Here is a 284,630-nt window from a genome sequence, read left to right on the forward strand (position 1 = left end):
TAGCAAGCTCATCCTTCAAAGAATCAGAGAGTCCCATGCGGAACTGATGGCGAAGGGCAGCATCATTCCAGTTCGTATCCGCACCCCATCGCCTGAACTCGGCCACATAATCTTCCACCGCCCTTCGTCCCTGCTGGAGGGTCCGCAAAGCGGTTTCTGCAGTTGCTGAAAGTTGAGGATCTTCATACAATTGAGCCATAGCATCAAAAAAGGTAGAAAGATTAGTCAACGCTGCGTCCTTGTTTTCTAACAGGCGGTGGGCCCAGGTCTGGGGGTCTCCAGAGAGTAGAGACACCACAAAACCCACCTTGGTAGCCTCTAAAGAGAAGGTCCGTGGTTGGAGGGCAAAATATAATTCGCAGGAGTTGCGGAAGGCCCTGAAGCCACTGCGATTCCCAGAAAATCGCTCGGGTGTGGGAACTTTAGGTTCTGGTGGTAACATCACAACTGTAGGTGTTGGACCTGCTTCAGCTGAAGAAACTGATGGTTGAGGGGCTCCCAAGGATCCGGAGGGGTTGGAAAGAGCAATTACCCGTTCCTCCAGCCGAGTGTAGCCTTGTTGAAGGCCCTTAACTGCCTCAGACAGTCCTGCCAGGTGTTGACAAAGTTCTTCCATGGCGGAGGCTCCCCGCTCGGGCTCAGACATTGGCTGTCTGCTACTGTCACGTACCTTCTAGTAGCGAGCCCGGATTGCGGAGAGAGGCCTCCTTTACGACTCCCACTACCGGTTTCCTGGCAATGTAACAGGGAACACAGGAGTAAGGAGGGGTACAGGTGCCTGGCAGGATCAACAGATGGGTAGGATGGGTAGGCGAGGTTCAGTGGAGCAGGTAATCACAGTGAAGGGATCAGCAGGTAGTTTATAGCAGATACACAGTTCAAAGGAGCAGGTAACTTGGCAATAAGCAGTGCAGGAAAGCAGGCCACTTGTAGCAGGTGAACAGTGTAATATACACAAGTGCTTGCAGCAGATAAACAGTCAATATAAGCAGGCACTAGGAGCAGATGGAAAGTGCAATACTAGCAGGTTACTTGTAGCAGATGACACAGTTCAGTATAAGCAGGTGACTTGCAGCAGATAGGTAGTTCAATATGAGCAGGCACTTATAGCAGATGAACAGTTCAATACTAACAGATTACTTGTAGCAGATGACACAGTTCAGTATAAGCAGGTGACTTGCAGCAGATAGGTAGTTCAATATGAGCAGGCACTTATAGCAGATGAACAGTTCAGTATAAGCAGGTTACCCTTTTAGCAGACGGATGGTCAGAGCAAGCCGGATCGGATACCAGACAGGAACGAAGTACAAGGGAACAGGCAGGAGAATAGTCACAACAAGCCGAGGTCGGGTGCAGGCGGATAGCAGATAGGTCACAGGCAGGCCGGGTCAAACAGGAACAAACAATACGGATCAGGTCTCACAGATATAACACTGTAGAGCAGACAGCAAAGACTGTTGGCAAGAAGCTGGTTTAAATAGGCCGTTTGGCGCCAATACGGACGCACGCACGCGACCGTGCGCGTGCCCGCGCACGCGCACCTGTGTACGAACGTAAGGGCGTTCGTACGATCGTGCGTACCCGCGACGATCGTACATCAGAAGACCTGGAGGACAATCTCTTCGTGAGATTTTCATGACAGATCCTTTCCGCAGGCTTTGCAGCATAGGTTAGCTGAGCCATTCGGTCCAGAGTCCTCTGGTACACTAAGGACGACATGATCCGCAGCCACCTCCTCCCAGCCACGTACAAGTCCACGGGTTTCTTGGGACTGTAAATCATCCCTACAAGACTGCTGCTGCTGATGCTGAGTGCCAGGCTCCACCTCCATGCTGACACAATCCTCCTCCTCCTCGTCCTCTTCCTGTGTGATCGGTGGGACAGCAGGAACACTGTCTGGATAAAGGGGGCCTTGAGAGGCAAGGAAGTCCTCCTCTTCCTGCCTCTGTTCTGCCTCAAGTGCCCTGTCCATTATTCCACGCAGCGGATGCTCCAACAGGTGGACAAGAGGTACAATGTCACTGATGCATGCACTGTCCCTGCTCACCATTCTCGTGGCCTCCTCAAATGGTGACAGGACAGTGCATGCATCCCTGATCATGCCCCACTGGCATGGTGAAAAAAAAACGAGTTCCCCTGACCCTGTCCTGGTGCCGTAGTCACACAGGTATTCATTGATGGCCCTCTGCTGTGTGTGCAGCCGCTGCAGCATGGCTAACGTTGAGTTCCACCTGGTGGGCATGTCACAGATAAGGAGGTTCTTGGGCAGGTTCAACTCCTTTTGGAGCTCAGCCAGTCGAGCACTGGCATTATATGATCGGCGGAAATGCACACAGACTTTCCTGGCCTGCCTCAGGACATCCTGTAAGCTCGGGTACCTGCCAAAGAACCGCTGCACCACCAAGTTAAGGACGTGAGGCACACAGGGCACATGGGTCAGTTGTCCCTGTCGGAGGGTGGAGAGGAGGTTGGTGCCATTGTCGCAAACCACCATTCCTGGCTTAAGCTGGCATGGCGTCAACAACCTCTCAGCCTGCCCCTGCAGAGCTGACAAAATATCTGCCCCAGTGTGGCTCCTGAACCCCATGCAAGCTCGGCATGGCATCTTTTTTCCTGCATACTTGCGCAGCCCCTGGAATGCCTACGGAGCACCGCTGGTTCCGAGGACAAAGCACAGGAAGAGGCCATGGAGGAAGCAGAAGAGGAGGGGTGAAGGAGAGAGGTGTGTCACAACCAGTAATAGCATTTTGGAGGCGTGGTGGAGGAACAACCTCCATCACTACTGCACCTTGTCCTGCATCCTTCCCAGCTGCCAGAAGAGTGACCCAATGAGCCATGAAAGATAGGTGACGTCCCTGTCCATGCCTGCTGGACCATGAGTCAGTGGTAATATGCACCTTACCGCTGACCGCCCTGTCTAGTGAGGCATGGACAGTGCCTTCAACTTGCCGGTAGAGAGCTGGAATCGCCTTCCGTGAGAAAAAGTGCCGTTTGGGAACCTGCCACATTGCACAAAGGGGGCAGAGTCTAACAACTGAAAAGGCAGCAGTTGAAGTACTAGCAATTTAGCCAAGCTAGCATTCAACCACTGGGAATGTGGATGGCTGGGAGTGAACTTCTTTTGATGGTCCAGCAGCTGGGGCAGGGAAATTTGCCTGGTACAATCAGACATTGGTGTACTGCTAGCAGAGTGCCCGCAAGTACTTGGCTGTGACACACCTAATTCTACACCTTCATTCCTCTCAGTGCAGGTTTCAGAGAGGGCTGGAGGTATAGTGGGGTTGGAGATCCCAGCTGATGAGGAGCAAGGAGAGGTCCGCTTTATTCTTTGGTGTGGGTCTTTAAGGTACGCTTGCCAACAAGCTGCATGGCAGGTCAACATATGTCTGGTCAAGCATGTGGTGCCCAAGATGCTGATGTTTTGGCCACACGAGATACGCTTGAGACATATGTTGCAAATAGCAGTGGTGCGATCTGATGTTTTGGAATAACTGATGCCTTTTGGAATAACGCGCAGAGGCAGCGCCCTGCAAAGACGGAGCTCTGCAGTGTGATTCAGTCGGTGTGTTACCCTTAAGCTGGCCCCTCGGAGGGCATCCTGCCTCGTTGGAAATGTGCCTCCTCTTCCTCCTCCTCCTCTCTCCTATCAAGCACCCATGTGGAGTCAGGGACCTCCCTCTTATCTCCCTCTTCATCACTTGAGCAAACCTGGCAGTATGTTGCAGCTGGTGGAACATGACTGCCAGATTGCTGTCCTTCTTGAGCATCCCCTCTCTCTGGGCTCATACTACTGCCATCCTCTAGCTGGGTATCATCATCAGAGCCTTCAAAACTCTGGGCATCCTCCTGGAGCATGTACCCAACACTGTGCTCAAACAGTTCGCAGGACTCCTCAGGAGGACATGGTGGATCTAGGGAAGGAGTGACTGAAGACATTGAGACGAGGGAAGAGGATGCGTTGGCAGCTGCTTTGCCAGTACCCTGAGCCTGGGTGAGAGAGGATGAGGAGGATGAGGAGGACTTCGTCTTTGGCATGTTGCGGCTCAACGCGTCCAGCTGCCGAAAATAAGGAAAAGCGTGTCCCATGGCCACCTACTGATGACGATGCACTGCATGTACGACCAGCACTGTTGCCTCTAGACACAGAGCCTGCTTGCCCTCTTTTATTGGCTTGTGACTGTCTGCCTCTCCTTGTTGGCCTTTCAGACATACTAATGGCCTGCAGGGAGATGAGAACACCAACAACTGGGGGTTGCTTCAGGTGTATACTGTGCTGGTGGCACCATACACCGACTGTAACTGCTCCAGGTGCCTGAAGTATAGAAACAGAACAACACCAGCAATTGGGAGTAGCTTCAGGTGTATACTGTGCAGGAGGCATAATACACCAACTCTAACTCTGTAGACAGCGGCCTTATATAGTGTGGGGAGGCGACCTTAGGCAGGTGGCCTTATATAATGTGTACTAAACCCCCTGGGCTATAATGGGCCACAGGCATCCTGCCTGTGGCCAATTATGTCTCTCCTCGCTGCCGGCGATGTGATATGCCAAGCATGTGGGTCACAGTGCATGCTTGGCCAATCATCAGCCAGCAATGTACTGCGATGGCGCAGTGCATTGTGGGCCGTGAGCGCCACACGATTATGGCGCGAACGGCCCACAAAGTTCTGGCTTCACCGAACGGGTGAACAGCCGGTGTTTGAGTTGAACATGCGTTTGACTCGAACACCCAACTCATCCCTAGTGATCAGTGACAGTGAAGAGTATAGTGACAGTGCTTTTTGGTAGTATACAGTATAGTGACAGTGATCAGTGGTAGTGTACAGTATAGTGACTGTGATCAGTGGCAGTGTACAGTATAGTTACAGTGATCAGTGGCAGTGTAAAGTATAGTGACAGTGAGTGATCAGTGGCAGTGTACAGTATAGTGACAGTGATCAGTGGTAGTTACGGATGAGCCGAACACCCCCCGGTTCGGTTCACACCAGAACCTTCGAACGTACCGAAAATTCGTATGAACTTTAGAACCCAATTAAAGTCTAAGGGACTCTAACGTTCGAAATCAAAAGTGCTAATTTTAAAGGCTAATATGCAAGATATGCAACAGATAACACCAGCAATAAGGGGTATCTTCAGGTGTATACTGTGCTGGAGGCACACAACGCCCACTTTAACTTCTGCAGATGCCTGTATTAGAGAACACCAGCGATAAAGGGTAGATGCAGGTGTATACTGTGCTGTGCTGGAGACACACAACACCCACTAACTCCTGCAGATGCCTGTATTAGAGAACACCAGCATAAAAGGGTAGATACAGGTGTATACTGTGCTAGAGGCACACAACACCCACTAACTCCTGCAGGTGCCTGTATTAGAGAACACCAGCAAAAAAGGGTAGATACAGGTGTATACTGTGCTGGAGGCACACAACACCCACTTTAACTCCTGCAGATGCCTGAGAAAATAACACACTGTCCCTGCCTATCTTGCTCTTTCCCTGCACGCCGGAACACACTACACAAGGCCGATGCGTTCGAGTCGAACACCAAGCTCATCCCTAGTGGTAGTATACAGTATAGTGACAGTGATCATTGATGAGTGGCAGTGTACAGTATAGTGACAGTGTATCGTGACAGTGTACAGTGACATTGATCAGTGGTAGTATACAGTATAATGACAGTGATCTATAGCAGTGTACACTATAGTGAGAGTGATCAGTGCACAGTATAGTGAGAGTGATTAGTGTGCAGTATAGTGAGAGTGATCAGTGTAGAGTATAGTGACAGTGATCAGTGTACAGTATAGTTACATAGTTAGTAAGGCTGAATAAAGACACCAGCCCATCCAGTTCAACCTGAGTGAGTGAGTGTCTACAATTGTCCCTATCCCTGTACATTGCACACTCATATCGGTCCCTACCCTCAGGGAGCCCACAATCCAAGGTCCCCATTCATATACTAGGGCCAATTATGGACAGAAGCCAATTAACCTACCTGCATGTCTTTGGAGTATGGGAGGAAACCGGAGTACCCGGAGGAAACCCACGCAGGCACAGGGAGAACATGCAAACTCCAGGCAGGTAGTGTCGTGGTTGGGATTCGAATCATCGACCCTTTTTACTGCTAGGTGAGAGTGCTAACCACTACCCCACTGTGCCGCCAGTGACAGTGAGACAATCGCGGGACATCATCAGTGAATTCGCTCTTAAGAGGCGTCATACCCGTGCCGTCCTTTCAAAGCTCCGTGCTGCAGCCACAACTCCCGCACGGACGCGGAAGATGTAGGAGCACTCGATCCCGGAAGGAAGACCAGGTGAAGATGGAAACCTTTTCAGCAGTGGCAGCATGCCACTGGAGGGCTTTGTTCTAAGGTAAGTATTTTGATGCAATGCATACTAGCACATTATGCCATGGTAGGAAATATGAAATATGATTGTTCTAGGCCAGGGTCTAATCTCTAATGATGGATAGATCAGGAGCCCTTTGGCATGATTGATAAGATCACATTAGTCTTTTGTTAGGTAGATGTTGCTAAGTTCTTGAGGTGACTTCTTATCAGCAAAGGGTATACAGTCCCAGTCACACTAGGATGCACACTTTGAGTTGTGTGCTCGAGATTCCACACAAACACAGCTGTGTGAGTAGAAGGAAGTGTGACACAAAATCACACACACTTGAGACAACGATACAGTCATGTCTTTACAAGTCTAGAGCTGCTCTGTGATGCTCTGTGTCAACACGCTCTGTGGGTGCCTGTGTATCTAAGGAATCAATTACACTGCCCTGTGTGGAAAAGTAGAAAAGAAACTTGTTCTGTGTGAAAAATAAGTTACTTACTAAAGTGACACTACTACTCCTAATATATAGCATCTGATTGTATGCCCAGTCCAGTGGTACAAGAACCAGGGGAGACATATAGTTGCAGTTTGTAGCATTTTATACATGTGTAAGTATAACTTGAAATAATATAATGGTATTAATAAAATAAGGTCAATAACCCATACCATGTAATGGGCACGCAGTGTGTGCATTGTACTACTTTGGCCTGTGAAGATGGGTTGGTTTCCATTGCAGTTTATATGTTCTGTTTTTATTTGTGTGGGGCGAAGCGAATGTCAAAGGATTCTGTGCAATGTGCCCAGGGAATATACTAGCAGAATCGGCAGGTATGGGAAAGGTTGTATAAATCTGAACTCCACAAATTATATTTCTTGCATACTTACATTGGGCCAGCTTGGCTCAAGGTACAGTAAGTGTGCATATCTGATATCTGAAGGGGCACTGGGGATGCTGCAAATCACTGTAGTATTTTGCTCTGGCTACAGTAAAGCCGCGTACACACGATCTGACTTTCCGATGGGAAATGTTCGATGTCAGGCTGTTAGTGGTAAATCCGACCGTGTGTATGCGCCATCGCGGAATTTCCGCTGACAAATGTCAGCTAGCAGGTTTTAAAATTTTCCGCGGACAAATGTCTGTTGTCGAATCGGTCGCTCTTGTAATATAGCGTTCGTAATGGAGAATTAACATTCATGACGTGGCAAATTATGAAATCTTGAAATGCAGCGCACATTTTCTTTAATGGGATAATAATGAAGTTGCTTTGCTGGTGATACTGATGGAGTTATTGCAAATTAATTTTCAAAGGCTTTTTTTTCTAGTGATATCAACAATAATATTATTATGGGTTTTTTTTTTGTTTTGTTTTTTGACAAGTTACCACAACACCATTATCCTGTAGTTTTTAAGATGAAAGATACAACTATGTTGGTGTCCCTTGTCAATTTTACATTGTATTTTTTAAAATGTAACTGCCTACTCCCAAACTGTCATTTGAAGTAAAACACATAGCCAAGTATTATTCTACACACTTTTTTTTATTGTGCATTAAAAAAAGAAAACAAATAAAATTAGACATGCTATCTGCCAATAGAACTTAACCAAAAAGTGCATTCTGTGCATCCAAAGATATAGAAAATATACCAAAACAAATCATTATTCGACCAAAAAAAATGTCAAAGCAATAACTCAAAGACCAATAATAAATAACATGTTATCTCCTCCGATTCTGCAACATGTCTGGTTGACAGGCGGCTGTTCAGAAAAAAACTGAAAAGCATGAAAGGAAAAGTGCGAAATGAAAGGCGCAAAATAAAAAGCGAGAATCAATACTCACTAAACTTCTACTAACACGAAATTAGCAGAAGGATCCCAAAGGGTGGCGCTAAAGAGCTGAAAAAACATGTTGTACGTCACTACGTTCGTGATTGTTGGTCAACAATTTTGTGGCTGTGTGTATGCAAGACAAGTTTGGGCCAACGCGCTTCGGACAAAATTCCACGGTTTTGATCTGATCGTGTGTGAGTTGCAAACATCTAGGTTCTGTGTGAGCGGCTTCCCCTATGCGCACTCATCACAGGGTGTTGTTCAATCAGTACCTCCATTGATAGAACACCTTTTATTTTATTATTTGCAATGAATAAAAGGAGTTCTCTAAATGGACAAGGTGGAAAGGAGGGGCAGTGACATCACGATCTCCACCTATTTCCCTGGTTCCCTTATATATTGTTCTGAGTCAGGAGTAGGGTCAACATTCAAGAATTTATTTTATATTGCATTTATTATTTTATTACATAATACAAATATGGATTTTTCACATTAAATGGCTGTTTAACTACCACATCCCATTTTTTTTCCATGAACCATTATTTTATCTCATATTTTCTCATTTTTAAAGTGTATGTCCACTTTTGCAGTCAAATTTCAGAAACCCTCCTCACGTGTCAATTATGTGTTCCCATTCACACAGCATACCTAAAGATGGATTTTTAATTTTTTTTTTACCTTTCTTGTTGTTTCTTTGGAACAGATTTATACATAGGACTCAACAGGCAGTTTCTATTGGTTAGAAGGGATGGCAAAGTGAAGATAAGGGGTCCAAACACAGACATTTTTTAAAAGTGCATTAACATATGATGCAGAACCCAAGCCATGATAGCTTTGATTCTTTGTTAGGACAGACAATGTACACATTTAATTGACAACTGATAATGAAGATCTACTAGCCCAGTACAGACAGGGTTATTTATGTTAAAGCTTGCTCCATAAACCTTTTCTTAAAGTGGAGTTCCACCCAAAAGTGGAACCTCTGCTTAATTGCTTCCTCCCTGGTCACATTTAGCACCTTTCAGGGGGGAGGGGGAACCTGTTTTTGACAGGTCCCCTTTCCCACTTCCGGGAGACTGGGCCATTGCCTGATCTCCTGGAAGTTTGGCCCCCTCCTCCTTCCTCCTCCACCGGGCCAATCAGAAGGCGCAGCATGCTTTGCGCATGCACAGTAGGGAACGGGTTCCCTTGCCTGGAATAGTGGCGGCTGCACCTGACAGTCGAACCGAAGATTGGCTTCGGCGCCAACATCATGGGCTCCTTGGACAGATAAGTGTCCATATAGTAAAAGTCAGCAGCTACAGTATTTGTATCCGGCCAGGCGCCATCTTGGTGGTGGTGGGGGGGGGGAGGGGGGGTTGTCAGATTAGGCGAACCATTAGATTTTGTAATGGAAGTGACATTCCTTTGCGATGATCTTCCTACACCCTGCAGTGGCCCACAGTAAGGATACAGTGAGAAGGCAGCAACCGGACATCTTGTTACACCCACCAGAGTCTTGCATTTCACACTTATTTTTAAAAGTAAACAGAGCTTATATAGTGAAATTCACTATTTTGAAATCTGTCTGTTTTTATGTTGAATTTTCAAAGCAGCGCTGTTCTGTCAGATTAGTAAACCTGTGAGATCAGCACACTCGTCGCTGCTTTTAAAATTCAACATCCAAATTGTCAGACGGATTTAAAAATACTGTATTTCACTATATAAGCTTAGATAACTGTTAAAAATAAGTGTTAAATCCAAGACTTCGGTGGGTGTAACAAGATGATTATTATTATTATTATAATACAGGATTTTTATAGTGCCATCTTTTTGCGCAGAGCTTTAAACATGAGGGCAGACAGTACACCTACAATACAAATCAATACAAGAGGGATCAGAGGGTCATGATCGTTAGAGCTTACAATATAGAAGGGAGGGTCAATTGGAACAAAAGGTAATAACTGGGGGGGGGTGAGCTGATGGAGAAAATTAAAGTACAGTTGTTAGATGTGGGTAGGGTAGGCTCCTCTGAAGAGAAGGGTTTTCGGGGATTGTCTAAAAGCTAATAGAGTAGGAGATAAGCGGACAGATTGGGGTAATAGGACTGGAGAGGCTTTGGAAGATTATTCCATCAGGGGTCACTGGGAAAATGCTCCTTACCAATCCTGGAGGCGAGCATGGGAGGAGGTGATGAGGAAGCTAGAGAGCAGAAGGTCTTGAGAGGAACGAAGAGAAAGGGTAGGTTGGTATTTAGAGACTAGGCTAGTGATGTAGCTGGGTGCTAAATTGTGGATGGTTATGTAATTAGTTGTCCGATTGCTGTCTTCTCACTGTATTCTTACTGGGGACGAGCGTGGGGTGTAGCAAGATGGCGGTGTCGGAACGTCACTTCTGTTCCAAAATCTGACGGTTCGCCTAATCTGATGAAACAGGGGCATCAGCAGATTGTCAGGGAGTGTATATTTTTGTCTGGATCTAAACAAAGCAGGAGTTAATATAATTTGCATATATTTTACCTTCCTAAATAGGTCCACATGTTGAGGTTCTTGTGCCAAATGTACGTTTGTGAAGAAATAGGTCATGGAAGATGACTGATAAAGAGCTAACCGACTAGCTATTAATTTTAAAATGTGAAATTGAGAGTTTCTGCAGAGAGGTTATTTTAAAGCAAACAGAACATCTGACAGAAATGATATCACCAACAGCTTCTTGAATGGTTCATACTCCATGTTGCTTTAACATTTGCTGTGTCTCCTAGATTAGAAGACTCCCAGGAGACCATCTTACTGCATTGTGTCTTTTCAGTGGGCTAATGGTAAAACTCCCACCCCGTAATCTACAGATATGCAATGAACATTATCTATGCTTTCTTAGTTCTTCGGGACTGTAGCCTTAAAGGGGTCTTTCCAGCTGTGGGTGTTCTTCAATAGCGCATTGTTTCTGGAAGTTGGGATGGGGGTCAATGTGTGAAATGCAGCCATAAATATAAAAGCGTTAGCAGATAGCTGTTTATTTTAGGTTTCCATGACTCACTTTACCCAGCATAGTTCATATATACATCACTAAATCTGGATCCTCACACCTAACCACAGTTCCAGCTCATAAAGAGCCTGTTATCCCTCGTGTACACTGTTGCTGGTAGATGGACCTTCAGAGGCAGTTGGATGCTTTTTTCAGCTGCCCCTGTACTCATCCAATGTTATGTTATGTGTACATGTACACAGGTTAGTTTAATGTTAATTTTAGACAGTTATGTTTAGAGGCAAAAAATGTTCACACGCCGAAGTTTCTGCCGTTTCAGACACCAAATGCGTCAAAATGCAGTACCGGCGTTTTAGCCACGTTTTCATTTAGAAGTGTTTTTAACCACTTACGGACCACCGCACGCCTATTTACGTGCTAACTTTGAAGAGGAATATTGTTGTTACGGCAGCAGCTAGTTGCCATTACCCCGGTATCTTCTTCTTTGGCCGGCTCTCCGCTTTCAGATAAAAGCGGTCTCTGTGGTGGATTCACTGCAAGATCACTTTTATCAACGGCGGGATGGGACCCCCCTATTCCACCGCCCTCTGGTGCCCTCCACCACTTACCGGACCCGTCGGCAGTGGCAGAGGTGATCGGACGTTGCTCCTTCCTTGCAGTAGAAGTAACTGTTGGGTCTTGGGTGCACATAAATGTAAGGAAGGAATGGAAGGAATGTGGGTGCGACGAAAACATTGCTTTAAATAAAATGTTTAAGTGTTGGAGATGTACAAAGATTGAAAAAGTGGAAAAGCAGTATAGGATTGGAATATGGGAATGCATAGATCCATCTCAGGGTGTCTTTAATATGGATTCTGAAAAACAACGGCAAGCCTTCTACAAATCCTAGAGTTGGGCTGCCCGGCCGCGTGCATTCTGTGGGTGTCCTCTTGGTAAGTTGGGTGGGATTTATGGGGTGGGACAGCCTATGAGCCATGATACTTGATATATATTTGTATGTATTTTTCCTGGTACTGTTGTATATTTTTGTCACATTAGTTCTAGTTTCCCAAACTTTCTAATAATTAATTATGTGTTTATTATCACAGCCACTGTTGAACACCGATGATCATATAATTCCCTGAAGAAGCCATTGTTTGGCGAAACGTGTAGGGACTTGACATGCATCAGTGACCATTTCAAGCATATGCATACTTTGGCCAGTATTACTATCTTTATATCACTCTGCTTATATTTTATGCACCCTGTGTTTGTCTTTTGTACATCTGCATAATAAAATTTATATTTTTTAAGTAAAATACTGTAATTTTCTATATATTAGGTACAGCTATAATCCCTATCCAATTCCCCTTCTTTGTACTCCTGTACAATGCAGTACAGCTGGTGTGCTGTCACAAGGCTGCTACCCATCAGAAAATGCAATGGAAATGACATTCCATCGTGGCCATCTTGGTACACCTGCTGTCAGGAAGGGCACGCCAGCAATCAAGATGGCGACCACAGAAGCTCCCCTGTTCTGCATGTCCCACTGAGAAGGGCTGCACGGGCACGTTTGCGTGCACATGTGCACATGCTAGCACACTAGTGCACACTAGTTGGCATGCCACATGCCAATGTTAGCGCGCCGCATGCCAACGTTGGAGTGCATGGGCGTACACACGCACGGGCACACCCAGTAATGTTTGTGGGGCTAATAGACTGCCTTACTTCCTTGGATTGGTGCTGTCCAGTCTACAGCGTTACCTGTGATGTCTGATTATCGTTTTCCTGTACCTGTTTCTGTTGACCTACCTGGCTTGCTCCTAATGATTCCTGTTATATGCCTGCACCTGACCTCGGCCTGTCTTGACTACGCTCCTGCCTGTTCCCTCTGCTACCTTGCTGCCAGCCTGTTGACGAACCCGCCTGTACCTAAGACCACGTCCCTCTCTGCTCCGTCTGCTACCCTGCTGCCAGCCTGTTGCCAAACCTGCCTGCATCTGACCCTACTCCAGCATCCACCTGCTCTTGACCTGTGCGCCAACGCTTCTAGTCCATCTGCCTGCACCTGCCTGAGCTCCAGTTTGACAGCTGTTCCTGGGTCCGTTACAGTTCCTACTTCAGTTCCGGTCCAGCTCTCTGCTAGCAACCTTGCAAGGCACTCATGTGACTCTGGACTCCAGCACCTCCTGTTTTCTTTGTCCGGGGCCTTGAGTCAGAGATGTAAGAGAGGCCTCCCTCTGCATATCAGACTCTACCACCAGGTATGTGACACCCGCATTCGCTTGCAGTAAGCCTGCAGTAAGCCTACGGTCAGAAGGTGGCAAGTGGACATCTTTTTACACCCACCAGAGTCTTGCATTTCACATTTTGCATTTTTTGATGTTGAATTTTAAAAGTATTGGCAAGCCTGCTGATCTTACCAGTTTGCTAATCTGACAGAACACCACTGCTTTTAAGATTTAACATCAAAAAGCTTGACGGATTTCAAAGTCCTGTATTTCAGGGTATAAGCTCAGTTTATACTGGTAAAAATAAGTGTGAAATGCAAGACTTCAGTGGGTGTAAAAAGATGTCAACTTTACGACTTCAGACTGTAGGCTAAGTGTGGACGAATGTGGGTGTACCAAGATGTAATGGAACGTCACTTCGGTTGCACTTTCTGATGGGTAGCAGCTTTCTGATAGAACACCGATTCTGCATTATATTTAAAGCGGTAGTAAACTACTGCATCGCATACTAGCACATTATGAAAGACTTACCTTGAAACAAAGCCCTCCAGCGACAAGCTATCACCACTGTAGAGGCTTCCATCTTCACTTGATCTTCCTTCCGGGTTTGAGGGCTGCTTGAATAGTTGACCAGCAGTGACATCACTCCCGCGCATGCCCCCGTGAATCTCGGCCACGGCACACAGCTCTGAAGGAACGGCACAGGTCCTTCAGCCGGTGATCAGTTTGTTTTTGTTTTTCCTCTGTCAGCGTCAGCGTGAAGAAAAAAAAGCAGATTACTGATCTTCTGTTTACATCACGTGATCAGCTGTCATTGGCTAACAGCTGATCACCTAGTAAGGTGCCAGGATCGACCCCTTACTCTGATCTGCGATCAGTCGAGTCTCATTGACTTGCTGATCACAGACCATGCCACGCGCACCCTGCAGGAGGCACACAGACAGTACATGCTCAGGAGGACATAAGGCCCGCTCTGTAGCCATCTTTTGGCTATAGCATGGGTGGGAGGTAGTTAAAGGAGAAGCACAGCCAAAGCTCATTTGACTGACAGTCAGCAGCTCTCTGCTTACGGAGCGCTGAATCCAGAGCGATCAGATGTGTTTGATCGCTCAGTTCTCAGCCTTATAGCTGGTGGAGGTCAGATGCAGCATTGGACTGATAATGCATGCACCTATGTAAGTATGTTTCTAAAAAAAAAAAAAAAAAAATCCTTGAACTTCTTTTTTAATTATGGCTGCAAAAAAAGTGCAGGGAGGCTGATATGGATAAAATACCATCTACTTGATGCATTTCTGTACGTCAGAGAGGGTCCTGTGTAGCCTGTAATACTCAGCACTCTGATACAAATCCCCTTCTATTGTAGAAATGTAGTAAGAAAGGCATTTGTAGTTTTTCTATTCACATTACTGTTGTTGAGCAATCAGCAGTTTTGAAATCTAAATTTTCATCACCCTAGCAGAAAGAAATGTGAAACGGAAAGCTCTTGGTTCTGCACAAAGCAGATAATTATTCAGACTGGCAACGCTCACAATATAATTCATATTGTCATTATAAAATGAACCTGGACCATGGCATATAACAGCATGTTATGTAAGTTTTAAGCACTGAACTAGTGTGTATTAATGTGCTTTTTTTCAGGGGGTTGGGTGGATAGTCCCTTGAAAATAATAAATAGTAACAAGAGGTATATCTTTAAAACTGAACTCTGTATATAAATTTAAAAGTCACAAAAGTCACTGAATATTACTTGCTGTTAGCCTCTTGCAGTGTACTGTACAGTCTGTACAGCAGAGCTCAGAGAGGGTAAAGGAGAAGCAGCACAGTCTATCAGATGCATGCTAATAGGAGGAGAGACCACCGTGACACAGATCAGCTAATCAGTGTTTTGCTTCTTTTATGTTCAGTCACTGTTCTCCTCCCCCAGCTCTTATGCAGCTGAGAACAGAGGGAATATTAAAAGGGAAAAAAGTTATTTATAATGTTATTTTATACTTATACACAAATATTTTGACTTTAAGTTCCCTGACTAAAGTTGGCTATAGACAATTTGGCCAAATTTCAAATCAGTGTGTGGCCATTCCTGCTTAACAGAGGTCGATCATTTGATCCTTATCATCATGGGTGTAGTTTCTGTAAAAATATACATTAAATGATTTTAATGAGTACATTATTGTACTAATTCGTGTTTTTTTTTATTTTTATTTTTTTGTATCTGCCCTAAATTTAGCTATGATTGAAGAAATCTCATGCATGTATTTTCCAATAAAGAGTCTTGATGATATACATTGATGCTAATTATTTTATTCAGTAAAAAGGGTAAATAAAGGTGCCCTGACCCTATTCTGCTCCCTCCGCTTGCAGATCTCTTGTTTGAGGATTACTGCACAATAGTGTACTTTGACAAGGAGATGAGGAATGGAATCTTCTTCCGGTGTGTACACACAATCAATCAGGATCCTCTGGTGACACAATACAAAAATGTTCTTCAAAATTGATTTAAAACCAATTACGTTCTTTAGCCAGACAGCAACGCACTGGTAGAGTGTCAGATTAGAATGATGAATTAATTACAATCCTATACTAGGACTACCGCAACAGCTGGAGGGCCACCAGTTTGAGACCCCTGGTTTAGAGCAACTGTACATGCAGAGGTGCAACTGCATTATTAAAAGTGCACAGACTATTTGCCTGTAGCAAGTCAACCCCATTGTATGGCATGTCCTAGATTTTAGTGCAAGGGGTGTCTTTTCTTTCAATATTGATTGGTCAGGAGACATTCGAATTCATACACAATGGGGGGAATTCAATAAAGCCACTGCACCACTTTTATGGTGTTAATACCTCTTGTCAATATGTTACACCCAATTAATAAAGCATCTGCAACACTTTTGGTTCTGACAGTGACTCGTGCTAAATTCAGGTAGTTATAAAATGCACCACTTATATATTGTGGCACAGTAAATGCAACAAATTCAAAATAAATTACTGCTAGTAACATCTTATGAAAGTGGAGCTAGATAAGACCAATTCTCTTTTGGCGTACAGAGATAGACCCCGGGCAGACAGATTTTACAAAAGTGTCTCGCGTTTGTTCTAAAAGTGGCACAGCCTGCATCAAATTCAGGTATAAGTTCTAGACAGGTACATGAATTTGGTATTCTTTGCATCACTTTTAGAATGCACATAAGATAGTTTTGCAAAATCTGTGCCAGTCTTTATGAATTCCAAGGGTTGATGCTTGCTGCTGACATCACGCAAAGTCGGCTAAACTAATGTAAACTGTTATTTTTCTGGTTGACCAGTTGTGTGATGAGAAGAGATGAAATACCATGACTTTGAAAGGCCTGCAGGTCCAGCAATTATCCCTAGTATGGTAATAAAATACCCTGAATAGGTAACTTACCTCACCTGTCCTGTACAAGAATGGCAAATGTTTAAGGAGGATGATTAAAGTGATTGTAAAGGCAGAATTTTTTTTTAATCTTAGTGCATTCTATGTGTGCAGCAGCTGCCCCAGCACCCCCTATTACTTACCTGAGCCCTATCTCTGTCCAGCGATGTCCACAAGTGACTCAGCCGTCCATTGGCTTGCACTGCTGTCAATCAAAGTCAGTTAGCCAATCAGGAGAGAAAGGGGCAGGGCCAAACCGGGGCTCTGTGTCTGAACGGATTGACCCAGGTGCCCCCATAGCAAGCTGTTTGCTGTGGGGGCACTCAACAGGAGGGAGGAGCCAGGAGCACCGAAGAGGGACCCAAAAAGAGAAGGATCCAAGCTGCTCTGTGCAAATCCACTGCAACAGAGCAGGTAAGTATAGCATGTTTGTTATTTTTCTAGGAAAAAAAAACGGGACTTTACAATCACCTTAAATAACTTTTGCACAAGTATCTTCTACTGTCTATTTCTTCTCCAGCACTGTTTATCTGTAGTAGGAGGAAGACAATATACTAACAGAAAGGTAGGTGAGAATAAAAATGACAAATGCCCTTGCACAGGTGAGTTTTGCTGTTCTCTTTGCTTTATTGACCTACCTTCAGTCATTAAAGGAAATCTATGATCACAGCATACACTTTCATTTTATAACATCAGCATTATAATAACAATACAAAGAATTGTGATATTTTACAATCCAGTATAAACTTACTTGAAAAATATCCTTCCATGTTCTTAGTGCTGCCGTCTTCTAGCCATCTCTTTCCACAACATGTTAGATTTTCTGCATACTTTTCAGCTTCTCCTCTGCTTTTTACTTTCAATATCTAGGAACTACATATCCCATGGTACATTTCTGCCTGTAAGTAGTGATTCCTGTACTGACTCTGCCTCCTGGAACTCCTCCTCTCAACATCTCTGGAATTTAGAAGGCAGACACTGTAAAATGTGAGACACAGCAGTGCCTACTCATAAGGCACAGTGAATAAGTTTTATAGAATTTCAGGGAGTTAATGTGTGTGGGAATCTTATAGTTACTTAGAAGGTGAGGTCCATTAAGTCCAACCCATGAAGTTCTCCTGGCTTCATAAAGCAAGTTTATAAATTTTGTTCAGAGTAATAGCAGTAGGCTAGAAATAATCAAAATGCAGTGTGGAAATTAATATGTGACTTTACATTTTGACCATAGATGCACTTTGATGAAAATTTCCATTTCACCAAAGGCACACTGCACTGCTTGCTTAGAGTTACTAAATCCAGGACCCTGCATTTACTATATCTGGTCTCCCACAGAACATGGAAATGCAATTATTTTAGTAAATATAAACTGCTAAATACCTTTTCTCATCAGCAGACTGCAGTATATAGCAGCCTTGTGATTTCTATCAGTGTCTGGTTAGCTGGTAGGAGGAGTTTTCATTCTGCTCTGACTGTCCTATAAGGCTGCAGGACCCCTGACCTTTTGTCTGGACACTGCTGATTGGCCCTTTGCTGATCACATGCACTCTCCCAAGAATTTTTTTTTTCTAGCAATACACACCAAGCTGAGCATTTGTAGCTTGTCCCCTAGGCTCGTTTCTATCAGGAGATGGATCGGGGACAGTAGAAGAAGGGGAGAAACAGGGAAGCCAGGATCAAATGCTTACACAATGCAGAGGATTAACCCCTTAGATTCCACAGTGAGTATAACAAGCATGCTTTATTGTATATACAGACTGATTTTACTGTTGTGGGTTTAGTTACATTTTAAAGTAGTTCTAAAGCCTATGTTTTTTTACCTATTCATTCTATGCATTAAGGTACTTCTGTGTAACAGAATCCCCCCCTGCCCCCCCTATACTTAGCTGAGCCCATTCCCGATCCAGTGCTGTGCATGAAAGCTGAGGTTCTCTCCACTCTGTCTCTCCTCTCTGGGCAGATTGATATCAGCAGGAGCCATTTCCTCCCGCTGCTGTCAATCAAATGCTATAGCGGGGGATGGGGCCGAGCTGCTTGGATTGTGCCAATGGACACAGGCAAGGTGGCTCGAGAGCGAGCCTGCACGAGAACCCACATAGGAAGCGGCTTTCTATGGGGGCACTCGCCAAAGGGGGGGAGGCATGTACGTAAGTTTGACATGTTTATTATAAAATATATTATATTATAAAAAATAAAATTACTTTAATATGAACCTGCGAGGATGGAAATGTGGGGGCAGGGATTGCCCAGCCCTGAGAACATCAGTTGATCAATATTTGCCATGCACTGCACTGGAAAATTGACACTGAACAAGTGATGGCATAAAAGTGCTCCATGGAGTCTACACCCTTTTTTTTGTTTTGTTTTCTTTTGTAAGGGTCCCCTTCCAGATTCCGATAAGCCCCCCACCCACAGACACCCACAACCACCGGGCAAGGGTTGTGGGGATGAGGCCCTTGTCTGCATCAACATGTAGACAAGGTGCTTTGGGGGGCTACCCCAAAGCACCCTCCCTATGTTGGGGGCATGTGGCCTGGTACGGCTCTGGAGGGGGGCGCTCTCCCATCCCCCTTTTTTTCCTGTGGCCTGCAAGGTTTGCGTGCTTGGATAAGGATCTGGTATGGATTTTGGGTACACCATTTTTTTTTTTACATTTTGGCGTAGGGTTCCCCTTAAAATCCATACCAGGCCTGAAGGGTCTGGCATTGATTTTGGGGTGGACCCCTACGCCAAAAAAAAAATTGGCACAGGGTTCCCCTTAATTTCAATATCAGACCCGAAGGGCCTGGTATGGGTTTTAGGGGGACCCCCACGCATTTTTTTTTTAAATTTTGGTACGGGGTTCCTCTTAATATTCATACCAGACTCAAAGGGCCTGGTAATAGACTCATTTTTTTCAATGAGTTTTATCCATATTGCCAAGACCAGACAATTCATTACAGCCGCGAGCAGGTTTAAATGACAAATTTCCTTTAGAAATGTCATTTTGCTGTGGTACTGTTCTACAAACGGGAAAAATGTGCCACTTTACAGGCATACTATAGACACCCCCAGGCATGATATTTAAAAGAATATTTCATTTTTATTGTTTCACTTTAAATTTTCTTTTCACTTTAAAAATCACTGTTCCTGAAAAAACTTGCATTGATACATGTCCCCTGGGGCAGGACCCGAGTCCCCACACTTTTTATGACAATAACTTGCAAATAAGCCTTTAAAATTAGCACTTTTTTTCATGTTAGGGTCCCATAGACTTTAACGTTGTTATTGTTCGGTTTTCGCAGAACATCCAAATAGCCAAAGTTCGGCCCGAACTTATGCTCAGGCCGAACCGTTCGCCCATCCCTATTTCATACAAGGAATCCGTCCTCTGGATGTAGACAGGATGATAAGAATATCAATTCCACTGGCTGCTCTCTCTGTCTTTACCTCCCAGGTGAGATGTAAAAAGGAGGAAAATGCCAACATAGCATAAAACCATGATGCTTTATTGAATAACACAAATCCAACCAAACATGGATAAAAGGTTTCAGGATAAAAACAATCTGCAGATCACATAGCAACCAGCATGGTGAGACTAGGCATAGACTCCACCCTACTAGTCTTGTCATAACTGACGTCATCGGGGGCGTCATTAGTACAGTGAAGGTGCATATTTTTAGCACTGATCACTGTATTAATGTCACTGGTCCCCAAAAAAGTGTCACTTAGTGTCCGATTTGGCCACCGCAATATCGCAGTCCCACTATAAGTCACCGATCGCCCCCATTACTAGTAAAAATAAATAAAAATATCCCATAGTTTGTAGATGCTATAACTTTTGCGCAAACCAATCAATGTATGCTTATTGAAATTTTGCTTTTACCAAAAACATGTAGCAGAATACATGCTGCCTAAATTGATCAAGAAATAAATTTTTTTACTTTTTTTACAAAAAAAAATCAGTTTTTTTGTTTATAGCCCAAACAATAAAAACTGCACGGGTGATCTAATACTGCCAAAAAAAAGCTTTATTTGTGGGAAAAACACGACATCGATTTTATTTTGGTACAGCGTCACACGACCGTGCAATTTTCAGCAAAAGTAACGCAGTGCTTTATGGCAAAAAATGGCCTGGTCATAAAGGGGGTGTAAACCTTCCAGAGCTGAAGTGGTTAATGTTATTGGTGCTTATGTTTTTGTTGTTTTCTTAAAGCGGGGTTCCACCCTAAAGGGGAACTTCCGCTGATCGGAACCCTCCCCCCCTCCGGTGTCACAATTGGCCCCTTTCAGGGGGGAGGAGAGTGGAGATACCTGTCAAAGACAGGTATTTACACCCACTTCCGGGCATAGACTCCCGTGGGAGTCTATGCCTCTTCCTGTCCTGCTGCGCTGTCTGCTGGGACACACACGGGTCCCAGAGACAGCACAGACAATTCCTATTGCGCTACGCGACTCGCACATGCGCAGTAGGGAACAGGGAAGTGAAGCCGATTCGCTTCACTTCCTGATTCCCTCACCTAGAATGGTGGCGGCAGCAGCCGAGAGCCGAGCGATCGATCGGCCTCGGCTGCCGGCATCGCTGAACCCCGGGACAGGTGAGTGTCCATTTAGGAAAAGTCAGCAGCTGTAGTATTTATAGCTGCTGGCTTTTAATATTTTTTTCCCCAGTACAGTCCCGCTTTAATCATATTGGTGAACGGAGGTCCTAGATAGCAGTGCATGAGGCACAAACTTACATCTGCAAAGGGTGGAGCTGCTGGACCTCAACCACAGCTCTGCTCTCTACTCAGGAAGTATGCACTCACCGGCCACTTTATTAGGTAGTTCAATTACTTGGTAAACTGCTAATCAGCCAATCACATGGCAGCAACTCAATGCATTTAGGCATCTAGACATGGTGAAGATGACTTGCTGAAGTTCAATCCAAGCATCAGAATGGGGAAGAAAGGGGATTTACAGTTGTGCTCATAGGATTACATTTCCTGGCAGGATTGATAATTTCTTGGCCATTTTTCAGAGAATATGAATGATAACACAAAAACATTTCTTTCACTCATGGTTAGTGTTTGGCTGAAGCCATTTATTATCAATAAACTGTGTTTACTCTTTTTAAATCGCAACAGAAACTACCCAAATGACCCTGATCAAAAGTTTACATACCCTGGTGATTTTGGCCTGATAACATGCATACAAGTTGACACAAAGGGGTTTGAATGACTATTAAAGATAAGCATCCTCACATGTAATCTGTTTGCTTTTAATTGGTGTGTGTGTATAAAAGGTCAGTCAGTTTCTGGACTCCTGACAGACCCTTGCATCTTTCATCCAGTGCTGCACTGACGTTTCTGGATTCTGAGTCATGGGGAAAGCAAAGGAATTGTCAAAGGATCTGCAGGAAAAGGTAGTTAAATTGTATAAAAACAGGAAAGGGATATAAGAAGATATCCCAGGAATTGAGAATGCCAATCAGAAGTGTTCAAACTCTAATCAAGAAGTGGAAAATAAGGGGTTCTGTTGAAACAAAACCACGGTCAGGTAAACCAACTAAAATTTCAGCCACAACTGCCAGGAAAATTGTTCGGGATGCAAAGAAAAACCACAAGTAACTTGTGGTGAAATACAGGACTCTCTGAAAACATGTGGTGTGGCTTTCAAGATGCACAATAAGGAGGCACTTGAAGAAAGATGGGCTGCATGGTCGAATCACCAGAAGAAAGCCATTACTATGCAAATGCCACAAAGTATCCCACATACAATACGCCAAACAGGACAGAGACAAGCCTCAAACCTTCTGGCACAAAGTCATTTGAAGTGATGAGACCAAAGTTGAGCTTTTTGGCCACAACCATAAACGCTATATTTGGAGAGGAGTCAACAAGGTCTATGATGAAAGGTACACCATTCCTACTGTGAAACATGGAGGTAGATCGTTGATGTTTTGGGGATGTGTGAGCTACAAAGGCACAGGAAATTTGGTCAAAACTGATGGCAAGATGAATGTAGTATGTTATAAGAAATACTGGAGGAACATTTGCATTCATCAGCCAGGAAGCTGCACATGGGACATACTTGGACATTCCAACATGACAATGGGGGTTATTTACGAAAGGTAAATCCACTTTGCACTACAAGTGCACTTGGAAGTGCAGTCACTCTAAATCTTAGGCCGCGTACACACGGGCGGATTGTCTGCCCAACTAAGTTCGTCAGACAATCCGACGGACAGTCCGTCCAACTTTTGAATGAACGGACTTGACCACACACGATGAACAGACAGTCCGCTGAAAGCTTGCGCGATGACGTGTACAGCACGTACGACGGGACTAGAAATACGACGTCCAATACACTGCAATGCAACCTTCGGCGTGTAAATCCTTTCTGAGCATGCGCCATACTTAGTCCGTCCAACTTGCCTACACACGAGCGGACTGTCCGCTGAAACCAAGTTTGGACGGACAAAATTACAGAAATTCCGAAAGACTTAGTCCGCCAGACTGTCCGCTGAAAAAGTCTGCTGAAGCCCACACACGAGCGGACTGTCCGCTGAAACACGTTTCGGCGGACTAAGTTGGACGGACAATCCTCTCGTGTGTACGCGGCCTAAGGGGAAGATCTGAAATGAGTGAAAACTCTGCTGATTTTATCATCCAATCACGTGCAAGATAAAATGCTGTTTTTTATTTTCCGTGCGTATCCCCCTCGGATCTACAGTGAATTTACTTCCAAGTGCACGTGCAATGCAAAGTGGATATGCCTTTAGTAAATAACTCCCAATGATCCAAAACACAAGGCCAAGTCGACCTGTCATTGGCTACAGCAGATTAAAGTGAAGGTTCTGGAGTGGACACCTCAGTCTCCTGACCTCAATATCATTGAGCCACTCTGGGGAGATCTTAAACGTGCAGTTCATGCAACACAGCCCAATAATTTACAGGAACTGGAGGCTTTTTGCAAAGAGGAATGGACAGCTTTACCATCTGAGAAGATGAAGAGCCTCATCTACAAATACCACAAAAGACTTCAAACTGTCATTGATGTTAAAGGAGGCAATACATGGTATTAAGAACTGGGGCATGTGAACTTTTAAACAGGGTTATTTTGGTATTTTCTGTTGTGATTATGATTTAAAAAGAGTAAACACAATTTATTGATAATAAATAGCTTCAGCCAAACACTAACCATGAGTAAAATAATTTTTTTTGTGTTATCATTCATATTCTCTGAAAAATGGGCAAGAAATCATAAATTCTGCCAGGGTATGTAAACTTATGAGCACAACTGTAAGTGACTCTGAAAGTGACATGGTTGTTGGTGCCAGATGGGCTGGTTGGAGTATTTAAAAAACTGCTGATCTACTGGGATTTTCATGCACAACCATCTCTAGGGTTTACAGAATATGGTCCGAAAAAGAGAAAATATGCAGTGAGTGACAGTTGTGTGAACAAAAATGCCTTGTTGATGTCAGAGGTCAGAGGAGAATGGGCAGACTGGTTTGAGATGATAGAAAGGCAACATTAACTGAAATAACCACTCATTACAACCAAGGTATGCAGAATACTATCTCTGAAAGCACCACACATCGAACCTGGAAGCAGATGGGCTACAGCAGCAGAAGATCACACCAGGTGCCACTCCTGTCAGCTAAGAACAAGAAATAAAGGGTACAATTCTCACAGGCTCACCAAAATTGGACAATAGAAGATTGAAAAAACGTTGCCTGGTCTGATGAGTCTCGATTTCAGCAGCTACATTCAGATGATCGGGTCAGAATTTGGCGTAAACTGCATGAAAGCATGGATCATCCTGCCTTGTATCAACGGTTCAGGTGGGTGGTGTACTGGTGTGGGGGATATTTTCTTGGCACACTTTGGGCCCCTTAGTACCATCTGCGCCTCATTTAAACGGCCACAGCCTACCTGAGTATTGTTGCTGACAATGCCCATCCCTTTATGACTACAGTGTACCCATCTTCTGATAGCTAATTTTAGCAGAATAATACACCATGTCACAAAGCTCAAATCATCCTAAATTTATACAGCAAAAGATATTATCCATATACCACAGACAATCAAAGAAACTGGTTTCTTGAATATGACATTGAGCTTACTGTACTCCAATGGGCTTCACAGTCACCGAATCTCAATCCAGTAGAGCACCTTTGGGATGTAGTGGAATGGGAGATTTACATCATGGATGTGCAGTAGACCTGCACAGTTAATCGTTAAAGAATCGAGATCGCAATTCTACTCCCCTCGCGATCTTAACACTGCATTTTCCAGATTTAGTGCAGAGAGTTCTCTGCTCACTGCTGACAGCTGTCAAAAACAAAACAAAAAACAGGCAGCCTGCCAAGTTTATCACAACATAGCTTAGGCTGAGATAAAGAGAAACCATGTATTTTTGCTAGAAAATTACTTAGAGCCCCCAAACATTATTATTTTTTTTAATTTTATTTTTTTAGCAGAGACCCTAGAGAATAAATTGGCGGTTGTTGCAATATTTTATGTCACACTGTATTTGTGCAGCGGTCTTTCAAATGCAATGTTTTCGGAAAAAATACACTTTAATGGATTAATAAATGAAACAGTAAACTTAGCCCAATATTTTTGTATAATGTGAAAGATGATGTTGCACTGTGAGAATCCTGATCTTTATTCTAAGCAAAAAAATTGTGATTCTGATTTTGGCCAGAATCGTGCAGCTCATAGACCCCTTTCACACTGGGGTGGGTGGGCGTTGATGGTAAAACTGCAGTAGTTTTAGGGCCGCTTTACTGTCATTTTAGCTGCGCTATTTGGCCACTAGTGCATTTAACCCCTGCTAGCAGCCGAATAAAGGGTTAAATGCACCTGTGTAGCGCCACTGCCAAAGCGATTTGCAGGCGCTTTGGCAGCGATGCCCATTCATTTCAATGGGCAGAGGCTCATTGAATGCTGCTTGCAAGTATGTTTGTTAACGTCCTGCCAGCGTTGCGTCCCAGTGTGAAAGCACTCTGGCTTTCACACTAGGACTGCAGGGTAAGTGTTTTTCAGGCGCTTTACAGGCACTATTTTTAGCCCCAAAAGCACCAGAAAAACACCCCAATGTGACTCTAATGTGTCTAATGTGCAGCAACTGTGTGATGCTTTCATGTCAATATGGACCAAAACCTCTGAGGAATGTTTCCAACACCTTATTGAATCTATACCACGAAGAATTAAGGCAGTTCTGAAGGAAAAAGGGGGTCCAAGCCGCTACTAGCAAGGTGTACCTAATAAAGTGGATGTTGAGTACAAAGCACAGTGATGATGTCACTGCTACATGACTAGGGTTTCTAAGAGCTAACCACCCAACTGACCAAATGCTCCCTCATTATAACCAATGCCACCCCCTTACTTATAGAACCACACAACACATGAGGTGGGGTTAAATGGCCGAAAATGACCTTTTATTAACAAACATCTTTATTTTAAATAACTAACATAATAATTCTGACCTAATCCAGATAAATTGATTTTGAGATCTTTGACGGTACCAGATACCCCCTAACATTTTTTTGTCTGAGGCACCAGCTAGCTGAGTTGCCACCCCAGCCGCAACCTTCTGACTCAGAGCCTAAACCCAACTGGCCTCAGTCCCCGAGGGTTTTTAACAATACCCGGTCACTATGCAGAGAACCATTCCCACTCGAGGATACCATACCTCAGATGGTTCCCCACCGTTTACCCAATGACCAGATTTAGACCGCCTTCAAGGACCCCAAAACTCCAATACAGAAAATAAACAGCAAAAAAACAACGTAACCACAACAAAAGTGGCGGGAGGGAGAGATATTCGTCCCCCAATTCCTACACGGCAACTGCTGATGCCCCGCCTACCCAGCAACTGATACCATCTAAGCTCCCCCTCCAGTTCCCTTTCTCCACGGCCAATGGGTAAGAGCCTAGTTTAAAAGACAATACCTTATGTTAACCTTCCGTTGAATGGATACCCTTGCCACCCTGTCATATATCCCCTACACTGAATGCGTGCCTGCTCAGCTACGGTCCTTTCTTTCACAAGGTAGTATGGTAGCATTCACAAGGTAGTATGTGTGCTTGCAAAAGCATTTGCTGTACACAAAGTGGATTTATATCCTTTGTTACTTTTGAGGAATATACAGTATTAGAATCAAAATGTTTGTGTTCCACCCAACTTCCGCTCATTTGTCTCCTCTCCCCCTCCGGTGCCACAATTGGCACATTTTGGGTTAGAAGGGGGGGGACACGGTGCCTGCCTTTGACAGGTATCCTGTTCCCATTTCCAGGAGTCTGGGCCATGGTCAGTGACATCACCGCAGGACTCTCACTTCCTCTCCCTGTGAGCCAGTAGGAGAGAGGAACAGTAGGGTTTGCAGTGTGAAGCCTTAAGACTACACTGCCGGGTACACTCACCCGCAGCTGATGGAAACATCGCTGGACTCCAGGACAGGTAAGTGTCCTATTGTTAAAAGTCAGCAGCTGCAGCATGTGTAGCTGCTGGCTTTTAATTTAAATTTTTTTTTTTGGGGCGGAACACCGCTTTAAGCTTTTATTCGGATGCAATCACTTTATATGCAAAGCAATCTATACAAAGAACCTGCAAGGAATGATGTTGAGTGTAACCCAGTAAATGCAAACACTGCTTGTTCTCTGTCTGAGTACGATATATCAGCATATGTTACTCTGAAAAAAAGGAAACAAAAAGTAGTACAACTGTCCCATTATTCTGGATTTCTCATATTACAAGAATTGTCTGTGTGCTACAATCACAGCAGGCACATATGTATGTTCTTTTGCTTATTTCAGTAATTGGAATGGGGCATAGGATATGCAATCACACAGTCTGCTGACATTAGCACAGTGAACCGTAGTATGTCTAGTACCATACAATATTATCATTAGCCATTCTCCTGAATATATATATATATATATATATATATATATATATATATTCAGGAGAAAAAATAATATATATATGTATATATATATATATATATATATATATATATTTATATGTGTGTATATATCCTAAGCATGCAAATAATATATATATATATATATATATATATATATATATATATATATATATATATATATATATATATATATATATATATATATATATAGATCTATATATATATATATACTAAGCATGCAAAAAAAGAGAAGCGAACCTGGTGTTAACCCTTTAATTTCCAGCACCCACTCTTACGTGTTTTAGACATTTGTAATGCACCTTCCAGAGGTAACCTCCGCTGCACAGTCAGCCTCTTCTCCTCCCTACCCCAGCCCCCATCCCTACTCACTACTACTATGCAGAGATGAGAGAAGGAATTTGGTGTGAATGTCAGAGGAGGGACCCAGGAGGGGAGGTATGGGAAGATAATGAGAGGGTGGGATGCAGGGATTTGGAGGATCTGAGAAGGGTGGGATAGTGAAATAAAGAGGTGGGAAAACAGAGGGGAGGGATATGGGAAGAAACAGACAGAAAGAAAGACAGAATTGGAAGAACAAGGGAGGCAAAGAGAAAATGTAGAAAGGGGAGGGATAGAGAGAGGCACAAAGGGGGGGAACTTTGCCCTAACTAGTCACTCTGTTCCTGACATTTAACTGGAGGCACTACACTGACAGCATTACCATACTGGGACTCACTGGTGCTGGCTAGAACAGTAATGAGCAGGAGGAGTTTCGCAGTGACACCAGCAGGACACCTTGGTGTCACCATTCCTATGGGAAGCCAATGATTGTATCTCATCTAAGGAGGACAGACCCCCCCCCCCCCCATCCCTCTCCTCTGCAGTTACCTCTAGGTGAAGTTGCACTGCTCTGGACCAGAGAAGGAATCTTATGAGAGTCATCATTATTCATGCCCTGCAGCAAAACTCAGCAAGCCTTCCTGAACGTCACCTGTGCGCACTGTACTGCCAATCATCCTCCCTTGTCTATATGAGAATGTATGGCAGAGGACAGCGATGGGGGATCAGAGAACCCTTTGTATAATGCAGTGAGTACTGATGACAACTTTTATTTGGGAATATTATTGCACATTCATTACTTTCCCAGTGCAGTGACTTTAATGTTGCCAGAACCCCAGTCCTGCCAGTCTTGTACAGGTTTTATGTCTTCTGTCATCAAGACACCTTCCAACCTTGGGAAACCTTAATAGCACTTTACAGAGTAAAACTTGTAATATTCCAAGTGTGGAATTCATACGATCATGCGGTCATATGGAAGGGATTGGTGAGCACACCTGCCGTTGCAGTCCTCTGTAGCCCACCTGGCATGTAGCCTTGGCTTTCTGTAACACCACTCAGCATGATGGCACTGCCATCAGGATATGCTTTGCTCTTGCCAATGATGTTCTTCAGTATGAACTGCCTAGACCAGGAACCAGGTCACCATGAATTGGAACTGCCACTACAGTACTATGATGACAATGGTGAGTAAAGTTTAAGTGAATAATCCATTGGTTTTTACTGTAACATTAGTATAAGGTATTGATGTACATGAATAAATCCTAGATTATGACCACATCAAATAACAGATAGTGTTGCACAGATATTTAGTTTGCTCTAATAAATAATATGTATTATGAGTTATGTCAGTTTTTACACTAATCAGAGAACTTGTTTTGCAGGGATAAGGGATCAGCCTTTATCTAATTACAAATAAACCATGGGAATGGATGTGTTGTTAGATGCAGCATATTATGAAGGAGGCTACATTAAATAGTCATGATAGTATCCAGAGATTTGAAAGTGGTTTGGTTTTTAAGATTGAAAAGATTATGGATTTGGCATTACTCTTATATCATCAGCAGATAAATGCAAAACAGAGGGGTTGATTTACTAAAGGCAAATAGACTGTGGGCTTTGCAAGTGCAGTTGCTCCAGAGCTTAGTACATAAGGGAGAACGCTGCCGACCTCCATCATCCAATCATATGCAAACAGAAAATATATATATTTTTTTAAATTTCCTTGCATGTGATTGGGTATTTTTTGTTAAGTGAATCTTTACCTCATTTACTAAGCTCTATAGCAACTGCACTTGCACAGTTTGTTTGCTTTTAGTAACTCAACCCCAAGGAGTGCATATGCATTAAAAGAAGTACAAAGTTCTTTCAAAATTGGGAATGCATGGGTCAGTTTTATTTTTATTTTTTTGATTAGCCTGCAGGGCTGAACAGATTTCCAATGCATAAGCACTGTGGATAGAGGAGTCCTCCTTGCTGTGTTTTTGTATTCTGATAACAGATTACACTGATCAGCGCAGCAGTCAATTGGCTGCACCTCTGATCGAACAAGAGTATTCCAATAAACATGTTCATCAGAAATCATTCAATAGATGGACTTTTTGCAAGCAGGTACAGCCATAGATGGATGGGAATTTGGAAATTTGGCCAGTCCCTGCTACACCGGGCAAATTTTAATCCATCCATGGCCAGCCATTCTCATGAAGAGTTCATAGGTTTCCTTGAGTTGTACTCCCATCTAATGATGCCTGCATAGTTCATCTCCGGTAGCATGACACCAATGGTCTTTTTAGCTGCCGATAAGGGTGGCAGTCTAACCACCAGTGTAAGGGGGGGGGGGGGGGCTATCTTTCCAGTGACCAGCAATTTAAGGAGTATTTTCCTAATGAACCCTGATGGACTAACTTTAGCAGGGCTGAGACCTGAAGAGTATTTAACTGGTTCCTTAATAGGGTTAAAACATTGAGAAAGGTTGTTCTAACTTGCAACACTTTTTTTAAGGTCAGTTAGGGGCATTTTACATCCTTGCGGTGCGTTTTCCCATGGCACAATTTTATGTGCGTTTTACACACTTTTCTATGCACACTACCAATAAACTCTATTAGAGAATGTGTTTTGATGAAAGTGCATCAAAGTCCTGTGTGCTTTATCTTAGATGTGCTTTCAAAAAAATACACATTCAAAGGAGTTCAATGGTAGAGCGCCTAAAAACGCATGTAATACATGATGCACCAAAAACGCAGCACAGAGATGTGACCTGGCCCTTAAAGCAGGAGTCCGCCTTTTTTTTTTTTTTTTAAAAGCCAGCAGCTACAAATACTGCAGCCGCTGATTTTTAAAATAATGACACTTACCCGCCCAGCGCGCCCGCGATGTCGGCACCCGAAGCCGATCTCTCGATCGTCTCTCGGGTGCTGCCGCCGCCATCTTGGGTATGGGAATCAGGAAGTGGAGCCTTGCGGCTTCATTTCCCGGTTCCCTACTGCGCATGCGCGAGTCGCGCTGCGCAATAAGGATGGTCCCCACTGTCTCTGGGATCCGTGTGTTTCCCAGCAGGCAGCGGGGGACCTTCGGAAAGGGGCTTATATTCTGCGGAAAGGGGCGTAGCTTCTGCAGAATCTACGCCGGAAGTGGGTGCAGATACCTGTACTGTACAGGTACCTGCACCCCCCTCCCCCCTGAAAGGTGCCAATTGTGGCGCCGGAGGGGGGGAGGGTTCCAATGAGCGGAAGCTCCACTTTAGGGTGGACCTCCGCTTTAAAGGGACACTAAACTCTGGTTTAGAATACAAATGTATTCAGGTATGTATTCTTAACTCAACAAACTACATTCTATTGCTCTCAGCCTCTTCCAAATCTCCATACTTTCGGCTGTGATCTGATTTGCTGTATGTAACATGGTAACTATGTTCATTCTTCTTGGTCCCCTGGATGGAAAAATGTAGCCACCTTCTTTTGTTTTCTCCAGAGATGGACCAGGCACTATGAACTATGGGACTTGTAGCGTGCATAAAGCAGTTCACATGATTGCAACTAACATGTACTGCTTGTTCCAAACAAATGGAAGTGGGAGGGAGAAGGAGACATTTAGGAGTTTACAAAAGACATTAGAAATAGGCAGAAAAACTTGGTAAGCAACAATTTCATGAAAAATAGATTACAGGGCTATTGTAAAGCTATATTTAAATAACAAACATATTATACTTACCTATCCTCCTCTACATGGGGACCCAGCCAGTGCTCTTTGCTCCTCCCCCCTGCCGGGTGCCCCCATAGCAACTTGCTTGCTGTAGGGGCACACATGGGTTCGCTCCATGAACCAGCTTTATGTGTTCATAAACACACAGCACTCTCTCATGCACATTGCTGGATCGAGATGGGGCTCAAATGAGTATTAGGGGAGCTGAGGTTGGGGGGGGGGGGGGGGGCGAGCTGGACAAAGAAACTTTAGAGCGAATAATGATATTGTTTAGTGCCACATTGACCCTAAATTTTTGTAATGAATGAATGTTGAAGGTCTAAGTCATCTAAATGCTTCTAATATCATTTGGGAATTGTGAGATCCTATTGTTGGTGCACCCCCCCCCCCCATCACGAAGACATGCTCATTCAGCTGTAGTGGTGATGATGGCGGTGGCAGTTGTTATTTATAAAGATAGAAAAGTGACGGCAGATAAAGGCAGATAAAGTCCATTGAGCCTGCCCATAGTTTTTTTTGTTTTTTTGGTTTTTTTGGTTTCGTTGACTTTATTGTCTGGCTATAGATATATGTTTGTCCCAAGCATGTTTGAAGCCATTTACGGTTGACTATCTCACTACCTCTGCTGGAAGTCTACTCCAAACATCAACTACCCTTTGAATAAAATAACACTTTCTAAGATTAGTTTTGAACTTTCCTCCAGTTAGTTTGAGGTCATGTCCCCATGTTCCTGATTTTGGTTTCATATTGAAAAACTTGCCCTCCTAAACCTTATTCACCCCCTTGATGTATTTAAAGGTTTCAAGCTTGTCTCCACTTTCCTTTCTTTCCTCCAGAGTGTACATACAGTGGTGTGAAAAAGTGTTTGCCCCCTTCCTCATTTCCTGTTCCTTTGCATGTTTGTCACACTTAAGTGTTTCGGAACATCAAACCAATTTAAACAATAGTCAAGGACAACACAAGTAAACACAAAATGCAATTTGTAAATGAAGGTGTTTATTATTAAAGGTGAAAAAAAATCCAAACCATCATGGCCCTGTGTGAAAAAGTGATTGCCCCCCTTGTTAAAACATACTATAACTGTGGTTGTCCACACCTGAGTTCAATTTCTCTAGCCACACCCAGGCCTGATTATTGCCACACCTGTTCACAATCAAGGCATCACTTAAATAGGAGCTGCTTGACACAGTAAGGTCCACCAGAAGATCCTTAAAAGCTACACATCATGCCGAGACCCAAAGAAATTCAGGAACAATTGAGAAAGAAAGTAATTGAGATCTATCAGTCTGGAAAGGGTTATAAAGCCATTTCCAAAGCTTTGGGAATCCAGCGAACCACAGTGAGAGCCATTATCCACAAATGGCGAAGACATGGAACAGTGGTGAACCTTCCCAGGAGTGGCCGGCCGCCCAAAATTACCCCAAGAGCGCAGCGACGACTCATCCAAGAGGTCACAAAAGACCCCACAACAACGTCCAAGGAACTGCAGGCCTCACTTGCCTCAGTTAAGGTCAGCGTTCATGCCTCCACCATCAGGAAAAGACTGGGCAAAAATGGCCTGCATGGCAGAGTTCCAAGGAGAAAACCACTGCTGAGCAAAAAGAACATCAAAGCTCGTCTCAATTTCTCCACAACACATCTTGATGATCCCCAAGACTTTTGGGACAACATTCTGTGGACAGATGAGACAAAAGTGGAACTCTTTGGAAGGTGTGTGTCCAAGTATATCTGGCGTAGAAGGAACACTGCATTTCATAAAAAGAACATTATACCAACAGTAAAATATGGTGGTGGTAGTGTGATGGTCTGGGGCTGTTTTGCTGCTTCAGGACCTGGAAGACTTGCCGTGATAAAAGGAACTATGAATTCTGCTGTCTACCAAGAGATCCTGAAGGAGAATGTCCGACCATCTGTTCGTGTACTCAAGCTGAAACGAACTTGGGTTCTGCAGCAGGACAATGATCCTAAACACACCAGCAAGTCCACCACCGAATGGCTGAAGAAAAACAAAATGAAGACTTTGGAGTGGCCTAGCCAAAGTCCTGACCTGAATCCTATTGAGATGTTGTGGTATGACCTTAAAAAGGCCGTTCATGCTCGAAAACCCTCTAATGTAACTGAATTAGGACAATTCTGCAAAGATGAGTGGGCCAAAATTCCTCCAGGACGCTGTAAAAGCCTCATTGCACGTTATCGCAAACGCTTGGTTGCAGTTGTTGCTGCTAAGGGTGGCCCAACCAGTTATTAGGTTTAGGGGGCAATCACTTTTTCACACAGGGCCATGATGGTTTGGATTTTTTTTCACCTTTAATAATAAACACCTTCATTTACAAATTGCATTTTGTGTTTACTTGTGTTGTCCTTGACTATTGTTTAAATTGGTTTGATGTTCCGAAACACTTAAGTGTGACAAACGTACAAAGGAACAGGAAATGAGGAAGGGGGCAAACACTTTTTCACACCACTGTATAAAGTTCCTGAAGTTTCTCTTGATATGTTTTATCCCTCAAACCTTTCACTATTTGTGTTACCTGTCTCTCGTTCTATTTTACCAATATCTTTGTGTAAGTGATGTCTCCAGAACTGGACACAGTATTCCAAAAGAGGTCTCACTAAAGATCTTTAAATAGAAACATAGAATATTATTTTTAACCGAAAATGAAAAGAAACAAGAGTAATGCCCTGTACACACGGTCGGACATTCCGACGACAAAATCTGTCAGATTTTTTTCCGACGGATTTTGGCCCAAACTTGTCTTGCATATATACGGTTGCACAAAGTTGTCGGAAAATCCGATCATTCAGAACGCGGTGACGTAGAATACATACAACGGGACTATAAACGGGTCAGTAGCCAATAGCTTTTGTCTCGTAATTTATTCTGAGCATGCATGGCACTTTGTCCATCGGAATTGTCTACACACGATCGGAATTTAAACGATCGGATTTTGTTGTTGGAAAATTTTAGAGCCTGCTCTCAAACTTTGTGTGTCCGAAATTCTGACGGAAAAAGTCTGATAGAGCCCGCACACGATCGAATTTTCCGACGACAATATCCGATAGCACATTTTCTGTTGGAAAGTCTGAGGCCGCGTACACACGCGGGGACTGTTCGCTCAACTTTGTCCGCTGAACAGTGTTTCGGCAGACAGTCCGCTCGTGTGTGGGCTTCAGCGGACAGTTTCAGCGGACAGTCTGACGAACAAAGTTTTTCGGAAATTCCGAAAAACTGTCCGCTGAAACTTGGTTTGAGCGGACAGTCCGCCCGTGTGTAGGCTTGTTCGTCAAACTAAGTCTCGCGCATGCTCAGAAAGAATTTACACGCCGAAGGTTGCATTGCAGTGTATAGGACGTCGTTTTCTAGTCCCGTCGTACGTGCCGTTCACGTCATCGCGCACGGTTTCAGCGGACTGTTCGTTCGTCGTGTGTGGGCAAGTCCGTCCATGCTAATTTTGAGCGGACTGTCCGCTGAAACTGTTTGACGAACAAAGTTGAGCGAACAGTCCCCACGTGTGTACGCGGCCTGACCGTGTGTACAGGGCATTAGAGTCCACTCTGTAATGACCAAGGCAGATAGGTGGATCCGTGTAGGGATCCTGGCATTTCACAAAAGATAAGAAAATCCATCATTAGTTATGTAAAAAAAAAAAAAGATCAGAAAGCATACTATTTACTCAACCACTTCTAACCTGTGTTCATTTAAATTGTAAAATAAAAGAGACTCTTTCTTAGGCACTCTGGGGGCAGTGGGTGCGTCGGCGGTAAAGCGCTGCTATTCTTAGCGCCACTTTTCCATCAATTTTGTGACACTATTTGGCCGCTAGCAGGGCACTTTTACCACCCACTAGCGACCGAGAAAGGGTTAAAACCACCGCTGCTGCAGCATCACTATGCCGGTGGTATAGCCGCGCTGCCCCATTGATCTGAATGGGCAGGAGCGGTTTAGGAGCGGTGTATACACCACTCCAAAGATGCTACAAGCAGGACTTTTTTTTACCGTCCTGCCAGTGCACCACTCCAGTGTGAAAGCCCTCGGGGCTTTCACATTGGAGACACAGCAGCGGCTCTTTCAGGGCGCTTTGCGGGTGCTATTTTTAGCGTTATAGCACCTGCAAAGCGCGCCAGTGTGAAAGGGGTCTTACTGTAGTAGAAGCCACATCCACCTAGTTACATACTACGACTGGTGCAGCGAAGTCACTGGTAGTAAAGCTGGACAGGTTCAGCTTTACTGTCTCAGAAGGAGCATGCATCCTGGTAGAAGGAGAGAGGCCACTGTCCTAGACTGAAGCTACTTCACCAAGAAGAATGAGACATGGCACAGGGTTCCTTTTAAGGAGAATTTAGGATTTACAGGTCTGGCATTTAACCTTCAGAAGTTCTTTGTGTTTATGCAAAGTAAAATTGCAGAATGATTATCCTTATTCTCCAGTAACTGATCAATATTTTCAGAAAACACAGCTCCACTAACTAGCTCCTTCCTTGAATACTGTATATGGTTGTATTTTTCCTAAGTAAACACTAAAAGTTCTGTTGGTGTGCTAATAGTTCCAATCAGGCTAGAACAGACTTGTTAGTAAATATCAGTAGTACTAAGAGCCTCTATTTCCGTCTTCCTTTGATCAAAGACTTGTATTATTGTGAGAGATGAACGGCGTGACATTGGTGTTACACAAATACGCGCAGCCCCTTTTAGCCTCAGGCTCTTCCTTATTTCTTGTCCCTGAATCCCCTTTTCGTACATTCCACATGAAACAAACACAAACAATTTGTGCGGCAAAAGAAATCTGAAAAGAATGGTGAAAAAGAGGGATAATGGATAATATGTGTCAGGAATGTATACATTGCTGGTTAAGCTCTGCCTGTGAATAAAGGAGGTATTGTCAGCAGTGAGTGTATAGGATGCCCATGCCATTAGAAACTCTATATACAACTGCTCTGCGCTATGGCTTCATACAATGATAATGGTGAGAAGGGCTCTGTGCCAGTACAGCAGCAGTTACTGCAAACGGAACAGATGAACGGCGTGTATATCAAATGAAAAAGGTTCCAATTTATTTAATGAAACTGCAAATAGCTTTCAATCATCTAATGGCTTCTTACATTTCTCATATGTCTCATATGACACGGTGAGATCCCTCAGCATAATTTTTCAAATTAGCCCACCTACTGTGGCCATTATTAGGTGGTCCTGCTCTCCCTGAAGGTGGAGGTTGGAGTAAAATCACAAAACAAAGTTCCTCGGATATCAATGTCATGTACAATCCTACATCTGTTTCACAAACTATTCCAACGTAGGTGGCTAAAGAAAACTTGTTCTGAGAAAATACTGTACATAGGCTGCCATTGCCCAACTTTCCATTTGAGAATTCTAGTTGCCTGGCTGTTATGGTAATTCAAGGGCTCCTGTAGTTTCTGAGTCCCTTATCTTAAACAAGTACAGTGCATCCGGAAAGTATTCACAGAGCTTCACTTTTTCCACATTTTGTTATGTTACAGCCTTATTTCATTATTTTCTTCGAAATTCTACAAACAATATTATATATTGGCAATGTGAAAGAAGTTTGTTTCAAATCTTTGCAAATATATTAAAAATGAAAAAATATCTATATACATACGTATTCACAGACCATGACACTCAAAATTGAGCTCAGGTGCATCCTGTTTCCACTGATCATCCTTGAGATGTTTCTACAACTTGATTGGAGTCCACCTGTGGTAAATTCAGTGTATTGGACATGGTTTGGAAAAGCACACACCTGTCTATATAAATTTCCACAGTTAACGGGGCATGTCAGAGCACAAACCAAGCCAAGAAGTCCAAGAAATTGTCGGTAGACCTCTGGGACAGGATTGCATAGATGCACAGATGTGGAGAAGGGTACAGAAAAACTTCACAATGAGCCTAGTGGCCTCCATCATCCATAAATGGAAGAAGTTTGGAACCACCAGGACTCTTCCTAGAATGGGCCGCCTGGCCAAACTGAGCAATCAGGGGAGAAGGGCCTTAGTCAGGGAGGTGACCAAGAACCCCGCTCTGACAAAGCTCTGGAATTTCTCTGTGAAGAAAGGCGAACCTTTCAGAAGAACAATCATTTTTTTCAGCACTCCACCAGTCAGGCCTGTATTTTTTGGCCAGACGGAAGCCGCTGCTCAGTAAAAGACACATGACAGCCCACCTAAAGTTTACCAAAAGGCACCTGAAGGACTCTCAGACCATAAGAAACAAAATTATCTGGTCTGATGAAATAAAAATGGAACTCTTTGGCCTGAATGTCTGGAGGAAACCAGGCACCGCTCATCACCTGGCCAATACCATCCCTACAGTGAAGCATGGTGGTGGCATCATGCCGTGAGGATTGTTTTTAAATGCAGGAACTGGGAGATTAGTCAGGATTGAGAAAAGGATGAATGTCACAATACACAGAAAGAAGTCTCTTTACATTTCAAGAAAAAGAGACTTAAAGTGATTGTAAAGGCTCATTTGTTTTCCTATAAAAATATCAAACATGTTATACTTACCTGCTCTGTTGCAGTGGATTTGCCGGGTCCCACTTCTGTGATCCTGGCCCCTCCCTCCTGTTCAGTGCCCTCACAGCCAGCAGCGTGCTATGGGGACACCCGAGCTGTGTCACAGCTTCCTGTGCCCATTCAGACATGGAGCTGGCCCTGGCTCCGCCCCATACTACCCTGATTGGCTAGCTGACTCTGATTGACAGCAGCAGGAGCAAATGGCAGATAAGTGTTGGAGGGGCTGCTACACACAGCAGTTTTTTTTATCTTAACCACTTAAGGACCGCCTCACACCGATATACATCGGCAGAATGGCACGGCTGGGCACAATCACGTACCGGTAAGTGATTTTTTAAGTGCCCAGCCGTGGGTCGGGAGTGCGCCGCCGGGGGCGTGCTCTCGACCCAGTCCTGTGCTCCGTGACCGTGGGACCAGCGCACCCAATCGCCGCTGGTGTCCTGCGATCGGGTCACAGAGCTGAAGAACGAGGAGAGGTCTGTGTAAACAAACCTCTCCCCTTGCTTCCTACTGTGGCTGTCACCGATTGTCTGTTCCCTTTTATAGGGAAGGATGATCGGTGATATCACATGCCAGGCCACTCTCCCTACAATAAAAAAAAACACATAACGTCATACATAACACTACACTGCCCCCTAGTGGTTAACCCCTTCACTGCCAGTGTCATTTACACAGGAATCACTGCATTTGTATAGCACTGATTGCTGGTCGGGACCCCCGTGAGTCCGGTCGCGGGACCCGCGGACTCGATCGCCGCGGGCATCCCCGCGATCGTCTCACGGAGCGGCCGAATGGAGGAAATGCTGTGTAAACAACATTTTTCCATTCTGCCTAGCAACTAGTGACGCTGATCTCTGCTCCATGTGATTGGAGCAGAGATCAGTGTACACTAAATGAAAGCCCAACCCCCCCACAGTTAGTAACACACCCCTAGGAACACTTAACCCCTACACTGCCACCCACTGGTTAACCCTTTCACTGCCAGTGTCATTTACACAGGAATCACTGCATTTATATAGCAGTGATTACTGTATAAATGACAATGGTCCCAAAAATGTGTCAAAAATGTCCGATGTGTCCGCCATAATGTCGCAGTCACAATAAAATCTCTGATCACCGCTATTACTAGTAAAAAAAAATTATTAATAAAAATGCCATAAAACTATCTCCTATTTTGTAAACGCTATAACTTTTGCGCAAATCAATCAATAATCACTAATTGCAATTTTTTTTTACCAAAAATATGTAGAAGAATACGTATTGGCCTAAACTGAGGAAAAAAATGTTTTTTTTAATATATTTTTTGGGGATATTTATTATAGCAAAAAGTAAAAAATATTGAATTTTTTTAAAATTGTCGCTCTATTTTTGTTTATAGAGCAAAAAAAAAACGCAGAGGTGATCAAATACACCCAAAAGAAAGCTCTATTTGTGGGAAAACAAGGATGCCAATTTTGTTTGGGAGCCACGTTGCACAACCACGCAATTGTCAGTTAAATCGACGCAGTGCCGAATCGCAAAAAGGGGCCTGGTCCTTTGGCTGCAAATTGGTCCGGGGCTTAAGTGGTTAATGCATAGAATGCATTAAGATAAAAAATCTTCTGCCTTTACAACCCCTTTAATCTCCAAATACAGAATGTTTTCTTCACAGTAAGAGCTGTGAACACGTGGAACAGACTCCCCCAAGTGCTGGACTTGCCTGCTCAGTAGATTGCTTTACAAAAAGGCCTGGATTCTTTCCTAAATGTACATAATATAACTGCATACTAACTTTTATAAGTAAAGTTGATCCAGGGAATATCCGATTGTATCTTGAGGGATCAGGAAGGCATTTTTTCCTCAGCTCGAGCAAATTGGATCATGCCGTGCTGGGGTTTTTTGCCTTCCTCTGGATCAACTGTGGATATAAGAACGTGTTAATAAGATTGTATGATTTTTTTATAATTTGATTTTATTATAATGGTTTTAAAGATTATATGTTTTAAACTTACTTCATATTTGTTGTTTTTTTTTTTTTTAACATTTTATACATTTATGTACACGACACACAATTCCTAGAGCGCTATAGTTGAGCTAAAGAGGCAGTACGGTGCAGATTTCCCCTTTCACAATATTATTAATTGAAACCTTAGTCTGAGCTATCCGATATGGCAATGTTTCTCCACTCCAGTCCTCAAGTACCCCCAACAGGTCATGTTTTCAGGATTTCCTAGGGGAGGTGGCTGTGGTAATTACTAAGGCAGTGAAAAATAATGGTGAGCCTGAAAACATGACCTGTTGGGGGTACTTGAGAACCAGAGTTAAAAACATTGCAATATGGGATAACTCACTGTCATGACTCACTCCCTTGTGTGTGTAAATTTCAGTTTAAAGGGGCTGTAAACCCTCGTGTTTTTTCACCTTAATACATCCTATGCATTAAGGTGAAAAAACCTCTGTCAGTGACCGGCCCCCCAGCCCCCCCATTTTACTCACCTGAGTCCCATAATTTCCACACCGAAGACGTGCTCATCCCCTTGGCCTGTTGTCTCGGCTCTTGATTGGATAGATTGATAGGAGTCCAGCCGTTGGCTCCCGCTGCTGTCAATCAAATTCAATGACCTGGGCACCTGGGGACGGGGTTGAGTCCAGCATTCTGCATCTATGGACGCAAATGTTGGACTCGGGAGCGTGCCCGCAAGGTAACCTCATGGGAGAGCGCTTCTCCTAGGGGATTATACAATGCAGGGAGGAGCTACCAGCGCTGCTGGTGGACCCCAGAAGTTGAGGATCGGAGCCATTCTGTGCAAAACAAACTGCACCATGGAGGTAAGTATGATATGTTTGTTATTTAAAAAAACAGCTTTACAATCACTTTAAGCTATTGGACACTGTAATCAAGCTTTTTTTTTAAATAACTGTTAATAAGGAGAAACCACAGCGCCTAGAGGCGATTCAGTTCGCATTGTGCGCTATACAAGTATTTCATTCATTCATTCATTCACAGAACACATGAAGAAGGCAAGAAAACTGTTGACTGTGAAAAAAAAATATTTATATGCATGATTTCTTATTTTCCCCCAAAAAAAACGTAACTGTTACTTTTTGCTCCTTACCATAAATAATGAAAATATGTACAAGTTTGCAGAAAACATAAACATGTGCATAAAAACATAAATATACAGTATCTCACAAAAGTGAGTACACCCCCACATTTTTGTAAATATTTCATTATATCTTTTCATGTGACAACACTGAAGAAATGACACTTTGCTACAATGTAAAGTAGTGAGTGTACAGCTTGTATACTGTAACAGTGTAAATTTGCTGTCCCTTTAAAATAACTCAACACACAGCCAATAATGTATTAACCCGCTGGCAACAAAAGTGAGTACATCCCTAAGGGAAAAGGTCCAAATTGGGCCCAATTAGCCATTTTCCCTCCCCGGTGTCATGTGACTCGTTAGTGTTACAAGGTCTCAGGTATGAATAGGGAGCAGGTGTGTTTAATTTTGTGTTATCGCTCTCACTCTCTCGTACTGGTCACTGGAAGTTCAACATGGCACTTCATGGCAAAGAACTCTCTGAGGATCTGAAAAAAAGAATTGTTCTACATAAAGATGGCCTAGGCTATAAGAAGATTGCCAAGACCATGAAACTGAGCTGCAGCACGGTGGCCAAGACTATACAGAGGTCTAACAGAACAGGTTCCACTCAGAACAGGCCTCTCCATGGTCGACCAAAGAAGTTGAGTGCATGTGCTCAGCGTCATATCCAGAGGTTGTCTTTGGGAATAGACATATGAGTACTGCCACCATTGCTGCAGAGGTTGAAGGGGTGGGGGTCAGCCTGTCAGTGCTCAGACCATACTACGCACACTGCATCAAATTGGTCTGCATGGCTGTCGTCCCAGAAGGAAGCCTCTTCTAAAGATGATGCACAAGACAGGAGAAAATGGGAAAAAAGATGTGGGAGACATTTCCGAATCGCAGTGGAAAATAATTTTGGAACTGGCTCCATTGGTCTTGCTGTCCCCCTCTCAGAGGATGTCACATTTGTTCTTACTTTATAGAACTTACTATTCTCCTAGGAAATGTTTCCAGTTCGGCCGTCGGCCGGACTCAAGTTGCCCTAGGTGTGGGGACTTAGAAGCGGATGTGCTCCATATGTTTTGGAGATGCCGAAGTCGTTCCGTTACTGGACGGAGGTGACGGGAGTCATCGACCGGACGTTTGGATCATCCACTGAGGTAAAACGTTGCCTATTGGGACTAGTGGAGGGAGTTGGAAATCCAGGAAACATCCAGGTAGCTGTCATGAGATGTTTATTCCAAGCAAGGAAACTGATCACCCGGAGATGGTAGTCGGTATCGCCTCCGTCCAGTGGAGAATGGCTGAATAGCATGAATGGGGTAATTCTTAAGGAGAAATTGACATATACAAAACCAGGGGCGTTAAAGAAATATGACTTGATTTGGAAACTCTGGTGGGAAGCAAGAGGCTTTATTGTGTAATGTCTACTAGTCTGGAAAAAAAACAAAAGGTCAAGTAATGACTTAAAAGGAAATAGACCTTGAGAGATTGAAAGATGAGTGACTGTGAGGAATGGATGGAGTTGAGAGGAGGTAGCGAATTGGTTGTGAATCTAGACTCAAATTGATTTCTAGACAGGTCCTCCTGCAGGATGACCTCCCCACACAGGCTTCAGTCAACATGTGTATAGTTGATATTACACTTTTTGCTTTTAAGGGGGGTGGAAAGTGTTAGGGAAGGGAGGTTGGGCGCTGGTGGAAATGCCTGTTTTTTTACATTGTGTAAAAATTACGAATTTTGTGAATAAAGAAATAAAGTTTAAAAAATAAATAAAATAAAAGATGATGCACAAGAAGGCCTGCAAACAGTTTGCTGAAGACAAGCAGACTAAGGACATGGATTACTGGAACCATGTCCTGTGGTCTGATGAGACCAAGATAAACTTATTTGGTTTAGATGGTGTCAAGCGTGTGTGGCAGCAACCAGATGATAAAGATAAGTGTGTCTTTCCTACAGTCAAGCATGGCGGTGGGAGAGTCATAGTCTGGGGCTGCATGAGTGCTGCAGGCACTGGGGAGCTACTGTTCATTGAGGGAACCATGAATACCAGCATGTACTGTGACATACTGAAGCAGAGCATGATCCCCTCCCTTCAGAAACTGGGCTGCAGGGCAGTATTCCAACATGATAACGACCCCAAACACACCTCTAAGACGACCACTGCCTTGCCAAAGAAGCTGAGAGTAAAGGTGATGGACTGACCAAGCATGTCTCCAGACCTAAACTCTATTGAACATTTGTAAGGTAATCCTCAAACGGAAGGTGGAGGAGCGCAAGGTCTCTAACAACCACCAGCTCTGTGATGTCATCATGGAGGGGTAGAAAAGGACTCCAGTGGCAACCTGTGAAGCTCTGGGGAACTCCATGCCCAAGAGGGTTAAGGCAGTGCTGGAAAATAATGGTGGCCACACAAAATATTGACACTTTGGGCCCAATTTGGACATTTTCACTTAGGGGTGTACTCACTTTTGTTGCCAGCGGTTTAGACATTAATGGCTGTGTGTTGAGTTATTTTGAGGGGACAACAAATTTACACTGTTATACAAGCTGTACACTCACTAATTTACATTGTAGCAAAGTGTAATTTCTTCAGTGTTGTCACATGAAAAATATAATAAAATATTTACAAAAATGTGAGGGGTGTACTCACTTTTTTGAGATACTGTATATTTGTGTGTATTATACATTAACTTTATAGATTAGTCTATTTGGCAATATGTCATACTGCTACTACTACTACTAATAATAATAATTTCCATTTTAACGTAATAACTTTCCTGGTACAGAATAACAATATTATATATGCTAAAAACCACCAACCCGCGCAGGTGGAAACTTTTGAATTATTAAATGAAAAATATTTTTTGAGTCAGACATTTCATACACATGCTAGAAAGATTCTCACGATCGCGGCTTTGTCCAGGTGCTGGAAATCGGGAACGCTGTTGCTGCATTGACACTGGATGGATTTGGTTGAACCCGCGGATGGAAATTGGTCATTGGAGACCATTAATGCCATGAATGGGAAGAAAATAAATGGAAGGCTGCCATCGTGAAGTATGCCAAAAAGTTATTAAAAACAGGCTAAAAACAGGCTAAAAACCGCATGACCCACAATATGGGTCTATGCGGACAGTCAAACAACAAACGCAGCTACGAAGCTGCATAGCAAGTGGAAGTATTGTGTTCCAAACCTTTAAGTGCTAAATTTTCAGCAGAAGCAAAAACATCATTAGTGTCAGTGGGTCCGCTGCTCATATAGTCAAAAATATCCATTGCTGCGGGTATGACTTGGAAGGAAGATGATATATTATAGATGGTAAAAATCACCAACCCGCACAGGTGGAAACTTTTGAGTTATTAAATTAAAAAATTTTTTTTTTAAATATTTTTGAATAATTAAATGAAAACATATTTTAAAATTATATATAGGAGCAGTGCGTTATAAGGATACGTGAAAAAAGAATAATTAACAAGTTAATTACAAAGCACGTTCACTTTAGAGTGCAAGTGCAAATAAGAAAATAACAATCACAAAAATGCAAATGAGAAAATAATAATCACAAAATTATAAGAAATGCTGTGTCCTGGTGATAACCATAAGTAACTTTCAGCTACAGTCCAAAAAAAAACATCCAAAAGCATCAAAGTGTTTTAGTGATGAAATATCAAACAGTAAAAACAAAAATCAAAAACAGATAGTGTTTGAAAATTGAGATAAATTCTCAGAAACTTCTGGATAAATCCTCCTAGTATTCGGCAAGCATCCACAGAGCAGTAATCCACCACCATCACCGGCCACACAGTCTACTCGCCAGATTGTACTGACTCCCATTACAGGAGTCAGAAGCGCTTCATAGGCATGTCAGAAAGATTTTCACGATCACGGCTTGGTCCAAGTGCTGGAAATCAGGAACGCTGTGGCTGCATGGACACTGGATGGATTTGGTTGAACCCTCGGATGGAGAATAGTCATTGGAGACCATTAATGCCATGAATGGGAAGAAAATAAATGGAAGGCTCCCATCATGAAGTATGCCAAAAATGTATTAGAAACCGCATAAACCACAATATGGGTCTATGCGGACAGTCAAACAACGAACGCAGCTACGAAGCTGCGTAGCAAGCAGAAGTATTGTGTTCCAAAAGGGATTGTAAAGTGAATTTTTTTTTTTTTTTAAATAACAAACATGTTATACTTACCTCCACTGTGCAGCTTGTTTTGCACAGAGTGGCCCCGAACCTGCTCTTCTGGGGTCCCTCGGCAGCTGTCTCGGCTTCCTCCCGCAGGTGCTTCTCACGTTCATGCGAGCTCCCTCGCATGGTGAGAAGCATCTGCGGGCGCGCTCCCGTGATACAGCCGGCGGCTATAGCCACTCGCTGTATCACACGGCCCAGCCCCCCGGCGCTCCACGTCAGTGGATGTGATTGACAGCAGCGCGAGCCAATGGCGGCGCTGATTTCCATCCATCCACTCCAGCCAATCAGCGGCCAGGCTGAACGGTGGAAAGGACGTCGGGGGGCGAGCGCGGGACTTTCGAGGGGTGAGGTAAGTAAAACGGGGGGGCTGGGGGCGCCGGGACTGTCAGATGTTTTTTCACCTTAATGCATAGAATGCATTAAGGTGAAAAAACATTTACCTTTACAACCCCCCTTAAGTGCTAAATTTTCAGCAGAAGCAAAAACTTTTTTTGGGAAAATAAACCTTGTCCTTGTCACACAGCTGGTTTTACCCCCTCCTCATTTTCATAATATAACGGGAAGGTATTCTGTAGACCAGAACAAGTGAACTCATTATTGACAACTCTGCTTGGGATTACAATGTTCAGGAAATTAGAAACTCACTGGATTTCTGTCAATAACAAAAAAAATTTTTCTGTACTTGCAGCATTTTAAAAAAAGACAAAACATCGGGCAATGTGTATGTATTGCACATGTGTAACGAATATATTTTTTTGTGTTTTGCTTAGACATACACTTTAACATAATAAAAAATCCTTAAAAAATATATATTTTAGAGGTAAGTTTGTCTGGTGACCTGTAGCTAGTTTCTTCTGGGTTAAGGTGTTGTAGGAGAATGTGTGAAGTCACGTGACTTTGGTACCACCAGGAGACCTAATACCTGGGAATAAGGCCAAGCCCCCTCCCAATGTGAACTTTACAGCTCTGACTCATCTTTTACAGCTGTGTACAATAGAGCCAGGGGCATACCAAGCTATAATGTGGGGAGAGGCTAGCAAAAAAATGTTCTACACATTTAATGATGTATTGCTAGATACCTGCACAGCAACTCTTATTGCTGGAGAGCAGCTGTGTTTCACTTGCTGCCAGAGACCTTGCGTATGAATTTATGTAAGACCTGTGGGAAAATTTCATACTGTCTGAGACGGGCACTTGGCCATAATAACATTATACTTCCTTTCATTTTAATGGGCAATCTGCTGAAAAATGAACAATCAGCTGCTTTGCCTCTTTGAGATTCTTGGACGCACACTGAATGCTTCGTTGGTATTATTCTGGATAGATTTTTTACACAACCTTTGTTTTGGATAAACCACAGCACTAGTTGCATGAATGTGTAGACACAGACCTTAAAATGAAAACTCTAGTGGTTTATGATCAATTTGATTTTGATTTTTAATTTAGGTTTACTGACTAATATTTTATAATATTGTGTATTATTTGAATCCAGTCTTTATTTAACGAATAATAATTTGGAGTGTTTCCATGCTTCAATGTGCAGTGCATGCTGGGCTGTCTAATAAGAAAGCCCAAGTAGAGACCTAAAAATGATTTTTGCCCATGGGACTTTAATGAGTTACGCCAAATAAAGTTGATAACAAGTTTCTTAAAAAGTACAAAATGTATTCCATATTAGAATTAAAAACCGAACACAGTAAAAAATACCTAAGTTGTGATACAATGGACAGAATGCAAATATATTGACACAGATTAGATCAGCCTTTCTCAACCTTTTCAACACAGGTCTCGGGGAACCCTTGCCAAAAATTAGAAATCTACAACTCATGATACATTAGTGTGATGGTCAGTGGGAAATATGGTCCTTACATTTGTGGTCATTGGAAAGAATTACCCCCTTACAGATACAGTGGTGTGAAAAAGTGTTTGCCCCCTTCCTCATTTCCTGTTCCTTTGTACGTTTGTCACACTTAAGTGTTTCGGAACATCAAACCAATTTAAACAATAGTCAAGGACAACACAAGTAAACACAAAATGCAATTTGTAAATGAAGGTGTTTATTATTAAAGGTGAAAAAAAATCCAAACCATCATGGCCCTGTGTGAAAAAGTGATTGCCCCCTAAACCTAATAACTGGTTGGGCCACCCTTAGCAGCAACAACTGCAACCAAGCGTTTGCGATAACGTGCAATGAGGCTTTTACAGCGTCCTGGAGGAATTTTGGCCCACTCATCTTTGCAGAATTGTCCTAATTCAGTTACATTAGAGGGTTTTCGAGCATGAACGGCCTTTTTAAGGTCATACCACAACATCTCAATAGGATTCAGGTCAGGACTTTGGCTAGGCCACTCCAAAGTCTTCATTTTGTTTTTCTTCAGCCATTCGGTGGTGGACTTGCTGGTGTGTTTAGGATCATTGTCCTGCTGCAGAACCCAAGTTCGTTTCAGCTTGAGTACACGAACAGATGGTCGGACATTCTCCTTCAGGATCTCTTGGTAGACAGCAGAATTCATAGTTCCTTTTATCACGGCAAGTCTTCCAGGTCCTGAAGCAGCAAAACAGCCCCAGACCATCACACTACCACCACCATATTTTACTGTTGGTATAATGTTCTTTTTATGAAATGCAGTGTTCCTTCTACGCCAGATATACTTGGACACACACCTTCCAAAGAGTTCCACTTTTGTCTCATCTGTCCACAGAATGTTGTCCCAAAAGTCTTGGGGATCATCAAGATGTGTTGTGGAGAAATTGAGACGAGCTTTGATGTTCTTTTTGCTCAGCAGTGGTTTTCTCCTTGGAACTCTGCCATGCAGGCCATTTTTGCCCAGTCTTTTCCTGATGGTGGAGGCATGAACGCTGACCTTAACTGAGGCAAGTGAGGCCTGCAGTTCCTTGGACGTTGTTGTGGGGTCTTTTGTGACCTCTTGGATGAGTCGTCGCTGCGCTCTTGGGGTAATTTTGGGCGGCCGGCCACTCCTGGGAAGGTTCACCACTGTTCCATGTCTTCGCCATTTGTGGATAATGGCTCTCACTGTGGTTCGCTGGATTCCCAAAGCTTTGGAAATGGCTTTATAACCCTTTCCAGACTGATAGATCTCAATTACTTTCTTTCTCAATTGTTCCTGAATTTCTTTGGGTCTCGGCATGATGTGTAGCTTTTAAGGATCTTCTGGTGGACCTTACTGTGTCAAGCAGCTCCTATTTAAGTGATGCCTTGATTGTGAACAGGTGTGGCAATAATCAGGCCTGGGTGTGGCTAGAGAAATTGAACTCAGGTGTGGACAACCACAGTTATAGTATGTTTTAACAAGGGGGGCAATCACTTTTTCACACAGGGCCATGATGGTTTGGATTTTTTTTCACCTTTAATAATAAACACCTTCATTTACAAATTGCATTTTGTGTTTACTTGTGTTGTCCTTGACTATTGTTTAAATTGGTTTGATGTTCCGAAACACTTAAGTGTGACAAACATGCAAAGGAACAGGAAATGAGGAAGGGGGCAAACACTTTTTCACACCACTGTAGCTAAAAAGATCAATGGTGTCAGTGGGAACTTATCCGAGAGGCAGAAATTGCCCAATGCTGAAGGAACCCCTAGCAACCTCTGGAGGAACCCTAGGGTTCCACAGAACCCTGGCTGAGAATCACTGGGTTAGATGTACACAGTATTACAAATACAAAATCAAAAAGTGACAGTACAGCGCAAATAAATACTAAATAATCAATACAAAGTCCATATAGTGAGAAATGATATATGCAGTAATCAAGAAGAATCCGCTTGTGCAGTGTGTCTTCAATCAATATATCAAGTGACGATGTGATCCCTTCACCATTGAACAAGTTGGACTCTCACCTCAACTAGTGGACCCCTGATATATCAGACAGGTCAAAAACACATGTTCCCATCAAGGGTAGATCATAAGATTGCAGCAGACCAAACGGAAGTTCTCCCAGGTAAGGTTCTCCTCCGTATCATCAGATCAATGTGATATCATATATAAAAAAAGAACAAGCAAATCTAGTGCTCTCCGTTGATACCAATTTATTAAAAGCAAGTAAAAGAGAAAATTACACTCACATTTGTGTGCACTGATCTCCAGTGCTGAGTGCTAGGCAAAGAATACCATGCGTGGATCAGTGTGTCAGCTTGCGGATGACGTCACGGCGCGAGTCACGTGGTCTGTACGCGTTGCGTCCCAAAAAGTAGGCGGGACTTCATCAGCGGTGACGGAATGACGTTGGACGGCCGCTTTTAAACCAACACACTAATATTGAGCCAATAGAAAGCAGAGTTGTGCGCCAGACTATATAAAATGAGAAATCAACCAGCGCTAAACACAATAATTAAAGTGAAAAAGTGAAAAAATGCAGCTAGAATACTATAGGTCAAATTACCAAATCCCACATTACAAAATCAAAAAGTGACAGTACAGCGCAAATAAATACTAAATAATCATTACAAAGTCCATATAGTGAGAAATGATATATGCAGTAATCAAGAAGAATCCGCTTGTGCAGTGTGTCTTCAATCAATATATCAAGTGACGATGTGATCCCTTCACCATTGAACAAGTTGGACTCTCACCTCAACTAGTGGACCCCTGATATATATATTACAAATACACTCAAATATACTGAAACTGAAGCCTTTTGTGGAACAGTGCCCACTTCCCACTTCTTCAGGAGTCAGCCAAAATTAGTGTATCTGTGGAAAGAAAAACTGTAAAAAGGCCATGCATATACAGTGGATATATATATATATATATATATATATATATATATATATATATATATATATATATATGTATGTATATATAGGGCCACGGAGAGTAGTGAAGATTTACTCCCTCAGTGAATATACTTACATATCAACCAGCAAGGGCAAAAACGCAAAAAGATACAATCCAAGCCAGAGGCGGCTCTAGGCTTTGTGAGGCCTTAGGCAAATCTTAGACATGGGGCCCTAATAACTTCCATAATGGGAAAAATAATTCAAGCAATAGACCCCTAGCAATTTTCCTGTCCACCCCAATATCCCAAAAAACAAACATGCACATAGACTTTTCTGAAAAAAATACTTTAATAATGTACACATAAAAGTCTGGTTCACACTCACGGATTGCTCCAAGCTCACTGATTGGCTGTTAGAGGTTAGTGTACATCATTACTGCTCCCTGATTGGTTGCTAGAGGTTACTGCACAATATTACCACTCAATGATTGGTGCTAGAGGTACTGCACATCATTACTTGATAGAGGTTTCTGCACATTATTACTGCTCACTGATTGGTTGCTAATGATTACTGCTCATCATTATCACTCACTGATTTTTTGTCAGAGGTTACAGCACATCATTACCTCTCACTGGTGGGCAAGACAGTATTGTGGTGTGTAATGCAACTGTTGGGGTACAGTTGGTTGGCCGACAGGATGTAGTTTGGGATGATGGTGGCAGCATTGGGGTGAGGGGCTGATATAACATGTTCCCTATAACAATAAGGGGTAGGGTGATAGGATGCCAGAGGTGGGGTACAGGAGGGATGAGGATGATAATGCAGGAGGCAGGGTGGTAGGATGCCAGAGGTGGGGTACAGGGGGATGATAATGACAGGGGGTGGATGGTAGGATACCAAAGGTGGGGTAGAGAGGGAGGATGTGGATGTTGATGAAAATTGGTGAGATGGTAGGAGGTCAGCAAAGGGGCATAATGATGACAGTGGGTGGGTAGGAAGCTGACCGTGGGGTACAGGGGGGATGATGATGATAATGGGGGTAGGATGATTGGATGCTAGAGGTGGGGTACAGGGGGATGATGATGGTGGTAGGATGGTTGGATGCTAGAGGTGGGGTACAGGAGGATGATGGGGATGTTAATGACAGGGAGCAGGGTGGTAGGATGTCAGGGGTGGGGGTAGGAAGCTGGCAGTGGGGTAAAGGGGGATGAAGATTACAGAGGGGTGGTAGGAAACTGGCAATGGGTACAACAGGGATGAAGATGACAGGGGTGGGGTGCTAGGAATCTGGCAGTGGGGTACAGGGGGGATGAAGTTTACAGGGGGTGGGGTGGTAGGACACCAGGCACAGGGGGATTATGATAAGGATGGAGGGTAAGAGGCTGACAGTGGGATAAAGGGGGGAAGATAAGGGTGATGATAACAGGGTAGGGTGGTGGATGCTATAGATGGGATACATGGGAAGGATGGGGATTTTGATGAAAGGAGGCAGGGTGGTAGAATGTCAGAGGTGGGGTGGGGGTGATGACAGGGGGTGGGGTGGTAGGAAGCTGGCAGTGGAGTACCAGGAGGGATTAAGATGATGATGACAGGGGGTGGAGTGGTAGGATGCTAGAGGTGGGATACAGAATGATGATGGGGATGCTGATCAGGATGGATGAGGTGGTAGGATGTCAGCAGTAGGGTACAGGGGGCATGAAGATGACAGAGGGGTCAGGGGTAGGAAACTGGCAGAGGGGTATAGGGGGACGAAGATGACGGGGGGAGGTGGTAGGAAGCTGGCAGGGGGGATGATGGGGGTGGGGTGGTAGGAAGCTGGCAGTGAGGTGCAGAGAGGATGAAGATGACGGGGGTGAGGTAGTAGGAAGCTGGCAGTGAGGTGCAGGGGGATGAAAATAATGGGGGTAAGGTGGTAGGAAACTGGCAGTGGGGTGCAGGGGGGTGACGGGGGTGGAGTGGTCGAAAGCTGTCAGTGGGGTGCAGGGGGGGGTGAAGATGATGGGGTGAGTTGGTAGGAAGCTGGCAGTGAGGTGCAGGGAGGATGAAGATGATGGGGTGAGGCGATAGGAAGCTGGCAGTGGGGTTCAGGGAGGATGAAGATGACAGGGGTGGGGTGGTAGGAAGCTGGCAGTGAGGATGAAGATGACGGGGTGAGGTGGTAGGAAGCTGGCAGTGGGGTGGAGGGAGGATGAAGATGACGGGGGTAGGGTGGTAGGAAGATGGCAGTGGGGCAGGGAGGAGGAAGATGATGGGGTGGGGTGGGGTGGTAGGTAGCTGGCAGTGGGGTGTTGGGGGAATGACGGGGGTGGGGTGGTAGGAAGCTGGCAGTGGGGCAGGGAGGAGGAAGATGATGGGGTGGGGTGGGGTGGTAGGTAGCTGGCAGTGGGGTGCAGGGGGGGATGATGGGGGTGGGGTGGTAGGAAGCTGGCAGTGGGGTGCAGGGAGGATGAAGATGACTAGTGGGGTGGTAGGCAGCTGGCAGTGAGGTGCAGGGAGGATGAAGATGATGGGGGTAGGGTGGTAGGAAGCTGGCAGTGAGGTGCAGGGAGGATGAAGATGACGGGGTATGGTGATAGGAAGCTGGCAGTGGGGTGCAGGGAGGATGAAGATGACAGGGTGGGGTGGTAGGAAGCTGGCAGTGAGTATGAAGATGATGGGGTGTGGTGGTAGGAAGCTGGCAGTGAGGGTGAATATGGCGGGGTGGGGTCGTAGGAAGCTGGCAGTGAGGATGAATATGACGGGGTGGGGTGGTAGGAAGCTGGCAGTGAGGATGAATATGACGGGGTGGGGTGGTAGGAAGCTGGCAGTGAGTATGAAGTTGATGGGGTGGGGTGGTAGGTAGCTGGGGGTGGGGTGGTAGGAAGCTGACAGTGGGGTGCAGGGAAGAGGAAGATGATGGGGTGGGGTGATAGGCAGCTGGCAGTGGGGTGCAGGGGGGTGATGGGGGTGGGGTGGTAGGAAGCCGGCAGTGGGGTGCAGGGGGGGTGAGGATGACATGGGGTGGGGTAGTAGGATGCCAGGCTCAGGGGGATTATGGTGAGGATAGAAATGATGACAGGGGGGATGATAGGAAGTATGATGACAGGAGATAGGGAAGTGGGATGCCAGGAACAGGGGGGACGATGAGGAGAAATTGGAATATGATTATGGCAGGGGGTCAGTAGGTGACATCATATACCAGATGGCATGCATCACAGCACTCAGGGCTGTGAGGTCACGGGCGGGTGGCTGGCAGCCTTGATTTTCGTGGTGCACTCAGTCAGGAGGTGATATCACGGGATGCTTTCAGTCTGTCAGTGTTGGGTAGTTGTACCTTAAGGCTTTGACAGACTGGCTCCTCGATGACGTGGCAAGTCCTCCATTGCTGGTCGAGCCATCCCGGAGAGTAGAGCAGGGAGCTACTCAGCTGCTACATGCAGAGCGCAGCGGAAGGGGGAGGAGTCGGAGGAGGGAAATACATACAGCTACCCACTGACCCGGAACATCAAGCTGTTCTCAAGTGGTCAGTCCGCCCACGACTGGGAAAAGTAGTTGCACCGCGTTCCCCCATGTTAAAGACGGTTCGGGGACACCGACCAGGGACATTCCCTCCCATTTCCACACACAACTTAGGCGAATTAGGCAGCACTTGCGAGGCCCCTAGGAGCGCGAGGCCTTAGGCTGCTGCCTAATTTGCCTAATTAGAGAGCCGCCTCTGATCTAAGCAGTAAATGCAAAAAAGGATGACAAAGACGTGAGAGTACACCGACTAGTTAAGCTCTGACGAGGAGCTGAAGGTAGGGGAGACTGGAGGCCAAAGCAGACAGGGGGACCAAAAAAGGAGAAGCACCCTTGTAACAAAAGATAATCATAGTGAAAATGAAGTGAGAATGGAAGCTGTACAACATAAGAGGGTGAAAAAAGGTGGATAGCAGTGCAAGGAACTAAATACAGCTTGGACAAGTGGTAAAAAAAAATAATAAGACATAAATAATGATGCAGAGGGCCAAGAAAGGGGAATGAATGAGTAAAGTGGATACAAAGTTGATAAGGCTTGGGAAAGGAATAACAGGGTGAAGCTCAAGTGAGGGAACCAATTGCAATACCTTGTAATGAGTAATCCATGAAAATAGTGTGATGTGTGAACCATCCACCAGAGATCAATACAGGTCCGCTCCAAAAGAGGCCCCTATAAATAGTGCCCTGGTCAAAGAGCTTTTTTCACGTAATATAAAAAAGGCCAACACTATCTCTGCATTTGCTGACTGGTCCTACAGAACTAAGATTTAGGCTGGGTAATTCTTAGGAAAATTTGTATGAAAATTCTTAGAACATTTGAATGTTGATCGAAAGTAGTTCAACATTTTGTTAGCTTAAAATGACCTTGATATTGGTATGAATGAACTCCTCTGAATAACTGATTCATTTGGTTTTGTGTATAAGTGACCTGAAATCAGGCCTGTAAAGCACAGCATTAAACAAGCTACTGTATATGAAACCCTATATTGCCAGACTTACAAATAAACATTCCTAGTTACAAATTATTAGCTGAATCGTTTTTTCTTCTATATATAGTACAGCTATATATTTAACTGTTGTATAGATATAGAAATTTTGGGTGAGGTGAATAGACTGGAGCCATTAAAAAAAAAAAAAAAAAACTAAAAACCTTTGACATGAATATAAGAATTTCTATACACATGTGCAAATGGAAGGTATTCAAAGCTCTTAGGCTGTACATAGATAATTTAATTTTCTTTCCTTCCATCCTTAAACCTGGTACACACTAATATGTTTTTTGTTATTCAACCCAGCAGGTTGAACGAAAAAAACTGACAGTTCCGGTCAGAGCTGCTGTACTACCAATCCGATGTTAGTACAGCAATCTCCCCGCTAAGCTGTTGTATTCTGACAGGGGGACGCCAGAACACTCTAATCAGATCGGGAGCCAGTCGGCTGCTGGTTTTCCAGCATGCTCGTATGACATAAGCCGGCCAAATGGCCAGCTTCTGTCAGACTGGCTGCCATCCACACGGGCCGAATGTCGACCAGTTTTTATTGAACCGGCCGATGTCGCCCGACATTCGGCCCGTGTGTACTAGGCTTTAGTCACACACATAAAAAAGATTTTCCTGGTATAACTTCTACATATATTTGTTTTTGTAGCACTGTAGGAATTTAGACAGTGTAAAATAGCTTTTTCATTTATTTAAATAATTTATGGTTATATGTTCTGAATTTTATGAAAATGTTTTATTGTGTTAACATTTCTGTATATTTTTAATGATCAATATTTCATTTTTTTTTTTTTAGTTATTGATCTCCTGGAAGCTCTGAATGTTACACGCTCTATCAAGGGGGTTACAAAGTCCAAGGGTCTTGACCCTGGTTCACCAGCCTGGAAGTTCCGACCACGTGTCCCTCACCTAACTCTTCCTTGGGACTATTCAGTCTACCTTTTATCTAGTACACAGGGTTCGGTTGGCCTACATTTTGTAGCCAAGCAAGCCAAAAACAACCAAGGAACATTGCTAGCCTTTTTGTCTCCGGCTGCTATGAAGAAGGATGGTCATCCTCTTTTACACCTTGTTTCTGACACGCAAGAAGACCAGTTACGTTTAGAGTACCGCACCCCTCAGACCATGGAACCAGCCTCTTTGTTGCTTCCAGGTGGATCACCATTTTCTGGATCCAAATGGGCACGACTTGCACTAAACATTGACACTCACAAAGTCACACTTTTCCTGGATTGTGAAGAACCAGTGATATTTGGAAAAGAAGGAGAAGATGAGTTATTAAGCCTTATCCTTCCCCTGGATCTTGAAATTAGCTTTGCAAGCACCCCAGGAAACAAAGAGAGCAAGTTCCTGGTAAGAGTACTGCTTTATCTCTTTGTTTTTAATCTGTTTTTCATCTTAGACTTTCCTGACATTTACTTTACAATTTGAATGTGTCATTTATGATAAGTATGACAAGATTGTTTTGGGCTGTGATATTGTTTGTTGTGCAAGCCATTGTGTTGCCTGTCGTTGTTCGTTTGCTGCACTTGGGTTTATATATTTTTTGAGAATGCTAAATAGAACATTGATTTGCACTGGTCAAGTTGTAGATTTGAGTTACAAATTTACAGTATTATGTTTCCCCTGCACAAATATGCAGAGGATTGGGTGTTTTTTCTGATTAACTTCAGCATTCAGTATGTATTACTGAATCGTTTTTAAAATCCAATGTGAAAGTTAACATATAGAATTACTTCTGTCATCTTCCCTCAGGGCTACTGGCAAACAGCCGAGATCTCTCCAACTGGATTTTCCCGTAGGCCATGGCACTGTGAAAACCGCTCAGGTGAGATTAAAAACCTTGTAGACCAGTATTTCTTGGCATAGCTTGCCAGTTTTACATTAAATGTCAATAAGCAATTGTGTTAAAATAAGTGATGTTGATGTGCCAGAGACATTTCTTGTATGTTTGTCTGATAGACCTAAAAAACAGAAAATGCATCCTACCTTTTTGTGTCACCTGATCCATGTCTGATGCTGTCCCCTGCCTTTGCTGCTAAACTTTCCCTTCTTCTATTTAACCTAATTACCTCCTATGTACAGGGCTCCTGATAAGGGAGTACCACCGGTCCTCCAGTACAGGGCTCAGGCACAGCCAATTTCTCCCCCCCTCCCTCCCGCTAGCTTCAGGATGGAGAGTGGGGGAAGGGGACAGTTAATATGTTATTTATCAGCCCATTTCTTTAATGAATCAACACAGTGAGTGATCAGTACTGATCGCTCCTTTGTCCATTCTAAACTGTGTATTTTACTTTGCTTCAGTTTATGAATGAGCAGGAACCTCTGTCTGTGCAGCTGAGGCTACAGAGAAAGGAATTGAAGAACCTGTGTCCTCAATTCCTTTCTCTGTCATAAAAGTAAGACTTTAGGGGTCTGTTTATTCCCCTGATATTTTACCCAAACCCCCAACAACATTATAAAAAAAAAATGTAAAAATTAATTTTTTTAAAAAAAAATTTCAATTTTTTTTTTTTAAATTGTAAATTTTTTTTTAAAAAAATTGTAAACAATTATTTTAAAGAATAAGGGCTTATTCACATGGGTTCTCTGGCCCATATAGTGTGAATGAGCGGTTTGTTTGTGCAGCTGTTACTCTATGAGGATGCAGCGGCTGTCTGAACGTCATAGGTCCTAATTGGATAAGAGCCCTTTCACACCGAGGGTGTTTTGCAGGAGCTATAGCGTTAGAAATAGCGTCTGCAATCCGCCCTCAAACTGCTGCACCATTCATTCCAGTGTGAAAGCCCCGAGGGCTTTTCCACTGAAGCGGTGCACTGGCAGGACGTCAGGAAAAGTCCTGCCAGCAGCTTCTTTGGAGCGGTGAAGGAGCGGTGTGTTTACTGCTATTGCGGCGTATTGTGGGCGGTTTTAACCCTTTCTCGACCGCTAGCGGGGGTAAAAACGCCCCGCTAGCGCCCGAAATGCACTGCAAATCCGACGGTAACCGCCGACACTATGGGCGCGGCAGTGTGAAAGGTGTCTAGGTGTGGGTGACAGACCCCAAATACGCACTGTCAGTGTTTGGAGGCCATATACCTGCACCCACGCTCCTGTCAAATTAGAACCTGCGGCTGTGTTTGTACAGCTGCTATCTGCACATAGCAATAGCCACATTAAGAAAAAAAAACATGATTCACACTGTACAGGCCACAGTACCCATGTGAACGAACCCCCGAGACCTAATTTACACACACAGAACTTTATTTATTAAATCAAAACAGTTTTATCTTTTAGATTTGTGTCCGCTATTAATGATTTCAGTGTATTTTAAGTAAAAAAATAGCTTTTTTGATATTTTCAGGGGGGCCCCTGTCAGGTAGGCTGTATGAGGCACCATGACTTCTAACAGCAGCCTTGCCTATGTATACAAGAACAGGCAGACCAAGGAGTCTAATGTTGTGAGAAAATTTGTGTTCCATTGCCTATAAAGTTTCTGCTTGAGGCAAGGCTGTATTCCGCCCATTGCTGCTCTAAGCGTGATGATGATCCCCTTCTCACAAAGCTAAATTTCTGGCTATGCCCCTTATAATCCCACCTACAGCATAATTACTGCAGAATTTTATAAAGGCATTTTTTTGTTTCGCACATAAAGCAAAACACTATAAAGACATTGCATAAAACAGTCTTAAGTAATGTGGTTCATATTGTTGTTAAAGCAAACATTAGAAGGGTTGGAGGTGTGATCTCAGATACTTCAACTGTCAAATGGTTGTTCATGTTGGCTGCAGCATCTCGGATACAACTGACAACCTGGGATTCCCTACATACTAAAGTCTGTAGAGTTTCTAGAAAATGGTGAAAAAAAAATAAAAAATTAACTTTGTGGTGGAAAAAACTTTAATAGACAGCTGAAGAGAGAGAGAGGCCAGATTTGTCCAATCCAACAGAAAATCCACACAATGGGGGTAATTTACAAAAGGCAAATCCACTTTGCACTGAAAGTGCACTTGGAGGTGCAGTCGCTCTAAATCTAAAATGGGCTGATCTGAAATGAATGGAAGCTCTGCTGATTTTATCATCCAATCATGTGCAAGCTAAAATGCTGTTTTTTATTTTCGTTGCATGTCCCCCTCGGATCTACAGCGAGTCAGCGACTTTACTTTCAAGTGCACTTGCAGTGCAAAGTGGATTTTCCTTTAGTAAATAACCCCCAATGCATGAATGTACTCAAATAAATGCTCACTTTGCCCCAAATGGGAAAAGTAAGAGAGTTCCTTAAAGAATAGTATTGATAGAGGTTGAACATTTTAATGGCAGGTGCATTTACACATTTAGTTATAGGTTTTCTTTGAAAAGAACAACCAGAAAGCAGCTTACCTAGATAGTGCTGTACTAGGTCCTGCTCACCACTCCAGACTTAAAGTGATTGCAAAGTCTTTTTTTTTTATTTTTTTATTTTTAAATAACAAACCTCTGTGCAGTGGTTTTGCACAGAGCAGCCTGGATCCTCCTCTTCTGTCGGCGCTCCTGGCTCCGCCCTCCTGTTGAGTGCTCCCACAGCAAGCAGCTTACAATGGGGGCACCCAAGCAGGTGCGCTCCCAACCCATGGCTCTGTTTGTCCATTTACACACAGAGCCGTGGTTCCGCCCTGCCTCATCCATCTCCTGATTGACTCACTGGCTGTGATTGACAGCAGCGGGAGCCAACGGGCTGCCAAAAGCTAATCAGGAATGCAAGTCCCTGGACATTGCTGGAGGGGGCTCAGGTAAGTATTGGGGGGGGGGGGGGGGCTGCCGCACACAGAAGGTTTTTCATCTTCATGCATAGAATTCATGAAGGTAAAAATCCTTCAGCCTTTACAACTGCTTTAAGTTGGCTAAAAACTAGTAGAAATGTTTTGTTTTAAGGATGTTCATTCGATTTTTAAATCATTAGTGGGGTCAAATCTATGTTAGTTTTCAACCACAATGACAAGAAAACTCGAAGAAGCAAGATGGAAAGTTTTTTTACAACTAACAAATTTCCAAAAGTGTATGCAGTTTTTGTTTTTTCTCATTTCGAACCACGTTTGTCCAGTCATCAAATGTACAAAGAATTTTCACACTAATTTGCTAGTGAATAGCCAGCTTAGGGTGCAAGCTACATCTGAGAAGAAGCTTTAACATAACCCCTGCTGTCTCTCTATCTAATCTCTATCAGGCACTGAGCCATCCTGTTTGACATCAAGACAGCAGGAGGTACGATAAAGCTCCTTGCTGCTTTATAGCATACTTCCCACTGTAATGACTCTGAAGACTGCAGAATGAGTGAAAGTTCTTTATACACCTGGCCTTTTATGAATGGATGATAGAGAACACTTTCCACTGCCCCACTGTCTCTATCAGCCATTGAAGTGACCTATTGGACAATGAGACAGCTTATGCTGCCTGGCTACTTCAGTGATTTCCAGCTTCCAGGAGCATTGGCCAGGGATAGTATAAACATGGTTATATTGGTCCAAGCTGGACCAAGGTAACTATGTAAAAATATAGTTTGCTTGGAATTCATATTTAAAGGGAGAGGAGTGGCAAGGGCCAGGAGGAGAATGGGTGCCTGCAGTTTAGTTTTAGGGCCCCTTTCGCACGGGGCGGGCTCCATTGGAATCCGTCTACTCAGCGAGAAATTTGTCCAATGTTCTCCGCTGAGCAGTCGGATGGCTGGTCCATGTCCACTCCGCTTATGCAGAGAGGAAACAGCCCGCTCTCCTCTATGGGCGGTCAGATGTAAACAGTCCGTTTACATCTGACTGACATCTGATGCGATCCACCAAATGGATGGGAAACGTATCCCCATCTGTCTGTTTTTAGCGGATTGGATGTCAGCGGGTGGCAATGGGCACATATCTGTTGACTCCTGCCACTCCATAGAGGGCAATGGATAGACTGATCAGGTCTGCCTAAAAAGCAGATAGGTGGACCCAATCGGAGCTAAAAACAGGAGCTATTTACATGTCTCACTTCCATCACAAATCTGAAAACTAAAGAGATGACGGAGACCGTACACTGGTGGCATTCATTTCTTCAAATGTCTTCAAAGAGTTTCCTCAGGAAGATCCTAACCTTCTAAAATACATTGGATGTTTTGTGTTGTATTGGAGGCAATACTATTATTAAAGGTATGAGGCTCTCTGATTGCTTGTCCGGCCTTTTCATTGGACTTCAAATCTCTGCCACTTGTTTGAAGGGCACCCCATTTTTGTCAAGAGCGGTTTCACCAGAGCCAATATGCTTTATTATAAAATGGGTTGCTCTGTGTGTTTTAGTACTTAGCAAATAAACGTAGGACTTTTAGAAGAGCTGACATGAGATCTGGAGTATTTTCTATACCAAATATATACACCTTGGAAGAGGGTTGTTTTCCATGAGAGAGGAGGTGGCATAAAGAGGGGTGAGCTGTATGTTCCTTTTTATGCCACTGTGCTTTATTACATTCTGACCAATCTTCTGATCATTTGAATCCAGTGCTTTGTCCTCATATGTGCAAAACTATAACCTGTTTAGACAGTGTAAGAATGAAAAATACATATTTGAATAGTAAAAATTCTTACCAAAGCACGTCTGGATACATAAAATAAGCACCCCTTTCAAAAGACTAATATGGCCTTTTAACAAGATTGCACATGTATAAAAGTGCGTGTTTGTCAGTTTTAGGTGTATGAATAGCTCGTTCCAGTTCATGGACTGGCAGTGGTGTAATTGTGCTGATGCCAGGTGCTATACCAGCCTATTCAATAAGAGAAATAATATTAAAATTGGCTCCATTTCAGAGCATATAGTGTGTCCTTTCTTCTGTATCTTGTTTAGATAACTATATTAGCTGTTGATGCACATTAACACAGAACAGATGGCAATGAGCCACGATAAATAAAATCAACCAGTTAACTTTTAATTGCACTTCAAAATCAAGGTCACAGGGGCCATTCTATTTATTTTAATTAAAATTTCATAAAATTCAGTGCAACCCGATTTCGAAATCCTTTCACGAGACTTCTGTGCAGCATCTTGTCACATGACCCATTGTTACAATCCTTTCTTTCATGTAGTATTGTCTGTGTGGGTTCAGGTTTTATATCAGGGACATTCAGAATATACAGTATCTCACAAAAGTGAGTACGCCCCTCACATTTTTGTAAATATTTTATTATATCTTTTCATGTGACAACACTAAAGAAATTACACTTTATTACAATGTAAAGTAGTGAGTGTACAACTTGTATAACAGTGTAAATTTGCTTTCCCCTCAAAATAACTCAACACACAGCCATTAATGTCTAAACTGCTGGCAAAAAAAGTGAGTACACCCCTAAGTGAAAATGTGCAAATTAGGCCCAAAGAGTCAATATTTTGTGTGACCACCATTATTTTCTAGTACTGCCTTAACCCTCTTGGGCATGGAGTTCACCAGAGCTTCACAGGAGTTCTCTTCCACCTCCTCCATGATGACATAACGGAGCTGGTTGTTAGAGACTTTGCTTTCCTCCACCTTCTGTTTGAGGATGCCTCACAGATGCTCAATAGTGTTTAGGTCTGGAGACATGCTTGGGAAGTCCATCACCTTTACCCTCAGCTTCTTTAGCAAGGCAGTGGTCGTCTTGGAGGTGTGTTTGGGGTAGTTATGTTGGAATACTGCCTTGCGGCCCAGCCTCCGAAGGAAGGGGACCATGCTCTTCTTCAATATGTCACAGTACATGTTGGTATTTATGGTTCCCTCAATGAACTGTAGCTCAGCAGTGCTAGCAGCACTCATGCAGCCCCAGAACATGACACTCCCGCCACCATGCTTGACTGTAGTCTTTGTACTCCTCACCTGGTTGCCACTACACACGCTTGACACTATCTGAACCAAATAAGTTTATCTTGGTCTCATCAGACCACAGGACATGATTCCAGTAATCCATGTCCTTAGTCTGCTTGTCTTCAGCAAACTGTTTGTGGGCTTTCTTGTGCATCATCTTTAGAAGAGGCTTCATTCTGGGACGACAGCCATGCAGACCAATTTGATGCAGTGTACAGCATATGGTCTGAACACTGACAGGCTTTGCCATGAGGTGCCATGTTGAACTTCCAGTGACCAGTGTGAGAGAGTGAGAGCAATAACACCAAATTTAACACACCTGCTCCCCATTCACACCTGAGACCTTGTAACACTAACGAATCACATGACACCAGGGTTGGAAAATGGCTAATTGAGCCCAATTTGGACATTTTCACTTAGGGGTGTACTCAATTTTGTTGCCAGCTGTTTAGACATTATTGGCTGTATATTGAGTTATTTTGAGGGGACAGCACATTTACACTGTTATACAAGCTGTACATTCACTACTTTACAATGTAGCATAGTGTAATTTCTCATTGTTGTCACATGAAACTATATAATAAAATATTTACAAAAATGTGAGGGGTGTACTCACTTTTGTGAGGTACTGTAAGGATAGAAATTTAGAGGACAGATTTAGCAGACAGTTGCAGAGGATGAAGGCAAGAATAAATATCAGGTTAGCAGGTGGTTACTACAGTCTGTCTGTCAGTGGGTATAAAGCCAGCCATAAATGGATCAAAATTCATCTGGTTCAGCAGGGACTGGTCAAATGTTGATCCATGTATGGGTATTGTGGTTGCACAGAAGTCAATCTACCAATCGACTTCTGTACAACCGCCCTGTTGCAAAATTACCACTTGATCAGTGTATTCTGACAGTGAGGAAGTCCTCGCTGTCAGAATACAATAGCTTCCCCCCATCCCCTTTGAATGTGTGGATAGGGGAATCAAGTCATTTTGTTTCCAATCAAGTTTATTTTTTTTATTTTAGATGGAATTGCAAAAAGGATAAGACTAGGATTTATAATCTTATCTATGTTCCTAATGTAAAGAATTACCTTCACTTTCTGTTGTGTGCATGAGATTGAAAGTAAAAGGAAATCACTTCAATAAGAACACATGCAGCAGTACAATACTTGAAACACGTGAAAAATGTAAAGCAGAACTCAAGCCATAATAATGTTAGGTTTTGGATGAGGTGAGAAAGGACTAGAAGCCCTGCCAGTTCTATATGGCTGTCTGTATCTCTGTTTGGTGATTTTTACTCATTGTTTGTAGGTAGGTGCCCAAATAATAATCTTGTTGAGTAATCAAAGGGTTAATGTTTTGTGTTATAAGGGATAACAGTATGTGATGTGGTATGTCTTCCCTTGCATGCCCCACTTTCCACATCTTTTAGGAGATGATAAATGCAGGAGGAGTTTGGGCCTTACAGTCAATCAGTCATGGGAATTAAGCAATATGGACCATACATAACCTTAAAGATGTGACTGAGTTGTTATATCTCACCTTGTGGGGAAATTGAAAGGTGTAAGCACCACAGCACAACTTTTAAGGGGGGAACTGTGAAGTGTTCTGCGTTATAATGTTGCACTGAATTGCTGGAAATGTATAAAGAACTGTTTGTAACAAGTGCATTGTATCAAATAAAGAAGTTACTGATTGTGGTCTGATTTTTATGAAGAATTTACAGTGAATGTGAATTTGGGAACAACGCTTAAACCTTCAAGATAACCCTTTGGGTGGTGAAGGCTGAAAAGGTGCAGGAAGGAGGAGCAGCCAACTCAGGAGAGGGAGCCATGGTTGCCAGTGGTGGAGGTTCTATGGGTAGGGTGGTCTGCCATGTAATGCATCCTGCTGAGTGATTTGGCCCCTATCTTAGGGCCTGTTGCAGAATGGAACTGTACCTAGGGCCAAGGTGTGTGAGGCATTGTAATGTGAACAGTGGCTGCCCACCTAGCCTACATGCTGAAGCAGGAGAATTGTTGTGTGGTGAAGAGTTGGTGGACATAAGCAGTGCTCAACACTGTTGACCTAAAAAATGTCTCTGTAGTCTGTGCTGGGTGAGGTGTCATTGGCAGGTGAAAGGATGTTTTCCGGTGAAGTAATTTGGCCTCCAGCAAAAGGGACCCTGAACCCACAAAGGAAACATTACAAATCTATCAACATGTAGTTCCCCCATGCTAACATGTTGTGTCTCAAAATTGAGATTTCAAGAGAAATCTCCTTAAAGGATTTACCATTTCAAGAAAATTGCCTATGCAGCCAATGGGCCACCGTAGGTAAAAAGCTGTGCAGCTTTAAAAACATGTTGATTAATGTTATTGGCATATCTAGCAGCCATTTGTGCTCCACCGAAACCTGGCTGAAAAACTCAGGTCACAGTACCCTGTCCTTCCTTGTTGCTTGGATGGCTTGTCCTCAGCATCACGGGAGCAAGAATGCTCTTTCAATCAAAATCCAGCACACTCGCGATGTGCCCAGTGGCTGAAGCGTCCTAGCATCGAGGCGTGACTGAGGAATATTAACTATGGAAGTTTTTTGGTCATTTTTCTTGAAATGTAGAGGAAGGGGTAAAGAGGCGCAAAGAGCTTACAGGTATGGCAATTACATTAAAGCCTAAGTTTTGTCAAAAATGAAAAAAATTAAAAATAATAGGACAAGGGACATTATTCACTATCAGTGCGGTATGGCCTTTGTGTTGCCCGTCATCATAATTTTTCAGTGCAGTGGGGGTTATTCACTCATCAATTATGCCATTCCGCCCCCCCCCCCCCTTCCCCCTTCCTCCATACATAGAAGCTTCTATGAAAGACACACGATCTATGAATGAAAGGTCCAGTTCACATTCACTGGTGTATCTTTCACAATGTGCATCTTAAATAACTTTATAAAAGGATAGAATAAATATAATATAATAGAATAAAATATAAGAAATCTACTGCTAATTCAACTTAACTCAATGTAGGTGAATAAATACGCAGGTGTTTGCATACTTAGGCATACATTGGCCTTATTCACACAGGCACTACAGCATACACCCACAGGGGCCATTTTTGCATTTTTCCATGCACCCACATGCAGACAGTCCCATTCATGTCATTTGGGACGCAGTGGCTGCATGGACACAGCTGCTGCTCCCAACTTGACAGGGGCTATGTTCGGGGTCGTGAACTCTCACGATTGTCAAATTGGGAGCAGCCACTGTGTCCTAAAAAATGGGATTGCGTGCACGGGGATGCACTGAAGACCTATGCATCCCTGTGAGGGCAAACACGGCCTTCACATGAGTAAAATCTGTAGTACACCTATCTGAATGAGGTCTTAGGTACCACATATCTGCTCACAAAGCCTGCAGTGAGGTAATGCTGCTCAACGCATAATTATTGCTTGGTATAATACAATGCTGGGTTAATTATTGCTATATCAACCAAACAATCCTTATGAAAAACAAAGAAAATTCAATAAACCCAAAATAACTAATGGAAGCAGAAAATATGTGATATAAAAATAGCCTTAAAGAAAGCATGCCCCACGCACGTTCTGCAAACATTCACTAAAATGGTGTGTGACCCGTTTAGAATGATCACACTTTTATAAAGAATTACTTTCATTTATCACTGTTCCTTCCGCTGACCAATTTTATCCATATTACCCCTATGCTGTCTCTATACATTGGAAGAGGCCTTTTTAGTTCATGCCTCATTACATTAATTAAAAGGTGTCTGAGACCCCCTCATCCTAATAACACGATGAGGTCCTTTGTCCTGCCTACTTCCCACATCAATCAGAATTCCTACTCTCTCCCCCATCCTCAGACCTTTCATTGCCCCCAGCTCCGTTCATTACTTCAGGATGTTTCTATTATGGGCTCTTAGACACGAAGCAGTGTGGGCTGGACTGTGTGTCTGAAAATACACCAACTTCGTACAATAAAGTACAATGTACTGATGGATAGTAGACAACTAGGTCTACTTCTACCTCAGGTAGCAATACTATATAGTAACCTTATCACACTCTAGTGCATTATCTGCTGCACAAATCACTTAGTCTATGAATTTTAAAAAAAACTATTAGGCCCCACCAAGGGTTAAGCAGGCTTTACACTTGTAGAATTTCATTAGAAAATGTTAATTTTCGAGAACATTTGATTATCTAAGAGTTAAAGGCACTGAATCAACAATTGTATTCACGCAGAGCGTGCAAACAAAATCTAAGGATAGAAACATTTCGTCAAGTTTTATGGGAACAAACAAATTTCTAACCGTTGAATTCGCTCTGGGACACAAAAAAAAGTCTTACCCACATGCGCTTGTCAAAGTTACTCCAAAAGTAAAACGTTTGTTCCTGTAAATTGTTTTTATCTCTTCCATACAAAGATTAAGATATTTACATGGCACGTGAACGAAGAGTTCACAGGGACAAATCAAGGACCGTTTTTGACCATAATGACAAGAACAGTTGTTGAAAGATTACATTTTTTTTGTTTCTTATCTGAATTAACAAAATTCTAACTGTTAATGCAGTCCTCGTATATATTATAATGCACGTGTTCTAGGAAAAGTTTCACCATTAGAAAGTTTCACCTTTTGTTGCAAACATTCATTATTGTAAATGATTATGTATGGTATAGGAGAGTATGAAAGAACAGTTTCTTTATTCTTTACGGTATATGAACAATTTAATTTATAAGTATATTCTAATATACACTGAGTAAAATTATAAACGCAAAACTATAAACGCAACACTTTTGTGGCCTTTTATTGTGGCCAGCCTAAGGCACAACCTGTGCAATAATCATGCTGACCAATCAGGACAATCAGGAGAAGTGCTCACTAACACAGGTTTAGACAGATTTGTGAACAATATTTGAGAGAAATACATAAAAAAGTCATAGACCTTTGAGTTCAGGTCATGATAAATAGGGGCAAACAAAAAAGTGTTGTGTTTATAATAAAAAGTGAGAAATTTATTAAGACTGGAGCACTGGAGCAGAATGAATTTGGAGCAGCTGTGCATAGTAATCAATCTTCAGCTTGTTCATTTAAAGTGACACATATCTTTAACCTCCATAATAATCCATATACATCCACTCTCAAAACTTCTCCTTTCTGTCCTTACTTTCAGCGCCTATTAGTTGTAGTCATGTGCAAAATCCTCTTAGCCTTTGTACACATGGTCGGAGATTCCGATGGAATGTGTTCGATCGGACCGTTTTGTCGGATATTCCGACTGTGTGTGGTCTACATCGGACTGTTTCCGTCGGAGTATTCGACGAACCAAGTTTTCCAACTTTTTGGTAAAATTTTCCGACAAAATGCTCCGATCGGACATACTCTGATCATGTGTAGAGAATTCCTATCGGACAAAGTGCCACGCATGCTCAGATCAAATTCCTACACCAAAGCTATTGGCTACTAGCGTGAACGTAGTTCCGTTGTAACGAAATAATGCAATCACGTCGGATTTTCCGACAACTTTGTCCGACCGTGTGTATGCAACAGTTTCGGACCAAATCCATCGGACAAAATCCGTCGGACAAAATCCGTCAGATTTGGTTATTGGAATCTCCGACCGTGTGTACAAGGGACGTCTCAGATCACAGTAAAAAGAAAATAAAAAATTGCAAGAGGCCTAGAGCAATAATAGATACTTTTGAGTTAAGAATTTGTATTTGAATAACCTTTTTTAATAGAGTTTAGTGTCACTTTAACTTTTGAAAATTAAAGATAGATGCTGATAAGTTGCCATGGATAGCTGCAGATTGTGGTTCCTCCAGTTGTAATAATTTCCCCTCAACGTATATATAAATATACTTCTAAATAGGCAATATACAGTACATACAAATAAGGAAACCTGTTTAATACACTTGGGAGTCCATTTAGGTATCAACATTTGTAAGGGCTTTCAAAAAATGTAATTGGCTCAAACCGAATTCTAACCATTGACTTACTGCCAGTGGTGTAGCATGGAAGGGAACGCAGGGGCAGCTGCCCTGGGCGAAACATTTTTAGGGACATAGAATCATACCTCTATTTGCCACAAGACCAACCTGGTATTTCAACAAAATCATGGCACCCTCCTGAATCGTGCTGAGTCCCACAGCCAGCCCAGTGCCGAAACAAGTTACTACACTTGGCTTCACAGATTCATCTGTGAAAGGCATGCTAGCACTGCACACCCAGGGCACCCACCCTGCATATCCTGCAAGGTGCCCTGAGTCATTAGCACCACAATTTCCCCACTGCAGCAGCTTGCATTTTCCCCCCTACAGTTGCCTGTAACAACAATGCACATCAAAGCTGTCATGAGAAAGGGGTGGTGGTGGTGGAGGGCAAGGGGCGAGGGGGGGGGGGTGGTCAGGTAACAAAGGAATTTGGAAGAGGAGAAGATATGTGCCAGAAGAGGGAGGAATGGTTAAATAGGGGAGGATTTTAAATAGGGGGGGATATGTGCCAGAAGGGGGGATTGGAGGGGTAGGATTTGTGCTAGAAGTGGGAGATGGGAATTGGAGGGAGATGATTTGGGCTAGAAGGGGGATTGGAAGGGGAGGATTTGTGCTAGAAGGGGGAGGGGATTTGTGCTGGGAGGGGGGATATGTGCTAAAAGGGGGTTTTGGGAGGGTAGGTTGCAGAATTTTGTGCTGGAAAGGGAAGAGGAGTTTGGGGGTAAGGTAAGACACAGAGTTTTTCCTACTATCAAAGACTCCACCACTGTGGAGAACATGCCCTCTTCCTGTTTTGTCTTTTTATAGTAAAGCTTTTTAAAAACAATGTTTTTTTTAAATACCACCAAGCGAAATACCGATCTGTCTCAAAAACAAATGATATAAAATTGATTTAGGGTACAGTGTTGCATGGCCAAGTAATAATCAATCTATCACAGCACTGAAAACTAAAAAGTAGCCTGGTAATGAAAGGGTATTATAGGCTGGTATGTAAGTGGTTAAATGCTCAACCATGTGCAAATGAAATACGGAAACTGGAATTTGGCTTTCACAAGATTGGATAATTGAAGTCAATAGTGACAGATTTTATTGTGCGAAGATTCTCAATGACTTAATTAGCCTCTACATACAGTAAATAAAAAAATATTCCAAGAGAGGAATACAACAGTCACATTACAGGTTTATATGATTTAATCAGAATAAGGGATTTATGTCCTTTAGCATGAATTTTAATATCCCTTTAATAAATAAATAGGTAACCAGTCACAATAACTGGCATATCATCATATAATAAATCTACATGAACCCTCCACCGGCCTATAATGAACTTGTGTGAATTAAACGTAGCCCCCCCCTTCCTTGGCTAATGTGCTTCACTCCGTGTCCTGCCTTCCCGCACAAACAAAGCTGTACAGTGAGTTCAGTGTTTCCTCCTCGCTCACAGTAATCTGTATTGTCCCTGTGGAGGTATCAGCCCTGCTGGGGACCCGAGAGAGGTTATAGGGGTGTGAGGAGCTCGGGCAGACTTCATAATGAAATGGAAACCCCTACAGGGTCCAAAACACAAATCTCTCTACTTACACAAACAGGGGCTTTGATTACTCCATGCGCACAGACAGCATGTATATAAAAGCAATGTTTCCTGTGCAGACAAAAACAAATTGTGGATGGTCAGCGGATAACATGCACATGTACAAAAGCACAATTTATTAATACTAGAGCAGACAGAATCAGGAGCAGATGTGCATAGAAACCAATCAGCTTCCAGCTTTAGCTGGTTCAGTTAAAGTAAAACTAAACTTTCCTTTACCTTAGAGTCAATGAAGCTGCCGTCTTAGCCTATGTTTGATCTGCAATTGCCATGGTGCTATACATGCGACTGGGTATGACACCAACCAATTCTGTTGAGAGCTATCATCAGTACATACATAAAGCTTATCGCCGAAACTAGTCTGCTGCTGATGGTACTCACTGTGAAGGCTTTAAAATAAATACGCTTGATGTTATGGAGTTGCCGGCTGCTTTTATTCGATGACCGTCTATCATAAGCACACTAATATCTATAAGGCTTCATTCACACTTGTAGGACTCCAAAGTCCTGTGACTTTAGAGTGCAACTTTAGATGGGTGCAACTTGGATGTGACTTTGGCTTTGACCAATGATAATGGACAACTGTTGGTCACCTTGGATAGAATCCTTGAGCTCAGACATACTGAGTTCTCATTTTTTGAAAAGTTAGGGTTTACTAGTGAGACTCAGAGTTGGTGTGGTTGGATATGGCTTGGCTGATATGTTATGTTATGTAGCGGTTGATGGTCGAGAGGGGGCTTCCCAGAGTTTTGTGTAGGTTTGTGTAGGTTTTGTTCATGCTTGTATACTTGGTGTTTTTTATTTTTTTCTCCTGTTTTTTCGTTTTCTGTTTCTTCTTTTTTTCTTCTCTTTTCTCTCCCTATGGGGCAGACATCTGCCCACAAGGATCATTCAACAGCACAAAATAGGCATTTTTATTTTTGCCTAATCTTTCATAATGACAAAGTATATGGTTTTGGTTATTTTCTTAGCCTTTATGAACTGTTATAGAGGAAAAAATTAAACTATGTACTAACAATTATAATATAATAGGTGTATGTGAATTTACTTTTTATGGCTGTGAGTGGAACTTGTGTAAATAAAATGGCCCATAAAAATGTGATTAATTAAAGAATGGACAACTGTTGCACAACCGTCGCATGTATAACATTCAGGTGCAATTTTCATGCAACTTTTGAAGGTTAACATTGCCGTGTACGTCAATGAAAGTTGGACCAAAGTAGTGCAGGAACCTTTTTAAAGTTGCACACATTTGAACAGTTGTCATTGCAAAACATGAGATGTGACTTTAGAGTCCAAAGTCGCATGACAAGTGTGTAACAGTTATCAGTGAATGCATGTCTTGAAAGTGAGGCCATGTTCACATCGATGTGCTGTGGTTTTGTTGCAGTGCAATTGCATGCACGTTTTACATGCGGTTTTGGGTGCTATCCCGTAGACATCAGCACTTTCTGAAAGTGCAACAAAGATGTAGTATGCAGGACTTCAATGTGCTTTCATGAAAATGCAGGGTCTAATAGAAGTCAATGGGATTGCACCCAAAAACATGCATACTATCATGCTGCGCCCAAATTGCAGTACAGTGGTGTGAACCCAGCCTAACTGTTTGGGGAAACTGTAACATTGTTGGATATAGTTTCATCTTTAGAGCATGTTACATGTTCAACCTTTATTTAGGGTGGAACATGTAAGATGTTCCAGATCCTGCCCCCTCTCCTGCTGTGACAGGAGCGGGGGGTTCTTCTCCCTGCGCTCACTGTTATTTTTTAAATACATCAGGGCAGTTTGGGGCTCTGCACATACAGCCATGTAAAGAAAAGGAAAAGTGGGACTATCCCAGCAGGAGTGAAAGAGAGAGATCACAACAATTTCTATCCCTGTCTGATGTTGAATTAGACTTTTACTAAATCAGAGTACACGTCCACAGACAAAAAATAGGGTGCCCTGGGTCTGATAAAAGACTGAAAATCATAAACATGAATCCTTTGTCTGCTGGGAACCTATCCCTCAATGGCAGCATATAAAACGGCAAGGCTGCAAATGGACACTGAGCAATGCTGCAGGTGGCCACTGATTAGACTGCAGATGGGCACTGATTAAACTGCATATGGGCACAGATCAGGCTGCAGATGGGCACAGATCAGGCTGCACTAAAGCTGCAGATGGGCACTAATCAGGCTGCATTGATGCTCACTGACCATTATTTTGCTTCAAATTGGAACAAGCTGGATGGCGTACACGTATGTGACCCAGCCTGCCCATGCCGGTCACCGAGAGTAAATGTACTGTGGGCGGTCGGCAAGTGGTTAACCATATCTCTCAGAGTAACATTATTGTCTTATTGATTGTTTGTATGAGTACATTTGTTAATCCTTTTAGACTATGCTTGGCATAATAAATTCTTGGAAATATCCCAAGGTATGTTGGTAAGTGCTGAGTGAGCGAGGTGTGTTATCTTCAGGTGTGCAGAGAAATCACAAAACAATTCAGTGGCTCCTCTGGGGGTAGCACTACACATTCCTAACTTGTCTTGTGTTTCTGTTCCCTCAGATTCTCTCCCTCTTCCTTTCTCCTTGCCGGAAGAACGACACATGGAGAATGACGATATACAGAGACAGCCAAGAGCTCCAGATCTCTCTGACACTCGCAACTACCAGCAGCAACAGAGTGAAGCCCCTTCTCCTCCCCTCACTCAGGAAGAACGGATCCGGAGGTTGGAGGACATTGTGCAGGGCCTGACAAACATGTTGGATATGGTAAAAGTTCAGGTCAGCAGAGCCACCTTTAAAGGAAAACAAATGTGTTTTTAATGAGTCGATATTCTCGGTTACTTTGCTAAACGTAAAGTATATGTAAGCCCTCCCCTTGTTAAACAACCAATTCAGTTTAAAATAGAAATGAAAGGCAAAACATTTGTGTATAGATATAAAAAAAATGATAAATACATTTTTTTCCATTTTTTTCCCCCATAAGTGATCATATTCCCTCTATTCTCAACCGCCTAAGAGCTAGGGGAGGAGAAACAGCAGTACACTGGTCTTCGCAGTGAATGGCAATGCAGGGGTTGAGGAGGGTGGTTTCAGGACAAGTCTGATCATTGGAGGAGAGCACTGACCAAGCAGTGCTCACATCCCTAGCGTGGGTCAGGTTTTAAAAGAAAAATGGCAGAAACACCAGGGATCTCACACAAGGGAAGCAATACAAAGAAAACAGGATATTTTTTCATACAAATAAATGGTACAGAAGGCACATATCAGGAATATGAAATCTTGGGTTTACATATTTTTTAACATGGAGGTCATTCTTTTAGGTGTCGCTTACTGTTTTACGTAATCATAGCACCATAAAGACCATGAAATGTATTCCCTACCTATTTACCTAAAAGAGGCTTTGAGATTTTAGTGAACCAAAAACCTTTTGAGTTTATAATTTGTTCTCCACTGGAACTAATTACAAATCTGTTCTCCAAACTTGCAGATGCCAGACAATGGTTGCTGAATCTCAAAATAGTTTCTATGATTGGTACATTCCGGGGAAGTTTGGAGGAATGTGCTGATATTTTTAATTTACTTGGCAGTGTGAGATAACATTGTTAAATTATGCGTCACTGCTGTGTCATTAAGGTAGTATTTCACATGTTGTATTAAGATGCTGTTTGTTTAAATTAGGAGAAAAACAAGTGGAATTTTTTGTAGACCAAATTTATATTCCCGTGGTTGTTCTTCAGATATTTTCTAAATCCCTAAAACATCAGAGTGACCGGTCTATGCAAGCATGTTTGGCCTGTATAAGAGCTGGAATATGTGGCAGAAAATCCATAGGAATAAGCAGAGTGGACCTATGAAAGACAGATGTAGGATTGCAGTACAACTAAAGCCAAAACTTTTTCATAGAATTCGTTTTTTTGCCATCTGTGTCTCATTGGGGAGATTTTCCTTTACTTTCTGTCCCATAGCCAAGACAGGAAGCGAGAGGTAAGCCCTCCAAAGTCAGTGAATCCCCAGTAGCGACCAGGCTTGTCTAAGTTCCCATTGCAAATGTTCCTGGAAACGGGGGTCTTCAGTAGTGGGTGCTGTAGCGACTACCAGCTGGATACTCGAAGCATCACAGATAAATGCACACATTCCCCAGCACACCGAGGATCCTCAAATATCGTCCAAAGGCTTTTATTGCAGAAAGATCACATCATAAGAACAAGTGCAAAGTTTCGGAGCTGCGCAGGACTCTATTGTCATCACATGCCCAACGAAGAGGTCCTGCGTGGTTCTGAAACATTGCACTTGTTCTTGTGATGTGATCTTTCTGCAATAAAAAGCCTTTGGATGATATTCGAGGATCCTTAGTGCTGGCGAATAGACTTGTGCACAAACGGAAAATTTTGTTTAGTTTCGGTTCGTTGTCATTCGTAAAATACATAATTTTGTTCTGTTATATTCGTTATCAGTGGCGTAACTAGAACCTTCAGGGCCCCGATGCAAGAAACCATGAAGGGCCCCCCCTTAACCCCAGCCCGTTCCCTTCCCTCCGAGTCCGGCGGTGGAACTCCAGGCCGTGGTCACAGGTATGACCTTTGTGAACCCTGTAGTTCCACCACTGGCATCAGTAGTTTTTTTTTTTTTCACTCTGGCTGGGGAGAACAGACATCGGACTGAGCGGCAATGCATGGAGCAGGAGAGGGGTACTCTGAGGAGCCGGCCGAGGACACGGGTCATGCGGGGAATGCACAACTAAAGAGCAGCCAGTGTGATCGTCGAGCATGGAGCTCTGCTATTCACCCTCCACCTCCAGCCACCCATGTGCATGGTGCATTGGTACCCCTAGCTGCCTATGCTGCTGCCGGCCATATGTAAAGGGGGCTGCTTGGGCCCCCTGCAGCACAGGGCCCAGTTGCGGCCGCAATTGCTGCACCCCTATAGTTACGCCCCTGTTCGTTATGTTACGTTAATACATTTTCGGATAATTCGTTATTATTCCTAGAGTGTCGATATTAGTTATACTGAATCTCGAATCCTGTCAAACTCATTTGTTATATGCGGTAAATGATTTGTAGTTTGGAAAGTCATTTGTTTATTGAATCTTTTAACACACACAATGACAACGTCTCTTCTCCTCGGCTCAAATACAATATAAACACCCTTCTAACTCAGTTCTCAGGAATGCACTTTGCCAGTAATCCAACCTCCGGCACAAAATGAATCAGCTAATTGGACTATAAGATTTACTTTGAGCTGACCTTTTGTTTCATTAGCTCTTTAAAGAATTACCGAATCATGTCAAATTCATTTGTAATGTCCGCTATGATTTCTTTTGTATTCGTTGTAATTCGTTATTTTTTTATTCGGACATACGGATGCATCCAAATGTCCGAAAGATGCAAAATTCGGCCGAATTTCGATTCGTTACGAAACAAATTGCACAAACCTACTGGCGAATATGTGCATTTACTTGGTTGTGACTGGGGTCACCAGCATTAGGGCTCTATTGGAGGATTTCCCCTCTATTCCTGTTCTGGACACAACCCAAAAAAGGGATATTCTTCCCAGTCTCGGTAATAACGGTGCATCTTCCTAATATGAACACAGACAGCAATAAAAAACAATTTACTAATTATTATTATCATTATACAGGATTTATATAGTGCCAACAGTTTGCACTAGAGGTCGACCGATATATCGGCCGATATTTGCCGTTTTTTAAATAATCGGCATCGGCCGATTTGAGCTGATAAAAAGACGATTTAGAACTACAGTGGGACTTTTCTATTACAGAAGTCATTTCAGTCAGTGTAAGATGCCTGAGTCCTCATAGAAACCCTTTCCTCCTCTCTGGGCAGACTGCCAAGAAAAGAACAGAATGATACAATGTTTACACTTGAATGAATGAAATCATCTCTGTGTGTAGAAGTTCTCAGTTTAACCATTTAAAGACTAAATCTTTTCTGACACTTGTTGCTTACAAGTAAAAATCCTGTATTTTCTGCCAGAAAATCACTTAGACCCCCCCAAAAATTATATATAGTTTTTTAGCAGAGATCCTAGGGAATAAAATAGCGGTTGTTGCAATATTTTATGTCACACGGCATTTGCACAGAGGTCTTTCAAATGCATTTTTTTTTTGGAAAAAAATACACTATTTAAAAAATAAAAATAAAATAAAAACAGTAAAGTTAGCCCATTTTTTTTTTTTCGTACAAAAGTTTTGACTACCTGTTTTTATTTAATATATAGGTTTTTTTTTTTTTGATCTAAATCATACATACAAGTAAACTGATTGGAGGTTTGTTTTGTTTAATAAATGTTTAAATGTAAGAAATTTTCTGTATCACTTATGAAGGCTGCTTTCACAGTGGAGCGGGCAGGCGTTGATGGTAAAACGCAAGTTTTAGCGGCTCTTTACCATCATTTTAGCGGTGCCATTTGGCTGCTAGTGGGGCACATATAACCCAGCTAGCGGCCAAGGAAGAGGTTAAATGCGCCCATGAAGCACTGCTGCCAAATCGCATTGCATGCGCTTCAGCAGTGGTGCCCATTCATATCAATGGGCAGGAGTGGTGGAGGAGCGGTATACACCACTCCAAACGTGCTGCTTGCAGGACTTTTTTTTTAAGATCCTGCCAGCGCATCGCCTCAGTGTGAAAGTTTCACACAGACTGCAGGGGAGCCATTTTACAGGCGCTATTTTTAGCCCAAAAGCGCCTGAAAAACGCCCCAGTGGGAAAGGTGTGTTAGATCAAGGGGGATTAAAAAAAAAAATAAAAAAGGAAAAAAAAAAATAAATAAAATAAAATCGGCCTAACATATCGGCCCAAAAAAAATCGGCATCATATATCGGCTATCGGCCGCCATGATTTCTAGATATCGGCATCGGCATCGGCCAGAGAAAAACCCATATCGGTCGACCTCTAGTTTGCACAGCACTTTACTACATGAGGGAAATCTCATCTGTTGTTGATCAAGAAGTGTACAGAGTGCTTGCAAGAATTTGAAAGATACAATAAAGTAGTTGTATTCGCTGCATTAAGGTAAAAAATGTACCAGTATTTGTGTACTTACCCGAGTCCTATCTTGATCAAGCAGTGTGCCTGTCTGCAGCGTCTCTCTCCTCTCATTGGCTCCTACTGCTGTCAATCAAATCCTGTGAGCAGATATCATGGGCGGGGCTGAACCAGACTGTGGGTGTCTATAGACACCCACAGACAACCTCAGGAGCGAGCCCACATGTGCACTGCCATAGGAAGCGGCACATAAGTAGTCATTGAGTTCTATGGTCACAGCATAAACTTTCATTTTATGACATCAACATTGCAATATCAATAAAAACAATATTTGTATCTGACAATTCAATATCAAAATTATTTTAAAAATCTCCTTTCATGTTAAGAGTTTTGCCTGTCTGCTGGCCATCACTTTCTACAACTTCCTGGATCCCCTGAATGCTTTTCTCCTCTGCTGTTTACCTTCCAATTTCTAAGGACTACATGCCCCATGGTACCATGCTGCCTGCAAGCAGAGATTTTTGTACTAACTTTCCCTCTGTTAGCACCTCTGTATTTTGGAAGGAAGGCCAAGTGAATCCTGTGACACGGCAGTGTCTACTTACAGGGCATAATGAGCATGTTACATAATTCAAGGTAAGTAAATGTATGGGGATCTTCACAAAGTAAGTTTACAAACTTCAAGATCATTCAGTAGCTTAGAAACAGTTGAAATACAATGTGGAAATGAATATATGATTATACATTCTGACCATAGATATGCTTTAAAGCAGAATTTCACTTAAAAGTGAATGTTCTGCTTATTCTCCCCCTCCCCCCTCTGTGAACATTGGGAGAATTGGGGAAGTTTGGCCCCCCTCCGGCCTGCAACCTCCGGGGACACATCACATGTCCCAGGAGGCTGCAGGAGCAATCTGAAAGTGCAGCACCTCTTGTGAATGCGCAGTTGGGTGCTGGCTGTGAAAGAGCAGGAAGTCATAACTGGCTTCCCACAGGCAGCGAAGACCAGCGAAATACCAGTCCGGGTACAACAGCAGCACTGGACTCCTGGGCTGGTAAGTGTTTTTTAAAAGTCATCAGCTACAGTATTTACAGCTGCCTTCTTTTATTGTTTCTGACAATGACTGTCGTTCCTCTTTACTGACATCAATTTGACCAGTCAGTAGATACATAGATTAACCTCTTGGCACTGAGCACACGCAAATATGCGGCCTCTTGGCAGACAGGCCTTGGCGCCATATTTACATGATATAGTGCCTGTAGAGCTGTGCCAAGAACACATGCCCTGTGCACTCCCAGAACAGTTACTGACAGCTAACGGAAAGCTCCTTTGCAATCATGTGACCACTGTGACAGACAATCATGGCTGTCACATGACCATAAGCCCCACCCCGCCTCCTGGCATTCTACACCCACTAAAGGGCGGGCTGGCACCGGCTCTAAGGGGTTAAAGCAGCCTAAGTTATATAACATTCTTAACTTTTACTGTGAAAGTCTAGCTTTCCCACAGAACCTCTTTGCCCTGAACATCCTGAACATTCCTATTGGTTAATGAGGTCTCCAATCACATTAAAAGACCAATAGTGAGGCTAAGGTGGTGGGAGAGGGCAAGGAAAAGGTTGACTTTGGAAAAGAAAGCAGAGATCTGCCATAAGTTCTGCCAGCAGACTATATCTGTGAATCTATTGATCTCTTTTTCATGCAGAAGAATTTTTACTAATCATCTAGCATGAATTCTGCACCACATCCCCTAGTAAAATGTATATATAGATCGAGTATCAAAGTTTGGGGGATTTTTAAGGTGCACATTTACAACAATGTTGATAGAAAAAATGTACATTTATTAGAAAAAAACATTAAAAACAAACATTGACAAATAAATATATGATGATATAGTACATTAACAGATGCAAACTGATTTGATCTCTACATGTTTCGCCTTGGTTAATGGCTTCTTCAGGAGAATTTTGATATCAGGCACAGTATACACTAGAAATAGAAAGAGTTTTAAGAAAAAGTAACATAATAAATGATCAAAATACACAACAAGTATTCAAAAACATGTACAATTTTAAGGATTTCATGGATTTGCATAGAGTAAAGCATAAAATTCCAGCATGGTCATATAAGTTACCTGTATATTCAAAAGCAATTCATACGTTTTGAGGCTCTGTGGATGTTTGTTTTTAATGTTTTTTCTAATAAATTTACATTTTTTCTAATAACATTGTTGTAAATGTGCACCTTAAAAATTCCAAAAACTTTAATCCTCGATCTATATATATGCTCCTTTTCATGCAGTTTGCACCTAAATTATGAAGGCTACCATTGCTGGCTTCCTGCTAAAAAAAATTTGTTGCCTAGCTACTGTATGTCCGACATCAATACATTGAAAAAAAAATGCATACTGTAATGAAACGAAGTCAGCATTTCTTACATCTATACTTGTCCAAGTTAATTGAATCAGCATCTAGAAGCCAATGCATCATATACATGACAGTTAGACAGCATGCATTTTCAAAAGGAATGCTTAACATAGCCTCATAGTCTCAATACATCTCTCATGATAATTATTCTTTAAGATAACCTCTGCTTATGGAGGGTTCCCATCATATTTTCATTTTCAATTGCCCTGGTTTGTGGTCTGCTAGTAATTTCTATGTGATTCGTTTTAAGACTAAGCATCCCAAATATATTTGGATTGTTTGAAATATTTACTTACAAAATGTGTTTTACAAGAAGTCTTTTGGGAATCATTAGTGGAAAAGGATTTGCAGATATCTTTTCTTGAACTCAAGACAAAGACTGTTGTTTTTGTACTTAGTTACGTTGGGTCAGAGTGTCCAAAGGCCCAAACTGATAGGGCGTTCCCTAGAGACTGGATTAAGTGTTTAAGATAAATGTTCCCTCTCAAGCTTAACATTCCTGGTGCCAGACATTGGAGCTAATAATTCAAAGAAACAAGATATGATCCTTCAAAGGCCAAGTGTCCCTAACATCCAGGTAATTAATTTATCTGCAATAATAATAACCTTGAAAAGTAAGTGCTCCTCTGTGGGTACTTTAGTTTCATTAGTAACAGATAGCCATGATTTTAGTGGATTAAAATATTTTAACTTTGTGGCAGGACAATAGTGTAGTATATGTACCATAAAAGATCATAGCAGATTAATCATGATAAAGTACAAATATTGAAAAAAAATTGTAATCAACATTGTTCTGCTCTTAGAATGTTTCTTCAATTACAGAGTAATACCAAACTTTGTATTAACTGCTGTACTTAAAATTGTTAATGTATATATAGACTTAAAAACAAACCTTTATTACATTGCAGCTTTTTAGTTTTTAGAAATGGTAGCTGCATTAGTAATGAGCAAAGAACATTTTCTTGAACAAGTACAGAACATGCCCATTGATCTTGCCAGAAATGCAGTAATTTTAGGTAATGCTCAGTGTTATTCAGAAATCTAAACCCTCTCATCAGCCCTGCATCCAATCCCTTTCCATATCTTGCTGTCTCAACCTCTGCAACATCTCTAAAATATGCCCCTTCCTAACCAACGACACCATAAAGCTTCCAATTCACTCCCTGGTTATCTCTTACTTTGAATACTGCAACTCCCTCCTCATTGGCTTACCTTTACATAAGCTTCCTCTGCTCAATCCACCATGAATGGTGCTGCCAGACTCCACTTTACTAACCATTCAGTGTCTGTTACCCCTGTCTGCCATTGGCTTCCGCTCACCCAACAAATAAAATTCAAAATACTAACAGCAACCTACAAAGCCATCCACAACTCTGCCCCTAGCTACAGCACTAAGCTTTTCTCAAAATACCAACCAAACCGTTCTCTTCACTCTTCCCAAGATTTATTGCTCTTCTTAAGACCTCCTAGGTCCTTTGTCACCTTCTCCTATGCTCACTTCCAGGACTTCCCCAGATCCTCTCCCATCCTCTGGAACTGCTTACCCCAATATATCCAACTATCTCCTACTATGTTTACCTTTAGGCGATCCCTGAAAACTAATTAACTGGTTCTTTCCCAAAACAGTGCAGAGGCTACCCATCACACAAGCAACAGTCCATTCATTCTGGCACCAAAAAAAGTCTAGGGGTTTGTATTTTTAAGATTTATTGCTTGAAGAACTTGTAACAGGAGAGGGGTTAGGGTGTTGTGGGATACTCAGAGTAGTAAGAACACAAAGTAGTAACAGGAAGACACTGTTAACTAGGCTAGGCTTCTCTGAACAGTCTTTCTGCCAAGGGTTATTTGGAATGGCCAGAACTGAGACCCTGTACTGCTGGCATTAATCTCTAAAAGTAGCATACACTCAGTTGGAGCTTGAGTTCAAGTCTATTCTCATTATGTCTCACCAGGACAGCTGAACTCCCCCAGTTTCCTTTAGACATCTCTATGTCACAGGACAACTGATCAGTTCCTAGTTTCCAACACTCTTATGCCCCGTACACACGATCGGACATTGATCGGACATTCCGACAACAAAATCCAGGGATTTTTTCTGACGGTTGTTGGCTCAAACTTGTCTTGCATACACAAGGTCACACAAAGTTGGTTGGAAATTGCGAACGTCAAGAACTTTGTGCGTCGGAATTGTGTACACATGATCGGAATTTCCGACAACGGATTTTGTTGTCGGAAAATATGAGATCCAGATCTCAAATTTTGTGTGTCGAAAATTCCGGTGGAAAATGTCCAATGGAGCCTACACACGCTTGGAATTTCCAACGAAAAACTTACATCGAACATTTTCCGTTGGAAAATCCGATCGTGTTTACGGGGCTCCAGGCTCCTTCAGACAAATACTGTAGCTGCTGACTTTTAATATTAGGACCCTTACCTGTCCACAAATCCAGCGGTGTCTTCACCAGAGCCGATTTTTCAATCAGCTGTCGTGTGCTGCCGCAGCCATCTCGGCTAGTGGAAACGGGCAGCGAAGACTCGTGACTTCACAACCGGTTCCCAACAGCACATGCGTGAAGCCCACTGCACTTTGTGAATGGTCTGGCGGCAGGAAAAGGAGGAGGGGGCCAAACTTCCTGATGAGTTTGCCATGGTAAAGTCAGCCTGAAGTGAGAGTGGGTGCCTGTCAAAGCCAGGTAGGTCAGTAGGGCAAAGATTGGTGTCAGTAGGGCAGTGGAAGGTGTCAGTAGTTTTTATTTTTATTATTTAATTTTTTATTATTTTTAAAAATTAAATTTTTTTTATTATATTTTAGCAATTGTTTTTAGCAGCCCCGTTAGGGGGCTTTTGTGAAACATCAGGGGGTCTAAACAGATGGAATCTGCACCACACTGGGGGGATTAGGGTGTTCCCAGGCATACCTGGTGCATCCTGTGAGCATGCCCATGATTGACTGTTATAGCACATCTATATTTTACAGGACCTAGGAGAGTTTTTATGAATGGAGTGTGTCAGTACATATTTTTATGGACAAGCAAATAAATAAAAAAGTATATCTTGATTTTGTGGAGTACCTATGAATAGCCCCACATTCTTTCATTGCTGGAAAAAAAAAGATAAACAATATATCCATTGCATCTAAAGACAGGGTAATTGCAACATGTTAAATAGTTTAGATAAACTTGAATATGGATGTTCTGTAGGATCTCTGAAATGGTAAGTCTGGCTTGTAGAGTAAACAAGCAAAGTAAACTAACAGGGTGCAAAAGAATTTCTGATTTGCATCAGAACTGTATCTGTAACTCTAAAATGTGTCAAAATTCTGCTTGTCGAATTGTATCTGCATCAGCAGGGATTTTACAGTATATTGTGACATGATGTGGCCTGAGAATATGAACCTAACATAAACTGATCTCTACAGAACGTCGACCTACAGGCCCGAGTGAAAACTTTGGAGAGCTGTGAATGTCGCCGACCTTCATGTTTATGGGAAGGAAAAGAGTATCAGGACAGCGAGACATGGAAGAAAGACACATGTAACATCTGCGTGTGCGTGGGAGGTTCAGTTAAGTGTTCCCTGCGTCAGGATTGGCCTCAATGTCTCTGTAAGTTAACTGTCTTTTTATTTAATGGCATGTTGTAGGATATCATACACAGCCTACACTTTGTATTAAAGCTTTATTGAAGGAATTCATATTCAAAGTAGAAAAGATGCTGCTTTCTGATATAGCAGTTATCCTGTGTACAATCAGGTTTAATGTGCATCCATAGCCAAAAACTTTTTTTTTTGGAAGGGTTACATTTTTATTAGGTTTTTAATTGCTGCCGGTGTCTTAACCACTTGCTGCCCATATAACTTACTTATATGGAGGCAAGGTGGCACTACTGCCCCAGGTCATGTACTGTAGTACGTGATCGGATCGTAGTACGTGATCCAACACTTCCGGGTCTGGGGCGCACATGTGTGGTGCCGGCGTTCTGGCAGATAGAGTCCTGCCATCATATAGTGTCCGCCCGTACTGCGCATGCACAGTACGGGGCAGAAGAAGGTTTGGAAAATCTCCAAAGATGAACGGCGCCTGGGCCGTGAGTGGAGGTGGTAGCCCCACCCTCCAAGCAGATATAGGGTTGTGAAAATTAGAGGGCTCCTCGCGGGCGAGCTTCGCTCGCCACGCTTCGGGCTCGGGCTCACTGCGCTCGGCTCTTTTATATTCCAACTCTATGTCCACTTGGATGGTGGGGATAGAACCAGGACTCACGGCGCAGGCGCCGTTCATCTTTTCAGAACCTGTGTGTGCTATCACTAACACTATCCGATGGGGGACCTTATATGATAGGACCTGCTCCAGCTCTGAATATACATAGCAGGAGCTGATCTGCAGGTACTGTGGACTCGATGTCCGCCTACTGTTATGAAAATTTGGATGTATGCTATGCACACAGCCAAATTTCCTGTTTCTAATAATAATAACATTTCGTCTTAATGATATATTGTACTTTACCCACTTATCCAAATAAACAGACGTGACCACCTTCTTACGTTCTCAGCTCCATCAACATCACTCCCCCTGGGAGTAGTGAGCCTGGCTCTTTTATTTACATACACAGGAAGCCACATCCTGGAGGGTTTGCCTCCAACAGCTAAACCCCTCCTACACAGTTTGTGACCTCACAGGAAAATGAACAACACAGGATGTGAATGACCATATAAGGACATGACAACACAGGATGTCATAATACAGAAACCCTTCCAACAGGGTTAGTTAAGCAATACAATACAATGCAATACAATATAAAAGAAGGTGGTGTCTTCACAGACAGCCAATCAGACATTTGTATACCTTCAAAAGAACCAATCACAGACATGAATACATTCAAATAGACTAGCAAACCGACAAGTGCAATCCGACTAAATGCTTTCAATGACGCAAACCAAACAAAACTAATGAACGATGACTACAATTCCGCTTATTATGCATTGTTCCAGAGAACAATGCATACCTGGATTATGCTACCCTTCCTTGTATGTGGAAGGCTATTAGCAGTTGCATGCTGCAAATCTCGACATGTGCTGATCAGACACAGAAGAGACAATGAGTGTACATCTGCCCATAACCGATCTTTGCAGAGTAAACATATCCCCTCAGACGATTGTCTGTGCAATGTACAGGAGCCCTTCACTGGCGGACATGTCCTCACTCCGTAAACACCTCTCCAAATAACAGGAAATTTACCACTACCTAACAGGTCTCAACCTGCGTCAATCTGCCCCAGTCAGCTCTTTAGAGCGGGGTGGGGGAGAACGAAAACTGGGGGGGCTCTTATGACAATACATATTAAAATACATCCAATACATCATCATAAAATTTTCCACAACACTACACCCGCCGATCATTAAGCACAGAGGCAGAACAGCGATCTGCCTATGTACTGTAAACAACGGACTGTGTGTACTGTCAGTAGGGAAGGCATAGATCCTGTGTTCCTGTAAAGCAGGGACAAGGATCCATGTCTCCCCACTAGTAAAAGCACCTCCCACAGTACACAAACACACTAGCTAGGCACACAGTTAACCCTTTGATCGCCCCCAATGTTTAACCCCTTCCCAGCCAGTGTCAGTACAGTGACAGTGCATATTTTTAGCACTGATCACTGTATTAGTATCAATGGTCTGCAAAATTGGTCTGCAAAAACTTTTAGTTAGTGTCCAACTGTCCGCCGCAATATCGCAGTTCCACTATAAAATGCTGATCACCATCATTACTAGTAGAAAAAATTGTTAAAAAAAAATCCCATAGTTTGTAAATGCTATAACTTTTGAGCAAACCAAGGGGGGTAAATCTTCTTCATGATGCCCGCGCTACCACTGACTTGGAAAAAAAAAACAGACGAAGGCTCCCGCCATCTTACAATTCTTAAAAAAGGACTGCTGGGTCGATGATGTCACAAGGGGTTGGCCCCGCCCCTTAGTTATTTAAGAACTATCAGACGGCAGGAGCCTTCATTGGGTGCATAGTTTTTTTTGTTTTGTTTTGTTTTTTCTTCCAGTCAGGTAATAATGGTGTGCATCGTGACTGACATTGGATCTACTTTGGGGAAATGTAATTATTTATTTTTTATAAAGAATTTGTCAAAAACCGTCGCTGTGTTTTTATTACATTTTTACACTTTTTCTGGTGAATGAGTAGAGGTATTATGAGAAGGGGCACCCCTACTCATTCATATGAGTGGCCGGTATTTTGTTAAAGGGGGCTTCCAGATGCCGATAAGTCACCCCCCACCCCCTCCTACAACCACTGGGCCAGGGTTTTCACTAAACAAACGGTACTAGCATGTCTCCAGTAGGGATGAGCCGAACACCCCCCGGTTCGGTTCGCACCAGAACTTGCGAACGACCCCCGCGTTCGGTACGAACGTTAGAACCCCATTGAAGTCTATGGGACTCGAACGTTCGAATTGGAAAGTGCTAATTTTAACGGCTAATATGCAAGATAGTGTCCTAAAAAGGGTTTGGCGACCTGCCTCCTGCCTCAGGGGACATGGGTCACTGCAAAAAAAAGTTTTAAAAACTACCGTTTTGGTGGGAGTACTGATTTTAATGACGATTAAAGTGAAAAAAAAAAGTGAAATATTCCTTTAAATATGGTGCCTGGTGGGTGTCTGTAGTATGCCTGTGAAGTGCCACGTGTTTCCCGTGTTTAGAACAGTCCCTGCACAAAATGACATTAAGCGGAAATAACACCATTTAAAACTGCTTGCGGTTTTAATGTTATATCTGGTTCCTGCAATATGGTTGAAAATCATTCAGAAAAATGGCATGGGTAGCCCTCCCTGCCCATTACCAGCCTATTTGGGTCTTGTACGCATATTAAGGGGAACCCTGTACCCATATTAAAAAAAGGAAATGCGTGTGGCCCCCAGGCCCTATATACTCAGAACAGCAGTATACAGGCGGTGCAAACAAGACTGGGACTGTGTAGGTTTGTTGTGTTAAGTTGAATCTGTTTGTAATTTTCAACTGGTACATTTTTAAAGTGTAGCTCCAGTCAAAAAAAAATATTTTTAAGCTTTTTGGAAAACAAAGGGAAGGGTTATCACCCCTGTATAATTTGTTTTGTCGTCCATCTTTTTTCATCTCACTTGCTGTTGTCTCCTTCCGTTTGCAAGTAGGAGATGTTTGTAAGTTGGATGTTTGAAAGTAGGGGCCTGCCCTATATGCTCTGCAGAAATGGCGGAACAAGGTGTTGGTTTTGCAACAACATTGTAAGCCCTCAAAGTGACTCTTGGTGGGCGCTGGAGCGCCCTGCTGTGAACGATTATATCAAGAATTGTAATTACATGCCATTGTTGAACAGTGGTAGAAAAATTGACCTTTGGTGGTTGTGGTGCTGGTGCCACAACACTATAAGTCCTCACAGTTACTCTGGGTGGGCACAGGAAGGGGCCCTCCTGTGAAATATTATATCAAGAATTGTAATTACATGTCCCTGTTAAACAGGGGCAGAAAAATTGGGCCTTAGGCACTGGTGCCATCACACTGCAACCTCTGCCATACACTCTAGTTTTTTTGCAGGAATTAGCCCTGCTGCAAAGCATTGCATCAAAAATTGTACTTAAACGCCCCTGTTAAACAGGGGCAGAAAAATTGGGCCTTAGGCACTGGTGCCATCACACTGCAACCTCTGCCATACACTCTAGTTTTTTTGCAGGAATTAGCCCTGCTGCAAAGCATTGCATCAAAAATTTTACTTAAACGCCCCTGTTAAACAGGGGCAGAAAAATTGGGCCTTAGGCACTGGTGCCATCACACTGCAACCTCTGCCATACACTCTAGTTTTATTGCAGGAATTAGCCCTGCTGCAAAGCATTGCATCAAAAATTGTACTTAAACGCCCCTGTTAAACAGGGGCAGAAAAATTGGGCCTTAGGCACTGGTGCCATCACACTGCAACCTCTGCCATACACTCTAGTTTTATTGCAGGAATTAGCCCTGCTGCAAAGCATTGCATCAAAAATTGTACTTAAACGCCCCTGTTAAACAGGGGCAGAAAAATTGGGCCTTAGGCACTGGTGCCATCACACTGCAACCTCTGCCATACACTCTAGTTTTTTTGCAGGAATTAGCCCTGCTGCAAAGCATTGCATCAAAAATTGTACTTAAACGCCCCTGTTAAACAGGGGCAGAAAAATTGGGCCTTAGGCACTGGTGCCATCACACTGCAACCTCTGCCATACACTCTAGTTTTTTTGCAGGAATTAGCCCTGCTGCAAAGCATTGCATCAAAAATTGTACTTAAACGCCCCTGTTAAACAGGGGCAGAAAAATTGGGCCTTAGGCACTGGTGCCATCACACTGCAACCTCTGCCATACACTCTAGTTTTTTTGCAGGAATTAGCCCTGCTGCAAAGCATTGCATCAAAAATTGTACTTAAACGCCCCTGTTAAACAGGGGCAGAAAAATTGGGCCTTAGGCACTGGTGCCACCACACTGCAACCTCTGCCATATACTCTAGTTTTATTGCAGGAATTAGCCCTGCTGCAAAGCATTGCATCAAAAATTGTAATTAAACGCCCCTGTTAAACAGGGGCAGAAAAATTGGGCTGCTGGCATCACCCAGAACCAAAAATGTTCTTCCAACATATCAGCGGAGGAGGAAGAGGATAGACAATCAACATAACAGGACAGTCACTCAGCATCAGCATAGGCAGTCTTGAAGGGATGTGGTATTTCAAAAAAAATTATTCGGTTACATCAGCTTCAGGTGCTTGGTAGCTGTGGGTGATCCAAGACTGATTCATCTTGATGAAGGTCAGTCGATCAACTGATTCGGTGGACAGGCGCACCCTGTGATCGGTAACGAAGCCACCAGCAGCACTGAAGGTGCGTTCCGAAAGAACGCTGGATGCAGGACAGGCCAGTAGCTCAATTGCATACTGTGCAAGCTCTGGCCAGTGATCCATCCTCAAGACCCAGTAAGCCAGAGGATTTTCAGTGGGAAAGGTGTCCAAGTCTGACCTTGCCCCTAGGTATTCCTGCACCATGTAAATTAGACGCTGACGATGGGTGCTGGAACCAATCATACCTTGGGGCTGCGGACTAAAAAATTGTCTGAAAGCATCAGTCAGACGGCCACCTTCTCCACCGCTCCTTCTGACTGATGCCTCAGCAACACGTTGTCCAGGACCAGGAGTTTGTGACCTCCCAGTCTCTGGGAACGCGTTGCACAGAGCTTTCTGCAAGGCCTCCCGGAGATGTCTCATCCTCTGCTCCCTCTGCGATGGCAAGATAAGGTCGGCAACCTTACCCTTGTACCGTGGATCAAGGAGAGTGGCCAGCCAGTAATGGTCCCTCTCCTTGATCCGAAGAATACGAGGATCCTTCCGCAGGCTTTGCAGGATCAGGGAGGCCATGCAGCGTAGGTTAGCTGAGGCATTCGGTCCGGAGTCCTCTGGGTCACTAAGGACAACATGATCCGCAGCTACCTCCTCCCAGCCACGTACAAGTCCACGTGTTTCTTGGGACTGTAAATCATCCCTATAAGACTGCTGCTGCTGATGCTGAGTGCCAGCCTCCACCTCCATGCTGACACAATCATCCTCCTCCTCCTCTTCCTCCTCCTCACCCTCTTCCTGTGTGATGGGTGGCACAGCAGGAACACTGTCTGGATAAAGGGGGCCTTGAGAGGCAAGGAAGTCCTCCTCTTCCTGCCTCTGTTCTGCCTCAAGTGCCCTGTCCATTATTCCACGCAGCGTATGCTCCAAGAGGTGGACAAGAGGTATAGTGTCACTGATGCATGCACTGTCACTGCTCACCATCCTTGTGGCCTCCTCAAACGGTGACAGGACAGTGCATGCATCCCTGATCATGCCCCACTGGCGTGGTGAGAAAAAACCAAGCTCCCCTGACCCTGTCCTGGTGCCGTAGTCGCACAGGTACTCATTGATGGCCCTCTGCTGCGTGTGCAGCCGCTGCAGCATGGCCAACGTGGAGTTCCACCTGGTGGGCATGTCACATATAAGGCGGTTCTTGGGCAGGTTCAACTCCTTTTGGAGCTCAGCCAGCCGAGCACAGGCATTAAATGATCGGCGGAAATGCACACAGACTCTCCTGGCCTGTTTCAGGACATCCTGTAAGCCGGGGTACCTGCCCAAGAACCGCTGCACCACCAGGTTAAGGACGTGAGCTACACAGGGCACATGGGTCAGTTGTCCCTGTCGGAGGGCGGAGAGGAGGTTGGTGCCATTGTCGCAAACCACCATTCCTGGCTTAAGCTGGCGTGGCGTCAACCACCTCTCGGCCTGCCCCTGCAGAGCTGACAAAACATCCGCCCCAGTGTGGCTCCTGTCCCCCAAACAAACCAGCGCAAGCACGGCATGGCATCGTTTTGCCTGCGTACTTGCGTAGCCCCTGCAACGCCTACGGAGCACCGCTGGTTCTGAGGACAGAGCACTGGAAGAGGCCATGGAGGAAGAAGAAGAGGAGGGGGTGGAGGAGAGAGGTGTGTCACAACCAATAGTAGCATTTTGGAGGCGTGGTGGCGGAACAACCTCCAATACTACTGCACCTTGTCCTGCATCCTTCCCAGCAGCCAGAAGAGTGACCCAATGGGCCGTGAAAGACAGGTAACGTCCCTGTCCATGCCTGCTGGACCATGAGTCAGCGGTAATATGCACCTTACCGCTGACCGCCCTGTCCAGCGAGGCAAGGACATTGCCTTCCACATGCCGGTAGAGAGCCGGAATTGCCTTCCGTGAGAAAAAGTGGCGTTTGGGGACCTGCCACTGAGGAACCGCACATTGTACAAACTCACGGAAGGGGGCCGAGTCTACCAACTGAAAAGGCAGCAGTTGAAGTGCTAGCAATTTAGCCAAGCTAGCATTCAACCGCTGGGCATGTGGATGGCTGGGAGTAAATTTCTTCCGCCGGTCCAGCAGCTGGGGCAGGGACATTTGTCTGCTATAATCGGACGTGGATGTACCACTAGCAGAGTTCCCGGAAGCACTTGGCTGTGACACACCTAATTCTACACCTTCATTCCTCTCAGAGCAGGTTTCAGAGAGGACTGAAGGTCTAGTGGGGTTGGAGATGCCAGCTGATGAGGAGCAAGGAGAGGTCCGCTTTGTTCTTTGGTGTGGGTCTTTGAGGTATGCTTGCCAACGAGCTGCATGGCAGGTCAACATATGTCTGGTCAAGCATGTGGTGCCCAAGCGGCTGATGTTTTGGCCACGTGAGATACGCTTGAGACATATGTTGCAAATAGCAGCGGTGCGATCTGATGCACTCGTCTCAAAAAAGGCCCACACCAAAGAACTTTTAGAATAACGCGCAGAGGAAGCGCTCTGCGCAGAGGAAGCGATCTGCGCAGGCGGAGCTCTGCGGTGTGATTCAGTCGGTGTGCTGCCCCTAAGCTGGCCCCCGGAGGGCATCCTGCCTCGTTGGACATGTGCCTCCTCCTCCTCCTCCTCCTCCCTCCTTCCAGGCACCCACGTGGAGTCAGTGCCCTCATCATCCCCTCCCTCTTCATCGCTGTAGCAAACCTGGCAGTATGCTGCAGCTTGTGGAACATGACTGCCAGATTGCTGTCCTTCTTGACCATCCCCTCTCTCTGTGCTCACGCTACTGCCTTCCTCTAGCTGAGTGTCATCATCAGAGCCCACCAAACACTGGGCATCCTCCTGGAGCATGTACCCAACACTGTGCTCAAAGAGTTCAGGAGACTCCTCAGGAGGACGTGGTGGGTCTAGGGAAGGAGTCACTGATGATGACATTGAGAGGAGGGACGACGATGTGTTGGCAGCTGCTTTTCTACTACCCTGAGACTGGGTGAGAGAGGATGAGGAGGATGAAGAGGGCTTGGTCATCCACTCTATCAAGTCGTTGGCATGTTGCGGTTCAACATGTCCAGCTGCAGAAAAGAAGGACAAGCATGTCCCATGGCCACGTGCTGATGACAATGCACCGCGTCCACGACCAGCACTGTTGTCTCTAGACACAGAGCCTGCTTGCCCTCTTTTATCGGCTCGCGCCTGTCTGCCTCTCCTTGCTGGCCTTCCAGACATGGTAATGGCCTGAAGGGAGTTGGGTAAAACAGTAGTTGGGTAGTTTATATTGTGCTGGAGGCACACAACACCCACTAACTCCTGCAGATGCCTTTTTTATAGAACAGCAGAGTTAAAGGGGTATATACAGATGTATACTGTGCTGTGCTGGAAGCACACACAACTTCCAATAACTCCAGCAGATGTCAATCGGGCCCAAATAGAGAACAGCTATGTAGGTGGATAATAGCGGTATGTACTGGGTACAGAGCAGGCACACAGCACGCACTATCTCCTGAGTGACACTACTGACTGCAAGCTCTATTGTTAAAGATGGACCACTAGCTATATAGGTGAGGTGAATATCACGGTGTATACTGCGGTCAGGGCACGCAGACAATAACAAGAAAACAGCAGAGTTAAAGGGGTATATACAGATGTATACTGTGCTGTGCTGGAAGCACACACAACTTCCAATAACTCCAGCAGATGTCAATCGGGCCCAAATAGAGAACAGCTATGTAGGTGGATAATAGCGGTATGTACTGGGTACAGAGCAGGCACACAGCACGCACTATCTCCTGAGTGACACTGCTGACTGCAAGCTCTATTGTTAAAGATGGACCACTAGCTATATAGGTGAGGTGAATATCACCGTGTATACTGCGGTCAGGGCACGCAGACAATAACAAGAAAACAGCAGAGTTAAAGGGGTATATACAGATGTATACTGTGCTGTGCTGGAAGCACACACAACTTCCAATAACTCCAGCAGATGTCAATCGGGCCCAAATAGAGAACAGCTATGTAGGTGGATAATAGCGGTATGTACTGGGTACAGAGCAGGCACACAGCACGCACTATCTCCTGAGTGACACTACTGACTGCAAGCTCTATTGTTAAAGATGGACCACTAGCTATATAGGTGAGGTGAATATCACGGTGTATACTGTGGTCAGGGCACGCAGACAATAACAAGAAAACAGCAGAGTTAAAGGGGTATATACAGATGTATACTGTGCTGTGCTGGAAGCACACACAACTTCCAATAACTCCAGCAGATGTCAATCGGGCCCAAATAGAGAACAGCTATGTAGGTGGATTATAGCGGTATGTACTGGGTACAGAGCAGGCACACAGCACGCACTATCTCCTGAGTGACACTGCTGACTGCAAGCTCTATTGTTAAAGATGGACCACTAGCTATATAGGTGAGGTGAATATCACGGTGTATACTGCGGTCAGGGCACGCAGACAATAACAAGAAAACAGCAGAGTTAAAGGGGTATATACAGATGTATACTGTGCTGTGCTGGAGGCACACACAACTTCCAATAACTCCAGCAAATGACAATCGGGCTCAAATAGAGAACAGCTTTGTAGGTGTATATAGTGGTATGTACTGGGTACAGAGCACGCAGACAGCACGCACTAACACTACTGACTGCAAGCTCTATTATTAAAGCTAGATCACTAGCTATATAGGTGAGGTGAATATAGTGGTGTATACTGCGGTCAGGGCACAGACAGTAACCACTACACAAGAGCAAAATAGTAAATCAGCCAAAAACGATTGGTGTGTAACTGTGTTGAAGGTACACAGAACACCCACTGCTTCAGATGCTAACAAACACTACACGAGGCCGCCTGAAAGGCAGCTTTATATAGTGTGGGGCGTGCACTACACAGTCTGAGCTATGATTGGCCACAGGCAGGATGCCTGTGGCCAACCATTGCTCTCCTCGCTACTGGCGCTGCGATTGGCCAAGCATGCAGGGTCACAGTGCATGCTTTGCCAATCGTGAGACAGCAATGCATTGCGCCATCGCAGTGCATTGTGGGCCACACGAATTTTGCCGCGAACGGCCCAAACGTTCGGAATTCGGCGAACGCACGAACGACCGATGTTCGAGTCGAACATGCGTTCGACTCGAACACGAAGCTCATCCCTAGTCTCCAGTGTATAAAACAACCAGTACTTTGTACTGAGGTTTTCTTACAGCAAGTGCACCATTGAGATATCTCTAAGGCCGCGTACACACGCGCGGACTGTTGGCCCAACTTTGTCCGTCCAACAGTTTGAGCGAACAGTCCGCTCAAACTTAGCATGGACGGACATGGCCACACACGACGAACGAACAGTTTGCTGAAACCGTGCGCGATGACGTGAACGGCACGTACGACGGGACGCAAAATACGACGTCCTATACACTGCATTATAACTTTCGGCTTGAAAATCCTTTCTGAGCATGCGCGGAACTTAGTTTGACGAACAAGCCTACACACGGGCGGACTGTTCGTTGAAACAAGGTTTCAGCGGACAGTTTTTCGGAATTTCCGTAAAACCTTGTCCGTCCAACTGTCCGCTGAAACTGTCCGCTGAAAGCCCACACACGAGCGGACTGTCCGCCCAAACACTGTTCAGCGGACAAGGTTGGGCCAACAGTCCGCGCGTGTATACGCGGCCTAAGATTTTCCCAAAACAGTAGTGCTAATTATAGCACTAGACACCAAGGGCTTGATTTGCAAAATAAAATAGGCTGTTCACTTGGCAAGGGAATCTTCCCTTAGCTTAGTGAATGTGGTAAAAATTCACTTGCAAAGAAAACTCACGTGTAAAGAAAATAAAATAAAAAATAGTATTTTTTCTTGCACATGATTGTATGTTTGAAAAAAGCAGAGCTTAAGCCCCCCGTACACACAGTTGGACATTCCGATCACTAAATCCGTCTGATTTTTTCCGCTTTTTTTGGCGCTTTGTCCGATTGGAATTCTCTACAAACGATTGAAAAAAGTCAGATCGGATTTTTTTTTGTCCGAAAATTTTAGATCCTGCGCTCAAATTTCTTCTGTCGGAATTTCCGGCGGAAAAAGTCCGATAGAGCCTACACACGATCAGATTTTCCGACAATTTAATCCGATCGGACCTTTTCCATTGGAATTTCCGACCGTGTGTACGGGGCATAACACATTCATTAAGCTAAGTGAACAACCTATTTGCCTTTAACAGGTCAACCTTACAATTTACATTGTGTAGGGATGTAGGCAGTGGCGTAACTAGAACCTTCAGGGCCCCGATGCCAGAAATCATGAAGGGCCCCCCTGAACCCCAGCCAGGGCCCTTCCCTCCGAGTCCGGCGGTGGAACTCCAGGGCGTGGTCACAGGTATGACCTTTGTGAGCCCTGTAGTTCCACCACTGGCATCAGTAGTTTTTTTATTTTATTTTTTTATTTTTAGGTGCCCCATTGGGGGACTGTCCCTAGGCAGGATGGGGTGCCCGTCCCCAGAAGAGATGAGGTCCTTTTCTCCAGGGCAGATGAAGTTACTGCCCCCAGGTGAGAAGGGATCCCTGTCCCCAGGGGAGATGGGGGTCCCTGTCCCCACGTGAGAAGGGGCCCCTGTCCCCAGGGGGAGATGGAGGGGGTAAGTAATGGTGTGTGGGGGATGGGGTCTTCTCACTCACCATGACCAAGCTTCAGGCCGCGCACTCATCCATGTTGGCCTGGGCTCCATCCAGTGTGCTGGACGGGTGATCAGTATATCTCCCAGAAAGACCTTTCATCATCTGTGTATGACGGGGGAGGAGGGGGGCTGAAAGACAAGCCTGCAGTGTCCTCCGGGAGCCGGCTCTCATAGGTCTGCACTGCATCTGTGTGCTTAAAGTTTGTTTACCCGGGAGAAATATGCAGTGCAGTGTGGGCCGGACTCGGGGGGGCGGGGCGGGACTCTGGGTACTCTGGGTACTCTGAGGAGCCAACCGAGGACACAGGTCATGCGGGGAGTGCACAACTAAAGAGCAGCCAGTGCGATAGTCGAGCATGGAGCTCTGCTAGTCACCCTCCACCTCCAGCCACCCGTGTGCATGGTGCACTGGAACCCCTAGCTGCCTATGTTGCTGCCAGCCATATGTAGAGGGGGCTGCATGGGCCCCCTGCAGCACAGGGCCCAGTTGCGGTCGCGACTGCTGCACCCCCTATAGTTACGCCCCTGGATGTAGGCTGTTTGTTTTGATGATGCTATTGTAGCAAAACAAGAATGCAAGCCTGTGCAGCCTAAAGGGACCTCTGCCAGGCTAAGCCACCCAGACAGACCTGCCAGTATGGGGAATATGAAAGCTGCCATGCTGACAGATCACGAGGGCTATTTACTAAAGCTGGAGAGTGCAAAGTCTGATTCAATTCTGCATAGAAACCAATCAGCTTCCAGATTTTATTGCCAAGCTTACTTGAAAAAGCTGACATTAGAAGCTGATTGGCTACAATTCACACCTCCACCAGATTCTGATTGGAAATATTCCCCATGTCTGCAATGCCTTTCAACTTGCAAATGCATACAGTACTTACATTAAAAAAAGTCTGCTACATTGTGTATGTCAATCTCTTTAAACATGATATATAGTACACAATCCTATGTTGCACATAGTAGATGATGTGTTTTCTTTTAATAGCCTGCACTTATGAAGGAAGAATATACAGTAACAAAGAAACCTTCTCTGTGGGTTCCTGCACTTCTTGTGTTTGCCAGGTAAGCATTGTAAAGCAATAAAAACTCCTTTTTCATAGGCTACATTAAAAAAAAAACATAAATACATACACGTTATTTAACTTATATGGGGAATTATTGAATTAAGAATGTTGTTATAATTTTACATAACCTCAGATGAAGTTATTTGATATACTTATAATTGAAAATACACATTTTCTAATGCTGGTCATAGATGGGCATATCTCAGAGATTGGCATTACTGCACTTCCAGTACCACGACACCGAAAGCACACCGCTACACAAGGTTTATGTACCCTATTGGAGGCACCCTAAATGCCTAATATCTGCTGGGGGGCTGATTTACTAAAGTGTGAACTTCAATAATCACTTTATAGAGGAACTTTTTAAGTCAGCGGCTACAAATACTATAGCTGCTGACTTATAATAAAGAGAGACTTACTACCCAAGGAGACCAGCGCTGTCCTCACCTTGGCTGGTTCTTCACCAGTCTACGAGTCTCTGGTGCCGCAATCTTGGATGTGGGAAGCTGGCTGTGACTTCCTAGTTTCACAGTCAGCTCCCTATTGTGCATGCATAACATGTGCTGCGCTTTCTGGTCCTGCAGTCTCCTAGGATATGTGACATGTTTCAGGAGGTTGCGGGCAGGAAGAGGTGGGACAAACTCTTGCTCTGTGGTGAAGATATTTACCAGCACACCATGGAACGACACAAATAGCATCCAAACTGGTGATTTATTGCATGATCACAGAACAAGGATAGTGCAACGTTTCGGAGCCACAAAGGGCCCCTTCGTCAGGCCCCTAGGCGAGCAGAGAGGAAGTGGGAGTGGGTACCTGTCAGAAATAGGTACCCAATAGGTACCCGCTCCCTGAGAAAAAAAATGAGAGGAAGGGAAGATGATAAGCAGAGATTCACATTTTAGGAGAAGTTCCGATTTAATATCTAATCATGGTCAAGGAAAGATATGTTGGTTGAAAAAATAATGAGTTAAAGAAAGGATGAAATCCTCACTTGAGAAAATGCTGTTTCTGGATCCCTCTAGTGCTAGTCACATAACTAGAAACCTAGGCCTCTGGCCACATGATCTTTGTCGAAGAGTAGGACCTCAGAATTTTAGCTGTTCCTTTCAACAGAGATCACATTATGAAATGCTTGGGATTTTCATCACATCACTAGTTCTAGAGGGAGCCTGAAGCAGCAGTTTCTAATACTCTTTATCCATTCCTAGCAAGCAGTAACCCAAAAATGTATTTATTTGCAGCTTACCAACTCTTAGATATGACTGCATTAGTTTCCTTTATTTAGGATTTTTTCCTTTTTATTTTCACCTGGTGATTCTGCCAATAATGCCACGTACACACGATCGGACTTTCCGCCAACAAAACCGTGAATTTTTGTTTGAAGGTTGTTGGCTCAAACTTATGTCTTGCATACACACTGTCACACAAATATATACCACCAATTCCAAACGTGGGCACGCGGTGACATACAAGACATACAACGAGCCGAGAAAAAGGAAGTTCAATAGCCAGTACAGCTCCTTCTGCTTGATTCCGAGCATGCGCAAACTTTTGTGTGATGGACTTGTGTACGATCGCACTTTCCAACAACAACGTTTTTTTGGCGGAAAATTTGAGAACCTACTAGCAAACATTTGTTGACAGAAAGTCTGACGGCAAATGTTTGATGGAGCATACACATGGTCGGACTTTCCGACAACAAGCTCACATCCAACATTTCTTGTCGGAAAATTCGACCGTGTGTACGTGGAATAAGTCTGTATTTTTTTTTTCCAAGCTGTCTCGCAGATGTATCAGTTACAGGGTTGAGACAAACCATTTAACATTGACAGAGAAGCTTATAATGTCCAGCTTTTATTTATTTATGAAAAAAACTGTTGCTGTAACTGCTGAAAAATCAGTATCTGGATTTTGCTGCTGATGCTAAGTACACACGACCGGACTTTTCGACAGCAAAGTTCCGATGGAACGAATCTGTCGGACAATTCGATCATGTGTGGGCTTCATCTGACCTTTTCTGTCAAAAATCTGAGGGACTTTAGAAATAGAACATGTTTCAAATCTTTACGCCGGAACCGCTCATCTGTATGCAGGTTCGATGGTCCAACAACAACACAAGGGCAGCTATTGGATACTGGTTATTGGACTTCCTTTTTCTAGTCCCGTCGTACGTCATTGCATTAAATGATCGGACTTTGGTGTGATCGTCTGTAGGCAAGTCCGTTTCAGCGGAACTCCATCGAAAAGTCAGTCGAAAAGTCCGTCAGAGTTCATTCTGATGGAAAGTCCGGTCGCGTGTACGTAGCATGATTGTTTAGTGTATCTAAATCTGTTATCGCATCTAACAATCAACTTTCCCAGACTGACAATACTGCTGTCCAAAGGTGTCTCTGTTGCTCCTTCATCCGGACACTCTGAGGGGGATTTACTAAAATTACAGTGCAGAGAATCTGGTGCAGCTGTGCCTAGTAACCAATCGGCTACTAGATGTCATTGTCAAAAGTTTGTTGAACAAGCTGAATTTAGAAGCTGATTGGTTACTATGAACAGCTGCACCAAATTCTCTGGGCTCAAGTTCTGGTAAATCTCCCCTTCTGACTCAAGAGGTGTGTTAATGACCAGCTTACTAGCAGGAAACAGAGGGAATGAAAACGAAAAAAAAAAGAACACGAATGCAGCCACCACATCTAATGATTGGTAAGCTGCACTATATTACATTTTTGGTTTTGGGTTAATTACTGCTTTAAGAGTTGGTGTGATTGCACCTCATTTCACGATTTAGTCAATTAGGCACATGGCGTTGACTGCAGCTCTTTACTGCTTTAAAACGCATGATTTGCAGATGAGCTCTCTGGCATTTCTTTACAAAACAAGTGCTTTAGCAGACATTATGAGAACAGATGGCATGTATGAAGTATTTCTAATCTATCTCTTGAAATATCTGTGAGTGTTCGTTTCTATATTTGGTTTTAACCACTAGTAACATTGTTTTTTTTTATTGTGTGAGGCTAGGTAAACTGTTATATTCAGCACATTGTTTTCATCAGCACATCTGGTTCCTATTATATCTTTTTTTGTATTATTTGACATTACATAAAGGCTGATATTTATTACCGAGTCCTGCAATTTTATCCCCATTTGTCTTTTTATAGACATTTAACCTTTAAGCTGTGCAGCAACGCCAGATATCTGCTGAACTGTTCACAAACGTTTATGTATCAAAAGAGTATGAGTGAATCGTATAATAATAGGTCATATTTATGCCTTTGTTTCACTTTATGATGTTCTATGCAAACACAATATACATATGTAAGATATAAAGGAGCGTCACTAGTTATGTTTAGCCGTTTTATGGCCACCTTAACTGGAAAGGGAATCTTGCAAATGTCATTTTGTTAGGTGAGTTACAATTGTTTTCTTGGCTACTGAGCTTTAGGATTAGTCCTTGCCATTCACAGCACGTGTGGTTGTAATATATATATATATATATATACAGCATTCAACCATCATCTGAAGTCTATTAAACATACTATTAGGTTGTCCATATATGGGCTTATATCTCCTCGAGAACACTAAGCATAGAGATATCTGCTCCTAACCAAATAAGTCCACCATGATTCTTATGATTCTCATCCAGTGTTGACAGCTGCTCACTCACCATAATTTGATCTTTTCTGACTGAGCCCTACCCACATAGAAGTTTTTTAACAAGCTGAAATATCTCTGTTTTACCGTTCGTTCGGAAGTCCATCGTAACTCCGTCGAAAGTCCGTGGGGAAGACCGTCGGACCTTTTCTGCTGTCCGGTCGTGTTTATGAGTATGGCAAAATAATATCTCCCAGAAACTGGCCTAAAAATCTTCAACAACTAGGCACCCTCATTTCACCCCAGAAATAGCCAAAACCTTACAAGTGATACTCCAACAGGTGCTATGGGTTTTTGTCTGTTTTTTGACCACCCTTTGTACGGTAATAATTAGGGATGAGTCAATCAGGGAAATTGTATTTTATTGTTAGTTATTTGTAGCCCTGACTATGTATCTCTGTACAGAGTCCACAGCTACAAAGTTCCAGTCAGGAGAAATGTTGTCTTGGGTTGCAGTAAGATTTTTAGGCCAGTTTCTGGGAGATATTATTTTGCCATACACTTATGCTGCGTACATACGACCGGACTTTCCGGCATAATAAGTCCGACGGTCTTCCAGACGGACTTTCGACGGAGTTACGATGGACTTCCAAACGAACTGACTTGCCCACACACGAACGGACTTTAGTCCGTTCGTTTTGAACGTGATGACGTACGACGGGACAAGAAAAGGAAGTTCAATAGCCAATAGATGCCCTTGCGTCGTATTTGGTCCATTGGACCAGCATACAGACGAATGGTTTTCCCGATAGGAATTGAGTCCGTCGGACAGATTTCAAACATGTTCTAGTTCTAGGTACGTCTGAATCTTTTAAAGAAACATGATCGTATTATCCCACACACAATCAGATTGTCCGACGGACTGATTCTGTCTGACCTATTCAGCCAGAAAGTCCAGACTTGTGTACGCGGCATTTGTATGGGATCCAGATGAACGTGGAATAATGAGGTTGAAAAAATATATACTATTTGTGTGTGCTCTGGGAACTAACAGCATGGAATGAATTCACTAAGTAAAACATGTTAAAGCAGAATGAACCCTACTATACTTTACAGCAGATTTCAAACTGTGGCCTGTAGGCCAGATGTGGCCCCTAGCTTGCCTCTATCCGGCCCTTTATTCCTCCCACTGACACCAACAATGAGGTACTATGCCTTCCACTGACACCAAAGATGGAGCACAATTCATCCCACTGACACCATAGATGGGACACTATTTCTCCCTCTGACATTATAGATGGGGCACTATTCCACCAACTGACACCATAGATGGGGCACTATTGCTCCCACTGGCATCATAGATGGGGCACTATTCCTCCCACTGACTCCAATGATGGGGATTATTCTTTCCACTATTACCAATGATCTGGCACTATTCCTTCCACTGACACCAAAGATGGATCACTATTGCTCCTACTGACACCAATGATGGGAATTATTCTTTCCATTAATACCAATGATGGGGTACTATTCCTCCTGCTAATATTAATGATGGGGCACTATTGTCCCACTAATACCACTTATGGGGCACTATTCCTCCCACTGACACCAAAGATGGGACACTATTTTTCCCTCTGATATTATAGATGGGGCACTATTCCACCCACTGACACCATAGATGGGGCACTATTGCTCCCACTGGCATCATAGATGGGGCACTATTTCTCCCACTGACTCCAGTGATGGGGATTATTCTTTCCACTAATACCAATGATCTGGCACTATTCCTTCCACTGACACCAAAGATGGATCACTATTGCTCCTACTGACACCAATGATGGGAATTATTCTTTCCATTAATACCAATGATGGGGTACTATTCCTCCTGCTAATATTAATGATGGGGCACTATTGTCCCACTAATACCACTTATGGGGCACTATTCCTCCCACTGACACCAAAGATGGGACACTATTTCTCCCTCTGATATTATAGATGGGGCACTATTCCACCCACTGACACCATAGATGGGGCACTATTGCTCCCACTGGCATCATAGATGGGGCACTATTTCTCCCACTGACTCCAGTGATGGGGATTATTCTTTCCACTAATACCAATGATCTGGCACTATTCCTTCCACTGACACCAAAGATGGATCACTATTGCTCCTACTGACACCAATGATGGGAATTATTCTTTCCATTAATACTAATGATGGGGCACTATTCCTCCCGCTAATATTAATGATGAGGCACTATTTGTCCCACAAATACAACTCAAATTCCTCCCACTGACACCAAAGATGGGACACTATTTCTCCCAATGGCATCATAGACGGGGCACTATTCCTTCCACTGACTCCAATGATGACTCATAATATAAGTGAATAAATAAATAAATGAATACGTAGATTATATCTTATTACTGTAAATAAGTTAATTATATATACAAAATAAATAAATAAATATGTATATAAATTAAATAAATTATGTATATAACTATTTATTTAATTTATATACATATTTATTTATTTATTTTGTATATATAATTAACTTATTTACAGTAATAAGATATTATCTATTTATTAATTTATTTATTTATTCACTTACATTATGAGTTTGTACACATGTGGGTGGTAGTATACAATATTGGTTTATGTGTTTTTGTTTATGACATTTTTTGCAAAAAAAAATTTTTTCTCATTGTATTCAGCGCAGCTCCTTATTATATAGAGATGTTTCCATTTGGATTTTAAATAGTAATATGGTTGTTGAGCACTCTAAATCAAACAATCTAGTTTATGTGCTGATCAGTCTTGTTTTTTTTTTAGAATGGTGAGGTGGACTGTGTCCAAAAGACTTGTCCTCCTGTGGCCTGTGCTAATCCAGTGATGCTGCCTACAGAGTGTTGCCCTCGCTGTCCAACGGGTGAGTCTTTGGCCTGTACAGAGGTGATCAGTACCATTTATCAAAAAAATATATATATATCACCGATGATTTTTGCAAATATTGTGAACATAATATGCTAGACGTCAATGGTCAGTTGAAAAAATATGCAGACGAGTACTGTTTTTGCTGTGCAAGTAAATGTGCCCATTGCAAGTTTAAAGTGTAACTATGGTGAAAATGGAAAACTGCATACAGTGCCTTGAAAAAGTATTTATACCCCTTGACATTTACGTTTTCATTTTGTCGTCTTACAACCAAAAATGTAAATGTATTTTATTGGGATTTTTTGTGATAGACCAACACAAAGTGGCATAAAATTGTGAAGTGGAGGGAATATTAAAAATGGTTTTCAACATTCTTTACAAATAAATATGTGAACACTGTGGCGTGCATTTGTATTCGGCCCCCTTTAATCCGATACCCCTAACTTACATCTAGTGGAACCAATTGCCTTCAGAAGTCACCTAATTAGTAATTTTATTTCCACCTGTGTGTAAATTAATGTCTGTATAAATACAGCTGTTCTGTGAAGGCGTTTAGAGGTTTGCTACAGAACCTTAGTGAACAAACAGAATCATGAAAGCCAAGGAACACACCAGACAGGTCAAGAATAAAGTTGTGGGAGTTACACATAATGTCTCTCTAAGGCTCATGCATGAGATATGTAAATAACCTGTCGCTTACAGCATGGGGAAGAACTGACTAGTATTTCCCTGTTTACCATTTTTACCTCACTGAAAAAAGATAATAGGATTGGTCAGAGTTGGAGTAACTCTTCCTGGCAAGACTGGGCACAGATGACATGAAATCCTATACTGTACAAGTTACAAGTCTTAATTAAAACATTTTTTTTCCGGGTTTACATCCACTTTAATTAAAGCCAAATTCCATTTAAAACCTAAACAGGGCTAGAACATCTGCAGGTTTAGACCCTCACCTGCTCCATAAAAAATGTAAAAAAAGATTTTGGAGTTGGGATATAGGCTAAGTTAAGTAAATATGATAAGTGTATTAAAGGCCCTCTTTGTAAAATGTGTCACATTATAACACCAAAGGAATTATAGCACTATAAAATTCATTAGTAATGTGGATATAGAGTTTATGTTTTAATATGTAGTTGTTGAGGCTTATGAAGTGTGATTACCCATATAAAATTGGAAATGCAGAATCTTCATGATGGCCATGGAGCTGGATTATTTAGTCCCCAGATAAATGTGTGCTTTTTCACTCTCTTCAGTGTTTCTCATCAATGGAGCACAATTTTTACTTGCAGCACCGCCAAAAAAGATGTTGTCAGTGATTTATCATGTATTACTTTACTGTAGTTCTCATTTTTATGGTTTAACTCTATGTTTGTATCTTTATGTGTTCTGTTCTCATCTCCGTATGTGTACTTGTGATGTAGGCTGCTCTGATGGTCATCTGGAAGGAGACGTATGGAAGAAAGATTCCTGTGTGAGCTGTATCTGTCAGGTATAACAGTGCAATCTGCCCATTTATTACAGGAGATGAGTGTTACATAGTGTTACCTAAAGCAGTATGGAGTATCTTTGGTGAAAAAATGCAGAACAAAAATAATAAATTATTTTGCAAAGTCAGGGTTCTACTTTCTTGTACATAAAGCATTTAAAAGTATTGGTTTGACTTTGATATGTTTGGCAGACTGCAGTTTTAATTCATGAACATCAACAGTGCCTATTTGAAACTAAAGATACATTTGCTTACTATAGGGGGGCTCAGTCAGGTGTATTTCTGAGGCATGTGACCAAAACACTTGTGAACACCCTGTCATTCATCCTGGGAAGTGCTGCCCAGAATGCACCAATTGTGAATACCTGGGGGAGATCGTGAGGAACGGTGAAATGGTTCGGCCAGATCTGTGTACAGCTTGTACATGTAGGGTAAGTAAAGAACTCATTAAAATATGTTAAAGTTGGACTAAAAAATTCAGCCACTTTGTAAAATCTGTTGGCCTAATTTTGGCTAAGTCCAAGGAGGTGCATGCTGCTTCATTAATGTATCTCGTTTATTTACATCTGACAAGTTTTACTGAGCGACGTTGCATTTCTCACACAGAACCCAATCTGCACACCCCTCACCTACGCTTTCTGTTCACAGAAGGCTTTGTATTTTGTTCACATAATACAATGCACTCCATGATTGGGCAAGAGCTAATTAGGGACAGGCAAAGTGTCTAAAAATACCTAACAGCTGCCAGAGCTGAGACCTAAAGGGCCAGAGCACCGTAAACATAGCGATAGCTATACTCTCAGTGCTCAGTAAAAATCTAAGTTGAAAAAAAGATAAGTCCATGAGATAGCATGCACCTCACAGACCTTAACCCTTTAAGCCCCAAGGGACATAATTGTCCCATGTTTTTAATTGCCTGTATCATCTGATTAAGAACTTAAAATACTTTTTTTTTTGGTTTGAGTCAAAATATTAGTTCTTATCAACAAATGGTTGTCATAATTCCTTCCCCAAAAATGACATAAGTGTGGAAATGGGTTTATTTATTGTTCAAATACATTCTTAAAGGGGTTGTAAAGTAAAAATTTTTATTTTTTTAAAATAACAAACATGTCATACTTACCTCCACTGTGCAGCTCGTTTTGCACAGAGTGGCCCCGAACCTGCTCTTCTGGGGTCCCTCGGCGGCTGTCTCTGCTTCCTCCCGCAGGTGCTTCTCACGTTAATGCAAGCTCCCTCGCATTGGTGAGAAGCACTGCGGGCGCGCTCCCGTGATACAGCCGGCGGCTATAGCCGCTCGCTGTATCACAAGGCCCCGCCCCCTGGCGCGCTGCGTCATTGGATGTGATTGACAGCAGCGCGAGCCAATGGCTGCGCTGCTTTCAATCCATCCACTCCAGCCAATCAGCGGCCAGGCTGAGCGGCGAAGAGGACGGCGGGGGCGAGCGCGGGATTTTCGAGGGGTCAGGTAAGTAAAACGGGGGGACTGGGGGCGCCGGCAGTGTGAGATGCTTTTTCACCTTAATGCATAGAATGCATTAAGGTGAAAAAACATTTACCTTTACAGCCCCTTTAAAGTATTTAACGTCCAGAAGAAAAAAGGATTATATTGCAGCTTACTAGCTCCAAGATCAGATGACTGCATTTGTTTGCTTTTTTTCAAGCTTTTTTGTTTATTTTTTAGCTACTAAACCTGAAAATAACCCAATTCCTGTCCTTGGCTGTCTACTCGAACTCTTTCACTATACCTTTAGAGCAAGCCATGGTTGTCACCAAGACTGGACTTCAAATATGTCTCCTTTGTTCATTCTTATTACATTGTGGCTGATGGGATTAATAGTTTGCAGAAGATGAGCGTGTTTGCGCTTTTTGTTAAGCTCACAGATATTGACAAGGACACTGCATTTCTAGCAAGATCAATAGGTATTTTCTGTAACTGCTGAAAAATGTTTTTAGCCTGAAAAGCCTAAGTTTTAACAAAATAAAAAAACTGGAAGCTGATTGGTTTCTATGCAGAGCTGCACCAGATTTTGCAGTCTCCAGTTTTAGTAAATCAACCCCACAGAGTACTTGATTATTGAGATTTAGCTGATTAATGACTTCCATGGTGATATTTTACTATATTAAATATTACCTTACCAGTCAATACACAATTTAGGAAAATTAATGGAGGGTTACATTCAGTCATGCAAAAAACAGGCTCGACTACATATAAGCATTCAATGCTGAAAATATGAATAGTAAAATTCTTAATTTGTTCACTGATATATCTATACATTTTTTTGGTGTCTAATACTGTTATTGCCTCTTGGTAAATTTCTGTGGATGTGCTCCTAGAATGGAACGGTCCAGTGTATAAAAGAGCGTTGTCCAGAGCTTACCTGTCTGAAAAGGTTCACCCCACCTGGACAGTGCTGTGCAGTCTGCCAGCAAGGTAAGAGCTTGGCCACCTAATGATAATTCTAATAGCAGCTGCTGTTCTGAGCTGTGGTGTTAAAAACATTATATGTGAAGGTTGAGAAGTACCTCTTCTGTTTGCAGGCTGTGAATATGAGGGACTGACATACAAAAATGGGGATCACTTTCTTTCACGAAGTAATCCTTGTGTGAACTGCTCTTGTTTGGTGAGTGACACTCTTGATTTCCTGCATTGTTCAAAAAGCCTTATATGAATATTTTTCATAAGTGGTATAGTGATAGATCATTTGGGACAATCAGTATATTCCCATAGCAAACCATGCTTGAGAAAACCTTGTTAATTAGGATGCAGTAAAAATAAATTGTTATTACACTGAACATGTATAAATGATGTAATCGGCACACTTTGCCTGATGAAGGGAACCTGCGAGGCCATGAAATATTGTATATATTTTGTGATCCACCGATAAGCCTCAAGATACATTAGACTTTTAGCAAGGTCCTTTAGACCGGCCCAAAAAATTAAACTTAGGGCTTCTGTTTTCTGACTCCATGGGTACCAACCTTCTAATTTATATAGCAAAGAAACCCAGTCAGATATATGAGAAACAATGTATTTGGTGATTTTGTGGAAGAGATCTGATCACAGCCCTCCTTACAGAGAGAAAAGCTCACTTATGCCTCATTTCCACTGAGCAGATCGGTTCGGTACGGTTCGGTACGGTACGGTACGCTATTTTGAGTGTTTCCATTATGAAAGCGGCCCATACAACCGAACCATACCACACCATTCAGGGTCCTGCTTCAGATGTTGGGCCATAGAAAATGGTATGGTACGGTTAGGGTAGAGCTACAATACATTCCACTGATTGGTGGACAGAAAAACATCTGCCAATCAGTGTGAGGCTAGTCTTTTTTTCTAAACCCTGTATGGCCCCTGGTGGTCCGACTTGCAGTGGAAACGCTCACCTGAATAGATCGGACCATTCTAACCCTTCCAAACTGTACCGTACCGATCCGCTCAGTGGAAACGAGGCAATAGATACAATGGGACCTTGAAGACATCTGTGGTTGCTGCCTGGATCACCTCCTTTGTTGTGGGCTTCCGACTTGATCACATCTGCGGCCCTTTTTGCTGTGTCAGGGACTATGTAGTATCTATTATTACTATAGCAATTTAACTCAGGAGCATAAAATGGACACTAATTTGATTGGGCAGAGTTAAATGTTTGAATAGTTCCTTCTGTCAACTATATATATAATTCTACAGTATTTAAAATTTTCTTTTTTTTAATACCTTTAGAGGTCTGCAGGAATAAATTATTGACATGTTGAAATATATACAGCAACAGCATCGTTGTCATAAAACACATACATCTACCATTCAATGACAGTCCTTGTCAAATTATTTTTCTTTAGCTGAGATGATATCATTAGTCCAAGACAGTCAAAATATATAGGAAGAAACATGGACTTTTCAGGCACATGTACAAAAACATAATACATCTTTTTATTAATACATATCACAAAAATCTACAAAAGAATAGATTTTTGTGATATGTATTAATAAAAAGATTTGTTATATTTTCGTACGTGTCCCTGAAAAGTCCATGTTTCTTCCTATATATTTTGATTGCAATAATTAGGACATGGCACAATATATATTAAGGGTGTTATGATTGCCACCCGGGGGCCCAGCAATCAAAAAACTTTTTTCATTAGTCCAAGACAGCCATTCTCAACCTTTGTGTCCCCAAGGAACCCTTGAAGCAAAATAAATAAAAAGTCTGCAGTCACCAGTGATACACCTCCATCCTTATATACATGTACAAAAAAAGAGAGAGTCGTCCTGGGACTTTAAATGAGGTGGTCACAGTTAGCCACTGAGTAACAAGAGTAATAGCAGTATAAATGTTTATTAAAATGAATGTACATACGTGGATAATATAGCATATTCGCTCAGCCAATGAATTTTCACATAATAAAGAGAATAAATAAAGTTGGTACAAACATTATACAATGCAATATACACAGATGCATACATCAGAAAACCTGACACACGTTTCGTGAGATCATTGCTCACTCATCACGGGTAGATGCGAATGAGATGTAGACAAAAAGATGTGTCACATTTATACTGCTATTACACTTGTTACAGTGGCTAACTGTGATCACCTCATTTAAAGTCCCAGGGCGACTCTCTCTCTCTTTTTTTTGTACTGGCCAATATTCGGCCCCTGTGTACCAGGCTTAAGAACCTGTCTGAATTCAAATTGATTAGATAGTTTAGAAAGGACCACATACTACATAGTTTTGGGAAATCTAAAGTTGATTGTCGAGGGATTTTTTACGATCAGAGTGTGATGTGAATGGTGACCCTAACAGTCAAGGAATGTATGTAAATATTACACCAAACATTACTTAGCTGCACACATAAAAAAAATCTTGCTCTAAGTCTGCTTTAACCCAGTTGTAACTCCCTCCCTATTGTGTTTTTTATGCTGTGACAATAATACACAGTTTCACATTCTATTTTTTGTTGCAGAACAATTTAGTGCGTTGTTTCCCTGTTCAGTGTCCTGTAGTTGCCTGTAGGAAGCCAGTACCCACTCCTGGTCAATGCTGCCCCTCATGCCCAGGTAAAAATATCCTCCTAACAGTAAGTCAAAAGCTGGTCTCTGAAAAAATTCTATAAATTGATTTACTCATGCCAAGAATTGTATTATGCCGCGTACACACGATCAAACAAGCGGGTGGAAAAGTCCGGCAAACTCAAGTCCGCCAAACAATCCCCCCTTGTGTAGCCTCCGGCATACTTTTTTGACCCGAAAGTACGGCGGATTTAGAATGTAGTTTTACACTCCAATCTTCCCGCCGGACTCGCATTTCGGCGGACAATCCGACCGTGTGTATGCCAGTCCGCCGTACTTTTGAAATGAGCGGACTTTTCCCGCCCGGAGAAAAGTCCGCTCATTTCGAGCGGGTCTCCAGGAAGGCGGGGCCCGCGAAGGAGACGTCGCTGGCCCCGCCGCCTGGTATGGACTTTCTTCCTCGCCACCGGCCTCTTCTTCCGACTTCGGGGGTCTTGTCCCCCTCTTCGGTTCTTCTGCCGGGCCACCGCACCTTCTTCTAGCTCTTTTACAGGCGGTGGCCCGGTCTTCTGTCGCCGCCACCGCCTTCCGTTCTTCTGTTCTTCTCTTCTTCTTCTTCAGATGTTGCCTCGCCGAGTCCTCCGCTCACAATGACAGGGACCGGGCACGTGGCGACTTATATAGGGACAAGGGGCGGAGTCTTCGGTGGATGTCACATGGGTTCATGTCACATGGTGACCCCGCCCCCTTACGATGTCACAGTCCCGGAGGATGCTGGGACTGTCACCATGTGACATCAACCCATGTGACATCAACCCATGTGACATCCACCGAAGACCCCGCCCCTTGTCCCTATATAAGTCGCCGCGTGCCTGGTCCCTGTCATTGTGAGCGGAGGACTCGGCGAGGCAACATCTGAAGAAGGAGAAGAGAAGAACGGAAGGCGGCGGCAGCGACAGAAGACCACCGCCTGTAAAAGAGCTAGAAGAAGGCGCGGTGGCCCGGCAGAAGAACCGAAGAGGGGGACAAGACCCCCGAAGTCGGAAGAAGAGGCCGGCGGCGAGGAAGAAAGCCGGGCTCCTCCGCTAGCAAAAGAGCTACAAGAAGATAGCGGAGGAGTCCGGCGAGAAGACCCCCGAAGACGGAAGACCCCCGGAGCTGTGCAATAAATTATTTTATCTCGTGTGTTGTGTTTTTTTTGCACTTTTATTTTACAGGTGAATGGGTAAGGGTACATTGTACCCCATACTCATTCACATAGGGTGGGGGGCTGGTATCCGGGGGCCCCCTTATTAAAGGGGGCTCCCGGATTGCGATAAGCCCCCCGCCCACAGACCCCGACAACCCTGGCCCTTGTCCTCATCAACATGGGGATAAGGTGCTTTGGGGTGGGGGGGCCGCGCGGCCCCCCCTTCCCCAAGGCACCCCCATGTTGAGGGCACGCGGCCTGGTATGGCTCAGGAGGGGGGGGCGCTCGCTCGCCCCTCCTTTCCTGGCCGGCCGGGTAGCGTGCTCGGACAAGGGTCTGTTGTGGACTTTGGGGGGACCCCCACGCCGATTTTTTTCGGCGTTGGGGTTCCCCTTTAAGTCCATACCAGGCGGCGGGGCCAGCGACGTCTCCTTCGCGGGCCCCGCCTACCTGGAGACACGCTCGAAATGAGCGGACTTTCCTCCGCGTGTGTGGGCGAGTGCGTTCATTTCAAAAGTAGGGCGGATAGTACGGCGGACTTAGTACGCCATATTAGTCCGCTGAAAAAGTGCCGTGTGTGGGCAAGTAGCCCGTTCGGAAAGTCCGACGGACAGTCTGGCGGGAAGTCCGCCAGACTAAGTACGTCGGACAGACGGCTACGCGTGTACGCGGCTTTAGACTGCTCTGATAAATCCTGCCTGTGACGGGGCTTTCTGTAAACAAATCCCACAACTTAATGCTATGGCCTCATTTAGAAGGGTGTACCTATCTCTACACCCATGCGTAGGACTGTCTTCACCCACGTGAGATGCACAGGTGTTCCATGCAGGCGTGTGCAGACAGCCTGTGACATGCAGCATGGACCTGCACAGATCCCCAAGTGCATCCTGGAATGTACATCCGTGTGGGTCTGATGCATGGATCAGAACACAGACAGACTGTCATTCATTTGAACAGGCTGATTGTGTGTTACTGCATGAGCCTCCTGTGTGTGTAAAGACAGTCCTTAGCATAGGTGTACAGATAGCTACGTTCATGTGAATGAAGCCCTAATGTTCTGCTGATAGGATCTGTTTTGAAGAAATGGGATCATAGTATGGCCTCCATAAGGTGGTTAGAAAAGTACTGTTTGTCACTGTATTTTAGGATAAAAATCAAAAAGAACTATATTCAGTGCCAAAATTCCATCACCCCTGAAGAAGAGGGATAAGAAGGGATCAGTAGACCATAATGTCTTACATCAGGTTGGCACACGACAGACATCAGTGACATCTGTGGTTAGTGAATAATTTCCTCATGATTGCTGTGATATCACATATATTTTCTTTCCTCTATTCCCTCTAGTGTGTGAACTGAATGGGCATCCCTTGTTGCCTGGTAGGAATGTTACCACTTCCAATGGCTGCCAGCATTGCGTCTGTCTGGTGAGTACTGTGAATAAAAGATCATTTTAAAAAAGTCTTCCCACAAACGGGCAATGTTCAAACACAAAACAAATTTCTAGACCGCGGTTCAATTGAAAAACAGCAAATGTAGTATAAACTGTTTATAGTGTTCTGTTTATAGTGTTCTGTTTATAGCTGGAACATCATTTTATTGTAGGGGTTACATTTTCAATTTTCAGAGTATGGTATTTTTATATGTTGTGGCTTGTTACTGTATATATGTGTGTGGGTGTGTGTCTTTTCATGCTGCTCTGTTTGCAGTTTGTGTATTATTGCATTTCTATCCATCCTGAACTGTTTGGCTATACATAAACATTTTATAAATTGTGGTTTCGCATGATTTAATAAACTGTTCCTGAAACGGTGTGTCTTTGCAATTTGCTTTATTCCTTATAAGAGCTAGGCCGGCTCTGACTTCTTTGGCAGATAAAAGCAGATTATAACACTCAACTGCACTAATAGTACAAAGTGAAGCCAATTAAACAGGCAGGGAGAGCTGTCACTCACAATCATAGCCTAAGGCCGCGTACACACGGGCGGACTGTTCGCCCAACTTTGTCCGCTGAACAGTGTTTCAGCGGACAGTCCGCTCGTGTGTGGGCTTCAGCGGACAGTTTCAGCGGACAGTCTGACGAACAAAGTTTTTCGAATTTCTGTAAGACAGTCCGCTGAAACTTGGTTTTGTCCGCTGAAACTTGGTTTGAGCGGACAGTCCGCTCGTGTGTAGGCTTGTTCGTCAAACTAAGTTCCGCGCATGCTCAGAAAGGATTTACACGGCCGAAGATTGCATTGCAGTGTATAGGACGTCGTTTTTCTAGTCCCGTCGTACGTGCCGTTCACGTCATCGCGCACGGTTTCAGCGGACTGTTCGTTCATCGTGTGTGGTCAAGTCCGCTCATGCTAATTTTGAGCGGACTGTTTGTCAAACTGTTTGACGAACAAGGTTGGGCGAACAGTCCGCCCGTGTGTACGCGGCCTAACTTCTACAGGGGATTCACCATACTGGGAGGCAACCTCAGTTCCATTTTCTTACTACTACTTTACTTTTATTTATTTTTTATTTCAAATTGTTTTGTTTTTACTCACAGTATATTGCAATGGAAAGTGTGCACACCTGTGAATTTTTTTTTTATGTATATTGACTCGTGCTGGAAGTGAAAATATTAAATTAGTGATTGCAGCTGCTGTACACAAAGTACTATACACGTGACAAGTTTAAAAAATGATGTATGATTACAGCACTCACAATAATGTAAACACCACAACAAATCAAATCAAAAAATCTGTGAAAAAAACATCCATATATATTGTGCAAATGTGCTCCAATAACCAGTTCCCGACCGGCGCACGCCGTTGTATGTCGGCAGAATGGCACGGGCAGGCATACTGGTGTACAGGTACATCCATTTTAATATGCCGCCCTGCCATCGCGTGCGCGCCGCCGCGCTCACGTGCTAGTCGGGACCCCCGTGAGTCCGGTCGCGGGTCCCGCGGACTCGATCACCGCGGGGATACCCGCGATGGTCTCACGGGGTGGCTGAACGGGGAGATGCCGTTGTAAATAGCATCTCCCCGTTATGCCTAGCAACGAGTGACTCTAATCTCTGCTCCATGTGATTGGAGCAGAGATCAGTGTTCACTAACACAAAGCCCAGCCCCCCACAGTTAGTAACACGCCCCTAGGAACACTTAACCCCTACACTGCCATCCCCTGGTTAACCCCTTCACTGCCAGTGTCATTTACACAGGAATCACTGCATTTGTATAGCACTGATTGCTGTATAAATGACAATGGTCCCAAAAATGTCCGATGTGTCCGACATAATGTCGCAGTCACAATATAAATCGCTGATCGCCGCTATTACTAGTAAAAAAAAATTATTAATAAAAATGGCATAAAACTGTCCCCTATTTGTAAACGCTATAACTTTTGCGCAAACCAATCAATAATCGCTTATTGCGTTTTTTTTTTACCAAAAATATGTAGAAGAATACGTATCGGCCTAAACTGAGGAAAACATTTTTTTTTTCAAAATTGTCACTCTATTTCTGTTTATAGAGCAAAAAATAAAAACCGCAGGGGTGATCAAATACCACCAAAAGAAAGTTCTATTTATGGGAAAAAAAGGACGTCAATTTTGTTTGGGAGCCACGTTGCACGACCGCACAATTGTCAGTTAAAGCGACGCAGTGCCAAATCGCAAAAAGTGGTCTGGTCTTAAGCCAGCAAGATGGTCTGCTCTGAAAGTGGTTAAATAAAGTGCAGTTGTGCTTCAAACTTCAAGATACATCACACATGCCGCCTGTGTCCCCACTCACCAAATTTAATGGACCCCTAACTTTTCAGTCCAGGGGTCATTCAGGCTTGAACATTGGCCATGAATGGCAATTCATAGAAGGGTCCAATGAAAATCTCCCCCAATTGTGATGGTCTTAGGTAGATATTGGCACCAAAAATTAAAGAAGGACTAATATTGAAGTACAGTTTGGCAGGATATTATTGCACAAATGTGGTAAGGTACTTAACAGACTAAAAGAAATGGTATCACAATAGATATTTCAATGATAAAATAAAGAAGATGGCGCCTTCAGCGTGCGTCCACCGAAACAAGAAGTGACGTTGTTTGGACTCAAACACTGCAAATTATGTCAACACGTTTCACCCTCCCATAAGGCGTCATAAAGGACCCCTTGGTCCTTAATGACGCCTTGCGGGAGGGTGAAAAACGTTGAGGTAATTTCCGGTGTTGGAGTCCAAACAACGGCACTTCCGGTTTCAGGGGACACACGCTTGATGCAGCGTTTCCTTGATTTTATCACTGCAAAACCTCTTGCAATATCAATTTTTCTAGTCTGTAAGTACCTTACCACATTTGCGCAATAAAATCCTGCCAAACTGTACTTCACTATTTCATTTTTGGTGCCAATATCTACCTATGACCATCACTATTGGGAGCGATCTTCATTGGACCCTTCTATGAATTGCCATTCATGGCCAACGTTCAAGCTTGAATGATCCCTGGACTGAAAAGTCCATGCCTTCACAGGAGGGATGTGTGATGCACCTTGAAGTTTGAAGCACAACTGCACTTTATTGATTGGAGCACATTTGCACAATATATATGGAAGTTTTTTCACAGATTTTTTGATTTAATTTGTTGTGATGTTTACATTATTGTGAGTGCTGTAATCACATATCATTTTAACATTTTTTTTGTTTATGTAATGTCATACGGGAAAGGCCCCAGTGTTTGTGTAACAAGCATATGAGACTTTGTTGAAAAAAGTTTGAGAACTTTAACTTCAAGGAGTCCTTTCACACGGGCTGTCTGATCAGGTCCGCCCGTCAGTTTTTCAGGCAAACCTGATCGGACCTTGCAGTCTCCCCTATGGAGCAGTGGGTGTCCGCTGACATCCACCTCTATCCGATCTGATCCTGCCCACAAAATGCAGATGGATAGTGATCCTATTTTCCATCCGTCTTCTGGATCGGATGAAAATGGACAGGTGGTCTGTTTCCATTCGATTTCCCCATAGAGGAGAGCGGGACTGTGTCTGTGTCTGCTCTGCACAGCGGAGCAGACATGGCCTGTTATCCGCCTGCTCAGTGGGGATCAGCGGAGCGATTCCCCACTGAGCAAGCGGAATCCATTGTATGGATGGCCCGTGTGAAAGGGTCCTAAAGCTGGACACCAGGAATTCAGCTACTTTGTGTAATATGCTTAATTACCAGGGGTTAAGTGCAATATGGTACATGCTATCTTGTGTACTTATCGCTTTAATTTATAGTTTAGATTTTTAGTGCATGCTATTGCTATACTTTCGGTGCTCTAGCGTTGGACCTTCTGGTCTCAGCTCCAGCAGCTGCAGAACCACATGTGCCTGCCGTTCCCCTCCTCCAGCCCAATCACAGAGCACTCAGTATTATGTGAGCCCACATGAGAAAATAAAAAGTTTACTATGAATAAACAGCAGAGGAAAGGGGCAGGCAGAAAACAGTGTCTCTACTGTCAGATCCCTGTGAATATAGCAATAGCTGTGCACCTGGTGCTCAGTAAAGCAGTTGTAAATAAAAGAGATAGGTCCACCAGATGGTATGCACATCATTGAACTTACGTATTCCAACACATTTTACAAAGTGGCCAAATTCAAACTTTGAAACTCTGCACTACTGTAGATGCTTCTTGCTGTATGTCAAGATGGTATCAACTGAAGCAGGCAGAATCTCGAGCAGATGACAACCAATGCTTGGCCAAGAACAATGGGAGCCATTGGCTCCTGCTGCTGTCAGTCAAATCCAATGATGAAGTAGAGGGAGCAGGGCAAGGGCAAGTTGCACTGTGTGTATCTACAGATACATATAGTTCAGCTTGGGAGCGAGCCTGCAGGTGTGCCCCCATAAGAAGGGGCTTCCTATAGTGGCGCACAGAGAAGAGGAGGAGTCGAGATCACTGGCAGGTGACCCCAGAGGAGAACATGTAAATATAACATGTTTTTTATTTTTTTAAAGACTTTACAACCTCTTTAAATTAAAAGTTCAGCTCGGCTTTACATTTCCTCCAAATGCTCTGGTTTCTTTCCATGCTTCCAAAATGTATTTTACATTAAAATTCAACCTAATTTATGCCTATTATGTACATGGGCATCTGTGCCACTGTTGTAGTAGATTGTAAGGTCGTACAGGTGGGTAATTTTATGGGTTCTGTAAGTCACTATAGAATAGGTTGGTGTTGCTTACATTAATAAAACAAGCAAGGTTGTCTCACTTCATGTTTTCTCAAAATCTTTAGGATGGTGAAGTCAAGTGTACTGATGCTGTACGTTGTCAGCAGACCTGTACCCATGGTGTCAGGCGGGGCTCATGCTGCCCAGATTGTTCAGCTTGTGACTTAGAAGGTGATATAATACCTAATGGAGTCACCTTCCAGGGTAATGGGAACCCATGTGATAGCTGCATATGCCAGGTAAAATAGCTATACATCATCTGTGTCTTAGGCCCTATGTACACTGGGCATTTAGTCCTGAAGAATGGGGCTCTGACATTTAGCTGTGGGTAGAGGACACAGGTACACTGTCCAGCCCCACTGCCATCAGCCTGCCAAACTGCATGAAAATCTAACAACGTTGTTGGTCGGGGCTGGACAGTGCACCTAGCAATACTTCCGTTTAGGGCAGTATGTACCCAGGGAATAATGAACTTGCATTTCAGGCAACAGTCCTTGGGTACAGCCTTTGTCGGGCTTCCAGAAGCAGGACTAGGTGGGGAACCTGTGCCCTCCGCCTGTAGCTAAATGCAAGAACCCCGTATCTAAACACCCAGTGTGCAGGGGACCTTATCAAAAATTAGAATTTTTTTTTGTTTACAGTTTAACATTATTAGTATCTGAAATATTTCACTGTTATTTAATGAAAGTGATTTATCTTTTTTTATTGCTATTGCTTTATTGTTGTAACTAAAAGGAAAAAATAAAAACACCATGCATTGCTACAGAGCAGAAAAGCATTCCTTCTGTTTCTATGATCGATATTAGTCTCCTGATCTGAAATATGAGACCCCCAGGTAATAATTAATATTATTTTTTTATTTAATAATAATATTTAATCAAGGCTCTTTTCTACAGAATGGTAATATACAGTGTGTACAAGTGACCTGTCCAAAGCTAACTTGTGTTCTGCAAGAAGAGATACCGGGGGAATGTTGCAAACAGTGTCAAAGTAAGGCGATTTTACTGTGCGCTATACTTGTGTAAACTCAATCTCAAATATGTTGTACTGTGTAATAAGACTGTTTTTAACAATTTCTCAAATATCTTCACATTCAAGGCTGCATTGATGGCACAGTCACCCACAGACACGAGGAGGAGTGGAGACCCCAGGGAGAGCCATGTCATAATTGCCGTTGTATGGTACAGTATCGTTTTCTGTCTTCCATTTGCTATTTTACAGGGACCTGCAAAATAATTCTTTAATTCTATTTTTATTACTCTGTTCAGTGGTTGAATTTCTCTCTACACTAAATCCAGTTCCCTCAATTAATTTATTAAAGCTGTCCTTCTGTACCCAAGGAGTGCAGTCACATCATCTGTCTCCTATAGCAGTTCTATATGTTTTTCCTGCTATGTGATTTTATATTTATTGTGCCCACAGGAGGGCAAAATTCAATGTAGGAAGCGTCATTGTGCGTCTCTGTGTAGAAATCCTGCACCTCCTCGATCAGGAACTTGCTGTCCTACATGTGATGGTAAGATTGTGAACAAATCTCATGTCTTTTTTCGCTGGGACTTCCAACACATTATCTATGGCAGTGAGGTCACTGAGGGGTTCAAAGACCGCTCAACATAATGTGATAGCATGGTATAATTAACCATTATGACGTGCAAAGCACAGTTAAAAACTTTAAAAGAATCTCTTAGCCCTTGTACACACGGTCGGAGAATCCGTCGGAATGTGTCCTATCGGACCGTGTTGTCGGATAATACGACTGTGTGTGGTATGCATCGGACTGATTCCGTCGGACTATCCGTCGGACCCAATTTTCCAACTTGTTGGAAATATTTCCTGACCAACTGGTTCGATCGGACATACTCCGATCATGTGTAGAGAATTTTGATCGGACCAAGTGCCACGCATGCTCAGATCAAATTCCTACATCAAAGCTATTGGCTACTAGCCTGAACGTAGTCCCATCGTAACGAAATTACGTCATCACGTTCTGAATGATCGGATTTTTCGACAACTTAGTCCGACCGTGTGTATGCAACAATTTCGGACAAGATCCGATGGACAAAATGCGACGGATTTGGTTGTCGAAATCTCCAACCGTGTGTACAGGGGCTTAAAAGAAACCTTGACTGAGGAAGAATGGCAGCTGCCATTATTGTCCCTCATACTAAAAATACTAGTTCCCTGGTTGTCATTCTGATTCAATGGGGTTGATTTACTCAAGGCAAAGAGACTGTGCAGTTGCACTCATTTTCCCAGAGCTTGCAGAGGTGAAGCTCTGCTGATTTCCATCATCCAATCATGTGCAATCAAAAATGCAGTCTTTTTTTATTTTCCTTGCACCTTTACAAAGCAAAGCTTCACCTTATTCACCAAGCTCTGGGGAAAATTAGTGCAACTGCACTTGCAAAGTGCACAGTTTATTTGCCTTTAGTAAATCAGCTCCTATGTCTACAGTACTTTCACAGGCCTTGAAAAAATCTGCATATCAGAAATTCGGACTTCACTTCACGATGACTTTTAAGCTGCATGCTTGTTACGACTCTACTTTTCTTAAAAATGTATGTAAACCTTAAAATAAAAATGAATGCAACAATGCTTTACCCTGCACATTTTCATGTGAGAAATATATATCCCCCACATTTGTACTTGTTTTGATCCAATGACTCTGCCAATTTAAGGCACTTTGGGTCATTTCCAGGAAAGGAATCACAACATTGATATACTGCTGCTGAAATTCAAGCAGCATGGGAATGTTATAGCTCAAAGTTAGCCTATATGGAGCGCCAACGAGGCTGGGCATACACACCCAAAGCCACTGCTGCACTGGATATGCCCTAGGGTGGTAACATGACTACTAGAAAATCGGACAAAAATGTATTTATAAAAAAAATGCTTTGTTGTTTGTTAATGTAATGCTAAGAATGCTGATACGTTTGTATGCAAGTATTTTCATAGTTTTAAAACTTGTTAAACTTCAGTCTAAGTTGTAGATGGTTATTGTCTTTTTACACATGAAGATTCCTCCTTGAACTAACCTTTTAAACAAGCAAAATAGTTGATTTTAACCCATTATTCAAAGCAGAGGAACATAATTCCTTCTGTGCCTTTCAACATTATCTTGGGCCGCACATTTGAAGGACCCTTTGAGATTATCAGTGTGTCTCCTATCCACCAGAAGCATTTTTCTCCTTTGTGCAGCGGAGAGGAGACATAGCTTTAATGCTAAACTTCAGTGGTGTAGTTTACTAAAGGGAAATTGTTCACTTTGCAAGGGAATCCTCCCTTAGCTTAAATGAGCTCTATAGTCATAGCATGCATTTTTATTTTAAAACATCAGCATTATAACAGCCATACAAACAAATCATTAATTTAGACAATCCAATAAAAGCTTACATAAAAAAAATCTCTTTTCATGTTGAGGCAGGACAACATGAAATTAGATTTTTTTATGTAAGCTTTTATTCTGGCAGCCATCTTTGTCCACACATTCCTGGATTCTGTGTATGATTTGCAGCTTCTCCTCTGCTGCTTACTTTCAATTTCTAAGGACTACATATCCCATGGTACCTTGCTGCCTGAAGTGAAATGATTCCTGTACTGTCATACTTACAGTGCCGTTGAAAAAGTATTTGCCTCTTTCAGATTTTTTATTATATTTGCATATTTGTCACCAGGGCAGGACTTAGGGTGGTGGGGGCCCCTGGGCTTAAGTCGCTTTCGGGCCCTACCTTCTATACATTATTGTATTTTTCCGCGTATAACACACGCCAGCGTATAACACGCACCCCAAGTTTAGGAGAGAATTTTAAGGAAAAAAACTTTAAGGATAGAAGTTTAAGGAAAAAACTTACATTTAAATGCCCATCAATGCAGCCTTATCAGTGTTCATCTGCAGCCTTGTTCATCCATCTGCAGCCTTGTCCAGTGTCATTGCAGCCTTGTCAGTGTAGCCTTGTCATTTGCAGCCCTGCCCCAGTGTCATTTGCAGCCTTGTCATTTGCAGCCTTGTCATTTGCAGCCTTGTCATTGCAGTCTTGACATTTAAAAATGGTGCCGCCGAGATACAGAGTCCTCTGTATCTTGACGGCTCTCAGGTCCTCTTGGCGGCTCTCGGGTCCTCTCGGCGGCTCTCGGGTCCTCTCGCAGTCCAGAGAGGAGCCGAGTGTGGCCGAGTGTACTCGGCTCAGCTCACAGTCACGCCCAGTCCCTGTGTTATGTCCATCATAGGGCGGGACTGGGCGTGACTGTGAGTGGAGCTGAGCCGAGTACACTCGGCTATGTATCTGTGCGGGGCCTGCAGGGCCCCCTATTGGGCGGGGCCCATGGGCTTGAGCCCAGTCAAGCCCAATGGTAAGTCTGGCCCTGTTTGTCACACTTAAATGATTCAGATCATCAAACTAATTTTAATATTACATAAAGATAACCAGAGTAAATACAAAATTCAGGTTTTAAATGATTATTTAATTTATTAAGGAAAAAAGCTGTCTCTACCTGCTTGGCCCTATGTGAAAGAGTAATTAACCCCCTCACTAAATCATGACTGAATTGTGAGTAATCTCCTTTATTTTGGAAAGAGTTAAATTTCACTTGCCACACCCAGGTCTGATTACTGCCAGACCTGTTGAATCAAGAAATCACTTAAATAGAAGCTGTCTGACAAAGTGAAGCACGCTAAAAGATCTCAAAATGGAACACATCATGCCATGATCTAACGAAATTCAACAACAGATGAGAAACAAAATAATTGACATATATCAGTCGGAAAAGGTTTACAAAGCCATTTGTAAGGCTTTGGGACTACAGGGAGCCACTGTGAGAACCATTATCCACAAATGGAGAAAACTTGAAACAGTGGTGAACCTTCCCAGGAGTGGCGGGCCTACCAAAATTACTCCAAAAGCACAATGACGACTTATCCAGGAGGTCATGAAAAAATCCAGAACATCTAAAGAACTGCAGGCTTCACTTTCTTCAGTTAAGGTCAGTGTTCATGATTCAACAATAAGAAAGAGACAGGGCAAAGATGGCATCCATGGTAACCAGCAAATCACATCTGCCAAAAAAACATCTTGATTATCCCCTTTTGGGTAAATATTCTGTGGACTGATGAGACAAAAGTTGAATTTTTTGGAAGTTGTGTGCCCCATTACATCTGGTGTAAAACTAACACAGCATTTCATAAAAAGAACATCATTCCAACATTCAAAGATGGTGGTGGTAGTGTAATGGTCTGGGGCTGCTTTGCAACTTCAGGACCTGGACAACTTGCCATAATTGATGGAACTATGTATTCTGCGCTCTACCAGAAATTTCTGAAGGAGAATGTCCGGCCATCAGTTTGTGACCTCAAGTTTAAGTGTACTTGGGTTATGCAGCAGGACAATGATCCGAAATACACCAGCACAACCACCTCTGAATGGCTCAAAAAAAAATGAAGGTTTGAGAATGGCCTATTCAAACTCTGGATTTAAATCTGATTGAGATGCTGTGGCATGACCTTAAACAGGCCGTTCATGCCGAAAAACATCCTGTGACTGAATTAAAACAATTCTGCAAAGAAGAGAAGGCCAAAATTCCTCCACAGCGGTGTGAAAGACTCATTGTCAGTTATTGCAAATGCTTGATTGCAGTTGTTGCCATCAGTGGTACAAACATTTTATAGGTTTAGGGGGCAATTACTTTTTCACATAGGGCCAGGCAGGTTTGAACAGCTTTTTTCCCTTAATAAATAAAATCATCATTTAACCCTTTCATGACTTATGCCGCGTACACGCAATCGAATTGTCCAGCGTACTTAGTCCGGCAAACAATCCGGTGGATAGTCTGGCGGACTTTCTACCGAAAGGACTTGGCCACACACGGACACACAGAAAGTCCGGCGTTTGCTAGCACAATGACGTACAGCACGTACGACGGGACTAGAAAAAGGAAGTTCAATAGCCAGTAGCCAATAGCTTCTTTTTTGTACTTGCTTCTGAGCATGCGTCATTCTTACTCCGCCGGACTAGCATACTGACGAACGTATTGTCCGCTGAAACCCAAGTCCGGCGGAAAGATTGGATTGCAAAAATACTTTCTAAGTCCGCCGGACTTTACGCTGAGAAAGTCCGCTGAAGCCCACACACGATCGAATTGTCCAGTGAAATGCGTTTCGGCGGACTAAGTACGCCGGACAATTTGATCGTGTGTACGCGGCTAAGCCTATTTTTAACATTTGGTGTTTACCAGTTAAAATCCATATATTTTGCTAGAAAATGACTTGGAACCCCCAAACATTATATATATTTTTTTAGCAGAGACTCTAGAGAATAAAATGGCGATTGTTGCAATATTGTATGTCACACGATATTTGTGCAGCTGTGTTTTAAACGCAAATTTTGGGGAAAAGGGACACTTTCATGAATTTTAAAAAAATGAAACGGTAAAAGTAGCCCAATTTTTTTGCATAATGTGAAAAATAATGTTACGCCGAGTAAATAGATACAAAACATGTCACACTTTATAATTGCACGCACTCGTGGAATGAAGACAAACTACGATACCTAAAAATCCCAATAGGCGATGCTTTAAAAAAAAAAATCCGGTTACCATGCTAGAGTTACAGAAGAGATCTAGTGCCTAAATTATTGCTCTCGCTCTGACGATCGTGGCAATACCTCACATGTGTGATTTTAATATTACATATGCAGGCGCGATTTCCGTATGTGTTTTCTTTGTTGCGCAAGCTCGCAGCGACGGTGGGGGGTGGGGGGGCGCTTTAAAAAATAAAAATTCTTATTTATTTGATTTATTTTAAAATTAATAAATTGTTTTTTTTTATCACTTTTATTGCTGCCACAAGGAATGTAAACATTCCTTGTGACAGTAATAGGTGGTGACAGGTACTCTTTATGGAGGGAGCGGGGGTCTAAAAGACCCCGGATCCCTCCTTTACACGCCATTTTCGGTGATTCTGAATACTGTATATATTTTTAAATCTGGCGTCATTGGCAGCCGAGTAAACGGGAAGTGACGTCATGACAACGCTTCCGTGTTTACAATTAGAAGACTTGAATGAAGCCCCTTACGGCTTCATCCCAGTCCCTCCCTAGCCTCTGGAAGCGCCGGATTGTTTATCGGGGCTCCCGAATGAACGGGAGCCCCGGTAAGAGCGGCGGGAGGCGGCGGGCATCCCCTCCCTCTCCTCTGGCATAACAGCCGAGCGGCTTTTAGCCGCATTGGTTGTTATTGCTGGAAAGCCGATCGCCGGCTCTAAAAATCAGTATCGGGATGATGCCTGCAGGTGCCGAGTATGCACATCTGCGTACGCTCGGCGGGAAGGGGTTAATAATTGTATTTCATATTTACTTGGGTTATCTTTGTGCAATTCTAACATTTGTTTGATGATTCAAATCATTTAAGTGTGACAAATATGCAAGAAAAAAATCACAGCTCTGTACCTGCTTTGTTCAATGGTTTTGCACAGAGCAGCCCTGATCCTCTTCTTCTCGGGTCACCAGTGCTCCTGGCTTCTTCCCCCTTAACCAGTGCCCCCAATAGCAAGCCGTTTGCTTTAGGAGCATTGGTGCGTGCTCGCTCCCAAGCCCCATTCTCTTCTCATTGGCTCACCTGCTGTGATTGACATCAGCGGGAGTCAATAGCTTCCACTGCTGTTTCTTAGCCAATGAGGAGAGAGACCTGGGACAGTTGAGGCTCCCGTGCATATTGCTGGATCGAGAGGGGCTCAGGTGAGTATTAGGGGGGACTGTGGGGGAAGCTAAACATAGAGTGCATGAAGGTAAAAAACCTTCAGCCTTTACAACCACTTTAAACTCCTCTCAGCACCTCTGTAGTTCAGAAGGCAGGGATTTTCACAAAGTTTACAAATTGCAAGATCGTTCAGATTAATAGAAGTAGGCTTGAAACAATTGAGATACAATGTGGAAATGAATATATGATATTACATTATTATCATAGATACACTTTATTGAATGTGGTGAAAATACATTTTGCAAAGATAACACAATCACATGCAAGGAAAATGGAAAAACAACAGTTTCAACATCATTACACAGGTGTCGGTGCCCCATCAATGGCACAATTAAATGTGCATTTAGCAAGGAGCCATTTCCCATAACAACTAACCAGAATCCTTTTTTTTTTTAATTCTGTAAACTGAAAGATGAAACAAAGCTCAAATCAATAGCGCTAATCTTTAATTTTCAAAAATTTCAAAAAAGACCACAGACGTATTTTTCTTGGCTTCATAGACTTTTTCAGAGACTGAAAAATGAAACCTAGCTGCTAACTCTTGGCAACAGCTTTATTTTTGCTTCAGTGTATTGCTTCAATCCTCATAAATCAGCTCAATTTTGCAATGTTGATGGTCTGTAATGTTAGTGGAAAATATTATATCTTTTAATAGGATTTACACAGGAAATCCTGTCACTCGAGTCATTTTTCTTTAACGATGTTGATGCCATCTTCATTTTTGCTCTTCTCTCAGGATGTTCATTTAATGGTCGCACATATCAGAATGGACAATCAGTGAGAAGCTCCGACCAATGTACACGTTGCTTATGTGAGGTGAATTTTATACTTTATTTCTAATTAAATTCAATATTTTTCATGTACTAGTGCTATATTTTTTTCTGTAAGAACATACTCTAATAGGTCATTGTAACTTCAAATGAATAAAATAGTAGTGCTAATATTCACAATCAAATGAATAAACCTAAACAATCACCATGTGAGAAAGTGATCAATAATAGTGTCCATAAAATCCAAACTCAAGTCTGCGAATGATTAATTAAAACATCCAAGTGATTAGACTCCAAACGTGAACAGGTAGTCTTGAAGTGACTTGAAGCAATGTTCCACCACACCATATGTGTTCAGTGTCACCGCTCTCCTAAAGAAATGCACTCACCAATAGAACATGCCTTGCACTTTCATGCTCGGCAATATCACTTAATATCTCCCCAAGGGTATCAAATGACTCCAAAGGTGTTCTTTAAACAAATTGTACTCCACACGTAAAGATAAAAAGTGCTTCCAATAGTGAAGTATAGTAAAACTATTTATTAAAACAGCACACAAAATCTTCAATTATTGCACTTACATAATTTTCAACAAACAAAGGCACTTCAACATAAACTTTCCAAAGCGGGTAGCTCGCAATGGTAACGCGATAATATATATATATATTATAGATTATAAGTCTCACCCTCCACTCCGCTCGCTCTCCTGTCCACTCCACTCTTCTCCACTTCAAAAGCACTGCACACTCAATGGCCGGTAAATCCGAACGTTAAAAGCTCCTAATGGTTGCTGTGTAGCCAAACCCAGACATGTTTCGTCAATACGACTTAATCATTGGGTTTGGCTACCCCATTAGATTAAGTCGTATTGACGAAACATGTACTGACCATATACTACAAAATCTGACGGTTCAATCTCTGTTTCATTTGCCATCAACTATGTAGTGCAAGGGTCTGCCTGATTTGAAACTAATTAAATGGATTGTTTGGTTGGTACCCATATTATTATTATAATAATTATTACATCATTTTGGTAAATCTAATAGGTGATTATACTATTACATTGCATAGTGTGAGGGCCAACTTACAATGTGCTAGATGTGTAACTGCAGCTGTAACTTAACCACTTGCCGACCAGCCGCCGCAGTTGTACTGCGGCAACATGGCTCGGCTGCGCAAATCACTATCATGTTACGACGGTAACATAGACGGCCACTAGGGGGCGTGTGCATGTCCTCTGCTTGCCCACAGAGCCGATGCAAGTGCCCAGCAGTCATGATTACCGCCGGGCTCCTGCGGTCACTCGGGGCACATGGAGAACTGGGATCTGTGTGTGTAAAAAAGTTTCCGGTTCTCTGGGGGGAGAACAGACAGCTCGTCTGTTCATACAGAGTATGAACAGCGATCTGTCATCTCCCCTGCACAGTCCCCTCCCCCTTCAGTTAGAACACACAATATGACCCCTTTAGCCCCCTAGTGTTAACCCCTTCCCTGCCAGTGCAATTTTTACAGTAATCAATGCTTTTTTATAGCACTGATCGCTGTAAAAATGGCAGTGGTCCCAAAAACGTTTCAAAAGTGTCCGACGTGTCCACCATAATGTCACAGTCCCGATAAAAATCGCAGATTGCTGACATTACTAGTAAAAAAAAAATAATAATAATAAAGGCATAAAACTATTCCCTATTTTGTAGACTGTATAACTTTTGCGCAAAACCAATCAATATACGCTTATTTTAATTTTTCTTTTTACCAAAAATATGTAGAAGAATACATATCGGCCTTTACTTTTTTTTTATATATTTTTGGGGGATATTTATTATAGCAAAAAGTAAAAAATATTGTGTTTTTTTCAAAATTGTCGCTCTTTTTTTGTTTATAGCTCTAAAAATAAAAAGGCGATCAAATACCACCAAAAGAAAGCTCTATTTGTTGGGGAAAAAATTATGTCAATTTTGTTTGATTGCAACGTCGCATGATCGTGCAATTGTCAGTTAAAGCGACGCAGTGCCGAACCGCAAAAAGTGCTCTGGTCAGTAAGGGGATAATATCTTCTGGGGCTGAAGAGGTTAAAGCCCCCCTTGCCCCCCAAACGGATTATAAATTAATTTACAGACCTCATATGCAGTTACTTCTCAATGCCTGTCCTGGCCAGGGTTGGTCAGGATTTGAGTCGTCTGATTCTGGTATGATTGGACATATGTGACAAGGCAAGAATGGCCCATAATTATAATCTAGAAGCAGATCCAGCACTTGCACATGGACTGGAATGCATGCTTCCAGCAGTACAAGGTTCTGCAAGTTCTAAATGTTACTTAGTCTTAGTCTGGCCAGGGAAAGTATTCTTTTGTCTACATCTGAGGAATTACAAAGCTGATCAGGAGTTATTTGTTTAAGCCATTGCAGTAAAGGGAAATTCTCTTCCATGTGCACCCCACTTTAAAAGCTAATTATAAATTGAGGTGGTTGCTATTTTTTGTATAGCTGGTTCATTGGATTTGGAGTGGGGACACACTGGACTTTTTCAGATGCAGTTGTGTTCTTACTTGGGCTCTAATGTGCCCATGGGCCCTTAAGGAAGAATGGGCTCCCTCCAGGCATACATGTCCTTAATTTATTCACTGCTGTTTATGTGCCAACTTGGAGTCTCTTAAATATTAGAACTAGGACCACAATTTACAGAGGAGCCTTGGCGTAGGCACATACAGTGCATCTAGGAAAGTATTTACAACGCTTCACTTTTTACACATTTTGTTATGTTACAGTCTTATTCCAAAATGGATTACATTCATTTTTTTCCTCAAAATTCTGCAAACAATACCCCATAATGTGAAAGAAGTTTGCTCAATACATTTTTGAAGCACCTTTGAAACCAGTTACAGCCTCAAGTCTTTTTGAGTATGATGCTATAAGTTTGGCACACCTATTTTTGGGCAGTTTCTCCCATTCTTCATTGCAGGACCTCTTAAGCACCATCAGGTTGGATGGAGAGTGTCAGTGCACAGCCGTTTTCAGATCTCTCCAGAGATGTTCAAACGGGTTCATGTCTGGGCTCTGGCTGGGCCACTCAAGGTTATTCAGAGTTGTCCCATAGCCACTCCTTTGTTATTTGGCTGTGTGCTTAAGGTCGTTGTCTTGTTGGAAAATGAACCTTTGCCCCAGTTTGAGGTCCAGAGCCTTCTGGAGCATGCTTTCATCAAGGATGTCTCTGTACATTGCTGCATTCATCTTTCCCTCGAGTCTGACTAGTCTCCTAGTTCCTGCCACTGAAAAACATCCCCACAGCATGATGCTGCCACCACCATGCTCCACTGTAGGGACGGTATTGGCCAGGAGATGAGTGGTGCCTGGTTTCCTCCAGACATGATGCTTACCATTCAGGCCAAAGCGTTCAAACTTTGTTTCATCAGCCCAGGGAATCTTGTTTCTCGTGGTCTGATGGTCTGAGAGTCTCTCAGGTGCCTTTTTGCAAACTCCAGGGGGGCTATCATGTGGCTTTTACTGAGGAGTGGCTTCCGTCTGGCCACTCTACTATATTGGCCAGTGCTGCATAGATTGTTGTTCTTCTGGACGGTTCTCCTCTCTCCACAGGCAAACGCTGGAGCTCTGTCAGAATGACTATTGGATTCTTGGTCACCTCCCTGACTAAGTCCCTTCACCCCGATCGCTCTAGGAAGAGTCCTGGTGTTTCCAAACTTCTTATTTTTATGGATGATGGAGGCCGCTGTGTCTCATTAGTATAGTATAGGAGGTGAGGTTGAACAAAGACACAAGTCTATCAAGTCCAACCTATGTGTGTGATTATATGTCAGTACCTTCAATGCTGCAGAACATTTTCTGTACCCTTCCCCAGATCTGTGTCTCGATACAATCCTTTTTTGGAGGTATACAGACAACTCCTTAGACTTCATGGCTTGGTTTGTGCTCTGACATGCACTTTTAACTGTAGGACGTTATATAGACTGGTGCGTGCCTTTCCAAATTATGTCCAATCAACTTAATTTACCACAGGCGGACTCCAATCAAGTTGTAGAAAAATTTCAAGGATGATCAGTGGAAAGAGGATGCACCTGAGCTCAATTTTGAGTGTCATGGCAAAGGCTGTGAATACTTACGTACATAGGATTTTTTTTTTTTCATAAGTTCACAAAGATTTGAAACAAACTTCTTTCACGTTGTCATTATAGGATAATGTTTATAGAATTTTGAAGAAAATCATGAAATAAGGCTGTAACATAACAAAATGTGGAAAAAGTGAAGCTCTGTGAATACTTTCTGGATGCACTGTACTTGTTTAAGATAAGTGACTCAGAAACTAGTTTGCTTAGGATCTTAAGAGGGCCCCTGGAGTACACAGAAGCTATTATAGTAAATTAGGACACTGTACGTGTGCCAGTAATCAATAAGGACATTTTTCAAACTGCTGAAGGGTTTACTTTAATTACAAATGTATTTAATTTCTAAATGTAAGTGATTTTTTTATATCTCCTGTGTAATAGAATGGAAATGTCGAGTGTAGCCCTATACCCTGTATCCCAACACCATGCAGAAACCCCGTACGGAAGCCGGGAGAATGCTGTGCAAGGTAGGCTGTTCTAGTTTATTATAACTTTGTTTTCCACAACTATATTGGGTATTTTCTTCAACAATACTCAACCTACTGTGGCCAACAAGCCTATAGTGAACCTATATTTTGTTTTGTGAAAGCTGAAATTTGAGCAGGAGTTTTGGGTGTTGCAGTGGCTTATTGGGGTGGCAAGGGCTGGTGGAGAATGTAAGTGTTGACTCCTTTTGGAGCCTCTTATTGAGTAAACCTGAGTTGTTTAAGTGTTTTTCAGTCATGTACTCCATATCATACAGGTCTGTAGGTCATATTTCCACTTCTTTTATTTACACCACAAGCAGACATCAAATTCCGGGGTACACGAGTACCTTGCAGCTCTCTATGTAAAATGAACCAGCTTATGACACCATGAGCCTCCCCTTGCACACTAATAATGTGCAAAGATACAGTGGTGTGAAAAAGTGTTTGCCCCCTTCCTCATTTCCTGTTCCTTTGCATGTTTGTCACACTTAAGTGTTTCGGAACATCAAACCAATTTAAACAATAGTCAAGGACAACACAAGTAAACACAAAATGCAATTTGTAAATGAAGGTGTTTATTATTAAAGGTGTAAAAAAATCCAAACCATCATGGCCCTGTGTGAAAAAGTGATTGCCCCCTAAACCTAATAACTGGTTGGGCCACCCTTAGCAGCAACAACTGCAACCAAGCGTTTGCGATAACGTGCAATGAGGCTTTTACAGCGTCCTGGAGGAATTTTGGCCCACTCATCTTTGCAGAATTGTCCTAATTCAGTTACATTAGAGGGTTTTCGAGCATGAATGGCCTTTTTAAGGTCATACCACAACATCTGAATAGGATTCAGGTCAGGACTTTGGCTAGGCCACTCCAAAGTCTTCATTTTGTTTTTCTTCAGCCATTCGGTGGTGGACTTGCTGGTGTGTTTAGGATCATTGTCCTGCTGCAGAACCCAAGTTCGTTTCAGCTTGAGTACATGAACAGATGGTTGGACATTCTCCTTCAGGATCTCTTGGTAGACAGCAGAATTCATAGTTCCTTTTATCACGGCAAGTCTTCCAGGTCCTGAAGCAGCAAAACAGCCCCAGACCATCACACTACCACCACCATATTTTACTGTTGGTATAATGTTCTTTTTATGAAATGCAGTGTTCCTTCTACGCCAGATATACTTGGACACACACCTTCCAAAGAGTTCCACTTTTGTCTCATCGGTCCACAGAATGTTGTCCCAAAAGTCTTGGGGATCATCAAGATGTGTTGTGGAGAAATTGAGACGAGCTTTGATGTTCTTTTTGCTCAGCAGTGGTTTTCTCCTTGGAACTTTGCCATGCAGGCCATTTTTGCCCAGTCTTTTCCTGATGGTGGAGGCATGAACGCTGACCTTAACTGAGGCAAGTGAGGCCTGCAGTTCCTTGGACGTTGTTGTGGGGTCTTTTGTGACCTCTTGGATGAGTCGTCGCTGCGCTCTTGGGGTAATTTTGGGCGGCCGGCCACTCCTGGGAAGGTTCACCACTGTTCCATGTCTTCGCCATTTGTGGATAATGGCTCTCACTGTGGTTCGCTGGATTCCCAAAGCTTTGGAAATGGCTTTATAACCCTTTCCAGACTGATAGATCTCAATTACTTTCTTTCTCAATTGTTCCTGAATTTCTTTGGGTCTCGGCATGATGTGTAGCTTTTAAGGATCTTCTGGTGGACCTTACTGTGTCAAGCAGCTCCTATTTAAGTGATGCCTTGATTGTGAACAGGTGTGGCAATAATCAGGCCAGGGTGTGGCTAGAGAAATTGAACTCAGGTGTGGATAACCACAGTTATAGTATGTTTTAACAAGGGGGGCAATCACTTTTTCACACAGGGCCATGATGGTTTGGATTTTTTTTCACCTTTAATAATAAACACCTTAATTTACAAATTGCATTTTGTGTTTACTTGTGTTGTCCTTGACTATTGTTTAAATTGGTTTGATGTTCCGAAACACTTAAGTGTGACAAACATGCAAAGGAACAGGAAATGAGGAAGGGGGCAAACACTTTTTCACACCACTGTATCTTGACCTCTTTCTGTGCTGATTAATTCAATTTTTAGGCCTTGTTCACATTTCTGTGGTGCGTTTTTTTCTTATCACCTTTCTAGGTGCGCTTCCGTTAACTACAATGCACGTTTTCATTGACACACATTAAAGCCTTGCAAACTACATCTTTGATGCACTTTCATAAAATGTGCATTCTAAGGCCGCTTACACACGGGCGGACTGTTCGCCCAACTTTGTCCGCTGAACAGTGTTTCAGCGGACAGTCCGCTCGTGTGTGGGCTTCAGCGGACAGTTTCAGCGGACAGTCTGATGAACAAAGTTTTTCGGAATTCCCGTAAGACAGTCCGCTGAAACTTGGTTTGAGCGGACAGTCCGCTCGTGTGTAGGCTTGTTCGACAAACTAAGTCTCGCGCATGCTCAGAAAGAATTTACACGGCGAAGGTTGCATTGCAGTGTATAGGACGTCGTTTTTCTAGTCCCGTCGTACGTGCCGTTTACGTCATCGCGCACGCTTTCAGCGGACTGTTCGTTCATCGTGTGTGGTCAAGTCCGCTCATGCAAATTTTGAGCGGACTGTTTGTCGGATTGTTTGACAAACTAAGTTGGGCGAACAGTCCGCCCGTGTGTACGCGGCCTAATAGAGTTTAATGGCAGTGCACCTAAAAACACATTTAAAATGCGCTTAAAAAACTTTGATGTAGAAAAAAGGCACCACACAGAGGTTAATGTGCCCTTAGCCCAGGCCTTTGCCCCCAATAAAACTGGTCATAGAAATGAAATAGTAGAAGAAGATATCGTTACTGATTGATTGTGAGATGATCATAGCAGGAGCATACTCATATTAGCTGAATGTGCATATTAACACACTTTGATGACCCTCAGCCTACTGGCTTTATCTCAAAGGAACAAACTTGATTGGCTCAGAGAATCCTTCCTATATTATACCTTATTTACCTATTACTGGTGTGTCGGGTTGAATCTTTAGAGGCCTCAGGGTTTCTATAGATTTATTACTGTTTTTGATCTAACCATAATCAGTTAAATTGTGCAGTGGTTTCTCCATGCTTATGGGTTCTTTAAAGGCCAATATGTTGTTTAAACCTCTACAGTTGTGTCTATATTATATGCCTTGTTTCTTTAACTTCATACTCTACTCTATTCCTCTTGTCTGTAACTGTGCCAGCTTTCTCAGTACCTCTTTTCTTGTTAGATGTGAGGGATGCGAGTTTGATTCCAAGTCATATGCTGAAGGTGATGTGTTCACCGCTGCCCATGACCCCTGTCTCAGCTGTACATGTTCAGTGAGTAGATAACATCATTAGTATGGGTCTGGTCCTTAAATAAATGAATGGTTCCAAGCACACGTTTATTGCTTTTTCTTGTTTAGGCAGGGGAAGTTTCATGTGATCACTTGGATAGACGATGTCCTCCTACAAAATGTAGTCACCCAGGCAAAGGCAAAGGACAGTGCTGCCCAAGCTGTGAAGGTAAAACATTTTCAGAAAAAAAAAGGAAGGTGTATCACTTTATTTGCAAATCACCCGTTAGCAGGGGCGGACTGACCATTGGGCTACTCGGGCACTGCCCGAGGGCCCCATGCCACTAGGGGGCCCCATCAGGGTTGCCAGCCTCAGTAAAACCCAAGATTATAGTTGCCCCACCTCTCCAGTACCTTCTCAGCCAATAGAAACATGTCTGTGTGTACTGTGTGTGTGATATTATACTGTGTGTGTGTTTGTGTATACTATGTGGCCCCATAATCTCTGATTGCCTGGGGGCCCCATAATCTCCTATTGCCCGGGGGCCCCATGAGTTGTCAGTCCGCCCCTGCCCGTTAGCAAAAAATAAATAAAAAATCCAAAGAAAGGTTTGCAATGGAGAATAAACATCTACTTGAATTATTAGTGGACGCAAAATCAAAATAATGAAATTATAGCAATAAGTTTGAATAAGGAACATTTCTTACTGTTTGGGTTTTCTGTGTAGCTTGTTCATAATTTTTTTTATGCAGTGTGTGATTTTGAACGCACCATATATACCGATGGACAGATATTTCAGCCTTCTGGACATGGACCATGTCTTCGGTGTAGCTGTACGGTAAGGATTCAGTGCTTGTTACCATCTTGCTTAAAACCTTCATATCATTCAGTAACATAACGGGGCTTATATATAAAAAATCTGGTTGGTTAGTTTAGACAACACCTCATTCATTATTATTTTTTTGTTATAGTATTTACAAATGACACCATAGTATCTGCTAGTAACTTCCTGTTCAGACTTCTGTTTACCACTACCATTATCAAAGATAATATGCACTAAGGCTGGATTCACATCTATGCATTTTTTGTGCTTTTTGCATTTTGCAGATTTGCACTACAGAACGTGTTCTATAGGAAACCATGTTAAATGGGCTGTAGTGCAAATCTGCAAAATGCAAAAAGCACTAAAAATGCATAGGTGTGAATCTGGCCTAAAATGATAGCTCCAATGTAGTTTTATCATCCACCTCTACACATGACAGTATACAAATGTGGATTACACCATGGATTACACTTAGGCCCCTTTCACACGGGACGGATCAGTAATTATCCGCCCTGTGATAATCCGCTTGCTCAGCGGGGATTGCTCCGTTGTCCCCGCTGAGCCGGCGGATGACAGGGCGGACTCGGCACACTGTGCAGGGACCGCCCTGTCAGCTCTCCGTTCTCCTCTATGGGGGATCGGATGAACACGGACCGTCTGTCCGTGTTCATCCGATCCGCTCTGCAGACGGATAGAAAAATAGGATTTTCCTCCATCTGCAGAATCGGACAATAGCGGAGGCAGACGATATCGGGTGTCTGCGGATGTTCATCTGCAGACACCCGCTATCCCATAGGAATGCATGTATGTCCGTATTTAATCCGCAAACGGATGGATGAAATATGGACATAATGTCCGCATGTGTGAAAGGGGCCTTAAAGTTACACTGAACTCTGGTTTAAAAAAGAAAAAATCTATTCAAGTATTTATTCATAACTCAAAAAAAAAAATACTTTCTATTGCTCCCAGCCTTCTCCAAATCTCCAAATTCCTTTTTTTGCTGCTGTGATCCAACTTCCTGTTAGAAGGTGGCTATGTTCATTCTCCATAGTCCCACTATATGTAGCCATCTTCTCTTGCTCACTTTGGGAGTCAGCTATGGACTATGAAATGTATAGTGTGCATAGAGCAGTGCACATGACCAAAACTAACATTAATAGCTTGTTTCAAACAAGGGTTTGAGAGACTCGGGAGCTCATGGAGGAGGTTACAAGGAGGCAGATAAGCACAGGTAGAAATGATTTCATGAAAAATAGATTACGGGGCTATTAAGTAGTAGATGTGTATGGATTTTTTTTGGAGAAGGATACATTTTAGTTTCACATTAAGCTGGCCCTACACCAATCAAAATTTGGTGGATTTAGTCTGGACTGGCTGAATTCCTATCACTGTATGACCATCTCCACTCAACAGAAGCCAGCTGTTCCATCAACTTTTGTTTAAGGGACATGCTGAAAAACGTTTCTAGATTATTATTTTTTGACAGCAGTGGGACCTGCTGTCTGAATGCAGTATCTCAGAAAAGGGTGCGGGTTTTGGGGGGTTCCTCTATCCGAAAACAACAATGAAATAACATTAAACAACTTTGGACCAGCTAATCCATCATACATGAGCTGCTATATAAGTGGACCAGAAGATTCTATTTACCACTGACATGTATTACTGAAGCTTGAAGAACAAGCCAAAGAAGTACATATATACAACTCTCTCATCGAATTATGTTTGTGCTGGATCATATTTTTTCCATTTTTGCCAAACGTGTAACAAATCATGAACATAAGCTTTGTTTTTGAAGTTGAGAAGGAATGCGCTTTACCTTTGATGATCACATGTGCAGAAAAGCTCTGAAAGCTGTTTCCTGGTACCAGGATCAAACAAATCATGAAGTCATCTACCTTGGCTTAGCTTCTTAACATTTTGACCTAAATAAGAAAATAAAATGGTAGAAAATAGCTATAGATTGATAGCACTTTGCACCTAAATAATATGCCAAAGGCTACGCTTATAGACAGTGGTCAGTTCATTGAGTTTCTTTACTCAACCAGGAGATTATACATTAATGGGTTTTGAATTGCCCATCATTTGATGACTATGTCCTAGATATGAATAGGAAAAAGGCTAGAAATATCTGATAGTCCTACACATGTCATACATATTCAACAGAGGCGTCTAAACTTTAACAAAATACAGTAAAATTCTGGTTTGAGAGTAACTTAGTTTGAGAGCGTTTTGCATGATGAGCAACATTTTTAAATACATTTTGACTTGATATACAAGCAATGTCTTGATATACAAGTAGTGTCTGGTCACAACTGAGTATAAAAGAGAAGAGAGGCGCCTCTAAGTGAAGCAATATGGTTACATTTAATGAAGGCACAACATTTAGCAACTCACATGGTGGAGGATAAAAACTGGCAAATCTAAGTATGCAGGCATCTGGGGTTAAGCTGTCCACATAGACCATCCTCCTTACCGCCATCAACGTCGTCCCTTCCACGCTGCGCTCCACGAGCAATTCAAGCCACACATTCAGATCGCGCTACTGCAGGGTAGTCTTCCCGGTCACGATTGCAGACTGATATCAGCGAGAGCCAGCGGTGTGGGGATAGTCTATGTAGACAGCTTTACTCCAGATGCCTGCATACTTAGATCTGCCTCTTTTAATCATCAATCCTGTGAGTTGCTAAATGTTGTACCTTAATTAAATGTAACCATATTGCTACACTTAGAGGCGCCTCTCTTCTCTTTTATACGCTGTAGCTCCTGCTGGATTTAGCTTCTAATCTCCTTGTGGAGGCTTCCATTTGAACATTTTATGGTTACACAATCTGCTCACATTGCTATAATCTTTTTATATAGACTAGAAACTAAAGGACTTATGAATAAATGGTTGTGGAACGAATCATTTGAGTTTCCATTATTTCTTATGGGGAAATTCACTTTGATATACAAGTGCTTTGGATCACAAGCATGTTTCTGGAACAAATTATTCTCACAATCCACGGTTTTACTGTATTTTCACTATATAATAAAATAAATTGAATATATACCTATAGGCTTCAATGCAAACATATATAAACAAATACGGCACCAGTGAGGGTGTAAAGCCCTGGTGCCCAACCTGTGGCTCGAGGGTTGCATGCGGACCTTTGGAATATGATGTGTGGTCCTTGGATCTCAGCAGTTTGTAGTGGGAAAATTGATTAGTATAATATTATTGATCCCTTCTAGCCTCATATAATGTGTTTCCCAATTTTGTATTGTCTTCTTAGCATATCCCCAGCCAATAATGTAGCATATCTACATCTTCTGACCCTCATTTCCTCTATTAGGTCCGCAGTTTCTGACAGTCCTTGCAAGCATTACATTACAGTATATTGAACATTATGTGCAGCTCTTTGGTTATGTTAGGGGCTACATTTGAGAGGCCCCCTTTAGCTCATAATTTGACAAACACTGGTGTAAAGCAAGAATATATTATAAGTGTTTTTTTTTTTAACTAGGGTGGTGCTGTGGACATAGCATATCTTGATTTCAGCAAGGCATTTGATACAGTTCCACATAATGATCCAATACAAAAGTTGTACAAGCTAGGACTTAACCCTTGGGTGGTTCAATGGATATGCAGTTGGCTAAAAGGATAGATATCAGAGTGTGGTTGTAAATGGGGTTCATTCGGAACAGAGTCACTAGTGGTATACCACAAGGCTTTGTATTGGGTCCTGTTCTATTTAATCTCTATGTAAGTGATATAACTAAAGGTTTGTTGGGTAAGGTATTTCTTTTTGCTGATGATACAAAGGTGTGTAATCAGGTTGATATCCCTAATATGGAACATGATTTGGCTTCACTGGAAGATTGCTAAAAGCAGCGGAAACTGCAGTTCAATGTTCCTAAATGTAAAATAATGCACCTAGGGAAAAATTATCCCTTGAGGGAGTACAACATTGGGGGTACAGTTCTGACCAGCACTACAGAGGAAAAAGATTTGGGGGTATTTATTTCAGATGATTGCAAAATGAGCAAACAATGTGACCAGGCAGTGGGAAAAGTGAATAGAATTCTAGGATTCATCACTAGAGGGATCCCCAGCAGGAGGAAGGAGGTTCTGATTCCCCTATAAAGATCTTTAGTGAGACCTCATTTAGAATACTGTGTCCAGTGCTGAAAACCTCACTTACAGAAAGATATTGATAGGACAGAATGAGTCCAGAGACAGATAACAGAAATGGTGAAAGGTCTGAGGGATAAAACATATCTAGAGCAACTTCAGGAACTTAATATGTACAGTCTGGAGTTAAAAAGGGAAAGGGGAGACATGCTTGAAACCTTTAAATACATCAAGGGGGTGAATAAGGTTAAGGGGGGGCATTTTTTTCAATATGAATCCAAAATTGAGAACACAGGGACATGACCTCAAACTAACTGGAGGAAAGTTTAAAACTGATCTTAGAAAGTATGTATTTTACTGAAAGGGTAGTTATATAATAAACTTCCAGCAGAGGTAGTGCTACATTCAACAGTAAATGGCTTCAAACCTGATTGGGACAAACATAGATCTATATTTATACAAAAAAAAATTAACTAATAAAAAACAAAACAAACAAAAAAAATGGGCAGGATCAATGGACTACTCATTCTTTTTCTGCTGTCACTTTTCTATGTTTCTATAAATTGTTGGGATTTTATTGAGACTGATAACTGAAATAATCCTTTGTGTTGTAGAAAGGCAATGTCCGATGTGTCGAGGAAAGCTGCCCACCTCTGTCCTGCCCAAACCCAGTGAGAGAACCCAATAAATGTTGTCCCATCTGTAAAGGTGAGACAGATGGAAGAGGAGCTCAGATTCTTCCCAATACTCTGTAATAACTCTTAGGCCGCGTACACACGGGCGGACTGTTCGCCCAACCTTGTCCGCTGAACAGTGTTTGGGCGGACAGTCCGCTCGTGTGTGGGCTTTCAGCGGACAGTTTCAGCGGACAGTTGGACGGACAAAGTCTTTCGGAAATTCCGAAAAACTGTCCGCTGAAACTGTGTTTGAGCGAACAGTCCGCCCGTGTGTGGGCCTGTCCGCTGTACTTTCGAAATGAGCGGACTGTTCCCGCTCGGAAAGCCCGCCCATTTCGAGCGCGTGTACAGGTAGGCGGGGCCCGCGAAGGAGACGTCGCGGGCTCCGCCGCCTGGAATGGGCTTAAAGGGGAACCCCAACGCCGAAAAAAATCGGCGTGGGGGTTCCCCCCTAGTCCACACCAGACCCTTATCCGAGCACGCTACCCGGCCGGCCAGGAAAGGGGGGCGAGCGAGCGCGCCCCCCCTCCTGAGCCGTACCAGGCCGCGTGCCCTCAACATGGGGGGTGCCTTGGGGAAGGGGGGGCCGCGCGGCACCCCCACCCCAAAGCACCTTGTCCCCATGTTGATGAGGACAAGGGCCTCTTCCCGACAACCCTGGCCGTTGGTTGTCGGGGTCTGCGGGCGGGGGGCTTATCGGAATCCGGGAGCCCCCTTTAAGAAGGGGGCCCCCGGATACCGGCCCCCCACCCTATGTGAATGAGTATGGGGTACAATGTACCCCTACCCATTCACCTGTGAAATAAAGTACAAATAAAAACACAACACAGGGGGAAAAAATATTTTATTGCACAGCCGGGGGTCTTCCGTCTTCGGGGGTCTTCTCGCCGGACTCCTCCGCTATGTGTGTGTAGCTCTTTTGCCAGCGGAGGAGTCCGGCTTTCTTCCTCCCCGCCGCCGGCCTCTTCTCCCGACTTCGGGGGTCTTGTCCCCCTCTTCGGTTCTTCTGCCGGGCCACCGCGCCTGGTCCGGTGGCCCGGTCTTCTGTCGCCGTCTTCCGTTCTTCGGTCGCCGCCTTCGGTTCTTCTGCCGGGCCACCGCGCCTTCTTGTAGCTCTTTTACAGGCGGTGGCCCGGTCTTCTGTCGCCGTCGCCGCCTTCCGTTCGTGTTCTTCTTGTTCTTCTTGTTCTTCTCCAGGCGATGTTGACACGTCGCTCCCTCCGGCCGGAATGCCAGAGCCGCCCTGCGCTGTGACTTATATAGTGACAATGGGGCGGGGTCACATGGTATATGTCACATGGGTTGGTCACATGGTGACCCCGCCCCCTTACGATGTCATAGTCCCCATGTGACATCAACCCATGTGACCAACCCATGTGACATATACCATGTGACCCCGCCCCATTGTCACTATATAAGTGACCGCACAGCGCGGCTCTGGCATTCCGGCCGGAGGGAGCGACGTGTCAACATCGCCTGGAGAAGAACAAGAAGAACAAGAAGAACACGAACGGAAGGCGGCGATGGCGACAGAAGACCGGGCCACCGCCTGTAAAAGAGCTACAAGAAGGCGCGGTGGCCCGGCAGAAGAACCGAAGGCGGCGACCGAAGAACGGAAGACGGCGACAGAAGACCGGGCCACCGGACCAGGCGCGGTGGCCCGGCAGAAGAACCGAAGAGGGGGACAAGACCCCCGAAGTCGGGAGAAGAGGCCGGCGGCGGGGAGGAAGAAAGCCGGACTCCTCCGCTGGCAAAAGAGCTACACACACATAGCGGAGGAGTCCGGCGAGAAGACCCCCGAAGACGGAAGACCCCCGGCTGTGCAATAAAATATTTTTTCCCCCTGTGTTGTGTTTTTATTTGTACTTTATTTCACAGGTGAATGGGTAGGGGTACATTGTACCCCATACTCATTCACATAGGGTGGGGGGCCGGTATCCGGGGGCCCCCTTCTTAAAGGGGGCTCCCGGATTCCGATAAGCCCCCCGCCCGCAGACCCCGACAACCAACGGCCAGGGTTGTCGGGAAGAGGCCCTTGTCCTCATCAACATGGGGACAAGGTGCTTTGGGGTGGGGGTGCCGCGCGGCCCCCCCTTCCCCAAGGCACCCCCCATGTTGAGGGCACGCGGCCTGGTACGGCTCAGGAGGGGGGGCGCGCTCGCTCGCCCCCCTTTCCTGGCCGGCCGGGTAGCGTGCTCGGACAAGGGTCTGGTGTGGACTTGGGGGGAACCCCCACGCCGATTTTTTTCGGCGTTGGGGTTCCCCTTTAAGCCCATTCCAGGCGGCGGAGCCCGCGACGTCTCCTTCGCGGGCCCCGCCTACCTGTACACGCGCTCGAAATGGGCGGACTTGCCTCCGCCTTACGTGGGCGAGTCCGTTCATTTCAAAAGTTGAGCGAACTGTTTGCCCAACCTTGTTCGTCAAACAGTCCGCTCGTGTGTGGGCAAGTCCGCTCATGCAAATTTTGAGCGGACTGTTTGCCCAAACTGTTTGACGAACAAGGTTGGGCAAACAGTCCGCGCGTGTGTACGCGGCCTTAGTAACGTCTGTTATGGCATTTTGTGCAGTTTTTATCTGTGCTGAATCAATGTCCTATTCTTCTTGTTTTTACTGTGGGACTGACATAGAAGTCTTCTTCCTTTCATCTGTTTCACTTCACTTCTCTTTTATTATACCTATTCTAATTTCAGTATTTCTTTTTCAGTATGTGTGCAGGACGGTGTAGAATTCTTGGAGGGGGTAGAGTGGGAGCCGGAAGGAGATCCATGTAGCACCTGTGCTTGTCTGAATGGTGATACAGTATGTGGAGTCAGTCAGTGCCCCCCTCTGTCTTGTCTTCATCCTACCCACAATGAAGGTAAGAAGAACACTTACACCGTAGTCTGCACATTTTGCATTGTAAATCCTTGCATGAACCTGCATGAAAAAAGTGAAAAAAGCTATCAATTTTATACCAATTAACCCTAGAGATTCTGACACTGTAGCCCACCTGGTACCATTCTATATTATAGGTTCGGCAGGTTTTATGCATGGTATGTTAATCGTAGAACCATGACCTTTAAATATAACTGTAAATGCTGCATCATATCAAAGATCTGAGTTACATTTAACCTAATTCTTATGTTTAATTGGGCAAAATGCGTGCAGTAATAAATGTGCTTACTAACCTAGGTGAGTGCTGCCCAGTATGTGACACCTGTACCTACAACCAGCGTATATATGGCAATGGCCAGGACTTTACTGACCCTGACAATCCCTGCCAGAGCTGCCGCTGCCAGGTGAGAGCGTGCGTCAACATTACAGCTACTTAATAAATAAATTAGCAGAATTAACTTTAGTTAGATGTGTCATGTGATTACTCTAATGGCATTTTAAAATAGTATTTTTCTTTTTATTATTTCTTAGAATCCAGAATATCTGTCTGTTATAATTTGAATATAGGCATAACCCACTTTTAAGTACACAATGGGGTTTACTTACTAAAGCTGGAAAGTGCAAAATCAGGCTCACTTCTGCATAGAAACCAATGAGTTTCTAACCCCAGCTTGTTCAATTAAGCTTTGGTAATAAAACCTGGAAGCTCATTGGTTTCTATGCAGAAGTGAGCCTGATTTTGCACTTTCCAGCTTTAGTAAATAAACCCCATTGTGCACTTAAAAGTGGGGTATGCCTGTATTTAGGTGCAATAGTTGAAATGAAACCAAACTCCAGTTAGAAAAAAATATTCATGTATATATTCTTAATTTAATGAAATTGTATTCACAATATATGAAAAAAACTTATTATGGTCAAATTTGATGAATTATCCCTCAGCAAATCTTAGGATCTGCTTTATCTAAAAAGTAAATTATAAAAAAAAAATCTTAGTAACCTATACAATATAATGGCTGACGCAAAATCACATGATTCTAAAACTTTCAGTGGTTTATAGTTTCTCAAACATTAAACAAAATATTTCCTCCCACATGTCCTGTGTGCTGAAGATGCGGCTCTGAGACAATGTCTGTATGTCCAAATGTCATTCTACTATCCAAACATTTACATATCATGCCCTAAAATCATTTTTCACATTAACATTAGATAAACACACCAACAAAAATTTGTCCATTTTCTCTTCTACATACACTAAAATATATACTGTAAAATCAAGCTTTCTATTGATAGGTTAAACTTGCTACTTGATTTACTAAAACTGGTGAAAACAGAATCTGGTACAGCTGTGAATAGTAGCCAATCAGCTTCTAAATTCAGCTTGTTCAATTAATCACTAGCCGACCAGCCGCCACAGTTACACTGCGGCAGGTTAGCTCAGCTGGGAAAATCGGCGTAGCTGTATATCACTCGTTTAAGACATCACAGCAGTCGTGCGTGCCACCACGTGTCCCCCTGAGCTGATGAACGTGCCCGGTGGGTGCGATGGCTGCCAGGCACCCGCGATAGCTCTTGACAGAGCGAGAACCGGGATCTGTGTGTGTCAACACGCACATCCCAGTTCTCTCAGGGGAGAGGAGACAAATTGTGTGTTCTTACTAAGCAGGAACACTGATCGGTCTCCTCCCCTAGTCAGTCCCATCCCCACTAGAGTTAGAACACACACAAGGAACACAGTTAACCCCTTGATCGCCCCCTAATGTTAACCCCTTCCCTGCCAGAGCCATTTATACAGTAATCAGTGGCTATTTTCAGCTCCGATCGCTGTATAAATGTCAGTGGTCCCAAAATAGTGTCAAAAGTATCATATCTGTCTGCCGCAATGTCGCAGTCCTGATAAAAAATGCAGATCGCCAACATTACTAGTAAAAAAAATTAAAATAACATAACATAAATCTATCCCCTATATTGTAGATGCTATAATTTTTGTGCAAACCAATCAATATACGCTAATTGCGATTTTTTTTTACAAAAAATGTGTAGAAGAATATATCGGCCTAAACTGAGGAAATAAATAAATAAATAAATTGGGATATTTATTATAGCAAAAACTACAAAATATTGTGTTTTTTGCAAAATTGTCACTCTTTTTTTTGTTTATAACGCAAAAAATAAAAACCGCAGAGGTGATCAAATACCACCAAAAGAAAGCTCTATTTTTACCACCTCATCCCTTTAAAACCAAACTCATATTAATTACACAGGTTCTGTGTCTGATTAAGGTTGTAATTAAACTCACTTGGTGCCTTACCTGCATTAAATTATCCTCAGAACCTGTATAATTCATATGTGTTTGCGTTTACAGGGATGAAGTGGCAACGCTACTGTACATAATAGGCTAAAAACAGGCCGAGTGCATGGTGACAATACCACAACAAGAGAAAAGGAGAATGCGCAGTGTATACAAGTTCCAGTATATTAATTTTAATCAACGAAGCATGTATTTAGGCTTGACATGCATGTTTGAAAATGAGTTTGTGGAAATTTGTGTATGCTGGGCTTTCACCTTTTTCCATTTTTTTTTTTTGCTGTCTTGGATTGTTTTGGTGAGACCTGTTCTCACGTTCTGTCCCTGTGACATCAGAAATGAGGGGAATAGGTGTCACTGGGATAGGAAGACGCTGAGAGCAATAAAAATCCAGCCAGAGGTTCTAACCCTTCCCTGCACTACTAAAATTTTAGGGTTTCTTTTCTCTGTCTTTTTCTCCATTTGAGTCTCACTTCCTATCACCACATGAATAAAAATGATTCTAACCTGTACTCCCTTTGTCTAAAGCTAAGAAAATGCATTGGGTAGGATTGGTCTCTAAAGTTGGACTCCAGGCATACAGCTAAATATACTAAATCTTCTGAATCACCCTTTGCCTCCACCTCTTCGAGCACTGTCCCTTGGTTTTACCCCCTACCCAACTCCCAGTGCCACCATTTTTAGAGAATAGAAAATTTTGTGGTATTTGTATGGAATAGATTCATGAAAACCCCCAAGCAACAGGATTCTTCACCAGCAACAATAGATCCACCTGAAACAATAGACCCCCAGTCACAATAGATTCCCAACAGCAACAAAAGATCCCCCAGTAGCCAACATCAATAGTCCCTCCAGCATGCCTCATCTCCCCTTGCCAATACATACATTCAGTGCTGGAGGTGCTGGAAATGCATTCCCACTGAAAACATTTCCTGCAAATAAGGGAGGTGTTTTACCGAAAAAAAAAAAAAAGATTTGTATTTGATCTCTGGCACATGGCTGTACATTAGGGCATAGGGCTGAACAGCATATTCTATAATTCTTATCAATAGGCTTTTGGGTGCTACAACAATCAGGCATATTTTACTCTATACAACTGTATGACATAATGTGAGACTGTGTGCAAGAGCTTTTTCTGTCCATCTAATGCGGAGGTACACAGCCCTACCTGCCAGTAGAGTCAAGCTTGACAATGGATCTGACTTTTCTCCAATGCAGTTAAGCATACCTCCCAACTTTTGGATTTGACAAAGAGGGACAATTTGTAAAGGGGAGGAATTCAGCTTGCCGAGTGGGTGTGTCCAGTGGGCGTGGCCATATTGGGTGGCTTTTAAGTACATTGGCAAAACCAAAGGCTCTTGCAGAGAATACAGTGAAAAACAACACACAATAAACGCAATTAGCATGAAATATTTAGAGAACCTTATTGGATACTGATTTTTCTGCTGACTACTGTGACGCCTGTTCAGGAGAGTGCGTAATACATCAGCTTCAGGGCTCCCCCTAACTCCCAGCCTTGGACTGGGCAGCAGCAGGACATTGATGAGTAATTCCTCTTTGTTCGCTATATTCTAGCCTCCTGTCAAAATATTCCTTGCCAGTTCTCCTGCAGCACACCTTATTTGCTTCTAGACCTATTCTCGCAGTTCTTGCTTCTCCCAGCCTGAGCTACAGGGGATTATATGATGCTAAAAGCAAGTCAAAGTTGGGTACTTACAGTAGTTATATCTTCAGCTGAAAAAAGGTAAAGCATGTGCAGGTTAAATGTATCAATTACAAACTGATATTATTGTGTATAATTCTTAATGTGTATGGAAAGTTATAGAATATTGAAATCTCTAACACTCTTACTTGTGCATAGGATGGTACAGTCCAATGTACTCCCATTGTATGCCCATCTGTGTCATGCTCTAGACCAGAAAAAAAACCTGGCCACTGCTGTACCACGTGCCCTGGTAAGACATCTATTTTACTGGTTATTGGAAATATGCCATGTGGTCATTTGTATTTATTTTTAACACTCTGTATGTACTTCTTCCATGTAAACTTGTTGGTGACATTGCTCAGACTGCATATACTATGAGAATACCTTTTTGGATGGACAACAGTTCACAAACCCAGATAACAAGTGTCAGGAATGTGGATGCCAGGGCGGGCAAGTGACGTGTGCAGACAGAGGGTGCCCAGGACCACAGTGTTCATATCCATTGCCAGGAACCTGCTGCAACAACAACTGTAATGGTAAGATTGGTGTATATCACTTGGTGTATATCACTGGTGCAAACCAGTTCACCAGAAATAAAAAAATTACCTGCAGCCTCTGACCTTTCCAGGAGGTACAGGTGACATTTCCTGGGAGCTCAAGTTCACTCTTGCACTCTTGCAATGGACTAAAGTGCATTCTTGTGAGGTTTCAAGCTTCTAGCTCCTCTAGAAGGCTTGGCGACATCCCCAATGCCTGCCGGAAGTGTAGGAGGCAGAGGATGGGGTAAATGTTTTTATTTTTGGGTGAATTATTTTTTTTACAAACTTTGACTATTTATATTTGTATTGGAAGACTTTGGATGGCACTGGGTGTCACTCTAGGGAAGGATGAAGGTTATGGAGTGGGTTAGGAGACTCTGCAGCTGACTTGGTGGACCTGTAGGGAATTAGGATTCTGGAGGGAGCAGGGGAGCTCTGTGGGCCCTTTTGGAGGTTAGAAACACCATGGGGGGACTGGAGGCTCTGCAGCAGGCTGGGTGGCACTCTGGGAAGTTGAGGGGCACTACGGGAGCTATGAGGCACTGTGGTAGGTTAGGGATCTCAAACTAGTTGGAGTGAAGGAGATGGGAGGTAACAGCCAGGCAGTAGGCCATGGCCCGGTGGTTGAAAATCATTGCTATAGAGCAGGGGTCTCCAAACTATGGCCCTCCAGTTGTTCTGGAACTACAATTCCCATCATACCTAGTCATGTTTGTGAATGTCAGCATTTTACAGTGCCTCATGGAAAGTGTAGTTCCGCAACAGCTGGAGGGCCATAGATTGGAGGTCCTTGCTATAGAGCATGTAACCCTACACATGTATATTTTATAAACCATCTTGCATGTCTTAGGAAATATGCCAACAAAAAGGCCTGCAAAAAGCACACGCCATTAGCAGTTACAAAGAAAATAAAGTTAAGAGCTTCCTGTGTTTGGGCCGTAGATGATGGAAATGGGTATGACATTCATAAATACGGTTTGATTTTTCTTACAGTGCCATCTATTAAATAAAAAGGAAATCACTATGGAAAGTGTTAGGGCCTGTGTTGAAATGCTTTGGGTTTGTGTTGATGGAATCAGTTTGACATCAGTTTGAGACACTTTAGAATTCATTAACAGATGCTTTTGACTTGCAGTTGGTGTCCTTCTGACCTGCACTTCCATAGGAATACAAAACCTGTTTAAAGCAAACAAAAGCCCGTCAACCAAGGTTCTTAGGGGTGTTGAATACAATTTTGCAATACAATTTTAAGACATGTTACTGACTGTAGATTGTTATGTGGCATTTCTTGTCTTGTACAGGTTGTAATTACGCTGGAAAGGAATATCCCAATGGTGCAGATTTTCCACATCCCACAGACAAGTGCAGACAATGTCACTGCATTGTGAGTACTAACATAAGGTGCTTCCTGGCAATGGGTGGTTGGACATATAGGTACAATCTGATCACCAAAAGACCTTTCATATAAAAGGCCTTTCCACAAGCATACATGTTTAAATTGCCTGAAGGAAGGACATACTGTACAGAAAAAAAAAAAACAGAACAGGCCCAACCTAGGGGATAATCAATGGATGATCAGGAAAATCCAATTAAGCTGATTCTTTTCCCTGAAAGTCTTGGCCATAGCATATCTGCCAAGGTTAGGGAGTGAATATAAATGTGATTGTACTCCAACTGTAGACAGCTGGATAAAGTTAAATTCCTTAGTAATTATTTTAATATTAAACGGTTTAATGGGCTCATATTTTTGCCTCCCCTGGTTCCTTCCTCCCCCTCTCTTCAACATGCTGTGTCTCTGGGCTTCTCTATGTAATTCAGGTAGATAATGTCTGGTGGGTAGGGCCTGGAAGGTTGTCTTACATGGCTTCCTGAAAACATCGCAGCCTCCTGCTTCAGTACTACTCTCAAGAGCCTTCAGCCCTGATGAGCAGTGAGCTCCTGGGAGGTGTTATACAAATATCAAAATGCTTTTAGGGGGGATGTCAGTCTGGTGGTGCAGGTTTTTCTATACAAATTGCATTGAAATCAGATTAAGCACTTTTAGTACAGGAGAGAAGCCTGTACAACTGTGCAAGACTGAAGGCAAGTCTGAAGTTCAGATTTAGCCTCCAGAATTCTGTGACTGTTTGTTTTTCAACGTGATCTTCTCATTGACCTGTCTTTTCATCCCACTCAATATTTTATCTTTAGTTTAGAGATATACAATATATTATTCAGTTTCCGTTTTTTCTCTGTATATCTGTAGATGACTCAGTGTTTCCTCTCTTTTATGAAATGATTAATCATGAATGACAAAACTGTGTGTCTGTCTGCAGAATGGTAACGTGCAGTGTCTAACAAAGCGATGCCCTCCGCTTGCTTGCAGTGAGCCATACCCTGTGCCAGGAGAATGCTGCCCTCAGTGCCCAGGTAATAACATTCATGGAGGTAGGCAGAGGGTACACTGTAATATGAATGACAGTTAATGTTAGAGTGGTTGTAAAGCTTTCATATACCCAGAAGCAACTGGCCTTGCGTGATACACAGAGATGAGACACATCTTTCTACATAAGCTGTACCTGTTATCAGCAGCTCCTTCTCCTTGACAGCCTCCTAAAGCACACAGTTTACTCAGCATTTCTGAACTACAAAAGGCGGGGGGCTGAGATCTGACACCACACACAGCACAACATAGAGAACAAATCTGAGTGTAATTTGAGGCCAGAGTGGAGGGAATAGACACACCCACCTCTGCACAGTCACATAGGGAAACATGCACAGCTGAGGCTGTCAATCATCTTCTGTGTACTGAGGAGGGGGGCATTCCCTCAGGATTCTGTGGGTTAAGCATGTAGGCAGGTCTAGTCTATTTTTTCCACTGCAGGTGGTGCTCTTCTGCAGCAGCATAGTTGTTGGAGAGGAAGTCAAGAGGAACAGGGTTCCCTGGGTAACTGGGTGGGAGAAGCTATCCTATTGGATGTTGCGGGGGTGAATTCTATTACCAAAAGGGGTAACCCCGAGCCACACTCGGAAATTGCGTTGCAGGATCTAAGCAAAGTTACTTACCTTGTCCCCAGGACCCTGCGATGTCTCCCCGCTGTGTGTGCAGGATGTGTCCTCTGCTCGATCTATCGCTGTGAAGGGCTCCATTCCCTCCGAGTGTCATGACTAACGGGGATGGAAACTGGCGCCAAATTCAAAAGGTGCAAAAAGAATAATTCATACAGTAAACTGTAATATTACAGATTACATTACTGTATCAAATCATTTCATCTCTCTTTTGTCCCTAGTGCTTTGTCCAGTGCCCTGCATGCAGTTTTATATTATATATACTATTCTTTCTACCTGGAAACTGGAGATTGTCCATGGCAAACAAAAAGTGTTCCTTTACATCAAAAGCAGTTTTAGACCAGCCAGAAAACAGCGATAATAAATTAGAATCACTTGAAGAATTGAGCGATAGTGACTTGTGGGGAAATTTGTCATCAAGCAATAAAATTAATGACAGTCACAATTCTACAACTGAGCAAATTTCTGTGTTTTTGATTTGATTACATTATTGAATACATTTTATTATTATTATATTATTATTTGTTAGAATTATTTATAGTTATTTATTATATTATAATTCATGATTTTGTGTTTCAAACTTTATCATACCCGGGATGTCTACTAGACTCTTGTTTGGACAGATTTAAGTCAGTTATTCCTAATGCTACGTACACATGACCGGACTTTCCGGCAGACTAGGTCCGACGGGATCAGTCTGTCGGACAACTCGAATGTGTGTGGGCTAGTCCGATCGAATTACAAGCCTACAATATAAAACTCCAAATTTCCATGCAAAACAATGTACCCCTTTCAGCATCAAAAATCATACATAATCATACTGCCAGGGAGGTTAAAGTCCTGGCTTCCAGATTTGGAGTGCATTTTGCGAATTGGTAGAGTAGAGACAGATACCTCACTTGTTAGGAACAGTATTTGTGTCAAGGGAGAGGTTCCTGGCAAGGAGGGAAAGTATAAGGTCCCATCTCCTTGGAGGACACCTTCCCTCTTGGGCACAAGATGGCCAGGCCACACTCTAATCTCTTTACAGACACTGTCATTTCAGCTGATACCAGCTCTCTTCACATTACTGGAAACTGTGTGTGCACCTGGCTGGGTAGCCTTCCCAACCGGGTTTGTTGTGAACTGTGGCTGTGCAAGTTTTCCATTGCACCTGTCTTTGTGAACATGTGTCATGCAGACAGCAAAGAGAGCAGATAGGAACCACACTATGTGCTTTGGATTGAGGCAAGTACACACTATAAGGGACCTGCTTTGTTCATTTTTCATTTCAGAGGTTTACAACCACTTTAAGTGATCCCTACAAGCAGTGCCAGCTAAGTTCTATTCATCCCATGGTACTACTGTAGAACTCAGTGTAAAAGGCAAACTGATGTAGAGTTTATTTTAAAATGAGTATCTGCGTGCTTTCTTTTTTGTTTTCTCAGTGCCACCAGCAGACTGTCCATATTCTGGAATCACATACAGACACATGCAACGCTTCTATGATCCATCAGACAAATGCCGAGACTGTATCTGTAATAATGGCACTGTAACCTGTCAGCGGAAGCCTTGTGCTCCAACACCATGTACACATCCCCTTCAGGGAGACTGCTGCCGTTCCTGTGATGGTAACATTGCATTTTTTTATGATGGTAGCATGTACTCAGTGGCCTCTATACACTAGTTTCTGAATTGTGGAAAAGAATTAAAGGTCAGTGAACAAACAATTTAATTATATCATCTGTGGATCAGGATAAGAAACAAAGCAGAACAAAAAATACAAAAATCTTAAAGTGAAATTGGCCACTTTGTGTCAAAACTAAATTTTTACAAATATTTTAATAGACCAGGTTTAATTCCTTACTAGGGAAACACACTCGAATGTTTGGTCATAATTTGTGTACATGAAATGGAATACACTGTGGGCTTGGCATGGCAGTGCTTCACATACAGTATGGGAATCTATTTACTCCATAATTCCTTTTTAAAAAAGCCCCAAAGACAATTGGAGATCTATTGCTTGAAAAAATAAAACATAATGAAAGTGACTCCAGGAGTTCAAAAATGTATATTAGGGGTCAGTGGCGGCTGGTTTGTTCTTCTTTTGGGGGGGCGGCAAACAAACAACATCACCCCCCGGCAGCGTGGCACGGCAGTGAAACACCACCCCCCCACCCGCAGCGGTCCATCACTTACCCGCTTGTGCGCCCTCTAGGGACAGGCCACCACTAGGTTAAAGGACCATATTGTCTCAAAACGCTGTGAAGCAACCTTTGTGATACTGCAAATAATGATAGAATAATCTACTTTTTGAGATTCTAGAATCACTTTCTTTCTGGGCCTGATCCACTGAATATGATGATGCTATTCAGCGCCCAATGACAAGACTGAATGCAGGAAGGTGACATAAAAGGCTGAACCTTGACGATGAATTGTTTATTCAAGAACTCAGTGTACTACGTTTCACTTACCTATATCTTATGAGCAGTGTTGAATATGTGTATTAATCATCAAAACTGGCTGTACTGAGTTACTATATATATATATATATATATATATATATATATATATATATATATATATATATATATATATATAGGCCTTTTTTCCCACAGAATAGGTGCAGGAGCTCCCCCCACGTCTTGTCTCTGTCCTCCTACCCACCCCTGAGCAACATTCCTTGATTCCATCTTGGAGTAATTTTAGTAGGCCAGCCACTCCTGGGAAGGTTCATCACTCTTCTATGTTTCTCTATTTGTGGATAATGGCTCTCCACGTGGTACGCTGGACTCCCGAAGCCTTAGAAATGGCTTTATAACCCTTTGCAGACTGTTCTCACTTGTTCTTGAATTTCTTTCAATTGCGGCATGTGCTGCTTTTTTAGATCTTTTAGCATGCTTCAGTTTGTCAGACAACTTCTATTTAAGTGATTTCTTGATTCAACAGGTCTGGCAGTAATCAGGCCTTGGTGAAATTTAACTACGCTTTCCAAAAAATGTTGTTAATCACAATTCATTCATGATTTAGCAAGGGGAGGGGGGGCAGTTACTTTTTCACATAGAGCCAGGCGGATTTGAACAGCTTTTTCCCTTAATAAATTAAATCATCATTTAAAAACTCAGTTTTGTATTTACTCGGGTTATCATGGTATAATATTAAAATTTGTTTGATGACGCAATCTAAATTATTTAAGTGGGACAAATATGCAAAAAAATTAAAAATTATGAAGGGGCAAATAATTTTTCACAGCACTTTATATATATATATATATATATATATATATATATATATATATATATATATATATATATATATATATATATATATATATATATATATATATATATATATATATAAATTCAACTGTATATTTAGCTGTTTGTCTAGACTTTCTCCTTAATAAAGTGATATTCAACTTAGTTAAATTCTGCTTCTGGCAATCTAGCCCCTATTAATACAAAGGGAAAACTTTTAAAACACAACGTAATAAAACATCTGCTCACTGACAATACTTAAAAGTATGTTTTTATTAACCACAAATATCTTACATATCATGTCATATACCAAGATTGTCCTGGAATGGAATAACTTCATATATTGAAACTTATAAACCTTTTTTTAGGATGTCTTTTGTCTGGAAAAGAACTGGCTAATGGTGAGCAGTTCACCCAGCCTTCAGATCCATGTGCAATGTGTGTTTGCTGGGAAGGTAGCGTCAATTGTCAGCCCAAAACTTGTCCTGTCCTTAATTGTCCATATCCAGCCTCTGGACAATGCTGCAAAGAATGCAAAGGTAAATCATATTACATTTATTATAAAGTTGTGCTTAATCTTTGCAGTAAATTTTGCTCTGGCTCCCTTATTTCTTCAGTAAAAAACATATTTTTACACCCTTTTGTCTGTTATCTGCTCTTCTTATTACTAATATCTCTAATATACCTTTAATTGTTGTTAACCTTAAGCTGACCATACGTATCACTATTTGATCAAATGATTTAACTTTCTATTCCATTCTTTGATGAAATGCCATAGTAGTCAGACAAAAAATGCTGGTTTCCATCGATTAAAAGTAGGTGGGATAAAAGTGACCAAAACAGACTGCAGAGGAAAATTCAATCGCTTTCTACAGGACTACTATAGTTTGAAAGTGGTTGAAATTGACTAAAAATAGCCAGCTGTATACCCAGCTAATTGTTGCCCATATGTAATAAATTTGAGAATATTGGGTAGTAAGGCTGGGTTCAACCTATGTGCGGTGTGGAGCACAACAGGGGGTCCGGTGCGTCCCTGTTCACTATTTCAGGTGCGAATTAGGTCAAAATTTTTGCCTGAATTCGGAACTGAAACAGAGCCCAGGACGCAAAGGACCCATCTACTGTGCACTCCGTGGCTGCCCTGGAGTTGTTTGAACCATCTCCATTGAGAGCCGGTCACACTCTCCTGTCATGTGCATTGGATGCAGAGAAAGCTGCATCCAATTCGCATAAGTGTAAACCTGGCCTAAGAGATTGCCCTAGGCCTGCCTCAATTCCAAGACTCAGCAAAACATTTGTTTCCAGTTAAGATATTTCTCATGTAGCACTAACCCCGGAAGGAACTGCTGGTTAGATTTGGGCTTACTGTTACCTTCTGTTTTCCTCGTTGCACATCTAGGGGTGTCCCGTGGTAAATGGCCCAGTAACTTGAGAGACTGACAACAGATCCACTTGAATGGATTTTATTTGCAAAACTTAGATAATGAACCGTCTCTTAAATTGGGATCAGAGGGTTGGGAAGGAAATTCAGGTACTCTTAGTGTCAAAGTCAAAATGTTGAAGAACTTGCTTACTTTGACTGCATCCAGAGAATAGCCATTCGCAACTGGATGATCACTCAGGTTGGACAGTCCCTCTCTCACAAGACCTAGCAGCCAACAAGGTGCTTACTCAGGAACAAGTCTCTGCCACAGACATTGTTTTAGAACGTAAGCTTGAAAACACTCGTAGGATACCTGGATCTTTCAGCCAGCTTGGCGATATCCACAAGACCGGATTCTCTCGGTTACCTCAGTCCTTCCAGGCTCTTACTAAGAAACCAACCTGTACGTGGTCTTCTTCTAAAGAGTCCTCCCCTGGAATGCTTGAAGTCACTGGGTCTCTCCCAAACCGGAAACGGCACCCAACCACCTCAGAATCCTTCTTTAGTTTCCTTGCCTCGGGCTAGCCAGCCCCGAGACATCAACATTGGGTGGATCCACACCCCAGGCCATAGCCTTCCTGGGGGCTGGTCAGGAGTACCAGGACCATGAAGTCAGTACATCATTCTGGACCGGAACCCCGAACCACGTGACGTCCGCATCTTAAATATCCTCTCCCAGAAAGCACAGTGAGAGCACCACTCCCACCGGGCGGGCTCCGAGAGAGAATAACTTAAGCACCTAACCAGACCATAGTTCTATGCCTGCCAGAAGAGACAGTGCCCTCTGTGGCCAGGCTGAACATTTCACAGTCCAGTCAGACTGATGCTGAAGTCTAAATTTGGACAATTGTACCCAAACCAAACTGCAGTTCAGGCATAACTTTAACTTTGAAAAACGCATAGCGCATGCTCTTCAGGAGCCGTCGCTACTCTCACATGTTCCACGGGTGAAGTTTAATAGTTCTTACATTTGATACAAGGCAAATGATCACAGAGATTTCCAGCAGAGAATTTCCATGAGCCACAAAGTCAGTTAAAGTGAATTCTTTCAGTTTACGCTTTCTGAATCCGCAACACTCAGATCTTCTCAAACTGGAGGAGAATAGTTAAGTTAATATCACTACAATGACATCCTCTGCATATGGGAATTTAAATAGATCTTAAATCCACATATGTCATGCTCATAGGCGTGTGCAACAGGGTGTGCTGGGTGAACCTGGGCACATCCTAACTACCCTGTGAAAAAGAAGTTATTCCTGCGCCACGTCAAGGAAATAGAGGGAGATAAGGTACTGCTGCACACACTGGAAGGGAAATATCTGAACCCCGGGAAATAGTGAATAGGAAAGGTAGTGGTGCACTGTACGTAGGAAAAGTATATCTATTGGTAAAAACAATATATAAAATCCACAATAAGGGGATATGCAGCAAACAATACAGGTATAATAAAAGGGTATGCCTGTGTGGCTAATTTAAACACAACATAAATACATAAAATAGTGAAAAATCATATAAAATCCAAAGTGCAGCATGTTGCGATCGTGAAATCGCATAAAGTGCAGGTGTTCCACTGTGCCACTGTGGCTGATTAAACAATAATACTCGCTACTATTAGTATAAAATCTACAACATAGAAACGTAAAAATAATGAAAAAAAGGAAAAAACACAATATAACATTCAAAGTGCAGTGTGTTGCGATTCTCCAAATCGGGTCACGTGACTTCATCAGGTGATCACGTGACCCGTGACGAACACGCGTCACGTTTATGTATTTATGTTGTGTTTAAATTAGCCACACAGGCATACCCTTTTATTATACCTGTATTGTTTGCTGCATATCCCTTTATTGTGGATTTTATATATTGTTTTTACCAACAGATATACTTTCCCTACATACAGCGCACCACTACCTTTCCTATTCACTATCCTAACTACCCTGTATGGAGCAAATGAGCCCGGATATTTCACCAAAGCCCCCTAACGGGGCTCCTAAAAAAAACAAAAATAATAAAAATTGAAAAACTACTAACACTGTCCACTGCCCTACTGATACCCATCTCTGACCTTATGACATGGTCCACTACTCTACTAATACCATCAGTATTTATACACATGCACACAGGTGCATATGTGTTGGAGCTTTGGGGTTCACACCCTAATGCAATGGGCCGGGCACATCTATGGCAATGCTATATTGTCTGTCCATTAAAATGGATTGCATATTGCTCTCAGAATGAGATCTAAAATCTAAAGATGGTTTACTACAGCCTACTCACCGCTCAGATATTGGCAAACATCTAAACTAGATGTAGAAGCAGGCTACAAATCATCACAGAGGTGGTACTTTGTACCTATATGGTTGCTTTGTTTTATTTGTCAAACACCATCCATTTATTTATTGGCTTAGATAGGATATATGATCAGTTTCGACCTGGTCAGGGTAAACTTTTCTTGGATTATGACTCATAAAAAATTAAGAATATTGCAAGACAAAATCAATCTGATAATTGTTATCTGGCTATACAGCCAGGTGTATACAGGCATACTCCACTTTTAAGTAAACAATGGAGTTTTACTAAAGCTGGAAAGTGCTAAATCAGGCTCACTTCAGCATAGAAGCCAATGAGCTTCTAACCTCAGCTTGCTCAATTAAGCTTTGGTAATAAAACCTGGAAGCCCATTGGTGTTTATGCAGAAGTGAGCCTGATTTTGCACTATCCAGCTTTAGTAAATAAACCTCATTGCGTACTTAAAAGTGGGGTATGCCTGTAATAATGATGGGCTCTATGGGCCACTATTTTATCACCTTATTCCACATTTTCTCTTGGTTTTGCTTGTATATGGGGGAGAGTTTTCCTAATATCTGTAATGTTTATCTCTAATTTACACTATTTTAAAATTTAACACAATTATGCATAACACATTTGTCCTGTAACTGTTATTTGACAGTTTAGTGTTACCATGCAAATTGTTATGCTTTTAAACTGTGTGAAAAGAAAAATCATCGCTACTGTTTTTTTTTGCAAAAGTAAAAAAAAAAAATGAATAACATGATTGAAACAGTAAATACTGTGTGTAACATTTTGTGACAGATAACTATAATCAAGGAGAGCTCTTTTTTTTTTTTCACAGACTGTCAGTACCTAAGCCAAGTCTACCTGAATGGGCAGGAATTTTCCTCTCCCCAGGATTCATGTAGCCGATGTGTCTGTGCTGATGGCTTTGTCACCTGTAGTAAGAAGCCTTGTTATAAACCTGGCTGTTCTCACCCTAGCACCCCTGCCGGAAAATGCTGCCCTGTGTGTGATGGTAAGTATTAAGGAGAAAAAAAACATATTTTTTTGATGTTTGGGAATCCTTCATTCAAATTCTGCCTACTGATACCCAACAATCCATAGTACACTGTTTTCACTACAATTAATGGTATCACACAAACCAGTCTAATAACTATTGCCCCCCCCCCCCCCCGAATTGATGTTTCACCTCCCACCTTAATTATACTCCATATTCAATTAGCCATGGCCTCCCTCCTTCTGCCAATCGCTAGATAAAAGACTGACCGCCATTTATCCAACATGCACTGCTTAGTCTTTGCTGCTAGACCCAGAACCACCAGTTCAATTTGAAATCATATCAGAAAGAAATCTGGCATGTGTTTTGTTATATTGGCCAAATGTTGTGGCCACCTTCATTGTCAACTTCATTATCGTAACAAAAATAAAATAAAAAAGGAGAAAAATAGCACACAGGCTCAGGTATATTTGTGCAAGACATATTTAACCTCCCTGGAGGTATGATTAGTTCTGGTTTTAGGTGCTGAAAGCGCTACAATTATTTTGCATGGAAATTTGGCGTTTTATATTGTAGTCCTGTAATTCTTAGGAATAATTCTCTTAAATATGTTCAAACCAGAGTCTAGCAGACATCCCGGGTATGATAAAGTTTATAATATAATAAATAATAATAAAAATTATTCAATAATGTAATCAAATCCAAAAACACTGAAATTTGCAGAATTGTCGCTGTCATTAGATTTAGTGTTTGATGACGAATTTCCCCACAAATCGCTATCGCTCAATTCTGCAAGTGATTATAATTTATTATCGCTGTTTTCTAGTTGGTCTAAAATCACTTTTGACATAAAGGGACACTTTTTGGTTGCTATGGACAATCTCCAAATTCCAGGCTGAAAAAACAGTATTTATAATATAAAAGTGCATGCAGGGCACTGCACAGACCACTAGGAACAAAGGGGGTGTGTATTTTTTTATACAGTACTGTAATCTGTAAGATTACAGTACTGTGTGTGTTTTGTGTGTTTTTACTTTTTTAAATCTGGCGCCGATCTCCGCTCCCGTGCGCCGTAACGTCAGCGGACGGGAGCGGAGCGAACGGAGCTCGGCGGCACTCGGGCACTGTGTGAATCGAGCGGAGGACATCGCTGGATCCAGGGGACAAGGTAAGTAACCTCTCCCTGTATCCAGCGATGCGATCCCGAGTCTGGCTCTGGGTTACCGCTCGTGGTACTAAAATCCCAACCCGAGCCAGACTCGGGATCACCGCTAGGGAGGTTAATACCAATACAACCAATTACCTGTTTCCTTTCATTTATTCACCTTAACTATGAGGCCTCATGCACACTGGATGTTTTTTGACGTTTTTACAGCAGCTGTTTTTGGCTGTAGACGTATTTTTCTACAGTCATTAAACTCTCCATCATGCTATCTTATGTGTCCATGCACACATAGGCTGTTATCAGCAGTTTGGGCCGTGGCATTTTTGAGCAGTAAAAAAACCCCAAAACTAGTGGGTTCTGAGTGAAGTTTTTCAGCTGTAAAAACGCTCTAATGTTGATAAACGCTGATAAACATTGATAAACACTCAACAACGTCACTCACCAGCATTTTGGAATGTTTTTGATCCATTGAAAAGAAAAAAAAATGTTTCTTCAAAAATAAAACGCTAACACAGAAAAATGCTAAATAAACGCTACTGCAAAAATGTTGAAAAAAGCTGAAAAACTCACTGCAAAGCTACTGGTGTTTTTATAACGTTATTTTAATGTCCAGTGTACATGAGGCCTAAGATGACAGTAAAAGTCTGATTAACCACTTGCTTACTGGGCACTTAAACCCCCCTCAGTCCCAGACCAATTTTCAGCTTTCAGCGCTGATGCACTTTGAATGACAATTGCGCGGGCATACAACACTGTACCCAAATGAAATTTTTATCATTTTTTTCCCACAAATAGAGCTTTCTTTTGGTGGTATTTAATTACAGCTCGGAGTTTTATTTTTTGCTAAAAAAACAAAAAAAGATGCAAAAAAAAAAAATCATGTTTAATAGTTTGTTATAAAATTTTGCAAACGGGTAATTTTTCTCCTTCATTGAAGTGCGCTGATGAGGCGGCACTGATAGGCTGCACTGGTGGGCACTGATGGGCTGCATTGGTGGGCACTGATGGGCTGCATTGGTGGGCACTGATAGGCTGCATTGGTGGGCACTGATAGGCTGCACTGGTGGGCACTGATAGGCATAGTTAAGGCAGCACTAATAGGCACAGATAAGGCAGCACCGATGGGCACGGATAAGGCGGCACTGATGGGCAAAGATGGGCACAGATAAGATGGCACGGATGGGGGGCACAGATGGGTGGCACGGATGGGTGGCACGGATGGGCACTGATAGGTACCACTGATAGATGGGACTGATGGGCACTGATAGGTGGCACTGATAGGTGGCTCTGATAGGTGGCACTGCTGGGCACTGATGGGCGGCACTGCTGGGCACTGGTAGATGATACTGATGGGCACGGATATGTGGCACTGGGGTGCAGCACCTTTGTTGAGGCAGATTGTGGGCACTGCTGGGTGGCACTGTGGGCACTGCTGGGTGGCACTGCTGGGTGGCACTGTGGGCACTGCTGGGTGGCACTATGGGCACTGCTGGGTGGCACTGATGGGGGGCACTTACTTTTTATTAATGTGGCACTGGCAGGGGGCAGGTGGGCACTGGCAGGGGGCAGGTGGGCACTAGCAGGGCTGGCCGTGATCGGGACTGATGTCCCGATCACTGCCGCCGGTGATCGGCTTTTTTTTTTCTCCTCGCGCTGACAGCGCGAGGAGGAATAATAGCCGATTACCGGCTCCGTTATATCACATGATCAGCTGTCATTGGCTGACAGCTGATCACGTGATAAGGGGTCGGGATCGACCCCTTGCACGGATCGGTGATCAGGCGAGTCTCATAGACTCACCGATCACAGAGCGCGCCGCGCGCGCCCCTCAGGGACTTCAATAGACGTAGTCCCGGAAAAGGAGATCCGCGCTGTAGCCGTCATTCGGCTATAGCGCGGGTCTCAAGTGGTTAAAACATTCTTAGTCATTGTCATTTAACAGTTTTATTTGCTTGAGTTTTGCTTTATGAGAAAAAATCTCTGCATAATACCTATCATATTCTTTAGTAACTGTGTCTCATGATCATCACTGAATCCAAATCAGAACATTCCACTGAGCATTAGAAGATGTAGGGAGATAAGTGACTATCAGTAACAAAGCTTTAGATTAAATCCTTGATTTATAATGAGCTGTTGAGGAGGGCATAGCAGGACAACAGATATGTGATTCAAATATTAAATACATCTTGTTGAGCAGGGCATAACAGGACAACAGATATGTGATTCAAATATTAAATATGTCTTGTTGAGGAGGGCATAGCAGGACAACAGATATGTGGTTCAAATATTAAATCCGTCTTGTTGAGGAGGGCATAGGAGGACAACAGATATGTGGTTCAAATATTAAATATGTGTTGGTGAGGAGGTCATAGGAGGACAACAGATATTTGATTCAAATAATAAATAAGTCTTGTGCAGCCACTGCAATTAGAGATTTCCACAAATATGTAAACTTTCTGATATTTGGTCCCCCTGCATCTCCTTACCTGAAACAAAGCCACGTTTTTCCCCTTCAAATATGCAGGATTAGAACTGAAAGGCAAAGCACCTTTAATGAATCTGATTTTGGCCGAATTTCTTGTATTTGTTGAAGCAGAGGTCTCCAAACCCTCTATACAAAAGGCCAGATTATTGTCCCTCAGACTTTAGGGGGGCTGGACTGTGGCCAGTGAGAGTAGAAAATGCCCCAGCATCAATGTTTCAGGCTTGGTGGGCTTCGGGAGTAAAAGAAAAAGGACATAGCTCCGGTCAGTAGGAGGAGGATATCCTCCTATTGGAGGAGGATGATGTCCTCCTGTCAGTCAGTAGGAACAAGGCACTATTCCTCCAAATAATACTAATTATGTGGCACTATTCCTCAAAGTTACATAGTTGGTGAGATTGAAAAAAGACACAAGTTCATCAAGTCCAACACACAGGTTGGACTTGATGGATTTGTGTCTTTTTTCAATCTCACCAACTATGTAACTATGTAACTATGTACCTATGAGGAATAGTGCCACACAGAGGGGTAACTAGAACCTTCAGGGCCCTGATGCAAGACACCATGATGGGCCCCCCTGCCCCCCTTCCATCCGAGCCCAGAGCTTCCAATTTTGGAAGGGTGTCCATGGACATCCTCCCAAAACCATGCTTCCCGTATGACCCCTGGGACATGCATTCAGCGCAATCACAGTGGCCCTTTACCATGTGATCTGCTGATCACATGTAAACAGACTTGCCGGTTATCCACAGCCCTTTCCTCCCATGCTGTGTCTGTGTTAGGAAAGGACTGCCGTTAATGCCGGTTGTGCTACTGTTCCATGAGAGGCACGATCTCCGCTCAGAGCCCTGTGTGAATAGCAATCCGCTGGGCCCCCCAGACAGTGGTGGAATGCCAGGGCCCATCACAAGTGCGACTGTTGCGACCCTGGTAATTTCGCCACTAGTGCCACGTAATTAGTATTATTTGAAGGAACAGTGTCCTATCATCGATGTCAGTAGAAGGAGTAGTGCCTCATCATTTATATCAATGGGGAGGAATAGTGCTCCATTGTTGGTATCAATGGAAGCATAGGTGCCCTATTATTGGTGTCAGTGAAAGGAAAAACTCCATGTTGCTGATGTTACTACCCCACTACTGGTGACAAGGAAAGAAATGGTGCCTATTGTTGGTGCTAGTGCCCTGTATCAATGGGAGGAATAGTTCCTCACATCAGTACAAGGAACAATGTCCCAAGGGCCAGATAAAGGCAAGCAAAGGGCCACATCCAGCCCACAGATCACAGTTTGGAGACCACTGACTTAAATGATTAGAAATACACATACACTATACGACACTATGGGGTTGATTCACTAAAGGCAAATACAAGTGCAATTACACTTTCTCTATCTTTCATTGATGGATACAGCAGCTCATCTTGACCTTAGGTTATATCGCCCCTTCAGGAGAGGACTAGGCAGAAAGTGTTAAAAACAGCAACACTTGCACAGTACCACCCAGGGGGCGTTCCTACTGGCTATAACCCCTCACACTGCATCCAGCAGCTCAGTTTTTTCTGCCTAGTGTAGGAGAAGGACCTGGCTCATTTTTGATTCCTGTGATCTACAATCAACAGCTGGGCTGGGTGACAGGCTGGATAATATAGATCCTTGTAGTCTCCCCAGCCTGGCCATCAAGTGTGAGCAGACCCTAGCTATGCACTGGGTAGGCCACGACATGCTTCGTCTAATCCAGGGGCTGTCGTACTGCTCGGGTGATGGGTCTGTCTGTGGAATGCATCCAGCAGTCCCTGTAGGAGGGGTAAGTATGGTTCCACCTGTCTCGACAGGATGGAGCAGCTGGGTATTCCCTGGGAGGTCGACTAGGGAGATCTCTCATTCTTCCTTTCTTCTCTCCCTGTCCCGGGGGGGGGGGGGGGCTCTGGGTCCTGGCAGGAGGCTGTGCTGGGTTTTGGGGGTCTGCTCATCCTCTTCCCTGTTTCAGGGCCACGGTGAGGTGTTTGTGCTGTGTGTGACATGTGGGGAGGCTGCCGCATGCTCCTCGTCCATTTTCTTGTGGCTGCAGCCATTTTTTTGTAGCCACAGCCAGTTTTTTGCCTTTCAGCTATTTTCTAGTAGTTCGGCGGGCATTTTCTTGGCACCCTCAGGCGTTTTTGCTGAGGTGGCCAGTGGACATTTTCTAGTAGCCTCAGGTAGTTTTGACTCTAGTGCTGGGTGCTTCTTTCCTTCTAGAACAGCACGCTTTCCACACAGACACCTCGTGGATGACACAGGGAAGAGAGGACAGCAGCAGCACAGCGTAGTACCTGGGTCTGGGTTGTGATTGCTGCGGGGGGCCCCTCAGTCTGTGGCAGCTAGGAGGTTGGACTTTTTGTGTGCCTTTCCTTAGGTCTCTAAGTGGTGACAGACGAGTGTGGGTCAGCATGGCATCAGAAGCTGGCACTTCTTCCCCAGACATCCCTGTTATTGCAACTGGTTCCCCTGCACCTGCGGTGCCTATGGACGCTCTGTCAGCGGTCCTGGAGGCCTTTGTTGTCAGGGTGGAAGTGGTGTACGGGTGCAAAACGGGGTAAAAACGCCCCCCCATGTCTCTTGGGGAAAGCTCTGATTCTGACTCGGGCCCGCTGTGACAGACGGCCCCTGTTCTGATGTATCAGAGGATGCAGACCAGGACCGTTTGGACACTAAGGATGACTCTGTGTCTGGGTCAGTGCAGGAAAAGGCGCTTGTAGGAGCACTTATTACAGCGGTGTGGGATACACTTAAAATGGAGGATACAGTGTGGGCATCTACAGAGGGACCGGTTCCTTTTGGCTCCCACAAGCCAGACCACATGACTAAGGTGTTTCCTTACCCAACTTATTTTGATAAGTTTATTTACAAGGAGCGGGGAAAATCATGGTGGTGCTTTACCCCTTTGAGGAGAGTCTCCTGAAGAAATGGACATCTCCCACGATTGTTGACCCTCCAGTATCCATAAATAAGGTAACCACCTGATTTGGCTGAAATGGTGGTCTGCAGACCAGACATGTAAGAAAGCACTAGCGGAGTTGCCCTTCCAGGAAGAGAGGCTATTTGGAGCCTCACTGGATGACATTATTAATAATGTTACTGTGGGTAAGAGTACTGACAAGGTGCCTGCTGAGGGACAAAACATCCCTAGTTTTGCAAGCCAAGCAAGCCTGTGAACAAATCTGTTACCGCATGAAGGTTTGTCTTCAGGAGTTTGCAGCCCGGTGGACCTTTCTACTTTGTGACCAGTGGGTCTGCGAACTGGTTTAATCAGGGTACAAGATAGACTTTCTTTCTTGTCCGCCAAACAGATTTTTTCCCTCCAACATCTATCTGCTTCCGGGTCATCTGGAGGCCCTGTTTGGGGCAGTACGGAACCTCCCGCGGGGTGATAGTACCTGTACCGACCCTGGAAAAGGGATTCTACTCCAATCTGTTTGTAGTCCCAAAGAAGGAAGGGGTCCATCCGGTCATTGACCTCAAGGCCCTCAACAGCTTTGTGAAGGTACAAAGGTTCAGGATGGAATCAGTTTGCTCAGTGGTCGCTGCACTCCATCAGGGGGATTTTCTGGCATCCCTGGACATCAAGGACACATACTTGCATGCCCCAATATGCATTAAGCATCAGAAGTTTTCTGCGATTTGTGGTCAGGGACGAGCACTACCAATTTGTAGCTCTCTCTATTGGCCTGGCGTCGGTACCGAGGGTTTTCACCAAGGTGCTAGCCCCAATTTTGGCTTTGCTAAGACAGCGAGACAGCGAGGGATCGCAATCGTGAGTTACCTGGACGACCTCCTTCTGAGGGCAGCTTCCGCCTCAGAATTAAGGGAGGCTGTGGCAATCACCATGCAAACTTTTCGGAGTTTGGTTGGATACTGAACCTACAGAAGTCGGTGTTGGTGCCAACTCAGCGCCTGGAGTACCTGGGCCTGCTTCTGGATTCCTCATCCTCTTTCTTCCTTCGGACAAGCTGCAGATTCTTCAAGATGTGGTGAACTTGTTGGTGTTCCACAGGTGGTCATCGACGCGTTTTTGCATGAGAGTCCTGGGTCTCATGGTAGCCACTTTTGAGGGGGAACCGTATGCTCAATTCCACACTTGAGTCTTGCAAAAGGAGATCCTGTGAAAATGGAACAAATCTCCGTTGCCCTGGATTGTCAAATTCAAGTGAGCCAGCTAGTCGGGGACTTCCTGCTCTGGTGGCTGAGATCGCCGGGTCCTTGGTCCGAGAAGTCGTTCCTTCCTCTTCATTGGACGGTGATCACAACGGACGCCAGCCTGACCGGTTGGGGGGGGGAGTTTGGGGAGTACAGTCAGCCCAGGGTCGGTGGACCCAGGAGGAATCCCAGCTGTGATCAATGTGCTGGAACTTCAGGCAATCAGGCGGTGCCTCTTCACATGGTCACAGAGTCTGCAGGGGCGTCTGGTCGGGATCCAATCGGACAACACCATGGTGGTGGTGTATGCCAACCATCAAGAAGGAACAAGGAGCTTGGCTGCAGCACTGGAGGTTGCTCACATCCTGCGGTGGGCAGAGCGGCGCGTGCCGGCTTTGTTGGCTGTGTACAAATCCGGGCATAGAAAACTGGTAAGTGGACTACCTAAGTCGTCAGATGCTGGACCAAGGGGAATGGTCGCTACATCCACATGTATTTCGGCACCTTTGCCTAAGGTGAGGCACACCAGATGTGGATTTCCTGGCTTCTCAACTCAATTGGAAGGTACAGAGGTTTGTGGCCAGGTCAAAGAATCTCTGGGCGGATGCGTTGGTGGCTCCATGGGGGCATTATCAACTGATTTATGCTTTTCCCCCACTCAAACTTCTACCACGTCTGCTTCGCAGAGTGGAGGCCGAGGGGATTCTGGTAACTCTGATTGCCCCAGATTGGCCTTGGCGTCTGTGGTACGTCGACAGTACGGATGGTGGCGGATGTTCCTTGGCGAGTGCCAATGCGAGAGGACTTTCTGTTGCAAGGTCCAATACTTCATCCTGCTTTACCGTCACTGGCTTTAATGGCATGGCTGTTAAAAGCCAGATGCTAAGGGACCGAGGTCTGTCAGATTCGGTAATATCCACTATGTTGAGAGCACAGAAGTCATCTTCTCGGAAGATTTATCATCGTACATGGAAGGCCTACATCTCCATGTGTGAGGAGATGGGGTGGTGTCCACGTACATATTCAGTTTCCAGGATCCTGCTATTTTTGCAGCGAGGAGTGGATCAGAAACTTGCATTAAGCACCATTAAGGGGCAGATATCAGCTTTGGCTGTCTTTGTTCAGTGTCCCTTGGCGACTCATTCATTGGTGAGTAAGTTTGTTCTGGGGGTTCAACATGTGGCCCCTCTGGTTTGACCACCGCTACCTCCGTGCAATTTGAATCTGGTGCTCTCGGTGCTTCAGAAACCGCTGTTTAAAAACATTTGGGAGATTCCCTTATTGACACTTTCTCATAAAGTAGTCTTTCTAGTGGCCATTACATCTGCCAGGAGAGTTTCTGAGTTGGCAGCCTTGTCTTGTAAGTCTCCCTACTTGATCCTCCACAAGGATAAGGTGGTGCTGCATCCGCAGCCTTCGTTTCTTCCAAAGGTTGTTTCGGCCTTTCTAAATGAGGACATTGTGCTTCCGTCCTTATGTCCTCCATCATCACACCCCAAAGAGGTGGCTTTGCATTCCTTGGATGTGGTCCAGGCTCTGTGGGTGTATCTGTCTGCTACGGCTCCTTTTTGGAGGTCGGACTGGCTGTGTGTATTGGTGGCTGGTCCGAAGAAGGGACTGGCGGTCTCATCGGCCACCATTTCTCGGTGGATATTGTAGTTCAGGCTTATGCCGTAAGGGGACGGGCGCCCCCTTTCCTGTCGCGGCACATTCTACCAGGGCAATTGATGCCTCTTGGGCTGTCCGACATCAATCGTTAGTTTCCCAGGTGTGTAAGGCGGCGACCAGGTTGTCCGTTCACACTTTCACTAAATTTTACAAGGTTGATGTGAGCGCATCTTCGGCTGCTTACTTCGGAAGCAAGGTTTTGCAGCCGACTGTTTAAGGTTGCAAATCCTCCATTGAGGAGCTCTGGTTGTTATGGGTGGATTTATTTTCTTGCTGTTCGTTTCTTTGACACTGCTTGGGGACGTCCCCAAGGTCAAGATTAGCTGCTGTGTCTGTCAATGAACGATAGAGAAAATAGGATTTTTGTAATCACGATAAAATCCTTTTCTCTGAAGTTCATTGACTATTTCTGTTTGTACTGCTTTTGATGAACTGAGCTGCTGGATGCAGTGTGAAGGGTTATAGCCAGTAGGACCGCCCCCTGTTTAGTTTAGTAAATCAACCCCTACACGAGGCATTTTGTTACTAAATAGTACTTTTCCATTTTCATTTTCAGACATTGTATAGCTGTTAAAATAATCAAATATCATATCCTATGGCAACCTGCAGCAATTCTGGACACTGCTGGTGTACAGAATGACCTCAAGAATCCAATTTCTTTTCCCAGATGTCTGCACTTATATAGAAATTATATTTCAGGCTCCCTATGCAACATGTATTTCTGTGGGATAGTTGTGCCCTGTACATTGCAATATCAGTCTGATTATACTGTATACTTTTATATTTTATTTAGTTGCACAAACTACATTTTTCTTATACAGTTGTCAAATTCACAATATTAATAGAGCATTAATTTAGCTGGATCATCTGAACTTGAACCTCCAGCCAGTACCACCATTCCAGTTATGGAGGCTCATATCAAGTGTACCATGTGATTATCTTTCATAAAAAAAAACTTTCAGTAATACAACATACATGTACTGTATAATGGGAAGGTATGTGTCTATTTTTTTTTATCATATGTCCTCATGTGACCTTTCTCAGGATGCTCTTATAATGGAGTGGATATGATAAACGGTCAAACCGTTCCTGAACTTTCCAACCCAACCTGTTCTGAGTGTACCTGCAGGGTGAGCATACACTGTTATGTCATTATATTTATGCATGTAAAAACTTCAGTAAAAGTGGCTCTGTCAGTAAGTCCATGATGGTAAAGCAAAGGCTGTCTGTATATCTACCTTTTTACCTGTGTTTCAGATCTCCAGCTGCCTCAGGTATCCAACACTTCCGGGTGTGTCCGTTACCTGGTCCTCCGCAGCATTCTGTGAGTCCTCCCACTGTCTCCTATTTCATCTCCTATTTCCTGTTGTGATTTAGGAGCTGGCAGGAGAAACCAAAGCATGAAGCGGGGGACCAGGCATATAACACTCCTTGTATAACCTAAAAAAAAGAAAAATAAAAGCGCTCTTAGCCCTTGAACACACGGTCGGACATTCCGACGGAAAATGTCCTATCGGAACGTGTTGTCAGATAATCCGACAGTGTGTGGTTTCCATCGGACTGTTTCCGTCGGAATATCCGACGGACCAAGTTTTCCAGCTTGGCTATAAAATTTTCCGACAACATGATCCGATCGGACTTTGTCCGATCATGTGTAGAGAATTCCGATCGGACAAAGTGCCACGCATGCTCAGATCAAATTCTGAACGATCGCATTTACCGACAACTTTGTCCGACCGTGTGTATGCAACAGTTTCGGACAAAATCTGTCGGAAAAAATCAGACGGATTTGGTTGTCGGAATGTCCGACCGTGTGTACAAGGGCTTAGAAGGTATAAAGTACAGTCACATACCTGCAGCAGCTCTTATTCACATCTGCTACTGTCTTTGAGTGTGGATGAACACTGCTACACTTTATACCTGCAAACAGCTCTCTTTATTTTAAAAGTGACAGTCACTTTATATTGATATATTGCTGTACTAAATCAATATGCATTATAAAAACCTCCCTAGTCATCAGTCCACCAGGTGTCTCAAATAAAAAAAAAACATATTTATAATTTTTCAGTCTGGATCTGTCCAATGTGTCCGCAAGCTGTGTCCTCCAATGAATTGTCCTCATCCTGTGACCGGCCCTTGTGATTGTCCCTTGTGCCAAGGTAAAGATTGATTGATTGATAGTGATCTGATATTATGAAGACACCTTTATTTAGAAAAGGAACCTCCAGGAAATCCCCCTCATCAAATAGTGTGCATAAATGGCACATGGCCCATGTAAAGTATTAAAATAGTTATTCACTGAACCTATTTAGATGGTTCTTCCTTTCATTCCTGTAGATTGAGAACCACATATACTCACTTTAGCACAGGAACTTGTCTTGATGTTGGGAAGAAAACACTGCCAGGAGCTGCTCATGCCAGCCAGTGCAACGTGAGTAACATCTACCACTAAGGTCTGTTTGGTGGTATCTTTTTAGATAAGAGAAGTCCAGTTACACTTGGTTTGTGACTAACCAGGTTCATTTTTTTTCATTGTTACTGTCCATGCATATTATTTAAAGGTGAGTTGCAATAGTACCACCTGTAGTCAATTATATAGTGTAATTTTTTTGGAAGATTATAAGAGTACTAATTGTGGAAGGGTTAGGATGAGGCCACCACTTAGTTTTCAGATTTTGCTTCCAGCATTAGTTTTGAATTACTTCCCAACATCACAAAACATCAGTTGCTGCCTTAATCCTGCATAAACAAAGGAGACAACACTGGTGTCTTTATATCCAAATTATAATATAATTGTATTCCTAGTATAAAAAGGTCAAGTTCAACTTTCCCTTCATTCCTCTTTGGAGTATGATATCTTTATTTAAAGTGACAGGTAAGCTCATGGGCCTGGAAAAGTGATTGTCTTCCTGTTCATAGGTTGCCATTTTCAGGGCCGGAACTACCTAGATGGGGAGGCTTTTACTTCCCCGCAAAGTGAATGTGAGCAATGCCGCTGCATGGTGAGTGAAGGAACCTATAAGTTCCATGGCACTAAAGTAATGCCATGATATCTTCACTGATTAAATAATAGTAAACTAGTGGCATATCTATTTCTAATTCTCAGAGAGGGCATGTTACCTGTGTTCCTCGGGCCTGTGAAAACGTGAACTGTCCTCACCCTGGAGAGGATCCATGCATGTGTCCGGTGTGTGATGGATGTAACTATAATGGCCAGGACTGTCTGAATGGAGAGAGCTTCCCTGACCCTGAGGATGATTGCAGCCGCTGCACTTGCAGGGTGAGGCAACCACTGGAAACAGTCATTGATTTGGATTTTTTTGTAAGACCTTACTGAGGCAGCACATAGTTCTTTAAGCTAGGTGAAGATGAAAACTTTGATAAATATAACTACAGATGCTGATAGGTGTTGCTTATCGGAAAAGTAATAAAAAGATACATATACAGTGCATTCGGAAAGTATTCACAGCACTTCACTTTTTCATATTTTGTGACTTTGCAGCCTTATTCCAAAATGGATTAAATTAATTATTTTCCTCAAAATTCTACAAATTATATCCCATAATGACAACATGAACGAAGTTTGTTTGAAATATTTGCAAAGTTATTAAAAATTTTATATTTTTAAAAAAAATCACATGTACAAGTATTCACAGCCTTTGCTCAGTACTTTGTTGAAGCACCTTTGGCACCAATTACAGCCTCAAGTCTTTTTGAGTATGAATCTACAAGCTTGGCACACTGATTTCTGGGCAGTTTCTCCAATTCTTCTTTGCAAGACCTCTCAAGCTCCATCAGGTTGGATGGGGAGCGTCGGTGAACAGTCATTTTCAGATCTCTTCAGAGATGTTCAATCAAGTTCAAGTCTGGTCTCTGGCTGGGCCACTCAAGGCCATTCACAGAGTTGTTCCATAGCCACTCCTTTGTTATCTTGGCTGTGTGCTTAGGGTCGTTGTCCTATTGGAAGATGAAACTTCGCCCCAGTCTGAGGTCCAGAGTGCTTTGGAGCTGGTTTTCATCAAGGATGTCTCTGTACATTTCTGCATTCATCTTTTCCTCAATCCTGACTAGTCTTCCAGTTCCTGCTGCTAAAAAACATCCCCACAGCATGATGCTACCACCACCATGCTTCACTGTAGAGCTGGTATTGGCCAGGTGATGAATTGTGCCTGGTTTACTCAAGACACGATGCTTGCCATTCAGGTCAAAGAGTTCAATCTTTGTTTCATCAGACCAGAGAATTTTGTTTCTCGTGGTCTGAGAGTGCTTCAGGTGCCTTTTGGTAAACTCTAGATGGACTGTTACGTGACTTTTACTGAGTAGTGGTTTCCATCTGGCCACTCTACTTGATTGGTTCTTGGTCACCTCCCTGACTAAGGTCCTTCCTCCCCGATCGCTCAGTTTGGCCAGGCGGCCTGCTCTAGGAAGAGTCCTGGTGGTTCAAAACTTCTTCCATTTACGGATGATGGAGGCCACTGTGCTCATTGGGACCTTCAATACTGCAGAAATGTTTTCTGTATCCTTCCCTAGATCTGTGCCTCCATACAGTCCTGTCTCAGAGGTCTACAGACAATTTCTTGGACTTCATAGCTAGGTGTGTGCCTTTCCAAATCATATGTCCAATCAACTGAATTTACCTCAGGTGGACTCCAATCAAGTTGTAGAAACATCTCAAGTATGATTAGTGGAACCAGGATACACCTGGGCTCAATTTTGAGTGTCATGACAAAGGCTGTGAATACTTATGTACTTTACATTGGATATATATATATATTTAAATAAATTTGCAAAGATTTCAAACAAACTTCTTTCACGTTGACAATTATAGGGTATTGTTTGTAGAATTTTGAGGAAAATAATGAATTTACTCTATTTTGGAATAAGGCTGTAACTTAACAAAATGTGGAAAAAGCATGATGAATACTTTCCGGATGCACTGTACATATAAAAATATGTATAAAACCATTTAAATATACTTATTTGTCATTTTTTAGCAACTTTCTGTAATGCCCTGCTAATTTTTTATTTCCGTTTTACAGAACGGAGAAGTGACCTGTGTGTCTCTTCCATGTCCAGCTGTATCATGTCTATACCCAGTGACACCACCAGGAGAGTGTTGCCCACGCTGCACTGGTGTATGTAAGCACAATGGACGCACATACCAGAATGGAGACAGCTTCCAGTTACCCGGGGACGTGTGCACTCAATGTTCCTGTAGGGTGAGTCCAACCTTCTAAATGCCATGCGAGACTGGCCATTTAATCTATCAGAAGGTGCTCTGGTGGACAGACAGTCTATTAAACCTCATGCACAGCAGACACATTTCACATATTTAGAGCCACAGTGCAACACCGTTGCCACCCTATTGCAGGAAGCTGAATTAGGTAGAATTCAGTGGCAGGATCAGCAGGTATTTGTGGGATTTTGCTAGAAAACTAAGAGAAAACCATAAGTGCAGATAAACTCATAATTAAGTCAATTTTTTTAACCACTTGCTTACCAGCTCAATTCTGACACTTTTCTCATATATGTAAAAATCTGTGTTTTTTTGCTGGAAAATCACTTAGAACCCCCAAACATTATATATATATATATATATATATATATATATATATATATATATATATATATATATATATATATATATATATATATATTTATATTTATTAGCAGCGTCCCTAGAGAATTTTCTTTTTATGCCACACAGTATTTGCGCAGTGATATTTCAAACCCAATCTTTTGGGAAAAATGCACTTTTTGAACATACGAAAGATGATGTTAGTAAATAGGTACCCAACATGTCATGCTTTAAAATTGTGGTTCTAAACTACGGTACTGAAAAATCTCCATAGGTAATACTTTAGATTTACAGGTTACCAGTTTAGAGTTACAGAGAAGGTCTAGTGCTAGAGTTATTGCTCTCACTATAACGTTTGTGGCAATACCGTACAAGTATGGTGCTAACACCATTTACATTTGTGGGCATGACCTACATATGTATTTGCCACTATGCGAGCACGGGGGGATGGGGGGAGCTTTACATTTTTTTCTTTTTTTATTATTATTTATGTATTTAATTCTTTTTATACTGCTACTATTTTTATACTTATATATATTTTTTTTATCATTTTTATTGCTATTGCAAGAAATGAAAGCATCCCTTGCAATAACAATACCGCATGACAGGTTCTCTTTATGGAGAGTGGAGAGACCTGGGGCCTATAAGACCTCAGATCTCTCCTCTACAATGGAAAGAATTAGATTTAAAAAAAATAGATCTAAAGCTTTTCAAAATAAAATGGCATTGTTTACATCAGACCGGAACCGGTTCTCATAGACCATAAAGTTTAGCTGGGGCCATCTTTCCTTTGCTAATCTCTGGATCAGCCACCGCAACCGCCTGATCTGTATCCGGACTCACCGATCATCCCAGTAAGCCCGAGAACCACCAATCAGCTGCTCGGATGAGTTTTAGCAGTTAGAGAATCGCCATTTGAAAGAAACAATACAGGGGTTATGGCTTATTTCTGCAGCCATAACCCCAATATTCTACTTCAAATCGAGGACATCTTTTAACTGTGGCCCAGTAAGGAAGTGGTTAAAGTAATACCATAGTAAAGCTGTCATTAGAGAAATGTGGGGGGAACTGTTCTGACCTCCTTCTGAAAATGCAAGTTGCTTAGCTATTATGGTGAACCTCTGGCTTTAATACTTTCTCAGCCAGGAATTTTAACAAATTTAAGTTACCCAGCACTGCTCCGGCCATGCCCCCTGACATGTTTCGCCCCGCCTACCGGGGCTTGGTCACAGAGGTCGCCTCTGTTAAGGGGCATGGCCAGAGCAGCGCTAGCTGAAGGTAATACACAGCCATATTCACATCTAAAGCACTGGGTTGGTTTTGAGTGGTGACTTACCCCATGTGTCCAAGCTTCTGAATTAGTGTCTGATGCCTGCTCCCACTTTCTGAATACTGGTAGGGACACCTGTTATCCTCCAGCTTTGAGCGGCTACACATGATCACAAATTGCAGTTACCCATTTACCATTTTACCTAGCTGCCATAGTGGTTGTGCTTTGCATTGCTTTATTATAGGTCTGTTTATCCCTAACATTGTATAATGGCTATATCCTATCTATTATAATATAAAATGCAGTTTATTACAAATAAGGTGCTATGGTACAATCGATGAGATAAACTAACAATTTGCACACTAAAGAGTGCTAATACACAGTATATGTAAAGTTAGTGCTTTCTGTTGCAGAACCGCATTATGTGAGTCTTCTTATAAAGGTGAAACCTTTAAAGAGGAAGTAAAGGCAAAAAAAACAAAAACAAAAAAAAACACACCCTGTAAGGCAAAGGCATAATGAGCTAGTATGCATAGCATACTAGCTCATTATGAATAACTTACCTGAGAACGAAGCCCCCGAAGCGGTCCTCCGTCTTCCTCTTCGCCGCTGCCATGTATCCCGAAGCGACTTCTGGGTCTCGCTGCTCAGGCGCTGTAATTCACTGGAGCCGCGATGACGTCAATCCCGTGCATGCGCACGGGAGCCTGCCCAGTGCGCCTGCGTGCCCCTGTCTACGGCGCATACCCGGTCTTCGGGTAAATATCTCCTAAACTATATAGGTTTAGGAGATATTTCTTGGACCTACAGGTAAGCCTTAATCTAGGCTTAGCTGTAGGTCAAAGTGGTTTGTAAGGGTTTACAACCACTTTAATAACTGTATGCAAGGGAAAAAGTGGTTGCAGGTTCTTTGTGAGTAATCTTTGTAACAAGAAACTTTCTTTCACAAAAGAAAAAAAAATGAATTTGTACACATTTGCTTTTGTTTAAAAAAAATTTTTTCTCCTAACAGAATGAGCTGGTGAACTGCCAGCGTGTTCCATGTTCCCAAGACTGCAGTCACCCTGTGCCTTCCCCATTATCTCCTTGTTGCCCTGCGTGTGACCGTTGTCTCTATGAAGGCAAGGAATATTCAAATCGGCAGACATTCAACTCCTTATCCAACCCATGCCTTCGATGTGTGTGCCTAGAAGGCAGTGTGACATGTACACACGTTGTGTGCCCTCAGATCTACTGTGCCAACCCAGTTAGTAAGCCTGGACAGTGTTGCACAGAGTGCCCAGGTATGATACTGCTGCAGTAGGATAAGATATGTCATAGGCTGTGTTTGAGTTTACATAAAAGTATTTTGAGTATTGAATGAGATGGGTATTATGTCCAAATTATGAGTGTGGAGCAAGATGTAGATAGACCAGACCCACATTTCTTCTATTCCCAAATCACTAATCCCATATAAAGAGCCTAAATTAATTAACTTAAAGCTACTACACTGTAGTATGAGCCCCGCTCGTCTCCCCCTTCGCTCTGCGGCACCAGCATTTTAACTGTGAACACCCACGCGTGCTGTGACTGGCCACGCAATCATCTGGGACCTGTCACATGTCCCAGATGATTGCCTAGAGGGAGGGGGGAGAGGTGATCTCCCTTTCTTCACCGAGGGAAGTGACGTCAGGAGCCCAGGCGCTGAAGGAGGCAGACTACGAGGGACCCCTTAGCAACAGGCATTGCTAAGGGGTCAAAGGCGGGTAAAACATTTTTTTTTCTCCAAATTTTCTATTTTTTTTAAGCACATAAATTAAAATTTTTTTTTTTGGGGGTGGAACTCCACTTTGAGTAAATCATATTTAGTGAGTTACATGTTTAGGATAGGTTTAACTTATTAGTGCCGGTTCACACTACAGCAACTTGGGATCCGACTTGTCAGACCTCAAGTTGCCCCAAGTTGCTGGGCATAAGAAATTCTATTGAAGTGAATAGAGCCGTCTTAATGTACACTACTGAAGTTGCTCCGACTTCAGAAAAGGTTTCTGTACTACTTCAAGGCGACTTCTAGGCAACTTGTACCCATAGATTTCAAGGGAAGTTGCCTCCAAGTCGGATCTCCATCTATATTGAAGTGACTTTACAGGAAAAACAAATACAGGAAAAAGAAAATAATTTACCCAGGTACTTCCCATGTTTACCCAGGAAACCCCCTCCCTCCCACAGAGCTGATTATTCTGTGATTGGCCACAGCCAAAGTCACCTGTCCTGGAGGCAACTTTAAGTTGCGTTGTAAGTTGCGCAAAGTCACGCTGAAATCATGCTGAAGACGCCTCCAAATCGCCTTGCGAAGTTGCGCTGTAAGTTAGGTTGCCCCTGTGTAAACCGAGCCTTAGGGTGATATTTTCATGCATTGTTTACATTCATATATTATATTTTGTATTGTTTTCTATTTGAACCCGCAATAAATAATTATTAAACAAAAAAAGCCTAAATTACACTTATGAGAAAACTGTTGGGGCCTTATAAAAATGCCAGCTACCTGTCTGTAATTCTAATACAGAGCCACTATTTCACATGCCAAATTTGTTTCAGGTCATATCATCATATCGTAAAATAATTATATGACCCATCTTTTAGGTTAATGTGAATTTATTGAAGAGGAGTTTTTAGATTCCTATTTAATAAATGTATTGGACAGTATTCTGCCTAATTATTTCTAAATGCACAGGCTCAATAATAAAATATTCCTGGATCTTATTTTAAAATGTGGGCAAACACAGTAGAATACTATTAGACCCCATTTACACCTGCATGTTTCGGGAACACATGTAGAAACACTCAGAAACTAGTCCTCTTCACTAAAACTACTGTTGGACTCCATGAAATTGCTGCAGTGGTCAATAGCATGACCAGAAAAAGGGGCAAATGCAGGAGTTTGAAAAGGTGCTTTCCATCTTTGACTATAAGGTGAACCCAAATCATGTCATATACCTAAACTATTATATACAACCCCCCGATAACCTCAAAATGTTGTACAAATTTATCTTTCAGCTAAAATAGTACCCGAGCACACTGCTTTCCTTGAAATCTTCATCCTTCATAATCTGATGGTGCTGCAAGGGATGATGGAACTGAGTGAGCAGTAAAAGGGACTCATCAAGAGTGCACGGCTATGCCCACCCTTTCTGCCCAGCTCCTCCATTCATAGTAGCCATACTACAGCTTCTATGAATAAAAAAGGATCTATGAATGGGGGGGGGGGGGGGCTTTTTATCATCCAACCCTCCTTATGTCATAGAACATGTTTCAATCATAGAAACTGTATCATGACTTCTATGATACGCACTTTGCACATCGCACTTTGATAAGAACCAACCTCATGATGGGGGTGGTGTGGAATGTTTGGAGTGAAGCGTTGGAAGATAAATATGTCAAGGAATGCAGGAGCAAGGATCAGAAGGGACTCATCGGATTAATAGTAAGCAATGTCAATTGGGTTGATTTCTATTTTTTAATTTTGACTAAACACCACAGCTCAAATCAAACTAGCTTGTTCACATATTTAAATTTGTTTTAGGGTAAAGATGAATTTTTTACAGACCTCATAGATTATAATTCCTTAGGTCTGTAAATAATTAATCTTTAACCTGAAACAAATTCATCTTATAAATTTGTCTTATTTCCTTGTTTATGATGGCCTGATTTGCATGTTTGATATATGCTAAATCCACTTTTAAAAACTTACTGTATACTTTTTCTTACCTGTTTCTATTAATCAGTATGCTGGTACCAAGGGAAAGAATACAGTGAAGGTGCACGCTGGGTGCCTCCTTCAGATTCATGTCTGCAATGCACATGTAAAGTAAGTACACAAATGCATAAATGAAATTGTACTTTTGCATTCTGTCATTTATAGACCCCTCGTATATGGATTTAGTTCTGTTTTCAGAACAATAGAAAACCTTTAGGCTGGATTCACACCTATGCATTTTTAGTGCTTTTTGCATTTTGCAGATTTGCACTACAGAACGTGTTCCATAGGAAACCATGGTAAATGGACTTTAGTGCAAATCTGCAAAATGCAAAAAGCACTAAAACTGCATAGGTATGAATCCAGCCTTACTTAAATGACAAGCACGGTGCAGCTATTTGTATATGTAACAGTTTCACATTTCCTAGACAATGCTGCTCACAGTGGAAAGAATTTATCAAAACTGTGCATGGCAATGAATCAGCTTCTAGCTGCAGCTTGTTCAGTTAGATTTTGAATATAAAAGACAGAAGATTGGTTGTCATGCACAGCTGCTCTAGTTCTGATCAATTCCCATTAGTATGTTCGATAATTGTATATGCTTGCAGGTATAATTTTTCAGGTATCTTGTGCATGGGTTTCTGTGATTTGATGCTTTGTGTTTCCTTACAGTCAGGCAGTGTACAATGTGAGCCTCCCTCATGTCCCGCTCTGCCATGTACACAACAAGTGACAGATCCTGGAGCATGCTGCCCTCGTTGTAGAGGTGAGTCTCCATGCAAGCCTGTTCCTTGCTTAATAGCTGCAAGTGCCATAGGACCAAATAGATAGAATGAAAGTCTAGAGTTTCAAGTGCATTTGGTAGATTACAGTAAAAACTAATACCCACTTTAAATAATTTGGTAGGATCTGAAAGCAAAAGAAAACCTTTTATACGCATGATATGGCAAGTTGTTTACTATCAGTAACCTAATTCTAATACACACATAACACATCTGATAAAAGTTGAAGACTGTTATCCTTCCTGGCAGAGCAATCTCTCTGGATTCTCATTGTTTTAGTTCATACACAACTTGTACAATTTTGTTATCTGGCTATTCTATTGTGTAATTACAGGTCACACACTCTGATAGAACTAGACTGCCATCAGAATAGATTGGCAAATTTCCCTGCTCTCTTAGTCATCAGCTCTAGGTGTACTGATGTAGAGTAAACAATCACCCTCTTTGAATGTCTCTGCCCCACCCTTGGTAAAACTCATGTAGAAATGATGTCTTCCATCGCTATGTAGCCTGTCGATTGGCATGCAAGATGGGCGTCACAAGACAGTTGGCAAGCAGGGGCAGGTGGTATAAATCTGACCCTGTTTAGTTAACACATACACATAGACTTTTTAATTCTAGCCCCACAATCTATACTGTTGAGATAGAAAATTTTAATTCTGCAATTGACCCAAGTAGATAGCATAACAATGATGCCACTAACTACAGATCCCTTTCTTTTTTCCCAAATATACATAGGCATGGACATCTAATCCCTAAAAACATGCATGAGCTGTAGGGCACAGTACTGTACTTATCTTTGCAGTATCTATGCAAAACAATTGGTAGTCATCTGACATATCCAACGCAATATATCAAGTTTTCTTCTGACTGTAATGACCTGCAGAAGTGTCCAGACATAATGATATTGCAAATATGAGATTGTGAGAACTTCAGGTTTATGGATACCCATAAAAAAGCTCTTGTGGATTTAATTTACCTTTTGTTTTGGTTAATTCTCCTTTAAGAGGGTGTGGCAGGGGGCGTGTCCTATGCCTACATACGTTTGCTAGTCCCTCATTCCCATCTCAAAATGTTGGGAGGTATGGATACCTCACACCACCCAACAGTGGAGCTTCTACATTGGATGTAATACTATTTAAAAGGCATCCTTTCACTTCAACCACTACTATGCATTTAACATTTTTTTCTGTGATGCCTGCACAGCTTATGCTACACCATTTTTACATTTCTTTTACAGGCTGTATTTACAATGGTCGGGAATATAAAGACCACAGCAACTGGATCTCCAGTGTTGACCGCTGCATGGCATGCATGTGTGTGGATGGTGTCACTACCTGCTCCAAGTTGCAGTGTATCACTTCTTGTAGCAGTCACATAACATTGCCTGGAGAGTGCTGTCCTCTGTGTGCAGGTATATACAGTATATATTCACCTTCTCGGGCTTTACCTTATGTAATATCTGAATGGTATTTCCTGCCTGATCTTTTCTCCTATCTAAAGCCGTATCTGTGTTTCTTGCACATGTGAGCTATATTTCTGGTTTATCTGTCATTATCTTTTTGATTTCTGGTAGTCTACATGCTCAACCTACCCTTTCCCTTGTATTTCCGCTCCATCTGTATATCATTTATATGGTCCTACTGTATAACTTTACCTGCAATTCCTTTTAGACTGCGTTGTTAATAAAAAGGTGTATGTTCCTGGGGACAGTTTCCATCCTTCTGATGATCCATGTGAGATCTGCACATGTGAGGTAAGAGATTAAAATTCTTGTATGTAAGAGTTAACTTATTAATAAATACCTCTGAAAGAAAATGGGTATATTATACCAATTAAGCTCCCATTCTCTGTATAGCGTTTACCAGATGGCCGCCAGTACAGACGTTGCAGCAGAAAGCAGTGCCCCAGCCTCGTTGATTGTCCCAAAAGTCAAATTTTGCCACCCGCTTTTGGCCAGTGCTGTGCCAGCTGTGCCCGTGAGTTGTAAATTCTAATCATCTCTAAGATGTTGAAGTAAAAAAAACATGAATTACGTGCATATTTAATTTACTCTGTTTTTAGAGGCTCTGAGCAACTGCACAGACTTACTGGTGGGAAGCGAGATACAGGCTATCAATGACCCCTGTTACACCTGCCAGTGCAAGGTACAATAAAATAAATTCTAGAGTCTGATTATTCTATGCTTATGTCTTTTTTCCTCACTTTTGTATTTTATGGTTTTGTTTTAGGACCTAACATGGGTGTGTGAACATAGACCCTGCCCAGTTCTCAGCTGCCCTCGTTCAGAACAGATCACACCGCCTGGTTCATGTTGCCCATTATGCACTGGTGAGACTTATTTTAGTGAGACTAAAACAGGGAAGGAGTGCATGTTCACCAAAAGGAAAAAGTCAATCATGATTTTTTTTAAATCTCTTGAATTTTTGACCCACGTAACCTAAACCTTTGCATTACTAAATATGTTATTATGGAAACTGGACTGTATTAGAATGTAACGATAACTTGGTTAGTTACTGTTAAATTCTGAAACATTTACTATGTATAAAAGGGCAGGTGTGCATAACTAGATTCTACAGCTTATATGGTGGTTGTAATAATATGGGGCACAATGTAATCATTTGTAAATTGTCCATAGACTAATAAACGTTTTCCCAACAACTGTAGTGTAAACCACAAACAAACAAAAGATTTCCCAGCACACTTACCAGCGAGCCTGCAAAACAACCAAATTGACCCTAACAGTTTATGTTAAAAACAGAGGTTTTTTTTTTACACACATTTGCAAATATATGCGCAAGCTGCAGTGCCTACATCAAGGGACCTCTGTATATACTGTGATCCTAACTCTAAAATTTACAGAGTCTCCATAGTAGGAGCACATCTAAAAATGGATATATTAAGGGCAGGTATGCCTGGAAGAAGCCCGCCCCTTCTTAAAGGCACAGGATGTACATGATGCTTAGCAAAAGCATCCCGTGCATTCCTGTACCTAATCCAACTAACTGTACTAAAAAGTGGCAACCACCCCAGCCCATAACTGGCCTTTGCAGCAAGGTGTATGTGGAAAGGCAACTCACATCACAAACAAACAAAAGATTTCCCAGCACACTTACCAGTCAGCCCGCAAAACAAACAAATTGACCCGGTCTAAAGCACCATACACACGATCAGATTTTCCGATGGGAAATGTTGGATGTCTGGCCGTTGGCGGAAAATCCCACCGTGTGTATGCTCCATTGTCGGACTTTCCGCCAACAAATGTTGGCTAACATGTCTTCAAATTTTCCACCAACAAAGTTGTGTTGTCGGATTTTCCGAACGTGTGTACACAAATCCGTCGGACAAAAGTCTAAAGTACAAACACGCATGCTCGGAAGCAAGGACGAGCCAGAAGCGAACTAGCATTCGTGATGGAGAATTAACATTCAAGACGTGGCAAATTAGGAAATCTCCAAATGCAGCACACGTTCTCTTCTTCTTTAATGGGATAATAATGAAGCTGCTTTGCTGGTGATACTGATGGAGTTATTGCAAACTAATTTTCAATGGCTTTTTTTTTCAAGATATCAAGAATAATATTATGTTTTTTTTTTGGGGGGGGGGGGGGGGGTTTGTGCAAGTTACTACAACACCATTATCCTGTAGTTTTTAAGAACAAAGATAAAACTATGTTGGTGTCCCTTGTCAATTTTACATTGTATTTTTAAAACTGTAACTGCCTATTCCCAAACTATCAAAATTTGACAATTTGAAGTAAAACTCATAGCCAAGTATTATTCTCCACATTTTTTTTTTATTGTGGATTAAAAAAATATATATATTAGACATGCTATCTGCCAATAGAACTTAACCAAAAAGTGCATTCTATGCATCAAAAATATAGAAAATATACCAAATCATTATTCAACCAAAAAAATAACGTCAAAGTAATAACTCCATGGCCAATAATAAATAACACTTTATCTCCTCCGATTCCACAACATGTGTGGTTGACGAACAGCCGTTCAGAAATTAACTGAAAAGCACAAACTGAAAAGTACTAAATGAAAAAAGTTAAAAGAAAAGCACATTTCAACACTCACCAAACTTCTACTAACACAAAATTAGCAGAAGGAGCCCAAAGGGTGGTGCTAAAGACCTGAAAAACCACGTAGTACGTCACTACATTTGTAATTGTTGGCCAACATTTGTGTGACCGTGTGTATGCAAGAGAAGTTTGAGCCAACACCCATCGGTCAAAATTTCACGGTTTTGTTGTCGGAAAGTCCGATCATGTGTATGAGACAACAGTTTATGTTAAAAACAGAGGGTTTTGGAAGCTTACTATTTGTGAATGTGTGAAAACAAAATCCTTTGTTTTTAGCGTTAACTGTTAGGGTCAATTTGGTTGTTTTGCCAGCTGGCTGGTAAGTATTCTGGAAAAATCTTTTGTTTGTTTGTGATGTGCATTGCCCTTCCATGTACACCATGCTGCAAAGGCCAGTTATAGGTTGGGGCGGTTGCCACTTTTTTTGTACAACTATAGTGCAAAACATTTTACAAGGCATTATTTTACTAACTTAGTGTCCTCCCTATACAGAATGTTTGGTTGAGCTTGAAGGACGACGGGTTTCAGATGGAGAGACTTGGGCAGACAGACAAAATCCATGTATCACCTGCACCTGTACAGTGAGTGGTGTTTATGTTGACATTTCATGGATATAGCATATAGTGTAGATATCTTAACAAGAACCTGCATAAAGCCGTTCTAATAGCGATGTTTGGTATGAAGCGTGTTTTTAAAAAAAAAATTGTTATTGTTTTGGTGTAGAAAATGTAAAACTTCCTGATTTCATCTCATCTTGAAAATAATTAGTTAAAAAGGAGCTAATGATTTATTGGTAGCTATGTTGATGTGCAGACAGCAGAATGTAAGGAAGGCAAATGGCACCAGCTTGCATCTCATAGGAGGGCAAATGTCATCAGTTACCATCTCCTGGCCTTCTGTGTACTGTAAAGTATGATGTAGCATTGACAAAGTATCCTTTCTTGTATGATTTTGTAAACATAGCATAAACTATTTAAAGAAAACCTTGTAAGAAAGAAATATGAGGGCTGCTACTTCTGATTTCCTTCTGAAAACACTTGTCTGACTGTTAGGCGGACCCCCTGAAGTTATCTGACCAGGAACAAGTTTGTAGATTTAGATAGTCAGAAGTTCTTATGTCGATACTTGTTTTAGGTCAGTGACTCAAAGAACTGAAGCTAATATGGTCAGCAAGACAGGCAGCCAGGCTTTCATATGGAGAGGGTAATAGCCTTCATGTTTCTCTCATGACAAATGTCCTTTAAAGTTTCAGTCTTCTGAAACTCATCATGGGTGGATGCTGATACATGAATTATCAACTTGCTGAATATCACTCGGGGACCTCAGAAGAAAATTTCCACTTTGATGTTCCAAGGTCTGCTCCTACCTAACATGGAGTATTACTCTTCTGGCTGCATTCTTTGTAGTAGACAATAAATTAAGCATTCAGCAGTGAGATCACTTGGAAATACAGCGGCAGATAGCAGATAGGGAGAGCTTACAAGATATTATTATTATTATTATACAGGTTTTATATAGCGCCAACAGTTTGCACAGCACTTTACAACATGAGGGCAGACATTACAGTTACATTACAATTTGGTACAAGAGGAATCAGAGGGCCCTGCTCGTTAGAGCTTACAATCTAAAAAGGAAGGGGCAATTGATACAAAAGGTAATAGCTGTGGGGGTGGGGGGGGGGTGAGCTCATGGAGGAAGTAAAACAGTGTTAGTTAGAAGCAGGATAGGCTTCTTGGAAGAGAAGGGTTTTCAGGGATCGTCTAAAAATGGATAGATTAGGGGACAGTCGGACAGATTGGGGTAGGGAGTTCCAAAGGATGGGAGAAGCTCTGGAGAAATCTTGGAGGTGAGCATGGGAGGAGGTGACAAGGGAGCTAGAGAGCAGGAGGTTATGGGATGACCGAAGAGAGCGGCTTGGTTGGTATTTTGGGACTAGGTTAGTGATGTAGCTGGGGCAGAGTTATGGATGGCTTTGTAAATTATTGTTAGTACTTTGAATTTTATTCAGTGCGTGAGTGGAAACCAGTGCAGGGATTGGCAGAGAGGGGTGGAGGACACTGAATGGCTGGTAAGGTGGATGAGTCTGGCAGCTGCATTCATTATGGACTGAAGGGGGGATAGTCTATGTAAAGATAATCCAATGAGGAGTTAGTTGCAGTAGTCGAGGCGAGAGATGACCAGGGAGTAAATTAGAAGCTTGGTGGTGTCATTAGTTAAAAAGGGGCGTATCTTCAAAGATCTCCCCACAAGAATCTTTGAGCAATATAAAACAATTGTTAATAATTCATCCCAATGGTAACTATCATACACCAAGATATTGATTTGGGTAGATTGGCCCTTTTAAAGAACCTATGAATTATCAAAAAGCAATATTTTGCACCTGTGCTACTCTTATGCTAGGTTCTTATCTATCTGTGTCCACTGTTGTTGGTTTTTTCATCTGTCTTTTAACATGCATTGTACACTCCACACGGATGTGAACCGTCTAATTGGATTCAATGCATTTTTATTACATGTGTTTTTGTGTGTTCCAAAATGCACATAAAAAGGCAAAGGTGATAACCAGGCCTTAGGCTTCATGCACTTTGACTTTGATTTCCTATGCCTAAAGTAAAATCTCTGGTGCTATACTGAATGCAAAACTTAAACACCCATAAAATACATTATATGTGCAGATAAACACTGATGCTTGGAAGCACTGTCATTTACATGACTATGGCCAGGTACAGCCATTAATTTGCATGCTCCCCAGGCGAGGAAAGCATCGGGAGTCTTATGTTAGGCAAATAAAATGCGTGAAAATGTCCACGTGCTTGATCCCTTACTGTTCTATTTCTTTTCATACTTGAATGGTAAGTCTTTCTTCAGAGGGTGTACCTTGGCTCTGTGGGAACTGTTAAATGAAAAAATGTTCATACAATTCTTTTTGTAAAAGTTATGAGATTGTAGTGAGTCTATCTCTCTAGAAATGATTGATTCCTATAGTGAACAGTCAAATGTATGGACAAAATTCTAGGAATATCTGTCTGTAATATCTACATTAGTTTTTGAAATACTTTGTTTTTCACAGCTGGGGCATGTTGACTGCCAGATACAAGAGTGCCGTCCTATACAGTGCCAGCAAGGTGAACTAAAAGTGCGGACACCTGGAACTTGCTGCCATGTTTGTCAGGGTGAGTTGGCTGTTTGTTTCAATCTTTCATGGGACTTTAATAATGGACTACTGCATTTATCTCTGTTTATAATGGTAGTCATTAAAAATGTAATGGTACGCAGCACTAGAAATATAGTATTACAAATAAAAGTCCATAATGTTTGTAATAAGGTCCTTATTCAGGGGAAAAAGCTGGAATCACCCACAGTGTAGACAGAAATACAAATTAGGTAAATACGGACTTATGCTCCACCGAACATTAACACACCAGGCCTCTTACCAAAAAGAATGGACCTCTGATTATTTGGTGAGACTACAAGACCCAGCCATCTGTGATGTCCATTAATGGTTTTGTGGCTCTGTGGATTTATCATGCCTATTTTACCACCTGTGATTAAGTGGTCCATTCTTTTGGTAAGAGGCCTGGTGTGTTGATGTTCGGTGGAGGATAAGTCCATATTCACCTAATTTGTATTTCTGTCTACACTGTGGGTGATTCCAGCTTTTTCCCCTGAATCAGGACCTTATTACAAACATTATGGACTTTTTTGTAATACTATATTTCTAGCGCTGCGTACCATTACATTTTTTATGTTTCTCATTGTTACCATACAATTTATGTCAGCTGCTTCATTACCGTTACTAGCGTAGTGATTAATCTTGAATTTATTGTTTGTTTAACCACTTCCCGACCAGCGCACGACGATGTACGTCGACAGAATGGCACGGGCAGGCATATTGGCGTACATGTACGTCCAATATTCGTTGCCGCGCTGGTCGGGACCCCCGTGAGTCCGGCCGCGGGACCCGCGGACTCAATCGCCGCGGGCATCCCCGCGATCGTCTCACGGAGCGGCCGAATGGAGGAAATGCTGTATAAACAACATTTTCCCATTCTGCCTAGCAACTAGTGACGCTGATCTCTGCTCCATGTGATTGGAGCAGAGATCAGTGTACACTAAATGAAAGCCCAACCCCCCCACAGTTAGTAACACACCCCTAGGAACACTTAACCCCTACACTGCCACCCACTGGTTAACCCTTTCACTGCCAGTGTCATTTACACAGGAATCACTGCATTTATATAGCAGTGATTATTGTATAAATGACAATGGTCCCAAAAATGTGTCAAAAATGTCCGATGGGTCCCCGACAATGTCGCAGTCACAATAAAAATCGCAGATCGCCGCCATTACTAGTAAAAAAAAAAATAATAAAAAATTATTAATAAAAATGCTATAAAACTATCCCTATTTTGTAAACGCTATAACTTTTGCGCAAACCAATCAATAATCGCTTATTGCGATTTTTTTTACCAAAAATATGTAGAAGAATACGTATCGGCCTAAATTGAGGGAAAAAAAAGTTTTTTTATATATTTTTGGGGGATATTTATTATAACAAAAAGTAAAAAATAATGCGTTTTTTTCAAAATTGTCGCTCTATTTTTGTTTATAGCGCAAAAAATAAAAACCGCAGGGGTGATCAAATACCACCAAAAGAAAGCTCTATTTGTGGGAAAAAAAGGACGTAAATTTTGTTTGGGAGCCACGTCGCACGACCACGCAATTGTCAGTTAAAGCGACGCAGTGCCGAATCGCAAAAAGTGGTCTGGTCTTTGACCAGCAAATTGGTCCGGTCTGAAAGTGGTTAATGGTAGTCATTGTTAGTAAAGCAGAAAGTGAGAGGAAATACAAAATGTTACACTTGTCACCAGAACAAGAGGTAAAGGTAAATTTTTCAATGAGGAGACCTGTTCTGGAGACTGCTGTCTAAAACTGAAAGTTTATATGCTTTGTAGAGATTTTCTCTCACTTTCTGTTGTGCTTCCAGGACAGGGAGTGAAGGAAGATCTCCCCAATGGGAAACTGACAGCAAATAATGAACAAACCAGATTTTAACACATCCACATTCTATCCCAAATAAAAAAAGTTTGGACTATACACTTTAAAAAAAATGACATACAGAGTCTGTCATTAATTTTCTCTGTTTGAAAATGCTAGCCGTCTGCCATTTGGCTACAGTGCTCTTTGGGTCACTGACCAGGGACAAGGATTAGGTTTTATAAATCAAATCTGAATTCACTTGCTACATGCTTGCTCTGGGCCTGGGATTTGGAAAATTCTAAAGCCAGAATACCCAAGAAACTAGGATTGTAAGAAGGAGGTCAGCAAAAGAAACCTCCACATTTCTCTTGTGGAAGGTGTTCTTTATAAGCCTTTTGGCTAGCTGTTTGCATGGCTTCGCTGGTATCAGTGAACAGAATTTTCATCACCACAGAGTGGCACTGTGGATACGGAGATATAGTATATAATGCCACGTCCCGATAAATTGGATTATTGGTGACAAACATTAAAACATACATTTGAATGAAGAAGGGGGAGATAGATGAAGGGGACTGGAGGGTAACCAACCCCCGGGACTTTCTTAACGGTACCAAATATATATAAACAAGAATAAAATCAATAGAATTTTATTTAATGTACAAAAGACATTTCTCACATAGGACCAACAATTATGTCCATATATAAAAAAATGACAAATACAAAAGCTAATACAAAAGCTCGTATAACTCCACAGATTACCACATTTCTTTCTTTTTGTAAATAATTAAGCCTGCATTGTTTCTTTCCTACATGTTTCGCTCTCTTGAGCTTCCTCAGGACAATTGCAGCATATGACAGTACGTGGAAAACTGAAAATATACAAAACATAAGACATAAACATTCAATACATATGTAAAAACCCAGGGGGACATCTAAAGTGTCTTCCCATTGGTCTAACACAGTCAGTTGAATAGATCTGGTAGTATATTCATTCCGATCGCTTTTCTACCCAGAAAGGAATGAATTGACTACCTTGGCAGTAATGAAAAAACAGGACATAATTGAAATAAATTTAGAATAGATCATTACTTGATTGATTAAGAACAGACGCTCACTTGTTAACGGTGGCCTCCTACATTCATTGCATAGACTAATACTGGTATAATTCACCAATTCGGCGATTATAAATTCAGTTGCAAACAAACAAAAGATGAAAATAAAATAAAGAAAAAAAATAAATATATAAGTAAAAATATAAATAAATATAAAAAACAACAAAACACAAGAGAATCTTACCCCATAAGGTTTGTGAGTTAGTATGATACAAAATCGTTGTTGGTGGATAATAAAATAGCTTAGACGAGAAGATTTTTCCTTTTTGTCCACCAGGACAGGTGGAATATGGTGAAAGCAGCGCTAGTAATCCCCAGTGTTCTCCATGAGTCTGCAGAGGCGCGAGAGAATTGTATATTATAATTAAGCCATTGGGGTATAACACCCTTATGGCAAAAGGTCAGTAGTAAAAAGACCAACATACCTGGACTAAGCCCAGAAATGGCTGGAATGGAACCAGTTTGATATTGTCAATGCCCGCAGATTGCTTGTATCGCCAGAAGGAAAATAGAAAATGCGTAAAGTGCTGATCTATAGATCAAAAAATAGAAAGCAAAAGCCACCTTCTTAATATTACTACATCCCTACTTCAAAGGCATGAGTCAAATACGTCTGGTTAGGACCGAACGGATCATCCGATCACAGGTCCCATCCAGAGCTGTGGTGTTCTTACCTGTTGCGAAGTAAAGTAACTCCTCTGGAGATGGGTTTGGTTGTTTCGCCGTTGGAGAACAAACCCGCACGTCCTCTCCCGTCGCTTGCCTCATCAGCATTGACGGGACCGGCATTCTTATCTCGCGCCTCCAGCGGGGCACATCTATAGCGAAAACCTAATGACTGCGCGTACGTTCCGTATTGCGCATGCACGGAAGACGTGAAACACATTCGTACCGTGCCTCGGACATTTTGATATCTGGCCGAAGTCAGGAAATTTGCCAGCAGTTGTTTAATCCTATACCCGCATTGTTCATTGAACCAGACGTTCGTTGAAAGCAGGTAACTTATAGTAAAACTGGGCACTCTGCCCTAATCTTGTTTGACAAATAGTAAAGGCAAGTTACAGGTCTATATGTAAATATGTAAATATGTAAATGTACGGGGAAGAGGGGAGTGGCCCAATATAATCGCCAGTCCCCAACTCATCCCCGATTATTCAATGGTGGCTAAAAAAGAAAGCCACAAGAATTGTTAGCAACTAATAGGCAAATAAGGACTTCGCATTTAAAGAAACGGGGCGGGTTGACCAGGCCCATAACTGGTTTGAATGGGTTAAAGGTCCGACCCGCCCCGGGGTGCCCGTACAGACTGAAAACAGAGGACACAAAAAGGATCACCTATCGCATATATAATATTCACCATAGTCATTTAAATGTATCGATATGAACAAAGAGGTATTCAACATACATGTATATTCATATACGTATTTATTATATTGTTACACCTCCCAGGGGAAAAAAAAAAAAAAAAGGAAGGAATTTCTCTCAAATCCTAAAATCTAAAGAAAAGGTTTAAAACTAATGGCATCAGTGAGTCCAGGCGATCGAGTGGCTTCCAAATTAAATATCCATCGGGTCTCTCGTTGCAAGAGAGTGTGGTTATAATCACCACCTCTCTCTCCCGGAGGGACATATTCCAATGGAAAAAAATGCATGAGGCTATCATTGAAATGATGATATAAACCGAAGTGTCGGCTAATTGGGGTTTCCATCTTCTTCCCCCGCACCAGGGACACATGATCCCTGATGCGGTGGAAGAAGGGCCGTTTTGTCTTTCCCACATAGAAAGCATTGCATTGACAGATCATGATGTACACCACTCCCATTGATTGGCATGTCACAGCGAATTTGGGCCTAAAAAATGACCGTTGGGTAGGCGTATAGATCCTGATGCATGTAAATATCTACAGAACCCACATTTGTGGCAAGGGGCACATCCTGTTTTTTTCCGCCCTATTGTCAGAGGCGGAGAAAAGTGGCTTTGTACTAAGGAATCCTTGAGAGATCGTGATCTCCTGTAGGTGATGCCTGGATATTCTGGGAGATATTTAGGTAAGAGTGGGTCCCCTTTCAGGAGATACCAGTATCTCTGAAGGACTCCTCTTATTTGCAAATATAAATATATATATTAAAACATACATCTTTCTCTTTGCAGCTTCAGCTGTATCCTGTCTGTATCAAGGCCAGAGGTACTTATCTAATGAGCATTGGCAGGTGAATGAGTGTACAACCTGTACATGTGTTTCTGGGGAGGTGCACTGCCACAGTGAGAGGTGTCCACAAGTATCCTGTACTGCTGTGAGTTACAATGAATTATATCATATGTTTTCTATAATGTCAGATCTACTTACTACAGAGATGTAAAGCTATTCCTCATACAATATCTATTTCCTGATGATTATTTAGCAAGCTTTTATTCAAATTAGATTTAAACCGAGTCTGTAAAAACTTGTATAATCATTACCGTATAAATGAGATTTCTAATCAGTTTCCATTCTTTTAAATATACAGCTTTGTTTAAAATATGTGCTGATCCTGCCACAAAGGTCCTTGTTCAGGCACTTCCTTTAATAGAGTTAAAATGGTTTGTACACGTCTCTGAATTGCTCTCCGTTGTTGTCATCCTATCACATACATTCTTGGTGGAGACTCAAGGGGGGGGGGGGGGGTGGTGGTGGGAATTAGATTTACTAAAACTTCAGAGGGCAAAAATCTGGTGCAACTCTGCATAGAAACCAATCAGCTTCTAGGTTTGAGCATAGGTTCACACTGAAGGAGGCTTTGAAATTATGCGAGTTTAGCTGAACTCGCACAATTTCAAACCCGCATTTCAGTCTGACTTCAGGAGTCATTTCAGAGACATCTGTGTGGGTTCCTGCACAGATGTCTATTGAAATTGTAGTGCAGGAACTACTTTTGGGAACCGGTGCAGCACCGCAAAGTCATCGTCACACCGATTCGGATGGTGCCGTTGCCAGCAATAGGTGGCGATTTGACTTACATGTCAAAATGGCCCCATGTGAACGTGGGCTTACTGTCAAAGCTTAAAGAGGAGGTAAAGGCACTGACATTAAAAAATAAAAAATAAAAATGCAACCTGCAAGGCAAAGGCATATGAGCTAGTATGCATAGCATACTAGCTCATTATGAATAACTTACTTGAGAACAAAGCCCCCGAAGTGGTCCTCCTTCTTCATCTTCACCGCAGCCATGTATCCCGGAGTGTCTTCCGGGTCTCGCTGCTCCGGTGCTGTGATTCGCTGGAGCCGCGATGAGGTCACTCCTGCGCATGCACACAGGAGTCGCCATGAGCGGCATATCGCCGTTATCTGCGGCGTCCTCAGTGCGCCTGCGTGCCTGTCTTTTTGTAAATATCTCCTAAACTGTGTAGGTTTAGGAGATATTTCTTGGAGAAATCAAGATTAAGGCTTACCTGTAGGTCAAAGTGGTTTGTAAGGGTTTACAACCGCTTTAAGTGAACAAGCTGAAGTTAGAAACTGATTGGCTACCATGCACAACTGCACCAGATTCTGGGTGCTTCATTTTTGTAAATCTTCCCAAAAGTGTCTGTTCCCACACTCAATACACAGTTGTCACCACAGCTGTTGTATGCACATTGACAGGAAGAAGCAGCACTGAGATGGAAAAGAGGATGAAAAAAAATAAAAACTTTTTTCTTCAAATTTTTTTTTTTAAAAAGACAATTGTTTATTATACACAGTGCTTTAGTAAACTAAATGTCATCCAATTAGGATCTAAATCGACATAAAATATACTGTATGTAGATAGGTTCTTGGTTACAAAGGACATATACTGGAATCCAGGACATTACAAAAAAACAAATATATGTGCATATAGACAGTGAAATATTCAGTATATTTTGTGTTTTATTCACAGGGACAGTAATAAAATATTATTTTAGCAGAAAATGTGAAGCCTGATTGACAGCTGTGTATTTTCATTAGTATATATCAGGTGTTATTCTGCCTTTTTCAGGATGAGACACCAGCTCTGATCCCTGGCATGTGCTGTCCACACTGCATACCTCGCCCAGCCACCTGCATTGCATTTGGAGACCCACATTATAGGACCTTTGATGGTAAAATGTACCATTTCCAAGGCAGCTGTACCTATGTCTTCAGTGAAGACTGTGAAGGAGGAGACTTCAGGTGAGGATCCTTCAAATCAGGAGCAGAGCAAGTGTTAGAGGAAGACTGGTTTGTATGCCCAGTCTGTTTCTGCCACTGCCTTAAACATTATATGATTTGTATAATGTATTATGTGTTTATTGCTTCTGAAGACCTTTCCAATCCTTTTGATTCCTTTTAGTATTCATGTGACAAATGATGACCGTGGACAACGCGGAGTATCGTGGACAAAAGAAGTGACTGTGTTGATTGGGGATGCTGTGGTCCAGCTCCTACAGGACTGGGTAGTTGTGGTGAGTAGGGCATCTGTATTCATGTCTGTGCCATCTTAAATGGGATATCTAGATAAAATCACAACAAAAACGGAAAATTGTATCAAATGCTTACCGTCATTTTTCTTTTCCTGACGCCAAACCATGGCAGCATACTAGTGATAGAGCTCCTCCTCTTGACCACTCCCTCAGGACCAGTGAATAGCATAAATGAAAGGCCTAGTTGGGCCCCACCCTATTCTCTGTAATTAGCTACATACTGAAACGTACAAGGGTGGGACCATATGCTGCCATGGTTTGGTGTCAGGAAAGGAAAATTACGGTAAGCATTTGATACAATTTTCCGTTTTCCTGATGTCAGCATGGCAGCATACTAGTGATAAATAACTAGCTGACAGGGTGGGATCTACTTTTCAAACCAATCTTCTAATTAGGATGAGACAGAGGACTGAATAGTCCTTCTTACAAAGTCCCCCGATGACAAGGCCCCCGGGTCTATTCCGTCAAGTAGGAATGTTGGAACGACCATGATACCCCTCTACAGATAAGTACCATAGATTTTCTTGAATGTGCTGCCTATGAGGCTTCAACCTCTCTGGTAGAGTGCTCTGCCGCCGCTGACAGAGGCTTGTGACCCTCTAGTCCTTTATGCACAACCAAGCATGCTAGGATCCAGGCAGTAACCTCTTTCCCTTGATGATTCCCAGCTGGACTGACAAAAGGTTTATTAAGATGACCTGAAGTGGACAATTGTGGACAGATACTACTTTAAAGTTCTGAAAATGAACAGTACATGTGACTTTCCTGTGTGATGTTCTGGAAAGTTAGGCAATGTCCAGCTGTCTTTTAAATAGAAGGCTGTTGCCTGATCCCCTACAATACATACATGTATTTACATACACCCACACACATATACATACATACTCATATGTATACTCATATGTATACTCACACATCCACATACATTTTTTTTAACATGTATATTCGTATACACACACCCATATCACATATGCATACATACATATACACACACTGAGCTCTATCACTAGTATGCTGCCATGTTGGTGTCAGGAAAATTGATTTAAAAGGTTTATTCAGTTTACTTTACTAAGAGTACAAATATATTGTTTTATGCAACAAGTGTAATTACCTGACTTTTTCTGAATATTAGCCTTCTTTAATATCATGTATAATGTACAAAAGAGCTTAGACAAGGATTGAAAATGCAAGTGGTAAAACTCCAGGCTCTGCAGCACTGTACATTTGCTGACAGTAAACATGCTGACAGGAGGAGAAAACAGCATGATTATGTTTTTTTATTATTGTAGTGCTTCTGGTGGGATTTATTCTTTTCTATTTGCTGTGGTGGTCAATGGTATAAAAAGTGATAGTAAATACAGAATTTTTGAGTTGACACAGGGACAGGAAATGAGGAAAGATATTCAAATGGGAACACCTGTTCTGGTTACAGCTGCCTAAATGGGGATTTCCTTTTGGTTTTGAGAGAATTCCTTTAAAAGGTAATGTCTCCCCTTACCTTTTCTTCTGTGAACAACTCTAAAACTAGATTTCCCTTCATTTCTATATTGGTGACAGCAGTCATCTGGACAAACATAATGGTGGCTCTCCCCAAAGAGAAATATTAAAAAAACTTGACAAAAGGTGTTACCTTTCCCCGTGCCAACCAGATCTAAGAGAGACTAAAGCTTCGTACACATGATCGGATTTTCCGCAGACAAAACCTCACTTTTGACGAAGGCGAATTGTGGAGAATAATACTTGGCTTTACTTCAAATGACAGTTTGGGAGTAGGCAGTTACAGTTAAAAAAATACAATATGTAAAATTGACAAGGACACCAACATAGTTGTATCTTTGAGCTTAAAAACCACAGAATAATGCTGTTGTGGTAACTTGCCCAAAAAAGAAAAAAAAAAGAAAGCATAATATTATTCTTGATATCACTAGAAAAAAAAAACCTTTGAAACTTCGGATTTTTCCTCGAACAATCTGTCTTCACTCATTTCCTTTTGGAAAATCCCGATTGTGTGTACGTGGCTTAAGAGACACAACATAAAGCAGAGAGCTAGGAGAGTATAATCTACCATTTTCATTTTGTAACATCATAAAGCTAAATATATTTCCATTGTGTTTGTATTTCTGTGTATAGATGAAAATTACATTAGTCAGCATTACCTGAATATTTTATTCTGTCAATTTACAACTATTTTCCTTTACAGGTAGATTACCAGACTGTAGAACTGCCATACTTGAAGGAACCATATATATACATTGAGAGGAAAACAAACACTATTCTGCTGAACAGTAACATTGGAGTTAAGGTATTTACCTTTTATTGGGAGTATTATTGTGTGCATATTGATGGCGTATCTATTTTATTCGAGATAGACAAAATATGATTTTGTGCACCTTTGTAATCCTTTTCTCTGATTCCATGAGGGACACAGCTTGATGATAATAGGCAACCTAAAATTATACGGCTGCCTTCAGGAGAAATGGGCACTATTCACTCAGAAAACTGAAGGCCTGCCAATTTGATGCTACAACTTCTCCCACCTGACACCTGCTCACTTGTAGTAAGCTAACCAAAGAGAAAACTATAGCATATGAGAGGTGGGAGCTTAATGAATCCAGAGATTTTACATTGAGGCCGCGTACACACGCGGGGACTGTCTGCCGAAACTAAGTTCGTCAAACAGTCCGCTCAAACTTTTGAATGAACGAACACGCCCACAGACGGCACTTTTTGAGCGGACAAATACGGCAAACTTTGTTCGTCGTACTAAATCCGCGCAACTTTTGAAATGAACGGACTCGCCCACACACGAGGCAACAGTCCGCTCATTTCGAGCGCGTGTGCAGGTAGGCGTTGCCCGCGACGGAGACGTCGCGGGCTCCGCCGCCTGGAATGTACTTAAAGGGGAACCCCAACGCCGAAAAAAATCGGCGTGGGGGTCCCCCCAAAGTCCACAACAGACCCTTGTCCGAGCACGCTACCCGGCCGGCCAGGAAAGGGGGGCGAGCGAGCGCGCCCCCCCTCCCGAGCCGTACCAGGCCGCGTGCCCTCAACATGGGGGGTGCCTTGGGGAAGGGGGGCCGCGCGGCCCCCCCACCCCAAAGCACCTTGTCCCCATGTTGATGAGGACAAGGGCCTCTTCCCGACAACCCTGGCCGTTGGTTGTCGGGGTCTGCGGGCGGGGGGCTTATCGGATTACGGGAGCCCCCTTTAATAAGGGGGCCCCCGGATACCGGCCCCCCACCCTATGTGAATGAGTATGGGGTACAATGTACCCCTACCCATTCACCTGTAAAATAAAAGTACCCAAAAAAAAAACACAACACACGAGATAAAATATTTTATTGCACAGCTCCGGGGGTCTTCCGTCTTCGGGGGTCTTCTCGCCGGACTCCTCCGCTATCTTCTTGTAGCTCTTTTGCTAGCGGAGGAGTCCGGCTTTCTTCCTCCCCGCCGCCGGCCTCTTCTCCCGACTTCGGGGGTCTTGTCCCCCTCTTCGGTTCTTCTGCCGGGCCACCGCGCCTTCTGATAGCTCTTTTGCAGGCGGTGGCCCGGTCTTCTGTCGCCGCCGCCTTCCGTTCTTCTTGTTCTTCTTCTCCAGGAGATGTTGACTCGACGCTCTCTCCGGCCGGAATGCCAGAGCCGCGCTGTGCGGCCACTTATATAGTGACAATGGGGCGGTGTCACATGGTATATGTCACATGGGTTGGTCACATGGGTTGATGTCACATGGGGACTATGACATCGTAAGGGGGCGGGGTCACCATGTGACCAACCCATGTGACATATACCATGTGACACCGCCCCATTGTCACTATATAAGTGGCCGCACAGCGCGGCTCTGGCATTCCGGCCGGAGAGAGCGACGTGTCAACATCTCCTGGAGAAGAAGAAGAAGAAGAACAAGAAGAAGAACGGAAGGCGACAGCGGCGACAGAAGACCGGGCCACCGCCTCTAAAAGAGCTATAAGAAGGCGCGGTGGCCCGGCAGAAGAACGGAAGGCGGCGGCGACAGAAGACCGGGCCACCGCCTGCAAAAGAGCTATCAGAAGGCGCGGTGGCCCGGCAGAAGAACCGAAGAGGGGGACAAGACCCCCGAAGTCGGGAGAAGAGGCCGGCGGCGGGGAGGAAGAAAGCCGGACTCCTCCGCTAGCAAAAGAGCTACAAGAAGATAGCGGAGGAGTCCGGCGAGAAGACCCCCGAAGACGGAAGACCCCCGGAGCTGTGCAATAAAATATTTTATCTCGTGTGTTGTGTTTTTTTTTTGGGTACTTTTATTTTACAGGTGAATGGGTAGGGGTACATTGTACCCCATACTCATTCACATAGGGTGGGGGGCCGGTATCCGGGGGCCCCCTTATTAAAGGGGGCTCCCGGATTCCGATAAGCCCCCCGCCCGCAGACCCCGACAACCAACGGCCAGGGTTGTCGGGAAGAGGCCCTTGTCCTCATCAACATGGGGACAAGGTGCTTTGGGGTGGGGGGGCCGCGTGGCCCCCCCTTCCCCAAAGCACCCCCCATGTTGAGGGCACTCGGCCTGGTATGGCTCGGGAGGGGGGGCGCGCTCGCTCGCCCCCCTTTCCTGGCCGGCCGGGTAGCGTGCTCGGACAAGGGTCTGTTGTGGACTTTGGGGGGACCCCCACGCCGATTTTTTTCGGCGTTGGGGTTCCCCTTTAAGTCCATACCAGGCGGCGGGGCCCGCGACGTCTCCCTCGCGGGCCCCGCCTACCTGGAGACGCGCTCGAAATGAGCAGACTTTCCTCCGAGCGGGAACAGTTTGCTCATTTCGAAAGTAGCCTACACACGGGCGGACTGTCCGCTCAAACCAAGTTTCAGCGGACAGTTTTTCGGAATTTCCGAAAAACTTTGTTCGTCAAACTGTCCGCTGAAACTGTCCGCTGAAGCCCCACACACGAGCGGACTGTCCGCTGAAACACTGTTCAGCGGACAAAGTTGAGCGAACAGTCCGCCCGTGTGTACGCGGCCTGAGGACCAAAAAAAGCATGCTTAGTGTATTGTCCTTTGAGGGACACAGCTGGATGATAATAAACAATGTAGGGAAGTCCAAAAGCAGTTCAAACTGAGGGGCAGGCATACAAAACAAACATGGGTGAACCAGCCCAGCGAGGAAAAAACAAAACAGATGGAAATCAAGGGCATTTACAAGTACTTCCACTTTTGCAGCCACATTGGGATAACGTCTACTTTATATTTATTACACATTCTGCCTCATATGCAGCATAACTTTGAAAAAAGTATTTAAAATTCTTCTCACCACCACTGTAGCTCACTGAAAAAGCATGTCAGGAGACTCATAGACTCACACCAAATAAGTCTTCCATATTCAATAAAACATCTTGTGGGAAGTAGATTTATGAGTTCTATGTATGGTCAGGACCACTGAATCTGATTTACCCCCGTCTCTTAGAACTTGGGTTTCAGCAGCCAGGCAATCAAAGACAGGGAACAAGAAGCAAAGTGTAAGATCAGACCCTAGGATAACAGATATGGCCTATCTGGTAGCAGTCACAAAGCATCCATTAACAGTTGAAATAGGATGGAGTACCACACTTTCTGATACCAATCTGGAGCTATGCAAATTACTGGAATGCCCACAGCCTTGATCCCTCAAAGTTGTTAAGGTTGTAGCTTCCGTGAAAGAAAGACATAAATCAGGAAATACTGATCCCATGTTTCCATCGGTGCATCTTCTGCATATGCTGTTGAGTCCTGCATCCTGAAGACAAATCTGTCCCATTTGTTGATGAACCAAAAAGCTAGCAGAGCCACATCCAACATCCCCAATGGCAGATATATGTCCTGGATAGCCTAAAGTAATGGTGGATGAATTGCTTAAATCTGTAGAATGTTGACTGAAAGCTATGAACCTTCCTTAGACAAGCAACTCTGAACAGACAGAAGGTTCTGAACAATGCCCAGACCCAAAAGACTGGAATTCATCTTAACATTCTTTCAATTTAACTGAAACAAAAACTTGCTCTCCAGCAATGGCAGGAACATAATCCACCATAACAGAGACATATTGGTTTAAGGATGCAATAAGATCTTCTTTTCAAGAGAAAGACTCTATGTGCCCTATACCATCACAGTTCTGGAGTAAAAATGAGCATACTGCTCTGCAGGGAAGACTGACATTGCAATTGACAAGTTGCTGAACATGATTCTTAGCCCTTGTACACATGGTCGGAGATTCCGACGGAATGTATCCAATCGGACCGTATTGTCGGATAATCCGACTATGTGTGGTCTCCATTAGGGATGAGCCGAACACCCCCCGGTTCGGGTCGCACCAGAACTTTCGAACGGACCCCAAATTCGAACGAACTTTAGAACCCCATTGAAGTCTATGGGACTCGAACGTTCGAAATTAAAAGTGCTCATTTTAACGGCTAATATGCAAGATACTGTCCTAAAAAGGGTTTGGGGACCTGGCTCCTGCCCCAGGGGACATGGGTCAATGCCTAAAATGTTTTTAAAAATGGCCGTTTTGGCGGGAGCACTGATTTTAATGACGATTAAAGTGAGAAAAAAAAAGTGAAATATTCCTTTAAATATGGTGCCTGGGGGTGTCTGTAGTATGCCTGTGAAGTGCCACGTGTTTCCCGTGTTTAGAACAGTCCCTGCACAAAATGACATTAAACGGAAATAAACCATTTAAAACTGCTTGCGGTTTTAATGTTATATCTGGTTCCTGCAATATGGTTGAAAATCATTGAGAAAAATGGCATGGGTAGCCCTCCCTGCCCATTACCAGCCTATTTGGGTCTTGTACCCATATTAAGGGGAACCCTGTACCCATATTAAAAAAAGGAAATGCGTGTGGCCCCCAGGCCCTATATACTCAGAACAGCAGTATACAGGCGGTGCAAACAAGACAGGGACTGTGTAGGTTTGTTGTGTTAAGTTGAATCTGTTTGTAATTTTCAACTGGTACATTTTTAAAGTGTAGCTCCAGTCAAAAAAACTATTTTTAAGCTTTTTGGAAAACATAGGGAAGGGTTATCACCCCTGTATAATTTGTTTTGTCGTCCATCTTTTTTCATCTCACTTGCTGTTGTCTCCTTCCGTTTGCAAGTAGGAGATGTTTGTAAATTGGATGTTTGAAAGTAGGGGCCTGCCCTATATGCTCTGCAGAAATGGTGGAACAAGGTGTTGGTTTTGCCACAACATTGTAAGCCCTCAAAGTGACTCTTGGTGGGCGCTGGAGCGCCCTGCTGTGAACGATTATATCAAGAATTGTAATTACATGCCATTGTTGAACAGTGGTAGAAAAATTGACCTTTGGTGGTTGTGGTGCTGGTGCCACAACACTATAAGTCCTCACCGTTACTCTGGGTGGGCACAGGAAGGGGCCCTCCTTCGAAATATTATATTTAAGAATTGTAATTACATGTCTCTGTTAAACAGGGGCAGAAAAATTTGGCCTTAGGCACTGCTGCTGGTGCCCCCACACTGCAACCTCTCCCATATACTCTAGTTTTATTGCAGGAATTAACCCTGCTGCAAAGCATTGCATCAAAAATTTTACTTAAACGCCCCTGTTAAACAGGGGCAGAAAAATTGGGCCTTAGGCACTGGTGCTTGTGCCACCACACTGCAACCTCTGCCATATACTCTAGTTTTATTGCAGGAATTAGCCCTGCTGCAAAGCATTGCATCAAAAATTGTAATTAAACGCCCCTGTTAAACAGGGGCAGAAAAATTGGGCCTTAGGCACTGGTGCTGGTGCCACCACACTGCAACCTCTCCCATATACTCTACTTTTATTGCAGGAATTAGCCCTGCTGCAAAGCATTGCATCAAAAATTGTACTTAAACGCCCCTGTTAAACAGGGGCATAAAAATTGGGCCTTAGGCACTGGTGCTGGTGCCACCACACTGCAACCTCTTCCATATACTCTAGTTTTATTGCAGGAATTAGCCCTGCTGCAAAGCATTGCATCAAAAATTGTAATTAAACGCCCCTGTTAAACAGGGGCAGAAAAATTGGGCCTTAGGCACTGGTGCTGGTGCCACCACCCTGCAACCTCTCCCATATACTCTTGTTTGATTGCAGGAATTAGCCCTGCTGCAAAGCATTGCATCAAAAATTGTACTTAAACGCCCCTGTTAAACAGGGGCAGAAAAATTGGGCTGATGGCATCAACCAGAACCAGAAATGTTCTTCCAACATATAAGCGGAGGAGGAAGAGGATAGACAATCAACATAACAGGACTCAGGACTCAGCATCAGCATAGGCAGTCTTGAAGGGATGTGATATTTCAAAAAAAAGTATTCTGTTACATCAGCTTCAGGTGCTTGGTAGCTGTGGGTGATCCAAGACTGATTCATCTTGATGAAGGTCAGTCGATCAACTGATTCGGTGGACAGGCGCACCCTGTGATCGGTAACAAAGCCACCAGCAGCACTGAAGGTGCGTTCTGAAAGAACGCTGGATGCAGGACAGGCCAGTAGCTCAATTGCATACTGTGCAAGCTCTGGCCAGTGATCCATCCTCAAGACCCAGTAAGCCAGAGGATTTTCGGTGGGAAAGGTGTCCAAGTCTGACCTTGCCCCTAGGTATTCCTGCACCATGTAAATCAGACCCTGGCGATGGGTGCTGGAACCGATCATACCTTGGGGCTGCGGACTAAAAAATTGTCTGAAAGCATCAGTCAGACGGCCACCTTCTCCACCGCTCCTTCTGACCGATGCCTCAGCAACACGTTGTCCAGGACCAGGAGTTTGTAACCTCCCAGTCTCTGGGAACGTGTTGCACAGACCTTTCTGCAAGGCCTCCCGGAGATGTCTCATCCTCTGCTCCCTCTGCGATGGCAAGATAAGTTCGGCAACCTTACCCTTGTACCGTGGATCAAGGAGAGTGGCCAGCCAGTAATGGTCCCTCTCCTTGATCCGAAGAATACGAGGATCCTTCCGCAGGCTTTGCAGGATCAGGGAGGCCATGCAGCGTAGGTTAGCTGAGGCATTCGGTCCGGAGTCCTCTGGGTCACTAAGGACAACATGATCCGCAGCTACCTCCTCCCAGCCACGTACAAGTCCACGTGTTTCTTGGGACTGTAAATTATCCCTACAAGACTGCTGCTGCTGCTGCTGATGCTGAGTGCCAGCCTCCACCTCCATGCTGACACAATCATCCTCCTCCTCCTCTTCCTCCTCCTCATCCTCTTCCTGTGTGATGGGTGGCACAGCAGGAACACTGTCTGGATAAAGGGGGCCTTGAGAGGCAAGGAAGTCCTCCTCTTCCTGCCTCTGTTCTGCCTCAAGTGCCCTGTCCATTATTCCATGCAGCGTATGCTCCAAGAGGTGGACAAGAGGTACAGTGTCACTGATGCATGCGCTGTCACTGCTCACCATCCTTGTGGCCTCCTCAAATGGTGACAGGACAGTGCATGCTCCCCTGACCCTGTCCTGGTGCCGTAGTGGCACAGGTACTCATTGATGGCCCTCTGCTGCGTGTGCAGCCGCTGCAGCATAGCCAACGTTGAGTTCCATCTGGTGGGCATGTCACATATAAGGCGGTTCTTGGGCAGGTTCAACTCCTTTTGGAGCTCAGCCAGCCGAGCACAGGCATTAAATGATAGGCGGAAATGCACACAGACTTTCCTGGCCTGCTTCAGGACATCCTGTAAGCCGGGGTACCTGCCCAAGAACCGCTGCACCACCAGGTTAAGGACGTGAGCTACACAGGGCACATGGGTCAGTTGTCCCTGTCGGAGGGCGGAGAGGAGGTTGGTGCCATTGTCACAAACCACCATTCCTGGCTTAAGCTGGCGTGGCGTCAACCACCTCTCGGCCTGCCCCTGCAGAGCTGACAAAACATCCGCCCCAGTGTGGCTCCTGTCCCCCAAACAAACCAGCACAAGCACGGCATGGCATCGTTTTGCCTGCGTACTTGCGTAGCCCCTGGAACGCCTACGAAGTACCGCTGGTTCTGAGGACAGAGCACTGGAAGAGGCCATGGAGGAAGAAGAAGAGGAGGGGGTGGAGGAGAGAGGTGTGTCACAACCAATAGTAGCATTTTGGAGGCGTGGTGGCGGAACAACCTCCAACACTACTGCACCTTGTCCTGCATCCTTCCCAGCTGCCAGAAGAGTGACCCAATGGGCCGTGAAAGACAGGTAACGTCCCTGTCCATGCCTGCTGGACCATGAGTCAGCGGTAATATGCACCTTACCACTGACCGCCCTGTCCAGCGAGGCAAGGACATTGCCTTCCACATGCCGGTAGAGAGCCGGAATCGCCTTCCGTGAGAAAAAGTGGCGTTTGGGGACCTGCCACTGAGGAACCGCACATTGTACAAACTCACGGAAGGGGGCCGAGTCTACCAACTGAAAAGGCAGCAGTTGAAGTGCTAGCAATTTAGCCAAACTAGCATTCAACCGCTGGGCATGTGGATGGCTGGGAGTGAACTTCTTTCGCCGGTCCAGCAGCTGGGGCAGGGACATTTGCCTGCTATAATCGGACGTGGGTGTACCGCTAGCAGAATTCCCGGAAGCACTTGGCTGTGACACACCTAATTCTACACCTTCATTCCTCTCAGAGCAGGTTTCAGAGAGGACTGAAGGTCTAGTGGGGTTGGAGATGCCAGCTGATGAGGAGCAAGGAGAGGTCCGCTTTGTTCTTTGGTGTGGGTCTTTGAGGTACGCTTGCCAACGAGCTGCATGGCAGGTCAACATATGTCTGGTCAAGCATGTGGTGCCCAAGCGGCTGATGTTTTGGCCACGCGAGATACGCTTGAGACATATGTTGCAAATAGCAGCGGTGTGATCTGATGCACTCGTCTCAAAAAAGGCCCACACCAAAGAACTTTTAGAATAACGCGCAGAGGCAGCGCCCTGCACAGGCGGAGCTCTGCGGTGTGATTCAGTCGGTGTGCTGCCCCTAAGCTGGCCCCCGGAGGGCATCCTGCCTCGTTGGACATGTGCCTCCTCCTCCTCCTCCTCCTCCTCCTCCTCTCTCCTTCCAGGCACCCACGTGGAGTCAGTGCCCTCATCATCCCCTCCCTCTTCATCGCTGTAGCAAACCTGGCAGTATGCTGCAACTTGTGGAACATGACTGCCAGATTGCTGTCCTTCTTGAGCATCCCCTCTCTCTGCGCTCACGCTACTGCCTTCCTCTAGCTGAGTGTCATCATCAGAGCCCACAAAACACTGGGCATCCTCCTGGAGCATGTACCCAACACTGTGCTCAAAGAGTTCAGGAGACTCCTCAGGAGGACGTGGTGGGTCTAGGGAAGGAGTCACTGATGATGACATTGAGAGGAGGGAAGACGATGCGTTGGCAGCTGCTTTGCTAGTACCCTGAGACTGGGTGAGAGAGGATGAGGAGGATGAAGAGGGCTTGGTCATCCACTCTACCAAGTCGTTGGCATGTTGCGGCTCAACATGTCCAGCTGCCGAAAAGAAGGACAAGCGTGTCCCATGGCCACGTGCTGATGACAATGCACCGCGTCCACGACCAGCACTGTTGTCTCTAGACACAGAGCCTGCTTGCCCTCTTTTATCGGCTCGCGCCTGTCTGCCTCTCCTTGCTGGCCTTCCAGACATGGTAATGGCCTGAGGGGAGTTGGGTAAAAGAGCAGTTGGGTAGTGTATATTGTGCTAGAGGCACACAACACCCACTAACTCCTGCAGATGCCTTTATTATAGAACACCAGAGATAAAGGGGTATATACAGATGTATACTGTGCTGTGCTGGAGGCACACACAACTTCCAATAACTCCTGCAGATGGCAAGTGGTCTCAAATAGAGAAGAGCTATGTAGGTGGATATAGCGGTATGTACTGGGTACAGAGCACACAGACAGCACGCACAAGCTCCTAACACTACTGACTGCAAGCTCTATTATAAAAGATAGATCACTAGCTATATAGGTGAGGTGAATATAGCGGTGTATACTGCGGTCAGGGCACGCAGACAACAACCACTACACAACAGCAAGATCGAAAATCGTCCGAAAACGATCGGTGGGTACTGTGTTGAAGGTACACAGAACACCCAGTAACTCCTGCAGATGCCTTTATTATAGAACACCAGAGATAAAGGGGTATATACAGATGTATACTGTGCTGTGCTGGAGGCACACACAACTTCCAATAACTCCTGCAGATGGCAAGTGGGCTCAAATAGAGAACAGCTATGTAGGTGGATATAGCGGTATGTACTGGGTACAGAGCACGCAGACAGCACGCACAAGCTCCTAACACTACTGACTGCAAGCTCTATTATAAAAGATAGATCACTAGCTATATAGGTGAGGTGAATATAGCGGTGTATACTGAGGTCAGGGCACGCAGACAACAACCACTACACAACAGCAAGATCGAAAATTGGCCGAAAACGATCGGTGTGTACTGTGTTGAAGGTACACAGAACACCCACTGCTTCAGACGCCAACACACTACACAAGGCCGCCGCGCTGGCGGCCTTATATAGTGTGGGGCGTGCACTACACAGCCTGAGCTATGATTGGCCACAGGCATCCTGCCTGTGGCCAATCATGGCTCTCCTCGCTGCTGGCGCTGCGATTGGCCAAGCATGCGGGGTCACAGTGCATGCTTGGCCAATCATGAGCCAGCAATGCACTGCGCCATCGCAGTGCATTGTGGGCCGAGAGCGCCACACGAATTTGGCGCGAACGGACCAAAATGTTCGGACTTCGCCGAACGGACGTATGTTCGACTCAAACACGAAGCTCATCCCTAGTCTCCATCAGACTGTTTCCGTCGGAATATCCGACAGACCAAGTTTTCCAACTTGTCTATAAAATTTTCCGACAACATGCTCCGATCGGACATACTCCGATCATGTGTAGCCTACTCCGACGGACAAAGTGCCACGCATGCTCAGATCAAATTCCTAGACCAAAGCTATTGGCTACTAGCCTGAACGTAGTCCCATCGTAATGAAATAACATCATCACGTTATGTACAATCGGATTTTCCGACAACTTTGTCCGACCGTGTGTATGCAACAGTTTCGGACAAAATCCGTCGGACAAAATCCGTCGGACAAAATCCAACGGATTTGGTTGTCAGAATGTCCAACCGTGTGTACAAGGGCTTAAACTTTGTCAACTTCTTGTGAGACAAAAAGGCCTTAGCCCTGAAGGGTATCCAGGAAAAGACTCATATACTCCAAGTGATATGAGATAACTCTTAAAGTTCAGAATCCATTTGAGGTTCTCAAGAATCCACACTGATCCAAACCAATTAAATTAGAATACCTCCATATGTAGGGATGAGCTCATTGTTCGACTCGAACACGGGCCGTTCGCCTGTTCGGCAAATTCAGAACTTTGTGGGGCGTTCGCACCATAATCGTGTGGTGCGAATGGCCCACAAAGCACTACGCCATCGCAGTGCATTGCTGGCTCATGATTGGCCAAGCATGCACTGTGACCCCGCATGCTTGGCCACTCACAGCGCCAGCAGCGCAGAAGAGCCATAATTGGCGACAGGCAGGGTGCCTGTGGGCAATTATAGCTCAGGGGGGTTTAGTACAAGCCCCACACTATATAAGGTCACTAGCATGGCAGCCTTGTGTAGTGTGTTGGCGTGCAGGAAAAGAGCAGGATAGGCAGGGACAGTTTCTTTTTGCTTGGGAACCTAGCGCTGTTACAGTGGGTGTTGTGTGGCTCCTGCACAATATACACCTGAAGCTACCCCTTATTGCTGGTGTTGTTCTGTTTCTGTAATACAGGCATCTGCAGCAGTTAGAGTGGGTGTTGTGTGCCTCCTGCACAGTATACACCTGAAGCTACTCCTTATTGCCGGTGTTGTTCTGTTTCTGTAATACAGGCATCTGCAGCAGTTAGAGTGGGTGTTGTGTGCCTCCTGCACAGTATACACAGTATACACCTGAAGCTACCCCTTATTGCTGGTGCTGTTCTTTTTCTGTAATACAGGCATCTGCAGCAGTTAGAGTGGGTGTTGCGTGCCTCCTGAACAATTTACACCTGAAGATACCTCTTATTGCTGGTGTTGTTCAGCTTAAAAGCTTAAAAATAGATAATATTTCACAGCAGGGCCCATTCCTGCGCCCACCGAGAGTAACTGTGAGGACTTATAGTGTTGTGGCACCAGCACCACCACAACCACCAAAGGCCCAATTTTTCTACCACTCTTCAACAATGGCATGTAATTACAAGTCTTGATATAATTGTTCACAGCAGGGCACTCCAGCACCCACCAAGAGTCACTTTGAGGGCTTACAGTGTTGTGGCAACACCAACACCTTGTTCCGCCATTTCTGCAGAGCATATAGGGCAGGCCCCTACTTTCAAACATCCAACTTACAAACGTCTCCTACTTGCAAACGGAAGGAGACAACAGGAAGTGAGATGAGAAAGATGGAAGGCCCAAAAAATTATACAGGGGTGATAACCCTTCCCTATGTTTTCCAAAAAGCTTAAAAATAGATTTTTTGACTGGAGCTACACTTTAAAAATGTACCAGTTCAAAATTACAAACAGATTCTACTTAACAAAACAAACCTACACAGTCCCTGTCTTTTTTGCACTGCCGGTATATTGCTGTTCTGAGTATATAGGGCCTAGGGGCCCCACGGCTTTACTTTTTTTAATCTGGGTACGGGGTTCCCCTTAATATCCGTACAAGACCCAAAGGGGCTGGTAATAAGCAGGGGGGCTACCCATGCCATTTTTCTCAATGATTTTCATCCGTATTGCCAGAACCAGACATTACTTTAAAACCGCAAGCAGTTTTAAATGACATTTTTTTCTGTTAAATGTAATTTTGTGCAGGGACTGTTCTAAACACGTGCCACTTCACAGGCATACTATAGACACCCCCCAGGCATGATATTTAAAGGAATATTTCACTTTTTTTTCACTTTAATCATCATTGTCATTAAAATCAGTGCTCCCGAAAAAACAGACATTTTTAAAACACATTTTTGCATTGATCCATGTCCCCTGGGGCAGGAGCTGGGTCTCCAAACTTTTTAGGACAATATCTTGCATATTACCCTTTAAAATTAGCACTTTTGATTTTGAATGTTCAAGTCCCATAGACTTTAATGGGGTTCTAAAGTTCGTACGAATTTTAGGTAATTTTACATTCAAAGGTTCTGGTGCGAACCGAACCGGGGGCTGTTCGGTTCATCCCTATCCATATGCAACTTTTGAGGAGGTGCAGTGAGAGCTTTAAAAGCAAAGTTGGGAGGAATTCCTACTTTGTATTTTGCAACTGTAAACAGGTTTGAACAAAAACTGTTGGTTCGGGGAATGGAAACCTATAACCCCCAGGACATCAAACCTTGAGTGGTAAAAATAGTTTTGTCTGACATTGCTGAGACATGGGAAGATGCGACGCAAGGAATCAAGGTGGAGGAAGATGGAGAAATGTTACTTTAAATTTTTATTATCACCAAGCTGTGTTCAATGGATGATAGAGAAATATCTCTTTTATTTGTAATGTTCTGCCAGTCTGCAGCCTTGTTTTAATTTGTCTGCTTTTCCACTGTATTCATACCCTCCAGGTACAATGGAATGGACGATCCCATCTTGAGGTCAGTGTCCCAGGAACATATCGTGATCATCTATGTGGGCTTTGTGGAAATTTCAACAATTATCCTCAAGATGATTTCCGTGATCGAAGGGGTCAGATCCTTCTGTCTGAGGCCGCCTTTGGAAACAGTTGGAAGGTGATGAAAATGCTGCAATGTGACAAGTAGCATTCTCTAGCTATTCGTTTCTAAGGCTCTTTATCTCTTTACGGTTTTGTATATTTTGAAAGCCTCTATAATATGTAGTTATACTGTTATGATGATCTGCATAGCTGAATCCTGAATTACATTTCTGCTCAGTTTTATGATTTAAATGTTTTTACACAGGTACAAAGCAGTAACGACTCCTCCAGTGGATGCTGGGATGGGCAAGATGTGGACCCCTGTAAACAGGCTGGATATCGTGCTAGGAAAGAAGCCAATGGTCGTTGCAAATTACTAAAGTCCAGTGTGTTTGAGCCATGTCACAGAGTAGTTCCACCAGAGATGTTCTTTGCTTCATGTGTATATGATCTGTGTGCATGCGGAGCAGGAGATGAGTGTCTGTGTGACGCTCTGGAAGCATACGCATCAGAGTGCAGGGAGGCTGGAGTTGTGTTGCAGTGGAGGTCTCCGGCACTATGTGGTATGTACAATGTTATCTGTTGAATCTTATCTTGGTAATCTATTTCTGTAAAAATGGTGCAGTTTTGAAGGAAAAATAATTAGTGGCTCCATAAAATAAAGAGAGAATAATTATTTTTAATTCTGCATTATTTTATTAAGGATTTTTACAACATATAAACATCCTAGAGGACTTAATTTAAAGTCGTTATTAAGCCACTCTAACATCTTAATATTATCCGCACTGTCTCCTAATCATGTGTCCCCTTATGTGTGTGATTTATAAAAAATTATACCTCATTTCAGAGTGCCTCTCGAAGCTCACGTGACTGGCTGGCTCTCTGCTCTCCACGTCTGACAGCTGCAGCGGGCAGGACCGAGATTCCCCCGCTGACGATGGTAGGGGAGGAGGAGAGAGCTGGCTGACCACGTAAGCACTGAGTGGCGCTCTGAAATGAGGTATATACTGCATTAAAAAAAAAAAAATTACACATGCAGGGGGACACAGAATTAGGAGACAGTGCTGATAGTATAAAGATGTAGATGTTATTCCAGCAGCAGATATAGTAAAGTATAGTTTTATTTTACATTTAAAAACATTTAATTTTTATTTTTTTACTCAGAACCCCTTTTAACATACTAATGCAAAACTTTGACATTTTTTTCTGTTAAGGAAAGGAGTAAAAGATGTAAAAATCAGTGTTGGATTAAAAAAGAAGTAAAATCCCATGATTTGTTTGTACCTATAGGTAAGCCTATAATAAGGTTTGCCTATAGGTACTGTAAATATCTCCTAAACTTGCACTGTTTAGGATACATTTACTGTATACCCCACCGATTACATAATCGGCGCATGCGCTCTGAAGGAACAGCCTCCCGTGCCATTTGCTGTAACCGGTGGCTCCCGCACGCATGCTCGAGAGTGACGTCATTACGGCTCCAGCCACTTACAGCACCGGAGCCTGCAAACCCAGAATAAACACCAGGAAGATGTCAGTCATCTCAGTAGTGTGCATGTGCCGCTGCGGGGGCTAGTATGTGATGCAGTATGCCTTTGTCTTACAGGTTATTTTTTATTTTTTGGTGGTACTCTTTAAGTAAGCAAGGCACGTTGGCATAGATATCAGAGCCAAAATGCCTAGACAAACACTGTTTCATAAAGTTTTTATTGAGTTTTTAAAGTTTCATACAGCGTACTATTGAACAGCTTTCGGGCCTGCGTCAATGGACTCTGGGCTTGTGTCCATGACATCAGTTTGACATCGGTTTGATATGCTTCTGAGATCACATCAAATCCATTCCTGTTTAGTACTGGATTACTGACTTTATTGATGCTGTTATGGAATGCAGTTTGTTTACATGGGATCCATACCATGGTCTGAAAATACTGTATCTACAACTGCAAGTGTAAGCTCCAGATGCCTTTTTGCAGAGAAAAATAGTTGATGGTCTTCAAATAGTGAAATTGCTTATATTTTTTTTAGATGAAGATGTATCATACCTATAGTGTGATGTCTTATTTACTGTTGATTTTTTTTCCTGCAGCTGTTGGCTGTCCACATGACAGAGGTTATGTGTTCGATGAATGTGGCCCTCCCTGTCCCAAGACATGTTTCAATAAAGATGTTCCCCTTGGAGTCCTGGAGTTTCACTGTTTTAAGCCATGTGTTCCTGGCTGTCAATGTCCAGCCGGGCTGGTAGAACATGAATCTCACTGCATCCCACCTGAGTCATGCCCAAAGATTATTCATGGCAACCTATGAAATTATAGAACATGTACACTTCCAGTATGAACATGTATGTGTGAAAGAAGTGTTTTAATCTGCTTGGTAAATACACAAGCTTTCCTTTCCTGCACAGTAAAAAGTGTAATTCACATGTTTTCATCATCACAGTTATGACCTAAAATATGAACTATGTCTCACGCTTTTTTGTTTTGAAAAGTGCATTTAATGTTCCGCTTCCCCTTTCAGCAGCATAGCCACCTAATTAGCCATCAACAATTACTGAAATGTCTATAGTGGGAAACATGGAGGAGATACCAGTAGTCATAAAGACTTTCAACCAAAAGAACATTGATTCTCCATACATTTCTGAATGAAAATTAAATTTTGTTTCGGTAAAACAGCATTGTTTGTGACTGATTGCATGATCAGAACAAACTATGATTCAATCTCTTATGCTGTACAAAAATTAAACCAAATTGAGAACATATCTAATTTACCTTGCAATCAAGTTTACCTAAATAGATAACTCATGAACTAAATATTAAAACACACTGCATTTATTATACACCATTTTCTTTTTGCCCTCATCTATTTATCTGTTTTAACTTGTTTCATATGCTTGGACATTAGTGGCTCCTGACAGATGAAATCTGTACTTTGATTCATAAATGTAGGTGAATAGGTTAATAAACACAGGTGAATGGAATTTTTTCCTGGACAGTTGAAATAACAATACAGTTATAATGAGGCTGCCACGAATTAATAACAGTCTCCCATCAAATAACCTGTAAGGGAATTCTTTTTAATTATAGTTGGATATATGAGAAGGCCTGGCAAGCATGGGCTTAGTTTAGTGAGGGTTTTCTGGCCTGCTCAAAAAATCTGGACTGAGGTACTGCCTCGTGTCTTCACAGTAGTGGCTCATGACCATTTATGCTACAGTCTGTCATAAACTGCCAAAAGTAGGGCAAACAGTTGTGTACTACTGACTGCAAAATGAGTAAACCATTTTCCGTGATTACTGCAACCAACCATATGGTCTTTTTACTATTGAAAGAGAAGGGATCTCACCGCTCCAGGCGCACACATGCAGGCTGTAAACTGTCTCTTCAGATGGGAAGCCACAGGTACTGGCTATTACCACTAGCAACAGACGAAAAACAAGCTCTGGACTGCCACACTCTTCATAAGACCACTTTCTTTTATTGGAAAATCACATCACAACTCAACAAACACAGCAAACAAGGAAAAATTGCTGATGTTTCACACTAGCTGTAGTGCTTATTCAAAGCTATGAATAAGCACTACAGCTAGTGTGAAATGTCAGCAATTTTTCCTTGTTTGCTGTGTTTGTTGAGCTGTGATGTGATTTTCCAATAAAAGAAAGTGGTCTTCTGAAGAGTGCGGCAGTCCAGTGCTTGTTTTTCGTCTGTCTTTTTTCCATTACTATCCTAACCATAGAAAATTGTCTTGAAAACTGCACAGTTGTGGTGGCCACAGAAAACATTTTCCATGTTTTTAACTCTTCTATTTATACTTCCTAAAATACAATACATATCAGGATACACAGCTGAAGGTTTGAGAAATAAATTACATTTGCGTCAATGTCTTGTACTGCTTATTGCCTTGTGTTGATATATGTGGGCTGTGCTGAACATTTGTGGTGCTTTGGATGCAAATGTGCATTTAGGTACAGTTAATTTATTACCCTGTGTATCCACTCCAGAAATAAAGTGCCCTTAGATGACAATTTAAGCAGCAGCCATATTACTAGATTAGAAAACTGAATTATTTCTCAGTTTAGCTCCTGTCCACACTGGCTGGCTTAACTCAGGTTGTGACCAAGCTGTGATCTGCTCCCAGGTTAGCCATGGTCACCTACTGACCACATTTCTTTTTTTATTCTAGCTCTCCTAATTTTGATTATTACTCATCATCACTGGTGTCTTTTTGGGGCTAAGCTGTAATAAAACCAGTGTCTTCTAAAAAATGCATTAGTAGAATTAATATGCAATACTCATATTGAAAAAAATTAAGACTACAAAGATTATGTAAATATAATAGAAATATTAGGTTTCTTTAAATGATGCAAAGTGGCAATAAAAACATCAGATTTCATTATTTTCCTAAATTGACTAACAATGCACTGAAATCTGTGGACTAATGCACTTTGCGCATAATGCAATGAAATATGTTCATTTTTTTATTTATTTTCTGTTGCTGCACTGGATTCTCCCAGCAGACTAGCTACAGTAAATCTAGTTACAATGCTCTGTGCCTTAGATAGCACATACACTCTCACATTATTTGTGGCCTTGTCACCTCAAACTGGCACACAGACATACTGCCTTAAACCTTTGGAGTTAGCACATGTATTTCCAATCCTCTGTGAGGTGCTGATGGACTTGGAGTTGTTGCTCATGCTCACTCACTAATAGAGATTACTTTTGTGAAAACCACTGTTTTTTTTTTATACTTATAGATTGTCATATTTATATATCCTTTTTTTTATGACTTTGTATTCAAAAGATAATGACATTTGTATTTATTGTTACGTATTCAAAAATAATAAAGATGGTTTTAGTTCTGTTTAAAAAGTGCTGTATTCGTTTTAATTTATTCCTAAAAGTTGTGCATATTTACACTTAAAATGTCATTGCTTGCATCGATGGACAATGACATAGCTACAGCTGCAGAGGAACAAATAGTGTTCTAATTACAGCCAGTGGTGGCCGCTCATATGGGGTTCAGGGCGCCACCCCTCTAATCTCCATGCACCTGGCCCTAATATTCATGCAGGGCGCTGGATGCATTGTGTTATGGGGTTTGTTTTTTTGGGGGGGTTTTGGAAGCACGATTAGAGCCTGAGGCTTTAATTGGCTTCAAAAAGGGTGAGCTCTGTGCCTCTCCTTAAGACCTCTCCTGATTGGCCGGAAGGAAAAGCGACAGGATTGGCCAGTAGGAGAAGCAGGGGGGAAGCTGCCGAGGAGGAGAAGCAGGGAAGAAGCCACCAAGGAGGAAAAGCAGGGGCAAACCAGCTGAAGCTGCCAGCGACCTGGATGGGGTAAGTAGTGCGGGACTATCGACCGAGAAATGGGGGGCGGCTCTGAGGTTTGTTTGCCTCCCCCCAAAAGAAACTAAAGCACCAGCTGACACTTATTACAGCTCTAGCAGCACACAGTGTAACTACAGTCATAGCAGCAGACACAGTGGTGTAACTATGCCCAAAGCAGCACAGAGCTTTGTGTAACAACAGCCGTAGCAGCATACACATACATGACAGCACACACACAGTGGTGGATCTACAGCCATAGCCATACCCCCAGTGCGGTATTTAAGTATTGACTGGAGATGGGCTTTAAAGTGACTTTACACTGAATTTATTTATGTTTTTATACAAAGTGATCACCGTCTCCCACACTTCTTAATCTGCTTCTTTTCCAGTTCAGTTAATCTTTACTCATAGATTAGATCCTCAGTATTCCTTCTTAAAATAGTGCCATTCTATGCACCTTTCAGCATTATCCTATTTTGAAAACTGGTGGCGAAAACAACCACCGTATTCAAGATGAGGTATTAATTATGCTTTTTATGGGGGCAAGATGTCACTCTCTCTCTTGCGCTTGAGTCTGTGATGCTAATTTACTAAAGGGAAAAATACTATTCACTTTGCAAGGGAAGTTGCACTTTGAAATGCAATTTGCCCCAGAGATTAATAAATGAGGTGAAGCTCTGCTGACTTACATCATCCAATTGCATGCAAAACAATACTTTATATAAATATATTATATTTTATATTTTCATTGCATTTAATTGGGTATTCTTTAAAAAACTTTACCACATTCGTCAAGCCAGCCACTCTCAACCAGGGTTTCTCCAGAGGTTGCTAGGGGTTTCTTGAGAAACAAACAAAAAAAATTACGTAAAAGCATGACTGAGCTCAACCTCAATTGTACACACTGTGTGCTGTATCCATAAATAGGTGTAACAAGACCCAATGATCTGACATATGTATAGAAATCTAGAAATCCGCTTTATTAAACACAGATATCAAAACGGTACAAAACCCACTATCTCATAAAAACATAATTGGCCAATTATTTAAAAATAAACATAATCATAGCAGCTGCAGGGAAGCTGCAGGGAAATACAGCTTCCCTGCAGCTGCCATGGTTATGTGTATTTTTAAATATTTGTCCAATTATGTTTTTATGAGATAGATAGTGGGTTTTGTACTGTTTAGATATTTGTGTTTAATAAAGCTGATTTCCATTTTCCTATGAATGTGTCAGATTGCTGGGTCTTGTCACACCTATTTATGGATACAGCACACAGTGACAGTACAATTGAGGTTGAGCTCAGTCAGGCTTTTATGTCTTTTTTTGTTTTGTTTTTTCATATATGAATCTACCAACAGCTTCCTCTTAGTAGAACTTAATTTAAGTTCACCCACTTTTTGGAATAATTCCCAAAAATGCTTTTTCTTTTTCTCCTCCTCTGTTCTGTCTTGATGACAATTTATTATTTTTTTTTTTTTTTACCAAATACATTTTTATTGAAAAAGAAAGGGATTTTTTTGTTGTAATGACGTTATGCGCCGCGTTCGCGGATTTGAATACTTCCGTCTGTAACCTTTATTCTTATGCTATTTACAATAAAAAATTTGAACAGAAAAGGAAAGGGATAGTACATGAACATATACGTACCAGGATACAGTGACTTAACGTTACAGTGGTGTACATACAGAGGTTGTAAAACTGAGAGCGAGTATACTACTGCCATTCTCTGCAAATTATATCCTGGTAAACCGACTACTTAAAAAAAAACATTGATACTCATCTGAGAGCTTATCTACCATAGCATTGCATGATGTATGACAGAGTTGAGGTCCATCTAGTCAAACTTGTACTTACAACACTATGGTTCAGGAGACGTAATAAGTCAACACTTTTTAAAACATAAAAAGAAGGGAGAGACAAGGGGGGGTGGGGGGGGGAAGTAACATGAAAGGAGGCGATCTCTGTGAAATTATAAGTGCTACGAGTCGCATTCATGAGGTTCACCCTTTATCTTGGAACCAACAGTTCCAAGCAGACCAATTTGCCCTGTACCTTGCGCCTGCACCGTCTCTATATGCTAGAATTTTTTCGTATTCTGAGATGATATTGACCTTCGCAATCAGTTCACGTAGTGTGGGGATGCCCCTTGATTTCCAACTCTGCACTATCAGGGACCTCGCTGCTAGTATGATATTCATAGCTGTGGCTCTCAGTGGTAAGGGGTAGACCGACATACCTATGCTCAACAATGCTTTTTCGGGGGATGACCTGTTCAGAACACCTGTGATTCTCGCTATCAGTTTAAAAACTTCATTCCAGAAGCTCCACAAATGTGGGCATGACCACCACATATGGACTAGTGTGCCCATCTGGCCGCATCCTCTCCAACATAGGTTGGATTTTCCCTCTGAAAATTTTGCTATGATATAGGGGGTAAAGTGCCATCTAGCTGTAATTTTAATCGCCAGTTCCCCATAGTTCGAGCATCTTGAAAAGCGGATATTGTCTTTAATCGCTAAGAGCCACTGTTTATCCGTGAATTGTTTCCCAAGGTCTGTTTCCCATCTTACCAAGTGACCGAATTTAGAGAAGGAAGATTTAGCATCTAGAAGATCGTACAATATAGTGATCCCTCTAGGTTTGGGACTTGACAAGGTCAAACACTCCCACGCCCCCGAGGGGGATCAATGAGTTGGAGGTCCCTGACTGACGGAGCCAGGACACAATCTGAGAATATGTTAAGAACTCAGATGGGGGAATGTTAAATTTAGTGCAACTGTCCTCGAAGGATAGAATACGTTCTCCTTCCGTAAGCTCTTGGACTAGATTGATCCCCTTGTTAAGCCACACATTCAATGAGATATTAGGTATCAACCATTGAAGCGATTTTAAGGGAATGGGAACTAATCGTTCAACATTACGGGACAACGATAGGAGCCTACTCCACGCTTGTAGTGAGGCCTGTATGGTGGGGTGATCTATACCAAAGTGGGATTGTTCAACACTAAGAGCTATTAAAAGAGAGCTTAATGTTCTAGGTTGCACCCACGACTGCTCTAGTTGACACCAAGGCTTGGGTTCTGCTTCTTAGTTGATCTAACACTGCTGCTGTAGCATAATCTTGGAGAACTGGGATCCCTATACCCCCCACTTGTTTACTTTTACCCTGCATACTAGATGGAAATCTCGCTTTTTTCCCTGCCCAAATGAAGTTTAGCATTTGCCTTTGAAGGGTTTTAAAAAAGGAGGGGGGAATAACTATCGGTAATGCCCTGAACAAGTACGTTAGTTTGGGGAGTAGTCGCATTTTATAGGCTGCCAGGCGGCCATGCCAGGACAGATAATGCTTCTGGAGTTTAATTATTTCACCTTGGAGAACCTCCCAACATTGGGGGAAAATTCGCTTGAAACAATTTCGTTGTGGTAGGAGTTATTTGGTTTCCTAGGTACTGAATAGAGTCAGAGGACCAGGGGTACGGGAAGTCCCTTTGTAATTTTGCTTTTAAATGGACATCAATTCCCATCCCCAAAATGCACGATTTATTCTCATTAATCTTGTAAAAGGCCACTTTACTAAATTTTGTTAACACCTCCTGCGCTGCTGTCATGGATTGGTAGGGGTTGGACATTATCAAAATGACATCATCCGCGAAGAGCGAGATCTTATGTTGTATACCTCGGGAGGAGATGCCTTGTATTCCCGGATGCCTCCTGATCATATCCGCCACGGGTTCCATCACCATGGCGAAAATTATCGGAGGCAGCGGCCACCCTGCCTGGTGCCATTTGTTATATTGAAATTTTTGGAGAACATCCCCTCCGCAAACACAAATGCCGACGGGGAGGAATAGAGCGCCAGAATGGCCCGCTGAATCCCTCCCATCAATCCGAATTTCTGTAGTACCTTAGTCATGTACCCCCAGTGAATGCGATCGAAGGCCTTCTCTGCATCCAGGGATAGAAGCAGAGAGGGCCCTCCCGACCTTTCAGCTGAATGAACAAGATTAATCAGTCTCCTAGTGCCGTCCCAAAACGAAGCCTACTTGGTCGTGATTAATACGTTTTGGTAAAAGTTCTGCTAGCTTATTAGCCACTAACTTTGCATACACTTTAACGTCGACATTCAATAAAGATATCGGTCTATAGCTTTGAGGTAGAGAGGTATCTTTACCCGCTCTAGGTATGGTAATGATTGAGGCTGTCAGCATCTCTCTTGGAAAGGCGGCAGCGGACATCGTGGCATCAAAAATCTGCTTTAGGTACGGGGATAGTTCAGCTTGATACAACTGATAATATTCCGACGAGTAACCATCTGGGCCTGGCACCTTGTTGTGGGGCATACTCTTAATCACTGATTGAATTTCGGGGACTGTGAACGGAAGGTTCAGCTTTTCTAATTCGCTCTGAGAGACACTGGGTAGGTCAATTTCCCACAGAAATTTTGTAATCATGTGGTCCGAGGGTTGATGAGTGTTAGGATCATCGCTGAGGTTATATAGGGCCTCATAGTAATCACTAAAAGCATCAGCGATGTCTTTTGGGTTGTATACCTTTTGTTTAGTATTGGGGTTGAGCACACTGCCAATTCTCTGATGGGAAAATCTTTTTTTGAGTTGGCTTGCCAGTAACTTCCCTGCTCTATTACTATAACAATAGTTATTAGCTTTCAAAATGCGGAAATGGTTCTCCTGTTGGGAGACCAAGAACGCACGTAGCTCTTGTCGCGCAGAAAACAAAGCATCTCTTGTCCTCTGCGTGGACAGCTGTTTGTTGGACGATTCTAAGGTGTGTATTTCCCCCAGCAGAGAGTTGAGCCGCTTCGTCCGCTGCCGTTTAACTTGCGCTCCTAACTGGATCAGTAGGCCTCTCATATAGACCTTGTGGGCATTCCAGAGGGTGAAGGGGTCCGATACCGAGGGAGCATTAATCTCAAAAAATTCCGTTAGTTTGTCCCGCAAATATTTTAAATTTGTAGGCTGAGAAATGATGGAGATGTCATTCCTCCACCTGTTCGCTCTTGTCTCGGCACCTAGACCCCCCACCCCCAGGGACACCGGAGCGTGATCCGACCAAGTAATAGTATGTATGTCAGATCTTACAATTTTTTGCAGCAGAAATTTGTCTACCAAAAAGAAATCTATACGTGAGTAAGTATGGTGGATGTTGGAAAAAAAAGTAAAGTCCTTTTCAGAAGCGTGCTGACATCGCCAAACATCGTGGAGACCAGAGGTGGAGAGAAAGTTCCTGAGGTTGGGTCTGTGGGACCTTCTCCGCTGGGAACTGGAGACATCCAGATCACCATTGGGGACCGCATTAAAGTCACCGCAGATAAGAACATGGCCCTGTCTCATCTCAGAAACCTTTCTCCAAATTTTCCGCATAAATTTGAGTTGATGAACATTTGGTAGGTACACATTAACAATAGTATATTTCTGTTGGGCAATCTCACAGAGAAGGACTACGAATCTACCAGATGGGTCCAGGTAAGTGTCCATGAGGGAAAAGGAAATAGAGTCCTTAATAGCGATTGCTACTCCTGCTTTTTTCTTAGGGCCGGATGCTAGGAACACATGTGGGAATTTGCGATTGGAGAAGGAAGGGTGCTTGCCCATCATGAAGTGTGTCTCTTGGAAGCATATAATGTTGCAGCGCAGTGTAGCTGCTTCCCTCCAGGCTAACTGGCACTTCTGGGGGCTATCAAGGCCTTTGACATTTACCGATGCAATGGTAAAAGCCATGTTACGTTACCCTGTGTTAATACCTGGTCTTTCACTCTCCGTCCAGAGACGTTCCACTGGTTGTGATATGGACGGCGCTGTGGACTGGACCAAGGGCTTCCTGTTGAGTCAACCTCTCTTTCAAAAACAGGCTGTGCTGATAACTGCAATAGGGGGATAGGAGGATAGGGGGAGGATAGATATAGGGAGGGTCAAACTATGAGAGTCAAACAAAAACAAACTAAGGAAAAAGAACAAAGATAAAAAGATATACTGCGATTCCTAATGGAATCTGTGCTGGTGTAGAACCGCTAACTCTCGGGGGGCAGGAGCGGTCAGTTTTGTAATCTGAAATACAGAAACTTGAATAGATTTCTTTAAACCTTCCTCCCAGGCGTCCAGGCGGTTAAGTCACAGTTATGTGAAGTAGATTCACCCTGTTTCAGCCACTGAGCTGGGGCGCATGGGCAGAGGAGGCCCTGCTTTCCCTTGGGCTGTATGTGGCGGATGAAGAATCTGCCAGGTTTCCAGGAGGCGGATGCCGTCCTCAACATTTGTAATCAGGTGCGACTCCCCATCTTGGGTTATTAGTAGTTTAGCTGGATGTAGCCATCTATAGGGGATACAGTGATTATTTAAGGGCTTTATGATGGTAGCCAGCTGTCTGCGTTGCTGCATGGTGTAGGCCGAGAGGTCTGCAAAGAAGGACAAGTCCTTAAGATCAGTGGGCAGATTCTCCTTCTGTCTAGTCGCCATCACAAATCTCTCCTTTACGTGGTAGAAATGCACCTGTACTATAGTGTCTCTAGGCAAGTGGGGCGGGATGTTTTTAGGCCTCGGTAGTCTATGAATACGGTCCACCACTAGTTCCTCTGCCGGAGTATCTGGGAGCGCCACCCCCATTATGTTAATTAAATAGTCTCTCAACTCCTGCGGTTTAATCGACTCAGGGATTCCACGGATCTTAACGTTATTACGTCTCGACCTGTCTTTAAGGTCCACGAGTTTTGCCTTAATATTTGCGATCTCATCGTCTCGGTCATTATGGGCGTCTACTAGATCGTTAAATGTATTAGCAAATTCACCCATTTTCACCTCTATGTGTGAGACCCTGTTGGCAACTGCGGTCACTTCAGTTTTAAATTGCTGTGTCATAGATATTATGTCCGCATGTAAGGTGGAGTGGAGGGACACTAACATGTCCTTAAGTGTGGTGTCCAATACAGGTTGGTTCAGGGTTGGGAACTCAGTAATGGAGTCCTGCAGTTCCCTGGTGTCATCTAGTGATGAGTTATGGTCACTCATCTCCCCCATGTCAGTAGCTGCAGCCACCGTTTTCAGCCTGCTTTTTGCCGGGCTCGACGAAGCTGAGCGTGGTGATGGGCATGGTGAGGGATGTAAGGACGGGGTACTCACTCCGCTGGCCAGGCTCTCTGTCCTCTCCCGCTGGCCTTGTGGATCTCGTGCGCGGCCGAGACTGCCGGCGACATCTTGGATGGAGGGCGGACGCTGGTGGCCGAAAAAGTTTAGCATCTTGCCCGGTCTGTTGGCCTCTTTTCTTTTCCTGGATGGCATCTCAGGGGTTGCCCGCAGGTGGTCAGATCGTTTTAGGGCCGAAACGAGGGTTGCAGTCGGTCTTTATCGCAGCTGAAGCCTGGGATGAAGTGGAGCTTCTCTAACATGCGACCATCCGCTCCGCTGGCTAGCCACGCCCCCTGTCTTGATGACAAATTTTAAAGTTTTCTTTTTCTCAATCGGTATAGGGGTTTCTTGAGCTGTAGCTGTACGGCCTCTGATCGGATGGTGCCAGATATATGGCCACTTGGCAGAGCCAGAAGCTTGACACCATTGAGCTTTAGCATAAGACCAATGGGCTTTTTTAGCTGTCTGCAAGGTGTAATTCTGATCACTGCTGTAAGGGGGGGGGGGGGCATATCTCCCACTAACCATTAATTTAATGGGCTATTTTTTTTATTTTAGCAGGGATTGTCTGGGACCTGAAAACTATTTTACGGCTTCCTTTGGGGTAATAAGGTTGAGAAACGCTGCTGGGGCAAATTCCCTTGCAAACTTAACAGCCTATTTGGATTTAGTAAATCAACTCCTATGTCTTTTTTCTCCTTCAATAAGCTAATTAGATATTGAGGGTGAGTTTCAAACATTACGTTTTCCTTCAACTTAATATTGATAAAAAAAAAAAAAGGACATTTTTGAAATCATAGGTTGGACAATTGTGCTCAAATGAATGTGGTGCTTTTTTTCAAAGCAGTTTCAAATTTGTGAGCCTTGTATTGGTGTAATAGGTATTGTATAGGTGTAGAATAGAAAATATGGTACAACAATATCATATCTGCCTTACAGTACATTTAATGAATGTTGTGAGACTTTAAAAGTAGATGAAGCTATTCCCCATAAGTTGAATTGTATCATCAACCTCTATTTTGCATCAATACCAAGGAAAATTAAGTGGTGCTAAGTGAATTCAGTATAGTATCAATGGAAGAAAGATAGTGACATGGAGAGAGGAGGTTTCTGTGAGAGAGAGGTGTTGTGGTCAAGGGTTCAGGAATGAGGTTTATAGATTAATTCCTGCAGGGCCGAGTCTATGCATTTTTAATACAATAAAATATCTTCACCACTGTGGAAACTGCAAATTGCATTGGCATTAAATCTATGATCAACCCATACACCCAAATCCTTCTCAGTCATTGATTTACATTCTCACTTTAGACCTGCCTTATTGAACTAGGATTCCTTCAGAGGGTGCTATAGGTTCCTTGTCCAATGAGTATTACAGAGCCTCTCTTTTTGATGTATAACCAATTACCTTTTTTGTCTGCATGTAAGGGTAGTATTCTCCTCGTAGCGACTGACCACCATTCTTTTTGTCTGCGTGTAAAGATGGCCTTCTTTTCACTGACCCCCACTGACTCTCAATTCCTCCAAGGTGAAAAAAGCTGAGAAATGCATAATGCTACAATAATAAACCACAGTTACCATGTTGTTGCTCAATCAACCAGTGCAATTGCAAACCAGTTTGTTAGAGATATCTTGCAAGCCTGCAAGGACTAATCTAATAAGAATTATCAGTGGCCGCCAGTGTTGCCAACCTTCCAGATTGAAATTTACTGACATGTCACCCAAAATTTACTGGCACAGCCAAGTTTTTACTGGCTTTTCCAAAAGTTACAAAATTATAGTTTTAAGTGCAAATTTCAGTATTTAGGCTACAAACAAGTACAATATGCAATTTGCAATGTGATTTAAGGTGCACATTAAGGTAAAAAAAAACACATTTCTTATTTTCTTTTACTCAGGAGGGCAAGGAATTAGAATGGGCAGGCACACACACATGAAATTGACTCTAAACCCTTGTACACACGGTCGGAGATTCCGACGGAATGTGTCCGATCGGACCGTTTTGTCAGATATTCCGACTGTGTGTGGTCTTCATCGGACTGTTTCTATCGGAGTATCCGACGGACCAAGTTTACCAACTTGTTGGTAAAATTTTCCGACAAAAAGCTCCGATCGGACATACTCCGATCATGTGTAGAGAATTCCGATCGGACAAAATGCCACGCATGCTCAGATCAAATTCCTACACCAAAACTATTGGCTACTAGCGTGAACGTAGTCCCGTCATAACGAAATAACGTCATCACATCGGATTTTCCGACAACTTTGTCCGAACGTGTGTATGCAACAGTTTCGGACAAAATCCGTCTGACAAAATCCGACGGATTTGGTTGTCGGAATCTCCGACCGTGTGTACAAGGGCTAACAGTGACACTAAATGCAGTGTGCAGCAACACAAATGATGATGACACCTCACCAACACGTTACGTCCCCTCCTGAGTCATAGTGACAGTCTCTCTCCACACCAGGTGATCCCTTCAGTCCACTTCATTCCAAACAGCACTTACAGTCCCGCTCCCAGCTTGCCTTGCTCCTGTCCCGCAGACCTACACACAAGGCTCCAGCCACTCCACTCAGCTCCCTTGCACCATGACTTCACATGATACAGCACCACCTCCGCCAGACCCACCCCCTCGCTGCCACTGCCCGAACACACTGTAGCAGGCACTCGGATGGTCTCGGCCAAGCTTCACAGCCCTATTTTTTGGCAACCTTTTCCTGTTACTAGCATTTACTGGCAGGAGAAAAGTGCCCATTTTTTATTGGCTGGCAGTAAAAATACTGACGGTTGGCAACTCTGGTGGCCACTACTAGAGTCCTTATCATTAATTTGGAAAGATAGATGAACCACTGGGCCAGCTGCTATCTTTTAAGAACTATAATACCTTGGAAGCCTACTATGACACCATTAACAACTGACAACTATAGGCAGACTCTGGTCTTTTCAAAATATATACAGTTTTTATAGCAATTTTTCTGCTTATTGGACTGTGATGACGTGATCAAAGTTTATACTAGATGATCTTAAACTATATCAAATGCAGAAGCTATATTAAATACCCATAATCATTTTCAGTGCCCATGTTGTGCATACAGGGAATAATTTGATAATTTCCTGTCACTGGCGACACTTTAAAGTGGTTTGTAAACCCTGTACTACCACTTTTACCTAAAGCCTATAATAAGACTTACCTGTAGGTACTGTGAATATCTCCTAAACTTGCACCATTAATGAGACATTCACTGTATCCGCATGGGCCAACGTCATCGACCCATGTGCACTGAAGAAACAGCTTGTGTGTGCCGTGCAACAAGTGCATTATCTACCATTTATCAGATGTCAAACAGCTAAGTCTCTGAGCATGCTCACTGTATCCAGAGATATGGCTCAAATGGCAAAGTGGCTGAGCATGCTCAGTGTAACAAAAGATATTTCGCAAATGGCAAAGTCCCTGGGAGTACACAATGCATATGGCAGTATATACACACATATATATACTGCAGAGAATGCATATACAATTTCTATCTATCTATCCAACTAAAATATGTTAACAAAATATATATATGTGCAGTTCTCCTCCACTTCATAGCATATATGTATATATAGATATATATCTATCTATATCTATAGCTATCTATATATATATATATATATATATATATATATATATATATATATATATATATGTATAGATATATATCTATATATATATATAACTATAGAGAGAGAGAGAGAGAGAGAGAGAGAGAGAGAGAGAGAGAGAGAGAATAATATCTGTTCCAAAAACATGAAAACTTTACACATTACTAATTATGTAAAAAAGTAACCCTGCGCTGCCTCTATGCAACTAGCAACTAACACGGCAAACAGATACTTGGCTGTGAACAGAAACAAATATATATATAGTGTACAGATAAATGTCTAAATCGAAATTATAACAGTAACCTCCAGACTGCATAAATGAATAATGGGATGTGGATCCCTGAATGGTGATATCTAATATAAATGTGACAATAATATCATGTGTGAAATACAAGACAGGACATGTGAATGTGTATCAAAAAAACACAAAAAGACAGGACCTATAAATATATTTCAAAGAGTCCATACAAGAAATAATAAAGTCCACTATGTGTCAACACAAAAAAGAAGTTGTGAAAACCGTTGAAGAACTTCAAAACGTCATGCTGATATACAAATAGTGAACTTAAACTGATATTAATAGTGCGGAAAACCACCAGCGACGAAAATTAAGGCTTACCGGATGGTTTGAACTCAAAAGAACATACGTTCCATGAGTCAAACAAACTTGTGTTGTCAAACGACAAACAGGGTGAAGACTTGGGGATCCTCTGTGACTAGATCATATACCGTTCAGATATTCCTGGAATCTCAATCTCCAGAAGAGGGTGATTTCATACAAGGCGGTGTCAAATTTTCATCAATGTGATGTGGATATTCAGTAAAAGAAGAAGGCCACATATCACGATTCCGTAAAAGTAAACAAAATTTAATGAAGGTATAACACTTACATTTAGAAGGTAGTTTAAGTGCTTGAGTAAAATTGTGGTGGCAGTGGAGTCCTTTCCGATACGTTTCGTCTCATTAGACATCATCTACCGTGTGTCTCCACTGCAGCCAGCCAAATTTATAAGGACAATGTGACCCCGATTATGAGAGCCAAGCCCATGCTGTGTCTCCGTTCATTCTAATTCTTACTTCAGGTTCATCAAAATGGCAGACCACGCCTTGATATGGCGACGCAACATGCGTTATAAACCTCATGTGAGGAGTGTGTGATGTGTATGTGTGACACACACGTCAAACGACGTGAAACGTTGTATCTCATTAGTCCAATGACTGGCATGCTCACTTACCACACCTCCATCAAGCGTCCCATCACATTAGCATAATAGTAGGTGGGCAATGGCGAGCGTGACACTCCTCTGTCCAACGTCACAGTGCAATACCATGATGACAGGCCAGGTGTGAGTGCCACGTCTCAATATGGCTGGACACAGTGAGCGCCAAGCCTCGCCATGAGAGCGATGCTGGATACAGAGTGGAAAATAAACAAGTTAACTAGACGTCACTCGACATTGCGTATTGGAAATGTTAGTCATACCATAATATGTGACAGAAAGGAACGTATGTTCTAGTACCATTAGGGACAATTACACACGAACTATGGCCGGAGGAGCACATTAATAACATTTACAGTTAAATGAAAAAGTTAAATAATATACTGATAAAATACTCATAAATACTCATATCAATTTAATGGACAGAAAAATATATATCAATGCCCACACTGAGAAAAAAGATAACATGTGAACATATAAGATGTCACAATCAATGTGCATACCATATTCAGCAAATAATGAATTTTAAAACTCATGTTTAAATCAGCTAAAAACAATAGACACTTCACTGGCATTGTATAATGAAAATCAATTAAGAGAGAGACTCGAAGTTTAAATTGTGTATGTTTGCATACACCTGCATCTACAGTAACAAATACAGAGATAAATAACACTTAATATATAAAAATCCATACATTTTATAGAAATATATATATAAAAAATATATATACATAAAAAAAAAAAAAAATATATATATATATATATATATATATATAAATATTATATGGCACTGTAGCTCATAGATCCAGAAGGTCTCAAGTCGTGAGACACCTCTGGTCATAGCACCTCCCCTCCAAGGGTGAATGAACCTATCTATGACCGCAAATTGTGTCCCCTTGGGGTTGCTACTGTGATGTTGCCTAAAATGTCTGGGGACACTATGTTTAGTGTCTCCACTTTTGATTAAAGCAATGTGCTCACAGGGCCGGTGCTACCACTAGGCGGATTAGGCAACCGCCTAGGGCGCACTGCTGCCTAGGGCACCTGGCCGCTGGCTATTTTATTCCCACACTGTCCTCCATAGAGTCATATCAAGCAGCCCTGACTCTCCGCCCTTATGTGTTCCCAGTCCAGACAGTAATCCCCCCTCTGCTCTTCTATCAGCCAGCGCAGCGAGTGTCATATGTCCAGCAATCCCCAGGGCGCTCTCTGACGTGTGACGTTGGGGAGATGTGGGGGCGGCCGGGCATCCATTGCTACATGCCAGTAAAAAGCGAGGGGCTGGCCCAGGGGAGATAAGCCAGAGAGCCCGGGACTCTGGAGAAGAGCTCCACCCTGGCACCGCCTCCTCTTTGACCTTGCCCCCTGACCCCGCCTCCCCCAAGCGCAGCGTACCCCATGCTTCCAGAGCATGGTCTGTTCCAAATTCCTCTCCACTCTCTGATGTGAGGCACGAATCTGGAGGACAGGCTCGCCGCTCACTGGGGCACAGAGCTGTCACAGACAAGAGGCAGGAGGCGCAGGAGGCACAGGCTGCTGCGGGAGCCACTGGAACTGGACGGATAAAAGCAGGAGACTGGCATCATGTTATGGAAGGTACTGTCTGTCATCATACACACCTGCAGACAAAGACTGGGACAGAGGTGGGACTGCAGGAGCAGGGCTAGGGGTCTCTCATCTCCCCCCAACTCCCCCTCCCTCTCTCTAAGCCCCCCTTCCCCTCTCTCAGCCCCTCTCACCTTCTCTCTCAGCTCCCCCTCTCTCCAAGTCCCCCTTCCTCTCTCAGCCCACCCCCCTCTCTCTCAGCCCTCCTCTCTCTCAGCCCTCCCCCTCTCTCAGCCCCATCCCTTCTCTCTCAGCTCCCCCTATCTCAAAGCCCCCTACCCCTCTCTCAACCCTCCCCCCTCGCTCTCAGCCCACCTCTCTTGGCCCTCCCCCGTCTCAGCCCCCCTCCATTCTCTCTCAGCTCCCCCTCTCTCAGCCCCCCTTCCTTCTCTCTCAGCTCCCCCTCTCTCCAAGTCCCCCTTCCTCTCTCAGCCCTCCCCACTCTCTCAGCCCACCTCCCTTCTCTCTCAGCTCCTCCTCTCTCCAAGCACCCCCTCTCCCAGCCCCCCTTGCCCTCAGCCCCCCTCCCTTCTCTCTCAGCTCCCACTTTCTCTAAGCCCCCTCTTTTTTCTCTCAGACCTCCCTATTCTCTCATCCCCCCATTCTCTATCAGCCCCCCTCTCAGCCCCCACTCTCTTAACCCCCCTCTCTCTCAGCCCACTCGTCATTCTCAGCCCACCCATCTCTCTACCCCCCTCTTTAGCCCTCCCTCCATTCTTAGCCAGCACTTCCTCTCTCAGCCCCCACTATCTCAACCCCCCTTCTCTCACAGCATCCCTCTCTCTCAGCCCTCCCTCCTACCCCCCTCTCTTTCAGCCCCCTCTCAGTCCCCCTCTCTCCCCTCCCCAAGTCACATGTGTTACAGGGTCACGGGCGGAACCAAAGTGGGGGGGGGGCGGCAAAATGAGATTTCGCCTAGGGTGTCAAAAATTCTTGCACCAGCCCTGTGTGCTCACAGACTCTTATGGAGAACGTCCAAATTGTGTGGCCAACATATTGCTTCCTGCAAGGGCAAGTAATTAGATACACCACGTATTTGGTCGCGGATGTGCAGAAGTGTTTGATGGAATACTTCTTGTTAGTAACGATAGATGTGAATTCGACTGTCTTACGTCTTGAATTATTTTGACATACAACACATTTTTTGCATGGGAAAAAAAAAGACTAAGTCGTGAAAAAAAGAACAACGGACAGACGACTTGATCATTTTTGGTGATATTGGACTCTGTAGAGAGAGAGCACCCTAAAGATGACATTTGCTTGTTCTGGTAAGGGGATGTTGAGAATACTGTCGTTCTTAAGGACATCCCAGTGTCTGTTCATGATTGTTTTCATTTGTTTATGCTGTGTTGAAAATGAAGTCAACATAGCCCATTTAAAGCTATCATCAGGTTGTCATCTGGGTTTGACTCCCAATAGTGACTGGCTGTCGGTATTTAAGATGTTTTAAAGTTCTAAATCTATGTTCCCAGAGTAATATCGCTTGTCTAGGAACCTCTGTTTAAGGACAATGGCCTGCAAAAGACTGCTCATGGCCAAAAAAATGTTGAACAGCTTCAATCCCCCTCTCATGAGGTATGCAGGTGTACAAAGATGCCACATCTGCAGTGGTCATGATGTAGTCACCTTGTATGTCAATGCTTTCTAGTAATCTTATAGTGGCACCAGTGTCTTTGAGATATGATGGTGTCTTTCTAGCCAGAGACTGTAAATAAAAATCTATGTACCGGCCATCCGGGGGGATGTAATGGGTCTTTATGAATATTGGGCAAATAACAAATAGTGGGGATTCTAGGTACTGTAGGTATTAAAAAAAAGCGCTCTCTTTTTTTTTTTTAAATGTTAAGATCATAACCTTTTGTAATGAGATCCTAAAGTTTTCTCTTATACACAAGGGTTGCATTATTCGGAAGCTCCTTGAACGTATATGGTTCAGTCATAATTCGATACACCTCTGTTTCGTATTAAATTTTGTCTAGAATTACAATGCTACCACCCTTGTCCGCCAGGTGGATCACCAAGTCTTTCCGTTCACACAGGGACTTGAGTCTGGCACTGGACAGGGGCTGGTGGCATGTGCGTTTCACGGGAAGTTTAGCCAGATCCTTGAGGACTGGGTCCTTGAAGATCCTAACTGCATGAGCCACTGGGACGGGGGGTTAAAAAGGGAAGGATTGGACAACCCGGATTGAACAGTCCCCGAAGTGGCAGCTCGATTGTTGTTTCTGTATGGGTAGGAAATCAAATAACATTGAATATTAATTTTACGGATGTATGTATGAACATCAATAAAAGTACCAAATTTGTTTAATTTTTTTGGAGGAGCAAATTTGAGGCCCTTGTCCAAAACTGGTTGCTCATCCTGAGTGAGCAACTTGGTACTTAAATTGAAAACACCCTGGCCAGTTAAGTTTTCCTTCTTTTTTCTCCTCTGTATTCTCTTCCCCCCTCGACACATTACTAGCATTGTAAAAAAAAAAAAAACAGCAATGACAATTTATTTTAGGAATTAAAGAGTTTGTCTCAAAATTAAAAAGTATGTTTTTGTAGAAGTAACAGTTATACAATGAGAATCAATGGTTGGCCTTTATATATAAATAGTACATAGTTTGCAAGCTCTCACAAATTCCCGGTCGGGAATGCTTGTTTGGCATTCCCACATTTCAGAATTTACTATCACGGGGCTAGCACTGGCTAAAACAAAATGAGAGTAGGATTGTGACTCATTTTCAGTCTGGGCATGCTCAGTTGTGTCAGTACAGAGTTAGAAAAAAACTGAGAATTTACCTCTTCTCAGACTTTTAAGCATATTTCTGCTTTGAGATCAAGAAATGTAAAAGCAGATCATCTCCAAATAATATACCACATGTTTTTCATTTAATCTATGAGATTAAGCTCTAAACATTATTTCCATGTGCAATTCCCATGCTTCTACCACGACTACTAATTTAGTCGGACACTGATTTATATGACCTATAGTGAATTTGATTTTGTGACAATTTTTTCTCTGGGTGCGATAGTGAATACCTTTTCTGACTAGATTTAGTCGTTTTCTATGGATTTTCGTAGTTTGTGACCATTTGTTACCCCATTTGCTGACTAGGTGCTATAGTAAATAAACCCCATATTGTGTAGCCCACCTAAGACTGTCCATGTTATTGTACAGGCTGGCCCTTACTGTGCGCTAGCAGTAGAGCCGGTGCCTTGCCTTGTTACAATGCTCAGCACTGTTTATATTTCTTTTTTTAACTTTATTGTTCATTCATCACAATGCACTGTGCCCTTGCCCTGATTGGCAATAATCAGGTGCAGAAAAAGCCAGTCACTGAATCTAGTGCGAAACAAACAATAAAGGAGGTTAGCATGAATGTGTGCTTTGAGACAAATTTTAATTAACACAAAGACATAATATAGTGCTTTACTTACAAAGAAGTATTTTGTTCTAATAAACCCAAAAATGACTGCAGCACCACATTTCCCCCCATCCCTTTTCTCTACAATTCGACAGACTGATCTATTATGATTAGAAGCAATTTATAATGATCAATAAGGTTAAACTGTAATGCTCTGTATAGTGTGAGTATCAGGATGATGAAAGGGGATTCAGCATGTAAACAGATCCACCAATGAATAATTCAGTTGTACAATAAGGAAACCGATAGAAAGGATGTGGAGACAAAGATAGAGACAGAGTTGGACAGACACCAGGAGAAAGTAGGCTACAAACAAAGAGACATAAGCTATAGGAAGAATTACACCAAGGAACAAATGAAATGGAAGAAGCAGAGTGTCTGTGACAGCACATATCACAATGTCACACTAACTGCAAATGTGGAAAAACACTTCAATACGCAACCAAGATACAAAACATGCAGTGCCTTCAACAGGTAAGTACAAGCTAAGTACAAGTAAGTACATGGCTATTGTATATTAGTTTGTATTAGTGCTCACATTACACCAATACCTTAAAGTATCTAATGTCTAGTTGTATATATGGTGAATGGTTCTATATGTTTACTATTGTTTCTTGTACATACTGTGTATATATCATATACACCAGTGCAATTTATAGTACAAAAATACACACACACACACACTTTAACATATTATGAGAGCAACAGAAAGCAAAATTACCTCCCACACTACATTATCACCACTATAGTAACTCAGTTAGTGACTCCAGTCCACTAGATAACAGCTAAGCCCACTAAAATTCAGCCGGTTCCGCAAAGACTGTCCAAAATTCTGTGTGTAGCCCTCCCTGTTAGACACAAGCATATCTGCTGGAAAACAATGTTCGATCAGTGGCTTGCAGCAACTCGGTCACAATGCTGATCAGTACATTCTGACCGTAGGGAGTCCCCGCTGTCAGAATATAGTGTTCTGGCGGGGGAGATTGCTGCATCCACATTACTTGTACACAGTGGAGGAGATTTACTAAAACTGATGCACTTAGAATTGGTGGCAGCTGTGCCAATCAGCTTCTAATTTTAGCTTCTTCAATTAATATTTGACAATAAAACCTGTAAGCTTATTGGTTTCTGTGTAGAGCTGCACCAGCTTTTGCCCCATGCAGTTTTAGCAAATAACCCCCCATGTTTACCCAACTTTATACAATATCTGTTTTTTTTTAAATCCTAAGAAATAGTGTTTTTTTTATTCTTTTTATTGGACTTAATAGTTGTGCCTTTTGTCTAACTATGTCAATCTAACATATTGCTAAATGTATTAAACAAATAAGAATTTTTTGTGCAATAAACCAAAACTGATAAAACGATCAGGGAAAAACTTCCAGTAATTGTTTATTAACAGTTGAAACAGGAATTGAGCTAGTTGGTATCTGTAACTGTAACCTGTATTGTGCTGAGAAAACATGGAGGCTGCCATTGCTGATCTATAATGATGAGCAAACTGAGTAAAGTTCAGTTAGCTGAATGTTTAAGTTACCTGAACACAGCACCGAACCCCACTGAAGTCTATGGAGGTGAATCCTGTAATACATGTTGTGTTGTATTGGTCTTTTTCAAGGTCAATTTGCAAGATTTTTGTATAAACAGGGCACAGATAGCTGGACACTGTCATAAGAAATATATGAAGAATATCAATGCAATTATTTCTAAATACCATTTAGTAGGCAGTGGCATTTATTTTAAACCTTCAAGGGCAATATTAAAAAATACAATCCAACCTAAATATTTTTTGGTTTGGGGAATTCCTTAAATCTGCACATGAACTGGTGCGCCTGTACAATGTGCTTTTGCAAAAGTAACATTTAGAAAAAAACAAAACAATTGCCATTAATGACATTTCCTGAATGGCTTTGTTTGTTTTTTGTAAAGAATGGCATACCAGACCCTTATCCTGTACCATACCAGGCCACATGCCCTTAACATGGGGAGAGTACCTTGCCAGGGGTCCCCCTCCAGCAAGGCATCTTGCCCCCCAAGTTGATGGAGACAAGACTCTAATTCCCACATCCATGGCCCAGTGGATGTGGGGGTCTGCAGAAAGGGAACGGATCCTAATCTGGAAACCCCACTATAAATAAAAGGCTCCTAGTACACCGCTACTCTTTCACCAAAAAAATAAATGAATAAACAAATAAACACTGGGGGTTATTTACAAAAGGCAAATTCACTTTGCACTGATAGCGGACTTGGAAGTATAGTCACTTTAAATCTAAGGGGAAGATCTGAATTGAGTGGAAGCTCTGCTGATTTTATCATCCAATTACATGCCAGCTAAGATGCTGTTTTTTATTTTCCTTGCATGCCCCCCTTGGATCTACAGAGACTGCACTTTCAAGTGCACTTGCAGTGCAAAGTGGATTTTCCTTTAGTAAATAACCCCCACTGCTGAAAACATTTTTTTTAATTAAGCCCCTCCAAAAGAACAACGTATAAATCCGTCATCAACCTCATCACCCAGTGATGTAGATCCACTGCCAATTACAACATTTGTTGATGTGGATCCATCAAGCTAAATGACAACCTGCCAACACAAACATAACGAGCCGCACAGTACGTTAACAAGCCGGCTGGTTATGTGGTAGTAATATTATCACTAATTGAATTAGGTTAAGTGCTTGAACAGGCCAAATCTGGCTATTTATTTTTCCCAATTGGCAAACCTCAAACAGCTAGAATTCAGTTCAATTTAGTTTATAATTAAAGGGCAACTTCACTTTCATGGGGTAAAAAAAAAAAAAAACAGCAAATAAAATAAAACGAATATAGTATATAAAATTGCAACACAAGTCTTATTGTAATTGAATGTTATTTAAAATGAATGACCTTTCCTTTCAATCTGCAGCCTTTGTAATTTTTTGTTAAATGCAATGCAATATGGCTACCTGGAGGTGTTCTGTACACAGAATGTATACAGAATGACCCCCAGATATGTAATTTCCCTGCTTGTGTGACTGGCTCATTGATTTTCCCAGAAGTCTGCACTAAGATACAAGTAAAATTTCAGGCATCCCCTGCAACAAAAATTTCATTTTTGGTGAGATATTCCCAGTAGGAAATCATGTCTAAGAGGGATGCAGACCCTGCAACTTTCCTCATTAAAGCCCTGCAGGTGCAACAGCTGATTGATAATTATCAAACCACTCCCATTAGGTTCACTTACCACATGGACACAGATAAACACACAGGGGTTTCTTTAGAATAATAATAATAATCTGCAGCCACATTTGTTAAAATCTGTGCAATGTACATAGATCACCCAGAGGGGAGTGTTTTTTTCTCAACAAAAGTGAAATTACGTTCATCCCTACTAAACTCTTTCCAAAATATCAATTACCTGACTGTAATGTTGATCCATAGAATTCAATCCTGGACCCAGCCCAGGTATGCAGATCAGCGGTTCTGACTTTACTTTACCTTTGTTAGTAGAATACTTCTTATTGGTCAATAAGTCCACGCAGATAAGCTATATAAAAAAAGATACAAGTCTTGTAAATATGCTTTATATAGGAATCCTTTTTGCATATAGTTATTCATTGTATGTGTCTTTAAACAAAGGATCTCATGGATTCACCAGCACAACCAGCATGCTGCCGAGTTTCTTTGACAGAGATCTGCTCCCTATACCAAAGGCTTTTCCAGACTCCTGCTGACATCAATGCTGTCCAGGCTGCTGTTGATCAGGTATAATGTTTGAAGATCACCTTAAAGTGCTTCTAAACCAAAAAACTAAAATTTGACATATTCCAGCTCATCAGCCCTTGGATGAGGTGCATGCATTAGTTTTCTTTTTTTGAGTCATTTTTCCTTTATCATTACATTGTAATCCTGTGAATAACACACTTTCTGCCATAGGAAGGCTACATTTACTCCTCTAGTGTATGCACCCAGGTCTGGCTTCAAACATGTCTGCCTATGGATATCTCCTTTACATTAGGGTTGATTGAATTAGTAGTTTACATAGGAAAGATAAGGTTGTTTATACTTCTTTCAGTTTAGTGCACAGGAAGCAGCCAGGAAACTGCCTTTCTGGCAAGGTCAACAGGTATTTTTCTAAAAAAACAAAAAGCAAAAAACAAAACAAAAAAACAAAACAAATGCAGCTAAGAGCCGGTTCACACAGCGGGCGATGCGAGGCGACACGACTCGCCTCGCCTCGCTCTCGCAAGTCGCCCCCGTTCTGTACAATGGAACCGTTCTGAGAGGAGCGTCTCGAGTCGCTCCGACTCAGAAAAAAGGTTCCTGTACTACTTTTGGGCGACCTCGGGGCGACTTGCATTGACTTCTATACAGAAGTCATTTGCAAGTCGCCGCTGAGGCCGCGGCAGGTCGCGGCGAGGCAAGTCGGAGTCGCCTCGCCTCGCCTGCAGTGTGAACCGGCCCTAATACATCTAAGGACTGGTAGGTTGCAATATTTTAAATTTTTTATTTTGGGGGTTAGTTATCCTTTAGGGCCCATTCACACCAGAAAGTGTGCATTTTTGCATGCACTACTACACTCACTCGGCACACATTTACATGCATTTGTGATGTTTTTTCTAAGCGTTAGTCCGCTTGCATTGCCTTTGAGGTCACATCCTTCTTCTTTGGGCTTTTATGTGTGCTGCATTGCGGTGTGTTTACGCACATTTACATGTGTTTGCACACATTTGCAGTGCAAAAAAAATAAAAAATCAGCTTGCTATCTTTTTTTTACTGTACTGCACTGTAATGGTGTAAACTATGCCCACAGGGTAACTTAGATTTTGGGCTGTCTATGCATGGCAATATATTCAAAAATGTATCCCACTGCACCTGGTATAAATGGGCCCTTAAATGTTAATTTGGTTGAGTTATAACTATACCTTTAGAAAACTGTTAGAAATGAAAACAATGGGGGTTATTTACTTAAGGCAAATCCACTTTGCACTGAAAGTCTCTGTAAATCTAAGGGGTAGATCTGAAATGAGGGGAAGCTCTGCTGATTTTATCATCTAATCATGTGCAAGCTAAAATGCTGTTTTTTTATTTTCCTTGCATGTCCCCCTCGGATCTACAGCGACTTTACTTCCAAGTGCACTTGCAGTGCACAGTGGATTTGCCTTAAGTAAATAACACCCAATGAGTCTAAAATTGCAAGGAGAAAGGGGATAATATTGAATTGAAGGGATTAATATCATAGTAAAATAGGGGTGGCATGGTTTCATAGGGATGTCCCTTGTAATATGGTTCTCTAAATAAAAACAGTGACTTATTAAGGCAAAAAGCTTTCTAACAATACAAATGGGAAACAAACATTTAGACCCCTTTCACACTGGGGCGTTTTTCAGGCGCTTTAGCGTTAAAAAAAGCGCCTGTAAAGCTTTTGAAAGAAGCCGCAACTGCAATCCCAATGTAAAAGCCTGAGTGCTTTCACACTGAGATCCCTTTCACACTGGGGCGTTTTTCAGGCGCTTTAGCATTAAAAAAAGCGCCTGAAAGAAGCCGCAACTGCAATCCCAATGTAAAAGCCCGAGTTCTTTCACACTGAGGCGCTGCACTGGCAGGGCGTCAAAAAAAGTCCTGCAAGCAGCTTCTTTGCAGCGCTTTTGGAGCGGCTCCTAAAGCGCCCCATCCCATTGAAATCAATTGGAAGCGCCTGAAAAATGCCTGAAAAGTGCCTGAAAAACACTTTTGGGAGCAGCATTTTGTGGGCGCTTTTAACCCTTTATTTGGCCACTAGCAAGGGTTAAAAGCGCCCCAATAGCGCTCGAAAAACGCTGGTAAGGCGCTGCTAGTTTAAGCTGCTCTTTACGAGTGTTTTTCGGGTGCTCACATTGTGAAAGGGCTCTTAAAGCACTTGGGCTTTCACATTGGGATTGCAGATGAGGCTTCTTTCAAGCGCTTAACAGGCACTTTTTTTTAACGCTAAAGCGCTTGAAAAATGCATGAAAAACACCCCAGTGTGAAAGGGGTCTTAGCTGTGGCAATACATGGGCACCAACAAGCAATGTTTACGATTTATGAGCATCAAACAAGAAATAGGTAATATATGCAGACATCAAGAAATAAATTGTTACAATACGTGGGCAAGTACTCAGCAATTGTTATGATACACAGCAAACAAATTGGCATTTGTAACAATAATTGGCCAACAAAAAGGCAATTGATGTAATAAAGTAATGATTAAATTGTAGATGCCACTATATTCACAGTACCTACATCCCAAAATGATTAATATATAACCCAAAACATGCTATATGGGGACTTTTTCTGGTACTACAATAGTATAAACCCAAATGTACTGTTAACAATTGTAATATTTAATAAAACAGAATTATTAAGTGCTTTCTCTGCTAGAGAAATTCCATAAATACCATCTTAAAGGATTGTGACCAAAACAAAATAAGTGAAAAATAAATACACCATAATCACAACACAAAAATAAAAACCTAAATTAAATGTGTAATCCCAAGTGAACCAGTGCAATGTGTTTAACTCCAGCAATAATGCAAAATAAGTTCAATATTATGTAGTTCCTAATATTTAATATACATCCTGTTAAAAATCATGCAATAAAAATATCAATAGTTGAGTAATATTACATCAATATTTAGGGAAAAATTACAAATTGCCTCCATCAAGATCCTTCCCCTCAACCAACTGGTCATTGGGTGACTGGAGTAGTAACACTGATGCAATTACTACAGTCAGCCAATTGGTGATTCAAATGGAGCCTTTGGCTGAAATCTGGAAATATCCTACCTATCATTATCACTTTAAGTAAAGATGACAATACTACATTCTGTAATTCTTTATAGATTCTGAACTCCGGGCACACAAACTTATATTTATATTTATATTCCTCAATAGCCACAAAGGATATAAGGATACTTTGTGTTTGTGCACCAAATGTCTTAACAAACCCAGAGGAGAGCTCCACCTACTACAGACTGCCAGAAGAAAACTACAGGAGGGGGCGGAGACAAGACCAATCACTCTGCACAAAGTGAGGGAACAGCAGTGACTGGTCTTTATTACAGGAAGTTTCTGTAATAACAAAGTTTCACACTTGATTACTGCACAGGGAAAAAAAGAAATACACAGAGCACACCAAGAATCAAGGGCAAATACAGATGGCTCTTGTATTTAGACAATACTTGCTTATGAGCTTAGCTTTAATTTCCACTAAGCCTTAATGTACTGTACATGATTAACCGCTTCAGCCCCGGAAGATTTTACCCCCTTCCTGACCAGAGCACTTTTTGCGATTCGGCACTGTGCTGCTTTAACCGACAATTGCGACGTGGCTCCCAAACTAAATTTTTTCCTTTTTTCCCCACAAATAAAGCTTTCTTTTGGTGGTATTTGATCACCCCTGCGGTTTTTATTTTTTGAAAAAAACGCATTATTTTTTACATTATACTATAATAAATATTCCCCAAAAATATATAAAAAAAACATTTTTTCCCCTTGGTTTTGGCCGATACGCATTCTTCGTATGAAAAAATGTGAAACAAACCGTGCTGTCTTATACAAAATAGTGATAGCTGCCAGCACATCAGATAGTCTGTGAATTAGTGAACTAATAAAATAATATAGTGCAGTGCTAATAAAAAAGTGGAATAAATGATGAAATGATTTCCCCCCCCCCAAAAAAAACTGACATGGTATATAAATGTGCAGATAAATATACAACATGTAAAGATTACACAACAATAATGATAAAGTTAGGCAAACCAGCAGTGTTATTGCATATAAAGTGCATATAAAGTGCATATAGTCCATATAATATGGCAAAGAATAATGTGACTGTGAATCTGGGAGAGCTGGTTGTCTATAGATAATCCATCATCGTAAGGAAAGAGGCTTACCAGACAGGTTGAACCCAGCTAGGCGTTTGCCTGATGGGTCAACCAAGCTTTTGGTGTAACGCACCCAAGGAAAGGTACAGCAACCACGACTTCCAATATAGACCAATCTGGTAGGGATCCGTTAGTAGTGACATCAATCGGTATCCACCATAGGTATAATGACCGAAATTCCTGAGTGGTTCCTCTCAATATGACATATGGCAAAAGGAAAAAAATGGGGCCACATAGTGTGATTCCGTTTTAAATGTAAAACATTTATTGAAAAATAATAAAATGGTCACTCACATTTGAGAAGACGTTAAAAGCATATGGATAAATCCAAGTGGCATCAGCAGAGCCCCTCCCGATGTTTCGTCCTAATAAGGCATCCTCTAGGTTAATACGTATTCTTCTAAATATTTTTGGTAAAAAAAAAATCGCAATAAGCGTTTATTCATTGGTTTGCACAAAAGTTATAGTGTTTATAAAATAGGGGATAGTTTTATGGCATTTTTGTTAATTTTTTTTTTACTAGTAATGGCGGCAATCAGTGATTTTTATCGTGACTGCGACATTATGGCAGACACATCGGACATTTTTGACACATTTTTGGGACCATTGTCATTTATACAGCAATCAGTGCTATACAAATGCACTGATTCCTGTGTAAATGACACTGGCAGTGAAGGGGTTAAACCACTAGGGGACAGTGTAAGGGTTAAGTATGTCCTGGAGAGTGATTCTAACTGTGCGGGCGTGGCTACGTGTGACATGTCACTGATCTCTGATGCCGATCACAGGGAGCAGAGATCAGTGACACTGTCACTAAGCAGAATGGGGAGATGCGTGTTTACATTAGCATCTCCCCGTTCTTCCTCTCCGTGAGGTGATCACGGGCATCCCCGCGGCGATCGAGTCCGCTGGACCCGCGACCCGACTCACGAAGGGCCCAGCCGACGCGCACACAATGGCATGGCTGCAAATGTAAAGGGACATACAGGTACACCCATTTGCCCAGCCGTGTCATTCTGCCGACGTACATCGGCGTGCGCCAGTCGGGAACCGGTTAAACATTACAGAAAAGATGTTTGAGATTTCACTAATCTCCTCTCTTATGTGGAATATCCTTCTATTGTCCATTCTTTAACAGGACAATAATGGTTAATGCTTTACTTGACTTTACTTTACCTGACTTTTCTTGACTTGTTTGCTGTCATACCTGCTACTAGTTCTTTACAATGTGGTCTCTCTACAGGTTTGTGGGGTGAGGCTGCACAGTGCTTTCTGCTGTTCCTCCAGGTTGCTGGATGTACTGGTGGAAGTGGAAAGACGGCGCTGGGTCAAGGAACAGGTGAGAAATTGTATATTGTAAATGTATTCACTAACCTGAAAAAAACAAGATGCAGATTATTTTATTTTGAACAATTTCATGTTATGGTCTGGTTCTTATTGCCCGTACTCACGATCCAAAATTCAGGTGACAAATCAGCATTTTTTTTTTTTTTTTGCATGCTAGTCGTAAATATCGAACCTGAAGAGATTACTAAAGTTACGAAAATTCTCATACGACAGAATAAAAAAATTGGAAGTGAGGTCATGTGTTGTAATGTATTTGTATTGTATTTTCGGACAACAACTGTACTGAATAAACGAAAATCGTGTGATCTGGTATCATATGAGAACATTTCTTGTGTTTGTCCGATCAGATAATATCGGATGAACTGTTGTGATCGGCTCTCGAAAGCTGTGTACTAACAATACGATTATCGTACGATTGTGTCGAAAGCTGTATTTTTCATCCGATTTTCGGATCAGGTTTACAGGCCATTATTTGAATTAGGAGACTAATACCTGTTCTGTTTTTAGAAATATCTCACAGATATATCTTATGTAAAATACTGTATGCAACCATTGATTGTGAGTACAGATCACATTTGTGGAAAACCACTGTAATCATAGGCCAGTGATGGCGAACCTTGGCACTCCAGATGTTTTGGAACTACATTTCCCATGATGCTCAACCACACTGCAGAGTCCTTGAGCATCATGGGAAATGTAGTTCCAAAACATCTGGAGTGCCAAGGTTCGCCATCACTGTCATAGGCCATAGCCAAATGAAAATCAATGTGCAAATGAATACACTTTCATTTTATAACTTCAGCATTATATTCACAATACAAACCACAGCTATCTTTGACAATACAATATAAGATTACTTGGAAAATCGAATTTTATGTTGTGAGTGCTGCATGTCTGCTGACCATCTCTTGTTGCATCTTCCTGGATTCCCTGCATGCTTTGCAGCTTCTCCTCTGCTAAATATCCCATAGTACCTTGCAGTCTACAATCAGGGATTCCTGTACTGACCCCGCCTCCTGAAACTCCTCCTCTAAACACCTCTGTAGATCAGAAGGCGGGGCCTGTGAAGTGTGTGACACAGCAGTGCCTACTAACAGGACATATTGATTATGTCACAGAATTGTGTCAATAAATGTAAATGTGTGGGGATTGTTATAAAATAAGTGAACAAATCTCAAGATTGTTCATATTAATAGGGGTTGGCTAGAAAAAAAATGACATATAATGTAGAAATGTATATATAATTTAACTTTTTGACTAGAAAAAGTCTATAGGTGGAGGCAGCCCAGCTTCATTATCTTAAAGTGTATTTAATGCCAATGATTAATTTTTTTTATTTTTTGGCTATGACTAAGGCTCACGACGAAACGCGCCAATTATTTGCTTTTTAATGCTCATATGTAGCCAATACATTTTTGTAACAAGGACTTTGGAATTGCCGGCTCTTCTCTCTTATAATTTATTTTTTCAATTGCTGTCCTGTTAGGGAGATTTCCTTTACTTCCTGTCCCTGAGATGCAACAGGAAGTAAGAGGATATCTCTAAAGAATGAAGGAAATGCTCCTCTTAGCTAACTGTCGCAGGAATATATGTTCCCAATTAAACCTTTACACCGAAGTCTTGTTCTGGTGAGGACTGTAACATTTTGAATTTGCCATCAACCGCTATGCCAGAGACAGTGGTAAATCGGTGGTAAAGGGGTATGTAATCAATGCTTCTGCAGCTGTTGCTAGAGTGCTGACAGGGGATGGACCCCATCCTAGTTCCTGTCAGGCTTCATAGAACAATGGGGTGGCCCCCTAAAAGTCGCACAGCTAGGTGTCCTGAAGTGATGAGTAGAGTGGCAACATTAGCCTGGACTCCAACCAGATCACGCCCCCAACACGTTTCACTCCGCCCCCCGGAGACAGTGGTCACCAGGACAAATAGATAGGTTTAATCTCCCTAGCAGAGACACCAAGCAACACAAACTCCATGGGGGTTTCTCAATCTTCCCACACTCTTTCCAAAAATGTTTTGACTATACATAGGCTTTAAGTTAACTCTTAGGACACTTTCGTACTGGTTCGCTTCAAAAGTGCCAGTAAAATGCCTATGTGTTAATGGAGCGTTTTTGTGGCACTTCTGTAGCTTTTGCGGTGCAGTTTTTAAGACACCTGTCTCAAAAAATGCACCAAAAAAGCAGGGGAGTTCTTGAGGGATTTTTGAGGCGCTTTTGATGCAGATCCCATTCATTTTAATGGGAAGGAGTGTTTTTGGTGCAGTTTTTTTAGCTTGCCAAAGATGCTGCAAGCAGGATTTTTTTTACCACAATGGAAGCGCATCACCACAGTGTGAAAACATTAATTGATTTTAAAGGGAAGCATTTTTCTTGAGCTATTTAGTCACTTTTTTTTTTTAATGCAAAGGCACTTAAAAACTTCCTTAGGCTTCTTTCACACGGACGATCCGTTCAGGTCCACCTGTCAGTTTCTTTAGGCGGACCTGAACGGACGCTCCATAGACCTCTATGGAGAGACGGATGTCAGCGGTGGCATGTCCGCTGATATCCGACCCGCCCCGATCCAAAAAAGTGTGATGGAGGAAAAACCTACTTTTCCATCTGTCTGCCTATCGGATCGGGTGATGACAGACTCTACGGTCCGTCTTCATCTGATCTCCCATAGGGGAAAGCGGCGCTCTGATAGGTCTGTCCCTGCACAGTGTGCAGATATGGACCTGTCATCTGCCTGCTCAGCGGGGATGGACAGAGCGGGCTCCATACATGAACACGTCCATGTGAAGGAGGCCTTAGTGTGTGCAGAGCGGGATCACCTGAAAATGGATCTAGGCAGGAGCTGAGAACCTGATAGGGTGCCCAAGAGGTCCATTATTACTATATATTATCCATAATTACCATTACTAGATCTAGCGGGGAGGAGGGGGGGAATGGCCCTACCGCTCTTCTAATGAAATTGTCAGGAGCTGGCTGTCACTTTGACAGCCAGATTCAGCTCTGTGTATCAGCAGTGCTAACAATGGTTTCTGTATAACAAAAGCCAGCTATCATGTAATCTGCTGAACTTCAGTCAGATAATAAATTACTCCATCAAATACAGTCATTTGGTTACTCAAAATAAATACAAAAAAATCAATATATTATAAATGCAACTACTGTAGTACCTGCATTTATCTTGATATTATTAGCCTCTAATAATCCCCTGTTCAAAAGCACTTGGGTTGTATAGTGAAGGTGATGTAATATGCAATGTGCAGTATATATATTTAACCACTGTGGAGTGGCACAGTGGTGTAGTGGGTAGCACTCTCACCTAGCAGTAAAAAGGGTCGCTGGTTCAAATCCCAACCACGACACTACCTGCCTGGAGTTTGCATGTTCTCCCTGTGCCTACGTGGATTTCCTCCGGGTACTCTGGTTTCCTCCCACACTCCAAAGACATGCAGGTAGGTTAATTGGCTTCTGTCCAAAATTGGCCCTAGTATATGAATGAGGACCTTGGATTGTGGGCTCCTTGAGGGTAGGGACCAATGTGAGTGTGCAATGTACAGGGATAGGGGTAGACAGTCACTCAGGTTGAACTGGATGGACTAGTGTCTTTATTCAACCTTACTAACTATGATACTATGATACTGACCTTACGCTTAAGTTGTACTGTGGCAGGTGGCTCCCCTGCACAAATTGCAGGCCATTGTACGTCAGCTCGCACAGACACAGTTGCGGGCATGCACAAGCCACCACAGGCATGCTCTCGTGCCCGCTGCATGCTGTGGGAGCGTGCCCGCAGGGACAGGCAGAATGAGGCAGATCCTCATTCTGACAGATGACATGAGAGAAATCTACGGTTCCCAGTCATCAGGAACAGTGATCTCTGTCATGTCCCAGATTTGATGTCATGTCCCAGGCAACCCATGCCCCCTACAGTTAGAACACACCAAAAAGTGTAATTTGGGATCAGATTTGTCCACTGCAATGACACAGTCCTTCTAAAAATTGCATTACCAGTAGAAACAATAAAAAAAGTCAAAAAAATAGTCAAAATTAAGTCAAAAATAATATACATAGTTACATTGGTCCAGTTTGGACCAATATAACTAAGTATATGACATACTTGGCCAATGCTACAAGACACCACTACTCCAGTGATCTCCACTTGCCTCTGGGTCCTGTGCTGTGCAGCCAGCCTGATGCATTGTGAACACAGGAGGTCGGACGCTCGGCCCGAGCACCATTCAGAGAATACTTTGCATTTCCTGAGTGAATGCAAAGCAATCACTGATTGGAGAGGTGATGTCACCATCCTGCCTCTCCACATCATTCAGAGAACACTTTGTACTCATTAAGAAAATACAAAGCATTTACTGAATGACGCCTATGCCAAGCTGCAGGCATTTTGAGTTCACAATGCAGGAGAATAGCAACATGGGACAAATGAAGGTCACTGAAGTAGTGGTGTACACTTAATTGATTTCCAGCTTCCAGCGATATCAGCTGGGAAAGGTATATACATAGTTACATTGGTCTAAGACTCTAAGCTGAACTAATGTAATATTCTGATGGCTGGATGTCTGAATTCAGCTTTGCTAAGTAGGTTGTACAGTGTCCATTTAAAATGACTCTGTTGCCACCTAGTGGAGCTTTGAATAGCTGCAAGCCAATTTTCTAACCTCCAGCATGTATTATTATTATTATTATTATACACGATTTATATAGCGCCAACAGTGTACGCATCGCTTTACAATGTATAGGGGGTGACAACACAATTACAGTACAATACAAAAGGTCCAGTAGGGCCCTGCTCGTAGAGCTTACATTCTAAAGGGAGGGGGTGGTGGTACAAAAGGTAGTAGATGCAGAGAATGATTTCATGGGGTGGCTCGGGGACAGTTGTTAGGTGGGTGTGGGATAGACTTCCCTGAATTAATGAGTTTTCAGGAATCTCCTAAAGGTGAACAGGGTAGGGGCTGATTGGACAGACTGGGACAGGGGTTTCCAGAGGATGGGAGAGGCTCTGGAGAAGTCCTGAAGGTGAGCATGAGAGGAGTTAACAAGGGAGCAAGAAAGCAGGAGGTCCTGGGAGGAGCGGAGGGGACGATTTCGGCAATGAGGTTGGTGATATAGATGGGGCGATGTTGTGGATGGCTTTGTATGTTATGGTTAGCATTTTGAATTTTACACGGTGGGGTAGGGGAAGCCAGTGAAGGGATTGGCAGAGAGGGGCATATTGCGGATCATGAATCGATTAGTGAGGTGTATTAGTCTAGCAGCAGAATTCATAATAGAAAGAAAGGGGGATAGCCTGCTTAAGGGTAGGCCATTAAGCAGAGAGTTGCAGTACTCAAGGCGGGAAATAATCAAGGAGTGAACAAGTTGCTTTGTGGTGTCTTTAGTCAGGAAGGGTTGAATTCTGGAGATATTGCGGAGGTGAAGACGGCAGGATTTAGCGAGTGATTGGATATGGGGGCTGAAAGAGAGGTCAGAGTCAAGGATTACACCTAGGACCTTGGCATGTGTGGAGGGACCAATGGTTGTGTTGTTGATATTAATGGTGAAGTCACGGGGGGGGGGGGGGGGGGTTGGTCGTGAAGGAATAAATATAACATGCTCAGTTTTAGAAAGATTGAGATTGAGGAAGTGGTGTGACAATCATACTGATGTCATTCGGTAAGTTGAAGATCTGTGAAGAGATCGAGGGGGTGAGTTGATGAGTGGAGAGATAGATCTGGGTGTCGTCGGTATAGAGATGGTATTGGAAACCATGTAGCATTCCTTGCGTTATCCCTCAGAAGTATGATATATAGGTTGGGAATTTCACACATCTATACTGTAGTTTACCCAAATATGCACAATGTGCAGAGGCTAAAACCTTTGTGCACAAAATATTTACAAAAAATTAACAACCAGTAAAGTTTTTTTTTTTTTTTTAAATGGTAACCACTCAGATCAGTTTATACAGTAAGGTGCAGATGAGCCATTAGAGGTTCTTAGAGCTAGGTGGGTACAAGATATACCAGATTTAGATATGGAAGATTTGAGGGGTGTGTGGGATTTCCCTTCGCGATCTTTGATATATTTGATAGATCGCATGATCCAATACAAACTGGTACATAAAGTATATATCACGCCACATAGACTTAAGAAGACAAATCCTGTGTGCTCTTCAGAGTGTTGGCAATGTGGAGCAACTCAGGCGGATTTTACACACATTTTCTGGACTTGCCCATGTATAGTTATTTTTTGGATGGAAGTGGTGGATCTATTGAACTCTACCATTTCTGCTCCTTCTGCAGTTTCAATGTCTGTCTGTTTACTGGGTCTGGTAGAGACTATTTTTCCTACAGTGTCTGAGCGTGTGTTTGCCAATATAACATTATTCTACGCAAGAAAAGCAATTGTATTGCATTGGAAGAAACCTTGTTCCCCTACGCTCTCATATTGGAAACAATTGGTAAACAATGATCTTCCATTGTGTAGAGATACAGTGGTGTGAAAAAGTGTTTGCCCCCTTCCTCATTTCCTCTTCCTTTGCATGTTTGTCACACTTAAGTGTTTCGGAACATCAAACCAATTTAAACAATAGTCAAGGACAACACAAGTAAACACAAAATGCAATTTGTAAATGAAGGTGTTTATTATTAAAGGTGAAAAAAAATCCAAACCATCATGGCCCTGTGTGAAAAAGTGATTGCCCCCTAAACCTAATAACTGGTTGGGCCACCCTTAGCAGCAACAACTGCAACCAAGCGTTTGCGATAACGTGCAATGAGGCTTTTACAGCGTCCTGGAGGAATTTTGGCCCACTCATCCTTGCAGAATTGTCCTAATTCAGTTACATTAGAGGGTTTTCGAGCATGAACGGCCTTTTTAAGGTCATACCACAACATCTCAATAGGATTCAGGTCAGGACTTTGGCTAGGCCACTCCAAAGTCTTCATTTTGTTTTTCTTCAGCCATTCGGTGGTGGACTTGCTGGTGTGTTTAGGATCATTGTCCTGCTGCAGAACCCAAGTTCGTTTCAGCTTGAGTACACGAACAGATGGTCGGACATTCTCCTTCAGGATCTCTTGGTAGACAGCAGAATTCATAGTTCCTTTTATCACGGCAAGTCTTCCAGGTCCTGAAGCAGCAAAACAGCCCCAGACCATCACACTACCACCACCATATTTTACTGTTGGTATAATGTTCTTTTTATGAAATGCAGTGTTCCTTCTACGCCAGATATACTTGGACACACACCTTCCAAAGAGTTCCACTTTTGTCTCATCGGTCCACAGAATGTTGTCCCAAAAGTCTTGGGGATCATCAAGATGTGTTGTGGAGAAATTGAGACGAGCTTTGATGTTCTTTTTGCTCAGCATTGGTTTTCTACTTGGAACTCTGCCATGCAGGCCATTTTTGCCCAGTCTTTTCCTGATGGTGGAGGCATGAACGCTGACCTTAACTGAGGCAAGTTAGGCCTGCAGTTCCTTGGACGTTGTTGTGGGGTCTTTTGTGACCTCTTGGATGAGTCGTCGCTGCGCTCTTGGGGTAATTTTGGGCGGCCAGCCACTCCTGGGAAGGTTTACCACTGTTCCATGTCTTTGCCATTTGTGGATAATGGCTCTCACTGTGGTTCGCTGGATTCCCAAAGCTTTGGAAATGGCTTTATAACCCTTTCCAGACTGATAGATCTCAATTACTTTCTTTCTCAATTGTTCCTGAATTTCTTTGGGTCTCGGCATGATGTGTAGCTTTTAAGGATCTTCTGGTGGACCTTACTGTGTCAAGCAGCTCCTATTTAAGTGATGCCTTGATTGTGAACAGGTGTGGCAATAATCAGGCCTGGGTGTGGCTAGAGAAATTGAACTCAGGTGTGGACAACCACAGTTATAGTATGTTTTAACAAGGGGGGCAATCACTTTTTCACACAGGGCCATGATGGTTTGGATTTTTTTTCACCTTTAATAATAAACACCTTCATTTACAAATTGCATTTTGTGTTTACTTGTGTTGTCCTTGACTATTGTTTAAATTGGTTTGATGTTCCGAAACACTTAAGTGTGACAAACATGCAAAGGAACAGGAAATGAGGAAGGGGGCAAACACTTTTTCACACCACTGTACTTACATGAATAGGGGTTGTCCTAGTAAGTATAATAAGGTGTGGGCAAAGTGGCTGGACAAACCGTACACAGCATTATATTGTTTATAATATGCGTGTTCCCATAGGAGAAATGTTTGGGGTCATGAAGGGAAAGAAGGAATTCATGTTTTTTTATTCCCCCCCCCCCCTTTTTTTTCCACCTTTGGATTAATTTGGATTAATTGTTATATTGGATTTTGAAATGGTATTAGTATATTTTTGGTTCAATGTGTATAATAATGTCTTGTGTTTTGTTTTGTTTGTTATTAAGAAATTTAATAAAAAGATTTGTGAAAAAAAAGTGCACATGAGCAGTGCTGTTTGAAAAACAATAAAACACAAACCATTCCCCATTACACTTACAGGTTAGTCAGTATCTTTATCGGGCACCTTCAGTACATATTATACTGTAATACTAAGAAGACAATGCTCTTGTGTGAGCGCATGGAGGCTACTGGATGTTTCAGAAGTTCCTAAGGTTGCGTGGTCAATATATGTTAAAAACTGTCATAAACAATAACCATTAAAATACTGAAAAATTACTAGTACACATTTTAATGATAGCTATAAAAATCTAAGTGAGGGTCATAGATAAAATGTGCACATATTAACTCATTCTCTGCTGACATATACCCAATGGAAACATAAGCGAAAACAGACACTATATTACCGAAAGTATTGGGACACCTGCCTTTACACACACATGAACTTTAATGGCATCCCCGTCTTAGTTCATAATATTAAGTTGGCCCACCCATTGTAGCTATAACAGGTTCAACTCTTCTGGGAAGGCTGTTCACAAGATTTAGGAGTGTGTCTATGGGAATGTTTGACCATTCTTCCAGAAGTGCATTTGTGAGGTCAGGCACTGATGTGGATGAGATGGCCTGGCTCGCAGTCTCCACTCTAATTCATCCCAAAGGTATTGTATCTAGGTGAGGTCAGGACTCTGTGAAGGCCAGTCAATCGTTCCCTTCACTGAAACTAAGGAGCCAAGCCTAACCCCTGAAAAACAACCCCACACTATAATCCCTCCACCACCAAATGATTTGGACCAGTGCACAAAGCAAGGTCCATAAAAACATGGATGAGTGAGTTTGGGGTGGAGGAACTTGACTGGCCTGCACAGTCTTGACCTCAACCCAATAGAACACCGTTAACAAGAAATAATCCCCCTACAAGAATGGGATTATAAATGACCACCAACACCACACAACAATTGAAACCATAAAAAATACTTTATTAACAAATATAAGACAAAAATGCTATGTATTTTTGTCTTATATTTGTTAATAAAGTATTTTTTATGGTTTCAATCGTTGTGTGGTGTTGGTGGTCATTTATAATTCCATTCTTATAGGGGGATTTTTTCTTGTTCAAGATTTATCAGGGATGAGACCACCACAGAAGAGTCTTTTGATCCACTGAGAGCCCCCCCCCCCCCCCCTATTGCACAAAAGAACACCGTTGGGATGAATTAAAGCGGAGACTGCAAGCCGGGCCTTCTCGTCCACATCAGTGCCTGACCTCACAAGTGCACTTCTCGAAGAATGGCCAAACATTCCCATAGACACACTCCTAAACTTTGTGGATACCATGTGTCCTCATTTGCACTTATATTACGTCATCATGTATGCTATTATTTCAGATCTATTGGGATTTTCAGCTTTTGGACTTCAACAGAGATTCCTCATTGAGTTTAAGCGATGTCAAGATTCTTCTACAGAGAGCTCAAGAATCCCAAATTACTTCTAATTCCTGGGTGGACTTCCTAACACAGCGTCAAGAAACTTCAGGCCGAGTCACATGGTCCGAGTTAGAGGTAAGTTTCCAACTGATGGATCCAGGCAGGGCCGCTGATAGAAATCATGGGGCCCCGTACAGCCTACCTGACGGGGCCCCCTTCAGCTCCACCCTGGCCCCGCCCCTAGTCCCTCCTCCAGCCCCACCCCTGGCCCCACCCATTGCCCCTCCCCAGACCCCGGCGTTCCCGCATCGCTGCAGTGTGAACCCAGCCTAAAGGCTTTTAAAGCGCCGTCTATGGATAATATAAATTTACCTTAGTGTGCTGCCATTCCACAGGTGGGCATCGTTTTAAAGCATGCTATGTTTGGTATCTATTTACTCAGTGCAACATCTTTTATATTTAACAAAAAAAAAAAATGGGTATTCTTTTGTGTTTACATGTGCTAGAATTCATTAAGGTTGGGTTCACACTGCTGCGGCTACGAGAACCGGATGTGATTCGCACCGCACTGCAGTGCAAATCACATGCGATCTCTGTGCGATGCGAGTTCAGCCATACAGATAGTATGGCTGAATTCGCATCACACCCGGCCCAAACTCGCACAGGACCCTTTTTTTGGTCCGTAGCAGAATCGGATGGCATGGGTGTTCACATCATGCGATCCGATTCCTGTCCGAGTTTGCAGATCACACCGCGATATGCAAACTAATCTGGGGGTGTCATTAACATTTCACTGACACTCCCAGCAGTTCGCATAGGGCAGTGTGAACTGCCGCCGGGAGGTATGCGATGCAGGAACCCGCCGCGGATTCGCGGCGTTCCCGCATCGCTGCAGTGTGAACCAAGCCTAAAGTGCAATTATTAAAATTATGTTTCAAAAGGCTGGGTCCACACTGCAGCGATGCGGGAACGCCACGAATCCGCGACGGGTTCCCGCATCGCATACCTCCCGGCGGCAGTTCACACGGCCCTATGCGAACTGCTGGGAGTGTCAGTGAAATGTTAATGACACCCCCAGATTAGTTCGCATATCGCGGACAGGAATCGGATCGCATGGTGTGAACACCCATGCGATCCGATTCTGCTGCGGACCAAAAAAAGGGTCCTGTGCGAGTTTGGGCCGGGTGCGATGCGAATTCAGCCATACTATCTGTATGGCTGAACTCGCATCGCACAGAGATCGCATGTGATTTGCACTGCAGTGCGGTGCGAATCACATCCGGGTCTCCTAGCCGCAGCAGTGTGAACCCAGCCTTAAAGTACAAAATTGCTTAAGATTTTTAAAATACAGGATTCTAATCACTATAAGTATGACACAAAAGCAGGTCAGTCCAGTTTGTGTCATCTTTTATGCCTCATGAATACACCCCTCACCTTGTCCCCAACTTCAAGATCTGAACTCGATCGCCCGGCCCCTGCTCTCTTTGCTCCTTGTTAGTCACGTGTAGTCACGTAACCTTTCTATGCTAAAGCTGTGCGGTGTGCGGAGCGGGTGCAGAATATGTATTCCTCCACGCCCGAAATAGAAGAAAGAGTCCTCCCCACTACAGCCGCATACACAGCGTCGAGCACATCTGAAAAAAAAAACTGTACCGAACGGGGGGTGGGCGCGATGTTGTTCGGCTGGATGTTATCTGCTGATAGCTTTATTTATGGGGCGATCACTGATCGGTGGAGGAGGAACTTTTTTTTTTTTCTTATTCATAGAATTTTTTGCAGTTCAGGTTGCCCGGGCCCCCCTGCTGGTCAGGCCCGGTACAGCAGGGCCGGATGTACTGGCCTATCAGCGGCCCTGGATCCAGGGGTCAGTTTTGAAATTTACTGGGGAGAGCTTGAAAGACAAATGGTTATTTATCCTTCCAATAGTCACTTTCAACTGAAGTTTTATCACAAGTGGAATCTCCCACTGTCTAAAACATAATGGCAATAACATTTTTTGGAACGGTTGTGTCATAGTGGAGCACATCCGCTTTTTAACCTTTTTCTGCCCAGACCTAGGGGAGATGACCTTGTATTAACAGCAAATCGTGCCCCCCCAGTGAACAATCTAACTCTTCCTTTTGTGTGGAGATGCCTGTGGAGCAACCTGTCCTGGCGCAAACAGTACCTGTTGATAGTCTTCTGCACACCTGCTTTAGGCCTTACACCAAAAGACCCTGCTTTGCCCCTTGGGCACAAGTTTTGTTTCCAGGAAATGTCATATCATATAGAGGTTTGGTGAAGGAGGAGTCTACACCAGGAATACCATTTAACAGTTTTCTGAGTCAGTAGAAGCAAAGGTATTGACACTCCTTTGGCCATCCCTTGCAGGTGGCAGCATTCAACTTAAAGCAGTATTAAAACCAAAACCGAAAATGTATTATATTGCAGCTTAACAATCATTAGATGGGATGGCTGTGTCATTTTTATTTTCTTTGCCTTTTTCCCCCTTTGTTTTCATCTGGTGATCTGGGCAGTAGCACACCTCCTGTATTAGTGAAGCACATCTCTGGAGGAATGAGCACAGGAGGCACAACAAACAGCACCATTGTCAGTTTAGGGCAGTGATGGAGAACCTTGGCACCCCAGATGTTTTGGAGCTACATTTCCCTTGAAGCTCATGCACTATGCAGTGTAATTGAGCATCATGGGAAATGTTGTTCCAAATCATCTGGGGTGCCAAGGTTTTCCATCACTGTCCTAAACTGACAATGGTGCTGTCTGGACCAGAAGGAGGGGAGTGTTAAATGTATTAGCAAATTTAGATACACTAAAAAATTGAAGCCAAACTCCAGCTCACACTTTATAAGCAGTTGCAGCAGTTTTTTCCCCCTTACGCAATAAAGGTTTTGCGTGGATAAATAAAAGATAATCATTTTAATCACCCTTGCCAGTGTTTAGTGATTCATCTCATCCATGTAAACTGATACATTCTGCTGGAGAGTAATAAATGCATACAATCCTTACACCGCAATAGGCTAAAGGAATAAAGCTCAACTGCCTACATGTTTTTCTGCTCTGGCCCAACCACCCACCAAGAAACCAGTAATCACTTTCATTGTGGAAACTAACCCAGGAAGCTTTCTGGCTTCCTAATATATTCCTACCAAGGGTGCTCTTCTCCTAACGGGGCAGGACTGGCACTTAATCCAAGCAGCGCCTAATGGGGGCATCCAGTGACCAACCAGGGGAACTACAACAGGTCACATCTATTGTTCTACCCTAGAGAACTTACACTGAAGACATTTAAAGCAAATCTGTAACAAAGACAATGGGCAATTCAAACTAAGGATGATGAAAAGTATTCATAAGTAAAAGTTAACTGGTGAAAATTGCATGTGAAAAAGATTAGTAGATCGAGAGGTTCAGACAGATGAAACCCATTAATGTAACGGGTGGCCACATTGTCCAGTAGGGAAGTTGAGAGAAGAGTGAAGCTTTAAATTTACAGAAAAGTAAACATTTCAATATATCTTCAGCTGCATGTATCTCGGGTACCTTTGTCATGCAGTTTTCACTGAAGGCATCCTCTGATTATGCATTTTTTCATCCCATGCTTAGTTTGAAGTGCACAGGTTTTAGGTTTTAAATACACCTAGGCATTTTTCAGTTAAAGGCAATGCTTCAATAATGTCTCTATTTCGTAGGCATGGCTCTTTGAGAAGACTCCACCTTCCAAGAATGAACGGACAAGAGCAAATGTAGGTGCATCAAAAGGCCAGGTAATGGCCAAGCAATTGTTTTTATTCTACGTAATTAATTAATGAAAATAGTTTGCGCTGTCAGTTAGCCATTTAGTAGAAATGCAAAATTATGTAGGGATTCCATACCTTACTGCTCTATAGAACTGTTTTAAGCCTAATTCAGGTTACAATCTTGGTGCCCATTTGTGCAAGCTATTTACACGGTACTGTATCTAACCCCATACACATAGGACTAGCTTTCATGGACAATGAATAAGAAAGTCCATGATTAGCATTACTTTTATATAGCAGTGTGCCCCTAAAAGAGTTACTCAAAACTCATGTTAATTTACGGATGTAAGTAAAAACATCTTTGTAAATATTGTCAATGGCCAGGAGTAAGAGGGTTGCATGTGGCTCAAAACACCACTATGATAAGTCTGAGTTCTTAAAATCTTCTTCATGGAGATAATTACAAATATAAAATAAAACTAAAGTACAAACCAAAGTTAAAAAAAAAAACAATTCTGTAGTACCAACTTTGTGCCAAATATTCTATTGTGACATAAAACATATGTTTGGTTCCTATATGTTGAAACAGAGGACTTCAGAACACCCTTTAATGAGTCAGTGTAACAGTTACACAATTGGAAGAGTTAGCCCACGTACACACGGTCGGAGATTTTGCCAACCAAATCCGTCGGATTTTGCCCGCCGAATTTAGTCCGACGGATTGTGTCCGAAACTGTTGCATACAAACGGTCGGGCCAAGTTGGCGAAAAATCCGATCTTTTAGAACGTGATGACGTAATTTCGTTACGATGGGACTACATTCAGGCTAGTAGCCAATAGCTTTGATGTAGGAATTTGATCTGAGCATGCGTGGCACTTGGTCCGATGAAAATGCTCTACACATGATCGGATTAGGTCCGTCCGGCCCAGTTGGTCGGGAAATATTTCCAACATGTTGGAAAATTGGGTCGGACGGAGATTCGGACGGAATCAGTCCGATGCATACCACACACAGTCGGATTGTCTGACAACACGGTCTGATAAGACTCATTCCGACAGATTCTCCGACCGTGTGTACAAGGGCTTAGAAAGAATTAAAAAACTATTTAGGACCTGTGATTCACCACTCCTTATTCTCAACATGTCATAGCTAAACAGATGTGACTAAGGAATCTAAAAACTCTGCTCCCAAAAACCAGTAGTAGCTTTCCTCACTTTATGTGTCAGTCAAGTGGATGCAATGGTGGTAGCAGGTACAGACCCAGAAGGGTTTACACTGATTTCTAGCGAAGGTAAATCAGGATGGGCTCAAACAGTTAAGAAAAAAGAGAGAAAAAAAAGGACAGATCGAAGACCTGTCCCCAATGGCTAATTGGGACTTTACAAGATGCGTTAGCCTGTCAAGAGCTAAGCATATCAACACATATAGTTTAGAAAGACATTCATTTTACTACAAAAAGACTTGATAGATTAAAAACAACATTTATGGTACATCAAGTGACCCAAATGAATAAAAACAGAATAATTGATCCTAGGATATATTATACAGCCGACGCGTTTCACAGTTGTAGTCACTGCTTCCTCAGGGCTATATCCTAAGCATCTGTGTATCTTAATACTGACACCCAAGTAGCAAATGGCGGAGACAGACAGCATTCCATGTCACCACAGGCGATGCCAGAGTCACCACAGTGGTTTCATGGATATTGAACTGTGTGAATGAATAAAACGATCTTATAAAATTAAATGAATGTGTCCAAATTGGTCAAGCAGCGGTTTTATCAGGCGATGAAAAAAATTTTGAAATTCCAGCTGGTAATTGAAGCCAGGGGAAAAAACCCTCCTGAACTCAAAACAACAAGGGTCGCCAGGTACTTCCGCATGCGTCCAGCCACGCCACCGCAATATGAGTTATATCGGTTAAACAGCATTTTTACTGAGATCTCACTTTATTCAGTGTTCTGTTCTCTAGGGGACAAGGTACATATAAAGTTTTGTCCCATGTTTCTACCTGCTTTAAAAGTCATACAAGGTCACTTTGAAGTGAGAGTTCTTTAATATAGAGTATATAACCAGCTCTGCCATTATCTTTTACTTAAACTATAAGAGATAAACCACTTGTTTTTGCATTAATATTTTTATTACATGATTCCACAATTTTATTGACAGGTCTGTGATTGCATCAACCAAATGATCTTCCCATTACTTGTTTAAGACTCAAATTTAATTGTATGTTTTCCACCAGCTTGATCCAGTGCAGTATCAGGAAGGCTTGAGAAAAGAGAAGATGAGGCTAAAGATGCAGTAAGTGAAATAAAAATGTATTTTGTTGCTGAATTCAGCATATTAGAGTGGATTGCAGTCAAATTTCTATTCCATTTTTTATGCAGATAAACAATTAGGTGCAGGGCAGAAGAAATGACAGCTTATATGAATTAATCAGCAGCCGGTCATCAGTTTAGTAAGTGCACTCTGTCACTGCAACTTATAATCAAATTCTGAAACTGCAGCCAATCAGGAAGCTCTGATACTGTCATGTGACAGTGCCAGTTCTTTCCTGGTTGGCTTCAGTTCCAGAACTTCTGAGGTTAAGATGAAAAAGTACACCTACTAAACATGACTGGTTGCTGATTAATAAATAATGTTATTGGGGGTGCAAACTAAACACATGACCCTGAAAGGTTGGTAAGAGTGGGTAGAATGGAGAAGAGGAAGAGGAACAGAAAGCAGGGGTGGATATGGCTGGAGGGAGTACAGCTTTACATACTTCACATAAAACATTTATTACTGGCAGCAGTTTTCCTCTGACTGTGTCTGTGTATATACACACATAAGAGTATATGTACTGTACTCTGTAACTTTGGATATCTGTGTACACATGTGGCTAGATTGTTTTTTTTATTGATCCTTTAGATCAGTGGTCTCCAAACTAAGGCCCTGCAGCCTTTTGCTTGATTTTATCAGGCCCTTGGGCCATTATTTTCCCCATTGTTGGCAAAAGTGGGGCATAGTTCCTGCCACTGACACCAATGATGGTAAACTGTTCCTGGCGCTGAGCAGAGTCTAGCACCCGTCTGTAGGCAATATCCAGCTACCATTCCTGAACGGCCAGAAACTCTAAATCTTCCAGTGCCCAGTGTACTTCTGAGACTTTCAGTAGCTCTTCTCCATTATTTCGTCCAACCACCACTCCAAATCATTCCCAAAGTTAGGGTCACCTGTCAGCTTCACATACAACAGTCCCAGGCCACCGTAGCCAAAGCCTTCTGTTGTGCTGTTATCCGCTATCCAAGGGCATGCTTGGGATACATGCCACCGGAGGGCTCTGTAGCTCTCATTCAACCACCTCTGCCCAGTTTAGCTTGGTTAATTAAGCTGTCTGCTCCTCGTGTGGTTTTTCTCCCAAAAACAGCACCCGCAATTAATGCTGCGACCAGTACCTTTCCTGGATGGAGGGGAGAACGTTTCCCTGGTGGTGCTGTTTATGGGTTAGAGTTTCCTTTCAGAGTTTGCAGTGGATAGAATAATACCATCCCAGCAGGACCTGCTCTGATACTGGTCCTCTGTGCTGTATCTGCATCTCTCGCAACCTCCTTCTGAATTAATTTTCCATGGTGGCTGTCATCTGTATCTCTCTCCTCTCCTGCTATCTGGACCTTGGATCCAGGAGGAGGTTTGGATGTCACAGACTGCAGGAAGCATCCCACTGCTGCCACCAATGTAACGAAACGTCCCACACTCCACTTGATTGCTTTTGTCATATACTGCTTCCTTCCAGTCTGAATATAGATATCAGATATTCCAACCACTGATAACAACAAACAAGACAAGACAATACTCGTTTGGTTGCTGAACATGGACTGTTTTATTTGAGATCACACACAAATATATACAGCAGGCTGACAATACAAACTGTAACCAGAAACCTAATTAACATGAGCAAGTTTACTAATGATTTACCCAGACTTGGTGACTCAGAGATATGACCTTTCAGGGTAGATTGCGTCTTCTAGCTCACTGACTATACAATACACATTAACATAAATATCAACACAGAACTCCTTCACACAATAGTGGGGTTAATTAGCACAAACAACAATAGGTGAAAGACTCTTAGAAGTCATACTAGACGTATTTGCATTATAGCAGACAACAGACAGACAGGTGGCTGGAGTTGATGACATCAGCATCTTCTAATGCCGCATACACACGATCAGAATTTTGGTCGCCAAGTACCGCAACATGGCAACTAGCCTCTGCTCCGGAGTGATGGCTTGCCGCATGCAGGTTTCCGGCCTGCTGATATAAGGGGTCAGCAAAGCCAACAGACAGTGAAAAATGGGGTCTGTCATCCTGAGATAATTCCTGAAATCATCAGGATTATTCTCCCGGATCTCACGAAGCAAAGGCATGTGCGAGAATTGGTCACGCTGGAGCAACCAATTTTTCGTCCATAAACTCATGAACTGGGCTTGTGTCAAAGCTAGAAGCCCAACACCAAGCCCCCGCACAGCACGAACTCTACAACAAGCATGTACCCGCAACATGGCTTCAAAACGTTCGGCTGGTCAGAACGAGCTAAGCAGAAAGCACTAAAAAACAACAAGGCCTGAAAGAACAAGCTGAAAATCAGAAACGAGCAGACAAGGATGCACTGAGAATCAAATACAGTACTATTATAAATAGCATGAACTGACAAACAAATGCAAACTGACTAAACGCACTAAAAACCAGCATTCAGCCAGCATTTAGTCCCCTCCAAAAGCCTCTGTCCCGAATGAGTCCATCACACTAGTGTTTTCTTTTTCTTTTTTCAACAAAAGTGGAGCTACTTCTTTGGGCCCAATTTCCCATCAAAATGTTTTATTTTGTTCTGGATAGTTGGGAGGGTTGCAGCATTTTATTTTATTGCTGTTTAGGTCCTTGACGGCAAAATTAAACCTTATCTTCTATCAAATATTTCTTCAATGAAAACACAGACAAAAATATGTTTCATAGAGTGGGGGAGAGATAGTGCTTCTGAAATTTTTATTATTACTGTCTGTGCCTTCTTGTTCCTCTGACCACCGTTCATCTTATTTCTTGTGTGGGTGTAGCACCCTCCTAGGTTTAGGGAAGGCTGCTAGGTAAAGTTGGTTTTACTTCTCTTAATCAGTGAATCTGTGGTTGATTAATTAGGGCAGTTCAGGTTTTCAAAGGCTGCTGCTTTGCTATTTCCCTTGTATTTTGGAGTTTTCCAGAACATAGTGGATGGGCAGAGATTGCAGTCTGAATATTTACGGGACTTCCACCTATTCCTGGGGAGGTGTTCCCAGGTGGTGGAGGAAGAGCCTAGAAATAATCTGAGCATGAAAAAGTGAGATTGCCGCATGCTGGTGTGAGGCAGCTTTCCAGGGTCCAGCCTGGAGGGGACCCCTGCTGAGGGGCCTTGCCCTCTTGGGCATAAGCCAGTTTAAAGATGCCAAGGTCCCAGGTAGGCTTAGCTGAAGAGACCCATTTACAGAGCATCCCAGAAATCCAAGAGGTCAGGAGAAAGCTCATGGGAGGAAAGTCAAGAAGAAAGCTGTGGAAGAGAGCCCAAGTTGTCCAGAGGCTGAGTGAGTCTTCATCTCCCTCATGGGGAAAGAGCATGGTAGAAATCGTCAGGAGGCAAACGATGATCCTGTGGCTGAGTGAGTACTTAAGAGTAACTGTGTGCTGCTGGTGCTGCTGTAGTCTCTGGAAGAGGATAGGTCACAGGCAGCATAGAGCTTATTTGGGACTTTCTTTTTTCTGGGAGAAGTGCAGCCAGAAGCTGTGCAAGTACAGCCAAGCAGGGGTGAATTACTGTGGGGTGTTGTACAAGTGGAGCTGGAGTTGTACAGATTTCTAGTGTTGGGCAAGAGCAGCTAGAGGTTTAGCAGTTGCTCAAGTTCAAGTTCTACAGTTACAGGGTATCCCATGCTCCCTATCCCCCATCCAAGTTTATTGTTTCTCAATAAAAACACACAAAAATAAAAAGCCCTAGACTGATTCTCGGCCAGCAAAAGATTGGCTGTGTGTGGGCGAAGGGAAGGAAATAGGCCCAAATTAACAACATCTCTTTATGTGGTGCACTACACGGGAATGACAGTGGGGCTACAGACTTAAATAAAAAAAAAACAAATGTTAATTTTCTTCCAAACATTGTTAAAAATTGTAATTATTTGAAACTAAGCTCTCTTTTTCTTTGACAGATGGGATTCTGGAGGTCTAGTAGACTTGGTTAGAGCTACAGGGGAAACTGATAATGAAAGGAGGCACCACACCATTAATCAAGATGACTTGACTGAAGCAGTAGAGCTTAAATATGCAGTATTAAGTGAGAAGCTATTTTGCGACATGTTACAAGCTCATTATGGTACATTGATTTTGTACATTGAATAGCATTGTAACTCATCACTCGTCACCTCATATATTGTTAACAGGCATCAGTAGTTGCTATGATTTCAGTGAGTAAGAAAATGCTGTCATTTTCAGGAGCACAGGTCTGGGCTTCAATGAATGCTGGCCAGAAAGAGAGGAATTTGAATGAATTTAAAATGCTGGCACAGTTTGGTCTGGAGAAAGGAAGTGAACTGGTATTATCCCAACTCCCTGGGGCAACACACAACTTCAGGTGAGCGGAATAACAAAGGCAAAGCACAGTGTACTAATAAATTATTTATAAAAGGTAGTGACACATGAGTAAAACCAAAGAGAATTCCCCAAATGCTACTCTTATTACACAGGTGTTTGTATGGAACATATACAGTGCCTTGAAAAAGTATTCATACCCCTTGACATTTTCCACAATTTGTCATGTTACAACCAAAAACGTGAACGTATTTTATTGGTATTTTATGTCATAGACCAACACAAAGTGGCACATAATTGTGAAGTGGAAAGAAAATGATAAATGGTTTTAAAAAACGTTTACAAATAAATATCTGAAAAGTGTGGCGTGCATTTGTATTTGCCCCTTTTACTTTGATACCACTAACTAAAATTTAGTGGAACCAATTGCCTTCAGAAGTCACCTAATTAGTAAATAGAGCCCACCTGTGTGTAATTTAATCTCAGTATAAATAGAGCTGTTCTGTGAAACCCTCAGAGAACCTTAGTGAACAAATAGCATCATGAAGGCAAAAGAACACACCAGGCAGGTCTGGGGAAAAAGTTATGGAGAAGTTTAAATCAGAGTTAGGTTATAAAAAATATCCCAAGCTTTGAGCATTTCACGGAGCACTGTTCAATCCATCATCCGAAAATGGAAATGTCCATCTAAACTGACAGGCCGGGTAAGGAGAGCATTAATAAGAGAAACAGCCAAAAGTCTGGAGGAGCTGCAGAGATCCACAGCTCAGGTGGGAGAATCTGTCCACAGGACAACTATTAGTCGTGCACTCCACAAATCTGGCCTTTATGGAAGAGTGGCAAGAAAAAAGCTATTGTTGCAAGAAAGCCATAAGTCCCATTTGCAGGTTGCAAGAAGCCATGTGGGGGACACAGCAAACAAGTGGAAGAAGGTGCTCTGGTCAGATGAGACCAAAACTGAACTTTTTGTTGTAAAAGCAAAACAATATATGGGTGGCGGAAAACTAACACTGCAATCACCCTGAACACACCATCCCCACAGTGAAACATGGTGGCGGCAGCATCATGTTGTAGGAATGCTTTTCTTCAGCAGCGACAGGGAAGCTGGTCAGAGCGTATGGGAAGATGGGTGAAGCCAAATACAGGACAATCTTAGAAGAAAAACTATTAGAGTCTGCAAAAGACTTGAGATTGGGGTGGAGGTTCCCCTTCCAGCAGGACAATGACCCTAAACATGCAGCCAGAGCTAATATGGAATGGTTTAAATCAAAGCATATTCATGTGTTAGAATGGCCCAGTCAAAGTCCAGACCTAAATCAAATTGAGAATCTGTGGCAAGACTTGAAAATTGCTGTTCACAGACGCTCCCCATCCAATCTGACAGAGCTTGAGCTATTTTACAAAGAAGAATGGGAAAACATTTCACTCTCTAGATGTGCATAGCTGGTGGAGACATACCCAAAAAGACATGAAAATTGCTGTTCATGGATGCTTTCCATCCAATCTGACAGACCTTGAACTATTTTGCAAAGAAGAATGGGCAAAATTCTCACTCTCTCCCAGTAAAATGCATTTACGTTTTTTTGGTTGTAACATAACAAAATGTGGAAAATTTCAAGGGGTGTGAATACGTTTTCAAGGCACTGTAGTAATCTGCAGTACTATGGATGTCATGGTGCAAGGCTGCAACTAGAACTTTAACTTTAGTTCCTAGCTCAGACTTGCTAAGCTATGACATGCCTGAGTTGCAAAAGTAGGAGCTCAGACTCAAATTCTTGTATCTGTAGATGGAAGTTAGGATGTATGGTTGCATAATAAAAAGAAAAGTGTAAAAATATATAGATGTAGAATGTTCACACCAATAGACATTCTTAAAATATGACTTCTAAATTCTACAGTGGCAGAACATCTTGGAAGAAACAACTAATGGTGGAATACCATTATTTATTCAGATAAAAAACATGATATATGTCATTTATAGGGAGGAAGACAGCAATTGTAACTGCGAAGAGGTATCACAGACTTGGACGGCAGTCCAGGGACTTAAAGAGCTTCAAAGAAGACTGGAGCTGGAACGGATGACTGTGGCTGCTGAAGGAGAAGGGTAAGTGAATTAAATAGAACAAGATGTGTTGGTAGTAGAAAGTGTGCAAAGACAAAGGATAGATCTGAAAAGTTGGTACAAGGGGAAAACTACAGAAATATTGCAGATTAAAGAAAATGTGCATTCTGTATTTAGAAAAATTCAGAGAACTGATTGTGTTTCAAATATGATAAAGGTGCAAAAAATACTGCGCTGTGAAAAGATGTGTTCTACCCAGCTGCCAACACTACTGAAGACTACACAGTAACATACAAAAATTAAAACAAAAAAGTGTGGCGCTTAGGTGGCAACAAACCACATGAACCAGTAAGGCACTAATTCAAGCAAAGAAAATTACATACACTTAAAAAAAAGAAATTATGTGTAAATTCCGTTGTATATTAAGAGATCTTACTCCCAGGTGGAAGAGTGCATGAACCTCATGCACACAAAAGATTAAGGTAAATAAAATTAATTTAACATATATAGTCCATCAAGTGAACGTCTAACAGTCCTTGAAATGTGTAATATCAATCACAATTCCAAACTTGAGGTGACGTGAAAAAAGGTGAAATTCAACTTCTGATGTGTAGAATAATACCACCACCACCGTGATAAAGAAGGGGAGAGGAGGCTTACCAAATGACGTGGACTCAGAGGAAGGCTTACGCCTCTCGAGTCATATGGGCCTGTAGGTTTAGCAAACCAGATAATCATACATCTAGTATGTAATCTCCCGCAAGTCTTCAGGTCATGAAATCATCCGTAGCGATCCTCCTATAGTGCTCATCCCACGAAAATAGGGGGCTCAGGTATCAAAGACCATGGAAGTAGAAAACTAGCATAGCATGATACCGTTTTAACATCCAATTTATTAAAAAATAATAATAAAATTACACTCACATTTGGTTCAATCGTAATAACATAGTCAGAAAGTAGCGATGTCTGTAAGGGGGTCCACCCGACGCGTTTCAACTAAACAGCCGTCCTCTGGGGTGTGGACCCCCCAAACAGCATCGCTTATAAATACAAAATGACCCCAAAATAACCAATGACCCCGGAAGCACATCCCCATCAGAGATGCCCGCCAAATATCCAAAATATAAGCGAGACTGTGAATATTTGGATATGAAAGATTTTCCACATCTTGGGCATAAATTAGCATCCGTCCTGTGTCATAACCAAGCCTCGTTCTGATCACGAGGCCTGGCCATCCAAACAGCAGCATGCAGCATAGTCAAGCCTCGCTCTGATTATGAGGCCAGGCCTCATATCAGCATCCATCCTGTGTCGTAACCAAGCCTCATTCTGATCACGAGGCCTGGCCATCCAAACAACAGTATGCAGCGTATTCAAGCCTCGTTCTGATTATGAGGCCAGGCCTCATATTAGCATCCATCCTGTGTCGTAACCAAGCCTCGTTCTGATCACGAGGCCTGGCCTTCCAAACAGCATGCAGCATATTCAAGCCTCGTTCTGAAAACCAAGCCTCGCTCTGATTATGAGGCCAGGCCTCATATTAGCATCCATCCTGTGTCGTAACCAAGCCTCGTTCTGATCACGAGGCCTGGCCACCCAAACAACAGCATGCAGCATATTCAAGCCTCATTCTGAAAACCAAGCCCTGCTCTCAGAACGTTTAGCCAGCAAACACTTCCCAGGACCAAGCCTCGCTCTCAGAACGAGGCCCAACCCACGGACTGGCTGCAACAATCATTATCTAGCCACATACTGACCGCTTGTGTGTATATGAACCCGCCCCACATAACCTCCCCATAGGGGGCGTCAAGCAACTCCATAGCAACAGGGCGATGCCATACATATCACATACAGCGTCTGCCGGAGTCATGGTCTTAAGGGGGGCATCAATATAAACTTTACACATATTTAGTAGATATACAAAGTATATATATATACAGATATTCACATGAACATATTCACCATAAGGGGAAGAAAAAAAAAGAGGAGAAAAGGGGAGATAAAACATTTACTCCACCTCAATAGGGGTCATTAATTTCTCCAAAAAAACACGCTACTAAAACAAATTAAAACAATTGGCCACCAATCAAATAGTATTCCCACCAATTACCATTTGTAGTGAGTACATCATGCAATCACTACAAATGAAATAGTTCGACTGAATAACAATCGATTTTAATGCAAATGTAGATCAATCAGGGGAGGGCCAATGAATAACTAAAAAGATATTATAAAAAAAATTAAAAAGTTGTTATTTTGTCCTTATGCTTGATTAATAAATGCATTTATGTCTAGCTCCACGTTCATTCCAAAAGGATGATAAGTCTGTAGCTCATAGATCCAGAATGTTTCAAGTCTTGAAACACCCCTGGTGTTAGCTCCGCCCCTCCATGGTGCAATATATCTATCTATGACCAGATACTGAGTTCCCATAGGATTTCGAGCATGATGTTGTCGATAGTGACGCGGAACAGTATGTTTCAGGCTCCCAAGTTTTATTAAGTTAATGTGTTCAGACACACGAGTGGTGAATGATCTTATAGTTCTACCTACATACTGTTTGCCACAAGGACAAGTCAGTAGATACACTACGTTTATTGTGGCACAGGTGCAGAACTGTTTGATCTTATAAGTGCGGCCCGTTACAGTAGATTTAAATTCCTTAGTGCTGCCGCGTCCACTGCTATTATGATGACAAACCGTACACCTTTTGCATGGATAGTAACCTGTCCAATTGTGAAAGAACATGGGTTTTACAGGGGGGTTGATGATAGAGGGGGCAATCTTACTTTTCAATGCAGGTAAACCCCGGTAGACCACCTTGGGTCTTTCCGGTATAAGAGGTCCAAGGACTTTATCGTTCCTTAGGATGCTCCAATGTCTTTCAAAAATATTCTTAATTTGTTTGTGCTGTGTAGAGAACCGTGTTAGGAAGGACCATTTATAGTGGCCATCATCCTCCCTACGAGGCCTCTCCCCCAGCAAAGAAGTTCGATCAATATCCAAAACCTTCTGCAATTCTCTATCGATATCAACCCCACTATAGCCCCTATCCAAGAATCTAGACTTCAAGACATCAGCCTGTATTTTAAACGTGTTGATATCAGTACAATTCCTGCGAAGTCGCAGGAATTGACTCTTAGGAACAGAGTTCAGCCATGTTCTGTGGTGGCAACTATCCACAGGTATAAACCCGTTTCTATCTGTGGGTTTAAAATGTGTGCTCATCACGAACTGATGTCCTGAAATTTCTATTCCCAAGTCTAAAAAATTAATCCTAGACATACTAGATTCATAGGATAGGACTATCCCTCTATCATTCCCATTAAGGACAGAAAAAAATTCTTTTAATGCTTCAGATGTACCTGCCCATAGGAGGAGGACGTCATCAATGTATCTGGCCCACAGTTTCAACTGAGGGTAATCCAGAGCAAAGACGACGTCCTCCTCCCATTTGGCCATAAATAGATTCGCTAAACTGGGGGCAAATTTTGCCCCCATTGCTACACCCTTGGTTTGTAAGTAAAACTTCCCTTCGAACCAAAAATAATTGTGTTGAGTTGCAAACTCTAAAAGTTCCAGAATATAGTCCACTTGAAACTCAGCAAGAGTGGGAAAAACGTATGTACAGCTTCCATCCCAATATGATGAGGGATACATGTGTACAGTGATGCCACATCTGCCGTAGCCATGATCAAATTTTCCTCAACAGTGAAACTAGACAATCGGTTGATTACATCTTTGGTGTCTTTAAGAAACGAAGGGGTAGTTTTAACTAAAGGCTGGAGAAAATGGTCAATATATTTCCCAATACGGGAGGTGATGGAATCAATTCCACTTATAATGGGACGACCGGGGGGACAAATGGGATTCTTATGGATCTTGGGCAAATAATAAATAATGGGAATACGTGGAGCTAGTGGGACAAGAAATTCTCTTTCTTTTTTATTTAAAATCTTCAAATCAAATCCTTTAACAATGAGACTGTTTAGTTCCCTTTTGTATTTTTTTGTAGGATCACTAGGTAGTTCAACATATGTAGCGTGATCACTAAGAATGTTGTACATTTCACCTACATAGTCAGCCTTGTCTAGTAATACCACGCCCCCGCCCTTATCAGCAGGGCGAATGACCAGGTCTTTGTTATCGCACAAGGACCTGAGTCCCACCTCGGGTAGAGGATTATGAGTCCTCCTAGGTGGTAATAAAGCCAAATCTTTCAATACTAGCTCTTTGAACATACTTAATGATGTGGCCAGCTGTGTAGGGGGGCTAAACAAAGAGGGGTTATGTAACCCTGAATGTACAGTCCCTGATGTTGCAGCCCTGGCAACATTCCTAGTGGGATTAGAGGTTATATACCGTTGTATGTTCACCTTTCTAATAAATTTATGGACATCAACAAAAGTGTCAAATTTGCTCAACTTCCGAGGAGGTGCAAACTTGAGACCCTTGTTTAATACGATTTTTTCTTCTTGAGATAATGTGACAGTGCTTAAGTTAAAAACTCCTTGACATTCTAGGTTCGCCGCCTTTTTTCGTTTCTGGACCCTCCTCCCTCCTCGGGATCCTCTTTTTGAATGGGACCCCTTTTTCGACTTTGTGGGTCCTCGTAAAAATCCTGATGAGCCCTAGGATTGGAATTATTTTGTTGGTAACCATAGGGATGTTGATCAACTCTAGGGTATGAATATACTCTCTCCTCGTTTTGATTACGAAGAGGAGAGTATCGGTTATAAGTGGGCACAGAAGGGTGGCCATAATATGGAAGATGATGGTTAGACTGACCTTGGGATGGAATTGGAGACCCTCTACCATAGGGTGCATCGCTCTCATACTGATAATAGTTATCATAGTAGGAACTATTATCTCTCTGGCCCCTACCTCCTCGTTTAGTGGGATAATTGCCCCTACCTCTTTGTGTGTTTTTAGGAGTATGAATATTTTGAATTCCTCCTTTATGGGTTTGTGGGGCTTTACCCGACATATGATTTTTATTCATCTGAGGTTTAGGAAGGGATTGATTTTCCACTATATTACCCGTATTACTGGGACCTGCAGCATCGGTCTCCATAGTCTGATCTCCCAAAGGAGTTATTTGCCATCTAAACACTTTCCCTGACCTATAGTCACCTGTGTCCCTAGTATATTTTTTATGTTTTTTAGTTTTCTGGTCTTTATCCTCTTTGATAAGGTGGACCTGAAGATTGGAGGACAAGGAACCATATTCAACTGAATCCTTGTATCCCAACAATCCCTCTTTAAGCTCTTTAATTTCACGATCCAACACGGAGAGGCGATTTTGTTTCCTGGTAATCAGAAAATTCAAAAGTTGTACCCCTGCCATATTAAAATGGTTATACCAGGATTCCAAATCAGCCTCACCCTGTTGTGGGCAAACATCCCACCTTAGGCTACGGGGTACCATATTTTCAGTTACATACTGTTTTAGGAATGCTACATCCCATTGAAGATGAAGCTCTGATACCATGACATTTTTTAGCCTCACAAATAACCCTCCTACTTCAGTATCGTGACCCGTAGCTACAAATACACCTTCAGTGTTAACTGTATGTGATGCTCTAAAGTCAAAAACATCCATAGTGTATAAAAATCGTTATAACACTGCTGCAATATTAAGTCTATAGTGAACAAAGGAATAAAGGTGTAAAAAATACTGCGCTGTGAAAAGATGTGTTCTACCCAGCTGCCAACACTACTGAAGACTACACAGTAACATACAAAAATTAAAACAAAAAAGTGTGGCGCTTAGGTGGCAACAAACCACATGAACCAGTAAGGCACTAATTCAAGCAAAGAAAATTACATACACTTAAAAAAAAGAAATTATGTGTAAATTCCGTTGTATATTAAGAGATCTTACTCCCAGGTGGAAGAGTGCATGAACCTCATGCACACAAAAGATTAAGGTAAATAAAATTAATTTAACATATATAGTCCATCAAGTGAACGTCTAACAGTCCTTGAAATGTGTAATATCAATCACAATTCCAAACTTGAGGTGACGTGAAAAAAGGTGAAATTCAACTTCTGATGTGTAGAATAATACCACCACCACCGTGATAAAGAAGGGGAGAGGAGGCTTACCAAATGACGTGGACTCAGAGGAAGGCTTACGCCTCTCGAGTCATATGGGCCTGTAGGTTTAGCAAACCAGATAATCATACATCTAGTATGTAATCTCCCGCAAGTCTTCAGGTCATGAAATCATCCGTAGCGATCCTCCTATAGTGCTCATCCCACGAAAATAGGGGGCTCAGGTATCAAAGACCATGGAAGTAGAAAACTAGCATAGCATGATACCGTTTTAACATCCAATTTATTAAAAAATAATAATAAAATTACACTCACATTTGGTTCAATCGTAATAACATAGTCAGAAAGTAGCGATGTCTGTAAGGGGGTCCACCCGACGCGTTTCAACTAAACAGCCGTCCTCTGGGGTGTGGACCCCCCCAAACAGCATCGCTTATAAATACAAAATTGCCCCCTCTATCATCAACCCCCCTGTAAAACCCATGTTCTTTCACAATTGGACAGGTTACTATCCATGCAAAAGGTGTACGGTTTGTCATCATAATAGCAGTGGACGCGGCAGCACTAAGGAATTTAAATCTACTGTAACGGGCCGCACTTATAAGATCAAACAGTTCTGCACCTGTGCCACAATAAACGTAGTGTATCTACTGACTTGTCCTTGTGGCAAACAGTATGTAGGTAGAACTATAAGATCATTCACCACTCGTGTGTCTGAACACATTAACTTAATAAAACTTGGGAGCCTGAAACATACTGTTCCGCGTCACTATCGACAACATCATGCTCGAAATCCTATGGGAACTCAGTATCTGGTCATAGATAGATATATTGCACCATGGAGGGGCGGAGCTAACACCAGGGGTGTTTCAAGACTTGAAACATTCTGGATCTATGAGCTACAGACTTATCATCCTTTTGGAATGAACGTGGAGCTATACATAAATGCATTTATTAATCAAGCATAAGGACAAAATAACAACTTTTTAATTTTTTTTATAATATCTTTTTAGTTATTCATTGGCCCTCCCCTGATTGATCTACATTTGCATTAAAATCGATTTTTATTCAGTCGAACTATTTCATTTGTAGTGATTGCATGATGTACTCACTACAAATGGTAATTGGTGGGAATACTATTTGATTGGTGGCCAATTGTTTTAATTTGTTTTAGTAGCGTGTTTTTTTGGAGAAATTAATGACCCCTATTGAGGTGGAGTAAATGTTTTATCTCCCCTTTTCTCCTCTTTTTTTTTCTTCCCCTTATGGTGAATATGTTCATGTGAATATCTGTATATATATATACTTTGTATATCTACTAAATATGTGTAAAGTTTATATTGATGCCCCCCTTAAGACCATGACTCCGGCAGACGCTGTATGTGATATGTATGGCATCGCCCAGTTGCTATGGAGTTGCTTGACGCCCCCTATGGGGAGGTTATGTGGGGCGGGTTCATATACACACAAGCGGTCAGTATGCGGCTAGATAATGATTGTTGCAGCCAGTCCGTGGGTTGGGCCTCGTTCTGAGAGCGAGGCTTGGTCCTGGGAAGTGTTTGCTGGCTAAACGTTCTGAGAGCAGGGCTTGGTTTTCAGAATGAGGCTTGAATATGCTGCATGCTGTTGTTTGGGTGGCCAGGCCTCGTGATCAGAACGAGGCTTGGTTACGACACAGGATGGATGCTAATATGAGGCCTGGCCTCATAATCAGAGCGAGGCTTGGTTTTCAGAACGAGGCTTGAATATGCTGCATGCTGTTTGGAAGGCCAGGCCTCGTGATCAGAACGAGGCTTGGTTACGACACAGGATGGATGCTAATATGAGGCCTGGCCTCATAATCAGAACGAGGCTTGAATACGCTGCATACTGTTGTTTGGATGGCCAGGCCTCGTGATCAGAATGAGGCTTGGTTACGACACAGGATGGATGCTGATATGAGGCCTGGCCTCATAATCAGAGCGAGGCTTGACTATGCTGCATGCTGCTGTTTGGATGGCCAGGCCTCGTGATCAGAACGAGGCTTGGTTATGACACAGGACGGATGCTAATTTATGCCCAAGATGTGGAAAATCTTTCATATCCAAATATTTACAGTCTCGCTTATATTTTGGATATTTGGCGGGCATCTCTGATGGGGATGATGCTATATGTAAGGATAATAAATATACATGGAGGAGTTTTTAATATATACACTTCCGGAACATGTGACCGGAAGTGCCAAGTGCTTCCGGGGTCATTGGTTATTTTGGGGTCATTTTGTATTTATAAGCGATGCTGTTTGGGGGGGTCCACCCCCCAGAGGACGGCTGTTTAGTTGAAACGCGTCGGGTGGACCCCCTTACAGACATCGCTACTTTCTGACTATGTTATTACGATTGAACCAAATGTGAGTGTAATTTTATTATTATTTTTTAATAAATTGGATGTTAAAACGGTATCATGCTATGCTAGTTTTCTACTTCCATGGTCTTTGATACCTGAGCCCCTATTTTCGTGGGATGAGCACTATAGGAGGATCGCTACGGATGATTTCATGACCTGAAGACTTGCGGGAGATTACATACTAGATGTATGATTATCTGGTTTGCTAAACCTACAGGCCCATATGACTCGAGAGGCGTAAGCCTTCCTCTGAGTCCACGTCATTTGGTAAGCCTCCTCTCCCCTTCTTTATCACGGTGGTGGTGGTATTATTCTACACATCAGAAGTTGAATTTCACCTTTTTTCACGTCACCTCAAGTTTGGAATTGTGATTGATATTACACATTTCAAGGACTGTTAGACGTTCACTTGATGGACTATATATGTTAAATTAATTTTATTTACCTTAATCTTTTGTGTGCATGAGGTTCATGCACTCTTCCACCTGGGAGTAAGATCTCTTAATATACAACGGAATTTACACATAATTTCTTTTTTTTAAGTGTATGTAATTTTCTTTGCTTGAATTAGTGCCTTACTGGTTCATGTGGTTTGTTGCCACCTAAGCGCCACACTTTTTTGTTTTAATTTTTGTTTCAAATATGATGCATAGATGTATTGGGCTCGCCAAATATTCAACATGCCTAGCATATACAGTATAACTAGTACAATAGTGTTTGTTCTTCACAATTTTTTACTTTTGGATGTTTTTTCTCCATTTGACTTAGTTATCCTTTTCATTGCTCTACAGCAGCCCAATTCCCCCTGCACATCATTACTTTCTGCTGTTTGCCCAGACAAACAGAGTGAAAATGGAAAGCAACTTTAGAGCTGCAGTGCTTGTAGTGGAACCACACTGGGAACACAGGTGAAATATTATTCATGTACTAGTGTATGTGTATTGCAGTGGATATACTTCGATAGTGTAACTCCCTTATATTGTGTTTTTTTACATCCACTGTTCTGTTTCAGTAACATATTGATTCTTTATAAAAATTGGTTTATTGTTACTTCAGCTCTGAAGTAATGATGTAGCATTTTTCAATTATTTTTTTTTTTACATCTTGTGATTTTGTAGAGAGCTTTATCCAGCTTAGCTGTGACTGTTCTCTAAGCATGAGGTGTATTATCTTAGTCACTTGCTGTGTGTAGGGCTAGACTGATAATTAAACCCAGCCCTGGAAAAAATGTCATACCAGCTCCATAGCATTATTATACCAGCCCAACATCAAAACCATCATAACGTCATTATTTCCTTGTTCGTGAAATGGAAAACCATGCATTTTAAAGCATATTTGTAGAGTGATATATATATATATATATATATATATATATATATATATATATATATATATATATAGTAATATTTGGGGGTTGTTTAGCACAGTGTAGCACCCGCTAGCGAGAACAGTCCACACAGATGATTCCTTTTCAGGGCTTGTTGGCCCACTTTTATTAAAGAAAATCAAACAAAGTTCCATAAATGAAAACTAAAGTGGTTTCCCTCGCAGGGGGGTTTTCACTGCCAGCAACAAATAAAAGGATATTCAGCCTCCTGGCTTACACATGCAGCATTGCAAAAAATACCAAGCCACCTGGCTCTCTTCAGCAGCAGATGCACCACTGCTCAGGCTCCCACATGGAGCTCTCCTGACTACTGTCAGCAACCTCAGACTCAGGTCTCTGGCTAGTTCAGTGCACACCTTCACTCTCTGGCTTCTCCCTTGCAATCCTGGACTCCTCGGGAGAGTGGAGCCCAGAGCCATGGTCCTGACTCTACTATCAGGCCAACACACACCTGAGCAATCAGTGTGCTGGTGCATCTCAAATCCCGGACCCAGGACTGGGGATTTCATCCCACCCGGATCTCTAAGAAATCCCCGGGCTCCAGGTCCCAAAGTGGACTTTAGTAAATAACGAGTAAACTGAAAAGTCAGTTTCCTCTTCACGTTACAAGCTCCTTGGAGCCCCTCAACCCATCTGGTTGAGAATTCTGGGTACATGCACTGGTGGGGTACCACAGTACCACAATATATATATATATATATATATATATATATATATATATATATATATATATATATGTATATGTATATATAAAAGCAAATTCCAGTTAAGAGTCGTAAAATTGGTCCATCGTCAAGGGGATATAAAGGGGAACCTTTATATCAGTGCCCCCTTATATTATTGTATTCACTCCCCCTTCAGACTTGCCTGGTGGCACGGTCACTTACCTCCTGTCAGGTACACTATGCAGGGCTTAGTTAGATGGCTCCAGGTTCGTTTTATCCTATAGTCTCCTCTCCACAGTCCACAAGTTTTACTTCTCCCATGACCCCCATCCTAGCGGCACTCCCACTCTTGACTTCTCTCCAGACTCCAAGAGATGGTTAGAGACTGAGGACATGATGCAAGAGATGGCTAGAGACTGAGGACATGACACAGGAGATGGCTAGAGACTGTGGGCATGATACAAGAGATGGCTAGAGACTGAGGACATGATACAAGAGATGGCTAGAGACTGAGGATACAAGAGATGGTCAGAGGTTGCGGACATGATACAAGAGATGGTCAGAGGTTGCGGACATGATACAAGAGATGGTCAGAGGCTGCAGACATGATACAGTAGGTGTCAGAGGCTGCGGGCATGGTACAGGAGATTGTTAGAGACTGATGACATGGTCAGAGACTGCAGACATAGTACAAGAGATGGCCAGAGACTGCAGACATGGTACAAGAAATATCCAGAGACTGCAGACATGATACAAGAGATCAATGCAGCCTCATCAGTACCCATCAAATGCAGCTTCACTGGTCCCATCAATGGAGCCTCACTGTGCCCAACATTTCAGCCTCACTGTGCCCATCAAATGCAGCTTTATGGTGCCCATCAAATGCAGCTTTATGGTGTCCATCAATGCAGCCTCACTGTGCCCATAATTGCAGCCTCACTGTGCCCATAATTTCAGCCTAGCTGTGTCCATCAATGCAGCCTCACTGTGCCCACCAATGCACCCTCACCATGCCCAACAATGCAGCCTCTGTGTGCCCACCATTGCAGCCTCTATGTGCCCACCATTGCAGCCTCTGTATGCCGGCCATTGCAGCCTCTGTGTGCCCACCATTGTAGCCTCTGTGCGCCAGCCATTGCAGCCTCTGTATGCCCACAATTGCAGCCTCTGTGTGCCACCATTGTAGCCTGTGTGCCAGCCATTGCAGCCTCTGTGTGCCCAAAAGTGCAGCCTCCATGTGTCCACCATTGCAGCCTCTGTGTGACAGCCATTGCAGCCTCTGTGTGTCCACCATTTCAGCCTCTGTGTTCCCACGATTGCAGCCTCTGTGTGCCCACCATTGCAGCCTCTGTGTGCCCACTATTGCAGCCTCTGTGTGCCTGCCATTGCAGCCCCTGTGTGCCAGCCATTGCAGCCTCTGTGTGCCCACAATTGCAGCCTCTGTGTGCCAGCTATTGCTGCCTCTGTGCCTACTGCCTACCAATTGCAGCCTCACCATTTCCTGGATCACACACAGCGGCCGATGTATGGCATGGACAGACCTGGGTCTGTGTGTGTAAGGTGGTGCTGTAACAAGGTCCCTCCCCCCCTAGACCAGTCCGTGTGATAGGCGAAACACTGATTCAATCACTTTTCCATCTAAAAGACTATCACACGAGCCATCTAGGAGGGCAGGATACAGCTCCGCCTTACACACACAGACTGAGATCCGTGCCATACAAGAGGAGGAGCTTGAGGACAGAGGGAGGGGAGCACTGTAACAAAATGGCAAAACTCTTAACTAAATTGACTGATGCCAATCATTCTAAGTAAAAATAATCTCTACTTGAAAACAATGTGCTAAGGACCTTAGTGTCAAGTAAGGGGGTTTGGGACATTCAGAATGTAGTCACAAGTGAGTTGAAGATCAATATTTAGTCACATCTAAAGTTCGGAAAAAATAGTGTCATGCTAGAGTGCTGAAATTGCTAAAAACTAACAATACTTTCAATATGCTATAGTGGGATTCAAAAAGCTAAAGCTGTAGTCATCATTATGGGGGTTATTTACGAAAAAGGCAAATCCACTTTGCACCACAAGTGCACTTGGAAGTGCAGTCACTGTAAATCTGAGGAGTAGATCTGAAATGAGGGGAAGCTCTGCTAATTTTATTATCCAATCATGCGCAAGCTAAAATGCTGTTTTTTTCATTTATTTTCCTTGCATGTCCCCCTCCATCTCCAACTGCACTTTCGGTGCAATTTCAAGTGCACTTTGCACTTGTAGTTTGCACTTGTAGTGCAAAGTGGATTTGCCTTTAGTAAATAACCCCCTATGTGTCTGTAGATATATTCTTAGCCATATGTAATTTTTGTGCACAGGAAAGAAACACATTTTAGAACCAGTAACCTCCTCCTTTATATCCTAGGTTCTGGGACGGGACCCCTATGTGTCCGGGAGCTTGTTATGAAGAACTTGCCCATATCCGACTGACTACAGGCCAAAGAATAAAATCCAAGCTTGAGAAACCAAACTTGCAAAAAATGCCCATAGAGGTAAGACCTTTCTTCATATAATGTGTGACCTATGTGCCAGCTATAATTCAGTAATTAAACATTACTCATGTAAGTAATCAGGGTATACTATCAGTTATAATGCTGATACCCTGGGCCAGATTTACAAACAGGCCACATAAGCCTTGAGTCACTGCCATTGCCAAGAAGTGATTATTATCCTTATGGCAGTAGCAGCATCTTTCTAATTCAATCCCCCCCACCTTCTGGGTTCTATTTGTGTTACAGCCTGGCATATACAGCATGTTATTTATGAAGCCCTCTAATCCACCCCCAGTACAATCTCTGGACATACCAGACTAGGTCATTTTTTGTAATATTGTTAAGGATTAGAACCCTGCCAGGGGGATTCACCCTTTCTATTTATGACAATGGTCAACAAGATTGAAAAATAGAGAAAATCAAGACAGAACAGGAAGTAAGGAAATTTTTCCAATGAGAACACATTCTTAGGGCTGGGCTCAGCCTTTCCTTCTCTGAGCTGGCCGCTCAGCTGTCGACTAATTGCCAGATCCCATCTCTTTCCTCAGTTACTCAGCTGTTGATGGTCCTGCTTGTCAATCCTGCCTACTTAAGTCCAGAGGAGCTCTGCCTTCACATTGGTCGCATCACAAGAAACCATCTCCTGCATTCCTGTTTAAAGACTGGCTTTGCTGACATCCCTTCTGGCTCCAGATCCTGCTTGCTGTTCCACTACTTGGATCCCTGACTTCAAAAACCTGTTGTCTTGAGATATCCTGAGTTTGTGGGCTCCTTTAAAAGGGAATTTGACGTTCCCGCACGCTCCGCTTCTGTTGCCAAGTGCCTCATGTCCATCAGAGTGCGAGAATTGTTGCTGTCTATGCCATCGAATTCCGTACTCTGGCAGCAGAGGTTGCTTGAAACAATGAGGCCTTTTTGGCTGCTTTTTCTCATGGTCTCTCGGATACCACCAAGGATGAGATAGCAGCCTGAGATATACCCACTGAGCTGTAGAAGTTGATCACGTTTGCCATCCTCATTAACTCCAGACTCTCTTTTAAGGAGTGTGTGTGTAAGCCTCCTGTACGTTTGCCTTTCGAGCTTCGCAGTCCCACCCATGCCTCCCTCAACTCCTATGCCTCCTGGTACCGAATCGCTCAGTGAAGATGAACCCATGCACTTGAGCTTCATGAGTCTCTCTGCGGATGAGAGAACCTTTAGGAGGAGGGAGAGATTGTTGCTTTATTGTGGCCAGGCAGGTCACTTTTTGAAGTCTTGTCCTACCCGTCCAGGGAATGCCCGAACCTTGAAGTCCCAAGTTATCCAGAAGTATAAGCCCCTGGTTTTGGTCTCCCTTTCTTGGGCTGAGTCTATAATTGACTCTGAGGCTGCAGGCCTGTTCATTGATGATGCCTTTGTATCAAAGCACTCAATTCTGCTGCAGATGCGTGACACTCCACTTGCCATTGAGGATCTTGACGGGAGACCTCTACAGCCTGCCCATATGACTCATTAGACAGTTCCGTTGTCCATGGCCGTAGGGGCACTTCACCATGAGATAATCCAATTCCAAGTTACTTCCTCACCTAAGTTTCCGCTGGTTATTGGTTATTTTTGGTTATAGAAGCACAACCCCTCTTTTGATTGGCTCCGTGCTAAAGGTTCTCTCCTGGTCACCACAATACAGTGCGACATGCTTCCAGAAAGTAGCCAAGGTCCTGTGCACCTTTTCACTCTCCTTCCTGCCAGAGGAGTACCGCGATTTTAGCGATGTCTTTGACAAAAGTCAAGCCGGTAGTTTCCCTCCACACCTGCCATATGATTGCACAATTGACCTTTAACCTGGTGCCGAACCCCCTCGTGGCCGGGTTTACACTTTGTCTGTCTTGGAGGATAAGGCCATGGACGAGTATGTTGAAGATGCACTTTCTCGAGGTTTCATCCGCAAATCCTTATCTCCTGCTAGTGCTTTGTTCTTCTTTGTGAAGATGTAGAGTGGTGAACTGAGATCTTGTATTGATTATAGGGGTCTCAATCGTTTCACGATTAGGAATGCCTATCTGATTCCGTTGATTACAGAGTTATTTGACCGCCTCAAGGATGCAACGGTTTTCACAAAGCTTGATTTGAGAGGGGCATACAATCTCATGAGAATTAAGGAGGGCGACGGGTGGAAAACTGCATTTAATACCAGAACAGGCCATTATGAGTACCTCGTAATGCCTGTCAGGGAAATAGCCGCAGTTTTATGAGACACGTTCGTGTTAACGCGCGTCGGCGCCTACACAAGCGCAAAGTAGTTTTTAGACGTACGACCGACGCGACGTCTAACCGGGCGGGCTTACGCGGTGATGCCACGAATACGCAACGTACCAGACGTAGGCGTACGATCGCTTCGACGCGCCCGCGGCGTGACCCGGCCAGTTCACCTATTTAAACGTTCGCCTGACACTCCTGCATTGCTGGATTATCGTCAGCTCTCCTGAGAACCTGTACCTGTGCTTCCTGTTACCTGATCTTCTGTGCACCGACCCGGCTTGTCTGACCCGTTCCTGTTGTCTTCCTGGCTCCGACTCTTGGCTTGTACCTGACGTTCCAGATCTGCTTCCTGAACCCGACCTCGGCCTGTCTTGACCACTCTCTGGACTTCCGCTGCCTATTCTCGGATCTCCTAAGCACGGTTGCCCATCCAGGCTTGTCCATCTGCTACCTGGTCTCTACTATTGCTACCCGGCAACCCGTGCCACTGTGGGCACTACATCCCTGTGCCAACTTCAGGGTTGTGCTGCGCTCGGCCGCAAGGGGAGCCCTCTCAGCATTTCGGCCTCATCCTAGACTCTGACAGTATAATCCAGCCATGACAGAGGTCGACAGAGGTGACTCCCCATTGGAGGCCGTCCTACGAGAACTCACGGCCCTTGCTCCAGCTATTCAGGAGCTCCGAGAGAAACATCACCGGCTAGAGGAGCGCCTGCAACATCCGCCTGAACCACCCACCTGCTCTGGTCAAGTTCCGGTGTCTACAATTTCAGCGGTCCTAGAACCACGAGTCCCAGTTCCAGAACACTTCTTCGGGGACCGGAGAAAATTCAGATCTTTCAGAAACTCATGTCTCCTCTACTTTTCCCTGCAACCTCAGACCTTTGCTTCAGAGACAACCAAGGTGGGATTCACCATCTCATTACTGAAGGACGATCCCCAGATGTGGGCCCATGGCCTGCTGGAACAATGCAGCCCTTGTGTGAATACCCTGGACCTGTTCTTTGAAGCCATGGCCCGCTTGTACGATGACCCTTTCCGGACAGCCACAGCCGAGGCAGCCTTGCATACTCTTCGCCAGGATGGGCGACCTGCAGAGGACTATTCAGTGGAGTTCCGTACCTGGAGCTCTGACTCTGGCTGGAATGAGGCGGCCCTCAAGTTTCAATATCGTATGGGGTTGTCCGAAGCTCTTAAGGATGAGTTGGCCAGACTAAAGATCCCCACTACGCTCGAAGAACTCATCCAACTCGCCATCCAGCTTGACAGGCGTTTACGGGAACGTCAGCTAGAACGCTCTCAGACTGCGTGCTCCATCCAGGCCCCACCTCCAGCCTGCCCAGCAGTATTCCCCGTTCTGAGGGGCATTCCTCGTCCCGCTTTAACCTTTGAAAAGAGACTCCTCCGTCGTCAGGCACACCTCTGTTTTTACTGTGGGGGATCAGGACATTTCATTAGCAACTGCCCTACAAGGCCGAGTAAGCCAGCTCCAAACACTCCTTCCCATCTTCAGGTAGCAATGACAGTTTCTGCCCACATCGCTCTTCCAGTTACGTTGATGGTGGCGGGCAGCAGGATCCCCCTACAAGCAATCATTGACTCCGGAGCCTGTAGTTGCTTCCTGGACCTAACCTTGGCCAGGAGTCTGGCTCTCCCACTGAATCGCAAGGAACAGAGACTGACCGTCCGTTTGGCCGATGGCTCTTTACCTAGTTCAGGTCTTGTCACCCAGGAAACTAGTCCCATCCTGACAATCACCGGTTCGGGTCACCAAGAATTCCTTAAATTCGACATTCTGAGCTCCCCGATGTTCCCTGTTATCCTAGGGATCCCTTGGCTACAAGCTCACAACCCCCAGATCAATTGGCTCACAAGGGCGGTTTCCTTCACATCGGCCTATTGCCAGCAGCACTGTCTGGACTCCACCCCTCACGAATTGCCCGGCTGTTTGACCGTGCAACCCGCTCCTGGTCCGGCTTCTCGCATACCAACAGTCTACCAGGAATTCAGAGACGTTTTTGATAAAAGGAGAGCCGATACCCTACCTCCGCACCGCCCCTATGACTGCCCCATTGAATTACTACCTGGGGCCCCCATTCCTTTTGGTCGGATATTCCCCCTTTCGGAGACGGAACTGGAGGCTCTACGACTGTACATTGACGAAAACCTGGCCAAGGGATTCATTCGTCCCTCTTCATCCCCTGCCGGAGCAGGTATCTTCTTTGTGGAGAAGAAGGATAAGACCCTAAGACCATGTGTGGACTATCGGGACTTAAATAATATTACCCTCAAAAACCGGTATCCTCTTCCGCTTATCCCTGAACTCCTTCAAAGATTCCGTACCTCTCGTGTCTTTACAAAACTTGACCTACGTGGGGCTTATAATCTTGTCCGTATCCGGGAAGGGGACGAATGGAAGACTGCGTTCAGAACAAGATTCGGTCACTTCGAATATCTGGTCATGCCCTTTGGGTTATGTAACGCCCCGGCAACCTTTCAACATTTTATCAATGATATTTTTCGGGAGTACCTTGACCACTTTGTTGTCGCCTACCTTGACGACATCCTGATTTTCTCACCCTCACTAGAGCTTCATAGAGTACATGTCAAGAAAGTACTACGTATCCTTAGAACTCATGGGTTATATGCCAAAGCCGAAAAGTGTGACTTTGAAAAGGAATCTATCCATTTCTTGGGACTTATTATTTCCACAGGGGGAATCGCCATGGACCCGCAGAAGGTGAAATCCATTCTGGACTGGCCCGCTCCTGCTGACAAGAAGGGTGTACAGAGGTTTATTGGCTTCGCAAACTTTTATCGAAGGTTCATACGGGGCTTCTCCACCATCGTAGCTCCCATCACTGTGACTACTCGCCAGCACACCAAGTTTCACTGGTCCCCAGAAGCTCAGTCCGCTTTCGATCAGCTCAAGACCCTATTTACCTCCGCGCCCATCCTGCGACACCCAGATCCCGCCTTACCCTTCGTACTAGAAGTTGATGCCTCGGAGGTGGCCACCGGGGCGATCTTATCCCAACGCCAAGGTCCCAAAGCCTTACTGCACCCTGTAGCCTTCTTCTCTCGGAAGATGAGTCCCCCAGAGAAGAACTATGACGTAGGGGACCGGGAACTTCTAGCGATCAAGACCGCCCTTGAGGAATGGAGGTACCTCCTAGAGGGCGCCGCTCACCCCATTTTAATTTTCACAGATCATAAGAACCTGGAGTATCTCCGTACGGCCAGACGCCTAAGACCCCGACAGGCCCGGTGGGCCTTGTTCTTTTCAAGATTTCATTTCCATATTACCTACCGCCCAGGATCTAAAAACAGCAAAGCGGATGCCTTATCTAGAATGTTCCCCGACACTCCTGAGGGGGCCCCACCTAGTACAATCTTATCCTCCCAGAATTTCCTGTTAATACAACCAGACCTGAAATCTTCTATTGAACTGGCTACTAGACAGTGCACGGAGACCGAAGCTTCCACCCTGAGGAGTCAAGGAGGGCTTCTATGGCACCAGGACAAGGTTTTTGTTCCCCAGCAGGTCAGGCTACTAGTACTGAAGACCCTCCACGATCACCCACTTGCAGGCCATTTTGGAGTGCGGAAGACGACAGACCTTGTACGGCGGTCCCTATGGTGGCCTACCTTAAAGGCGGACTGTAAGGCTTACGTAGATTCCTGCACCATCTGCCAGCGCAACAAAGGACCTAACACCAGATCCTGGGGTCTATTAAGACCGCTGCCAGTCCCGGAGAAACCATGGAAAGAAATTTCCATGGATTTTATTGTGGAACTACCGCCCTCTGAAGGATTTACGGCCATCTTGGTGGTCGTAGATCGCCTGTCCAAGATGGCACATTTCTTGCCGCTTAAAGGGACTCCCTCTGCCCTGGATACAGCAAAAACTTTTATTAAAGAGGTTGTCCGGTTACACGGGGTACCTGATAGTATAGTATCTGACAGAGGGGTTCAGTTCACCTCTAAATTTTGGAAGGAACTGTGCAAATTGCTTTCAATTAAGATTTGTCTATCATCTGCCTACCACCCACAGAGTAACGGACAAACCGAAAGAACTAATCAAACACTAGAGCAGTACCTGCGATGCTTCTGCTCCTTCTCCCAGGACGATTGGGCCTCCTTGCTACCTTGTGCGGAATTCGCCTATAATAACTCCGTGCACGCCTCCACCAACCAGTCACCCTTCTGGGCAAACTACGGATTCCACCCTTCATTCCTGCCTAACACCATCCCTGAGTCATCCGTCCCGGCAGTTCAGGACCGAGTAAAATTTATTCACTCGAACTATCTAATACTCCAAAACACCATGAGAAGGGCCCAGGAGGAATATAAGAAGCAGTATGACAGAAGGAAGCGAGCCAACCCCATCTTTAAGACAGGGGATAAGGTGTGGCTTTCAGCGGCAAATCTCAGACTGCCCTGTCCTTCCCGGAAACTGGGACCTAAATTTCTGGGTCCTTTTGAAATCAAACGAGAGATTAATCCCGTAGCCTTTGAACTTGTTTTACCTGACTCGTTTAAGATCCATCCTATATTTCATGTCTCCCTCCTTAAACCTGTTACCTTTAGTCCATTTTCAGGAAGAGAAGAAATGCCTCCGCCTCCGGTTCAGGTTGGTGAAGAAACCGAATACGAAGTTGAGTCCATCCTCGACTGTCGTCGAAGAGGTAGGACCATTCAGTTTTTAATTAAATGGAAAGGGTATCCTGCTGAAGAGAACTCATGGGAGCCTGCCGATCACGTACATGCTCCTGAACTTTTACGAAGGTTCCGCACCCGACATCCTGAAAAGTGGGCTCGGTTGGGCATCCGGAGGCTGCCCCTTGGGGGGGGGCACTGTCAGGGAAATAGCCGCAGTTTTATGAGACACGTTCGTGTTAACGCGCGTCGGCGCCTACACAAGCGCAAAGTAGTTTTTAGACGTACGACCGACGCGACGTCTAACCGGGCGGGCTTACGCGGTGATGCCACGAATACGCAACGTACCAGACGTAGGCGTACGATCGCTTCGACGCGCCCGCGGCGTGACCCGGCCAGTTCACCTATTTAAACGTTCGCCTGACACTCCTGCATTGCTGGATTATCGTCAGCTCTCCTGAGAACCTGTACCTGTGCTTCCTGTTACCTGATCTTCTGTGCACCGACCCGGCTTGTCTGACCCGTTCCTGTTGTCTTCCTGGCTCCGACTCTTGGCTTGTACCTGACGTTCCAGATCTGCTTCCTGAACCCGACCTCGGCCTGTCTTGACCACTCTCTGGACTTCCGCTGCCTATTCTCGGATCTCCTAAGCACGGTTGCCCATCCAGGCTTGTCCATCTGCTACCTGGTCTCTACTATTGCTACCCGGCAACCCGTGCCACTGTGGGCACTACATCCCTGTGCCAACTTCAGGGTTGTGCTGCGCTCGGCCGCAAGGGGAGCCCTCTCAGCATTTCGGCCTCATCCTAGACTCTGACAATGCCTTTTGGCCTTTGTAATGCCCTGGCAGTTTTCCAGGAATTTATCAACAATGTCCTTCAAGATCTGTTGCAGTTATGTGTGGTGGTTTATCTCCATGATATCCTCTCATTTTCCAAGTCCCTGGAGAGCCCCCACACAGATGTCTGTCGTGTGCTTCAGAAACGAAGAGAGAAAAATCTCTATTGCAAACTGGAGAAGTGCGAGTTCCCAGTGAAACATTCGGCAGTCCTACAGTGGCCACAACCCATGGGTTTTGGTCCTCTGCAGCATTTCCTGGGCTTTGCCAACTATTATCGTAAGTTTATTTGTAACTTCTCATCTCTGGTCAAGCCCCTGACTGATATGACCAGAAAGGATGATAACCCACAGAGTTGGTCTCTGGAATCGATTTTATACCTTCGAGAGTCCCGCAGGATGTGGAAACCTTGCAAAAAGATCTGAACAAATTAATGGGGTGGGTAACTACATGGCAAATGAGGTTTAATGTATAAAAATTTAAAATAATGCATTTGGATGGCAAAAATATGAATGCAATCTATACACTGGGGGGAGAACCTCTGGGGGAATCTAGGATGGAAAAGGACCTGGAGGTCCTAGTAGATCATAAGCTCAGCAATGGCATGCAATTACAAGCTGCTGCTAACAAAGTAGTAACAGAGTATGCTGACCAGTTCTGGGCACGAGTCCTCAGGAAGGATGTACTGGAAATGGAGCGAGTCCAAAGAAGGACAACAAAGCTAATAAAGGGTCTGGAGGATATTAGTTATGAGGAAAGGTTGCGAGCACTGAACTTATTCCCTCTGGAGAAGAGACGCTTGAGAGGTGATATGATTTCAATATACAAATACCATACTGGTGACCCCACAATAGGGATAAAACTTTTTTTGTGGGAGGGAGTTTAACAATACTTGTGGCCACTCATTAAAATTAGAAGAAAAGAGGTTTAACCTTAAACTACGTAGAGGGTTCTTTACTGTAAGTGCGGCAAGGATGTGGAATTCCCTTCTACAGGCGTCGTCTCAGCGGCATCGATAGTTTCAAGAAACTATTAGATAAGCACCTGAACGACCGCAAAATACAGGGATATACAATGTAATACTGACATATAATCACACACATAGGTTGGACTTGATGGACTTGTGTCTTTTTTCAACCTCACCAACTATGTAACTATGTAACCTTATGGCCGCTGCTTTGTCTTAGAGAGTCTCGCCACTGCCATGCTCCAGACTTACTTCCAGACTTACCATTCTCCCAAGGCAGCTGGCCACCCTGGGAAGAATCACTGGTTTGGGCCATTTCCCAACAATTCTGGTGGCCTAGTCTACATGCTGATGTAACTGCCTTCGTAGCGGCCCTGGACCCACCTGTCTATGGATTTCATTGTGAAGTTACCCAACTCCCAAGGCAACACTGTTATCCTTATGGTGGTTGACCGGTTCTCAAAGATATGTCATTGTATTCCACTTAAGAAGTTGTTCACTTCTAAGGAACTGGCTTCCATTTTTGCTCTGGAGATCTTTCGCTTACATGGGCTACCCAAGGTGATTGTCTTGGACAGGGTTAGTCAGTTTATGACCCGGTTCTGGCAAGCCTTTTGTGCACAGTTGGGAATTCAGCTTGCTTTCTCCTCTGCGTATCACCCGCAGTCTAATGGGGCTGCAGAACCAGCCAATCAGTCCTTGGAGCAATTCCTACATTGCTATATTTCTGACCATCTTAACAACTGGTCAGACCTATTACCATGGGCAGAGTTTTCTCACAACAGTGCCTTGAATTCTGCTCCCCGATTGTCCCCATTTATGGTGAATTATGGTTTCCAACCTTCCATGTTGCCTGACTCGTTTGTTCCGCAGACTATTCCTGCGTTAGGGGAGCATCTTCGTGGTCTTCGTTCCACTTGGGCATAAGTCCAAGAGGTTTTGCATCATGCTAATGATAGGTACAGACTCCATGCTGATCGCAGACGCCTGTCTGCGCCTTCCTACCAGGTTAGGGAAAGGGCCTGGCTGTCATCTCTCCACCTTCCACTTCGTGTTTCCTCGCTGAAGTTCGCACCTCGGTTTATTGGGCCTTTCTGTATTCTTTGCAGGATTAACACAGTGGCTTACGCATTAGGCCTTCCTTCTAATATGCGTATTTGGAATGTATTTCATGTCTCCTT

General features: G+C 43.1%; 1 protein-coding gene across 1 annotated transcript; it reads left to right on the forward strand.

Annotated features, from left to right (window-relative positions):
- Nucleotides 1–28,223: 28,223 nt before the first annotated feature.
- KCP (kielin cysteine rich BMP regulator) lies at nucleotides 28,224–211,420 on the forward strand. The gene is made up of 54 exons (XM_077472046.1): nucleotides 28,224–29,148; nucleotides 55,490–56,046; nucleotides 56,449–56,521; nucleotides 72,621–72,838; nucleotides 82,909–83,092; nucleotides 95,976–96,052; nucleotides 102,473–102,569; nucleotides 103,996–104,063; nucleotides 104,321–104,491; nucleotides 106,398–106,494; nucleotides 106,602–106,684; nucleotides 109,024–109,117; nucleotides 111,603–111,682; nucleotides 116,494–116,667; nucleotides 117,325–117,418; nucleotides 117,527–117,609; nucleotides 117,851–117,944; nucleotides 124,914–124,993; nucleotides 129,447–129,532; nucleotides 132,776–132,866; nucleotides 132,953–133,052; nucleotides 133,577–133,662; nucleotides 138,373–138,466; nucleotides 141,140–141,292; nucleotides 141,607–141,713; nucleotides 145,476–145,569; nucleotides 145,682–145,855; nucleotides 147,160–147,242; nucleotides 148,174–148,267; nucleotides 150,334–150,516; nucleotides 152,511–152,681; nucleotides 156,699–156,875; nucleotides 167,386–167,471; nucleotides 168,410–168,500; nucleotides 169,261–169,343; nucleotides 169,448–169,621; nucleotides 171,381–171,560; nucleotides 174,202–174,472; nucleotides 176,954–177,036; nucleotides 177,598–177,691; nucleotides 178,948–179,121; nucleotides 179,381–179,463; nucleotides 179,566–179,686; nucleotides 179,772–179,854; nucleotides 179,939–180,038; nucleotides 182,290–182,378; nucleotides 184,868–184,970; nucleotides 190,042–190,184; nucleotides 191,883–192,055; nucleotides 192,216–192,327; nucleotides 194,546–194,647; nucleotides 207,866–208,030; nucleotides 208,220–208,517; nucleotides 210,041–211,420. Exons 1-54 carry the CDS (start codon nucleotides 29,025–29,027, stop codon nucleotides 210,256–210,258), a joined length of 7,167 nt encoding a protein of 2,388 aa, XP_077328172.1. The 5' UTR covers nucleotides 28,224–29,024; the 3' UTR covers nucleotides 210,259–211,420.
- Nucleotides 211,421–284,630: the final 73,210 nt, after the last annotated feature.

This window comes from Lithobates pipiens, unplaced genomic scaffold, assembly GCF_037356315.1.
Source record: "Lithobates pipiens isolate NorthernLeopardFrog02 unplaced genomic scaffold, aLitPip1_a1.2 Scaffold_8, whole genome shotgun sequence".
NCBI classification, from domain to species: domain Eukaryota; kingdom Metazoa; phylum Chordata; class Amphibia; order Anura; family Ranidae; genus Lithobates; species Lithobates pipiens.

Bases quoted from the DNA above. Each gene is read 5' to 3' on its own strand.
- KCP (XM_077472046.1), top strand. From the start codon at position 29,025: ATGATGGCACTGCCATCAGGATATGCTTTGCTCTTGCCAATGATGTTC. The intron at 148,268-150,333 runs GTAATAACATTC...TTGTTTTCTCAG, and splicing joins ATGCTGCCCTCAGTGCCCAG to TGCCACCAGCAGACTGTCCA. The intron at 152,682-156,698 runs GTAAATCATATT...TTTTTTTCACAG, and splicing joins ATGCTGCAAAGAATGCAAAG to ACTGTCAGTACCTAAGCCAA.